The sequence below is a fragment of the Geotrypetes seraphini genome, chromosome 8 (genome assembly GCF_902459505.1).
Source record: "Geotrypetes seraphini chromosome 8, aGeoSer1.1, whole genome shotgun sequence".
Classification (NCBI taxonomy): domain Eukaryota; kingdom Metazoa; phylum Chordata; class Amphibia; order Gymnophiona; family Dermophiidae; genus Geotrypetes; species Geotrypetes seraphini.
Genome location: NC_047091.1, coordinates 113473542 through 113717334, shown reverse-complemented (window position 1 = coordinate 113717334; position 243793 = coordinate 113473542). Strand labels below are relative to the sequence as shown.

Sequence of the window (243793 nt, the reverse complement as noted above, 5' to 3'; positions counted from 1 at the left end):
CTGGAAACCGTCTCCTCCCCACCCAGTATCCATTCATGGTCAACCACTTTTCACAGGTTCCCATATCCTGCCTGTCCTTTCAGAGAAAAGGGGCAGGAAGAAGAGGCAGCAGAAGTGAAAACTGATGCTCGGGTATTCCTGGTGGTGGGATGTTATTGCACAGGGGACAATGGGCACATCTGAAAAAGCCTCCATAAAGGTTTGGGCCTTAATTTGGGGCTCCATGGCCTTTTCCCTAAGCTACTCAACTTTACTCATAGGGTTGCCTGAGAAGAAACTAGGGTAGGTCACAATTTATTTTAGGACTAAAGAAAGCTGTGATTCTGAAAACTGATGCCTTTTAAGAACAAAATTGAAGGCCCTACGTGCTGCCCAGTCTCTTATGTTGCTCCAGTAACCAAATGCTACAGGAAAGAAATGAGGTATTGTCATGAGTCTATAGGATAAAGCGTAGAACTTTTCCAAATGATCACACCTTTGGTACAAGAAAAAAGGCACTCATCTAGTATCAACTACCAACCTCTCTTCTCTTCTTCATGGGCTCAGAAAAGGCCCTGTTTTCAAAAGGCCAAGGTTTGTCATAGCCACAGAATGGAGGAGACCCTTTTGAAAACAGGGGCCATAGGACGAGGGAAGGGGCAGGGGGGAGCTTCAAACAAAGTAAAGGGGAGAGGAGGATCAAGAGGGAGCACAGAGGGGTATGCATGTTTCTGTCACAAAGGTAGCGGGAAAATGCATTTCCGGCACAGACCAGGCAAGTGAGCGCAAATCTTTGGTATTAGACGTGATTTTTTTTTTTTTTAAATCACAAATTGAAAACTCAAGTGAGGTAGCCTTTTTCTTGAGGGTTCTCACTAGAAATGTCTGAAAATGTCTTTATTTGGAGCCTAGGGAAGCTGTTGAGTAAAATGTTCTTCACTTCCCTGGGTAAAAACATATATACCACTAGCTCTGGTCCGAGAATCCATCACCATCACCATTTCACAACAAGACAACGAGAGACTTGGAGAAGGGAAACATTTTCTTTGTTTTTTTTTTTTTTTTTCCTTGTGTTGTTTGTTTTCTCTTTTTTTTTTTTTTTTTGGCAAAAAACACACGATCCCACCTTCCAGTATCCATCTCTTTTCTCTTTCTCTGGTAGTGGTTAGGACACACTTTTTTCACTGTTACTCTTTTGGGGGAGAATCAAACCCCATTGTTAGAAGTTCTGTATGTCAAGATTTCTTGAGGTTCAACACACAGTGGTTGGATTTTGTGTGTGTGTGTGTGTGTTTGGAGTAGAATGTTTTTCTTTCAAGTGAATGGTTTTATTCTCTCTCTCTTTCTCATTTTTTACACTTCTTTTGATATATGTATTTATATATGTATATATATATATATCTATATATGCTTTTCAACAAGGTGCCTAACTGCTGCACAAACATTTTATCTTTAAAGTGAATAGAAACCGTTTTTTATATATTTTTAATTTTTTTAATACACACCTCTGAGATGGTACTTCTATTACCCGCATCATTTTAAGTAGTGTACATTGTGGTTTCTGCCCCCTCCTGGCCTAAATTATAGAAGGGGAGGGGGGTCCTGACCCTTCCCCCCACCAGGAGGTGCTCCTGAAGAGTGACCAGGAGCACAAGAAACTTTGAAGGAGCTTTTGAAAGATTCTTCCGGTCTCAATGTTTCTGGCCCTTGTGGTTCAAGTTTTTACTTATGGCACAGAAGCTACTTTCAGAAAGAGAGAGCACGCAAATGAAGTGTCACGTTTATCCAGAACCCAATTTCCCATGAGTAGCATTAAGGCAGTTGTTATTGGCACACAAAAATATGACCATCTTCTCTTCTGAAATTGCGTCGTGTTGCTTTGGGTTATTTTTTATTTTTTTTTTGGTTTGGTCTGTTGTCTCGGTTCTTTGGTAGCAGAGATGAAAAGAGGCAACAAAGCGGAATACATTGGAAAGAAAAAAAAAGTCTTCTCAAACTCATCACCATTCCAGGACTTTTCCGCTAGAGCTCGGCTTTCCCACAGGTCTGTACAGTGCAGCCACCCCTAGTGCACTGCTGATGCCTGACAGGTTGCTAGTCTGGAACCTTGTACAACTTGGCTGAAAGGTGGAACCTCTCCTCCCAGTCCCTTTTTATTTATTTATTTATATATTTTTATAGAAAATTACCATTGTCATAGTGCGTTTACCGAAGCGAGCAAAGGTTGGAATAGCAGTGTGTTTTTCCCTTTTCTCCCTTCTTTTCAGAACCATTTAAGTTTATTTTCTCCTTTTATACCCGGTTTGAATGTGCTTATTAGACCCGCTTTAAACTGAGAGGTGGCACGGTGCAACGTCTGTCTCTCCCACCAAAACTTTGGTCCACTTTGCCCTGCCTTGGAGGTGCAAGGTTTTGCTAGGCATTGCCTATGTCCCCATATTGACTTTCAATTTCTGTCAAATTCTAGAATGGATCAGTATATTTTCTGTTTCATGGAGCCTGTTTCCTATTGACTGGAAGTTTTGGGCAGTTTAGTATTTAACTGCTGGACTGGATTTTATGGCAGTAGTGAGGTTTTCTTAGACGTGGACCTCTATTTCTGGGAAGTAAAGGTTTAAGTTAGAAGGTATCTTAGCCTGAATTCTTGCTTTTTAAATGTTATAAGGGCTAAAGGATAGTTTAGCTTTTTTAATTTCTAAAATATGCCACATACACAGTAGTCACTAGGTCTTTTCCTATTCCATGTTACATTACAGATTTCTATTCCGCCATTACCTTTCGTATTCCATGTTGACTTATGAACAGATATGTAAACTTCCCTACATTATATATATATATCTGTGTACATATAGGTATATATGTACACACCTTTTAGGAGAAGATATCCTCTGAGCAGGAGATTCTGAGGAGGAATTCTTTAACATTTTTGCTCCATGGTGAGAAATGCCACAAAAGGCTAAATCTCTCTCATTGATGGAGCTCAATATATTTGTGGAACAGAAGCCATAATCCACGAGGTTTATTTTGAAAGACAAAAGCTCTTTTTACTTTTGTTATAAATAAACCTCAGCTGAAGGGTTTACTATACGGAAAGATACTTTCGTGTTTGGGTTGTGTGTGTTTTATATAAATAAGTCCGGATATCCAGATATAATTTTGAATTCACAATTTAGCTCTTGTTTTGTGATCTATCACCTCTTAAAATACCTCTTTAAAAAATGACAGGCTCTGAAAATGGCTACCTGTTTGGTGTCAGAATCAGAGTTAGTACTGTGGGTGGCATGTGAAAACTTTTTTTCTGCAGGTTAAAAGCAGCATATTTGTTTTGAGTCTGGACTGGGTACGTTTTTGTTTCTGTTTTTAAAAAATTGTTTTTAGCATAACTTTCAACTATGTTTTCCCCGTGTTTCTAATAATGCTACTACTTTCTTAATATAGTATTTCTTTTTTAAGGAAAAGATGCCTTTTACAATTGGCTGAAGACCCATTCCTCCTTGAGTTCCTTCAGTTACCAGAAAAAGATGAATTCGATCTCCTTCCAGTGTAACTTTCTTGGGTTCTGGCCAATGCATAGAAAAACACCAAAAATAAATCTGGTGACACAACATACTTGTACAGTGCAGGTTTTCACCCCTTTGTGGTTGTTTTGTGTGCCTTTAGAAGCCTACACTAGACTGCCCTGGTGTTGGGTTTATTAGGTTTTAAACATGTATTGTTGGGGGGTGAGGGGTAATGGTGGGATGTTGTTGCTGTTGTCGTTCTCAATTGTTGGAGAGGGAAAAACCAAACCTCATGCCTTGGAAAAAGTGCTTGTGGATGAAGAGGGCATGCCGGGGTTGGCCCCCGGGTCTTCTTGCCAGCGGTTCATGCACCGCCGGCGGGCGTTCATGAAGAAATTGCTGACGGTGTTGAGTTCTAGGCCCAGCTGCTGGGAGATGGTGATCTGCATCTCCTTGGAGGGGCGCTTGTTCTCCTTGAAGATGGCGATCAAGGTGCGACGTTGAAGGTCGGTGAAGACCAAACGCTGCTTCTTGGGCTGCAGGTTGCGGTCCTTCTGCTGTTCTTGCTCTTTGCGCTTGCAAGCTAAGACAATCAAAAGAAAAGGATAGACGGATTATTGCAGGCAAGGTTATGATCGTCCATGGCATTCAATCAACCAGAATAGAACTGACTTTGCTCATTTTATAGAACCATGGCTGAATCAAGTCCGATTTGGCTGATCTTAATTATAGCTGGATCAGTACTCATACTTAAACTATTTACATCCCTTCTAGAAATCGTAATTTTTGGCTACTGTATACAAACAGGGTCGTAAAGCTACATATTAAGAATTGGATGGGATCAACCTCCAGGGTACACAGTTGGATGCTACCAGCTTTGGGAACCAGGCCCAAGTGGCACCGCCATCCAATGCAAGACTATCTGAACATCCTGTAAATGTTCTTGGTTTTTATTATTGGTTTGGGCATGACAGTTATTTTATTTAATTTATTTATATTACGCCTATCAAGGTTATCTAAGCGGTTTACAATCAGACACTCAAAACATTTTTCCCTGCCTGTCCTGGTGGGCTCACAATCAATCTAACGTACCAGGGGCAATGGAGGATTGAGTGACTTGCCCAGGGTCACAAGGAGCAGCGTGCGATTTGAACTCACAACCTCAGGGTGCTGAGGCTGTAGCTCTAACCACTAGGCCACTCCTTATGCTTTTAAAGTATTGAAATGTTGGGATTTGGGGGGGGGGGGGGAACTCATGTACAACACTGTGGTTTATTTGCAGCTGGAGACTCTGTTTTCACAAGATCTCCCCTCTCCCACCCCCTAAGGAAAAATCAAAAGTAACACCACAAGCTGCTCTCTTGCCATGTATTTGAAGATCAAACTCAAGTTCTTCTGCTGCCCGGGTTCATTATTTCTGGCTTTTACAAGTTTATTAGGTTTTTTATATACTGCATATCAAGATTATCTAAGTGGTTTTACAATCAGGTACTCAAGCATTTTCCCTATCTGTCCCGGTGGGCTCACAATCTATCTAACGTACCTGGGGTTAGGGAAGACTGAGTGACTTGCCCAGGGTCACAAGGAGCAGCACGGGGTTTGAACCCACAACCCCGGGGTGCTGAGGTTGTAGCTCCAACCACTGCGCCACACACTCCTCATAGCCACAAAGCAGTAGGACCTGTCCTTTCTAGTTTCATGAGATACATAGACCAGGGCTGACCCAACAATTATGTAAGACTAGGTGGTTGCCTAGGGCACCAGCTTCTTGGGACAGCAAAGAACATTTATAGTCAAAACAAAATAGTAGATCTTTCTAGCCATACAAACTCAATCAAAGAATACTTTTACTTGCAGGAACAGTAGACACTTTTCAAATAACCTGGTTACCTGGATAAACAACTTTGGAAAATTGCTCTCATTATTTCTGTGTATGTTATATACAGTATAAGCATGATGTTGGAGGGAGGTGGGGAGGTGCTGATTAGGAAGTTTGAAAGTTAATGGGGGGCATATTGCTGAAAGTTCGCCTATGCACCCAGTACCCTTGAACCTGCCCCAACATAGACAGCAAGGAATGGACACACCTGAGGAATCAACAGTAGATATTCTAAACCTACTTATACTACAGATGAATAAGTTAGCTCGAAACAATGGGATAGACTCCCGGTGAAAGTAAATTTATTGGTATCATGCGGCGATCATGGTGTCAGTGCGTCAATGCATAAGTTAAGCCAGTTTTTTAAAGGCTCAAATTATGTCTATAAGTTATCCAGAGAGTCACTAAATTTCGCTGCTCTCTGACAATGTCCACAGCACACTTCCATCCCCTTCTCCTCCTAAACTCTTAGCTTGTATGTGTCAGGACTATTATAAAATTCCACACCCACCCACCCCTCATGTACATGGCTGTTCCAGGGGTGCAATTTGCAAAGCCCCACATCTGTTTGTCATTCTCTTTGTAGCCTCTACCTTCTCTACCTCTTCTCCCTTTGTATTTCCCTACATGAGCAACATATATTGATTCACTATTTTTGTACAATGTGTCTTTCATATTTAGATTGTAAGCTCTTTTGAGCAGGGACCGTCTCTTGTGTGTTTGAAGTACAACGGTGCGCTCATCTTGCAGCTCTATAGAAATAATAAATAGTAGTAGTGCAGAATAGGCTGAGCAGAGGAGGATTGGCGTTTGTGACTGTATTTTATAACATAAAGAGTAGATATTTAGCACTGGCATTGAATTTTCAGGTATGTGCAGCTGGCCAGCACTTACCCAGCTGAGCACCAATATTCAGCTCTTAGCCAGATAAGTTAAACAGGACTGCTTTTTATGCGACCCCTGTTTGTGTGGTTAACTGATTCGGTAAAGGGCTGAATATCAGCACTTAACCAGATAGGTGCCGACAGTGCCATAGCGAGGGTTAGAAATGCCCGAGGCGGTGGCGCTCTTCCCCCGCCCTCTTCTCCGCCCCACCTCCACACCCTCCTTCCACGCGCATGCCATTCCCTTACCCCGTACCTCAATAACATTCCAGGCATGAGCAGCACCCAAGCTGCTGTCACGCCAGCGTCAGCTCTTCCTCTGACGTCACTTCCTTGGTGCGGGTCCAGGAAGTGGCATCAGAGGAAGAGCCAATGCAGGCGTGACAGCAGGTTGGGGGTTGCTGCTTGCACCAGGAATGTTACAGAGGTATGGGGAAGGGATGCAGAGCCGCTATTCAAGTTTCAAGTTTATTTAAAAATTTATTGTACTGCCTAATCAGGCTTCTAGGCAGTGTACATTAATCAATAAAAAAAAAAATCAAGATAACAAACCTATTTAGGGGAATAATTAACCAAACAGACAAACTTGTACAAAAGGAAAAGAGGGGTCAAACTACAATATTATAGGAAAGAGACACTGAAGGAAGGAACAAGAGGTAGGGGAAAGACCAAAAGAAGGGAAGTCAAATTGTCCTTAGAAGGACAGTTGCTATTAAACAGCATCTTTAAAAGAGTAGTTACTACTCGAAGGAGTCTTTAAACAAGAAGGTTTTTAATTTGGATTTAAGTTGGTTTCAATTTGTTTCCTCTCTTATGTAATTGGGTATCTCTATACCCAATTACATAAGGAGGGAGGGAGGGAGGGTGCAGTACCGGAAAGATATTTAAGCGCATGGTATTAATATTTTTAAAAGAGGGGATATTGAGAAGATATTGTGTAGCAGAGCGGAGTGATCTGAGGGGGGCATAGGGTATAAGAAGTTTGTTTATGAATTCCAGTTGATTACAAGTTCTAGTTCTGAATTAAGTAGAATAATTTTATAAGTGATTCTAAGTTCAATGGGGAGCCAGTGTACTTTAATTAGTAGAGGTGAAACATTACCCCTCTCCTTAAGTTGCTTCATTGGCTCCCTGTCCATTTCCGAATACAGTTTAAACTCCTCTTGCTGACCTACACGTGCACTCACTCTGAAGCCCCACCAATCTCTCTCCTCACTCATTTTCCCCTATGCTTCCCCCCGTGATCTCCGCTCATCGGGAAAGCCCCACTTATCTGTGCCCTTCTCTTCCACTGCCAACTTCAGACTCCGTCCCTTCTTTCTTGCGGCGCCATATGCTTGGAACAGGCTTCCTGAATCAATACGTCGGCTCCATCCCTGGCAGTGTTCAAATTCAAGCTAAAAGCCCACTTTTTTGAAACTACCTTCAACTCTTAACTCTCCCTCGCTGCTGTCAGATACCTATACCCACTATATCCTCCCCAACCCTGAAATGTCCTGTCTAAATTAGATTGTAAGCTCTTCTGAGCAGGGACTGTCTATTGTATGTTAACATGTACAGTGCTGCGTACACCTTTCAGCGCTATAGAAATAATAAATAGTAGTAGTATTAGGGAAGGAGCGTGTGGAGGTGGGGGGCCAAGAAAAGGGCGAGGGAAGAGCACCACTGTCCTGGGCACCTCTCAACCTTGCTATGATACTGTCGGGGGGGGGGGGAACGAGTGGGGGTGGAGAGGAGGGTGGGTGCCTGTGCCCTCACCAAGACAGCGCTGGGGGCGGACCACCCCATCCCCCCTTAATATGCCACTGGGTGCAAACTCTGCCCCTGCACTACTCACAAAATAACCGGTTTCCATTCTTGCAGTTGGAGGGACTATGTTATCCAGGAACTACTGCTGAATTTCTCTGGGTAAGAGCATCTCCTCCCTGGTTAAATGGTTTTGAATTTCAGTTCCTAAATGTATACAGGTCTCCCTCCATATTCGCAGGTTAGGCACTTGTGACTTCGATTATTCATGATTTTCATTTTGCTGACTCTGCCCTCTGAGTGGCATCATCTTGGAGTTCAGCGCTTTTTTTCAGTGCCGGAGAAGTGTGTGCTTGCTTCAGCATGGTCGGGCAAACCGGCAGCGTCGGAGAAATGTGTGGATGTTTTGCCGGGATGCGGAGAGAAAAGTTCAACGCTTTGCTTCAGTGGGGTCGAGTTATATTTGCAAATTCAAAGTATTCGCAAGGGCTACACCCCCAAACCCCGTGAATATGAAAGTGAAAAGTTATTCGTGATTTTTGGGTGTGCGCGGGACGTCTTTGCCCCTAACCCCTGTGAATATGGAGGGAGAAGTATATTTGCTAATTCCCACCAGCACATACACACACATATAGCTTTATAGCCTTATAGCTGATCTAAGCTTCTGCGGGAGCTTTCAGCGGGTTAGTTTATAAAAGGCGCCAAGGAAATAGAAGGTACAATATATCAAAAATCCACTCTTAGCAAAAAACCAAAACAAAATTACAAATAGACAACATAAGGTGGACTAAGCTGCAAAAATGTATATATATATATATATATATATATATATATATATATATATATATATATATATCCAAAAGTGAATTGTAGCCGCAATGCTTGTTGAACGTCAGGAGTGCATTCTTGGCCAGCGCTGGAGTCTTTATAGACAAAGATAAGTGCTTACCTGGTACATTATTATTATTATTATTATTATTTTTTACTTAAGCTGTGTTTGTTAGTTTGGAGGAGAGAGTCACATAATTAAAGACTTGGATCTATAGACCGGGACCTGGAATAACTTTGTGTTATAGGAGGCCCAATGATCCTTTGATAACACACAGGTCTGATGTTTCTCTCTTCATTTATTTTTTTCAAGCAATTAAGACTAAGCAGTTTTTGTTATACTGAGTGTGGCACAGTGGTTAAAGCTATAAGCCTCCGCACCCTGAGGTTGTGGGTTCCAATCCACACTGTTCCTTGTGACCCTGGGCAAGTCGCATAATCCCCTCATTGCCACAGGTACATTGGATAGATTGTGAGCCCACCAGGACAGACGGGGAAAATGCTTGAGAATCTGAATAAATTCATGTAAACCGTTCTGAGCTCCCCTGGGAGAACAGTATAGAAAATTTAATAAATAAATATCCAAGGATAGTGTTGGAGTTTCATTTTTGCAGCATAGTCCACCTTAGGTTGTCTATTTGTAATATTATAAAAGGCACCCAGGCCTCATAGGCAACCTCTACGCCTAGGTGTCTTTGTGGCAGGGTGCCTCCCTGTGTCTCTGTACAGTGCACTGCACATCATAATAATGATTGTCATCGAAGGGTCATTATCTTCTCCTGGATAGGATCTTTGTAAGATCCAGCAGTAGTTTGAATGTGTTGTTTTGTTGGGTTTTTTTTTTTTTTGTCAGGCTTTTTTTGGTCTGTTAGTTACTGAGGCAGCACAATCGGCCTTTTCCCAGATCAATCTAATTACAGTTCTGTGACAAAGAAAATCGATAGCGGCTCCTGTCAGATCTATTTACAGCAGCATCTGTGATCAGGAGCCCAAGCCGCTGGCTCACTGCCTACTTCTACACCACCCGCACTTGCTTTCCCTCATGGTCCACCAGCTCCACTTCTTCAGTCCTGATTTCACCTCTTCCTCACCAGGAAATAAAGAGACTGCGTCAGAGTGAACCTAGCACTCAGTAATCCTAAATCTGAAACCAGGCCTGGATTTGGACAGGCAACATAGGCTTTTGTTTAATCCAGGAAGTTCATGCCTTCCAAATTTGGTGATCTGGGAGTTGCCTGATTCCACATGCTTTAGGATCGCACCTAGAAAACCTATTCTTCAGCCAAGATGTGAAATCCAGCCCTGTCTGAGATGGATATCTATCTGGATGTGCTCAGTTTTGCTATTTTTCTTTCATACAAATCCAATAGATTTAAGCATTTTAACTTCAATAAGTGTACAAGCATACTGGGAAAATAAAATGAATACATTTTCCATTTCATAATTGCAGCCACTTTTTAGAACAAGCTCGTTACCTATAGCTCCTTGTTAACCATTCTGTGGGGTCCTTTTAAAGCAGGGGTGTCAAAGTCCCTCCTCGAGGGCCGCAAGCCAGTCAGGTTTTCAGGATTTCCCCAATGAATATGCATGAGATCTATCTGCATGCACTGCTTTCATTGTATGCTAATAGATCTCATGCATATTCATTGAGGAAATCCTGAAAACCCAACTGGATTGCGGCCCTCGAGGAGGGACTTTGACACCCCTGTTTTAAAGGAAAACTCTTATCTCTTAGCCCAGTGGTTCCCAAACCCTGTCCTGGGGGACTCCCAGCCAGTCGGGTTTTCAAGATATCCCTAATGAATATGCATGAGAGAGATTTGCATATAATGGAAGCGACAGGTATGCAAATCTCTCTCATGCATATTCATTAAGGATATCTTGAAAACCCGACTGGCTGGGGGTCCCCCAGGACAGGGTTTGGGAACCACTATCTTAGCCCTACAGACACATAATTATAACTTAATTCTGGAAAAAAGGAATGGATCGGTATCATGGAATATTGCTATGCCTTGGGTTTTTGCCAGGTACTAGGGACCTGGATTGGCCACCGTGAGAACGGGCTACTGGGCTTGATGGACCATTGATCTGACCCAATAAGGCTATTCTTCTGTTCTTCTGTATTGGGGGCATAATTGCTTTTAGGAGCGTGTATAGAAAATAATGGTTCGCATTGCTACGTACTATCATTTCATTTTATTACCTGCCAGTCAGGATACAGTGAGGCACCGGAGGATCACATGCAATGACATAAAATATTTATTAAATATAAAGTCCACAAACTGATATGACCCAACACAACCTAACCACTGACTCTATAGATTTTCTAATCTTCCTTCAAGTCAATCAACATATATATATCAATAAGAGGATCTTGTAAACGCTTGTAGCAATAATTTATCTCAATGTACTCGCAGACCTCAGTGATACCATCTGTATACCACTAGACTTTAGATCAGGGGTGTCAAAGTCCCTCCTCGAGGGCCACAATCCAATCAGGTTTTCAGGATTTCCCCAATGAATATGCATGAGATCTCTTTGCATGCACTGCTTTCATTGCATGCTAATAGATCTCATGCATATTCATTGGGGAAATCCTGAAACCCCGACTGGATTGCGGCCCCCGAGGAGGGACTTTGACACCCCTGCTTTAGATCATACAGACATAGTCGGTATCCCTAATCGTCATTGGTCATGTTACCTATTTTACAATACTTTTTAAATTATTTTCAATAACTATATTTTAGTAATAAATTACTCATCTTATCTCCTGCTACGCGGGTGGGAGTACGCACTCCGACGTAGTCTACGTTTCGCCCATACGGGCTTTATCAAGGAAATCTCCCTCAGTATTAGCAGTTCATGCTCATGGTGATGGTAGAGAGTGGGCATCACTCCTGCTGCCACGTAGGTGTCAGGTGGGGGGTTGTTTGACAGCGACGGTGGGAGGAAGTGTGCATCTCTCCCACTGCCGTGGGAGGGTGTCAGGAGGCGTTGCTTGGTGGTGGGAAGGGGCATCTCTCCCACTGCCGGGGGGGGGCGTTGCTTGGCAGTGGGAGGAAGTGGGCATCTCTCCCACTTCTGGGGGGGGTTGCTTCAGTGGTGGGAGGGAGTAGGCATCCCTCCTGCTGATCTTCGGTTTGGGGGGAGGTCGTGCGTTTTTTTCTGCACATGTGCCGATCACTATCACTAGCAATGAGCATATGCAAATTCAGCAAACCTTTGCTACTCTCCACCAACCTCATTTGCATGCAGGTTTTTTGGAGAATGACTCGCCTTTTGAAATCGTTACAATAACGGCTGTGACCACGGCCCATTGGTTTTTTATAAAAAGTTTTTAAAATCTAGTCCAAAGTTGCTAAGGCACTGTCTCTGTAGCTAATGCTCACACCTTCCCCTCCCCTATATCTAATCTAATTGCTCTAATAATATTTAGTTCAAGGCGAATTACATCAGAAAGAAGTCATAATAATTCTATGGGAGGATACAGTTCTTTAGATAAAAATACTTTACAATCAATCATATAAAAATGTTTTAAGCATTTTACAAAATCTCCAATAACTAATTTCTGCCCTTATTTGCCTAGGTAAATCATTCCAAACAACAATAGCAGCATGTGTAAAAGAGGAGTTAAATTGATATTTAAAACATATACAGTGTTCCTCTGCAATTTTGCGGTTCGCAGACTCACTAATTCGCGGTATTCTCCGACCGCCTCTTCCTGTACTAAAGTCGGGCTACACCAATCAGGAACTGCATGTCAAAGCAGCTCCTGATTGGTGTAGCCTTACTTTAGTAACAGGAAGAGGCGGTCGGAGCATACCGCGAGTGATTTTCTTCACTCGCCAGTGCTCCGGCTGCCCTCTCCTGCCTCTTGACAGGCGAAAAACTATATTTGCAGTTTTTCAAAATTTGCGGGAGTTCCTGGAACGGAACCCCCGCGAATATCAGGGGAGTACTGTACCTCTAAAAGGAGGAAACTGCAATAAAAATGGACTACTCAGTCTATTAGATGAATAATGCAAACGTGAAAAGGTCCTTTTACTAAGGGCTCCTTATACTAACCTGCACTAGCAGTTTTAGCGCTAGCTTAGCGCACGCTACAATGCTGTGCGCACTAGATGCTAACGCCTCCATAGAGCTGGCATTAGTTTTTCCGAGTAATGAGGGGCTTAGCGCGTGCTAATCTTCAGCCGTGCTAAAAATGCTACCGCAGCTTAGTAAAAGGAGCCTTAAGGCGCACTAGTGTATCTCAGCGCACACGCTAAATGCCAACGCATGCTAACGTGTCCATTGGATATAATGGAAGTGTTAGCACATGTTAGCATGTAGCGCGCGCTAAGATGTACTAGCACGCCTTAACAAAAGGACCCAAAAGTGAGATGATCGGAAGCCTCTGTCTGCATAATATGATGAATCAGACAGTTTTAAACTCTGTATGTTTCTCTATAGGCAGCCAATGAAATTTCTTATAGAATATAGAAACACTAGTGTATCTCCTCAGGCCAAATAACCTCACTGCAGTATTTTGAATCAGTTGCAATTTTTACCATTTTTGATTTTAAGTTCAAATTCAAAGAATTACAATAGTTGAGTTGTGATAATATTAAAATTTGTACTACCATTGCAAAGTGATGTTGAAAAAAATAAGATTTTACTAATCTCAACTGTCTCATTACATACATGGTTTTCTTCCATAAATTTGCAATTTGATCCTTGTCAAGGAGGGGGGTCCAATATAACCCCTAATACTTTAGTTGTTTTTACAACTTTAAAAGAAACTCCAGATTCCAATGTGATCGATGTAGGGACCAAAGACAACTAATTATTAAACCATAAAACTTTTTGTCTTGTTTATATCTAATTTCAGTTTGCAGGACAGTGCCATCTTTCAAGTTTTCCAGTACAATCCCTGGTCTTAATAATGACATTTGCAATATCCGTATCCACCGGAATTAACCCCCCCCCCCAAAATATCAGCATAAGGGAATAAAAGATCTTCACCCATTGGTCAGACATTCCTAAGGAAGCTTAGTCAGCCAGTAGGCTACAGGGAAAACTCGGGACTTAAGGTTGATGTCTCATAACTAATCTAATCTAATCTTCCATTTATGAGTCGCACAAACTTTTGCAAGCTCTAGGCGACTGAACAGGGATCAAGAGCATGGGGGGGAGCGGAAGGATGAGGGGACATCATAATCATATAGCCCACTTTCCCAAACGAAGCTCGGTCTTCCAGGTACTATTTTCAGCAGAATCAATAAAACTGTATTGGCACCTGCATTTGCATTATGCCCATATAGATGTCAGGAATGCTTTCTTGCACCTATATATTAATGTGGGTATCACTGAAATATTCTTGTTTCAGCTCCTCTTCCCCTGACAAATCTTTTTTTTTTTTTTTTCATTGATCCACTCCCTTTAAACAAAGCATGGGAAAAGCTGTGGGTCCTTCGTGCTGTAGCAAAAGAGGAAAAATGGGCAGAAAGTCCTCACTGAACACCAGCCATCGAAGAACGAGTTAATCTTCCCCAGACCAGGCTTAGAAAACTATACGAGCAACAAAAAAGAAATCAAACCAAGCAGGAAAACCACCGGAACAAGAAAACCAAACAAAAACTGCAGACAATGTACACGATGCAGGCAAGAATTTATTGTACCAAAGTTAAAATGCAGTAAGATAAAAACCTTTTTACCAACCAAGGGACCTGACACGGTCCGTGTTTCAGACAACACGCCTTCGTCAGGGGTCCATGGTAAATAAGGTATAAAATGTACCGCATGAAATGAAGATAACAACAAAAGCCTGACTGTTGAATACGCCAAAAACGCTGCCAAAAATAAAGCCACTCACATCAGGTCTTCCACAGACTTCTTTGAATCCACGTTTAATAACTAATCATCTTCATCACCGGTGGATATAAATGAGCATTGCATGGATGTCTTGACCATAGTTTTCTTGTGCATTAAATTCCTTTCTTCATAGAGCAGTCACATCCATGCAGATTAACCTTCCATATTTTTTTCCTTGGCCGCTGTCTTTACAATATGCTTATAATTGTTCTAATGCAGGGGTAGGCAATTCTGGTCCTCGAGAGCCGGAGCCAGGTCAGGTTTTCAGGACATCCACAATAAATATGCATGAGATAGATTTGCATCTCAAGGAGGCAGTGCATGCAAATCCATCTCATACATATTCATTGTGGATATCCTGAAAACCTGACCTGGCTCTGGCTCTCGAGGACCGGAATTGCCTACCCCTGTTCTAATGTATGCACTTTCCTTGGATTTGCAATGACATATGAAGGAGTGCTTTGGTGCACATTAAAGCAACGCAAATATATCTTAAGCCTTGTTGTGTGCTGTGGGATTAGAAAGGACACCCAAGCATAGTATAAACATCTTTATAAAAATCATTCCATATTTATTCAGCAAATCAACACACACAAGAGAAAAAATGTGCAATATAATTTTGCTTCAAACAAAATTTTTCCAGTGAGGAACATTTTTTACACAAGAAAAAAATAGCAGACACATCTGAAGGGGCGAAGCATAACTTGCACTCCAATACACTCCGAGTTACAAAAGTGATATTTTGAGTCCACCCTTGCAGCTGAATGAACAACCCTCTCCCAGCAACACATGTGGAAAAAAGGAATGACTAGAAACTGACTGTCTCTCTGCTGAATGCCTTCCCTCTCACACTGCAGAAAACACAGGTGATGGCTCCCTATTAGCCATTTATAAATTTACTAATAGGGAGAAAGTCACTAGAATTCTGTGATGAAAATAATAATGTTCTTTATTGAATCACAGCTCTTTATTTTATTTATAGCTATCAAGCTAACATATTAAAAACAAACGCTTATCATTCACAGCAAAAAAATTGATTCAGTTTCCAGTAACGCTGAAACGAGTCATGTGCTTAGATGGTATATCACAATATTTTGAAATTCCAGCCATTTACAACAAACATGGCGGAACGGGTATAAAAGTCAATAGCAGCGTTAATGGATTGTGCAACTAGTGCAAATTGTGCAAAAAAAATTTTTGTAATGTGCTGAAGTGCTGTTAAAGTGCCATGTGCTTTTTATTTCAATGCCTGGCCCCCTGACCCAGGTTTCGTATTCTTCGTCAGGAGGGGTCTAGGTAAAAGCAAACTAACATTAAAAACATTACAACGATAAGTCAAATAAACACTCAATCTTGTAACTGAATCTCGCCAATCTTATATCAAATATCAAAACTTCTTTACTATCAATATAAAGTTGTTAAACATATCTTCTCAGGCAAACTAAATCGGGGAACGACACCGGAAGAGGAACTGGCTGAAGTTGCTTAAGCTCCCGGATTTAAATACTTACGCATTCACTAATACACCCGTCTGGTAAAAATGCTGCCATTAGTGCTCGCTTCGGCAGCACATATACTAAAATTGGAACGATACAGAGAAGGTTAGCATGGCCCCTGCGCAAGGATGACACGCAAATTTAAAAAAAAAAAATAAAAATGCTGCAATTAAAGATTCGGAAGTGACGTTATATCCGAGGGCAACACACTTATATATTTAACCACTCGATTTCAGAATTTAAACCATTAGGAGATAAGGTATTCCAATTGTAGATGAAGTGTTGTTCTTTCTGCAATAAAAGTTTACAGATGTCTCCTTCATATTGATCAATGTGTATAAGCACTGTATATCTGAGATCTTGCAACGAGTGATCCTCCCTCAACCAGTGATCCACCAGGGGGGCGGACTCTCTACCCCTGCGGATATTGCTGAGATGTTCAACAATACGGGTTTTAATTTTTCTACTGGTTTGACCAATATACAACAAACCGCAGGGGCAGATCACGCAGTACACAACTCCCTGGGAATCACAGTTGGTGCCCATAGTGAGATCAAATTTCTTACCCTGTGAATTTGGAATAGGTATGAAGGGTTGACCCCATATAAATCTACAAGTGCTACAATGACCGCAAGATTTATGAGCTAATAATCTTTGTCTGCAATAAGTTCGCCTCCTGTGTCTCAGCTTTTCACCCAAGTTACGAGCCCTAGTAAAGGCAAATTTAGGTTTATCCCTAAGTGAGGAATGGTATTGAACTATAGGCCAATATTTTAAAATTATTTTCTTAATAGCATTACTGTTGCTGGTAAATGGTAAGACACACACCGTATGAGAATCTTTATCCTTCTCTGTTGGTCGCATAAGCCAAGAGCGGTGACAGTTCTTGGCTCGCTTCCAAGCTCTTTTGATAATTTTTTTAGAATAACCACGTTCAACAAATTTGTGATACAAATCCATAGCTTGATTATTAAAATCAATTTCATCTGAACAAATACGGCGTATGCGGAAAAATTGACCCTCTGGGATGCTATTTTTAAGTGAACGAGGGTGAAAGCTTTGATACTGGAGGAGAGCATTGCGATCAGATGGTTTTCTGTGTAGACTGGTGGAGATAACTTTATCATGAATATGAAGGCTAATGTCCAAAAACGATACACGGACCTTGTCCTTCTTATACGTAAATTTAATATTGGGGTCCCTCTGATTAATTTCAGTAAGAAACTCATCAAGCTCTTCCTCTCCACCAGTCCACACAAAAAACACATCATCAATAAAACGCCTCCAGCATCTTACGTGACAGAAATGGCTGGAACTGTACACAAACGTCTCCTCAAAGTTGGACATATAGAGGCAGGCAATAGTGGGGGCAACTGCTGCCCCCATCGCTACCCCCTTGGTTTGTAAATAAAGAGTGTTTTCAAACTTGAAGTAATTATTGAAAATAACCACTTCGGCTAATTGTGTAAGAAAATGTTTTTTTAGACTCTGTAATGTCCAACTTGGAGGATGCAGATTCAACAACTGTCATAGCTGCCCGCTGAGGGACGTTTGTGTACAGTGCCATGACATCAGCCGTCACCAAGATGCTGTTATCAGGCAGCGGTTGTTGGCACAGTCGATCGATTATTTGAAGAAAATGGGACGAGTCCCTAATATATGATTCAGCATATGGAACAAATCTCTTCAAATACCCGTCAAGGTGTTTGGATAATGGTTCCAATACTGAATTGATACCTACTACAATCGGGCGCCCGGGGGGATGAGTGCTAGATTTGTGTATTTTGGGAATAAAGTATATGTGTGGTGTCCTCGGATAATTATTGGTCAAGAAACGAAATTCCTTAAATGAAATCAATTCTTCACTCTTTGCTGATTGAACTAACTGGTCTACTTTTTGTTTAATAGCATTAGTAGGGTCTTCCAATAATACAGTGTAATAAGCATGTCATGTAATTGACTAAGGGCTTCTCTTTGGTAATCCTTATAGTCCTGAATGACAATGCCACCCCCTTTGTCAGCTCTATGTATGATTATGGTTTGATCATTTTGTAAATCCTGGATGATCTTAATCTGATCTAAGGACACATTAGAATTACATCTGATATTCTGAGTTTCTAAGTTCTTAACATCTCTTAATACTAGTCTTTCAAAAGTGGTAACTACTGAATCAGGGGGACCAGGGGGGAGCCAAGAAGACTTACAAGATAAGCCCACCGGTAAAGTATCATCATTCACGACTGCTGATCTATTTTGAAAAAATGCCTTAAGTTTCAATGTTCTAAAAAATCGACTTAAACATGTATGCATATCAAAGCTATCATACTTAATGCTGGGTACAAAAGATAACCCCCTGGAAAGCAGTTCTTCCTGTTTGTTGAGATTCCTTGATGACAAATTAAATATTCCTTTCTTGATGATAGGTACTATTTCTTGTGCTTGTTGGCACTTCTGGTCTCTATTCTGGATAATTCTTTCTTCGAAGGTTCCACTGGTGGTATACGTAAAACAGATTCGGATAAACTATTAAATCCTTGTAAAGCTGGAGATTTGGATGAATTAGGGATCATATTTTCGTTTTCTGATGATGAATCACTTGTGGATAAAGAGAAACCTACTTTTTTAGTGTTCATATTTTTACGTTGTCGTTTAGTCTTAGTATTTCGGTTCATCCATGGGTACACGTACCCCTTGGTGAAGTCCATTTCGTCCCTGCGGAACTTCTTAATTTTAAATTGTCTCTGTTCCACTTTGTATTTGTCCATTGTAGAGATGTGCTCTTCATATGATTTTTTTAAAATCCTCATCAGATTCCTGTTGTTTCATCTGATCCAGCTTATTATTCAACTCTGTTTGTTGTGTTTCAATAATGGGGGCCAGAGCATCAATAGTAAGGAGCATAAGATCCACAGAACATCTAGTTAACGTTTCATTCCAGTTTTTAATGTACTCCGCATTTTCTTGAAACCTCGGCTCTTTGTATAGTCTTAAGCCACGAGGAACTCTCATAGTATGGCAGTATTCAACCAGCGTCGCTGAGTGGAGCTGATTTCTAATAAGTGCCTTGTGTAAAAGCTTGGTTTCTTCCCATGTGTTACTCAGATTGGCGAGATTCAGTTTCAAGATTGAGTGTATATTTGACTTATCGTTGTAATGTTTTTAATGTTAGTTTGCTTTTACCTAGACCCCTCCTGACGAAGAATACGAAACCTGGGTCGGGGGGCCAGGCATTGAAATAAAAAGCACATGGCACTTTAACAGCACTTCAGCACATTACAAAAATTTTTTTTGCACAATTTGCACTAGTTGCACAATCCATTAACGCTGCTATTGACTTTTATACCCGTTCCGCCATGTTTGTTGTAAATGGCTGGAATTTCAAAATATTGTGATATACCATCTAAGCACATGACTCGTTTCAGCGTTACTGGAAACTGAATCAATTTTTTGCTGTGAATGATAAGCGTTTGTTTTTAATATGTTAGCTTGATAGCTATAAATAAAATAAAGAGCTGTGATTCAATAAAGAACATCCCTATTAGCCATCGCATATGGTTTAAGGTTATGTTGCTTATATTTAAAACTTTGGCTTACAACGAACCCCAGTTTATATTAAGAATGCTAATTCCCCACAGCTCTGCGCGTGCACTCAGATCATCTTTTCAAAATCTATTAGTTGTTCCTTCTCTAAAAATAATACCGTGTTTCCCCGATGATAAGGCAGGGCCATCAAATAAGACAGCCCCCCCTTTTTAGAAAAAATTGTAAAATAAGGCACCCCCCCCCGCAAATAAGCCACCCACCGATACCTGCGCTTACCCGAATCGGGTGGTACGGTGGGTGACTCCGTGTGGTCCCTCCGTCTACCGCGGGGGTCGGCAACCCGCGGCTCCAGAGCCGCATGCGGCTCTTTTCCACCTTTGCCGTGGCTCCGGTAGTGTGTCACGCAGGCATGCAACTTACAAGTCCGGCGTCGCGGCGGGAAATAGCCATGCTGAGCAGTGAGCTCAGCACGTACACAGATGAAAGCCTTGCTTGCTGATTGGTCCGGCGGCCGTGCCGCCGGACCAATCAGCAAGCAAGGCTTTCATCTGTGTAGTGCTGAGCTCACTGCTCAGCATGGCTATTTCCCGCCGCGTCGCCGGACTTGTAAGATGCACGCCTGAAAAAGAAATCATCCTGGCCAGGGTCGGTGTCATGCTCCGGAGATCTACAGCCTTCCTATCTCCCTCTCCCTTCTACCTGCTTCCGGCCACATCCCCTGCTCCGCGGCTCTCTTCGGCAACTCAGCAGCAGCGATCGACACAAGCTTCTGACGTCGGGGCCTACCCTCTGCGAGTCCCGCTTGTTTCAACTTCCTTTTTCCACAAAGGCGGGACTCGTAGAGGGAAGGCCTCGATGTCGGTAGCTTGTCTTGATCACCGCTGCTGACAAGTTGCTGAAGAGAGCCGCGGAGCAGGGGGGTGTTGCCAGGTGCAGGTAGAAGGGAGAGGGCCAGATGCAGGACTCGTGGGTGAGGGAGCAGAAGAGAGAGAGAAAGAGAGAGGGGAGGGAAACAAAAGGAAATATTTCATACTGGGCTGGGCCGGAGTGGAGGGAGGGTGGAAAGATTCTAGCTACAGGGTGCAGTAACAAAGGAAAAGGGGGGGGAAAGCTGAAAATGGAGATAGTGACACAAAGAAGAGAAAGGGTAAGCAGGACCTACTGAATAAGGATAGAGATACAGAGGGGACATGAAAGGGTAAATAAGGCATCCCCCCGAAAATAAGCCCTAGAGCATATTTTGGCCTTCCAAAAAAAATAACAGTGTCTTACCATCGGGGAAACACGGTAGGTACACGAAGATCAGACATGTTTTCTGTAATCGGTCCCCAATGGTGGAACTCTTTACCTCAACACATCAAAACGAAAAAGATATCCCTTCTTTTAAAAAATCCTTAAAAACACACCTTTTTAAAGATGCTTTTAACATTTAAACCTTTTTTGACTTTTATGATATTTTTTTTTTTAACTACCCTGTTTCCTTTTGTTTTTTCCCTTATTGGTCTTTCTCGATATAACAGATGTATCTTTTTACCCTCCTCCCCTTCCAACTAATGTTTGTCCTGTCTTAATCTCAATGTTCATGTATTTTGTATTTTTTTTTAACTCTATCCTATTTTATAATTATGTACATCGCTTTGTAAACAGATTCAACGATTCATCAAATATTTATTGAACCTTGAAACCTTGATGCTACCTTCACAGACCGTGAAAGCAGAAAAAAACAACAAAGGTGACAAGTAGATGCTAGATCGCATAAAGAAGGAAGAGCATATTCCCTTCCTAGTGTGTTGACCTTTTATGTTCTTTCTTTCCTATCATAAATTGTACTTCCCCCCCAAATCCAATTTGTATCTTGTAAGTCAGTAGAGTCTTGTTAAGTGATGTCTTCCCCTGGATTTTAATAGTCTTAACATTGTACACCGCTTAGACAATTTATTTAAAGCGGTATATCAAATTTTAAATATATCTTGAAACTTGAAAACTTGAATGGTATTCGATCTCGTATATTGATGAGAAAGACTCGACACAACCGTGTTTCGGCCCTGACGGGCATGCCTCAGGAGTCTGAACTTATGTCGAGATGAATTTAGTAAGAATTTTCAGTCTTCATGATTTATTTCTGTATTACATTAGATGTACGCCGATGATTAAAGAAAAACCGGCATCCAGAAAATGGAGAGCGACATATTTTGCAGGCAGCGTTAGAAGGATATTTTCTGAATGCCGGTTTTTCTTTAGTCATCATCATATATCTAATGTAATACAGAAATAAGTCGTGAAGACTGAACATTCTTACTAAATTCATCTCGACATAATTATAACTCTTGGCTTGACATAAGTTCAGACTCCTGAGGCATGCCCGTCAGGGCCGAAACACGATCGTGTCGAGTCTTTCTAATCAATAAACGAGATTGAATACCAGTCAGTCACCTTCATTGTTTTTTCTGCCTTCCCTTTCACACTGGCACACCTGGAAAAGGGGAACGTCTAGAAATGGGGGGCCAGATTCACAAAACTCCAGCACTCCAGAGTGGGAAAACACTGGCTTTTTCAGCGATTCTCAAGTATCGATCGATACTCAACCCTAACAGCACTGTGCGCTCACACTAAAGATGGCACTATTTAAATCTATTTCATTTATGGTTGGGAATCATGTTACACAACTGTCCAATGTTTTACCCAACCTCCAAAATATCCAGCATTCCCCTCCGTAGAATTACAAATTGTTAAACATACTCTCATATATTTCAAATGTAACAAAATGTGGCCTCAGGTGCACCTCCTCCACCCTTAGTAGTGTTCAATATCAGTGGGAATACTGGTGTTTTCATTCCTCATTGGCTCACATTCTTTTTTTGCATTTATTTAAGTAAACTTTTTTTAAAACTTTAAAACTTTTTTTATCCACCGTGCTCTTTTTAGAAGTTTCCTTGAGATTATTCTATTTAAAAGTGTTCAAATAATTTATATACTTAGCTTATCATGCTACTGGGTGGATCATGTAACCCAGTAGCATGATAAGCTAAATATACAACTTATTTGAACACTTTTAAATAGAATAATCTCAAGGAAACTTCTAAAAAGAGCACGGTGGATAAAAAAAGTTTAAAAAATAGTTTACTTAAATAAATGGAAAAAAAGAATGTGAGCCAATGAGGAATGAAAACACCAGTATTCCCACTGATATTGAACACTACTAAGGGTGGAGGAGGTGCACCTGAGGCCACATTTTGTTACATTTGAAATATATGAGAGTATGTTTAACAATTTGTAATTCTACTGAGGGCAACCCGAGTATAGGTGGTAAAAAGGGGAGGAATGTACCCAGTCCATGTGCACAAGAGCTAAATGGTAGGCACAGCTCTTGTGCACACACCCAGTAGAGTATATGGCTAGTCTCCCCAGCACTCCAAACAAGGCAGAAGCAGTATGCAAGGCCAAAACAAAACAAACCCGGCCCCAACTTCACAGAATTGCAGCTGAAGCCTCTTGCTATGGCAGTACGTAGTTTGGAAGGAGTTTTTTTTTGGTTCCACAATGGTTTTGGACACACCAGTTATGGCGCCGGACATACATGCATACAATAGATGCACATGGCCACATATCTCTCACACAGGCAGATTTTTAAAAATGCTAGCAGACAGCTCCTGCAAGAAATCCTGTTACCACGGTTCCAGACCTGTCAGAACATTTTCAATGTTAAATGGTAGGTGTTAATCTCTGTGCATCACACGGAGTGCTCATTTTAATATTAATGAGTTTGTTGTAATGCATTTGCATCAAATTATCAGTGGAATTGGAGGCTGAAATAGCTTGCACTAGCTACAAACAATTTAAATCAAAGCATTCTGACACTGCTATGGGGGGAGGTTCTCGGCATGGCATGAGGGAATGGGCATCCCTCTTTCCATTTTTTCTTGCGGGGGTGGGGGTGGGGGTTGCTATGACAGGAAGGAGTGGGCATCCCTCCTGCTGTTTTTGCTGCCACGGGGGAGGGGGAGTCAGTTCATCAGGGAGGGGGACATCGGGGAGGGACAACATGAGCGGGGGGGGCTTTTTTAGACAGGACTTTGGAGTATCAAGCTGGGAAGATGAACTCTTGGCTAAGTCCGATGATTGTTCAATCTAATTCTTACTTCACATTTAGGAAATCATTAAAGACCTATTTATTTGACAAATAAGAATATTAATTTTGATATATTTTAATAAGGTCTTCTGTTTCTATTCTTATTGTCATAGTATGTTTTAATTTTTCAATAATTTTATTATTGTATTTGTAATTGTATTACATTTTATTATGTAATTTTAGATTGTACGTAGATAGTATGTGAATTGAAACTGTACCATGTGCTGAAATGTCTCAGTAATTTCCTGTTGTGAACCGCCCAGAACTACTGGTTGGGCAGTATACAAGAAAATAAATTATTATTATTATTTTCTTTTTTTAATGGGGCAGATATTGTGCATGTGTAACATGCACAGCATCTGTGCCCATTAAAAAGGGGCTAAACTATGGTTAGATAGGTAAGCAACTGATCTTACCAGTCACTTTTTTTGGATCTAAACTAAACTAAACTAAACCTTAAGTTTATATACCGCATCATCTCCACGGGAGTGGAGCTCGACACGGTTTACAAAGCTAAAAATATAGGAAGAGAGAGGGGAAAGATTTACAAGGGGGTATATAAAGAGGGGATGAAACAGAGGAAGAGATGTTAGAGAAAAGCCAGGTTTTCAGTTGTTTTCGGAATAGTTGGAGGGAGCCCAGGTTCCGCAGCGGGATAGTGAGATCGTTCCAAAGGCCCGTGATTTTGGAGAGGAGGGATCTTCCCAGTTTTCCTGCGTGGAGGATGCCGTGTAGAGAGGGGAAGGATAGTTTATGTCTGTGGGCTGATCTGGTGGTAGCAGGCGTCAGGGCGAGGAAGGATAGGGGGATTAGGGGCGGAAGGATGCCGTGAATGATCTTGAACGCCAGGCAGGAGCATTTGAAATGAATTCTGGAAAGTACTGGGAGCCAGTGAAGATTGATAAGTAGTGGGGAGATGTGATCAAATTTGCGTTTAGCAAAAATCAGTTTGGCTGCAGTATTCTGGATAAGCTGGAGTCTGCGAAGACTTTTTTTTGTTAGGCATAAATAAATGGCATTACAGTAATCGAGTTTGGATAGGATAATGGATTGTACAAGGACGGTGAAATGTTTTTGGTGAAAATAGGATCTAACTCTCCTCAGCATGTGGAGGCTGAAAAAACATGATTTTGCCAGGAAATTCAGGTGATCGCTGAAGGAGAGGGAGGAATCGATAGTGATTGCTTGGACCTTGGATCGATAGGACCTTGCTTGAGAAATCAAGGTGCAGAGCAGGGCCTGTGGGTAGTGTGAAGAGGGTGGGCAGGTGAACTAATTTTGGGCCGAGCCAGAGTAATTTTGTTTTTGATTCATTTAATTTCATCTGTACAGAGAGGGACCAGGCATTAAGTCTCATTATGCATGAAGTGATGTTCTCTTGGAGGTTTGTAAGGTTCTGATCTGTTTCGAGGAGGATAAGGATATCGTCTGCATATGTGTATAGTGTTTCAAGGGGGGATAGTTTGAGGAGCTTCAGGGAGGTCATATACATGTTGAAGAGAATAGGAGATAGGGGAGAACCCTGTGGGACACCACAGGAAGCAGATTTGGAGCCGTTTGCGTTGACAGTGTAGGAGCGAGCGCGAAGGAAGTTAGAGAACCACTTTAGGACAAAGGAGTCTATTCCGATCTCAGAAAGTTGGTAGATTAGTATGTCATGGTGCACTACGTCGAAAGCCGCGGAGAGATCGAACTGTAGAAGAACGGCAAATTTGTTTCGAGCGTGCAGTTGTTGCACCTTTGAAATTAAGGAAACTAGCGATCACTTTTTTTGTGTATCGGGAATCCAAATTAGAGCATTAGTCACTCTACTAGTTTAGACGGCATTCCAATATTAATGAGCAATTGTGCTGAAAGCCATACATTGAGCCATTTTTTGAATCGGGTCAGCAAACGCAATCGTCACTAAAGCTGTCAAAACAGATTTAACAGCGATCGCTGGCTTTAGTGCATTTGGGCCTGAGTCTGTCCCTCTGCTGAATTTATTTATTCATTTGTCAGTTTTCTATACCATTCTCCCAGGGTAGCACGTTCCCTCTGACGCGATCGCGTCAGAGGGAACATGCTACCGAGTTGGAGAGCGGCCTGCGAGGTTCGTTACAGCCGGCCGCGAACCTCAGCAGGCCGCTTTGAACAGGAGGATCAGCCACCACGGGGATCGTGAGAAGAGCCGCCGAAAAAAAACCTTCAGCCGCAGCAGAGAACCTTCAGCACGCAAGAAGGGAAGGGGAGGGGCCGAACGGAGCAGGGCAGCTCACGGTAAGAGAAGGGAATGGGGGTGGGGGAAAATGCTTCTATTGCTTCAGCAGGGACCTGGAGGGGAAGGGAAATATCACTGCTGCTTCTGCAAAGGAAAGTGGTGGGGGGGGAAGAGAAGGGAATGGGAGTGGGGGGGAAATGCTGCTACTACTTCACAGGGATCTGGAGGGGAAGGGAAATATCACTGCTACTTCTGCAAAGGAAAGTGGGGGGGAGGGGAGAGAAGGGAATGGGGGGGGGGGGGGGGGAGAGACAGAAAGAAAGACAGACAGACAAAGGGTGCCAGGGAGAGAGAGAGAAAAATTGCAGGAGGGAGAGAGACAGAAAGAAAGGAAGAAAGAGACAGGAGCAGGGAGAGAGACATAAATAAAGACAGACAGCCATATATTCTAGCACCCGTTAATGTAACGGGCTTAAACACTAGTAATAAATAATGATTTAAACATGCTCAGTAAAAAGTCAACAATGGAGTGTTATTCTGGCAGCGTCTTTCAGCAGTTGGTTGGTCAGTGGGTCCTGTTTGATGTGCAGCTTTTTTTAATGTGTATACCTGCTGGTTACTCTTCCTCCTGAAGAAGCGACTAGTTGAAGAAACACGTACAGTGTCGAGGGAGATTGTGAAATATACATTTTGGACATTGAAGATTTCATGGACTGTTGCGTGGATTTTATAATAACCTTTTGGTATTTTTGTTTTGGGGTTTGACTGATTTTTTTTTTTGGACATTCACATATCACTGTCAGGCACGTTGATGAGCCGGAGTATTGAAAGCAGCAGATACAGTAAACTCCCAGCCGCAGAAAAATAAGTAGACTTTTTTCATCATAATTACTTGCTGCAGTATTATATTCATTGGTCATAATTACCATATTCATTGGTCTTGTTGATCCTGTTGGGGAATAACAATAGAGATGAAAAACGATAAATGAGAGGTAGGCAGGAAGGGTGCTATGATGTTATAAAGCCTGAGCTTGGGGAGTCTGCTGCTCCTATACCTAAAGCTTTTTGGCTTTTTACTGAGCTAAAAAGCATTTCCCACACAGGAAAGCTAGGGACCTCCCTCCACTTCAAAATCACTGAGCTCTGGAACAACCTTACCTCCCCTCTTCGGAACTTGAGCTCTCTCCAAATTTTCCGCAAACATCTTGAAAACCTGGCTTTTCTCAAAAAATGTAAGTCTCCCTCCAACTTAGGAATCAAGGAAACTCTTATATCTTGGCATCCCAAATCCTCTAAATTTTCTTCACACTTCTACCTCTAACCCTCTGTTGTAGTTCCTTCCTATTTCTCCTACTGTAAACCGCGTCGAGCTCTACGAACATCGAGATGATGCGGTATACAAACCTAAGGATTAGATTAGATTAGATTAGCACGTTTAAATCATTATTTATTATTTTTGGATTTATCAATTCTCTATATTTAGGAATCTATTATATATTTCAAGTTTCAAGTTTATTTAAAATTTCTTATACAAAAACGCCAAAACAATGTGCCAATTAAAATACAATTTATACAAAGACAAACCAGGGGAAATGACATTTTTTTAAAGACATTGACGAATGGGAACTAAAAGGAAGAAGGGTTAGAACTACAATTGATAGAAGGAAAGAAAACACTCAAGGGAAAGAATTTATAAAGGGAGGGAGAACTGAAGGTAGAAACCTTTCTTGAATCTAAGTCATCCTTAAAAGGACATTTTAAGTTACAAAAGCATCAAGGAAGAGAAATGGATTTAACTTCACCTTAAAATTGGCAAGAGTTGTTTTTTCACGTAAGTAATTTGGGATTTTTGAGGATTGAATTGTTTTGAGTATTTTACTCCCATTAGTTTGAGTGAGTCCTCTGTTGAACGGCCTCATCCAAGCAAAACATCTGGAAAAGAGGACCGTCTAGAACTGAGTCTGCCTTGCTGCTGAATGCCCACGCCCACCATCTCTTGAACAAAGACATCTGGAAAAGGTATATTGTTGGCAACTTCCAGCTTTCAGTTTGCTTGAAAGTCAGATGGGAAATGGACAGTGAAGATAATATCTGGGGGAGGGGGAAGAAGGGAAGGCTAGTGTTTTTCTACATTCCAGCTATCAATACTTTATTTTTAAAAAGAATTGCAACTGTTGTGTTAAATCACATAATGAATGTATTGGCTTATTCTAGATAATCCTAGCAACACCTCCCAGAAATCTCTCTAAAGGGGTATAATGGAGGGATATTAGTGTAACCACTCACATACTGAAAAGACATCTCAGTGTGAGCTCCCCACACCTCCCTAGGATGTTAAACTAAGAGTTTATGGGCTTTCTTGCTCATCTCTCTCTGTATTATATCTCCATTGCCCTCCCTTCATTTTCTAAACTTTGGTGTTCTATCCGTCTGCAATACACCCTGCAATTTTCGGCACATTTCACTTAAGTGCTGGTGATTTGCTGAAATCACAAAAGAGCGCGGGCCCCGACCTGCTGTCAGTAAGTGGCTGTTTAAACATCGCTGGGCCTGTTCACAAGACGATGACTTCCAAACTGCATTGTTCACTGACTGCCCATAATTGAGTCTTGATTTTTTCCCCCTCCCCCCATTTTATAGCATAAGCTGAAACGGGGTTTGTTTCTTTTCAGCCCTCTTTTTCCAACACTACGACCCCTCCTCAACACCCCGCACCCCCAAGGTTGTCTTCTCATCCCTGCTGTTTAACCTTCCTGTTTGGAGTGGTTGGTTCAAAAGCTCTCCTCCTGTGTTTCCACTTTCTCAGCTCAGCTGTGAAAGGCCCTGCGACTTACTTTTTCTGTAATAAGTACATGTTTAGGGGTGGAGAGGGGCTGGCAGAGAAGACAAGAGATGAGAACAGCTTTTGTGGAGGCTGGAAGTCCCTGCTGTAAGTGAAAATTGATTTCAAAATGACAATATAGCTTTAGGATGAATGTGGCGGTCATAAATCAGATTCTCATCCCTCTGTTCCTGGTGTGCAAATAGGGAGGGACACAGACATTAATCACATCATGTTTTCTTGTTCATATGAGATGCTGGAAACATGGATTTTTTTTTCTGGGTATATTAATATAAAGCACCTGTATATAATATGTTAACTGCTTTGGTTGTGCTGCAGAAAGGTCTCATATATCAAATGAATTACCCTTACCCCTAATATAAAGCCACAGAAAACATGGCGCTAGCCATGGAATTTCAAACTAGAAATATGATAAAAAATGGAGGGTGAATTCCCAAGAGCAGGACTGGTTCAAGGGATTGTGGTGCAGGGCTACCAGATTTTTTTCATTAAAAAAAAAAAAAAAGAGGAAGCGTGGCCCTATCCCATTCTGCCCTTGACCTTGCCCCGTTCCACCCACATCCTCACCCTGTTCTGCCCTCCAACCCCGGCCCCACACAAACCTTGTCTCTTCTGGGCCACATCTGTAGGGCATCTGTGCATGCGCAGATGCGATGAGATGACATCACACACATGGGTGCAGGCATGTGACATCATTGCATTGCATCACATCCGTGAATGCGTAGATGCCCTCCAGATGTGGCCTTGCATTCAATAGTTTTCAAAACCCTGACAAACTGCAGGGTATTGAAAACCCGTCCAGACACCTGGATAGCACTCTAAAAAGAGGACAAGGCCAGGTAAATCCAGACATTTGGTAACCCTACTGTGGCGTCCTAAGCAAACTTTTGTTGGTGCCTTTCTCACCTGAAATCTGGTATCTCACCCTACACTCTCCCGTTCTCCTTCCTATGATCCATTATCTCTCCCCCCCCCCCACCGCCCTTCAAGTCCTCTCCTCAAGGTGAGGCCAGGGCTCATGAGGCTCGAGGCTGGTGATAAAGGGCATCAAAATCCCAGTCCAGCTTCTATGCCTCCAGTAGACCGAACTGGGATGTCAGGAAGTTCTGTTTCACACAGCGGGTGGTGGACGCTTGGAATGCTCTCCCGGAGGAAGTGGTGACGGAGACTACCATTCTGGGTTTCAAGTATAAGTTGGATGTATACCTCCTTGCAAAAAACATTGATGGATACGGGTGACCAGGGTCTCCATCTGGGAGCACCTGGCTTGGCCTCCGCGTGTGCAGGTCGCCGGAATAGATGGACCTAGGGTCTGATCCGGCGAAGGCGTTTCTTATGTTCTTATGTTCTTATGTTGGTGTCCTTTATCATCGGCATCCTGGCCAGCACCTTACCTGATCCATAAGATAAGTTGGCACTGCCCAAAAGGAAGCTTTCCACAGGTAAGGTGTATTCAACAGTGAATCACCAGATGATATGTGGACAAATTTCCTGCCTTTGAACTAACAAGTTATTGCTTCTGCGGAGAAGGGGACCCAGGCTAGTAGTAGGCTAACTAGTAGACTTGTGGTGGAAAGTGTGAGCTCACCAAAACCTACCGTAAACACAGTGGCGTAGTAAGAGGCGGGGGGCGGACTGCCCCGGGCAAGGTCTTCCTAAGGGTAAGGCACCCCTCCTCCTCCTTGCCCCCCACCCGCTCCTTTCCTTGCTGTGCGCACACACTTTGCCTTCTCCAGTACCTCTTTTACTTCCCTGGGGCGAGGTTACTGCCTGTGTCGGCATCGGTGCTCTCTCTGTCACTACCGGGGCACGTGCCTCTAAAAAGAGGACATGTCTGGGTTTTCCCGGACATCTGGTAACCCTAATATTTCATAGCCTTCAAGGGGTCAGAGGTCTTCAATCAGAAGGTCCCAATGTTGCAAGAAAGGATAAGGAATCTGGTTAATATTAGTCTCAAATAACATGAAATCTGTAGGAAGTTGTGGCAGAAGGATGACGTTCTTTTTTATAATTCAAATTCTGGGTTAATGCTCGCTACATCTTTAGTCATGAATGACAGCTCTAAAAATGGGTAATCAAAACATGTGATTCTGAGTTTTCTAAAGTTTCCTTTCCATCACGTGGTTCTACGTTTTCTTCCTTCCTGTGGTTTTGGGCTCTACTGTGGCATCAGGTGAGCATTACAAACATTGCAATTATATTATATGATCTAAAAAAAAAATGTATACACGGCAGGTCCAAAGCATAAAATTAAGTGAGGCTCTCAACTCAATCTCTGTCCTACACCCTTCAAAATTTTGAATTGTCTTTTGGGAAAGCCACATCATTTCTTCCCATGTAAGGCAAAATTGGGGTTTTCCAAGTTTCCAAGTTTATTAATAGTTTGATTTATCGCCTATTCAAAATTCTAGGCGATGTACAAATTGTTCAAAAATATAGGTAACATATCATTCGGACATACAATAATTTGGGTAAAAAAAGTAAACTTACTTATGCAGATATCAATACATTTAGGTTGAATAAATTTCTATGTATAATAGTAAAACAAAAGGGAAGTTATTTAATGGTTACATTCATTGTTAAATTCAATAATTCGAGGGAAGTACATTAGGAAGGGAGACAATGACGATTAATGAAGAAAATTAGATTGGCAGTGGAGAAGAATTTAATCACTAAAAGCATCTGTAAATAGAAAACTTTTAAGTTTGGTCTTAAATTTGTCTAAGTTTTTTTCTTGTCTTAAATAAAGTGGAAGATCATTCCAGGACTGAGGAGCTGTTATTGAAAAGATTGTATTACGCCTTGTGTTAATAACTTTTAATGAGGGGATAGCCAATAAATGTTGATCTTGTGATCTAAGAGATCTAGAAGTAGTATAAGGTATTAAGACTCTATAAATAAAGGCAGGAGTTTTGAATTCTAAAGCTTTAAAAGTAAGCAAGCATTGTTCATATATAATGCGATGTGCTACTGGGAGCCAGTGTGCCTCCTTGAGTAATGGTGAAACATGATCAAATTTTTTGGCTTTATAAATAATTTTAATGGAGGCGTTCTGAATTATTTGTAAACGCCTAAGCTCTTTTTGTGGCAAACCTGTAAATAAGGCATTACAGTAATCAATTTTAGAGATTACAAGGGAATGAAGTAAGATGTTCAAGGATTGTGCGCATAAAAATTTTGACACAGTAATGAAAGGGATTTGATTGGGCAGCAGAGACTTGGGGCTGGCTAACCGCTGATGTTCAGTGGCACGTAACTGGGTCAGTCTAGTGAGAGAATCTGGGAAAAGCCAGCACTTATCAAGATGCTGGATATATTCAGACCTCAGATTTTGGGGGGTTCCTGAGCCCAAGGTGCTGGAGGCCACAAAACTTTGCCCCACCCACACCCACAGGAGGGCCTTAGGGGCCTGAGCCCAACAATTTGGTTTCAGGCATCTAAAACTGAAGCACAGTCTGCTGCTTTAGGTAGCAGGGGTCCTCAAGCCCTGCTAGAGGAAGACCTCCTCCTGACAAAAGCCAGGCAATTGGCGGCACTTCTCCTGAGTCACTTTGCTGACCAACCCCTCCCCCCCCATCACCACCACCATGCACGTGCTTGGTGTTTTGTGAAACAGAGCATGTGTGAGGGAACTTCTCCTCCTATGCATGCCTCCCTTGTGCATGCTCAGTTTCACAAAAAAACAAACATGCAGTTCTATCTCCCTCTAAATCCCATCCCTCTCTTACTTGTACCCTGAATCCTCTCCTTGGCTCCCATAGTCTAGCATCTCTCTCTCCCTCTCTCCACTGGTTAAGAACCTTTTCCTCCCTTCCCACCCCCTTTCTGGTCTAGGTTACTCTCTCTTCCTCTGTCTACCTTCCCCCTCCCCCACTTGTGGGTCTAGCATCCATGTCCCCTAATCCCACTCACCACCTCTCTTGCTTGCACCCTGAATCCCTTCCCCACTCCCCAGGGTCTGAGATCTCTCTCTCTCCCCCTATCTCTATGATCAAGCGCATCTGTTCCTTCTCACCCCTCATTTCTGGCTTGGGTTTCCTTCTCATTCCCTTTCCCCTTTCCCCTCTCACCTTTCCCCTTTCCCAGCATCCATGTCCCCTCCTCTCCCCCCTATTTGCAGTCCAGGATCCATGACTCCTCCTTTCCCTACCCGAACTTGCAGTCCAGGATCCATGTATCCATGTTCCCTCCTCTCTTTTCCCCATGGGCCTAGCATCCATGCTCCCTTCTTCCCCCCCATGGGCCTAGCATCCATGTCCCCATGCCTCCCTCTCTCCTGCGTGGGTCTGCCCTCTCTCTGACCCCACCCCCACCTCATGAGATCAGACATACCTGTGGACCTCCCAGAGCAGCAGTAGCAGTGGCAGACAGCTGGCAGAGGCAGCGCTGTGAACAGGCTGCTTGAAGCTAGCTCCACCAGGGCCTTCCCTCTGCTACGTCATCCATCTACAGGAAGTGATGCGGCAGAGGGAAGTCACAGGCAAAGCTAGCTGCAAGCAGCCTGTTCATAGCACTGCTTCTGCCAGCCGGCTGCCACCATTGCTGCTTCTTTGGAAGGCCGCAGGTATTCTGTTCTCATGGTGGGGATCGGTCAGAGGTAGAGAGACCAAACCCTTGCAGGGGAGGAGGAGGGGATGGGGATAGGGGCAGAATGGAATGTTTATGTAGAATTCTGCATAGCATGGGTGGGGAATTCTGTACAAATTCAGCGCTGCACAGCTGCGCAAAATTCCACCAGGACTATATAAGGCAGGATTCTTGGCTCCCATAGTGCACATCTTAAAAGGTGCATGGCCATGGGAAGGGCAAGGGTACATCGGGGCATTATAAAATGTTGCACACTTACTTATATAGGGTCAACATGCCAACTTGGGCATTGGCTTGTATACCAGGTATCAGCAGACATAAGGCTGGGTCCCAAAATTTGGGTGCAGGAATTGGTGTTGAGATTTTATAAAGGGTGCACACTTTTATAGGATCATACTTTGTACCAATCTTTTCTGGCACCCATTTGTGAGTGCAATTTGTAGAATTTCCCCAAAATCTGCTCTAGAAGCATAAGATGTTTAAAGAGAAGCATTTAAGTACATTTGGTCTTTCCTTATTGTGAACATCAAAATAATGAGATAACAGAAAGTAACACTTTTACTTTTCAATTCAGAATGAGAGCGAGGTGGCTCTGTTGTCCACACCAGGTGGTAGCAAAAGAGATCATTAGATTTCAAGTCATTTCAGCCTTGGGTTTTCATTCCACGGATATTTCGTTTTGAGAAACTAAGTTGCACCATGTTGAGTTACAGTCCACCAGTGGTGGATTGTGGCCAGTTGTGAGAACTTCACTTGACCGGTGATTTCTCAAAGTGCTCTCAAATCCTCCGGAGGCACAAAGATGCTAAACTGAGCTGAGAAGATGGAGCTCATTCAGTCAGCTGCTGTTCATTTGCATTCCCAGAACTTGTGCATTAGCTCTCGCTCCTTGAGTCTCCGGGGAGCATGAAATGAATCACTCCATCCACATGTCAAACATCAAAATGAAAAGATGGAGAGAGGTCACATACTTGGAATTTCCTGTAAAAAAGGAAGCCGTGATGCGATGCCACTAGCATTACCCGGCAGCAAGCTTTCCAACCATCCAACACCAGCCAATGCTCCTCATTTAAATACTTATCACTCGTATTTACTTCAATTTTACCATGGCCTACTCTCAAAATAGAAACAAACAAAAAAAATCACAGTGATTACACTTTGTTGCGTCTTAAACTTTCCAGACTTTTAAGTGGCCAATGAGCACAGACAATTAAGGGTTCCCTGAAAATCTAAATAGCACATTCCACTGAGAACAGTTACGATGCAAAAGCACACAGAAGTAACACAAAAGATGATTTTCTCAGCTCCATGTTAATATCATGTTCTATGGCAGTGGTCTCAAACTCGCGACCCGGGGGCCACATGCGGCCCCCTCAGGTACTATTTTGAGGCCCTCGGTATGTTTATCATAATCACAAAAGTAAAATAAAACAGTTTCTTGATCATATGTCTCTTTATCTATAAATTACAATATTATTATTAAGACTTAGCCAAAAGGAAAGATTTATAAACTATAAAGAGTTTTACCTCATGCAAAACTGTTATTTCTTTAACATTAACTATTTTTTTCTGCGGCCCTCCATGTACCTACAAATTCAAAATGTGGCCCTGCAAAGGGTTTGAGTTTGAGACCACTGTTCTATGGCTATTCAAGCTAGTCCCAAACCCATTCTACAAGGGCTTTCAGAGCCTGCTCTAGTTCCATAATGTAGATATGAGGGAAGAGGGGAGGGTTTGCATACATATGGAGGGCGGTAAAAGGGCCAAGAGTGACAGATTTTCTTACTAACTACCTGTAATGATCTTAATCCCATTTATGGATTTACTTTCTAAGATCACTGTCCAGGAACCCCAAGATGCAGGGTATTTTGTGTTATAAACCCCATTAACACCAGAAGCAGGTCTTTTGGTGCTAGAGCTCAAAAGGAATTCAGATAAATCTGAAACGTTAGGAAGAGGAATTTCTAGACAGAGATGCCGATTAGAGAATGACTCGGGGACAAATTTTTCCCCGTCCTCACGGGAATCCATTTTCCTGTCCAGCCCCGGAGAGTTCTTTTCCTGTCCCTGACCCATTCCTGCACGCTCCGTTCTCAACTGCACAAACCTCAAACACTTTAAAATCATTCATGTTCGAGGCTTGTGCAGTCAAGGCAGAGCTTACAGGAATGGGACAGGGACAAAACTTGCGGGAATGGGGGCGGATGGGACGGGGAAATTGAGTTCCTGCGGGGACGGGGAAAAATTTGTCCCCCGTGTCATTCTCTAATGCACATTCTCACCTTCATATAAATTTGATGTGCATATGCTGTTCTACCTAGTGGCGTAGTAAGGGGGGGCTGGGGTATCCATCCCAGGTGGTGTCTTGGTGGGGGCACCGGTACCTATCCTCCACCCCACCCCCCACTACTGCCCATGTGCCCCTTCCTTTCCCCCATACCTCTTTAACGTGCCCGGCGCGAGCACCAACCCCAACCTGCTGCTCATGCCGGCATTGGCTCTTTCTCTGATGTCACGTCATGGACCCGCGCCTGGGAAGTGAAGTCAGAAGAAGAGCCGGCACTGGTGCAAAGAGCAGGTCGGGGTTGCTGCTTACGCTGGGAACATTAAAGAAGTACGGAGGAAGGGAAGGGGCGTGCGGCAGGAGGGGGGTGGAGAAGAGGGCAGGGGAGGTATGCCAACGCCCCGGGCGCCTCTCACCCTCGCTTCGCCACTGGTTCTAGCCCTTTGGATACATCAAAATCCTTGCTCGGGCATATGCATCCTGTATATGTGCTCCATTACCTCATTCTGTAACCTAACCAAAGGAGAGCATAATGACTTGTTAGTCATGAAAGCCTTCCATGCGGTGGACCAACTTTACTGCATTCTACTCAGTGATGTACAGAGATTTAAAAAGCTTTTATACACAACTCTATTTGTAGAAGCTTTATGTTTAGGTGGGAGAGAAGCAGTGACTAAAGGGATGAAGTAGATGCAGGATGAGTAGCTATTATGCTGTTTAGTATTTTATGTAATTGATTTTATTTTTTTTGTGTGTGTTTTTTTTAACTTTCTATGTATTTTTGGAACCCATTTAGGTTTAGACAGGCTATAAGCTTTCTAAAGAAATAAATACTGCTTCAAATTTGCTGCTTTGACACACAACATCAGCACAAGCAAAAACTTGACTCTTGAAACTCCACAGAAAATGCAAGTCCAGCAGAAACAAAAAAAAAAAAAACCCAAACCCAAACAAACGCTGTGGAGATGGTGAGGTTCAAGATGCAGGCTTTATTAAAAATACAATTTAATAATCCGCATAAAATATATCTAGGACCCAAAATATGGGAGCTATGGACCCAACACGGTCCGTGTTTCGACGATGATGTCTTCCTCAGGGGTCCTATGAATGACAATTTAATGACTGGTGCGAAGAAGTGTGAATATGTGATAGTGACAAATAATATATAGTGTGATAGTGTATTTTGATACTCATCACACTATATATCATTTATCACTATCACATATTCACACTTCTTCGCACTAGTCACTTTTTATACACCATGTATAGCCACAATACTTGGTGCACAGCAATCAACATTACATTCATTAAATTGTCATTCATAGGACCCCTGAGGAAGACATCATTGTCGAAACACGGACTGTGTTGGGTCCATAGCTCCCATATTTTGGGTCCTAGATATGTGGATTATTAAATTGTATTTTTAATAAAGCCTGCATCTTGAACATCATCATCTCCACAGCGTTTTTTGTTTCTGCTTGACATAGAACATCCCATCCCAATATCTCTATTCTTTATAGAAAGGGTGCTGGATATGTGGAATATCTATCTTTCTAGCAGAAGTGGTGGAGACAAGGATTGTATCTGTATTAAGAAAGCATGGGAAAAGCACAGAGAATCTCCAAGGGAGAGGAAATGATTGCACAGCTTAGTAACTGGTATGGATTGGAGGTTGGATAGGCCATACAGTCTTTATCTGCTGCGTTTCTATGCTACTCCGTGCAAGAATAACATTGATCAAAGTATCAATCTGAATGGAATTTTGGATCCGATTAATAAAACCATTAGAATTTTAAGGGTCATTCTGGATCAAAATTTGTCAACGACTGCTCATACTAATTCGGTAGCTTGGAAATATTTTTACATGTTATGGAAACTGAGAACCATTAGATCATATTTTGATATGGCCTCATTCACATTAGTGGTTTAGTTGTTAATTCTAAGTACCATACTTTGGACTACTGTAATTATTTTGCAGGTTATCAAAAAGATTTACACAGATTGCATATTATTCAGAACACTGCTGTTCACCTGATTTTTAAGTTGAAGAAATCAGACCATGTGACACCTTATTATCGTAGGTTACATTAGCTTCCTGTTGAGGCTAGAGTGGTTTTTAAATTTGAATGCATTTGTTATAAGGTGTTGTATGGCTTTTCTGCAAATTATCTCATTGATCATTTTGCATTTGCTAATCCAAGACACTCTGCGTGTATTTTTGCAGTGTTCACATTTCCGCCTGTTAAGGGTTGCAAACATTAAAGATATTTTCAGAGGCTGCTTTCTTACCAAGCTGCAATTAGGGACAAAGAGTTCGATCGTCTGATTCTTGACTCCTCTTCTTTTTACATTTTAGGAAATCTTTGAAGACTTGTTTATTTGCCGAATTTTTGTAATATTCTGCCCACGCTTTTTCTGTGTTTGCTTAGTTTAATTTTTGTTGTAAACCGCATAGATCTACGAGGTATTGTGGTACATAAATAAATACGTTATGTTATTTTCTATGTTAGTATGATATTCCAAATTCAAGGTATTACAGAAAAATATTATTCTGGTTTGTGTCCTGAAATCATTGCACTAACACTAGAGTATTTCCGTAGCCATAGCACCGTGTCACAGGAGTGGTACAGTACAAACCACAGATTTCCTCACTGTTACCACCATTACTCCAGTATAAATGGGGATTAAAGTGATTATTTATGTTGTACATGGTTCAACTGGATCTATTCCTATCACATTGCTACCATTATCCAAAGCATTAGCTGAAAGGCTGCCATAGTTTCCATGTACTACCTTGGGGTGGGTACACCATCAAAAGCGTACTGGATATTGGCGCGCTGACAATCACGGGCTGACATATGCGTGCAGGACAAATGCGCACCGCCGCTGTGACTGCTGTCAGGCTTCCTGTTAGCGCTGTGAGGGGTGTGTGGAGGGAGAAGCCCCCACTAGACTTATAACTGCTCGCCCTCCTGTTCCCCCCTCCTTGTCCCCACACACCCCCATCCCCTCAGAGTGGAAGAGCGGGGTTTCTGGAGGAGGGCAAGAAGTTGTAAGTGTAGTGGGGGGTTCCCCCCCCTCAGAGTGCAAAGGGGAAGGCCTGAGAGAGGTCAGAATAGCAGCATAAATTTGTCCTGCGTGCAAAAGTCGGGGCATGATTGTTGGTGCGCCAATGTCCATCGCGATTTTGATGGGTCACCTTGGACTGAGAATACTATTTCTGCTGGTTCCAGATTAGAAAGGCCCCACCACTCTCCCCCTCCCCACCTGACCCTAAATTTTCTTAAAGTTGTCTTACTTGAACCCACCCGTCCCCATGGGTCTTGGGCTGACCCATGCATCGCTGCTGCTGGGTAGCCTCGGCCTTAAGATGCGACAAGGTTATGTTATTTTTATTACCTTTTCTTCCAGGTTTTCGGAAGTTGAGACCAACTGGAGAGAAAGAGAGAGAGAGAGAAAGAAAGAAGCGTCGATTAACTACCCAGGAGGATCTTGGGAACCCAGGCCACCCATCCAACAATAACAGAAAAAAAAGGCTCAATGCAGTCTATATGCCTGGCTTTCCCTGATTCTGCCAGCTGACCTCTGCATAGGGAAGGTAGGCCAACAAATTCATAGAGGTGGCCATGTGGGCATTAGAATTTATTTTTTGTAGTGAAAACTGGACTCTTTTAATTTGGTCTTATCTTCCTCTGCAATTCAGTTCACTTTCCCCTTACTCCTTCCACATCCAGTTCTCACCAAAGAGCCATTAAATCGGGCTTTCAGCTTTTTCAGAGGGTCTCCTACATTGCTCTATCTGGAATCTCAGGAGTAGCCTTTTCTAACTGATTGACAAGGAAGCATCTTTCTAAAGACTTTATTCCTTGATTAAACATGTCAGGTGTTGGTTCCCCACCCTACTACTACTACTATTTATTATGTCTATAGAACTACCATCTGCATGCAGCGTTGTACATTAAACACACAAGAGATGGCCCCTGCTTGAAAGAGCTTACAATCTAAGTTATGACAGACACACAGGACCCTCCTACTGACAGCCCTCCTCCTGACAAAGCAAGGCAATTGGCAGCACTTCTCCTGGGCCATTGTGCTGACCAAACCCCCCCCCCCCCCACCACCACCACCACCATGGTGTTTTGTGAATCTGAGCATATGTGAGGGAAGCTCTGCTCCCATGCATACGCAAAAACCAAGCATGCACAAGTGGCGGGCCTCCCTTGTGCTTGCTCAGTTTCATAAAATCCAAGCATGAGGGTGGGGGGGAGGAGGGGTTTTGCCAGCAGTAAAAAAGTGCCACTACCTGCAAGCCTTCATGAGCAGAGCTTCCGCTGGTGAAGCTTAGGGACCCCCACAAGCCAATGTAGCAGACAGTGCCTCAATTTTAGAGGCCTGAACCCAAATTGAGGGAGCATAGGCCCCCTCATCTTGCCCCCTCCCCTCTTTTTGCTTTCTAATCCTCTCTGGTCTGTAGGATCAGGCATCTACAGTAGGTAATCAACCATAGGTCTCTATTTGGCAGCAAAGAATATCTGACCATACCCCATATACCAATTTACTAAGCCATGGTAGAAGTTTCTATCACAGCTCAGATTAATAAATGCTCCGACGCTCATAGGAATTCTATAAGCATCATTTAGCACTGTGGGTTGTGGTAGAAACCTCTACCGTGGCTTAGTAAAAGGGATTTGTGAACATAAATGCAACAAGCACCAACCGACCTTACTTTCCTGAGAGCACTGCAATATTACTAAGAAGCAAAGAGCAGAGGAGTAATGTCCTGATTTTGTACAGGGTCATCCTACTCCTCTCTACATCCATGGGATATAACCAACAGATTCTATGTTCCCTTCTATTAGACATATCCTTTGAGTTGAGTCATATGTAGGGGTTACAAGACGTCTGGATTTACCTGGATATGTCCTCTTTTTAGAGGACACGTTCGGGCGTCCGGACGGCTTTTCAAAACCCGGCACTTTGTCCGGGTTTGAAAAGCTTGCAGCTCGGGACTGCGTTGGGAGGGTATGTGCGCATGCGTGGATGCAATGGGGAGATGTTACGTGTGTGCGTGTGACTTTATCGCGTCACACCTGCTCATGTACAGGTGCGCTCCTGAGGCGGCTCTCAGCAGAAGAGCAGGTTGAGGGGGCGGGGCTGGGAGTTGAGGCTGGGGTGGAACGGGGCATGACTTGGGTGGGATGGGACGGGGCTAGGGTGGAACTGGGCAGGCCTGGGGGGCAGGGTTGCGTGTCCGGATTTTACAATAGTAAAATCTGGTAACCCCAATTAGACATAGCCTTTGAGTTGAGTCCTATGTTTCATTCTGAATCTTCTCCATAGATTGCAAATAGGGGGTGGGGGAAGGGGAGGGCTAGCGCTTCACTGTATCAACAATCATTGTAGGGAAGGGGTAAAAGTGGTCCTCACGGACCTTGCAGATCTAAACCCGCACGTCCTTAAAAATCTGAGGTCCGTGCCACTTGTAGTTAGTTTCTGGCTCTGACAGACCTCGATGACAATTTAGCGCTGACGGATCCATCTCAGCATAGGGAGGGAAAAGTATTAGGATCCGTCAGCGCTAAAATGTCACCGAGCTCTGTCAGAGCCAGAGACTAAAACCATTCCCCCTTCATGAAGTTTTGCAGAAAATCTCTCCTGCAAAAGATACCAGTGGCGGGGACCCGGCCCAACCGTCCGGGCTCTATAAACATTCAATTATTGCCAGCAAAGTAGCCGCGCCACTTTTAGTCTCTGGCTCTGACAGACCTCGGTGACATTTTAGCGCTGACGGATCCTAATGCTTTTCCCTCCCTATGCTGAGACGGATCCGTCAACGCTAAATTGTCATCGAGGTCTGTCAGAGCCAGAAACTAACTACAAGTGGCACGGACCTCAGATTTTTAAGGACGTGCGGTTTTAGATCCGCGAGGTCCATTAGGTCCATGAGGTCTGCGTTTTACCCCTTCCCATCACTGTACCTTTCTAACTGACTTTGAATCAAATGCTGATTCTCCATTTCTAACTAAAACAACTTTATGAAGAGATTCATCCAAGGCAGTTCCATGGGGAAGGGGTATAACGTGGACCTCAAGGACCTCGCAGATCTTAACCGCACATCCTTAAAAATCATCATTTATTGACAGCTGAAGTTTCATATTTCACGTGTGCAGGTCCACGTTTTAGCCTCTCGTTCCGCCAGTTTTTTTTATTAATAACACTTCAGCTAAGGGAGCTCTCTGATGGACCCTAATGCTTCTCCTTCCTTATGCTGAGACTAAAAGTGGCAAAAATTTTGCCCTGGGGTCCGTGCCACTTTTAGTCTCAGCATAGAGAGGGAGAAGCATTAGGGTCCGTCAGAGCTCCCTTAGCTGAAGAGTTATTAATAAAAGACTGTCGGCACAGATCCGTGGGGTCAGAAACGGCAACAGATACAGTGGTGGAATGAGGGGCTAAAACGCGGACCTGCACACATGAAATATGAAACCTCGGCTGACAATAAATGAAGATTTTTAAGGATGTGTGGTTGAGATCCGCGAGGTCCACGTTGTACCCCTTCCTAGTTCTAAGTCTTAATACATAAAAAGCTGGGTTCAATTCCTAAATGCAACAAGAATCCGTTTGAGAATTTCCATTAGTGTTTAATTTGCGACCCAGAAACAAAGCCATAAGCTATCCATTTCCTGCCTAGCAGGCATGAAAGTGAAAGCAAGTAGAGAATGACACGGTGACAAAATTCATCACCGTTCCCGTCCCCGCGGATAACCGTGGGAAACCATCTTCATGTCATTCTTTAAGGAGAGAGGGAAGAATCAGAGTATGAATGGCCACCACCACTGACCCACAAGCTTTGCTTTGAAGAATGCTGGTGTAGAAGGACTGAGGTTCAAATAGACACTAGAAAATGACATGGGATTATTTCCCGCGATTATCTGCGGAGATGGGAACGGTGATGAATTTTGTCACCGTGTCATTCTCTAAAAGCAAGTCACACAGCTTCTCTGGAACAGCCTCTGCTCTGAGGAATGGAGAAAGCTGGGGCTTTTTGTACTGTCTGCTGCTGAGGTAAGTACTCCATCCCCAGATCTACTTCCCAATGCCTGCTACTTAATGCAACAAGAGAAAATGGAGCCTAATAAGTGCTAATTAAATATAACCACAACTACTACAGGTGTCACATGCCAGTAGGTGCCAGAGGGTTCTTGGCTAAGAAAAGGCAAGCCCAATCAGTGCTGCATTTATAGGTTAGAGTCCAGTTACAGGCAGGAACGAAGTGTTCAGTGATGCACCTTTATTTAAAAAGTTTATAAATGTTAATCCAGACTAAGGTTGCTTCTTTGTTATAGACTTGTGTTTGATGTCAAGTTAGGGTTGCCATATGGCTCCAGAAAAAGGAGGACGGATTGAGACATCCGGGTTTTACTTCCATTTTGCTTTCAGTGTTATTCAGTAGTGAGTATGCATATTCATTAGGGATATCTTGAAAACCCGACTGGCTGGGGGGGGGGGGGGGGGTCCCCCAGAACAGGATTGGGATCCACTGCTCTAGATACTATAATAGGCCTTTTTCTAAAAATTGGAGTCAGTCTCCTGTTAATCATTTCAAGAAGGATTTGGACACGAGTTAGATGTGTCCTTTACATGGGAATGGTTTGAGTCGCCAGTAAATTGGATGAGCAAGTTTAAGGGGCTTCAGCCTTTACTGGAGGCAAAACCAAGATACTTACATACTGAGGATGTGAGTCCAACTGGCACCGGAGTGTAGAGTTACCATAGGGCTTCAGAAAAAGGAGGACGGATTGAGACTTCCGGGTTTTACTTCCATTGGTTTCAATAGATGTCTCTATCTGTCATCCTTACTTCCATTGCCTTCAGTAGAAGTAAAACCTGGATGTCTCAATCCGTCCTCCTTTTTCTGGAGCCATATGGTAACCCTAACTAGAGGGCATAATCTGGGAGTAGGGCCAGAGTTTTGGGGTAGTAAACAGGGGCATAGAGACCCAGGGCAATTATGGGGCACAGGAGGAAAGAAAGAGAGAGGAGAGAAGCCAAACATGAGGAGGGACATGGACATAAAATAGATGCCAGCTCTGGAGGGAGTACAGATACAAGGGCACAAAAGGGTCATACTGAACAGGATGGATAGAGACAAATAAGAAAGATGGATAGTGAGCATACAGAAGAAATGTCAAAAGGACAGGAGACCTGGAAAGAGTTAAGTAAAAAAACAAAACAACAACAACAAAAAAAAAAAAACCCACCCCAGAAAAACAGAAGATAGACACCAGGACCAAAGTAACAAAGATGGGAAAAAAAGCATTTTTTCCTGAATTTATTAATTGTAATATGTCATCTTTGTGAAACATGTATTCTCCCTCCCCCCTTCCAGTCTTCAGTACCTTGGGAGTGATTATAAGGGGGCCCATCTCAATTTTTTCCACCTGGGGTCTATTCAGTTCTAGCTACAACATTGATATACATATATGACAGTCCCAACAATTGGGGGGGGGGGGGGGGGTGGAGCAGTTACAGGAAGAAGCAAGGAGAGGTGGATAGGATATCAGAAGGTGAAAAATCAGTATAATCTGAAGGAAGCGCTTTCTAAAGTTCCTCTTGAATTCACCTGCTTTGAGCCTCACAGTAAAAAAGGTTTGTCTGTTGCTACCTCTGAGATAATTAAACATCTTTGTTATATTACATACCCCCCCATGCCCTTTTCTCTCCTCCAGCTGTGTATATCTTAAGATCTTTCCTAGGGAATTTAATAGAGAGTGTTCACTGTTCTCTAGAGCAGTGTTCTTCAAACGCCGGTCCGCAGAAATTTTCTGCCAGTCCACAGGACCAGCACGTGCATTGGGTCAGAGACAGTGTTCTTCAGCCGCCGGTACAAAGCCGCGGGGCAGCTGCTCCTACGCGCGTCCTGCCTCTAAACCGGAAGCAACGTGGCCAGGCAGGGGCAGGCACCTAATTGAAGCACAGCATGGAGGGAGGGAGACAACAAAGGTAGGGGAATGAAGTTTCAAGTTTATTTAAAATTTTTTATACCGCTTAATCAAAATTCTAGGCGGTGTACAATAAAAATGATTTTATTTTTGAATTTAGTAACTGAATTGTGTCAATTTTGAGAATTTGCATCTGCTGTGTCGGTATTTTGCACTGTTCAGGAAGAAATGCATTTGTTTCTTTTTCTCAGGGGTTGTACAGCATGCGGAGTCTTGAATCTTAGGGTTTCCTGTGTATATATTAGTACTTTTAGTTTGTGGTCCCATTTTTGCATAGGGGTTATCTGTGTGCTGGTAGGAATGAATGTTGAGAAGCATATGTACAGTGTGGTTTGTGTAGTTTAATTTTGTGGTTAACCATTATGTGTTGTTAATAAGATTATATTGTATGTATATATGAAAAATGAATGGAAAAAATAGTGTTACTATTATGGGGGTGGGGTCTGGGGCAGAGATTGGGTGGAGATGGGCAGGGTCTGGAGCGCGACTTAGCCCAGTGTTCTTCAACCGCCGGTCCGCAGACCAGTGCCAGTCCACAAAATAATTATTTTATTTCCGCTGGTCCATAGGTGTGAAAAGGTTGAAGAACTTCTCTAGAGCACCTCCATCCACTCCATTTCTATCCTTTAAGAGATACAATTCACTGGGTGAGGTCTCGTCAAGAACCTATAGAGCACCCACTCCCTCCTTGTTTCTCTATTGGGTAAAATCAGATTCCTGAAGAAAAGATCTGGAGAATCCTTTTGCAAATTACATTCAGCATGGGAACCGAGCTCCCTGTGTCTGCACACAGTGGCATAGTGAGGGTGGGAGGTGCCCAGGGCTGTGGCGCTACCCCTCGCTGTCTTCTTTGCCTCTCCTGCTCCTTCCCCACCCCCCACCACGCGCGCTCCCTTTCCCCTGTTTAGCTTCCCTAGAGCGAACAGCATCTCTAATTTGCTGCCCACACCAGCATTGGCTCTCCCTCTGATGTCACTTCCTGGTCACAAGACCCGGAAGTAACATCACAGGGGAGCGCTGAGGTTGGTGCAAGCAGCAGGTTGGAGCTGCTGCTCGTGCCGGTGAAAAGCTAGAGGTAATGTGGTAGGGAATTGAAGGCGTGCACACGGTGGGAGAGGAGTGGGAAAGAGGTGGGGGGAGAGGGCATGTCACATGGTACCATATGAACAGAAAACATGTCTGGATTTGTTTCAATAAGGTGGCATTGGACACTGAAGTACTGTAATATGGTAAATATGAACTCTGCTATACATTTGTCCCTTCTGATGGTGCTGTAGCTGAAGATCTATCTGAACACCTGCAGGATGTAACTCCACACCCGAGTTGGTTTTCTCTTCTACCTGTCCAGGTAAATGAACTATAAGTTTCCATATATAAAGCAAATCCCAGTGGTCTTATCATTTTTTACCCTTCCTGCCCTTCCTGTATCCTGGTGTATCTGCACTCATCCATCTCTGGGTCTCTCTCCCTTCAACATCACAGCCCCTGACCATTCTCTCTAGATCAGGGGTGTCAAAGTCCCTCCTCGAGGGCCGCAATCCAGTCGGGTTTTCAGGATTTCCCAATGAATATGCATGAGATCTTTTTGCATGCACTGCTTTCATTGTATGCTAAGAGATCTCATGCACATTCATTGGGGAAATCCTGAAAACCCGACTGGATTGTGGCCCTCGAGGAGGGACTTTGACACCCCTGCTCTAGATAATACCTGCACTAGAGAATGACACAGGGAGAAATTTGTCCCCACTCCGCAGGAACTCAATTTCCTCGTCCTCGTGAGTTTTGTCTCTGTCCCTGTCTCATTCCTGTAAGCTCTGCCTTAACCGCACAGGCCTCAAACACATCATTTTAAAGTGCTAGAGACTTGTGCAGATGAGGACAGAGCTTGCAGGGGTGGGGCAGGGGCGGAAAAAGTATTTGCCGGGATGGGAAAATGAGTTCCCGCATGGACAGGGAGAAATTTGTCCCTGTGTCATTCTCTGGCCTGCACTTCTCTGAAACCTGCCAGATATCTGCAGAGCCGGTATGGGGGAGGGGGTGTAAACAGGGCACTTGCTCTGGTCCCCATGCCTGACGGGGCACAAGCCTTCCCAAGCCTGAAGGTGGCACAGCTTGTTGGCAGACTATGGGGTCCCCTTGCAAATATCTGCCCCGGGCTTCAGGATGTCTAACACCGGCCCTGGATGTTTGAATGTTTCTATCACTATCTTCCCTCCTTTCCTTTCTTGATTGCCTTATCTCTCTGCATGTAGCTTGTTTTGCAGGACTTGTACTGTTATGGTAGGTAACCTATTTCTCTGAACTGCTCAAAGTTTCTCATGATTGGATGGAGGCCAGACCCACAGAACTAAACAAAGTAAGGTGAGGCCTCATCCATGACCTATACAAGCAAAATCATTTCCCTGCTGCTGCTCTCTCTCCCTATGTACCTGCATGGAGCTATCCTACTGGCTGTCCACGGAGAACCTGTGTTACAGGTAAATAACTGGACTTTATTCACAGTGCCCCTAAGGAGGATCTGAGAGCAGGGTGGGTGATGGGCCTCCTTCAGACACTGCAGAGCAGATAAAGATTCTATGTTCTGGGCACATTAACTGCTATGTTACCCATTCCTAGATCCAGCCCTGGTTCGCCCTTAGATCACAGAACCTGTTTGAAACAAGACTTTTCACAGCTACTTATACTTTTATGGAAAAGCACTCTTTTCATGTAGATATCATTAAAATAAACACAAGACAGAACTTAGACAGAAGGCATATGTCAGAGCAAGAACAACACAATTCACAATAATGGCCCTGCTTACAGAAGAAGGTATTTATAGGAGACTATCTGAAGTTTACTATAGTTAAATAGGCAACAGACTTTTACATATTATACAAATAACTGAAATTAAAAAAAACACAGTATATTGGTACTTATGCCAATTTTGGTGATGAAAATATATTTGCAGAAAAAAAGATATGTTGGATATTTAAATTCAGTCACCTTCTGATGGTCCCAAAATCATATACTGTAGTACATTTTTCTGAGCCTGTTACACCAATGCCACGTTATCCGCTTCTAAGCTGGAGATTTTTTTTTTAACCAGAGGGTGTGGGACTAGTAGTGCCTGCTTGGGACTAGGTAAAATGAGGATCCCATGGACCCCACAAACCTCGTGGATCTCTACCACTCGTCCTTAAAAATCTGCTTACCTGGGCTTCTGACTAACCTATTGTGGTGCATTATGGAACCTGCAGCACTGATTTCAGTGGGCAGGATCACTACAAATCCCACACTACAAATCCCACACTGCATTGGCAGGTAAATTCAACACCAAGACTGGACATGTACATCTTGGGATCTCTATCATTAGGGGATGAGCGGAATCCCTGAGGTCTGCGGGAGTTAAAACAAGAATCCTTGAGGACCCCACGCCACAGCTGCTTTCTTTCTAAGGCCGTGCACTTTAGCTCTGCAGGATCCGGGGAGCCCCCTAAATAGAAGGCATTTGGGGCACTGGGGTGCAGAAAAGCTGGGTACAACAAAAAGGAGAGCTAGAAAGAGACAGCAGGAAATTCATGCAGTATTCAGCACCATCAATCCCAACCACAAACAGAAAAGAAACCAGCATGGGCAGAAGTTAAAATGCAGACCCCCAAGGAACTAAAAGCGCATGGCATTAAAAAGAAAGCGGCCGTGAGTGGGATCCCTAGGAATCCTTTTTTTTTTTTTTAACATCCGCGGACCTCATGGATCTCGCTCACTCTGCAGATCCTTGTTTTAACTCCTGCAGACCTCACGGATCGGGCTAAAGGAGGTAAGATGAGTAGTGTTACCATTTGGCTCCAGAAACAGGAGCTATGAAATCAACTCTAGGGAGTTCCAATCAAGAACTCTGTGATGTAACTAAAGTAAATACTGTATATATAAAATCACAGCATAAATATAGTATACAAAAAAAAAAATTTTGTGATGTGCTCAGACCCGCAACCTTATGGATTTAGTATAAAAACCAAACCGAAGTTGCCGCTGGGACCATCATAGCATATCACTGTCCCGACCGCCATAACGTTGATTGAAATCAACTGAAAAATAACGTATATTCAGGGCAATTACCAGATGAGCTGGCAAGGCGTGGACTGGTTAGTTTACGACTATGTCAGGGTGCAGAGTCTTATAAGAGTTAGGGATTAGATGCCAGTAAGCACATGCGCCCCTCCAGTCCACATCTTGCCAGCTTGTCTGATAATTGCAGCCCTATTCAGGTATGAGAGTTTAGATTTTGGGTTATTCATAATAATATGACATAAAGGTTTGAATGAGATGGTTGGCAACATTAGTAATGAATATTACATTCAATTATTGCTTTGTAGTATCCCCTCCTGATGAATGCCACGAAACTCGAGTCGGGGGGGGGTTGACTGTATATTCGGCTTTAGGAGCCATTTTCACAACTGCAGTTGTCACCTGCATATGAGACCAGCTGATCTCCAAGGAATCGCAGATAAGTTTTGCTTTATACGTTATTTTTTAGTTGATTTCAATCAACGTTATGGCGGTCAGGACAGTGATATGCTATGATGGTCCCAGTGGCAACTTCGTTTTGGTTTTTATACTAAATCCAGGTCTGAGCATGTCACAAAAAAATCTTTTTTGTATATATTTATTAGGATTAGGATTATTATTAGGATTTTTTTTTTTTATATACCACCTATCAAGGTTATCTAAGCGGTTTTTACAGTCAGGTACTCAAGCATTTTCCCTATCTGTCCCGGTGGGCTCACAATCTAGCTAATGTACCTGGGGCTATGGAGGACTGAGTGACTTGCCCAGGGTCACAAGGAGCAGCGCGGGGTTTGAACCCACAACCCCAGGGTGCTGAGGCTGTAGATCTAACCACTGCGCCACACACTCCTCCATATTGTATATTTGTACTGTGATTTTATAAATATTTTCTCCAGAAAAAGGAGGACAGATTGAGACATCCGGGATTTACTCCATTGCTGTCTCTACCTGTCCTCCTTACTTCCATTGCTTTCAGTAGATGTAAAACCTGAATGTCTCAATCTGTCCTTTTTCTGGAGCTATATGGTAATCCTAAAGGTGAGGATACATGGGGTGAGTGGATCCAAGAGGTCTGTGGGAGTTTAAACAAGGGTCCCTGTGGACCCATGCCACGGCCGCTTTCTTTTTAAGGCTATGCGGTAGAGATCCGTGGGGTCCACGGGATCCTTGTTTTCCCCTGTCCCTGCCTGATCCTACCCACTGAAATCAGTGCTGCAAGTCCCATAAAGCATCAGGATGGGGGTGGGCAGAAATCAGGACCATCTCAAAAACTCCAGCCTGGAACTGGGTAACTTGCCATCTCTGATATGGAAGTCTCTCGGCTTCTTGTATTGGGTATGAACTCCAGATCAGCAAATCAGTTACCCACTGAGCATTAGAGCCCCAATATGTGTCCACGTCATGTTCAAGCAGCCTGAAATGTGATCAGGTGGCAAAGTATTTAAGGCATATGTGCACAATCCCAATACTGATACTCAGTTATATGGTATTACCCAATTCAATATGTCACAAAGACATCTTAGTGTGAAAAGACAAAACAAAAAAAACCCAATCTGCTAAACATAACCAAAATGTGGGTTTGCTTCCTCCTTGTTTAATCTTTAATTGGCAGATAGTGAAATGGCTGCTTTAAGTAAATTCAATCAATTTGTACCTCGTTTAATCTATTGTAAACCGCATAGAACTTAACGGTATTGCGGTATATAAGCTGTTATTATTATTAATATTATCTCCCATAAGAGCCATAGAAGACACACGTTGCTTCTGAGCAACAATGCCAAATAAAGGGTTAAGGGATGCAGCCGTGGTGCGGCAAGGGCTGATGCTTTTCTGTTCAAGGTCTGATACTTTGGGGATCAGTTTCTTTCTGGAAACACCTGAGCACAAACCAGTGGCATTCCTGATATAACCTGGGAAATTAGATACCACTGCCTGCTCCTGAGAAATGGTAATAGCTCCCTTCCCCCCCCAGCACAAATGGGCGGTATCAGCTGTAAGCAGGCTGTCATCTCAATAAATCTATGTAGGATATCAAACTGCAACTACCCAGAGAAAAAACTATTCATTAAATAGGAAATCAATGGTATTTTATTATTATTTAGAGGAGATCAGGGGCCAGCAAATCAGAAAGTCGGAGCAATTAGGTTGCTAAACTGGCCTGAATGGTAAGTGGCCATTTGAAACATTTTCTCTTCTGGTTCATTGCTTAGTTTAAAATTTAGCATTTATACAGGGGAAAAAAATAACATCCATAAACAATTAAATCAAAAATATTCAAGAAAAGGATGCCCAAAATAAATCACAAAAATACTGCACCCTCCAAAAGCATAGGACAAAAAATCACCTTTCTTTCCAAAAAAAAGGGAGAAAAGACCTCAGTGTCTAATAGGGGCTCTAAAGGCTTCCCACATAGACAAGCTAGGATTAAATTCTGTTTAAAACTAGCTTGTCTATGTGGGAAGCCTTTAGAGCCCCATTAGACACTGAGGTCTTTTCTCCCTTTTTTTGGAAAGAAAGGTGATTTTTTTGTCCTATGCTTTTGGAGGGTGCAGTATTTTTGTGATCCATAAACAATTCACATTTCTGATAGGTTGCTCTTTGCGAGCTTCTTTGAAGAGAATTTTGGGAAGATGCATGAGATGGCATGGGATATAAACTTCTGCGATATAAACCCCTGGTGCGTGAGATGGCATGGGATATAAACTCCTGCGATATAAACCCCTGGTGCGTGAGATGGCATGGGATATAAACTCAACTAGTCTAGAGCAGAAGCAATTACTAAAGGAATATTTTTTGCCACCACTGTCCCTCTACAGCAGGGGTGGGCAACTCCGGTCCTCAAGGACCGGAATCCAGGTGGGTTTTCAGGATTTCCCCAATGAATATGCATGAGATCTATTTGCATGCACTGTGTTCAATGCATATTCATTGGGGGAAATCCTGAAAACCCAACTGGATTACAGCCCTCGAGGACCGGACTTGCCCACCCCTACCCTAGTTATTCACTGCTACGAGCAACGTCAATGTGCTCCTCATGACCGTGTCATCTCTCACGCTGACATCACTTCCAGGTGCCACACATAGGACGTGACGTCAGAGGGAGAGCTGACGGGGTCGTGAGGAGTACGTTGAAGCTCTTGTTGCTCTTGGTGGTGAACAACTAGAGCAGGGCTGCCCAAGTCCGGTCCTCGAGATCTACTGGCAGGCCAGGTTTTCAGGATATCCACAATGAATATGCATGAGAGAGATTTGCATACCAAGAAGGCAATGCAGGCAAATCTTTCTCATGCATATTCATTGTGGATATCCTGAAAACCTGGCCTGCCAGTAGATCTCGAGGACCGGACTTGGGCAGCCCTGAACTAGAGGTATGGGGAAAGGGAAGGGGGAGCGGGGGAGGGCCGCCACCGCCCCAGGCGCCTCTCACTACGCCGCTGCACACACCACTGTCACTAGAAGTGTGTGTTGGATAATGTGCTTTAAACACGGGCATGCTACCTTTTTTTAAAAACATTTTTTATTTAGAACCCGCTTTTTTCAAACCGGGTTGTAAATAATTTTTAAAGAAACTCACATTGACAAAGCGTATTGCAATTAGAGCTCACACAAAAAGTTTCCCATTGAAATGAACGTGCGAACCTGAAAAATCATCTGATAACCGGGAAACAAATTGTGATAAAAATGAAAACGAACCACATTTTTCTTTCCAGTGCACAGTAGCATAGAGAGTGAGAGGCATCTTCCCCCCCCCCCTGCCATGCACACATGCCCTGTCCCATCCCCCGTACCTCTTTATCTTTCCCTACGCGAGCAGCACCACCAACTTGCTGCCCACGTTGGTGTCAGCTCTCTCTCTCTCTGATGTCACTTCCTAGGCACAGGACCCGGAAGTGATGTCGGAGGGAGATCTGACACTGGCACGAGCAACAAGTTGGAATTGCTGCTTGAGCCGGTGAAGAGCTAGAGGAATGGTGGTGGGGAGGGAGGATAGTGAAAGCGCACGTAGTGGGGGGAGGAGTGGGATGGAGCGGGGAACAGAAAGGAGGATGGGTGTTGGCACCCCCCTCCCCCCATACCACGCCACTGCATATCCCTAACAAAGTTCGGAGATATGTCGTAGGTACCAGGACTTTCAGGTCTTTCCTCCCCCCCAAAACGTCAAAAGGTCCATTTTCAATTTAACATTCTCATGATATAACAGAACCAAACCAGGTTTTAAGACCATTCACAAACAACTCTGAAAAGATTTCCAGAGTCTTTCCCTGGGTATCTTTCTCTCTTAGAGCCATGTCCAGTAGGCAATTTATGTTCTGACTTCTGTCTAGTTTAAATTTTTAATGGTACACAGATTCTGAGGAGCAGAACATGCATCTAGGAATTCTATTCATGTCTCAAAATACTTCATTTCCACAATAGCTGGGTTTCACTGATAGCAGGGGCGGTGTTGGATATGCTGGGGCCCAGGGCGGAAATTAAGGAGGGCCCCCCCCCCCTTAATTTCTCTGCCCACTGATTTCCCCACCCACAAAATGCCCTCCCATCCAGCATATCTCCCTTCTTCCCTCCTTTCCCACCACCCCGGGGTACACCAAATGCTGTCCCACCCAGCATCCTTCATTTTAAAATCAGCTGCTCCAAAGCTCCAGAAAAAGGAGGACAGATGGAGACATCCAGGTTTTACATCCATTGAAAGGAATGGAAGTAAGGGCAGATTGAGACAACCTGGATGTCTCAATCCCTCCTCCTTTTTCTGGAGCCATATGATAACCCTATCTAGGGGGCCCCTGTGGACAAGGATGCCCTTCCCTTTTCCCCACCCGGTTGCAAAGTCTCCCTCTCCTATAAAAATGCAAGAAGATCACTGGCACCGCAGTGATTCTCTTAACTGCCTGCAGCCTCCTTGGCGCTATTCCTCTGCCATGGTCTGGTCTGCCCAAACGAATACAAGAAGTCGCTTTATAGCAGTGGTCTCAAACTCGTGGCCCGGGGACCACATGCGGCCCTCCAGGTACTATTTTGCGGCCCGCGGTCTGTACTAGTGCTGCCCGCTCTTTGCAGCGTCCTCCAGCTTCCCCCCTGGCCTCCAGCTCTTACCTTCAGATAACTACAGTAGCATGCAGAAAGGATTCAGTGCTGTAGCGATCCTCAGCATCATGTTCCCTCTGCTGCGATCCAGCCCCTGACATTAAAGGAGGAGCAGGACTGCGGCAGAGGGAACATGCAGAGGCCGATGGCAGCCTGCAAGGAATGTTACAGCACCGGCGATCCTCTCTGCAGGCATGGTAATTAGCTGAAACTAAGACCGGGAGGCCAGGGGAGAAGCTGGAGGACGCTGCAAAGAAGGGGGGAACATGCAGGCCTTTGGGGGGTGGAGATTTATAAATTATAAAGAGTTTTACCTCATGCAAAATTGTCATTTCTTTAATAAGACATTAACTTTTTTCCCTGCGGCCCTCCAAGTACCTACAAATCCAAAATGTGGCCCTGCAAAGGATTTGAGTTTGAGACCACTGCTTTATAGGGTGATGGAGATCAGGAAATAAACAGCTCTGAAGAGTCTGTGAATAGAGCTAGAGAATCTCTGAGGTGCCTTCATTTTTATAGGTGAGAAGGGCTTCGGAATTGGGTGGGGAGAAAGGAAGGACATCCTGGCTCATGAGCGTCCCCTAGAGCTGTAGGGTCCATGGCAGCTGCCCTATCCTCTCAACAGCAACCCTGACTGCTGGAGAAGAGGGTATTCACAATCACATACCACTAGGCTGTGTCATGGAAGCAAATCTATCACGGTAATTAGGTTTTTAAAAGCATCCTGCATAGACATAAGGGTTAACAAAAGAAAGAGATAAAGTGATTCCATTTTGTTGGACTTGTTTGATATTGTTTAGCACAAAAGTTAGCATGTCTGCTGAAGAAGAGCATTTAACCAATGGTAAAATGGGGCTCGTTGATTTTTCAGTCGTCCTACTTATTTCCACAGCAAAAATACGGGCAGCCAACCTAACGTAACCTAACCAAATGTCCAAATAGAGATAAAGGAAGCAGCCATGCCATCTTGAGAGTTGAGCGTTGTGACCATGGCCCCGATTGCCTGAAGTAGCTGGGGAAAGGGCTGCCATCAGCATGGGGGACTGAAATTCAATATTGAGAGTTTACAACATAACAACTTGGAGTGAAGAAAGTTTGCAGCATATGAGGGTAATTTATAAATGTTTGATACTGGAAACTGCTTAGATTTTAGGTGGTATATAAATGTGTTTAATAAATAAATCCCCAAAGTAAAGGCAAAATACATTTAACAGCTTTAGTAGAAGTAACTGAGCAATTGAACACATCGCTTTTCCCACACAAGACGAAGCATTTGTTGTATCGTCCAACTAGCTTCTGCATCCTGCAGAGAAGAAGTTTTTCGGCCACTCCCGAAGCCAGGTGAGCACTGCTTCCTTCACGTCATCATGCTTTGTCGTTTGCACCCATGTCTAGTCACCGGTGATGAATCTCTCCAGAATACTTAGATCTTCTTCATACGTCTCAGGAACTGGGCCGCAACCTCCACCCGCTGTTGCTTGTGCAGAGCAGTAAGCCGTTTGGGAGCCCATTTTGCACAGACTTTCCTGTATCCCAAGTCATCTTACATTATGGCAAATGCAGATCCATAGCTGATACCCAAATTGAGACACCGTTATCCGGTGGTCTTCTCTGATCAAAGCATCTGCCCTGTCAACTTGCTCTTGTGTGCACGATGTTGATGGAGGACCAGAATAACCTTCGTCGGTTACACCTGTTCTTCCTGCTTTAAATCTTTTTACCCATTCATAAACCTTTCATTGGTTCATGGTGCTATGTCCATATTGAGTCAATATCTGATGGTGAATTTCCACAGGTTTCACTCCCTCTGCCCAAAGAAAGCGCACTACTACAGGTTGTTCTTCGATGGTGCAGTCATGCAATGGAGTGTCCATGTTTCTGACCTCGTGGCCACTATTAAAGGCCGAGCTAAACTGCACTGTGCCTGGATGAACTATCCGAAAACGAAAAAATCTCCCAAGCCCCAAGAAGGAAACTGAGATCAGGGGGAGAAACTGCCTGTAGTGCCGAGGAAAAACCACTTCACCTAGACTATATTTATGAATTTTTTTAGAGAGCCCTCAGTCACACAGCCCTCCTCCTCCGGATCCCCGGACCCCTTTAGCACCTTTGTGTTATTTAGCACCAAAATTCACAGAGAGCCCGGGGATGTTTCACAGTTGACACCTTTCTGGGTGTAAGCCAGTGGCAGCCGTCACCTCCGGGGGTCCGGAGGAGGGCTGTGTGACTGAGGGCTCTCTAAAAAAATTCATAAATATAGTCTAGGTGAAGTGGTTTTTCCTCGGCACTACAGGCAGTCTCTCCCCCTGATCTCAGTTTCCTTCTTGGGGCTTGGGAGATTTTTTCGTTTTCAGTTTATTTCAGCTCCCATTTTTCGGGTTTTGTTAGTATTCATTTGGATGAACTATCCAACAGGCAATGTACGAGTTCATATGTTGCATTTCGCTAGCTTCGTTCCAATTGTCACATAATTTAACAATTGCATTTAATTTTTGATTCACCCTCATACTATCTTGGAGATAACAGCAAAGGGCTCCTTTTATGAAGGTGCGTTAGGGCCTTAATGCATGGAATAGCGCGCGCTAAAATGCCATGCACACTAGCCGCTACTGCCTCCTCTTGAGCAGGCGGTAGTTTTTCAGGTAGAAACATAGAAACATAGAAAATGCTGGCAGAAAAGGGCCATAGCCCATCGAGTCTGCCCCTGCCAAGTATCCACCCCTCTGAATTTACTCCTTCAAAGATCCCACGAGAGCATCCCATTTTCTCTTAAAATCCGTCACGTTACTGGCCTCAATCACCTGCAGTGGGAGTCTGTTCCACTGATCCACTACTCTTTCGGTGAAGAAGTACTTTCTGGAGTCGCTATGAAACTTCCCTCCCCTGATTTTCAGTGGATGCCCTCTGGTTGTCGAGGGTCCCACGGGACAGAAGATATCATCTTCTGACTCGATGCGACCCGTGATGTACTTAAACGTTTCAATCATGTCTCCCCTCTCTCTTCGTTCCTCCAGTGAGTACAGCCGCAATTTTTTTAGTCTTTCTTTATACGTTAGATCCTTGAGCCCCAAGACCATCCTGGTGGCCATTCGCTGAACCGACTCGACCCTCAGCACGTCCTTACGGTAGTGTGGTCTCCAGAATTGAACACAGTACTCCAAGTGAGGTCTCACCATGGATCTGTATAACGGCATGATGACTTCAGGACTCCTGCCGAAAAAAACCTCTATGGATACAACCCATCATTTGTCTTGCCTTGGAGGAAGCTTTCTCCACCTGATTGGCAGCCTTCATGTTATCACTAATGATCACCCCTAGATCCCGTTCTGCTGTAGTCTTAACCAGGGTCTCACCATTTAGTGTATAAGTTTTGCGCGGGTTTCTCTTGCCCAGATGCATTACCTTGCATTTTTTAGCATTGAAGCCTAGCTGCCAAGTCGTTGACCATCGTTACAGCAGCAGTAGGTCCTTTGTCATATTATCAGGTAGCAAGCTTTTGCCTACAAACAATCAGGGAAGCAGGACTCTAGAGCAGACTACCTGACCAAATCAAAAGCCGTCAAAACAGCAGTCAGGGAGGCTAAATTCCTCATGGAGGAGTCTCTAGCAAAGAACATCCAGAAGGGAGATAAATCCTTCTTCAGCTATATAAGTGATAGAAGAAAAAACTCAGGCGGGATTGTACGTCTTAGGAAACCAGACGGAGACTATGTGGAAAAGGATTCGGAAAAAGCCCAACTATTAAATGAATACTTCTGCTCAGTCTTCACCCGAGAAGCGCCGGGGCTCGGCCCTCAGCTACAGACAAGGGTTGGCTCAGTTGACCCGTTTAGCAACTTTGAGTTTACGCCCAGCAGTGTCTACGGTGAGCTGTCAAAGCTCAAGGTTGACAAAGCAATGGGGCCGGACAACCTGCACCCCAGGGTGCTTAGGGAGCTGAGTGATGTCTTGGCGGAGCCACTGTCCGTGCTCTTCAACCTCTCCCTTAGTACAGGCAGCGTCCCGTTGGACTGGAGGACGGCTAACGTCATTCCACTCCACAAGAAAGGCTCAAAGATGGAGACAGCAAACTACAGACCAGTGATTCTAACATCGATAGTGAGCAAACTAATGGAAACTCTAATCAAACACCAATTAGATAAGATCCTGGATGAGGAGAATCTACGAGATCACCGACAACATGGATTTACTAAGGGGAGATCCTGCCAATCCAACCTGATCAGCTTCTTTGACTGGGTGACAGGGAAGCTGGATATTGGGGAGTCCCTGGACATCGTGTACCTGGACTTTAGCAAAGCATTCGATAGCGTACCACACCGCAGGTTACTGAGCAAGATGAGTTCTAAAGGATTAGGTAACACATTGACGAAATGGGTTGGGAGCTGGCTTGGAGGTAGGCTCCAAAGGGTGGTGGTGAACGGCACCCCCTCCGAAATGACAGAGGTGATTAGTGGAGTACCACAGGGCTCAGTCTTGGGCCCAATCCTATTCAACATCTTTATAAGTGACTTGGCAGAAGGGCTTCGAGGTAAAATAACATTATTCGCCGATGACGCCAAACTGAGTAATGTAGTGGGCAAATGCACAACAGACGAAGGTTCAGTGCCCGACAACATGATGCACGACCTACTCCTACTGGAGCGATGGTCTAGGACATGGCAACTCAACTTCAATGCCAAAAAATGCAAAGTTATGCACCTGGGCAGCCAGAATCCATGCAGGTCTTATACCCTTAATGGCGAGATCCTAGCAAAAACGGTAGCAGAACGAGACTTGGGGGTAATCGTCAGTGAGGACATGAAGTCTGCCAATCAAGTGGAGCAGGCTTTGTCCAAGGCAAGACAAATCATGGGCTGCATACGAAGGGGTTTCGTCAGTCGTAAAGCGGAAGTCATTATGCCATTGTATAGATCCATGGTGAGGCCCCACCTGGAATACTGTGTGCAATTCTGGAGGCCGCATTATTGCAAGGATGTGCTGAGACTGGAGTCGGTGCAAAGAATGGCCACCCGGATGGTCTCGGGACTCAAGGATCTACCATACGAAAAACGGCTTGACAAATTACAGCTATACTCGCTCGAGGAGCGCAGAGAGAGGGGAGACATGATCGAGACGTTCAAGTATCTTACGGGCCGCATCGAGGCGGAGGAAGATATCTTCTTTTTCAAGGGTCCCACGACAACAAGAGGGCATCCGTTGAAAATCAGGGGCGGGAAACTACGAGGTGACACCAGGAAATTCTTTTTCACTGAAAGAGTGGTTGATCGCTGGAATAGTCTTCCACTACAGGTGATTGAGGCCAGCAGCGTGCCTGATTTTAAGGCCAAATGGGATCGGCACATGGGATCTATTCACAGGGCAAAGGTAGGGGAGGGACATTAAGGTGGGCAGACTAGATGGGCCGTGGGCCCTTATCTGCCGTCTGTTTCTATGTTTCTATGTTTCTATGTACTATGTTGCAAATTTTCGCGTCGTCGGTGAACAGTGATACCTTTCCTCTAAGACCTTGCGTCATATCTCTTATGAATAAGTTGAATAGAATCGGGCCCAAGACCGAGCCCTGCGGTACTCCACTGAGCACTTCCGACGCTCCTGATGGAGTACCGTTCACCACCACCCTCTGTAGTCTACCACTCAGCCAGTCCCCAACCCATGTAGTTAGAGTGTCTCCCAATCCTGACGATTTCAGCTTGTTCAATAACCTTCGGTGTGGAACGCTATCAAATGCTTTACTGAAGTCCAGATATACCACGTCCAGTGACTCTCCGGCGTCCAGTTGTCTAGTGACCCAGTCAAAAAAGCTAATAAGATTGGATTGGCAGGATCTACCCTGGGTGAACCCGTGTTGGTGGGGATCGCGTAGGTTTTCCTCATCTAGGATTGTGTCAAGATTCCGCTTGATCAGTGTTTCCATGAGCTTACTCACTATAGACGTGAGACTCACTGGTCTGTATTTAGCTGTCTCTGCCCTGCAGCCCTTTTTGTGGAGTGGGATTACGTTGGCGGTTTTCCAGTCCAAGGGGACTTTTCCTGTGCGTAGGGAAAGATTGAAAAGCACAGATAATGGTTCCGCCAGGACTTCACTTAATTCCCTAAGCACCCTGGGGTGTATGTTGTCCGGTCCCATGGCTTTGTTCACCCTGAGTCTCGAGAGTTCGTTGTAGACGCTACTGGGCGTAAATTCGAAGTCTTGAAATGGGTCCTTTTGGTTATCTCCCGTCAGAAGCTGTGGACCATCTCCCGGTGCTTCACATGTGAAGACTGAGCAGAAGTAATTGTTTAGTAGTTCTGCCTTGGCAGAGTCTGATTCTGCAAAGTTACCATCTGGCTGTTTCAGGCATACAATCCCATCTTTGCTTCTTTTCCTGTCACTAATATAGCTGAAAAAAGATTTATCCCCTTTTTTAATGTTCCGTGCTAGCTCTTCCTCCATTCGGAGTTTGGCCTCTCTGACTACTTTTTTGACAGCTCTAGATCTGTCTAGATAGATCTCTTTCGTCTCCTGTCTTCGCTAATCTGGTGCGGGCGCTAAAAACGCTAGCGTATCTTTGTAAAAGGAGCCCTAAGTGTTTTGTTATCAATTATAAATTTTTGAACTGTGAATATTTTCAGATTGTTGACGAGAACATTATTAATGGGAACCTTAGCTGCGTTTAAATAATTTAGAATATTCTAACTCGTTAAAAGGCGTTATCTGTATTGGAAAATTAGGGAAATCTTTCTACTTTAAAAATACTGAGCTTTGGAATAACCTTCATAATTTGGGCTCCTTCCAATTATTTCAAAAACATCTGAAAACGTGGCTATTTTCAAAAATGTAATTTCCGCTGCTCTCTATATAACCACTAATATATTTTCCTTTCTTAAACTCTGGTAAACCGTGTCGAGCTCTATCCTTATAGAGAAGATGCGATATATAAGCTTAAGGTTTAGTTTAGTTTATTAATAATTAGGAAGGCAATATTGATGCGCCTTCTTGTCCTTCTAGTAGCGCTATACAAATGATTATAGTAGTAGGAAGGAGGTTTTTCTGCCTATGAGGTGGCACATTTTAGGTTCCAGACCATGCCCTGAGACATTTCCTTCTTTCTTTTAAAGATTTATCTTTATTTGGACATTTTCCCCCTCTTTTACAAAGCTGCGTGGCAAAAACCCTGAAACCCTTTAAATCCATAAGGGCAGTCATGAGTAAAGGGTCTGCATACCCTATTTCTACTCACAGGATGCTTTGGATCAGACAGTGGACGGGAGATTTGGCTTCTAATGCCACCTTGAGCAAGCTGCCCTGTAAGGCAATGGTCCCCAACTCTGTCCTGGAGGACCTCCAGGCCAATCGGGTTTTCAGGATAGCCCTAATGAATATGCATGAGAGAGATTTGCATATAATGGAAGTGACAGGCATGTAAATCTGCTCCATGCATATTCATTAGGGCTATCCTGAAAACCCGATTGGCCTGGTGGTCCTCCAGGACAGGGTTGGGGACCACTGCTGTAAGGGACAGATGTTTTTTTGGCAAAGGACTAGATGACCTTATGACCAGTGCATTGGACAGGCATACTAAGTCTCTCTTAGATAACAAGACACGTGCGCCTCAAGGGTCAAGTTGTGGATTCTTTCAAGACTACAGATGGCCTTGGAAGTCTTCGGTGAACTTCTCTTCACAGAAGTCATTTCAAGGGACTAGGCAGAGGCTTGGCGCCTCTGGACAACATCCTGCATAAGGTGCCCGTTTGACATCTAATTCCAAGAAGTCCCAAAGATGCCAAATCCCTCTCTGCTCTTCCTTGGATAGCATCGGGAGGCCTGATTTGTACAGACCAGTGGGTGCTGGACATCATTCTGGATACAAGCTCAAATTTTTTTTTTAGCCGCCTCAAGATTTTTTTCATAGACTCCCTGGCAGGGAAGCCAGAGAAAGCAGCCAGGGTACGTGTAATGGCTGCTGCAGATTCGGGCAGTAGAAGAAGTCCTGGAGGCTGAATCAAGCTCATGCAGATACACTATATACTTCATTGTGTTAAAGAAAGTATTTGGACAACGGTACACCACAAAAACGCAGAGGACAGTGGTGCTCTGACATTTGAGTGCAGGAGATATGTGCGCCACTGCTTCCAGCACTATGAGGCCTCCATTTTACACTGTGAGGGTGTTTGGGGGGAACCCCCGAACTACACTTAGAACTGCTTACGCTCCCATTGGGAGGGTTGGGGGGGAACCCCCCCCCCCCAGTACACTGAAAACTCCATTGTTTTCACTGTTCAGGATTTTTCAGTGTAGTGGGGGGGATCCCCCCCAAAGGGAATGTGAGGACTCCCCCTTCTTAGAGCGCAAAAGGGATGGCCTCAAAGCAGTGGAATCGGCGGTGCGCACTTCTCCTTTCGCGCAAATGTCAGGGCGAGATTGTTGGCGCACCACTGTCCTCCGTGCTTTTGACGCGTCACATTGGACAACTGGAGGCCAATTCTGGATCTCAAGTCTGTCAATGCAGCCTTAAAAGTGGCCAAGTTCTGTATGGAGAAAATCGGATCAGTTATTGCCTCGGTTGCTCTGGGGGAATATCTAGCCTCTCTGGGTCTGACAAAGGCTTACTTGTATATTCCCGTTTTTCTGGCTCATAGAAGGATTCTCAGATTCCATGTGCAGGAGAAACTTTTTCAGTTCTCAGCGCTCCCATTTGGACTTGCAACGGTGCCAATCACACTTACCAAGGTAATAGTGAGGGGGAGGGGGAGAGGAATGTGCAGCAGGGCTGCCTAAGATCCCGAGGGTTGTTTCTGTGTCAGCAAGTATATTGCCCATATCGTTTCTCTTTTTTATGTCCTCGGCAGCGGTGGGTATGGTCATTGAATCTTGGCTGTCAAAAGTGGATTCTAATAATATTCAGCCGGCAAGCAAACAGACTAAACTTGATCTCTCCTCAACCATTAACTCGCTAGAGGGCCTAACCATTATGCTGCAGCATATAATGGAGGAAAGCGTAACCCATCTTACCACACATTGATGGATTGCCCCATTAGCGCAATTCTATAAAAGGTGCGCACAACCTTATAAAATTAAGCTAAGTGCCAGCGCACAGCATAATTTTTAGGTGCACTCATTTAGGCCTCAATACCTGCACCTAAGTTATGCGTGGATCAGGCATATTCCATATCAGTGCACTTAGCTTTTAGGAATGCCCATGATCCACTCACCCGTGCTCTGTACCTGGCCACACCCCCTTTTCTGATTCGCACACTAGAACTGACGCGCACCTCTTTATAAATGGCGCCTACCAAGTCGTACATGTAACTTCGAATTAGTGTCAATTATGGCACTGATTGGTTTTGTGAAACAATTAAGTTCTGCACACAATTCAGCAGTGTGTACTGATTTGCACGTACAACTTAGGGCGCAATATACAGAATTTAGCGGTCTCTGCACATAAAACATACTTTTTTAATAATAGCGTGCCCTCTGTAAGAAGAATGCACACTCAACAACATTGATTTTGGAACGAAAAAAAAGACCAGAAGTTTCTGGCTGCCCATCCCTTCTCTCTCTTATCTAAACTAGAGAATGACACGGTGAAAAAATTGGTCCCCGTCCCCGTCTCACCATCCTCTGCACCGCCCCGTCACCGCCATTCCCTTCACCGCCCCGTCACCGCCACTGCCACCCCATTCACCGCCCCGTCACCGCCACTGCAACCCCATTCACCGCCCCGTCACCGTCACCGCTGCATACATAAAAGCCTCAAACGGGTACGATTTTATATACTTTTCTTTATTTACGTATAAAGGAAACATTCTTTAAAACTTTAAAAGTTTAAAACTTAGTTAAATATTAGTTAGTAACTATACAAAAACAGAAACCTGTCAGCGTATGAAAAATTTTCCATACCTTTTATCAGTTTAGTCGCCCTCCTCTGCACTCCCTCGAGTACCGCCATGTCCCTCTTGAGGTACGGCGACCAGTATTGAACACAGTACTCCAGGTGCGGGCGCACCATTGCGCGATACAGCGGCATGATGACTTCCTTCGTCCTGGTTGTGATACCCTTTTTGATGATGCCCAGCATTCTGTTTGCTTTCTTTGAGGCTGTCGCACACTGCGCCGATGGTTTCAGTGATGTGTCGACCATCACCCCCAGGTCCCTTTCAAGGTTACTCACCCCTAGCAGTGTTCCCCCCATTTTGTAGCTGAACATCGGGTTCTTTTTCCCTACATGCATGACTTTGCATTTCTCTACGTTAAAACTCATTTGCCACTTTTTTGCCCAGTCTTCCAGTCTCGTTAGGTCCCTTTGCAGGGCTTCACAGTCTTCCGTGTTTCTAACCCTGCTGCAGAGTTTGGTGTCATCAGCAAATTTGATAACCTCACATTTTGACCTCGTCTCCAGATCGTTAATAAATATATTGAACAATAGAGGTCCCAGCACCGACCCCTGTGGAACTCCGCTCGTGACCCATTGCCAGTCTGAGTATTGGCCCTTTACTCCAACCCTCTGTTTTCTGCCTGCCAACCAGTGTTTGATCCATCGGTAGATATCCCCTTGCACCCCGTGGTTCCACAGCTTTTTAAGTAGCCGCTCGTGGGGTACCTTGTCGAAGGCTTTTTGGAAGTCAAGGTAAATAATGTCTATGGATTCCCCCTTATCCATCTGGCTGTTTATTCCCTCAAAGAAGTACAGCAAGTTCGTGAGGCACGACCTTCCCTTGCAGAAGCCATGCTGGCTTGCCTTCAGTTGTCCATTGTTTTCTATGTGTTCGCAGATTGTGTCCTTTACCATTGCTTCCATCATCTTTCCCGGAACCGAGGTCAAGCTCACAGGCCTGTAGTTTCCCGGGTCACCCCTTGATCCCTTTTTAAAGATGGGCGTGACATTTGCTATTTTCCAGTCCTCTGGGATCTCCCCAGTTTTTAGGGAGAGGTTACATATTAGGCGAAGTGTCTCTGCTATTTCATTTCTCAGTTCTTTTAGTACCCTTGGGTGGATGCCGTCCGGGCCCGGTGATTTGTCGCTCTTCAGTCTGTCTATCTGTCTGAGGACATCCCCTTTGCTTACCTCTAGTTGTATCAGCCTTTCGTCGTGTTCTCCGTTTATAATCACCTCGGGTTCTGGGATATTGGATGTGTCCTCTCTGGTGAAGACTGACGAGAAGAATTTATTTAACCTTTCAGCTATCTCTTTTTCCTCCTTTATCGCTCCTTTCCTGTCTCCGTCGTCCAGTGGTCCCACTTCCTCTCTGGCTGGTTGTTTCCCTTTCACATACCTGAAGAAGGGTTTGAAGTTTCTTGCTTCTCCTGCCAGTCTTTCCTCATATTCTCTCTTTGCTTTCCTGACCTCTCGATTACTGTAATTCTTTATATTGTGGTGTTACATTGAATTAAAAAAAAATAAAAATAGGCTGCAATTGCTTCAAAATATGGATGTGTGTTTGATTTTTAGAGCAAAAAAAAAATAAGATTATTCCTCTTCTGAATCAATTACATTGGTTGAAGATTGAGAAGAGAATAAATTTTAAATTGGCTATACTGTACTTATATATAAATTGTTGCAGGGAATGGGACCAGAAGGTTTAATGAAGTACACTTCTCTCTCCATATTCGCGACTTTGGCACTTGCAACTTCGATTATTCTCAGTTTTTGTCTTGATGGCTCCACCCCCCCCAATGACATCATCCTGGAGTACCGAGAAAGTTCAGCGCATTTTTCTTTCAGCGTGGTGGGGAAAACAACAGCATCAGAGAAAAATGTGCAGAGAGAAAATTTTTGCACTGCAATATCTAGCTTGTTTTTAAAAGTTTTATTCACGATTTCATGGTATGCGTGAGGGCTATACCAAAAACCCGCAAATATGATAGGAAAAAGTTTCTCATGTTTTTTTTTTTGTATTCCCCACAAATATAGAGGGAGAAATGTATATAACTTTCCTAATAAATAGAGCTACTTCCCGTTATAAACAGTCATTGAGGCTTGGCTATTCTATAAGTTCATATGGTCGTTTGAAATCTTTGATGAACAAATCTTTTGAGTTTATAGGAACAAAGCTTTGGAATGATCTTCCAACTGCACTAAGAAAAGTTTCTTCTTATTATATCTTTAGAACATGTTCCCAGAGGTTTGTGGTAAGAGTGGATAGCATAGCTGGTTTTAAGAAAGGTTTGGACAATTTCCTGAAGGACAAGTCCATTGTCTATTATTGAGTAAGACATGGGGGAAGCCACTGCTTGACCTGGATCACATGGAATATTGTTACTCTTTGGGTTTTGGCCAGGTTCTAATGACCTGGATTGGCCACCATGAGAACAGGCTACTGGGCTTGATGGACCATTGGTCTGACCCAGTACGGCTATTCTTATGTTTTTATGACTATAAAATGAATAATTTTGTTTGGACATAGTATTTTTTTAATTTTTGTTATCCGCCTAGAATCTTATTATGAGAATAGTACAGAATATAAATAATTAAGAATAGAATGCTATTATATTTTGAGAATTATAATGCTATTATTAATGTTGAGCATTGGTAGGTAAAGGGCTTGAAACGTTCCTGGTGCATGCCCACAAAAGTTGTAACACAGTAACACAGTAAATGATGGCAGAAAAAAAACCCCTCACAGTCCATCCAGTTTGCCTAACAAATTGGCCACTCTGCAGGCCCCAGTCACCCATGTTCAAATGCCTGTTGTGAAGTCACCACCATGCCAAACATAATGGAGATGATACATGGCTATAACAAAGACTCCAAGTATTGCTAACAGTATTAGGGTTACAATATGGCTCCAGAAAAAGGAGGACGGATTGAGACATCTGGGTTTTATGTCCACTGAAAGCAATGGAAGTAAAACCTGGATGTCTCAATCCATCCTCCTTGTTCTGGAGCCATATGATAACCTAGACAGTATTCTACTTACCAGTCAAGATGATTTTCCCTCTTCCCCCCTTCCCCCCCCACAAGCTGCACAGCATGCCCACTCGCAGTGTGTGACAATAAAATAATCTAACACATTGGTTTTGTTGAAACTTAATTTCTCTGTCGCCAATTTGCAAGACACAAACCATAGAAGTCTGTCTGGCAATAGTCTCAGTTCCCCTATACATAGGGTTGCCATATGGCTCCAGAAGAGAGAGAATGGATTGAGACATCCAGATTTTACTTCTATTGAAAGCAATGGAAGTAAAACCCAGATGTCTCAATCTGTCCTCTTTTTTTCTGGAGCCATATGGTAACCCTACCCATGTGGTAGGCACAGCTTCTATATGCACAGTCAATTAGGGTTACCAGATTTTCCATTCGGAAAACCTGGACCCCTTAGACCCAGCCACAGGCCCACCCAGTTCCACCTACCCTATTCCCGCCCCCAGCCTTACCCCTCCCCCTGCTGTCTGCTCTGGTTGGGCAGGAGGGCATGTGTGCACGTGACATGATGACGTGACATGATTGCTCTCCTGTCCGACGGCGATTTTGAGGGAGGCTTTTCAAAACCCAGACAAAGTGCCGGGTTATGAAAAGCCTTCTGGATTCCCAGGGGAAATCTGGACGTCTAGTAACCCTATATTCAATGTAAGGAAGTTCTTCTTCACCCTGAGAGTGGTAGAAAACTGGAACGCTCTTCCGGAGTCTGTCATAGGGGAAAACACCCTCCAGGGATTCAAGACAAAGTTAGACAAGTTCCTGCTGAAGAAGGACGTACCCTGGTAGGGCTAGTCTCAGTTAGGGCGCTGGTCTTTGACCAGAGGGTCAGTGCGTGAGCGGACTGATGGGCACGATGGACCACTGGTCTGACCCAGCAGCGGCAATTCTTATGTTCTTATGTTCAATGAAAGGGGGAGAAGAAGGAACTGTCAGAGTATGTTTGGGAAGAAGAATTTGTGTGGGAAGGTGTATCGTTCAGCCATACTTCCTCTTGCCCTGTTCTGGGAGGCTTTTGCGATTCTATAAGTTGCTTTGCCCTGACACTAACAGCTCCAGAGCTGTCAGTAGGTTTTAGTCATTAGGTCAGTGCTCCATTGTTCCAAGCATTTGCATGAGATCACTAATGAACTCTTTTTAATTTATAACATTTTATTGAAGGAATCAAATAAGTATACAATAATATAATACAATAAAATGTTCAATACAATTATATTAATGAATTCATTTTAAAACCAGCTAACTCATTAGCACAGGACTTTCCATCACTGCTTTTGTGCACGGTAAAATTGTACCCAAAAGTCTCCATGCACTACCCCAAAAAATAAGTTTCATTTAGACCAGGGGTGTCAAAGTCCCTCCTCGAGGGCCGCAATCCAGTCGGGTTTTCAGGATTTCCCCAATGAATATGCATGAAATCTATTTGCATGCACTGCTTTCATTGTATGCTAATAAATCTCATGCATATTCATTGTGGAATTCCTGAAAACCCGACTGGATTGCGGCCCTCGAGGAGGGACTTTGACACCCCTGATTTAGACTGACTAAAACCAGTCTAAATGAAACATTGCAAGCCTGGATTGCTTTAAACATCAGGTCCTGTGTTATGCTACACATGTGTCTGCAAATCTTGTCCACAGGATGGCAGTGTTGACCTATAAATAAAACCATATCCACCCCACCCCACCCCCTTCGCTGGCCAAGGTGTTAAAAATTTTAGAAGAGTGATAACCATTCAGGAAAGAGATCAGAATAATTATATTCTCCTTTCTACTCCCTGTGTCAACATTGGTTGCTTACTAATGAGATTACAGTGAGCTATGTGGATAATTTAACAGCGTGCATAGTATAATGACACATGTAAGGTATACAGTGAAAACTGCTGCACATGGCAGGTGAGATGTGATCCTAGATGCTAGGTAAAAGCTGTGGAAAGTCAGCAAACACTTGAAATCTGTGAACATCAGATTCCTGCAATTCCATCATTCTTTCATTCCCAAGCAATAGTGCAAGAACACGTGGCGACTGAATTTTGACTACTAGAAACCGTGTTAATGGCTTGTGGTTGTGATTATGGCTAACAGAAAGATAAAGTAAACCAGGAGGGTCAAAGCAGCCCTGCCCAAAAGTGCAAGATGCCCAAAGTCTCTCTTCCTAATCCATATGCAGCATTTAAGATGCTCCTTGAAGTCACAGTGCAAAGCTTTTAAAAATACCTCCCCTCACTCCCCCCCCAAAAAAAAATCTAAAGTAGTGGACGATATGCCAATTGTCAGTTTTCAGTAAAGCAGGAGAAGGCAGAAAATTGTATTGTTCCAGGGATAGTTTTTATGATTTTATTTATTTTATTTGTGTCTTGAATTTTGTTAGGTTGTAAATTGTTATTTGTATGTCTTCTTGTATTTTGGATGTCTTTTGTAATCCACTTAGAACTGTAGGATATTACATTACATTACATTACATTACATTACGGATTTCTATTCCGCCTGTGCCTTGCGGTTCTAGGCGGATTACAATATAGAAAATATCTGGGACATTCCAGTAGAATTACATTTCAGGATAGGAGTAAGTTACAGGAACAGTGAAGAGTTATGATATTACAATTTCGCAGAAGATATTACTTATTACAGAAGATAGTACATATAGCAGAAGATAATGCATTTTGCAGAGGTAATATGTGGAATATACATTTTTTAAAATAAATAAATAAATAGATGACATGGGAACAAATTTTTCCCCATCCCTGCAGGATCTCAATTTCCTGTCCCTGCAAGTTTTGTCGCTGTCCTTGTCCCTGCCCTATTCCTGTAAGCTCTGCCTTAACCGTACAAGCCTTGAATACTTACGAATTTAAAGTGTTTGAGGCTGGTGCATAAGAGGACAGAACTTTGCAGGGATGGGAAAAATTTGTCCCCGTGTCATTCTCTAATAAAGACCATCACACAGAAAGGCTTAAGCAGCTCCTGCACCAAATAAGAAACTCATGGAACAGCTTCAGAGGGCAAAAGGATGCAGCCGTGTATCAGAAGTGCAAGAATCATTGGGCCTAGGGTATGAGAACGGGGCTTTAGCTATCTTTTGAGCCAAAAGCAAAAGTGCCTATTATTATGTCATTCCATTCATGGCCAAGTGTCAGAGAGACTCTTGCTCTATGGATCTGGTGAAATGTGGGAGGCTTTCACCCCAATAACAGAAAAGGGGCCTGTGAGGAATTTTTGATGGATCAAATTGTTCTATAGGTTTCCTAGAGGAAACATGCCTGTTTAGCAGATTGTTGTATTCCTTGTTTCATGCAGTGCTGGACTCCAGGAGATGCAAAGTTACCCAGTTTCAGGCTGAAGATTTTTGGCCAGTTCTGGTTTTGAACTCACATCCCAAAACAGTGTGGGATTTGTAGTGCCTGATTCTGCCCATTAAAAGCAGTGTTGCGAGTCCCACAATGCACCTGGAGAGGGAAGTCAGAAATCCAGGACTGTCCTAAAAGCTACAGCCTGGAACTAAGTAACTCAGCATTTCTGGCACTCCAGCAATCCCAGCTCTCTCTCTCAGATGTGGCCTGGGTTTCCTTCCTCCCTCTACTTACTGGTCCATCATCCATGTCCCCTCCCCTCAGGCCTGGGTTTCCTTCTCATCCCCTTTCCTCTCTACTTACTGGTCCATCATCCATGTCCCCTCCCCTCTCCTCCTTACCCTGCAGGTTTAGCATCCATACCCCCTCCCCACCTGCAGTCCAAGTGGTACAGAATCCAACCTGGCTAGATTTCCAGGTGCTTCAGTGAATGGTTAGACTGCAGGGGTGTCAAAGTCTCTCCTTGAGGGCCGCAATCCAGCCAGGTTTTCAGGATTTCCCCAATGAATATGCTTGAGATCTATTTGCATGCACTGCTTTCATTGTATGCTAATAAATCTCATGCATATTCATTGGGGAAATCCTGAAAACCCAACTGGATTGTGGCCCTTGAGGTCCGACTTTGACACCTGTAGGTTAGAGCAGTGGTTCCCAACCCTGTCCTGGAGGACCACTAGGTCAGTCGGTTTTTCAGGATAGCTCTAATAAATATGCATGAGAGAGATCTGCATATAATGGAGGTGCCAAGCATGCAAATCTGCTCCATGCATATTCATTAGGGCTATCCTGAAAACCCGACTGGCCTGGTGGTCCTCCAGGACAGGGTTGGGAACCACTGGATTAGAGGATAGAGAACAGACCACTTCCAGTTTTTTAACTTTATGGCAAAGCCTACTTGGCTGCTAGGAACATCCCCCATCCAGAGCTGCTTCTTTACACACCATGCCACAGCCCTACTGTACCACTGAAACTACATCAAGCCCTAGGAAAGAATCTTTAGTTTTGCTTGTCTACAGCACAGGTGTCAAAGTCGGTCCTCGAGGGCCGGAATCCAGTCGGGTTTTCAGGATTTCCCCAATGAATATGCATGAGATCTATGTGCATGCACTGCTTTCAATGCATATTCATTGGGGAAATCCTGAAAACCCGACTGGATTACGGCCCTCGAGGAGGGACTTTGACACCCCTGGTCTACAGTCTGGCTAGTTACTGGACAAAATGCCCACCTCCCTTTTCAGTATGACATGCTAACAGACCCAGACTGACTCAAAAGAGCAGCATTGTGGTCTTCCATCTTAGCCCCATAGATGGTGCCCTGCTTATTTATCCCTTGTGATTGTCTAAATGTGATTCTTATTTAACCACATCTGCCTCCCTCCCCCCCTCACATACACACATTTCTGCCTTCAGTATCACACACCTGCAAATAATGAAGGTTTTAAAGAATCCTCATGGGAAGAAGGAGCCCATGGACAATGATGGACAATAGTACAAGATGAACACCAAGCAGATCAGAACAGAGAGATTTGCAATATGCTAAAATAAAAATATGTATTAATTCGTTGAGAATGATGAAAGGTAAATATCTGTTAAGGTAAACAAATATGTGCAAAACTATACACTTCTCCCTCCATATTCGCGGTTTCAGCAATTGCGGTTTTGATTATTCACGGTTTTTAACTTGCTGGCTCCTCCCCCCAAATTACGCCAGCTTGTATAGAGAAATCACTGATTCCAATCATTTACAGAGAAAATCTCTGATTCCCAGCACTTTCTTCACCGTGTTTTGCCTCTCCTTCAGGAACAGGCCAGGTCTCCCACCATGTTATTCGCAGTTTCACCATATTCACAATGGTTTTTAATAACATATGAAAAAGTTATTCACAGTTTTTCTGTATTTGCGGTTTCGTTAATCCCCTATCACAGCGAATGCGGAGGGAGAAGTGTATACTGTTTTAATTTTCTCCCTCTCTTTATCAATGGTGAACAAGAGTCTACTTTCCCTCTGACTAGACTACTTTTGTCTTTGTTTTGTTCTATTTCTATCATTTAAATTTCTCCAGAATTCTACTGTTCAACGGCTCCCCCTTCTGCTTCTATTCCTTTCTCTCCTCTCTTCTACCTTCCAAAGTATTTAGATCAATGCTGTCTTGTTAAAATGTTTATTTTATTTTTATTTTTCCTCTAACTCTACTTTTCACTTCTCTATTACCCTCCAGGTACTTTAGTTAGATTGTGAGCCTTCGGGACAGTAAGGGAATTTTTCAAGTACCTTTCTTATTTCTAATCTTAATGTATATTTTCTGTAAACCGCTTAGAACCTAACGGATGTAGCGGTATATAAGAAATAAATTACATTACATTACATGGACCATTTGGCCTTCATCTGCCATCATGTTTCTAGGTTTCTATAACCATAAAGCTCTATGACATCACAATGCAGGCAAAGAGCCTTAGCCAATGGGAAGAAGATATGCAAATGTTAAGAGCCTTAGCCAATAGGGAGAGGAGGAGATAGTGGATGCTGCAGAATTCTACTGTTCAACGGCTCCCCCTTCTGCTTCTATTCCTTTCTCTCCTCTCTTCTACCTTCCAAAGTATTTAGATCAATGCTGTCTTGTTAAAATGTTTATTTTATTTTTATTTTTCCTCTAACTCTACTTTTCACTTCTCTATTACCCTCCAGGTACTTTAGTTAGATTGTGAGCCTTCGGGACAGTAAGGGAATTTTTCAAGTACCTTTCTTATTTCTAATCTTAATGTATATTTTCTGTAAACCGCTTAGAACCTAACGGATGTAGCGGTATATAAGAAATAAATTACATTACATTACTACTAGTGCTTATAACTGCCATGAACTGGATCTCAGCTCTGCATCTCCTTAAGACCATGAGGTCTAACAGGCTTCAGATGGGTTTTTCTGAGCTTTTTTTTTTTTTTTTCCCCAGATGATAACTGACCATGGAGGGAGGGAGAGAAATCCTTTCTCCCAGAGACTCTGTAAATTTCTAGAACTGACTGAAAAACAACACAAAAATCCAGCATCTCCTTCAAAATATCACCCTCCACTTCCCTTCTGCCTGTCTCCTCACCCATCCCCTTTCCATGCAAAATGAATCCCTACGTTCAGAATCTCCATAGAAACCTGGTAAGGGAAAGTGAGCTGCCAAATACAGGAAGTGCCAGATGATGCATCTTCTACTGCACATTCCCTGATATTCCAGAGAGGAATGGTGTGGCAGCCGTGTTAAAGACAATATGTAGAAATAAAACAAAACAAAAATAATCCTAGTGATACCTTTTTTATTGGAATAACAAGAGCACAATTAGATTAGTTTTTGAAGATAATCCTTCTTCTTCAGATCAGAAATAAGCAAATGAAGATAGCTATCAGTATATAAGAGGAAAACATCAAAGTATTCACACACTGATATTCCATACAGAATCTGAGGGCAAATAAGAAAGAAATACACACTCTCTCTCCTGAATTCCCCCTCAGAGTTAGGTATCTTTCTGTCATGTGTTATCCTGGCAGAATTCTGTGCAAAAATTTTGAAAAATCTGCACACAATATTTCAAAATTCTGCAAAGGTTATTTTGCATAGAATTCTCCTATCCTAAGGCCTGAAATTCCTTCCTTTTCCTCTCTCAGGTTCCAGCCTCTTCAGTTCCCTCTCTCACTCCAGTTGCAATTCTGCCTCACTCTAAATCCCACCCCTCTCTCATTTGCACCCTGAATCCCCTCCTTGGCCTCCATAGTCTGACATCTCCCTCTCTCCAATGGGAGAGAATCTCATGCTCTCTTCTCACCCCTTTTCTGGTCTTGGTCACTCTCTCTTCCTCTCTCTACCACCCCACCCCCTTTGTGGGTCCAGCATCCATGTCTCCTCACCCCACTCACCACCTCTCTCGCTTGCACCCTAAATCCCTTCCCCACTCCCTCATGGTCTGGCATCTCTCTCTCCCCCCCTCTCTGATCAAGCATCTGTTCCTTCTCAAATCCCCCCCTGCTCTTTCTGGCTTGGGTTTCCTTCTCATCCTCTTTCCCCTCTACTTACTGGTCCATCATCCATGTACCCTCCCCTCTTCTCCTCACCCTGCAGGTTTAGCTTTCATGCATACATATCCCTTCCTCCACCCTTCCCTCCCACTTGCAGTCTAGTATCCATGTAGCCTCCCCCCTTGCAGTCCAGTATACATGTCCCCTCCTCTTCCTCCCCCCCCAAATTTTGGTCTAGCATCCATTCCCCCTCTCCCCCCTCCCCATGGGTCTGGCCTCTTTCTAATCGACTGACCCTCCACTTCGTGAGATCTGACATACCTGCAGGCCTCCCAGAGCAGAGGTAGTGGCGGCAGCTGGCCGGCAGAGGCAGCACTGTGAACAGGCCTGCTGGGGCCTTCCCTCTGCCACATCATTCATCTACATGAAATGGTGCAGCAGAGGGAAGGCCTCAGCAGGGCTGACCGTGAGCTGCTTGTTCACAGTGCTGTCTCTGCTGACTGGTTGCCACCACTGTTGCTTCTTTGGGAGGCTATAGGTATGTCGGATCTCACGACGGGAGGTGGGGGTGGGTGAGGTTGGTCGGAGGGAAACAGGCCGGACCCACATGGAGGAGGAGAAGGAGACTGGAACAGGGTTTGTGTGGAAGGTTTGTGTAGAATTCTGCATGGATGGGGAATTCTGCACAAATTCTGCTCTGCACAGTTGCGCAGAATCCCACCCGGAGTAACAATGCATACATTTTACTCAGTACCACCAAAAGAAGCAAGAAAGCTCAATAGTAAACCATCAAGCAGAATATACTGTAACTTATTAACATTTTGTCTATAGAGAGGACAGCAATTAACGTATCCTTCCACCATCCACTCAAATGTTAAAGCCAGTGGGCCAGAATGAACCTCTGAGTTGCCTGAGTGGAGTTTGCCTATGATATGCAATTGTTATCTGTTTAGTCTTTGCAAACTATTCTTTTTATATATTATTCATATAGATAGATAGAAATATATTCCATTCCTGCACAGTGAAAATAGAATACAAAGGTCAGGATGTGTTCTTCATCAGATTGGATATTATGCACCATGACTGCCTTGCCAACTTATAAGATCACACATAGAGAAGAGGATGTTGTGTTGCTGTGCATGAAATGACTAAGAGGACAGTGCTTTTTTTTCTACCTAGTGGTTCATCATGTCTCTATTTCCTTCCATGTCAAATGGATTCTGGTACCATGAGTTTTCATTCAGAAGTTCCCTACCCCAGATTTTCCAGTCTGGACATTGCAGTAATTGTGATGAAGCAGAGAATTACGTACCAGTGGCTCCATCTGGAGCTGTGTATCATGAATACTAGATATGGCCTAACAAGTGTCATCCTTGAGGATGACCACGACTGTCTCCCACACCAGGAGCTGTGAATGCAGCCTCTGTGGCACCCCCAGCCACAGATGTGGAAGACCTAATCCAGGAACTGAACTGGAAACTCTGCCTGTTCCCAGTGTAGCACTGATACTTAGCCACTGGACTGGCCCCAGCCAGGACATTAGGGTTGTCCAGAAAAACCTAAAGCTGGAAAAACTGTGCAAATTAAAGTTTTTCCAATGAATTTGATTGTGCTTGATCAGAAAATAAATGGAAAAAAAAAATTTAATCCACTAATTACATAAAGCTCCGTTTTTCTTAACATTTGCTATTATTTTGGTTTAGTTTATAACATTTTATTGAAGGAAACAAGTTAATATACAATAATATAATACAAATAGATATGTATTACAATTAAATTCACAATTATGATATTTCCATATATATTTCTATCATTCCTCCAAAATATATTTCCATATGACCTATTTCAACCCCCCTACACCCCCATATTCCCTTCCCCATCCCCCCCATTCTTTTTATTATTTATGTTTAATGGAGCAAATTTCTCAGTATTATAGCCTTAACTTTTATGATTTCACACTCAGGAGTCCTTTTATTAAGATGCTAACTGATTTAGTGTTAAGCCATCAATTATATCCTATGGGTGCCTTAATCTTTAGCGCGCCTTATTAAAAGGACTCCTCAGCAATGATACATTGACAAAAAGACATTGTGTGCAAAAAAGACTAGCATAAGAACATAAGAACATAAGCAATGCCTCTGCTGGGTCAGACCTGAGGTCCATCATGCCCAGCAGTCCGCTCACGCGGCGGCCCAACAGGTCCAGGACCTGTGCAGTAATCCTCTATTTATACCCCTCTATCCCCTTTTCCAGCAGGAAATTGTCCAATCCTTTCTTAAACCCCTGTACTGTACTCTGCCCTATTACTCCCTCTGGAAGCGCATTCCAGGTGTCCACCACTCGTTGGGTAAAGAAGAACTTCCTAGCATTTGTTTTAAATCTGTCCCCTTTCAACTTTTCCAAGTGTCCTTTATTAAACAAATCTTCACTATCTGCACTTTATTGTGGAAAATAACAGAAATTTAACGCTTCATCAACAGCTATAGACATAGACTTTGGTGTAAAGTCATCTACAAATAGCGTTCCAAACACTCAAGCATTCGATGTCTTCTTGAGATAGGATAAAGCCTGTGATGCTGTCCAACTCCTAGCAACAAGGTCTCACGCTGTACTAGGTCTGTGGCAAAGGCCTGCATCAAGGGTCACTGTAGTGTCGTAATCTACAGGTAACAAGTCCTTTGTTAAATCAGTGGTACCTTGGTTTACGAGCATAATCCGTTCCAGGACCATGCTCGTAATCCAAAACGCTCGTTTATCAAAGCAAAGTTCCCCATAGGCCTTAATGCAAACTCAGAAGATTCGTTCCACCACCAAAGTTTGCAATGGTGGCCCAGGGGGGAGTACCTGCCTGCGGGTGCTGCAGCGATTCCAAAGTGGTGCCTTCCTTCCCTCGGGGTCCCCGTGCAGGTGCCCTCCCGCTTCAGCCGATGCCTCTGCCGTCCGTCAGCGCCTCCCGGCTCCCATCCAAGCTGGCCGCTATCCTAAGCGAGCATGCACGCAGCTTCACCTCTCTTGTCAGCCGCTGCCCCAACAATACGCTCACCACGTACAAGCACGCAGGACGTCCTGTCGGGGCAGCAGCTGACAGGAGAGGAGAGGTGAAGCTGCGCGCATGCTCGTTTAGGATGGCGGCCGGCTTAGATGGGAGCCGGGAGGCGCTGACAGACGGCAGAGGCATCAGCTGAAGCGGGAGGGCAGCCGCATGGGGACCCCGAGGGAGGGAAGGCATCACTTTGGAATCGCTGCAGCACCCGCAGGCAGGTATTCACCCCCGGGCCACCATTGCTGAGTGCTCGTTTATCGGGGCAGTGCTCGGTTTACGAGACAAAAGTTTGCTGAGTGTTTTGCTCGTCTTGCAAAACACTCGCAAACCGGTGCACTCGTAAACCAAGATGCCACTGTACAAGGCTGGGTCCATCAAACACATAAAAAAATGGTCAAGCGCTGAACAACTGTTGAAGCAGGCATTTTTAGTCACCGGAACAGAGTGTTGTGTCGGGTCCACAGTGTGTGTATGTCCTTTATTGGAATAAACAAGACCTTTGTACATCGGTGATTTTCTGTGGAGTGTTCATGGTCCATTCCCACTGTTTTTTTGTGTGTTTTGAACCCGTGGGGGGTTTAGGTCCTGTTGGACTTTTGGTGTTTGTCTAAATTTCTGTTATTTTCCATAATAATCCCCCTTTTTCCAAAACCGCAAAAGTAGTTTTTAGCGCTGGCCAGTGCGCTGAATGCTCTGCGCTGCTCCCAATGCTCCCAGGAACTCTATGAGCGTCAGATCAGCATGGAGCATTCAGCACGCCAGACGGCACTAAAAACCGCTTTTGCTGGCTTTTACAAAGCTGTGGTAGAGGTTTCTACTGTGGGCCAGCAAAGTTAAATGCTCTGATGCTTATAGAATTCCTATGCTCAATATGTAAATAAATGGTTTCTAAGGTACTCAGTAAACGTCTTACGTCACCTTAATAAATGTTTTCAAGAATTTTCTAGTCTGTTTAATAGACCTCAGAACCACTACTCCTCCGTCCCACCGAAGTGTAATCACGGGGAGATGCAAGTGGTGCACTCCTCACCGGTCTATTTAATTAAAATTTTATATCATTCCTCCAATTCTTATGCTTAAGCGCTCCTTCAGGGTGGGGGTGCGGGTGCGTGCGAGCGGTCCTTCGGGGTGGGGGTGCGAACGGTCCTGCGGGGGGGGGGTGAATCGGACATCGGGGGGGGCATCAGGCTTTCAGGGTAGGGACAGGACTTCAAGGAGGAAAGGAGAGTCGGGGCGGGCGAAAACAGAGTCGGGGTCTCCAGAGGAGAGTCGGGGCGGGCGAAAGGAGAGTCGGGCAGCATGCGCGGTATACGGGTGTGCGCGGTATATAAAAATTTATGTACATAATTATGTGTTTCTTGCGCGCTATACCCGTGTGTGCATTTTACACGGGTGCACGTTATCTATGTGAAAATACGGTATATGATATGCTGCACATAATATGGATTTTGGGGCTTATTGTGCAGCAAAAACTGTTTTAAATTGTGGACTTGATAACCAAAGCCACTTTATCACACCTCCCTAAGGTGTAGTTGGATTTCATGGAAAATCATTGCTTTGTGGGATTTTCTGCCCATATGTAAAAATTGCTCTTGAGCTGGCTTGCATACTTCCTCACTTGCTAGTGATTCCACGCAGTTTTTGGATGGACTTTGCAAATGCAGCATTACAGGTGATAAAATGGCAGATCATCCATGTAGTTACTATTGAATTTCACAGTTATTAAATCTTTTCCGTTTATATTTACTCCTTATCATAGATAAATATCTAAAATTATTATGGTGATGTGCTCAGACCTGTAACCCAATAAATAGTGAAGCCACCATCATGAGTTTAACAAGGGGACCATCATTGCAACCACTGTCCCCGTCCCTCCCTAAATGATCTTGATACTGTTCAGATACTTTGTTTGTACTTATCTGAATGGAGAGGGGTCAGCTGTTCTTCTTTATCTTTGTTAAATCTCACTGGTGACTGTGATCTACCCAATATAGTGAAAATTAAAATTCAAAATTCAATGCTGATTGTGGTTATCCTCATTTACTCCCGTCCCCCCGACTCGAGTTTCGTTTGCTTCGTCGGGGAGGGACACTAAAAGTGAGATCAAAACATAATGTTCATTATTACTACTTTTCTTAAAACTCTTACAAATTATTATGTATAATATGATCCAAACTACATCTCTTCAATATTTTCTATAAATTCTTAACTAATAGCTATATCTTATTGTGTTACCTCATACCGGCTCGTTGAGAACAGAATCATTCAAAGTCTTCAGGTCATCTAAATAACTGTTCTCTACCTCTGTGCATTCTCCAGAGCTAAAAACATGGGGGAACAGTTAAAACACAATCTTAGCATTCTCCAGAGCTAAAAACATGGGGGAACAGTTAAAACACAATCTTAACCATCACCAAGCCAGGAACATGCTTCCTCACAAACCTTGTGGGAAATGTAGGGTCTGCAGTTATATATTGGATACCGATCACATAGAAATACCAGGGAAGGAAGGACAATGCTTTAGATTAAACACGGGAACAGACTGCGAATCGAAAAAAGTGATTTATTGTATACAATGTCCTTGCAAAAAACTCTACATAGGACAAACGATCCGCATGATTAAAACGCGAATTATAGAACACCTGAGTAACATAAGAAAAAACCGAGTCTCCGCCCCCCTGGTATCTCATTGGATGGAAAAATCACATGTACTGGAAGATCTCAAATATACAGTGTTAATACAAATCCACAACACTGAAGGAGACATTTCAAAATTCCTAATCCAGAAAGAACAACGGTTTATATATAACTGGAAGACCCTACTCCCACGAGGTTTGAATGTGGATATTGAGTGGTTAGCCATTTAGCATAATTTTGAATTTCCCTGGCGGCGTTTACATCCGGGGATGCTATTAGATCAACCCCTTCCTGTTGAGTTTTGTATATAAGCACAGAGGTAGAGAACAGTTATTTAGATGACCTGAAGACTTTGAATGATTCTGTTCTCAACGAGCCGGTATGAGGTAACACAATAAGATATAGCTATTAGTTAAGAATTTATAGAAAATATTGAAGAGATGTAGTTTGGATCATATTATACATAATAATTTGTAAGAGTTTTAAGAAAAGTAGTAATAATGAACATTATGTTTTGATCTCACTTTTAGTGTCCCTCCCCGACGAAGCAAACGAAACTCGAGTCGGGGGGACGGGAGTAAATGAGGATAACCACAATCAGCATTGAATTTTGAATTTTAATTTTCACTATATTGGGTAGATCACAGTCACCAGTGAGATTTAACAAAGATAAAGAAGAACAGCTGACCCCTCTCCATTCAGATAAGTACAAACAAAGTATCTGAACAGTATCAAGATCATTTAGGGAGGGACGGGGACAGTGGTTGCAATGATGGTCCCCTTGTTAAACTCATGATGGTGGCTTCACTATTTATTGGGTTACAGGTCTGAGCACATCACCATAATAATTTTAGATATTTATCTATGATAAGGAGTAAATATAAACGGAAAAGATTTAATAACTGTGAAATTCAATAGTAACTAATTGATAATAATTCACAGAATACCATTGTATATCTTCCTATTGCTACTTAATATAGATCATCCATGTAGAAATTTGAAAATATGGATACACGCGTCATTTACCATTTTCTACATGCCATTGTATGTATGAAACCAAGACACTGCCTCATTTTTTAAAGAGCATTTTTAATACTAGAGAGACCCTTTCAGGACATTCCTCTTGTGTTCAATGTATGTCTGTGAAATTACCTGCAGTTTCAGGACTGAATTAAATATGCAACATGTTCATTTATTTAAATCCATAATCATGGGAAGAACCAAACAGTGGGAATATACTCATATGGACAATATTTGGGTTTCCTTGGAAACAACTGGAAATAGAAAGGAATAAAGGACAGGACAATAACCTCCTTGTTCCTTTGATTTTTAACCGCATGCTTCTGCTTTCAGACATCCAAAGGGCATCATTTCTGCTTATTGTAGTGAAGAAAGATGTGTGTTTTGTTGTCTGATTTTGTATGGATGTTTTGTTATGTACAGTATCTTATGGCATTTGTTATGTATGTGATTTTGTGATCTGATTTGTAAAAAGTGGAAAATCCGCTATAATAAAACCCTTAGCGCGCATGTGCACTTCAATCTCCATGCAGCCATGATCAGTAGGAGCCTACGCCTGTTTGCAACGCATGCGGCAGTTTCCCCAGCAACTTTCCTGCCCCGAAAGGAAAGATGGCAGTGTCGGATTTGGCGTTACTACAATGTTCCTGCCCCGAGAGGAAAGGTGGCAGTGTCGGATTCGGCATTACTGCTTCTCGGCCTCCTCCTCCGTCGCTGATGCTTGGCCCCATTCTGTCACTCCCATGGAGCTTTGTGGCCGCGGAGCATTTGCTAGGCCCAAGGACCAGTGCTGCTGGACGGGCGGTGGGAGGGGAGGAGCAGGGAAGGGGTGCTGCTGGACAGGGGTAGGCAAAAGGAAGGGAGAAGGGCTACTGCTGGACAGGGGGAGCAGGGAAGGGGTGCTGCTGGACAGGGGGGAGAGACAGAAAGAAAGACAGACAAAGAAAGAAAGAAAGAAAGAAATGTCTAAGTCTACATATCTATTCTAGCACCCATTAATATAACGGGCTAAAAACTAGTAAATAAATAAAACTATAAACTATTACCCTACAAGTATTTATTTGCAATTATAATTTCAGTCTCCAAAGGCAAAGGAAAGCTGTTTACAGCTGGCAAATGAGGTGAGGGAGAGAAGAAAGAAAGATGAAGGAAAAGGAAAGAGGAGAGAGAAGTTGCAGTGTCCCCTCCTCTTCAGACCAGCCACTGGAGGCTGCATGCTGAGAAACTGAGGGAGGTCTAGAACCAGCAGCCTGCCGTGTTTCAGAGGTGATCCTAAAGTAGCATCGCTCACATCTTGGAGTTCATGGAGGTGACCAGTAGAGGGCAATACTCCTTTGTTTTCCATGCGCCAGGGACAGTAGTTATTCTAAACCAGAGGGTCTCAACCCAGCCTTCAGGACACAGGTTTTCAGGATTTCCACAATGAATATGCATGAGATATGTAAATATGCACACAACTGAGATAGTGCATACAAATTTTATCTTGTACATATTTGTTGTGGGTATCTTGAAAAACCTGACTGGATATATGTGTGCTGAGGACTGGGTTGAACACCCCTGCTCTGACCTTGAGCCCAGAACTCAGTGCACAGACATAGACACTTTACAAGTTCTTATTACAGACTTTATTATATAAAAATTTAAAAAGGAAAATGTTTATTATGGAACTGTTCTAAGTTCAAATATTGTATTGAGATTTTCAATAACAGAAACCCCCCCCCCCCCCCCAATTGACCATTATAATGAACAATACCAACAGCAACGGAAGAAGTACATCAAACATCAACAACCAGCGGAGCTAGGGAGCTTGACCCGGACAGAAAAATGGTGTCAGAGCTCTTGAGAAGAGAGACCATTTTGCTACAAAATCACTGGATTTTTTTTTTTTCTCCAAATAAAACTGTTTCTGAATATGATGCAGTTGGACAGAACAGAACAGGACAAATTGTCCAGAATGAGAAAAAGTCTCAGAAGACTTTCAAGGACAAAGTTAAAAAGAAGGCAGTTGCCAGAACTCTCTGTGCAGTAGACTGGTTAAGTGGAGGAGTAACCTAGTGGTTAGAGCTGCTGCCTCAGCACTCTGAGGTTGTGGGTTCAATCCTAATACTGTTCCTTGTGACCCTAGTAAGGTACCTAACCCTCCATTACCCTAGGTACCACCAGGGATAGATAGGGAAAATGCTTAGAGGAACTGACTACCATTCAATGTAAACCATCTTGGGTAAAGCTCTTCATAACCCCCCCCCCCCCCCTAGGGTTACCAGACGTCCAGATTTCCTCGGACATGCCCTCTTTTTCAAGGACATGTCCCGACGGCTTTTCAAAACCCAGCACTTTGTCTAGATTTTGAAAAGCTTCCTAGAAATTGCGTCAGGTAAGAGGGTATCTGCAGGTTCTCAACCCAGTCAGGTTTTCAAGATATCCCCAATTAATATGCATGAGATAGAGTTCTATACAATGGAGTCAGTGTATGCAAACTTTGCATAATCATTGTTGATATCCTAAAAATCTGACTGATTGAGAAGAACTGCTCTAGGGCATTTCTTTCTTAGTGCAGCTGAGAGGGTGAAATTTCCTCTCAATATACAGCCCTTCCTTTTCCAACCTGATCTACTTTTTTTTGCTAGGTTAACTTCTATTAATGCTGCTCCATCTATGGAAGTGCTGTGGGATGTGTGGGAAGTGTATATCTACAATGAAAAACAAACCGCGAAAGAGACTTCTGGTCGATGGCTTTTATTGTATCTCATGACTCGACACAATTGTGTTTCGGTCCAAGAGGGCCTGCCTCAGGAGTCTGAAGTTTGTAGGTTGAATGTGTACACCAGGGGTTCCCAATGCATCGATCGCGATCGATCAGTAGATCGCGAAGGCAAAATGAGTCGATCACGGAACCCATCCCGGGCTCTGTGATAGACTCGCGTTGCCTTCACAATCTACCAGGCTGATCAGCCTTCCTCTCCCCGACGTCAATTCTGCTGTCGGAGAGGAAGTTCTGGACCAGCCAATCATTGCCTGGCTGGCCCGGAACTTCCTCTCCGACAGCAGAATTGATGTCGGGGAGAGGAATGCTGGTCGGCCCGATGCAGGGAATCAGGGAGAGCTTGGGAAAGCATTGGCTTTGGGGCCTGTTCCCCGATGGCAGCGGTGGCTTGGAGGCCTGTTCCCCAATGGCGGCGGCAGAGGCTTGGGGGAGGGCAGGGAGAAAGAAAGGGGGCAGGCAGGGAGACAGAAGGAAAGAAGGGAAACAGAAAGAAAGAAAGGGGGCATGAAGAGAGAAAAAAAAGAAAGGGAGGCAAGGAGAAAGAAAGGGCAGGGAGAGAGGAAGAAAAAGTTGGGGGAGGGAATGAGGTCTGGAGGAGAGGAAGCATACAGGAGACTGAAAGGGAAGAAATATTGGATGCACAGTCAGAAGAAGAAAGTGCAACCAGAGACTCATGAAATCACCAGACAATTTAGTGATCAAAATGTGTCCGTTTTGAGAATTTATATCTGTTGTCTATATTTTGCACTATGGCCCCTTTTACTAAACCGCAATAGCAGTTTTTAGCGCAGGGAGTCTCTGAGCGTTGAGAGCAGCGCGGGGCATTCAGCGCAGCTCCCTGCGCTAAAAACTGCTATCGTCGTTTAGTAAAAGGGGAGGGGGTTATATTTGTCTATTTTTGTATGGTTGTTACAGTGACAGTGCATAGAGTCATCTGCCTTGACCTCTTTGGAAAAAAATCTGGAATATAAATTATAATTAACATTTTCTCTGCGTACAGTGTGCTTTGTGTTTTTTTTTAATTTTATTCTTGGTAGATCATTTTGACTTGGTCATTTTAAAAGTAGCTCGCAAGCCCAAAAAGTGTGGGCACCCCTGGTGTACACCGTTCCTTTAAAAAAGTCAAAAGAACAATCTTAGGAAGTATGAAAAAGGCTCTGAGGGCCGGCGACGCGGTCCTAACAACAGCGTTTCCGTAAATGCCTGTAAACAATTTCCTCCACAAAAAAGCTTCACCGCGTCGCCTACCCTCAGAACCTTTTTCATATTTCGTAAGATTGTTCTTTTGACTGTTTTAAAGGAATAATGTACACATTCAACCTACAAACGTCAGACTCCTGAGGGAGGCCCTCTTGGGCCGAAACACAATCGTGTCGAGTCGTGAGATACAATAAAAGCCATCAAACATCAGAAGTCTCCTTCGCAGTTTGTTTTTCACTTTCCATTTGTTGGGAAGTTGGTATCTCCTGTTTCCTGTGGGAAGTGTATATCTACACCCATATCTGAATCTTAATTCCCACGATCTCATTCCATATTCACGGCTCCTAAGCTTCTGTAAGCACTAGCGCATGCTTACTGCGAGATGAGCTGAGGTGTCGCACAGTAAATTCAGAATGTGCACACACAAACCACGTGCTAGAAATCTTTTCACATTTTTCTGGGAGGGGGCATATCTGGGGCCCAAGAGAGGGTGTTTCTGCACTAATCGCTCCCCCTTTTCCAAAGCCGCGATAGCGTTTTTTAGCGCAGGCCGGCACAATGAATGCTCTGTGCTGCTCCTGACACTCTTAGAGTTCTTATGAGCGTCAGGAGCAGCAGAGAGCATTCAGCACGCCGGCCTACACTAAAAACCACTATCGTGGCTTTGTAAAAGGGGGAATCGGTTAGGTCCTGATTTTATAAACATCACCTGTAATGTGCCATTGAGTGTAATTGTCAGTCATTTCCCAGGCATCATTTATAGAGTCCAAAAACACAAAAAGTGGAACACTAGCTTCTGGAGATGCAGAAAGTTACATAAAAATGTCATAAAATTATATATAATTAAAGCAAAAGCGTGTCAGATACAAATTGTCTGTGTCAAAAGTATTACAGTAATTACATCAAATGCATTGAGTGAGACCCTGACTCTACATGGGCCGTGTTTCGGCAATTTAGTCTTCTTCAGGAAAATGAAAAATCAGCCATTTTCTGGCTGCACTAAAATGACCTTAGTGAGCAGGACAGACCTGCATAAGGTGCTCTAAGGCCACTTCCTACCACATCTTTGTAAAAGGACTCCTTAGTAAATATTTTAAAAAGAACATTTTAGAGCCCTTTTACTAAACTGCATTAGCACATAACACCCCTACCATGGGACTTTGCTTTGTGCTAAGCCAGGGGTGTCCAATGTTTTGGCTTCCCTGGGCCGCATTGGCCGAAAAAAAATGTTTCTGGGGCCGCACAAACGTGCAAACGCTGCAGCAAGACAGAGGAGGGAGCCGATAAGAGGGTAAACACCCAGGGGCAGCAGACCGGGGCCACACTGAGGGCTCCTTTTATCAAGACGCGGTAAGGGTTTAATGTTAGGAATACCGCGTGTTAAACCGCCTGCCTCGCTAGTCACTAACGCCTCCATTGATGAGGCGTTAAGTTTTTTGGCTTGCCGTGGGGGTTAGTGCGTGATGAAATGTCCGACGCGCTAACCTCGCTAGCGCACCTTGATAAAAGGAGCCCTTAGTGGTGCCTAATGCCTAAGTTGTTGGTTTTTTTTGTTTGTTTTTTTTATGCCGCCAAAGCCATAATAGTTCAAGGCAGTTTACAATCAGTGAAAATAATACAATACAAATCATCAGAAATATATACAAGATACAAGATTAAAAACAGTGAATCAGGTTACAAATTGATCAAACTGTGTTGTTACTAATTTTTTTTAAGTAAACTAAGATGGAGCATGCATAATAATATTACCCAACCAGTCATTCAGTTTGCCTGCCCAAAATGCAAGAGTTCTATCCAGAAATCTTTTAAAGCGACAGGCATTTACTGTTGGGGAAGCAAACATATGGATTCTGCGTGTAGGCCTGTTAAAACGGTCTAGAAAAAAATGAGAGACCAGGTACTCAGGAGCCATACCAAATAGTGATTTAAAACAGATACAGGGCCGTTCTATACCTCTTACTCCGGCGGGGTTTTTGTTGGATAAATATGAGGCTTTTCGTTTTCCCCCGGGGGTGGGTCGGTTATTTTTGCGGAAGGCTGGCTTAGTGGCTAAGAAAATTATTTGGGGGGAATGGGTTTTGGATCGGGCTCCTTCTTATTGGGCTTGGCGTAACCACTTGCATGACCTGATGCTGCTTGAGAGGGGTCGAGTGCGTCATTCTTTGTATCAATCAAAGTTTTTTTTGCCGGTCTGGGGTACTTATATTTACTCTCTGTCCCCTCGGGCCTGCAGTTTGATTCTTAATACTTTGCCTATTTGATTCCTGAGTGGTAAGGGGTTCACGGCCTTGGGGTGGCCTCCACCCGGCTTTTTACTCCACCTCCGCCCCCTTCTCCCCTTTTTTTTATTTCTTTCTTTCTCCTCTTACTTTTTATTCCTTTCTCTTTTCTCTTTCTTCCTCGGGAGGTTCATTTTCTGATTATTTGGGGCTCATCAGAGTCCAGGGCCCTAAATGTTATGCTTCTGCTTAGTGCCTCCCACCTTGGATGTACTGGATGGGTTTTTTTTTTCTTTTTCTTTTTTTATCTTCTCTTTCTCTGTTCTTGTTGTTGGGGGAAGGGGGGTGATGGGTTGGGAGATAGTGGGGGGGTTCTGGGGCTTGGGATATATTTGCTGTATGGCAGGGATGTCCAACCTTTTGGCTTCCCTGGGCTGCATTGGCCAAAAAAATTTTCTGGGGCCGCGCATACGCTGCAGCAAGACAGAGGAGGGAGCCGGCAAGACAGTAAACACCCGGGGGCAGCAGAGGAAAACACTGCATCACCCTCGACTGGGGCCACACAAAATACTTCACAGGGCCACAGGTTGGACACCCCTGCTGTACAGCCTTTAGTGCACCCGTGTATTCTTTGTTGTACTCATTGTCTTTTTTGCCTCTGATGTGCTCCGTCAACCACTTGTTTCCAGTACACATGTCAACCAGATTGCGGGTGATAAGCTCTGTACTTTTTTGTTTGTATGTTTGACCTTCTTTAATAAAAAACAGATTTATACTAAAACAGATACAGGAAAACTTAAACAAAACTCTTGCCTCCATTGGTAACCAATGCCGTTTTTGATAATAAGGAATGATATGTTCCCATTTTTTCAAACCAAAAATCAGCCGAACTGCTGAATTTTGAATAACTCGAAGCCTTTTCAGTGTTTTCTTATATGTACCCAAATAAATAATACTGCAGTAGTCGAACATACTTAAGATGGAAGACTGAACTAGCAGACAAAATGATGCTACATCAAAATATTTGGGAATTTCTGTGGGTGGCGAGGGACTTAATCCTGCTAAGCGCAATTCTCAAAAAACGTAGGCACCTGAAATGTAGGCCTTTAAAACCCTCACCTACATTTCAGGCACCTAAGGTGCCGCTAGCCGCAATTCTGTAAACAGCACCTAAGTGTGAATGACATATTGACACGCGGTCGCCACCATTTTTGTAGGCCCCAGCTGATTTAGGCTCTGTTTACTGCCTCCTATGTAGGAGGTTCTAAGGGCTCCCACGTTATGGGCATGCTAACCAGTTAGTGCACTGGCGTGCTAGCTGAATAATGCTGCCATGTCCATTTTCTGCCCTGCCTCACCCCCTCCAAAACTAAATTGTGTGCATGCTTAGCATATTTTGTTGGGGGGAGGGGGGACCCAAGGGATCCGCCCAGCAGAATCCTGCAGCACAGCCTCTCATTAGCTCCTGACCCCTCCTTTCACCTCCCCTGGGTGCTGTACTTTTAATCTTCGGACAGCCGCCGCGCAGCGTCAACAAGCAGGCCTACCTGGAGATTGGAATGAAGGGTTCTGGAGCAAGCCTGCTCATTGATGCTGCACGGCGGCTGCTTGAAGATTTAAAAGTACAGCACCGGGAGTGGGCTGGGTGGGCGGGAACTGACCGGCGACCACCAATCCTTGGGGAGGCCATGACCCCTGTGGCCTCTCCCATTCAGACACCCATGACAGTACAAAAAATAGAATGAGTCATGTAGAATGCATTAGCCTACCCTGCATTAAGCACATTAGCACTTAATACAGCTTAGTAAAAGTGCCCCTTTGTTTCTTTTTCCTTTTTTAAGTCACTGCTGAAATAATATTTCTCATGATTAATGCAGCTAGGAGGCGCTGCTGAAAATATATGTACACACACACATACAATATCTAGAAGGGAATTTATTTTCCCAAAGTCACAACCTCCTCCAGGTCCTCCCAACCCTTTCCTGGAGGTACACCTAGCCAATCATGTTTTCAGGATTACCACAAAGAATATGTATGAAATAATTTTTTTTTTTTTTAAATTATTATTTATTTATTGAAATTTTACATAATTCACAAGAATATTCCTCTTGTACAAGTAAAACAGAAAAGAAACAAATTAAATAAGGTCACAATTTCTACTATCAGGAAAATTTCATTCTTTCTTAGACCACTAACACTGAAGGGAGAGGAGATGAATATATTGAAGAGATAACAAACATAAGTAATAATTGTATTCTTTGAAAGGCTTAACAGTCTTTAACCCCTTCTTTTCTTCCTACTCTTAAACATTCCAGGCAGCAAGATTCTTTAAATCTAAAAAGGTGCGTAGCTGTTCTGATGCATAGTAGACATATTTAACACCTTGGTATTTAATTAAACATTTGCATGGATATGCTAGTAAGAATGTCGCTCCAAGGGTCAAAGTCTCTACTCTCATTGCTAAGAATAATTTTCTTCGCTCCTGCGTTGTTCTCGTGACGTCTGGAAAAATCCATACTTTCTTTCCTAGAAACATTTGTTGAGGATTTCGGAAATATAAACGCATAATTGCATTCATATCTTGTTCGAAAACAAAAGATATGAACATTGTGGCTCTCTCTGTAGTTTCGGAAAATGTAGTTTCTAATAATTCAGTAACATTTATAGTGTCTATTGTCAAACGTTCCTCTACACCTGGATCGGTTCCTTCAATTTTCTTTTTCGGCAAATAGTAAATTCTGTTAAGTGGAGGTATATGTTCAGGGGAAAACTTTAATACTTCAATTAAATACCTTTTCCACATATCTATAGGTATAACCTCCAGAGCCTTTGGAAAGTTCAAAAGACGCAAATTCAGTCTTCGGTTGTAATTTTCTATTTGTTCAATTTTTTTACTCAAATTTATTCTTTCCTTTATCAAATTATTAGTTATAGCTTGAATATTTACCACATTGTCCTTAACCTCTTTTATCTCCATTGAAAATTCATCTTTAGTTTTCTCCAGGGATTTCCCCAAAGCGTCCACAGTACTTACAAGAGTTGTCAGGTCACGTGAAGATCTGGCTACCTGGATGTTTAGTCTCTCGAGAGAATCCCAAATCTTCTCGAGAGTAATCGCCTCCGCTTTTGCTGTTCCAGTGCCAGTAACAATGCTGGCTCTCACTTCCCCCTGCTCTCCTCCTACTCTCGCGACTCCGAGCCCCTGAAACGGGGTCTCCCCAGTGTTCACTTCCGCAGAGGAAGCCTCCATTCGGGCCGCGAGTTGAGCAGGGTGCGGGGGTGGAGCAGGCTCCGGAGGGGAGAGAGAAACCTCCTGCCCGAAGTCCCCAGCCGCTCTTCCGGCCGGAGAGAGCCCGAGACTACCTCCTGGAGTTACGGGGCCAAACGAAGCTGCAGCAAAGTCCAGGATAGAACGCTGAGTGGGGGTAGACGTCCGGGCCACAGAGGGCTCGGCTCGGACGCTACCCTTCCGTTTAGAATGAGGCATCACGGCGTGAGTAAAGAAGCTGTCCCGGACCGCTGGTAAAATCGCAAGCTTCATGCTGCCGCCATCTTGACTCCTCCCCCTCCCCTATGTATGAAATAATTAACACTTTTTCGGACCCCTTTTACGCAAACCTCTCTCATGCACATTTCTTGAGGTAATCCTGAGAATCGCTTGGTTAGGTACGCCTCTAGGAGAGGGCTGAGAAAGCCTGACTCAGAATAATGTTCTAAAAAAAAAATATCCTTTACAACATTTACAGAAAAAAAGAAGACATTGGAAGAAGTGCCAGAAGATAAGGAATGCAAGTTTAGTGCCAGTAGTTTTGGCATGAAGTGTGATTTCTCTACTGAGTGATACCCATCTTTTATGTGCTCAAGATATTAAGATCGTTCAGGCAGGTCACAAGCATAACTGATTACCTCCTCTGAATCATAAAACGGTGTCAGAAATGCACTAGGATCAGGAAATAGCACAATAGAGGTGAGTAGTGGCCCAGGGGTGGAGCTGCTGCCTCAGCATTGACCCTGAGGTTGTGGGATGAAATCCCAGCACTGCTGCTTGTATCCATGGGTAAGTCACTCAATCCTCCATTGCCCCAGTTACAAAATTAATTACAGTAAAACCTTGGATTACAAGTAACTTGGTTTGCAAATGTTTTGCAAGACATTTTATTCAATTTTAACTTGATATACAAGCAATGTCTTGCAATACAAGTACATACAGTATACACACATCACGGCTGAGCCAATAGTTCTTCTCTCTCTGACACTGCAAGAGTGTGGTGACTGTTCTAAATGAGGTCTTGCAATACAAGTACTATAGTATTTTGTATTAAAGTTTGTGGGTTGTGGAACGAATCGTCTGAGTTTCCATTATTTCATATGGGGAAATTCGCTTTGATATACGAGTGCTTTGGATTACAAGCACGCTTCTGGAACGAATTATGCTCACAAACCAAGGTTTTACTGTACTTGTATATATGTAAACCACTTTGAATGTGCAACCACAAAAAGGTAGTATACAAGTCACTTTCCCAAGAGTAATTACTCACACCAGACAGTGATGCTCATTGAAGTTCACTGCATACGTTAGAAGTGTGCAGGGAAACATTTTCTGACTTTTGGGCCTGATTCAGCAAATGGGCATCTCGATTGTAGGCGGTGGAAGGCAGCCAATCGGAATACACATTTAAAAAAATCCCTGAGGCAGGACGCTCACACTGTAGGCGTTTGTCGCAGGTCTAGGGAGATGCGTGGGGATACATAAGATTGTCCAAGGCTGGGCGTGGGTGTGGTTTCACCCAGATGTGGCCTTGGGCAAGTTTAATTGTCCCTGCGACGACAGACACCTGAAATGCAGGCCAGCAAAATGCTGGCCTACATTTCAGTCCTACAAGCAGATGCCGCTGCTGGCTCAGCTGATCACGGCAAGGGAATCCCCGATCAGCTGAGCCAGCAGGACTCCCGGAAACTGCGGCTTTAGGTAGTCCTGCCTGCTCAGCTGATCGGGGATTCCCTTGCCGCGATCAGCTGATGGCATGGGGTCCCTCGGAAAAGATAGGTGACTGAGCCGCCTATCTTTGCAATCGGGCAGGCGCAATTCTGTAATCAGCGCCGGGAATGGGGTGGCGTGCTTTAAGACCGATGGGATTCTATATAGGACACCGGTGTGCGATTTTCAGCCACTTCTTAGGTGGCTACCGAGACCGACGTCCTACATAGAATCAGCAGCTTTGGGCTGATTTTCAGATATCTTCTCAGCTCATTTTAAACTTTTTGCTACTCAAAAGCTGACCAAATATATAAACATTTTTATGTGCCAAAATTGGCTTTATGCATCAGTTTGTAGATTAAATGCACATACAATAATTCTACATTGTAAAATCTAACAAACCAAGGGGTCCTTTTACTAAGATGCAGTATGCACTAACATATGCTTACTGCATCTTAAAGGCCCTGATTCTATAAAAGACGCCTAAATTTAGGGACCCAGATTGGCACGCCTGGATGATCTAGGCACTTAACTTAGCGCTACTTTTACTAAACGGCACTAGAGGCTTTTAGCGCAGGCTGGCAAGGTGAATTTACCTCACCGGGCTGCACTAAAAACCTCTAGCACTGTTACCCCCCTCTTTTACAAAGCCACGCTAGCGTTTTTAGTGCTGGCCGCTGAGGTAACAGCTCCAGCGCTCATGGAATTCCTATGAGCGTCCGAGCTGTTACCGCCGCAGCCGACGCTAAAAACACTAGCGCGGCTTTGTAAAGGAGGGAGTTAATTATTTAAAAAGCTTAATCAGCACCGATGTCGAACAATTAGTACTTCATAATTGTTTTAAATTACAATTTATTGGGTGGTAAGCACCTAGCCCAAGGTACCTATCAGAAAGCAGGCATGGCTAGGGGCAGTTCGTGGGCGAATCTTGGACATGTTTTGCATATAATCAACTAAAGTGGACTTGGACGCAGGTAGTCGCCTAACTTAGGTGCTGGTATTCGGGCCAAGAAGACCCAGGCATAAATAGAGTGCACCCAAGGTTCAGTCGCCTACCGGTACCTAAGTCCACTTTAAGCACTGCTAGGCACAATTCTAGAAGCGTCACCTAACCAAAGACTGACAGGTGCCACATGCGCCACATTCCTTGGCGTCTACGTCTTAAGTGACATTTATAGAAACAGGGCCAAAATGATTTACCACAGGGCACGATCAGACGCCCCCTGGTAATTGTAGCATCTGCAGAACAAAATATAGGGACCAGAAGCCAAACGTAAAGTCAAACAACAGAAGTGGGGAGTGGGCTAAACCACATTAACCTTGGGGTAGACAATCTTTATTTGTATAAATCAAATCACAATAATAATACATGTAAATTCACATTAAAAAGGCCAAATAATGGAAAGTCCTGGTTTGGAATGATGTTATCAATGACCCAACACGGTTCGTGTTTAGGCCTCCAAATGGAGGCCTGCTTCAGGGGTATGGCATATAGGTCTTAAAGAGGTCACAAAACAGGGTATTATGAAGTCTCCTGATGAACAAATAAAGATTGTCTACCCCAAGATTGACATGGTCTATCCCACTCCCCACTTGTTCTTCTGTAATTATAGCATCTGTACATTCTTCTCACATGTTAATTTTTTTAAGCACTCGGGGCAGGTCAGGCAGAGAGCAGGTATGTACAACATGAATTGGTTGGTGCAGCTACATTGCTGCATGCTAAATATTTAGCACATAGTTAGTGCATAAACCCTTAGGCCCGTATTCTCTAAACGGTGCTGTAAGCTAGGTGGTGGTAAGTGCCAGTGGCATAGTAAGAGGTGTGGCGGGGAGGACCACACCGGGCGCCATCTTGGTGGGGACACCAGCACCTCTCTGCTCCCCCATGCAATGCTTGTGCCCTCCTTTCCCTCCACCCCGGCACGTCTTTACATTGTCACCAGCACGAGCAACTTCTCCGGTCTGCTGCTCGCCGGCCTGGCTCCCCTCTAAAATCACTTCCAGGTTGTGTGGCCAGGAAGTGATGTCAGAGGGAAAGTCAATGCTGGCACAAGCAGCAGGCTGGATAAGTTGCAAGTGTGGTGTGGGGAGCACAGAAGGAGCAAAGGGGAGGTATGAAAGGAATGGGGGGGGGGGGGGGAGATAGAAGAGCACAGGGGTGTGTCACCACTCCGGGTACCTCCTACCCTCACTACACCACTGGTAAGCACCCTACTGCCATCTAACTTATTGTTTTAATTGGTTCAATTGGCGCAGCAATTGCACCGATTAAAAACTAGATATAAACTCTTTTAAAAAATAATGTAGGTGCCCAGAAATGCTTATCATGTCTACAGAGGCTCCTAGCAGCGCCTAAGGTTGAAGTAAGTGTGGTTTGCACTGGAAATTACCTTACGTGCCGTTAGGTGTCTTTGTAGATACGATTCACATCAGAGATAGGTGCCAGTAATGTAGGCCTTCAAACCCCTGGCCTACATTTCCAGTACCTACTTTAGACGTTAGCCGCGATTCTGCAAATGGTGGTGTAATGTGATTGACATGCGACCGACGCCGTTTGCAGAATCTGGTCCTTACTGTCTACAAAACAGGTGGCAGGAGGGGCTCGTGCGCCGATGGCCATTCACTAACAGAGAAATTAGCATGTGGCCATTATCGGAAAAAATGGAAAAAATCTGCCTTTTACCAGCAACGCTAAAAGTGGCCTCAGCGTGTGGGAAAGACCTGAGTTGAGGCTACTGAAGGCAACTTTCTTGTGCTGCTTGGTAAAAGGGCTCCCAAATGTGTATCCCTAGTGCAAGTAAAATACTGCAAATATAAATGAGAATGTATTTATTTTATTATTTATGTACCACTTATATCCTAAGTGGTTTACATTCAGGTACTTTATCATGCTTCCCTATCTGTCCTGGTGGGCTCAAACTCTATCTAGTGTACCTGGGGCAATGAGGGGATTAAGTGATTTGCCCAGGGTCACAAGGAGGTGCGAGGGATTTGAACCCACAGGCAACGGGAGGGTGGCAGAAGTTAGAGGGTTCTTCATCGCTGGAGCTAGCTTGGTGTTGCCTGCACTGTGGGGCCACCCCGGCTGGCCCAGAAGCTTTGCTTTCTGGGTCAGCTGGGATGGCCCCAGAGTCCAAGCTAACTCCGGTGATGAAAAGCCCTCTGTCTTCTGCCACCCTCCACAGCCTGTCAGGGAATCCATAGCCTATACAAGGCCTGGCACTGGCTCTAGCTTAACTGACGCAGAGCCTTGGAGTCTATCGCTCGTGAAGCCCTGTTGGTACTGCCCCTCTGCCGCAAATGTGTCAAAGTGGGTGGATCTGACAGGACCTTCCTGAGCGCGTGGACGAAGAGGCTCTTTGGCTGAGGGGGGCATGCCACTGGAGGAAGGGGGCAGGAGACCCATGCCTCGCACCCCTCACAAACAACTTGCGTACCCCTAGGGGTCTTCATACTGCTTGTTGAGAAACACTGCCCTAGGGCAGGGTTTCTCAAGTCAGTCCTGAAGTACTCCCTTGCCAGTCAGATTTTCAGGATATCCACAATCAATATGCATGAGATTGACTTGCATACATTGTCTCCATGGTTATATAAATCTATCTCATCCATATTCATTGCGGATATCCTGAAACCTCAATGGGCTGGGTATGCCCTGAGGACTGGGTTGAGACTGTGGCCACAATGACCGAGCTACACAAGAAAACATTTAAAATGGGGGAAAAGAAAACTGTAGTTGCATATAAACACAATTTTTATTCTATTTTTCCAAATAACATTCATGGTGGTTTACAGCATTATTAGGAATTTCCTGCCCCAGGGGGCTTACAGTCTAAATAGGTTCTGAGGCAACTGGAGATAAAGCAGAGTTAATTTTGTTGGACAGACTGAATGGACCATGCTGGTCTTTATCTGCCATCATCTACAATATTACTATGTTGCTCAAGGTTACAAGAAGCATCAGTGGAGGAAATTAGATTTGATCCCTACTTCCCCAGTTCTCAGCTCATTGTTCTAACCCAGTAGGTCAAAACCCCAAATAGGTTAATGACCGGGGCTGCCAAAAAGCTACATCATTGTCCCATGCAAGGCTGCTATAATTTGAACTGTGCAGGTTTGGTGAGATGCAGTAGCGTAGCGAAGGTGACAGAGGGTGACAGGCACCCGGGGTGATGGTGCACCTCTCCCACCCTCTTCCCCGCTCCCCCCACCGTGCGTACACACGCCCGCACCCCTTCCCCTACCGTTTTAACTTTGGTGCGAGCAGCAAAGAACTTGCTGCTCCCATTGGCTCTGGAGCTCTCTCTGATGTCACTTCCTCACAGAAGTGACATCAGAGAGAACTCTGAAGCTGTGCGAGCAGCAAGTTCTTCGCTGCTCGCCCAAAGTTAAAATGGTACAAGGAAGGGACATGGGCGTGTGGGTGCAGCAGGGGGAGGAGTAGGAAGGAGGGGGCAGAGAGGAGGAGGATTGCTGGCACTCTGAGGAAGACCACACCTGGGGCAGACCACCCCCTCATGCCCCCCCCTTACTACGCCACTGGTGAGAAGTGATGGGCTAGGGAGGAGTCAGAGCAGACATGTAGAGAGCAGTTCTATGAGAGGCCACCTGTTTTAGGCACCATGAATGTGACTATGAGGGGGTGTTGAAAACTTCTCAGCTCAGCCAAGAAGAGAATGACGTGGCTATGATGATCTGAAACATTGTCAAAATGTAGAATTTTGTTTCTGCAAATTGACACTTAACGAAATGACACTCTTTTCAGCTACAGTGGCAAAATAACGCTCAGAATTTAGGAAGTTGGCTGGTTAAACTGAGAACTTTTTAGCACCCCCTTGTATGTAATAAAAGTAAACAAAGTATAGGACAATCAAGCCATTGTGACATCACTGATGAGGTTGGCTCTTATTGGTGGAATGAGGTATTATGACATCACATTCTCAGCTCTGGTTACCAGAGGCTGAAAAGGGGTGCTGAAAAGTTCTCAGCCCAACCAATAAGAGAATGACGTGGATATGGTTCAATCAATGATCTGAAACAATGTTTAAAAAAAAAAAACAACAACATAGAATTTCATTTCTGCAAGTTGACACTTAACGAAATAACAGTTTTTTCAGCTACAGTGGCAAAATAACATTCAAAATTTAGGAAGTTGGTTGGGCTGAGAACTTTTCAGCACCCGCTCGTACTCAGAGCTATTCCATTAAGAAAAGTAGGTGCCTATCTTCTTTAGAGAATACCAGCACAATCAGGTAATAATAATAGATAACTTACATATGACACCACATGCTCCACCATATTTTCAGTCACTCTGGAAAGCTTTTGCATATTGAAGCCTCTCTTGATAAATTTAAAGATGCATTAAAGGCTTTTTTATTTGCTCCCACCCCCTTTACAAAACCGCAATAGTGGTTTTTAGCATAGGCTGGCGCGCTGAATGCGTTGGTCCTGATGCTCATAGGAACTGTATGAATGTCTGGAGCAGCGCAAAGCATTCAGCGTTCTGGCCTGCGCTAAAATCAGCAAGTTTTGTAAAAAGGGGGGGGAGGGGGGTAATAATGCATTTTATTAAATTTTCTCATTATGAAGAATTCTGCGTGTCCTGAACCCCTTTTTTTAAAAGAATTTTGAATATTTTTTCATATTTTGTTTATTTAAAAATTTGTATACACAATAAAAGATACAACACTTTGAAAACAAATACTGTAGAACCTTAAACAAAACTCAAGTTAAGAGAATCTGCCGCGTGGTTTCTTCACGGAGACTGAATGAACCCAACAAAAATACTGAACCCCTTTTTATGGTTGTGTCGACTATCTGTCTAGACCAGGAGTATCAAACTCAATCACATTAAGGGAGTGAAATCCAAAATACAGGCTAAGATGTGGGCCAGACCCTGAAAAATCTCTGCCCCAGACCCCGCCCCCATAATAATATTAATTATAACACCATTTTTCCATTCATTTTTCATACACACACACACACAATATAATCGTATTAACAACACATAATGGTTAACCACAAAATTAAGCTACACAAAGCACACTGTATGCTTCTCAACATTCATTCCTACCAGAACACAGGTAACCCCTATGCAAATACAGGACCAAAAACTAAAAGTACTAATATATATATTTTTTTATAAACACCCTAAGATTCAAGATTCTGCATGCAGTACAACCCCCAGAGAAAAAGAAACAAATGTATTCCTTCCTGAGCAGTGCAAAAGATAGACCGCAGATTAAAATGCTCAAAATTGACACCATTCAAACACTAACTTGAAAATAAAACCATTCCTCCTACCTTTGTTGTCTCCCTCCGGCGGGTGTCTAACCTTCTGGCCGGCTCCAACCTGGCCGTTTTATGCGGCCCGCGGTCTGATGCCCCTCAGTGTTACCTTGTGGCCGGCTCCCTCCTCCTCACATCCGCAGTGTGCACGGAGCCGCGTGCAGCAGCTTCTTGTGCGTCCTGAACCTGAACCGGAAGCCTTCTCTCTGACGTTGCAACGTCAGAGGGAATACTTCTAGATGAGGTGTAGGACGCGTGAGGAGCCACTGCACGCGGCTCCGTGCACAGTACACCTGTGAGGAGGAGAGAGCACTGAGGAGGTGGTAACACTGGGGGGCATTGGACCATGGGCCGCATAAAATAACCAGGCGGGTCAGATGTGTCCCACGGGCCTTGAGTTTGACACCTGTGATCTAGACAGTGCCTACCTTTCCTACCCTACTTTCCTATCAAATATTGGATTTCCTGCCTCTTCCTCTCTTTGATACCATGATACTTTGCTCACCTTTGCACCCCACCCCCTCCCACTTATAATCTGTTTGTGCACTGCCTAGATGTCTATGAGGGGCCGCTGAAAAGTTCTCAGCCCAACCAACACAGCCGGGGCAGTCTCCATCGAGGGCTATACGCTTAGTCCAGTGATTTTCCACTTTTTTCATTTTGTCGTAATAATACGGAATGAAAAAAATGGAAAATCGCTGGACTATGAGCCTCTTCTATAAAACTGCGCTAGCAGTTTTTAGCGCAGAGAGCAGTGCTGAATGGCCTGCGCTCCTCCCAACGCTCATAGGAACTGTATGCGCGTCGGGAGCAGCGCAGACCATTCAGTACAGCTCACCGTGCTACAAACTGCTAGCGCAGTTTGATAGAAGAAGCCCTAAGTGTATAGTCCTTGATGGAGATTGCACCAGCTTTATTGGTTGGGCTGAGAGCTTTTCAACTTGGAAATATGGGCATATGTTTTTACGTATGAGCACTTCTGCCAGTCATAGAGATGATGTAAATGCCTATATCTAGTTTGGGAAAGTTCACAGGTAAACCATAGTATTTTATAATTTACAACTGGGAGTTTGAGCCCCACCCATGCGTCCCCAAAGAGCTGCAGTTAAAAGTGGCTTAGTGAGGGGTTTTCCCACACACTAAGGTTATTTTTATCACAGCTATAAATATGGACCGTTTCTTTTTTTTGTTTTTCTTATTAATGGAACAGGAAATGGATTACAAATAATGGAAGAACAGAAGGTGAAGAAAGGATCTTTTGGTTAATCCAAACAGCCATGGGGGTTTTCTGAAGCAGCCGTTCCGGTGAAATGCGTCAGAACCCTACACCGGAACTGTCTGTGTAATTTCTTCATCTGGTTCTACTTCACACCATTGCTGAAAGAAGTGACACAGTTTGTTTGAATATAAATCAGAAAATATGAAAATAGCTAATTATTATTAATACCAAAATAAGTGCGGCGATTGACCAAGAGGCCCGCATTTAGGGGCGTGTCCCCATTTGCGGTCTTTCTGCCATCAGGTTCTGAGCACTTCGGGTATTAATTGCTGAGATCGTTGTATATTGTGGTAGTGGGTGATTTTGTTTTGGATTTTGGGGTGGTGTACATCATTTGGATCTACCCGGCAGTTATATATATATTTTCCCGAGTATTTTTTGACATGTGCTAATGTTGCTATTAGAGAATGTCCATTAAAAAAATTTACCGCCCAAGCACGTACTACTTTTATAGGACATGCTATCTGTGCGCTAACCAGTTAACTAATTAGCGAAGGAATGCCCCCTCAAAAAATAAAAATATTTTGTAGCATAGGGGGTTAACATTTGCACATTTGGGGCCTGATTCTCTTTTGGCCGACATCGGTGGCCACCTAAGAAGCGGCTGCCGATCAAGTGTCAATCACTTATTGGCATCCAAAGGAGAATTGCGTCTACAGTCTCGGTCAGATGCTCAAAACGTAGGCCACCATTTTTCAGGCCTACATTGAAGGCATCTGTCTCGCATCTGCGTAGAGACACTTAAGCCTGCCCAAGGCCACTTCCGGTGAAGCCATGCCCATGCCCTGCCTTGGGTGTGCTTAAGCATTGCTATGTGTCTACGCTCCAGAGGCCTACAAAGTGGGCATCCTGCCTCAGAAAGTTTTTTGTTTTTTTTTTTTAATGTGCATACTGATTGGTTGCCAGATGGTGGTAGGATGCCTACTGCTACCTGCCATCAGAACGCTTGTTTTACCTCTGTTAAGTGCATGTTAGGGCCTAGTGCAGCTTAATAAAAGGACCCCTCTGTCCATGTGATTACCCATTAGCAAAGTACATGCTATCAAAGATTGGCATGCACTTACAGAATAACATATAGCTGGATTATTGCCATTTATAAACATGTATGTTAATGTGCATATATAAATAGATGTATTTGTATGGATCACATCTAGGTAGCTCCTTATAAATTACATAAGAACTTAAGAATTGCTGCTGCTGGGTCAGACCAGTGGTCCATCATGCCCAGCAGTCCTCTTAAGCGGCGGCCCTCTGGTCAAAGACCAGCGCCCTAACTGAAACTGGCTCTACCTGCGTACGTTCCGGTTCAGCAGGAACTTGTCTAACTTCGTCTTGAATCCCTGGAGGGTGTTTTCCCCTATAACAGACTCCAAAAGAGCATTCCAGTTTTCTACCACTCTCTGGGTGAAGAAGAACTTCCTTACATTTGTACAGAATCTATCCCCTTTTAACTTTAGAGAGTGCCCTCTCGTTCTCCCTACCTTGGAGAGGGTGAACAACCTGTCCTTATCTACTAAGTCTATTCCCTTCAGTACCTTGAATGTTTCGATCATGTCCCCTCTCAATCTCCTCTGTTCGAGGGAGAAGAGGCCCAGTTTCTCCAATCTCTCACTGTAAGGCAACTCCTCCAGCCCTTTAACCATTTTGGTCACTCTTCTCTGGACCCTTTCGAGTAGTACCGTGTCCTTCTTCATGTACGGCGACCTGTGCTGGACGCAGTACTCCAGGTGAGGGCGTACCATGGCCCGGTACAGCGGCATGATAACCTTCTCCAATCTGTTCATGATCCCCTTCTTTATCATTCCTAGCATTCTGTTTGCCCTTTTCACCACGGCCGCACAATGCGCGGACGGCTTCATCGACTTGTCGATCAGAACTCCCAAGTCTCTTTCCTGGGAGGTCTCTCCAAGTACCGCCCCGGACATCCTGTATTCGTGCATGAGATTTTTGTTACCGACATGCATCACTTTACATTTATCTACGTTGAACCTCATCTGCCAGGTCAATGCCCATTTCTCGAGCCTGATTATGTCACATTGCAGATCTTCGCAATCCTCCAGCATCTTCACTACTCTGAATAACTTTGTATCGTCCACAAATTTAATCACCTCACTCGTTGTACCTATGTCCAGATCGTTTATAAAGATGTTGAAGAGCAAGGGTCCAAGCACCGAGCCTTGCGGCACCCCACTGGTGACGCTCTTCCAGTCCGAGTATTGTCCATGTACCCCTACTCTATGTTTCCTATGCTCCAGGCAGTTTTTAATCCACGTGAGTATTTCACCCTCGATTCCATGGCTCACAATTTTCTGAAGTAGTCATTCATGCGGAACCTTGTCAAACGCCTTCTGAAAATCCAGATATACAATGTCGACCGGGTCGCCCTTGTGTATCCCCCTGTTTACTCTCTCAAATAAGTGCAGCAAGTTCGTCAAACAAGATCTGCCTTTGCTGAAACCGTGCTGGCTGGTCTTCATCAGACCGTGTCCGTCAAGGTGATCAATGATGTGGTCCTTTATCAGCGCCTCTACCATCTTTCCCAGTACCGAGGTCAGACTCACCGTTCTGTAGTTACCCGGATCCCCCCTCAAACCTTTCTTGAAGATCGGTGTAACATTCGCCACCTTCCAGTCCTCCGGTATCTTTCCCGATTTGATCGACAGATTGGCTATTAGTTGAAGCAGTTCAGCTATGGTCCCTTTCAGTTCCTCGATGACCCTTGGATGGATGCGATCCAGTCCCGGGGATTTATCACTCTTTAATCTATCAATCTGCCTGCATACCTCATCTAGACTGACCGTCAATCCTGTCAGTTTCTCTTCTTCGTTTCCAGCATATAGCCTGGTGGGTTCCGGTATGATGTGTTCATCTTCTTCAGTAAATACAGACGCAAAAAATGTTTGTCGGCGATTTCCTTATCTTCCTTTAGCACTCCTTTTATTCCACGATCATCAAACAGCCCCACCGCTTCCTTTGTGGGTCGTTTCCCCTTAATATATCGAAAGAACGGCTTGAAGTTTTTCGCCTCCTTGGCTATTTTTTCCTCGTAGTCTTTTTTGGCCCCTTTTACCGCCTTGTGGCACCTGCGTTGATGTTGTTTGTGCTTATTACAGTTTTCATCTGTTTTTGACCTTTTCCATTCCTTAAATGAAGTTTTCTTGTCTCTGATCGCTTCCTTCACTTCTACAGTGAGCCACGCCAGTTCTTTGTTCTTTTTCCTCTTGGATCCTTTGTTGATACGCAGTATATGTAGATTTTGTGCCTCCATGACTGTGTCTTTAAAAAGGGACCAAGCTTGCTCTAACGTTTTTACAGTGCTTATTCTCTTCTTAATCTTCTTCCCCACCATGAGTCTCATCCCTTCGTAATTTCCCTTTCGGAAGTTCAGCACCATGGCCGTCGTTCTGGACCAATGTTTCTTCCCTGCATCCAGGTCGAAGCGGATCATATTGTGATCGCTGCTTCCCAGCATCCCTACAACTTCTACACCTTGTGCGGGTCCTCACAGTCCTTTTAGAATTAAGTCCAGAATAGCATTTCCTCTTGTATTTTCCCTGACAAGTTGTTCCAGGAAGCAGTCGCCTACAGCATCCAGGTGGAGGTGACTAGGTTCCAGTCTATCCCCTATATATTACCCCCTATCTATATTGTAGATTTGAAGAAGTGACCCAGAAATCAAGGTATAGCAGGGGTTGTGGGTTCACTTTATGGAAGACAAAAAGAGGCCCTTTTACTAAGGGATGTAATGCCCTAACATAGAACTTGGCGGACAGGAAAACACTGCAAAATGTGTTAATGCATTTTGGGGTAATTTTGCATTTCCCATACACCGAGCAAATGTTAATAAACTTTTTCAATGTCCTTTCCTTTCCTCACCTTCCCCTCTTCATCTCCCCCCCCCCGCCCCACTCTCTTTCTCATCGGATTACACTCTCATTCTCCTTGTCTCATCAACTCGCAGCCTCAGGGTCATCTTTGACTTCTCTCTCTCTTCGCAAATCCAACAGACTGCCAAAACCTGTCTTTTCTTTCTCTATAATATCAGCAAAATCCAGCCCTTCCTCTCCAAGCACACTACCAAATCCTTATCCACACCCTTATCATCTCTTCCCTAGACTACTGCAACTTGCTTCTCACAGGTCTTCCACATAACCATCTCACTCCCCTTTAATCCGGTCACAATTCTGCTGCACGATGTATGTTCTGATTTCTTTGTAGCAGGGCTAAAATTTTAAGTGTGGCTTTGTAAAGTCTGATGAATGGAGTTTTGTCTAATGATATTATGAATGTGATATTGTGAGCTGCTTAGTTTATGAAGCGGATTAGAAATATTTTAAATAAAAAAAAGAAAATTATATTCCACCAGAGTTGCTATGCTCACATCATCCCTCTCCTCAAGTCACTTCATTGGCTCCCTACTCATTTCCACATACAGTTCAAACTACTCTCACTGACTTACAAGTGCATTCACTCTGCAGTTCCTCAATATCTCTTCTCTCTCCTTATACTCCTCCCCAGGAACTCCGTTCATCAAGCAAGTCTCTTATATCTGTACCCTTCTCCTCTACTGCCAACTCCAGGTTATGTTCCTTTTCTCTTGCTGCACCATATGCCTGAGTCAGTACATCAAACTCCGTCCCTGGCAGTATTCAAATCCAGGCTAAAAGCCCACTTTTTCAAGGTTACTTTTAACTTCTAACCCCTACTTGCTTCTAAAGCACCCACACCTGAGAAACTCCCTAGCCCCCTACCTGTTCTATGTGTCCGCTTGATTAGATTGTAAGCTTTACTGAGCACGTACAGCGCTGATTAACTCAGAGTTAAATCGGGAGCACATGGGTGCCTCCTATATAATAGGGTGATATTATATTTAAAAAACCAGTGCTAAAAAGGACGGTGCTTAGTGCGATTCTATAAAATGCCTTTGAAATTATGCGCAATTTATAGCATCACATTTAGCACCCATACGCGTGACTAACATCTAGGTCAGGGGTGGACAACGAGGACCGCAATCCAGTCGGGTTTTTAGGATTTCCCCCAATGAATATCCATGAGATCCATTTGCATGCAATGGAGGCAGTGCATGCAAATAGATCTCATGCATATTCATTAGGGAAATCCTAAAAACCCAACTGGATTGCGGCCCCCGTTGCTCACCCCTGATCTAGGTGCACCCATTTAGGCTAATTAGAAACAGGCCTAAATCCCTGTACCTAAGCTGTGTGCAGATCGGGCATATTCTGTAACAGTGCACCTAGGGCAGGATTAATTCGTCAAGGGCCCCTAGGCACCCAAGTACACTGGGCCCCCCTGCCCCGCCCCACCCCACCGTGCGCCCAGGCAGAAACAGGAAGCTGCGTCAGAGGGAAGCTTTGGGCAAGCAGCACCGCTTGCACAATTACAGTTCCCGTTGCCTTTCTTACCCGCGTTGCTCGCTTGTCTTACTTTCCGTTGATGGGGGGCCCCCATGTTGCCGATCGGGGTGGGGCCCGTGTTGCCGATCAGGGGGGCCCATGTTGCCAATCGATGCTGGAGGGGCCCATCGCTGTTTGGAAAAAAACAATGTTGATGCCCTCCTTCATCGGGCCCCCCTGACCATTTTGGACCCTAGGCACGTGCCTACTGGGCCTATTGGTTAATCCTGCCCTGAGTGCACCTAACTTTTACAGGTGCATACGACTCCCCTGTGCGCCTACCCTGGCACGGACTTCTTATAAGATTCACACACTAGAAGCGATGCATACCACTTTATAGAACGCGTCTACAAAGTCGTGCATGCAACTTCTAATTAGTGCTAATTAGTGTCAAATTATTAGGTGTTAATTGTCAATTATTGGCTCTGATTGGCTTGTTAAACAATTAAATTGTGTGTGCAAATCAGCATTAGGTAGGGCTATCATATGGCTCCAGAAAAAGGAGGACGGATTGAAAGCAATGGAAGTAAAACCCAGAGGTCTCAATCCGTCCTCCTTTTTCTGGGGCTATATGGTAACTCTAGCAATAGGCATAGGTTTGTGTATGCATTTTAGGGTACCATGTACAGAATTTGGGCTTAAAAGCTCCTGTGCTAAATTAGTAGGAAAATTAGTCTGGGACCTGCAAATAGAAAACCAGAGAAAAGCCTTAACTGCCACATTAAAAGTGGGCTTAGCACAAGGGATATTCTGTATTAAAACACACTAAACCCATTTCTTTAATATATTTTAGTAAAAGAGCCTTAAAGTTTGGGAATCATGATGCTAATCACAATATCATGTCTCCTGTACAGTAACACTAGACCAGTGGTCTCAAACTCAAACCCTTTGCGGGGCCACATTTTGGATTTGTAGGTACTTAGAGGGCCTCAGAAAAAAAATAGTTAATGTCTTATTAAAGAAATGACAATTTTGCATGAGGTTAAACTCTTTATAGTTTATAAAACTTTCCTTTAACAGTTTAAAGGAAAGATATATAAACTATAAAGAGTTTTACCTTATGCAAAATTGTCATTTCTTTAATAAGACATTAACTATTTTTTCTGCGGCCCTCACTATTTTTTCTGCAGCACTCACATTTAAAGTTTAATATCTTTTCTTTCTCAAAACTGGCACATTTCAATCACTAAATTGAAAATAAAATCATTTTCCTACCTTTGGTAATTTCATCAGTCTCTGGTTGCACTTAATTCTTCTGACTGTGCATCCAATATTTCTTCCCTTCTTTCAGCCTCCTGTATGCTTCCTCTCCTCCAGACCTCATTCCCTCCCCCAACTTTTTCTTTCTTTCTCTGATTCCATGTCCCATTTTTTGCTTTGATTCTGGCTCCCTGTCCCCCCCCCACTTTCTTTCTTCCTTCCTGCCCTCCTCCATGCCACCGCCGCCGGGGAATAGGCTGCTGCTGCTGCCACCATCGGGAACAGGCCGAGATCTCCACGCTTCTCTTCTCCACGGGGCCGACCATCTCTCGCCGCCCGACGTCAATTCTAACGTCGGAAAGGACATTCCAGGCAGCCAGGCAGTGATTGGCTAGCCAGAACGTCCTTTCGACGTCAGAATTGACGTCGGACGGCGAGAGAAGCAGAGAGATCAAAGAGCACGGTGCTGGCCTGTTCCCCGATGGCAGCGGTGAGAAGGGAAGGGAAGCAGGTTGGGCATCACTGCTCTAGACGAGCCACACTCTAGGGAGAACAGTGGAGGGTGGCCAGTTGTGCAGACCGCCCCCCCTTGGTACGCCACTGGAGCAGCAGCATGTCTGGCCGGCTCGTTCCATTCAAAGCCGCAGGTGGCAGCTCCTTGCGAGATCCACGCCTGCGTCTGAAGCCTCTCTGATGTTGTGATGTCAGAGAGGCTTCCGATGCAGGAGTGGATAGCGCAAGGAGCCGCCAACCCGCGGCTTTGAACGGAACGAACCGGCCAGACATGCTGCTGCTCCAAAAGGAAGAGAATGATCCAGTCCAGACCGCAGGCTGCAAATAAAACTTGGAGAGCCACATGCAGCCCGCAGGCCGCGTGTTTGAGACTGCTGCACTAGATGTTAGTTTGAGTTGAAATTAATCCGCTAGAGAGAAGTACAGAAGATGAGAGTGATATTGACTGCTTAGGTCCAGGATTTCTTCTCTCCCGGATTATCTAATATAATAAAATGGTAAGCCACGCATGCGCACTTCCTAAGTGTGTGCCGGTTTTCCGTGAGCTGTAGCGACACATAGGAAGTGAGCATGCGTGGCTTACGATTCTTTGAAAGACGCGGCGGTGGCTACTCTCACGATCCCCGCCTGCGTCGGACTTCCGACGCAGGCGGGGATCATGAGAGGAGCCACCGCCGCGTCTTTCAACTAAAAAAAAAAAAAACCAAGGCGGATGTCGGCCCGATGGCTGGAGTTCACCGCTGAGTCCGGTGAGGAGTGCTTCCCTCAACAGGAACCGTCGGGTCTAATTCAAATACTCCCAGCAGGTCGGGAGGGGGCGGAGCAGGCTCGCACACCTGGCGGAGACCGGACAAGAACTAGACTCCCTACAGGAGCCAGCCTGATGGCTGGAGATCACCGGACTGGACAGGGGGAGCAGGTAAGGGGGTGCTGCTAGACGGGAGGGGGGGGAGGGAGGAGGTAAAAGGAAGGGAGAAGGGCTCCTGCAAAGGAGAAGAGCTACTGCTGGATATGGGGAGCTGGAAATGGGGTGATGCTGAACAGGGGGAGATAAAAGGAGAAGGGCTACTGCTATATAGGGGGAGCAGGGAATGGGTGGGGATGCTGTTGGACAGGGAGGAGGTAAAAGTAAGGGAGAAGGACTGCTAGCACCCGTTAATTTAACGGGCTGAACAACTAGTAATTTATAAGTACATAACTACTGGGACAGACCAAAAGTCCATCAGTATCCTTTTTCCAACAGTAGTTAATCCAGATCACAAGAACCTGACAAGTTCCCATGAGAGTAAAACAGATTTTATGCTGTTTAGCCTAGAAATAAGCAGTGGATTTTCTCAAGTCTATCTTAATAATGGCTTATGGACTTTTCTTTTAGGAAATTATTTTTTAATAAACCCTGCTAAAATAACTGCTTTTACCATTGTCTGGCAATAAGTTCCACAGTTTAATTGCACATTGAGTGAAGAAATATTTTCTCTAATTTGTTTTAAATTTACTACTAGTAGCTTCATTGGGGTCCTCTAGTCCTTGCATTTTTGGAAAGAGTACATGAGCAACTCATGTCTATCCGGTTTGATGAACTGTGTATCTTTGTGTGTTTTTCCCCTTTCCTACTATTTTATGGAGTTCATTTTCATTCTTTTACATTTATTTGTTGTAAGCTACCTTAACATGCTTTGTATATTAGGCAGTATCCCCCTTCTTTACAAAGCTGCACTAGCGCTTTTAGCGCTGGCCGTGGCGGTAAAAAGCTCCAACACTCATAAAATTCCTATGAGCGTCTGAGCTGTTACCGCCACAGCCGACGCTATAAACACTAGCGCTGTTTTGTAAAGGAAGGGATATATTAAGTCTAAAAAAGTGATAAACCATAAACAATAGACAATGGTCAAAGAACTATGGGCTAGATTCACTAAGGGCATGGATCGGATCTGATCCGTGAGGGATCCAATCCGATCCGTGTCCGGGGGGGGCCCTTCCTCTGGACTAAAATAGATGAAACAATCCAAGAAAGCAACCCCAAGGACTTCATTTCATAATGGAACAAATTGAGCACCAACACCCTTGATGAACTAGCCCCATTGCAAACCAAAACTAGAACCAGCAGATGATCAGACCAATGGTTTAAGAACATAAGAAGTTGCCTCCGCTGAGTCAGACCAGGCTCCCGCGGCGGCCCATCAGGCCTAATTGCCTGAACAGTGTCCCTGACTAATTTTGTAACTGCCTCTAATCCTCTAATCCTATCCCTATTACCTACCTCTACTCCTATCTGTACCCCTCAATCCCTTTGTCCTCCAGGTACCTGTTTGACAACGAACTGCTACTATTCCAAAGACAATGTAGACGACTAGAAAGAAAATGGAGAAAATCTAACCTAGATCATATGAAAACCCCTGGAAAAAAATTAACAAACAATACAAACTACAATTAAAGGACAAAAGAAAAGCACACTACACCAACCTAATAGGCACAGAAACCCAAGACACCAAAAAACTATTTCAAATACTAAAAGACCTAACTGACACCAAACCCTACCTGACCACTAACAATACCCCCCCCCCCAGCCACCCTATTAGCAGAACACTTCTAGAACAAAATTACAAATGCCAGAGCTACCCTCAATGACACCCTAATCCACCTTTTTGAATTCACAATACATCCTACAGAAAAAGATTCAACTGCAGCAGACAGAACATGGTCCCACTTCCCCAACATATAATGGCCCAAATTCAACAAATACTACAAAAAGTACAACCATGCATCCTGTGATCTCAACCACTGTCCACCATATCTCCTAAAAACCTGCAGCACAAAATTCCGTGCTCTTCTACTACAAGGGATACAAACCACGCTCACAAACGGCCTCTTCCCAACTAACCTCAGCGAAATCATCATCACCCTGATCCTAAAAGACTCTAAAGGACCAACAGACCAACCATCCAACTACAGACCCATTGCCTCTATACCGCTCTATGTCAAAATCATAGAAGGACTAGTAGCCAAACTCCTCACCAATTATCTAGAAGACTACAACATACTCCACCCCTCACAATCTGGCTTCAGATCCAAATTCAGCACAGAGACACTACTAGGATCCCTCATGGACACAACTAGACAACACCTCAGCACAGGAAAAAAGATGCTGCTCATACAACTGGACCTAACCGCTGCATTCGACCTGGTGGACCATAACATCCTATTACAAATTCTGGATACAATAGGTATCACGGATAAAGTATACTTATGGTTTGAAGGATTCTTAAAATCCAGAACCTACAGAGTAAAATCGGACAAAGAAAAATCAGAACCTTGGTCCAACCCTTGCGGCGTACCCCAAGGATCCCCACTATCCCCTACTCTCTTCAACCTCTATATGGTCTCCCTCGGTACCAACTTGGACAAACAAGGCATAACTTCCTACAGCTATGCAGATGACATTACCATTCTCATACCTTTTAATCAACCAAAGCCCTCCATGACAGACACACTACACCGAACACTTGAAACAGTAGCAACTTGGATGAAAGATCACAAACTGAAATTGAACCCAGACAAAACAAAATTCCTCATCCTCGAAAATAACAAAATCCCAACCATAACCAACATAGAATTCAACACAATCAATTACCCCATACAACCCACCCTAAATCTACTAGGAATAACAATAGACAGATGCTGCACCATGCAACCGCAAATCAATAAAACAATACATAAATCATTCACAGTTATGAGAAACTTAAGACAAATTCAAAAATGTGAGAAAACACAATTCCAGCTCATAGTACAATCCCTAATACTAGGTCTACTAGACTATTGCAACATCCTCTATCTCCCTTGCCCTGCAACAATAACAAAACAATTACAAACAATTCAAAACACAGCACTGAGACTCACCTACTGATTGAGGAAACATGACCACATTACAGAAGCATACCTCAATTCGCACTGGCTTCCAATTCCAGCAAGAATACAATTTAAATTCTATTGTCTACTATTTAAAACTTTAAACGGAGACAGCCCAATCTACCTGAACAACCGCCTCATCCAAATCACCTCAACCAGGCATAGGAAAACTCACACCCCATTCACACCCTCCAATCAAAGAAATTAAACGGAAAAAACTATATGATGGCCTCCTAGCCACTCAAGCAGCTAAACTAAACAACCAAATCTCCAATCTACTGATAGCATCCCCAGACTACAAAACATTTAGAAAAGAAATAAAGACCATACTTTTCAAGAAATCCCTGAAAAAGACTTAACACCACAAGTTTACTTCTTTCCTCCCATTAAATCCCCAATCCCCCGAAACAACCTGCTCTACTTTTTATTTTCCCCGAAAATGACCAGATATCTTTTTGCAATATACCTTCTATAACTCTTTTGTAATCCGCCTTGAACCGCAAGGTAATGGCAGAATAGAAATCTCTAATGTAATGTAATGTAATATTGTTTTACACCCATGCAATAAAATTGGTTTATTTTAAAACTAAAAAGAGGGGAGCGCTTTGAAATCTATATGGCCTTAGATTTAAAATAGAAGGATTTAGAGCGGTAGTTACTAGCATGCACTAAGGTCCATATTCTATCACATACCCCATGCAACCCAACCTAAAACTGCTGGGAATAATGATAGACAAAGGCTGCACCATGCAACTTCAAATCAGCAAAACGATCCAGAAGGCATTTGAAACCATGCGCAACCTAAGGCAAATCCGAAAATACTTCAACAAACAATTCAAAGTCTTGGTACAAGCGCTAATCCTAGGACTCCTGGACTACTGTAACATCCTATACCTGTCATGCCCAACCAACATGCTAGCTAAAACAATTACAAACAGTCCAAAATACAGCTCTTAGACTGATTTACTCGCTGAAAAAATATAACCACATTACCACCGCCTTCCGAGATTCACACTGGCTCCCAGTACAAGCATGCATACAATACAAATTAGACTGCACCCTATTCAAAGCCCTAAATGGAAACAGACCAAGCTATCTGAGCAACCGCCTAAACAGGAAAATCACATCCAGACCAAGGAAAACGCATGCACACTTTACCCACCCCCCTATCAAAGATATACAAAGCAAAAAAATATACGACAGACTATTAGCCACCAGAGCAGCGAAACTAGACTGCCACCCCTCCAATCTGCCGACTATAACGCCCAACTATAAAACATTCAGGAAAGAACTTAAAACCTTTCTATTCAAGAAATGTATCAAATGATCTAACTAAACCTGATCGACCCTCCACAGATCCCGACGCATACTACATCTATTAGCCATGTATTCTCCCTGGAAATGACCAGGCCAACTCTTGTTGTAAACCGCCTAGAACTGAAAGGTATTGGCGGGATAGAAGACACTAATGTAATGTAATATATATGACACCTAAAAAACTGGTGAGGACTAAGACGACACTTAGCGTGATTCTACAAGGTGTGCATACCTTTCAAAGAATCATGCTTAGCGCCTGTGTGATGGTTAGGCAAACCTATTTAAACCAGCTAAAACCAGGCCTAAATGCTTGTGCTTAAGTTGTGCACACACCGAGCATATTCTCTATAACAATGTACATAATTTTTAGGAATACCCACAATCCACCACAGCCACGCCCCCTTTTCAAATTCAACCACTGCAACTGGTCCATGCTTTTTATAGAATCGCACTTTCTGAGTTCTGTGCGTAACTTTTAATTAGTGCCAACTAGTGTCCATTACAAGGTCTTAATTGCCAATTATCAGTGCCAATTAGGACAGTTAATCAATTAGGTTGTGCGTACACATTGACTATATGCGCCACATATAGAATTTGGAAGTAAGGGAATAATAAATGACATTTGCACCTTAAAGCATGATAAACAGCAAAATTGTGCTTTACCACAAATCACTGCAGGACTGCATAATAATGAGATGCAAAGCACATCATTATTATGCAATGTTGTATCTAAACAACACTGTGTCTGCACTCTGCAAGCTGTCTTATCCATGAAAAATAATATTGGCTCAAAACTGGCATTATTTTTCCTGCCTAGTACTAACACATGGCACTCCTAGGCACCATTTTTATGGGGCTGGAGCTGCACAAGCAGAAGAGTGCTTCCCCCACCCTGCTCTTCACAAAATCCCCCAGCTCCCCTTGACCCCTCCCAGAAGGCCTCCCTCTGTCAGTCCCTTATGGTCTGGGGTTTGGGGCAGGAGTGATCCCCAGTCACTCCTGCTCCTGCTGACAAAGGCCCATACCAGTAGTCTCACACTACTACCCTAGGGATAAAGCTGCCTTATAAGGGCCTTTTGCCCTTATCTAGTGGCTTGATCCTTAGCAGTAATGATACAAGACCTATGCTAGAGGTCACCAGTACCATTTGCCTTTATAAGGCAGCTTGACCCTCCCTAGTGGTAGTATTATGACTGAGCCAACTGTTTAAAAAAAAAAAAAAAGGTTTGGATAAATTCCTAAAAGAGAAACCCATAGGCCATTATTGAGATGGCTTGGGGAAATCCACTGCTTATTCTTAAAATAGGCAGCATAAAATCTGTTTTATTACTTGGGATCTAGCTAGGTACTTGTTAGAAACAGTATACTATATAGAAACAGGATGAATATATGTACACATGGGGGGGGGAGTTTTTCTGGAAATTTCACTAAATTATATGTTTATATTATATTTATGATATAATTGATTATAATATTTGAAAGAAGGTGGGTGGGACGGGATATCATTTTTATATTTTTAGAATTATATGAGAATTTCAATTGTTATTGTTGTTACTAATGATATATTCCTGTACGCTTGCTGTAAGTTTTCAAAATGAATTAAAAAAAAAAAAAAAGAAAGAAACAGGATACTGGGCTTCATGGTTTATCAGGGGTTATCAACAGCATTTTCAACCCAGTACCAGCAGGGGCAGGAGCAAATTGGATATGATCTACCCCAGACCTCCTAGACCAGTGGTCTCAAACCCGCAGCCCAGGGGGCCACATGCGGCCCGCCAGGTACTATTTTGAGGCCCTCGATATATTTATCATAATCACAAAAGTAAAATAAAATAGTTTCTGGATCATATGTCTCTTTAGCTATAAATTACAATATTATTATTAAGACTTATCCAAAAGGAAAGATTTATAAACTATAAAGAGTTTTACCTCATGCAAAATTGTCATTTCTTTAATAAGACATTAACTATTTTTTTCTGAGGCCCTCCAAATACCTACAAATTCAAAATGTGGCCCTGCAAAGGGTTTCAGTTTGAGACCACTATCCTAGACCACCACAAATTAACAGAAGTGGGACACCCCCCCCCCCCCCCCTTCACAGAGAGACTTATGGAGGCTGAGCCCTTTAAGAAAGACTCCCTAGGTCCAGGAGATCAAGTTGCAGGTTAGCAATCTAATGCCCCTGGGCAGCTGAATAATGCAGCTTGGGAGGTTGCTTGGAAGTTCCATGATTCATTTACTGTGGAAGTCACTAACCTGTGGTACTGCTACTACAGGTTGGTGAATACTAGGTTAAACTAAACTGTGGTAAATGCCATATTTTACTGCAGCTTAGTAACTTCCCCCTTAGTTTCATACCATGGTTAGAAAGTCAAAGGGCCACTGCCTCAAGGCTGAACTCAGAAGGGTGTGACCTTGTCCATGTAAATGCAATCTATATGTCAACTGCAAAATAGAGAGTTGTGCGGGGACAGAAATCCCACCCATCCCCGCCTGTCCCCGCCAGGATCCTCTCCGTCTCCACCCGTCCCCTTCAGGATCCTCTCCGTCCCCACCCGTCCCCGCAAGGAATTACCTCTATCCCCGCCCGTCCCATAAAAAGCAGCAATTACTTCTGACAGGATCATCAATTCCACAGTTTCTTTTGTGTTTGCACTGCTGTTTTCCTTGTGGAATCTCTTTGGTGAATCCCTTTTTTTGTTTTCTGTTCAGGTAATTAACTTATAAACGCCCTCTTTTACTAAGGCTGACTGTCCATTGTATTATATGGATGAACCCTGCTTCTAAAGCCTTCCATCCCCGTGGGAGTCCCGTGGGCCAGAGGGGGGTCCCCATGGGAGTCCCGTGGGTTAAGGGGGGATTCCTGCAGGTCCCCCGCGGGATTCCTGCGATTCCCGTTCCCGAGCAGATCTGTACTGCAAAAATGGATCCACTAAGTCCTAGACTCTGTCTGCATCATGGCTGCAAGAGGTGTTAGAAAAAGATAGGCAAAATTTGGGACCCTTATATGCAAAATTTATCCACTAGAGCAAGAAGTATGAGTCTTAATACTTTACATTGAAGTTTTGGAAATGTTCTTTGCATTTTTATACTTGATATTTGATGTCACCTTTCATTCTAGGGTAGGGGTGGGAATAGGAGGGATGATATTAATATATGTGGAATTACTTGAATGGTATTTGTGTTTAATTCATTTATTACAACGTTGTAATTAAATTAAAAGAATGGAGGGAAGGAGGGAGAGGGGAAAGGGTAGGAGGGAAGAAAACAGGGGGAGGGTATTGAGAGGTTTAATAGGTAATTTGGAAATTTATTTTGAAGGAATGATAGACATATGATGAAAAATTAATTTGGTAAATTTAAATGTAATGATTATTTTATTGTATCATATTATTGTATATTTGTTGGTTTTCTTCAATAAAATGTTATAACATAAAGACAGGCAAAAGTTGAGTTAACAATAGTACCTTCAGCATCTCCAAGTGAGAGAGAATATACTTCTTAGAAGTTACATCTAATTTCACCATGAGACTTTGATTCTAAATGAGGGAAGAAATCTACTCTAAGCCAGAGCCCTTAATACCTAGTTCAGATATGCAGATCAGTAGTTAGGATGGATGAGGTCTAAGATCAGGTGTGAGTTTGGTTGCTGCCTGGTTCGACTCTGTTTTGTTGAAGTGGAGAAGTGTTTCTGTAGAGTGTCCTGGCTGGACTACCAACTGTCATGGGTGGTGTGCATCTTTCAAGGAAAATGACAGTTGCAATTTTACAATTTTCTACAACACTGGGGAAGCAAAGGGAAGATTAGATACAGGGCAGACATCTGCTGGTGAGAATGGATTTAGAGAAGTGTGTTTTAAAATTGCACGAATGATAGTTTGATTCCAATGAGAAAAAAAAAATCCTGGGCTGGTAGACTAGAGGTCTGCACGGGAATGGGGATTGCAGGAATCTCCCCCCCCCCAACCCACGGGACTCCCACGGGGACCCCCCTCTGGCCCACGGGACTCCCACAGGGACCCCCTCTAGCCAACGGGACTCCCACGGGGATGGAAGGCTTTGGAAGCAGGGTTCGTCCATATAATATAATGGACACGTCAGCCTTAGTAAAAGAGGGAGTTTATAAGTTAATTACCTGAACAGAAAACAAAAAAAGGGTTCCACCAAAGAGATTCCACAAGGAAAACAGCAGCACAAACACAAAAGAAACTGTGGAATTGATGATCCTGTCAGAAGTAATTGCTGCTTTTTATGGAGACGGGCAGGGATGGAGGTAATTCCTTGCAGGGATGGGTGGGGACGGAGAGGATCCTGATGGGGACGGGTGGGGACGGAGAGGATCCTGGCGGGGACGGGTGGGGACGGAGAGGATCCTGGCAGGGACAGGCGGGGATGGGTGAGATTTCTGTCCCCGCGCAACTCTCTATGGTAGACTACTGTTGATCTTAGAAAGAAAGGAGAAAGGCCCACTTGACTATTTCCAATTAATGCCAGAAGTTAAGTAGTCTCTATTGTGGAAAGGGCTTTGGACAGGAAGAATTCTGTGACTATGTAATTTCTTAGCAGTGCCAGCAGCGATGGGCCTCCGAGCATGCTGCAGGTAACATTGGCAGCTGTCCGGAGGGAGCCCGGCCCTTGCTCCGCCCCACCTCCTGGCTCATCGCTGCTCCCTCTGATGTCATCCCTGATGGCAGAGGGAGGGGCTGCTTCTCATTGGGTGTGATGGGAGAGAAGGCGGAGCAACCCTCCTGCCAGCAAAATTCAAATGCTGAGCGCTGGTGAGCATCTGCCTTTTCTCTGTGCTCCTGGCATCCAGATTGCTCCCACCCTCCCGCCACTGAAATTTCCTATGTTTCTCCAGCAGTTAGGAATTAATGTTAGTAAGAAGTGTGCCAATAATATGTACTCTCTTATTGTGCATGCCAGAGTCAGATATGTAATGTTAAGAAGAAGCATGTCAACACATTGTACTCTTTTACCGCTGATGTTGTCACAAGGGCGGATGCATCCGAGCCCTGAAAATTCCTGCCAAATATTGAGACTGGACTCTGCCTAAGGGGAGGACATTGACCCCTCGCTGGCTTGCATGGCAGGTGGACTAGCGAATTGTGGGCAGGTCTGGAGCAGACTGATGCAGTGGCCTCGCTGGAAAGGAGAAGGGCAATTCACCGAAGGGACTGAAGGGCTTGCTCCCTCACTGGAGGACAAGGCGGGGTGTAAGTCCTGGAGAGAGCTTTAGGCTTGTGTGCTTCCTAGGGTGTTATTGCATGCATATCAGTAATAAAGTTGTGGCCTTTTGGTCCCAGAACTGTCTCTGTGATTTTATTCGTAATGTCAGTGGCTGGGCATATGAGGAGGTGCAGCCTCCTCATATGCCTCATGTATTGTATATTTCATTCCATTATGTTGTATGTTACTGTTTGGTTTTTTTGTGTGTACCATCTTGATTGTTCTTTTTGATTGCTCTTTGACCAAGGATAGGGTATATAAAGTTTTATAAAATAAATAAATAAATGATAAAAGAAAGAGGATCAGATATGAGAGAAAGGTATGGACACTCAGGATTACACCCTGAAGCATGGGAATAGAAGGATGCAGAATCAGTAAAAAGAGTGGTTTCCTAAAGTCTAAAACTTGTTTTGAAAGAATGATGCAAGTAAGTTTGGTGAAAGAACAGCATTATCCAAGGATTCAAGGGATGAGGGCTTCCTATTAAACAAGGCAGTCAACCATTAGGTAAGACTAGGCAGTTGCCTAGAGCAGAAGCTTCTTGGGGGGGGGGGGGGCAGCAAAGATCAGCTGCAGTAAAGGCAAAATAATAAATTCTTAGAGCCACACACAGATTCAAAAAAACAATAAGCACATATTTCAACTTGCATTTCATAGGATTTTTGTGTGATGAGCAAGATCGTTGAGTTGAATTAGAAAAATCACAGGGTGGGAGAGGGAAAGGGCTTCCAAAAGGTCATTGAGTGAGGTTGCTAAGTGGATCCAGAATCCAGGGTTGATCCAGTCCTGGGTTTGCCCTGTTGCATGCAGGAATTTGTAGTCTTGCTTTTCTCAGGAACAGCAATGGGGAGATCAGAAGAACTACAAGTTTCTGCATGTAATGGGGTAAAACCAGGACTAGATCACATCAGCTCTGTCAAGCAAATCTGAATCCTGTGGCAACTCTATGATTGAGGGAGGGCGTAAGACTAAAGATTTGCCGAGGCTATGGTGAAGAAAAATATTTAGAAGCTAGGTAGGTTGTGATTTACAGGAGGGCACTCCCAGCCAGTCAGGTTTTCCGGAATATCCACAACAAAGAAGCTAGTGTATGCAAATCCATCTCATGCATACTGAAAACCTGACTGGCTGGGTGTGCCCTGAGGACTGGATCGAGAAGCATTGGCTTCAAGTAGAAGGCCTTTCCTTGCAAATGTGATCTCTTCAGAAAACTGTTTGTTTCTCTCTATAATACACTTGAAATGCAAGTTAAAACAGCGGATCCTTAAATCGTTGTCTCTGTTTTTCTGTTTGGGGCATCTGGCCCTCTGTAAAATAATCCCTGGAACCCCTCACTCACCTGGGCTCAGCACCAGTAAGGAGTCTTGTATTATGGCTTTTCAGGCATTATGTGTGTGAGAGGGGAAAAAAAATGCTCAGAGCATGAGGCCCTTAAAGCTCCCTCAGCAGTCAGCAGGCTCCAGCAATGTGATTTTAATAGATGTATTTTCAAATTAGTTCTGCTGCTTTCAGGGACTTATCAGCTAAATGAGCCTTTTGAAATTGATTCAAAGGTCATTGGTAGAGTTCCCTGGTCCTGTTATCTTCTCTTTAGCATTTCAGTGGCAGCTAGCAAAAAAAAAAAAAAAAAAAGCATACCTGTTTCTATTAAAAGTTAAACAGTAACCGTTTTAAATATATTTGATACTCATAAAACTGTGCTCAATGTGTGTAAGGGTAAGTACGACTCTTTTTGACTTAAGGATGTATATATTTTTAAAACCATAAATAAACAGGAATCCGTTTACTATGGGCTTAGGGGAAAGGTATATTTCTGTGTTGCAAAATATAGAGTCCATCAAGATCGCAGCAAAACGCTTCCTCGTGGAAATGTCCCCTCGGATCACTCCGGCACAGAGCGATAAAACATTGCGCCCTATGCTATATTCCTTCAACAGGATGGGACGGATGCCTGCTCTGTTCCCAGCTTCATTTATCACGCATTCATTGATTTTCGGGAGGGGGGGGGGTGTTCCTGCTGTATTCCTTTTATGCTTTACAGTATAACTCATATTTGTCCTGTTTGTCTGTTTTGATAAGATTGTAACCTCTAACGAGCAGGGATTGTTTATTATTAATGTACAGCGCTGTGTAATCTGGCAGCGCTATAGAAATGATAAATCGCATTTTTTTTTTTTTTTTTTAAATAACAGGAAAATTAAATCGAATATTACACAAGTGCAGGGCTCTTCCTTTTCATAAAACACTCGAATTGTATATGAGATTATGGGGGTGATTATGAGAGATTATATATATTTATTTCTCGGGATTGCATTACTTGATGGACGCAAACTCCTTCCCTGGATGTAGGTTATGTTCTGGATCTCCAAGTCTTGTATCTATAACCTGGTCAGCAAACTATTTTGTGCCAGACTGCAGACGCCAGACTTCCGTGCAAGCTCTCTCGGGTTAAATATTAAATCTTATTTCTATCCGTGGAGGAAATGATCTTGAAGGCTACAATGTAAGCGGAGGCCCAGCCCTTGTAACCAACTTTATTTCCTTAACTTTGGGGGGAGGGGGGGGGGAAGTGTGTGTGTGGGGGAGGGGGAGCATTTTTCTCCAACCAACCTACAACTGAAGCCCCCTTGAAATAATCTGAGAATCAGGAAAATTTACAGAAAACAGTACAGACTCATCAACACTACCTGATTGTTGGAGGACATCTCCCCGAATTAGAGGCCTGCGTTAGGGTTAAATTATACACACATGGATTGATTTTCAGAATACAGGTCAGGCATTTTTATTTAAGTCAGTGCTAAGCTTGGCTACCTTTTCTAAACCACTATTTGGCATTTTAAAGGGGGAATTAGGAGGGGCGGCTGAAAGCCCAACCAGGAAGAGAATGATGTGAAGCCATGGGGCTTGCAAGTTATTCCACACTTTTCATTTCAATGAGGCAAATGTATCTAGTAAATGGGCACAAGTACAGGGAAACCAAACCATTGTGACATCACCAATGAGGTTGGCTCTTAGGCTTTGGTGGAATGAGGCATTAGGACATCACAAAACGAGGGGCCACTGAAAAGTTCTCAGCCCAACCAAGAAGAGAATGATGTGGATCCATGAAACTTACAAGTTATTCCACACTTTTCATTTCAATGAGGCAAATGTATCTAGTAAATGGGCACAAGTACAGGGAAACCAAACCATTGTGGCATCACCAATGAGGTTGGCTCTTAGGCTTTGGTGGAATGAGGCATTATGACATCACAAAACGAGGGGCCACTGAAAAGTTCTCAGCCCAACCAAGAAGAGAATGATGTAGAGAGCCATGAAACTTATAAGTTATTCCACACTTTGCTTGATACTTTTCCTTTCAGTGATATGAAATGAAATGAAACGAAAAGAGTGGAGTAACTTATAAGTTTCACAGCTCCACATCATTCTCTTCTTGGCTGGGCTGAGAACTTTTCAGCGGCCCCTCCTAAATTGAGATGCTTCATACAATTCTGTACCAGCTGTCTATTGAATTACTGGTATTTTATCATGGTTTTAATCTGCAGTGTAAATTTCAGAAGTGTGAGCTAGCTGTCACTTTTTTTTTTTACATGAGGGCACTTGGGAACATTTGTGATGCCGAAGTAAAACTTTGCATTTTGGGCTGACATGAAATTTCCTGGCCCTGGATTTTCTTTCACACCGTTGTTGTTGCCCAAAGAAATAAGCTGAGATTTTGCTTTTCCAAACATGAAATGAGGTTTTATTAGTAGTTCTGAAAATATTCCCATATACAGCTAACAATATTGCCTATTATTTTCACAATATTAAAAATACTCAGGTCCGGCTAGAAATATTTTTGTATGCGTCAGATTTTTTTAAAAAGAATGTCTCATGGTGTTAACGGATAATAAATTCAAATTGATAAGTTTAAGAAACATATTCTGCTCCTTTGAAGGAGGGAGCTTGTATTTTTTTAAGGTATGAATCTGTAACTTCCATACAAATACACCTAGTACTGTTAATGTTTACCCAATCTGTCGCTGTTGTTAATTGAAAGCACACTATTTCTTTAATAATAAATAACATATTACATGACATATGATAGGATGCATATTATATGCCATGTAATATGTTATTTTGTTTGTATTTTATGATTCCTTTCTCATAGTGCAGCAAACAAATGGTTTTGATTTTTTAATTACTACATTAGGATAGCAGATAAACCAAACAGCTAGCGAGATATGTACTGTGTTACGAGGAGAGAGCTAGAACAATGACGGGGATTTCTTGTGAATATTTTTCAACATTTTATTCCAATTTCTGTAATGCTTTCAAATGCTCAGAGAAGCCTGAAAGACACTCCTGACTTGCTTTATTCTGTCTGCACATTCTTCTCTGGTTGAGTGGTGTGGGATGAATCTCGTTCCCCCATACAGTTTTCCAAACAAAGCCATTTATGTTATGCTGCGTGATTATAAATATTTTTATGCCACATCTTCAAACGCTTATTTGCTTTGTGGGACCTATTTATACCTCGTTTTAGCAAAACCTTGAGTAAAGGTCTTCATGGATAAGTAATACAAAGGAGAGAAGTGACGAGGGGCAGAAGATACAACAGATTGGAGAAAAACTCTTGTTATCCCTGAAAGTTGCTACGATGTAATCGACCGAAATTTTGCTTTTATTTATAACATTTTATTGAAGGAAATAATTAAATATAATAGAGTACAAATAGATTTCATTTCAAAAAGATTCACAAATATAATATTCCTCCCAAAAATTTTTTGCCACATGACCCATATCAACCCCCCCTACTACCCCTACCTCCCTTCCCCCTTCCCCCACTTCTCCCCTCCCCCCTTCTATGCTATGCTTTTAAATTTTTAAACATACATATATCATGTACACGCTCTCTCGCTCTCTTTAGGAATTATTGATTGAAGTCTAATACTAATTAAAAACGAAATTCAAATTATGTGTAGGTGCGCCATTATTTCCTTCTCTTCCGCTTCTTCCCCCACCCCACCCCATATACACGAGTTGTATATTAGTTTTTCTCTTGACGATGCCATCTTCACGCTTTTCCCAGGTTGGAAGGTGTTAGATGCAGGCAGCTGATCAATTAAATTAAAGATCTATGTAACCTTAAAATAAGCCTTACTGCATTAATTTAACTGCTCTGGGTTAATGCTAGATAATGCATTCTAAAAGTTACTAAATATATCTCTTTTTTAATTCTTACAGTAGCCCAATAATGGGACCGAAGAGCTATAAATCTGGGTAATAGAAACTGTTAATAAACTAGAGAAATCTGGAAAGTGTCTGCATTTTTTTTTTCCTCATTTGGTGCTTCTATTTTTTACATCTGGAGCTTTTTCAGTGGACTTCCTCCACGGTGTTTCCCGCCCATTTTAGTGCTAAAGTTGGGGGTTCGCGTTTAAATAATACTGCTGGTTTCTGTGGTTAAGTTGTTTTAGGGTTCCGATTACGTTGTCTTCCTATTTTTTTTTTCTCTCTCTCTCTCATTTTGAATTTCACATGGCTAGTAGGATTTGAACATCGAATTCGGGATATTCACAGTCTCCCCCTCCCCCCATGTTTTACAAAAGGCTCCACTGAACACTGAGCCGTTTATAAAAGAAGTATAAATCTGCAAATGTAGGTGTAGACGTAGTCCTCAAGAGCAAGCCTTGGCACAAAATCGTACATGAGAAAAGCGACCGGAAAGAGGTAAAACGCGGACCTGACGGACCTCGTGGAACTAAACCCGCCCGTCCTTAAAAATCTGAGGTCCGTGCCACTTGTAGTTAGTTTCTGGCTCTGACAGACCTCGATGACAATTTAGCGCTGACGGATCCACCTCAGCATAGGGAGGGGAAAGTATTAGGATCCGTCAGCGCTAAAATGTCACCGAGGTCTGTCAGAGCCAGAGACTAAAACCATTCCCCCTTCATGAAGTTTTGCAGAAAATCTCTCCTGCAAAAGATACCAGTGGCGGGGACCCGGCCCAACCGTCCGGGCTCTATAAACATTCAATTATTGCCAGCAAAGTAGCCGCAGATCCTAATACTTTTCCCTCCCTATGCTGGGATGGATCCATCAGCGCTAAATTATCATCGAGGTCTGTCAGAGCCAGAAACTAACTACAAGAAAGCACGGACGTGCGGGTTTAGATCCGCGAGGTCCAGTAACCATGTGGGAACTTGAAAGCATAGATACCAAGAACCACCTAAAACGCTTAGGTGGCAGGTCCGGGTTTTGTAGTGTAATCATCTACTTGCAGATCCTGGGTTTATAAGTTTATGTGTACAATCTCCTGCCACTAAAGAGGAATTGTAAAAATAATTTTATGTGCTGCCCTCTTGATCAGTCCTGACTTGCCCTGTTGACTTGAGCAGTTCGTGGGATTCAAAATAGCCAAGCAAATGTTAGTGAATCAATCACTTGGCTATTTTACATGAGGTTTTACTAATTTGCATGGGTTGGATCGGATCGGACAACGGGGAAAAACACTCGGTGGGCGTTTAGTGAATTGGGTGAGTGGCAGCGATCGTCGCTAAACCTGTGACGATCGATCGCTGACTTTAGTGAATCGGGGCCTGATACATTTATGCGGGCCTTGGTGAACATGCAAGAAGCGATGTTTGGTTTTATTATTTGCACGTGTAGCACATAGCACATGGGAGGTACCCCTATACATTTTGGTCCGCACAGATCACCACTCAAATACTATTCCATCAAAGGTATGACCTAGACAAATAAAAAAGCGGCAGTCCGGACTTTCCACTTACATGGGTATGGATGCTTCTCTAAAATGACCTCCAGTAAGTCATAACACCCAAACGCCCGTGCACGTATATGTGTGTGTCTATTTGCACACAAACACATACATACGTGTATACGTACATTCAAGATAAACGGAACTCAGATTTAGTGTTTTACTTTGACACATATGGCAGGGAAAAGGAAAGTTTGGCATTAAAAAATCAATCTGAAAGAATCTGTATGTGAGGGAGTTGTTTTGTTGTTGTTTTTTGCCTACGACAGTATTTAAAGCAGTTTATCATGTACCTTTGGGTGTATGCACTGCTACTTTATTCTGAGGCTTTTCTCTCCCTCGTGTATTGGGGTGCATGCTGGGTTTGAATTGGGGGGTGCCTTTCAGTGGCCACGATTTTACACTTTTTTGTGGATTTATGTTAATATATTTTGCCTCACTGCATTTGTTAACATTAGAAAAGACAAATTCCAAATTGGAGTCGTCCAATAGTCCCTCGCATGTTTAAAAAATATTCCTTCTCCTCCTCTGGGACCGTGAACCCCCCCCCCCCCCGACCATGGCACCTGTAAACGTTTACACAAATCCAAGTAAACGAATAGTCCCCCCCCCCCCCCCCCTGTGTGCTGCGACCTGGCAGAAGGTAGGATAACAGGCTGGAAAGCGGACGGAAGATTTATTAGCAGGGCCCTAATTCAGGCTGTTGAGCGCTGCTTAACCCAGACAACCGGGCTATATCGACTTTTCCCCCAGCAATAACAGACAGCGAATCTCGGGGTTCCTTTCTCTTATTCATAAAACGGAGCCTGGAGCCTTAATTCTTATTTTGACCCCCACTAGCTAGCAATTTATAATATTTGATTTTTATGCTTGGATCCTTTCAAGACGGCGCTTTACTCGTCTTTTGTGCGTTTTAACCTGATTTTATTTTTTCTTTCATTTCATATTATTGCAATTTCTGAAAACACGCTTTCACCTTTTAGTCAAAGAGGAGCCCTCGCTCTCTCGTAGCTTGCCCTAAATTATGCGAATGTATTTTTTTTTTTATTTTTTTTTGCGGGTTAATGAGCCTCATTTTAATGGCCCTTCTAATGTCTACCAAACCTAAAACCGGCTGATCCCTAATACCGTCCGGTCGTTAGAAATATGGTCTTTCTATCACATGTTTCGGTTTCACACCCTCCCTTTAACGACGTCAGCATTCACTAATATTAAAATGAACTCTAATTAAAAAATAATTACATATACATTTGGAACCTATTTCCTTTCCTTTCTCATGCAGAGGTATATACCAGTTTTGGTTGAGTTTTTTTTTTTTTTTTTTTTTTCTACTGAGTCAGGTGGATAGCTCTGTAAATATTGCGCAGGCCGTGTAATAAATTTTCAGGAGAGCCGGTCTGCCATTGCAGTTGCTTTTGTTCGCAGTTCTGGAGCTGGCTGTGGTGGTCTTGGGAGTGGGGGCGGGGGCGCTTCAGACCCAACGAGCGAGCCTGGCTAGAGAAATCGATTCAGTTCAAACCAGCTATAGATCAGCTCTGAGAATGCACAGAAGAGCCGCTGCTCTAAAACCTGACCGCATTCATCAGCACACGGCAGGCGCCGTAATAAAGGGGATCCAGAGCCCGGGTATGTGGCAACCCTCACGCCGCTTCTCTTCGCTTAAGAGGCAATAACAGTATCTGAAGTGTTTGTGCGTCTATAATCTATCAATATATGCATTATCACCTCTCTAGACATACGCTAAGACATAAGAGGTAGCGGGGACGGTAGACAGGAAGAGAAAGCCTGACACAGAAGTCTTAATTCAGAGATTATAAACACGGAAAAGAATCCAAAGGCCAGAAGGAAAAGTCCAGCACGCTGGTGGGAACCCCCCCCCCCTCCCCGAGAATCATGAATGAGAAAACCTAAGACAAAGAAAAGGAGGAAGGGGGAACCATAAGAGAGAAGAGAAAAGGTGAGAGAGCAGACAGAAAGAAAGGGGACTAGTATGTCATGAGTTGTTTGTACAATCTGAATCACACAGATGCCAGGTCCAAGATTTATCCTTAACTCTTCCCCTCCCCCCCCCCCCCCCCCGGGACCTCCTGGACTATGCCAGAGCGTTAATTGCGCAGCTCAGTAATAAAATAGGATGTCTGGAAAGCAAACTGCAATACGGGAATGTTTAACAGCGGTCTCCCCACGAAGATCACAAGTTACCTCTTAGCCCCCCGAACTCCAGAGGGGCTACAAGATCCAGGGCCTCAATTACGGCAAATTCTAAGTCGGGCTTAACCCTTTCAGGACCATAAGGATCGTAGGCCAATTTTTGTGGTTTTGACGACATTTTTATGGTAAAAAGGGCTTGCAGATGCCAAAAAATTGATTTTTTTTGTGAAATATCATTTTTTTTTTTTTAAAAAAATCACACTTCTGGCTTATGGACAGTGTGGCAAGTGAATCTTCTCGTCAATCTGGCAACGACGCTAATGAATGAATGTCGGAACCAGTTTGTTTACATAAAGGCAGTATCATATGGAATCCGTACATATCAAATTTAGAACTGTAGACTATCCCAATCAAAATTTATAGGATTTTAAAGTTATGGGACAAATATGTCCATGGGTCCTGAAAGGGTTAAAGGATAAGCAGAGCGCAAAATGGTTAAACAGCCCTGTTAAGCGCCAGGTTTTCAGGATCTCCTGAAAGAGACCTCCGATTTGCGATCCAGGAAGCCTGATTCACTATTAGTGCACCCTCTCTTTTAACTATAATAAAGATCCGGCAGACTAGATAGGTGTGCAAATCCTTATTTTAATAAATAAATAAACTTTGCACGTCTTTATTCTTCATTTGTACTGTTTCAGGGGGGAAAAAAACCCACAGGGGCAAGAGGATTCAAAAGAATATGTAAAGCATTCCTTCACTTTGGAAAAAAATGTTTTGTTTTGTTTTTAAAATTTATTTTTTTGAAGTTTGAGGTTACCCTACAAATCTACCCTCCAGACTGACCTGTCTCCTCTGTTTTTAAAAATTGGATGTGGGTAGGGGTGTGAGATGGAGACAACTATGTTTCCCTCAGTGACTGATTTGCAGGATGTGGTACCCAGCTCGTACTAATTAGTGCTATAGCGCCCCCTAGAGTTACACTGGGTTTGGTCGCTTTGTGCTGGAGGTTATAGGGCCTAAGAGGGAACCGATACATACCCATCTCCTCTCTATATTCATCCAAGACACTAGGGCATAAATGGCTGCCTAATTTCAGACAAACTACACCATAATGTGAGAAAAATATTTCCAAAGGAACTCAGCAAAGTGGAAATGATGAAGGCTGTCTACTAGAATTTTCCAGACAATAGGTAGTAACTCTCCATCCATATAGAAGCCCCCCTCCCCCCCCCCCCCCCACACACACACACACACTCACATGTCAAGCTTATTCAAAAGACCGTTCGGTCCACCAGATCACAGAACAGATTTTTAAAAAATTGTTAAGTTTTGCTGCCCTGGCAACCCGACTTCTCAGGCAGATGCAGGTACTGGATATTAGCCTAAAACAAGAGTAATGAAAGGATATAGTGATATCTGAGTTTTAGAGAGCAGGCGAGAGGACCTTCTATGTTAAAATTAAAGAATCTTTCCTAATCTAATTATTCTTCTGGAGACAATAAGAGAACAAAATATATGGTGTGCAGCTTATTTTGCATTTCCTCTCTTTCTGTCTTGTGGGCTTCATTCTCAGGCTGTTGAAAACTGGGTAGGGCAGCCAGCTATGTAGGCACAAGCCAACCAGCCGGGGAGCTATTTACAGAATCACTACTAGATGATGGAACAGAAATGCAGGTGCAGTGCTCAGATCACGTGGGGTGGTTCAGGATCGTCAGAAAAGTCCAGCCAAATGTTAGGGTAACAGCTGGGCTGCCTTTGATTGCTCTTTGGATGGCTGTGGGACCTTGTGGCTAGATATGGGAACTGAAAGGGGGGAGCTTTCATGTTTAGTGTGTACGGTGGAGGAAGAGGGGTAAAATCAGAGGCGTGGTTCAGTGTTTCTCAACTCAGTCCTGGAGTACCCCCTTGCCAGTCAGGTTTTCAGGATATCCACAATGAATATGCACAAAAGAAATTTGCATATAATGGAGGCAGTGTATGCGGGACCGAGTTGAGAAACACTGGGTGGTTCACCTGCTTACTTTGGAGGGGAGAGATGGCATCAGTTCAGAATCAGCACTTGTGACACTTGGGAACAAGTGCCACCCTCTCGGCCTGGTTGTCCTGCGTAGGCCCCACTCTTGTTATTGGAAGCTAAGCAAGGTCAGGTCTGGCTAGTACTTGGATGGGGGACCACTGGGGAATGCCATAGGCCACCAGGGCCCCATGCTGGGCAGCAGCAACATAGCAGAGCCGCACACTTCATGGGAGAAGGCAATGACAAAACCACTCCTGTACTCTGCCTTGAAACACTCACTGTATGTGCAACCATGGGTTTGGTGGTTGACTCAAAGGCATGCCCACACCACCCCTTCATGCTCACCCCCAAGCCAAGCCGGTGGGTAAAATCTGTCTCATGTTTGCTTTAATGTGTATTTGACTCAAAGAGGGGTCAAGGAGATGGTCCCCTGCCCAACAATAGTATGGAGTGAATCATAGAAATTTACCTAGCTATTTCTCTGCAGTCAGGTACCTCCTTCTTCCTTGACTATATATACGGACTTATAGTAGAGAACCTTTTACTCATTGGAGCATACAGACCAGACAAGACGACATCAAGAAACAAGTCAAAGGCTTTGAGCTATGGAATGAGAAGCAACCATAGAAAGACATACCATGCACAAAAGACAAAAACTGATTTGTAGATATAAATAGAAAAATGCGAAATGTTGGAGAGATGGGGGAAAGAAGGACAGGGGAGGCCCAGAAACAAAGAAGGCGGTGGGGGGGGGGGTTGGAGAGATCTTCTTGCACTCGGTTTTACTATGGGTCTGTGGTGCCAGCCATGCAGTCTGGGAACGCTGCAAGGTGTTGCTTTTGAAATGTTGATGTGATTACTCTGTCCTGTGCTTAGCTAGGCCGAAGAGGGCCAGGCGCTTTGCTGACCACGAATGTGTTAGAGCCCTGGCTGAATAATTAATGGTTCATCTGCAGGTTGATTAGTGCTGCAGTTACAAGGGGAACTGGAGTGGAAAGAGGACAGTGGCAACAATGGCCCATTCTGCAGGGGCCCTTGTTTGTCTATTGATCTTAGATTACGGATTCTAGTACCTCAGGATGGAGCTTTGGACTGGACTGCCACGGGGCGCAAAATGAACGTGCAGCAGAGAAACATGGCCAAGGCAGGGGAAAGAGTTTATCAGCTTTATTCAAAATATTTTTTTTTTCACTCTAAACCCATTCAATCTTTTTTTAAGCATTAAAATGGAAAATTTCTTTCTTTCTTTCTTTTTTTTAATGATCTCAATGATTGGTCTCTGTCAAAATCTAGCAGGCAACAATCTAGCCACATAAGCAACACTTCTGAACTCAGAATTGCACTGGTAATCTACACACTCTCTCATGAATTTTGATTATTAAGTAAATATAATATAGAAAGAAAATGGTGAATTTTGTGACGCTAAAAAAATCGTGTCATTTAATAAAGAGCTTATAGCCTGGATTTGGGCTGGTGTATTGTAAATACCAGGGCTAATTGTTTACGAGGGGGTGCCGAAAAGTTAGCCAAGCCAAGAAGATGATGAGGTGCATATGGTTCAATCAATGATCTGAAACAATGTCAAAACATAGAATTTCCTTTCTGCAGTTTGACACTTAGGGCTCCGTTTATCAAGCCGCGTTTGCGGTTTAACACGCGTAGTGTCGTGCACTAAACCGCCGACCGTGCTAGCTGCTACCGCCTCCCTCGAGCAGGCGGTGGTTTTTAGGCCAGCGCGGGGGTTGATGCATGATGAAACGTCACGCGCGTTAACCCCGCTAGCGCGGCTTGATAAAAGGAGCCCTTAATGAAATAAAGTAATGCTCAGAATTTAGGAAGTTGGTTAGTTGGGCTAAGAACTTTTCAACACCCCCTCATAGTCTCCGATCCTTACTAATTGTAGCAAATATATTATAATGCAATAGGATGTAGTTGAATCACAAATATAAATACATCCTTTTGTTCTTTACTGTTTTTTCATCAGAGGCTAGAGCTGGTTTTCTGTTATAAAATGCCTGAAATCCTATAAATCTAACTCAACAGACTGTTAGATGGTTAGAAAAAAACTACTCAGAATTACGTGCACATATCTTGCTCTGTTTGTGTGTTGGTGAGTTTGCCACTTGTTATTTGTTAGGTGCCAATGACTCGTGTTTGAGTCCTGGCGACTTGATGAATTATAGATCTAAAATGAAATCAGTTCTGGGCTTCTCCGGTAAGGTCCTCCAGCGTTATCCCCATGTTTGATTTCAACGCGTCCAGCCATTTGGTGGCAGGTCGCCCTCTTCGCCTGGTTCCGTCGACCTTACCAAGCCTGATGTCCTCCTCCAGTGATCTTTCTCTTCTGACAGTGTGACCAAAATAAGACAGTTGCAACTTCATCATTTGTGATTTGAGAGACGTAGCCGGTCTGATCTCATCCAGAATCGATTTGTTAGTTCTTCTGGCGGTCCACAGCACACATAAAACTCTTCTCCAGCACCAAAGCTCAAATGAGTCAATCTTCTATCTGTCTTGTTTCCGTAGTGTCCAACCGTTGCATCTGTAATTGACCACTGAGAAAATGAGCGTGTGGACAAGTCTGATTTTTGTCTGAAGTGCTATTTCCTTGCCTTTTGAATACTTTGTGGAAAGTTTTCATTGACGAGTGACCAAGTGCTATTCTGCACAGTACGTCTTCCCTGCTTGTTGCCTCTTTGTTTATTTTATTCATCAGTTGTATTACAATAAAGCATATCTACATCACTCTTTTGTGATATTTACAGACTGATTTGGTTTCATTGGGGTCACTTTGAGTATTCCACCAAAATTCAAACCCAAGGGGAGAATTCATCAAGCTGCATTATGGAGAAGTTTTATGAGTCCCCTAAAGATAGATATCTAAAGTTAGGTGCCTATTTAATTGATACGTTGGCTTTAATTATGAGCTTTAACAAGTTTATAATTGAAAAAAATAATTGGGCGATAAGTGCTTATCTTCTTAAGCGCGATTCTATAAAAGATAGGCACCTATCACATGGCATCTCACGGCACCTAACTCCAAAGTAGGTATGTTTAGGGGCAGAGAAGGACTTAGGCCCCGCTAGGCGTGATTCTCTAAAGGACTTAGGCACCCATAATGTAGGCTTTTAAAACCTTGGTCTACATTACAGGCGCCTATGTTTTAAGTTAGTGTGATTGACAAGAGATAGTCGCCTATCTTTTTACGTTCCATTTACAGAATTTCCCCCTTAGTGCACACTAAATTCGAAAACCCGTTTGTCTAGCATGCACTAATTCCTTTAACACATGTTAAGGTGCGTTAAACCCTAATGCTGCTTGATGAATCCCTCCCCTTCCCCCCCCCTGTAACGTCTTTAACAGAAGATGACAAAGATTTTCTTGGGGGATGGAAATATGATATCTTCCTGCGCACTTCAGGTAAGTGAATAGTGTTCACTTATAAAATGGGATTCTTATCTAATTAAAAATATCACATAACCATGTAATAACACATATACCTTTATTCATTACCCCCCCCCCCCCCTTTTAAAAAATTGTAGCACATTTTTTAGCACCAGCCATGGCGGTAACAGCTCCGACACTCATAGGAATTCTATGAGTGTTGGAGCTGTCATTGCCGTGGCTGGCACTAAAAGCCACATTACAGTTTCTTAAAAAGGGGGGGGGGGGGGTAGGGTTAGAAGAATTGTAGATACTGACTCAGCATGTGTTCTTGAGAGTGCATTGGAGTTCAACAACCACGTTCCAGCCATGGGATATGTTGCATCCCTCCTGTGGCCTGAACTGCACAAGAAAGGGGAAGCCAATGGAAGTTCTTCAAGACCTAGGTGTCCTGCATGTTCTGATTTCCAGAAGCTTCATCATGCTTCAGGGTTAGAACGCGCGTGGTGGACTCCAACACAGCTCAAAGAGACCAACAATATATTTTGTGTGTCTACTGAGAAAAGTATATGTGACGTTACACAGTGCAGAAACAGGGCCAGGTGAGTAAATGTACTTAAATATATGTTTATTCCCTTTCATTTTTAACAGGCCTCCACCACTGCCCAACCCCTCTCCCCATTTTACTGGCTCTGTGTTTGATCCAAAATGTTTGGAGAACTCCATATCATTATCATCATTTCTATGGCACTACTAAATGTACACAGCACTGTACACAAATACATAAGAGATAATACCTGCTAGTGCTCACAACCTATTCATGACAAGGAAACAGGACAAATAAGAGATTAGGGGTTCCATTTATTATGGGAATGATTAAAAACATCATAGATACTGTAAAGGCAAATAAGGAGTTATGGGTTAAAAGCAGCCTCAAAAAGGTTGGTCTGAACTGTTGAAGAACTGAAGGCAATAATGGGTGATTTCAGGACTTTATAAGATCTTACAAACTGAAAGTCCTCAAATTTGGAAGGTCCCCTCATAAAGCCCTTGTGCATCTGAGATCTAGAAATAATTCCTCTGGGTGGGGGGGGGGGGGGGTGGAAGTATTTTTTAAAGGTTTTCAGTCTTTATTATTCCCCTCTATCATTCTTTCCTCCCTTTATACTTTTTATTTCTTTGTGTCCCTTTAAATTACAAACAACATATAAACATTTATTTAGGTGGAATCTTTAAGCTTTATCTTTCCAAAGCCCAATTTCAAGTCTGTAATCTCGACTACAGCTCATTTATTAAAAGGAAATTTCAGTTCTCTTTTACTGAAGATTTAATGCAAGTTCTGCCTCCTACAAACTAGAAAGATGGGGATTTTCTGAAAATCGTTAGCTTCATTTATTTTTGCCTATTTCCTGCTTGGTTTCCTTTTCTGGATTCTGCTTTGCTGTTGTTGCAGGTAGAGAAGAGTAACTTTTGCACCATTATAGAGCAGCAATATCATGTTTTTCTTTTTGCCAGTTCACAAAAAAAGAGAGTTTTGGTCTGGGCTTGCAATTTAAACAATACTTGAAGAAAGGGTAACAGAAATCGATTCCCGTGACTGTGATGAATTAGGAATAGTAATTCGAATTTATTGATTGCAGTGGTCCAGTCCTATTCCCCTCCCCCAAACCAATTCCACTTTCCATATAATTACTGTTTTAAATGTAATCAGTGTATTGTATTCCAAGCATATGCATAGAATATACATATTTGATTTTTATAAAATCACAGTGATTGGTCAGTTAATAGCTACTGAGTCGGTGTATTGTCAAGGTTCTGTTGATATGTTTATCTAATTGCTATTTGTGTGCGATGTGTGAATGTATATTCTTGTATATATAAATATATATATATATGTTTGAATGTATATTCTCATATATATATATATATGTGTGTGTGTGTGTGTTTGAATGTATATTCTCTGTTAATGTATATGCTTGTATATATATATATATGTGTGTGTGTGTGTATTATTCAATGTATATTCTCTGTTAGTATATATATATATATATATGTGTGTGTGTGTGTATGTTTGAATGTATATTCTCTGTTAATGTATATTCTTAAATATATGTGTGTGTGTGTATATCTACGGACTTTCCTTTTGTTCTTAATATAGTTCAAAACTATTTTGAAAGAAAAAAAAAAACGAATGCCATAGCAGCTTCACTTTGTTTAATTCCTAACTCTTTCCCATGTTTACATTGTCATTCTTCTCAAATGTCTGACAAATAAAAATCCAGTTTAGATTTGAAGAAAAGGTTTTTCACTTTCCACTTTATAACTGCTTTTCTCAACATTTATTTTACTCAAAGCAGGTAAAACTTTAGGTGGGTTGATAATTGTTTTGGAAGCTCGAGGCCTTTAAATTGTCAATCTAAATTTAAAATACAAATTTACATTTTGACTCTGGACCCAAGATTAATTTCATTATAATAACTATGAGTATATGCATAGCCTTGCAAACTAACATATAATTTAATCTGCCTAAATTAATGTTTGCAAGGTATCGATGTAATATTGCAACATATAGCCCCAACACACATTATTACAATTCAACTCTCTCTCTTTCTCTCTCAGGTAGACTTCCCTTTGTGTTTTTGGTGAGTGAAGAATAAAATAGCCACTGCTCAATTAGATTGAGCTACAGGGGTACTTAAAAAGCCAATTGTGGCAGTCTTTAAATCTTTATTTACCAGAACCTTGTAAAGCCAAGAACAATTTGCATTCTATTAACTGCTTTTCAATAGGGCATTGACTGGAACCGAAAGATGCCACGATCAGGCCCTAATTAAAGAAGAGCTGAATTACACTAAATGCGTATGAATACGAGCATACATTTGCCAGGAAATAAGGACAGCAAGCCTTGTACAGTGTGAGGTGCAGCGAGGATCCGAAGTGGCCGTCACGCTGACAGGTCCACCCTACAGCTTTCTTCTCGGATACCCAGGGATTGTCCACGGGTCATATGCAATTTGGGGCAAAGACGGCCTTTGAACCCTCAGAAGTGGTTTTCTTAGAAGGTGCCACACTTTAAAGGCAAGTTCTTTTCTTTACTTCCTCTAACCCAATCCCTCCCCCCTCCCAAGATCTGTTTAATTCAGTGTCATCAGAATCGAGAGAAGAAGCGATCGGGACTGACAGTGGATACTGCAGGTAAAAGAAGGAGTTTAATCATCTTTGAATTCTAGACGGAGAAGGCTGAAGAGCAACGTTATGTATAAAATGACCAGGGATGAAAAATGATTTAATATATACATCTCTGCGGATGCACCAATGCAGTCCTATGTGCACTAGGATGAACTTGTGTGTTTGCACCGGCTGTTCCTTTCTTTTGCACAAATTCAATATATGATCTCCATAGTTCCCTGTTTATATGTAGGTGGAGAGCATAAGTGCATACATTGAATTTGTACAAAAGAAACAGCCGGTGCAAACGCACAAGTTCATCCTAGTGCACATAGGTACTGCAGTGATGCACCCACAGAGATGTATATATTAAATCATTTTTCATCCCTGGACATTTGTGTGCGCGCGCCTATGCTTTTGTGTGTCATATCATTGTGTGTGTACACACACACACACACATCACTATAATATCTCATTTTAACAGGTTTATGCTGGCTTCCTTCTTCATGTGCAGGCCTGAACCTCCTTGAAGATTAGGCGTTTTCAAATGTCAAAATCAGATTGAGTCACAGGGATTATGGGGTAAAGGGATGGGGTTGTCATTTGGGGTTATATTCTGGATCCCGGGCCTTTGGGGACTAATTGCTTGAAACGAACGGTCCTTGCACACTTTTTTTTTTTTTTTGCAGAGAGAAAACCAAGGGTCGCTTTTCCTGCTGTCTTGCAATAAGAAATCAGACCGTTTAAATAAGTAGTCCGTCAGATGTCCCCCTCCCCCCCCCCATGGCCAGTGTTCAGAGAGGCTATAGATAATTGATTGAATGTGCCATTTGTGAAATGAAGGAGCTATAATATCGATCGGCGGACGGGAGAAGAAGCAGCTGAGTTTGAACCCATTCAGGCAACAGCGGGTAGTAGCAGAGAGCAGGCCTTTTGCCTCTAATGTCACTTCTGTCCCCAGGTAGGAGAGGACTTAAGCCCGCTTTCCTGATATGTCTGCAATGGGAGTCAGTCAGAATGCAAGAAGGAGGCCTAAACATGAACCGGTTTGCACCACGGTCTGCCCAGTTCCCGGCTGGTGATTCTGTATTCAGACTGTCAGCTGGGAGCAGTCTCTGTGGGAGGGGGGGAGGGGAAGCAGGGGTCTTTTTGCTCAGAGCTGCCTGTCTGCCCTGCATCTTAAGACTGGAAAATATATAGCTGGATAATCAATGCTTGCTAATATTTTGCAGGCTGATGTGATTTGTGGTGATGGGTTTTCCACTTTACCTGTAGCGAGGAGACTAACGCGAGCAATGCATGTGTATGTATGGTTTTTTTTTAGAAATACCGTACGTTCTACTGTAAAACATGCACATCAGACGTATGGAACAAGTCAGCCTTGCACATAGTACATGTTTGATCTCATAAACCTCCTACCTGCGAGTCTCAGAGCGGACATTCTCTGAAATTCCGGCTCCTGTAACCATTTCCACATCCTTCTGAAGGTCTCTCGACCTGACTTGAGCTTACTCCAGGGTTTGGGGTTTCTCAGGAGGTCAGAGAGGGTACCTTGAGACCTGCACAAGATCCTCTGGGCAAAGATGGCCTGGGGGATGCTGTACCTTTTCAGCTCCGCCGTAATTCTCTGGGCTACCTCCTTGGTGTTGATTTCCTCCACTTGCCCAGAGTTGCCGGCCTGAGCCCCCGAGGCCGACGCTTGCCTGTCTCTGTCGACGAGGATGGAGCCATTGGACTGAGCATGGTGGTGACTGTGCGGGTGCATGCCATTCAAAGGGGGCATCATGCCAGCCCCGGGCGCTCCTAGCCCTCTGGCCAAGTGATCCTCGCTCCTGGAAAGCATCGCAGCATGGGAGTCGAAGCTGTTTGGGGACAGCATCTTGTCACTGGTCAAGTGTCCGGCTGGGCCGTAAGGGGTTAGTGACTGCTGAGAGTTGTGTAAAGTGCCCAGGCCGTTGGAAAGAGGGGATAGGGGTTGCCCCATGCTTGGCATCTCCTTGGGATAGTGACCGTACAGGTTGCCCATGGAGGCCAAGCTTCTTTCGTCCCTCATGAGGGTAAAGCTGCCGCTGACGTTTCCGGCCAGCCTCTGGTGGGGGTGATGGTGGTGGTGGTGGTGGTGGTGGTGGGGGTGGTGGAACTTGTCGGACACCGTGGAGATGGGCGGCAGGTGCTGGAGGGGAGTCAGAGTGGTGTAAGTGCTGCTCAGGCTCATTCCCGACGGAGATTCGCAGGACATGCTCATAGCTGGATGCAAAGGGGCGGATAAGGGATGCTCGGGTCGATAGTCCCCTCCGTCCAGGATTGAAGCCATACTGGAAACCATGGCGGGCCGGCCGTGGGATACGAGGTTCCTGTGAGCAGCCTGCCTGCTATGCGAGCTGCTGATCAGCTCCCCGGCCTGGGAATGGGTCACACTGTGGAGATTTCCCAGATTTTCCATTGTAAGTTCCATGTTGCTTTAGAGCTGTCTCTCCCTCCCTCTCTCTCTTTCTCTCTCTCTCTCTTTTGCTTTCCAGGGTAATTCAGACTCAAAGCTTTGCCATCGATTCCTCTTCCTTTCAGTCAATCCAACATGATTTGATGTGGTTTCTTTCTCTCGGTGCTAGCTGGGTCCCTTTCTCGCCCAATGCGATGCGCTAGCCCCGGATCCGGGCTCTGTGTCTAGCGCTGAAAGGCTGCAGCTTGCACTGAGTCGCAGACCTCCAGCCAGCCTCAGTCTCACAGCCAGCAGAGCCTGACGTCAGCATCTCTCGGCTCATCCGGCCACTTGCAGCACCTTCTCTCCCCCCCCACCCATTATGCCCCCCCTCCCCTCACACCACCACCACTACTAATCTAGTGAAAGTCTAACTCAATGGCGGCGTGCACTTGGAAAACAAATGAACTTCTGTCTAATACACACCTTACACCCACACGCGAGCAACACACATCCCCCCCTTCCCCCCCCCCCCCCCGGAACTCTGCATCGGACCGCAGGAGGAGAATTCTTTTGTCAGGGATTTTAATGGGGTTTGTGTCTATTTTCTCTCCCCCTCCACCCCCCAACAAACAAGCAGACTAAAAAAAGACTACAAAATCGTTACTAGCTGGCTGTGGCTTTGAAACTGGACTTTTTAGAGAAGAATTTTCGTCAAGCAAAAACTACTTTCAAGAAGTCGATAAAAACAGATGATAATGAATTGATTGTGTCCATATCTTACTCTCCAACTCACAGCATCTAGGTGTGTGTATGTTTTACCAGCGTACCAGGGTTTACACACATGTATGTGTTTCGCTCTGTTACATATATGTATTCTTCTCTGTTCAGAATGCACATGCTAAAAAGTTCTCAGCCTAACCAGCCAACTTCCTAAATTCTGAGCCTTATTTTGCCACTGTAGCTGAAAAGAGTGTTATTTCGTTAAGTGTCAACTTGCAGAAATGAAATTCTATGTGGGGCTGGTTTTTGTGGTTTTTTGTTTTTTGTTTTTTTACATTGTTTCAGATCACTGATTGAACCATATCCACATCATTCTCTTCTTGGTTGGGCTAAGAACTTTTCAGCACCCCCTTTAGTGTGAAGACTTTCAGTCTCTGGTAACCAGAGCTGAGAATGTGATGTCATAATGCCTCATTCCACCAATACGAGCCAACCTCATCAGTGATGTCACAATGGCTTGATTGTCCTATTCTTGGTTTACTTTTATTACATACCAGGGGGTGCTAAAAAGTTCTCAGCCTAACCAGCCAACTTCCTAAATTCTGAGCGTTATTTTGCCACTGTAGCTGAAAAGAGTGTCATTCGTTAAGTTGTCAATTTGCAGAAATGAAATTCTATGTGTTTTTTTAATTTTTTTTTTTTACTACATTGTTTCAGATCACTGATTGAACCATATCCATCATTCTCTTCTTGGTTGGGCTGAGAACTTTTCAGCACCTCCCCCCCCCCCCCCCCCACACACACACACTCGTACATGCTTCATTCCCAGTCTCAGCGCCATTGAATGCACTGTAGTTCAGCATAGAGCTCCTTTCAGAGAGATGATATTTCAGCTGCCAGGATTATTCAGGGTGTTATATTGTCAAATAGTCCCCATCTAGAGCCTGCCCCGTCGCATTGGGATATCAGTGAAGGCTCTCCAGTTTACTGACGAGGTAATTTATTCATCGAAGCTCGAAGCCCTAGACATCATGCTGGACTTCCCTTAACCCCTCCCCCCCCCCCCATCTAGATGACCTTATGATGTCCAAAGGGCTCTATTGGACATGGGCATAGGGGTGCAGAACCTGCTTATCACAGGCTAGTGTGAGGCTCAGGCAGTGCCCAGCCACAAACTGCTCATTTCATTGCTTTGATGAAGAATAAAAGCGGGTCCAGTACTTGCGAGTTAATGGGACCGACGATGCTTGATGTGTCAACGAAACCATTGCTGATTGCAGAACACCATCATACGAAATCAACATGAGATAGATAGATAGTAAAGAGGTGTGATTCTCTTGTTATTACAGAAATCTCATCATGCCTCAATTACAACCTATCAAGCCAGCACCACAACCTATAAATATGAGGCATGAGAACATATCACTTCAAAGAATTACATATATTTTGGCTTCTTCTTTTAACTAGTTTGGTTAAATCATCCATGGCCCAAAAATGCAATGTGTTTTAAAAATGTGACCGAATATTGTACAGAATACGCCACTTCACAGATTACATACATGATTTTTTTTTTATTAATCCTAGGAAGAACATGATCCAGCACCATAAGTGAGTGATTTTCAATTCGTAGCCAGAGACCTGTAATTCCTTAGGGAGGGGGGGGGGGAAGGGAAGGGGGCATTTTCCCTTTATTTACGACATGATACACACAAAGGATGCCCTGTCCTGGAAAATGCACTCTTTTAATACATCAAATGCCAAGGACAAATGGCATCTGCAGCTTATATAAATGTAGACATGCTTTACATACATACCTCCATGACCCTATGACATAAGAAGGAAGAATCTGGTGCAATTCTAATTGTTAGAGTAGGGTTGAGAACTAACCAAGCCTGAAGAAGTTGCTTTAACCCTCCATTGTCTCAGGTACAATCTAGGGACAAGGAAATATCTACTTCTACAGATGAGAGCAGGGAGTAGAGCATTACAGGGGGACAAATTTGTCCCCATCCCCACAGGAACTCAATTTCCACACCCCGTCCCTGTGAGTTATGTCACTGTCCCTGTCCCTGCCCCATTCCTGTAACCTCTGACTTAACTGCACAAGCCTCCAACACATGAGTTTAAAGTGTTTGAGGCTTATGCGGATGAGGACAGAGCCTGCAGGAATGGGGAAGGGGCAGGATGGGACGGGAAAATGAGTTCCCGCGGGGACAGGGAAAAATTTATCCCTGTGCCATTCTCTAGCAGGGAGGACTTAGAGGACATACAGAACAGGGCAGGCCTACAGCTGCACATCCCTCCTAACCTTTAGCTTCCAGCAGCCATGGTTTAAAGATGCCTTGAATGCACAATGGTATGCCTATCAAGTTAAATAACCCCTGATTAACCCATTTTCCACATCTTTCTTTAATGCCTATTTGAACGCAGTTGTGTACTTCTTCCAAAGGGTCCAATGCCAAAGAATTCCTCAAGTTGCCTATGGATTGTTTACTCTCCCTTGGCGTTCCCCTCTGTTTTCAGAGAATAGTTCAAGGGAAAGGGGGGATGTTTCCTCCACACACCACTGAAGAGAACCTTTGGAAAAGAAGTTATCTCTCATTCTAAGCCAGGGGTGTCAAAGTCTCTCCTCGAGGGCCGCAATCCAGTCAGGTTTTCAGGATTTCCCCAATGAATATGCATGAGATCTATTAGCATACAATGAAAGCAGTGCATGCAAATAGATCTCTTGCATATTCATTGGGGAAATCCTAAAACCCGACTGGATTGCGGCCCTTGAGGAGGGACTTTGACACCCCTGTTCTAAGCCCACTTAGGATAAATATCTGTATCTAAGAATAAGTCTCCTTAAGCTGTCAACGGAAAGGTCTAATCCAGTGGTTCCCAACCCTGTCCTGGAGGACCGTCAGGCCAATCGGGTTTTCAGGCTAGCCCTAATAAATATGTATGGAGCGGATTTGCATGCCTGCCACTTCTATTATATGCAAATCGCTCTCATGCATATTCATTAGGGCTAGCCTGAAAATCCGATTGGCCTAGTGGTCCTCCAGGACAGGGTTGAGAACCACTGGTCTAATCTACACAACGGAGTCTTTTATTAGACTCTTTTAAAGCTAAAATAGAGTAGCAACCCAACCATGACTCGGTAAATAATAGGGCCTAATTGATTTAAAGTTTGTGTAGTTTGGCTGTGGTGCAAAACTTGAACCAGTTTGGGGGTTTTTTTCCTCTCCATTGAAATTAGTGGGGGTTTTGATTGTTAATAAATCTGGCACAAGTGTTTCGGAGGCCCTCTTGTGATGTTTCGTTCATATGCAAGCATTTTGGACACTAGGAGGAAAGCAGTATCGTCTCAAATTATATATTTCTGTTCACTGTTTTCCAAACAATGTTAAGGGAAGAGAATGGCAAACAAACAGACCACATCTAAACAAACAATTCAATATATCTCTCTCTGCAAAAGGAAATCAAGTTTCCTTTTGCTAACTTATTTTTGGTAGGCGAAAGAACCGGCAAAATACAGCTGCCTTGGAGACTTTCCAACAATACACAAATTGATATTGAAACCCTTCCAATATTTGGACTCTTTTCTAAGTCCTTTGGTCAATATACACTGGACTCAAAAGCTATGTAAAAATCTATAGATTGCCATTTTTAAAGCATTACTGACTGTTCCAGGACTTTGGATTTAATAAGAGTCATCAATATGGAAAGCATACTCTCCGTTTGAAATAATCTTAAAGACCTCTAAATCTATTCAAATAGTCTGCACGATATCAAATCATTTTCCTGCATTTGGAGGAACTAGACCAATTCACTTAGATTCATATTGACGCAGCTAGGATGCTTGTACCAACTGCTTATCCCAAATGTAATTTGTTAGAAAATTCAACCTGCATGTTTCCTATGAAGATCTACTGTAAGCTTCCCATCTCTAACTCGGCTTAGCTGAGGAATTTGCACTAGTGAAAATGCAATTTCTTGCTGGGTTAAACCTATAGTTTTCAACACTTGGGTCAGGATCCGAAAGGGGTTCCTAGAAAATATGCAAGTAGAAACACGGTGCAGTCTTCTTGGGACAGTGAAGCTGAACATTTTTGAAAGCTAAAAAAATATCAGCTGATTATATATTGGGTATATTACACTTCTCCGTCCGTATTCGCTGTGATAGGGGGGGTTAACAGATCCACAAATACAGAAAAACCACAAATAACTTTTTCATATGTTATTCGCTGTTTTTTTATTAAAAACCATCCTGAATATGGTGAAACCGCAAATAATATGGTGGGAGACCTGGCCTGCTCCTGAAGGAGAGGCAAAACACGGTGAAGAAAGTACTGGGAATTGGCGATTTTCTCTGTAAATGCTTGGAATCAGTGAATTCTCTATGCAAGTTGATGTAATTTGGGGGAGGAGCCAGCAAGCTAAAAACCGTGAATAATTGAAACCGTGAATGCTGAAACCGCAAATACGGAGGGAGAAGTGTTTATGAAACAAACCGTTCACCTGAAGTTGTTATGTGAATGTGTGTTGAGCGGGGGTTGTCAAAATGATCATTGCAGGGGTCTGGTGTTATGATTGGTTTCCCGATTTTATCGGTCAGGGCAAAAGGTACCTCCAGGATGTACCAGCTTTTGGGACCACTTTGTTCAAACATCTGATCTGCATAATTCGGACTTCGTCCTGTCCAGCTCTCTGTCTATCCTTGCATACATTTTATAAACTGGCACAGAAAGTTGACATACTTTATTTTTGAAAGTTTGCCTCGTCTCATTTTCAGTATTCTCCATTCAGAAATTGAAGTCGTTATATAAGCAGAATGCAACCTTAAAGAATGTGAGCTACCTAGTTTTTGGTTAGGAAAATTAAAATTCGCCATGCAAGATAAACCATACTGGCATTATTGCTCCAAAATGCAACGTAAACATTATAAGATATATGAGAAGATTATAATTCAGAAGACTGCTATGTTAAAGGCCCTTACAATACTTTTTGACCAGTTTCTTATCCTTCTGTCCCTATTGAAAGAAATAACATTTAAGAGAGTCAAACTCCAGAATCCTTCTCTCTCTCTCTTTTTTTTACGAACAAAAGTTAATTTCTTGTCTGGAAAGGTAATTGGTTTCAGCATGGGTTTGATGAGAGCTTTAATACATCTTTTTGCAAAAACGTAAAATCAATCCTAGGAGCTCAACAATTTCCTTTCCTCAAGTCACTAGCAGATCACTTAACTTCCTACTTTTGAAAAATGGTGCTTGGGCAGGGGAGGGGTAGAAGAAGGCTTTGAATATTGGCCAAGCCTTAGGTAACATGTTTTCTCCTTTTAATGCAGTGTTAAAAGCAGATCCAGCTACCCTTTTCAAGGTTTACCTGCTATTTGATTGGTATTATATTAATACCCTTATGTTATTATTGCTGTTTTATCATAAAAGTTAGATTAGTATTGATAAACATGTTAAAATGCCCGTTCATCATATTCGTGTCAGGGATTGTAGCTCTGAAAGCTAAGGGTGCTGCAGAGTCAAATGCATCCATTATTTGCTATCATTAAAGCACAGATAGATTATCACAGGAGAAGGGGCAAGGGTGTTGCTGCCAGTTTAGGGTTTGTGGAAATGCATTTCCAAAAGAAGTGTGGCCTGTTGATTTCAAATTCAAGATTTCTCAAAAGTCTTCTTGGGCTGGGTTGGTCAGCGCAAATTAAAGCAGGCCCCTGGACTGGAATCTTTCGGATTCGGCAAAGCACCATCTTGTTTTAGAGCAGGGGTAGGGCACTCCGGTCCTCGAGAGCCGTATTCCAGTCGGGTTTTCAGGATTTCCCCAATGAATATGCATTGAAAGCAGTGCATGCAAATAGATCTCATGCATATTCATTGGGGAAATCTGGAAAACCCGACTGGAATACGGCTCTCGAGGACCGGAGTTCCCTACCCCTGTTTTAGAGAAACTTAACATGCTAAAGGGCCTGGGGGTACTAAACGTGTTTCCCATATACACAAAATGGGAGGGGGAGGGGGGAACCAACACCTTTTAATATGTTTGGCCAAAAGAGGCATCAACATCAGAGTGATCACTTGTATTTTCAAATTATGGACTGGATTTGACATATACAAATTTAGGAGCTGGGATAACAGGTTGTTTGATTTCAGAGGAAAGGCTAGGTGATGTAAAAAATGTTTCTTTATCGATTGGGAATATTTTGCAACAGCACTGTTATTATATATAGGTGGAGGTGGTACACTTTGGGTATAGAAGATAGGGTATATATAGAGCAGCGGGAAGCAATACTGGAAATATTTTGTAATGAAACTGGATATCCGAAACCATCTTAGGAAGAACACACACACAAAAAAAACAGTTTTAAAGAGCTACTGATTCCCTTTCTGTAGCTCATCCTGCCTACATCTGTGAGTCCAGTGCATCTACATAGGCAGAATATCTTTTCTCTTCCAAAATCAGCAATATTATAGACTTCTGGAGCCAGCCTTTTTTATTTAAGGCAGATCCATAATTTGTACAGCTCTGTAAAACCCCTGTTCTTTAATTTTGCTCCAGGATTATTATTAATTGAACCCCCCAACCAGGGCTCTGAAAGAGCCTTTTCGTAATTAGTAAAATATAATGGAGAAATGCTAGCATGTGTTTCCAGTCTGCGACACCCCATTGCTCCCTGCAAATCGATAACATATCATTAAGCAAAAGGCAGGCAAATGTGCTGAGACATATAGGGGGAAACATTAGGAAGAAGCAGAATCTCAGCAAGAAAAAGGAAGCTTTTCCCGACAGAAGCGCAATGAACAAGGGCGGAAAAAGAAAGGTCGGGTGGGATGGGGTGGAGTGGAGTGGAGTGGAGGGGGTGGGAGGGAGGGCGGTAAATGGCAGGTACTGGTAACTTAAAAATGAGGTTTTATTTATTGCCTTCGTAAGAGCAATGAAAACCTAAAACGGCCGTTCATCTGATCTATTCGGTGTAAAGCGGGAGAGGATATGAATATTGAAAGGCATGCTTTGTCGAAGGTACCAAAAAGAGATTTATAGCTGTTGTGGTGTGCATTGTATGACGATAAACATAGATAGTGTCTGAACCCAAGTTTAAACTCTTTCTCCTCCTTGGGAAAACCATTTTATTTTCTGTTCAATACGTTTGACTCCAAACTGCAGGCCATAAGGAGCTTGCCCTATAGGGCCCATCCTTCAGAATCTATCCCACTCCATATGTACCATATAGCTCAGGGGTAGGGAACTCCGATCCTCGAGAGCCGTATTCCAGTTGGGTTTTCAGGATTTCCCCAATGAATATGCATGAGATCTATTTGCTTTCAATGCCTTATTCATTGAGGAAATCCTGAAAACCCGACTGGAATACAGCTCTCGAGGACCGGAGTTCCCTACCCCTGAATTATAGCTGTTCATAATCAAGGTCGGTCTTTACTCCACTGCCCTCCTGCATGCAGAGCGGATTTTCGACAATTTGCCAAGATCTCTAAACATAATGCGGCACAGCAGATAATACTTGATAGGAAGGCAAGAAAGATGGACTTGGATTGCTCCTACAAGTTTGTAGAATTTCAGGCCTTTTTTTTGCCAGGTGAGGAGTGGCCTAGTAATAGAGCTGTTGCCTCTGCACCCATAAACTGTGGGATCGAATCCCAGCATTGCTCCCTATGGCCTGGGGGAGTCACTCAATCCTTCATCGCCTCACACAAAATTAGTACCTGTATATATGTAAACCGCTTTGAGTGTGGTAGTTGTAACTACAAAAAGGCAGTATAGGACAGTGGTTCCCAACCCTGTCCTGGAAGACCACCAGGCCAATTGGGTTTTCAGGCTAGCCCTAATGAATATGCACGAGAGAGATTTGCATATAATGGAAGTGACAGGCATGTAAATCTGCTCCATGCATGTTCATTAGGGCTAGCCTGAAAACCCGATTGGCCTGGTGGTCCTCCAGGACAGGGTTGGGAACCACTGGTATACGAGTCCAGTCCCAACTTCAGTGATGATCCAAGGTGGCCCACTGGAATTTTAACCCTCCTACCCACATGGGGGTGCCAGTTTCAACGGGGGATGCTCAATTCCTTAGCATGTCTCCTTTTCGCCCAGGCAACTCAGTATAACCTTGGATTGCAAGTAACTTGATTTGCAAGTGTTTTGCAAGATATTTTATTCAATTTTAGCTTCATATACAAGCAATGTCTTGCAATACAAGTACATACATTATATACACATCACAACTGAGCCAATAATTCTTCTCTCTCTGACACTGCAAGAGTGTGGTGACTGTTCTAAATGAGGTCTTGCAATACAAGTAGGTATAGTATTTGGTATTAAAGTTTTTGGGTTGTGGAAGGAATCGTCTGAGTTTCCATTATTTTGTATGGGGAAATTTGCTTTGATATACAAGTGTTTTGGATTACAAGCATGCTTCTGGAACAAATTATGATGGCAAACCAAGGTTTGACTGTATTTGCAAAGATGAGAGCATGTATCTACAGTATGTATATTGATAGATACACACTTTGGGTGGCAACAATTCCCACTTGCCTCAAAAAAAAACCATGATGTACTGACTGCTAATCTCCTCTAAGGGCCTTGACTGCTTTCCCCAGGAGCCACTTAGAATACTAAAGCTAGCCATTAAAGCAGGTGTGTGGGAGGAGGGAAGCGGCTCACAATAGGGGGCCTGAGACTAAATGAAGTGGCCCTTCTTTATAGCCATTGATAGAGATTAAGGCCAATGCGAATCACCTACAGCCAAGAGGATATTTTTAAAATTGCTCTTGCTTAGAACCGGTGCTGGAAACGGGCTGTATTTAAAAAAAAATACAGGCAAGGTCAGGTCAGAAAAACTCCCCAAATCCCCAGGGACTCCAGAGATATAGTGAAACGTGTAAAGACTGATTTGGCATATCCCCCTTCTATTAGTTTTAACAATACAGGCTATTTCTTCCAACCTTTGAAATCTCCCTTAATGTCTTATTTATTTCAAAAATTCTTAAACGCTTAAGCAAAACGAAATAGTGTTTGAGAATTCATCTTTGCCTCAAACGCTGCTGGAAAGAATGTATTGTATAGAATCATTCATTTTTGTCTCTCATAGATCAAATGGGACAACTCCTTTTGTACATCTGGCCCCAGGTGCAGCATCTGTTCCCACCCCTCTTTTAACCCCTCCCCCCCTAAAAGCGGAAGCTGGTAACGAAATACTTTTTGAGTACTCATGTCTTTCAAATATGCAATACAATGTGCAACCCCAAAACTTTTCAGTTGAAAGAGCGCTATATTTACATATATTTTCATTTCTTAAAGCTCCCCCCCCCCCCACCCCCACACACAAATGCTAGTATTCCCAGTTCTGCCATAGAGAAGTAAAAAGATGGTGCTAATAGTTGGAACCGAACACTCACATATTTTGAAACTGGGATTTAGCATCTGGTAAATAATTATTTGTTTGAATGTAGTTGATGAAGGCGGTTTTTAAGTCCCTGGGTTTTTTTTTTTTCTCTTTTCTCCATTCGACAGCTGTTTCTTATTGATTTCTCTCCCTCTCCTCTTTTTTTTTTTTTCCTGGAGCTTACTCTCTCTATTTAATCCTCATCTCTCTGTCTTCCAAAGCCATCCAATCATTTCTACAAACAAACAGAAAAATAAAGGCGGGGAACTTTGGGGATGAGCCGGCCATGCCAGAAATCTGGCAGTGAGATGCGGTAAGTGAGACTTAAAGGGAAGCGGGAAGGATTCGTAAATAGGAAAACACAAAGCTTCAGAGCTAGAGGTGTAGGGAGGGACATTGTGGGTCATTCCTGCCCTCTTCCAGGACGATAACATATCCCCTGCGTTTGCATACTTTTTAAAACTGTGGGGGGGGGGGGGGGGGGGGAAGGAAAGAATGCTTCTTTTATTTGAATCTTTATTTTTGTGGGGGAGAGGTGCAGAAAGATCGCTTTGTTGCAGCGATCTTGTTTTACGGATTTTGCTGTATTCTTTCATTCTAATCCTTCTAATCTCTTCACTCGTCTATACTAAGTTCTAAAACTTTTTTTTTTTTTTAAATCCTATCAAATTATTGTTTGAAAGTAAAAACGTACTTGCAAGTCTTTGTGCTAAGGCAGTGGTCTCAAACTCAAACCCTTTGCAGGGCCACATTTTGGATTTGTAGGTACTTGGAGGGCCTCAGAAAAAAAACAGTTAAACTCAATTTTGCATGACAATTTTGCATGGGGTAAAACTCTTTATAGTTTACGAATCTTTCCTTTTGGCTAAGTTTTAATAATAATATTGTAATTTCTAGCTAAAGAGACATATGATCAAGAAATTGTTTTATTTTACTTTTGTGATTATGATAAACATACCGAGGGCCTCAAAATAGTACCTGGCGGGCCGCATGTGGCCCCCGGGCCGCGTGTTTGAGACCACTATGCCGAGGTACAGTTGAGGCTGAAAGTATCTGTTGCTATATGGAAGCATAAGCTGCGGAGCAAACACGCTGCTCATGTAAAGCCGTCACCAGAGGAGATTAATTATAGTCCAGGAAATAGGACCGAGTTTAAACAAGGCCCCCTTTTTTTTTTTTAATGCCGTGTATCATCTTTAGAAAGAATTACACTCTCTCTATGGTTTTTACATATCACGAAACTTTATCTGTCTTTCTCCCTTTCGCTCGTGGAATCAAATATGTGTTTAGGATCAGGAAACTTAAGTGGATGTTTATCGGTGAGGTCGCTGGGCACAGACTAATAGCTCCGCACGGCTACCAAAGCCTATGGCCTAACCAGTGTGCAAACCCCGCTGCTCAAGACATGAAAACTAGGAAAGGCTCAGAACCAAATTCTCTATCAAATCTCCGAAACCACAATGTTTCCCAGATTGAGGAGAATTAAAGGCGTTAAGATCAATGTACCTTGACTGGGTACAAAATGTTGCCTTTCTTAAGACTTTTTACTTTAAAGCAGGTCCAACTTCCCTCTCGGGGGGGGGGGGGGGAGGAGGGGATTTCGGAGGTGAAAAGCATCAAGTTCCTTTGCAAACCTGTATTTCTGTTCAAATATTTTATAGCCAGGTTTTCCGTATAGATTTCTCGATTTTAAACCAATCAACTCTAAAACAAATACCGCGGCTATTCCTGCTCAATCGATTTTCCATGCAATGAGCCCCAAATGATGCTTTACAATGTGAGAAGCTGGAAATGCATTGGTTTAAATAAGACCTTTTTTTTTCAATCAATAACCACAAAAAAGTAACTTTGATAATAGGTTTTCAAGGAACTTCAAAAGCGTTTTAGTCTGATGTGCAAAAAGTTTTGGTATATCACCGGTTTCCCATAATCCAACCCCCTTTACTAAACTGGTGGCTTCTTTAAATAATGACTTGGATGTCTGCCAACTTGCAGCAAATAAAAAATGCCTGCTTGCAGCTATTTCCAAAATAAATGGTGCTTCAGGTTGTATATAGCTTCTAGACTGCTAAAAGGGTGGTTTGGAAAGTTTGGTAAAAAAGCAAGTTAAACAAAGTAGTTCTCCATCAGGACTATATACAGTCCAGCGAGTTTCCATTTTTTTCATATCGTTGGAAAAATAACTTACAAGAAAATGCAATCCAGTCGGGTTTTCAGGATTTCCCCAATGAATATGCATGAGATCTATGTGAATGCACTGCTTTCAATGCATATTCATTGGGGAAATCCTGAAAACCCGACTGGATTGCGGCCCTCAAGGAGGGACTTTGAGATCCCTGCCCTAGATGGAGACTATGTTGTTTCATTTAAAAAAATTTTTTTAACCAAACTTTTCAAACCACCCTCCTAGAAGGTGGCCGCTGAAAAGTTCTCAGCCCAACCAAGAAGATAATACGTGGAACCACGAAACTTATAAGCTATTCCACACTTTTCTTGACACTTTTCCTTTCAAAGATGTGAAATGAAACGAAAAGTGTCCAGAAAAGTGTGGAATGACTTACAAGTTTCGTGGTTCCACGCATTATCTTCTTGGTTGGGCCGAGAACTTTTCAGCGGTCCCTCCATATCAGTGGTCTCAAACTCAAACCCTTTGCAGGGCCACATTTTGGATTTGTAGGTCCTTGGAGGGCCTCAGAAAAAAATAGTTAATGTCTTATTAAAGAAACGACAATTTTGCATGAGGTAAAACTCTTTATAGTTTATAAATCTTTCCTTTTGGCTAAGTCTTAATAATAATATTGCAATTTATAGCTAAAGAGACATATGATCAAGAAACTGTTTTATTTTACTTTTGTGATTATGATAAACATACCAAGGCCTCAAAATAGTACCTGGCGGGCTGCATGTGGCCCCCTCCCCGGGGCCGTGAGTTTGAGACCACTGCTCTATATGCTAGTTCTTCCCAAATCTGTTTCCAGCATTTTCCTCCCTAAATTTAGCAGGCGAAAAAGGACTGCAATTCTGATGTACAATATTTATTGCCATAGTATTTCTCTCTTTGTATTACAACATATATACACTTTTAGATATATATACTGGACACATTTTCAGACTTGTTTCCCTGTAATCGTATATTCTGTATAATTCTGAAGTTAGAAATACTCTGAATTTCAATATGTTCACATCAGTATCAATCCCCCATATATTTGCTTTCTCAGCCCCACACATTTTTGGGCTGTAAATATTTTTTTTCTTTATAGTGGTTGTGGGTTCACTGCTTAGCGACTGTATTTCCGAGTTTCCACATATTTTATGCCTGCGGAAATCATGGAAAGTCCCTTTAGGGAGAACTAGTGTTATTCTGATGCTCTAGATAGCAAATTTCTTTGGGCATTCACCCCCTAAGATTTCTTAAAATCCACTGAAGCCCAACTGTAATTTCACTTTGATAAATTCAGATATGGGAAGGGGGGGGGGGGGAGGGGAGAGAGAAAAAAAAATGAAAGAGCATTTAAAAATACAATCTTTATTTTGCAGGTTGCATAAATACCTATTAAAATAAAAAGACAAAATCTTTTTGCTTGTTTTTCTTTAACCATGCACCTATAATCACAAGTTAAGCAAACCGTGACAGATAATCATCAAAAACAAATACATTCATAGAATCTATATTTTTGGAAAATACAGTTAGGAAATAAACTGTCTCCACTCACCTGTGATATTGCCATCCTACTTGCAGGGAAACTTTTGGGTTTGCTTTATTATTATTAATCGTCTTTTTGTACGAGTACTGCAGTATGAGTTTTCTTGACATTCTGGAGGAAGTGGACAACCAGGGAAGAAAAATCAGTTGTAGACTTTGCGACCGACTTTAATTTGTAATTTATCTGAAAAGTTAACACGAGCACACCCTGAACTTTAAACCCAAGTCAGATCTGATCCCTATAAGGCAGATTTCAGAAGTGACTTCCGGCTTTTCAAGCCCTGCATCTTGGTGCTATGACTAATTTTCAAGCATTTAATTAAAAATACAAATTAGTCCCATATCAATAACAAAACAAATAGATGGATAGTGTTATTTTAAAAAAATGTTTTGTTTTAGTTGCCCAGCAAATGTTCAAATTCCAAAGTTTAAAATAAATTATGCCCACCAACAGAAATTCTTCTGGTCTGCTTATCAAGTCTTTGGTTTTAAAATGGTAATAGATTTAGGAAGATATTCTTGCCAACTGTTTGGGTTTTGGATGTTGGTTTGCAATTGTTCAAGAAAGGCAAACTATCTGTATCATCACTCGAAAAGGAATATTTAGAAAAATGTACCTTATTAAAAAAATATTGTGAATTATATATCACATCACAAAAACTTATTTACAATTTAACCTGGCTCTGAAATCTATATTTTAAAATCTCAAGACTAAGATTTAATATTTTTTTAAAATTCCCTATCGGGTCTGCAACATTTCTTTTTGTTGTTATATTGTAGATATAAGCAAGATATAAAACACAAAAAGTTTTATCGTGTAGTGTTTTATCGGTAATACACATTTGGGAATATCTGGAGGAAATATTGATTGATGCTTGCCTAAATCCTCTCTATACACATTAGCTGATATATATAAGCTGACCAAGTTAAAACTGGTCTGCTCTCAAGCTTAGTTTTCTTTTTTTTTTTTTTTAATTTCTTTAACTCGGAGAAACCAAAAGGGCATATCCCGCCCCGCAAAAGCTTCTCAGGTGTATACAGCTTTAAGCGGTTTCATGAAACAGAGGAAATCAAAAGGGGGCTGGGTGCGGAAGCCAAACTTTATTGACAGAGGGATGACGTATTTACCATGCCATAAAACTATTAGACTCAGGAGACTGACAAGAGCTTAAAGTGTTAGGCACCTATATGAATGGTCCCCAAAGAAAAATACATTGGCCCAGTCAAGCTTTTTCGACAAAATCATTGCACCTTGACAGCGAAGCTCTCTTTATTTATTGAGTGACCACTAGATTTCTATAGGCTGCATGATTATACTTACTGAAGTGCAGTTTTATCTGACTACATCTCTTCCCCTGAGCAGGGTGATTGTTAAATTAAGGTGAGGGAGATTCTGTCTCCGCCCTGAAGCATTATTTTGGTATTGTTCTGGGCACGTCCTTCTCTGTTCTAGAAGTGTGTAGGTTTAAAAATCATGCTATTTTAACATAATGTAGAAAATCTATGATGAACTAAATTTGTGTGTGCCCAGAAAGCTGCATTTTCCTGAAAGTTATGTTCATATAGAAATTTTAACATATTGGATGGCTTATTTGGCTGGGGTGTTTCCACCCCCCCCCCCCTGTTTCCATCTGCTATGTTTCTATGCAGTCTTTAAATAAAGAATTAGGGTGGAGTCTCTATGAAAATAACACTGGTTTCTATTGACAATTTTACATATGTATATTGTTGCCCTGCTGGAATATATATATAAATATTTTTTTCTATAGAGGAAGAAAGTGTGTAATACAGCTTAGCTGGGGTGGCATTTTTGTTTTTGTTACGGTACTGTAAGATTTATTCTCTTTTGGTAAATTATTTTTTCACCCCAAAAGGTAATCTCAAAGTTTCCATTTTTTTAGATCACATTTTTATTTGCTTCACTTGCTTTCAAAAGCAAAATGTTTCATAATGGTGGTTGAGGTTAGTGCTGTTACCCCAAGGTCCTATGGTTGTTTTAGGAGGGGGTGCAGGTAGGAAACTGCAAGCAGGGTCTTCCCAGCCATTAGAAAATAAACACCTTCCTACAGGCAGAATTGGAGAGAAACCATGGGTTTGTTCTTCTAGGTCTTCCAGAGAGGATGTTGATTACTTAATCTGTTGTGTGCACAGGTAAATCAGCAAGGCTACGCAAGTTGAACCTACTCCTCTCCAGTAATGTTTGGCTGTCATACGTTTCAGGATAAAGAGGTCTAGCTTTAACATGCAAATTCTTCCCAACCAGCTGCTTGTGTGTGAATGTTTTCCCGCATTTTATCCAAGGGTTTTTTTTCCCCAGGGGGTGGGGGGTGAAGAAGACAAATAATAGGATGACTCCATGCCCTTGGTATGTTCAAGCCTATGGAATTATTAGTTTAGCTAACCTATTCAATAAAGATCTATTCTTGGATTTAATGTGTCTAGAATTGACAAGCCATTGAGAAAGGGGCAAGGACCATTTATATTTTCTGGCCACCCTTTCTAAATTTGATTACAACAGATCTTCCAGCAAGCATGCCAGGGAATTATGAAACAAGAAAAAGAATGTAAAGAACAAGAAGAAATCATCCCCAATAACCCTTAAAGAGAGGAATCCCTTCTTTTCTGACTGTGTGCTTCTGACCTTTTTAGAGAAAGCCCTGAGAATCCACTTCTTATAATACACATTTTTCAAGCCGTCATTTTGTTCTTTCCCTTTCATTTTTTTCCCCTTATGAGATCCTTTAGCTCACAGTCCAATCTTTGCAACAAGCAGGGTTGTGATGTCACAGTCTGGCCATGACATCACGCTTCAAGACTTAGGGCTCCTTTTACAAAGGTGCGCTAGCGTTTTTAACACTCGCACCGGATGAGCGCATGCTGTAGTGCGTGCTAGCTGAAAATCTATCGCCTGCTCAAAAGGAGGTGGTAGCGGCTAGCACGCATGGCAATTTAGCGCGTGCTATTCTGCGCATTAAGGCCCTAGCGTGGCTTTGTAAAAGGAGCTTGCAATAAGGGGAATAGTGAATTTTTCACATACAGTAACATAGAAACAACTTAAAACCATTGCTGAAAACCATTGACTTAAAACCATTGCTGAAAAGAGATTTAGCACTGTTAATTGGTTTAGGGGATTTGTATTATAGGTTTCCTACACACCAAAGAGAAGATAGGCTGTCAGGCAGATGCTTTGGGGACAATAATAATCTTCCAAGGCAATTTTTAAGGTGTAAGAGCTGGAAACTCTTGACATAAAGCAATAATGACTGAATGGTAGAAGAGTTTATGGTTAAATGTGCAGCCACAGCTGGAATTGATGGCCTGGAAGCATATTTCTGGAATCTAGATGAACCAGGTGCCACATCTCCTAATCTCAGCATCTAAGACAAGGTAGCTTTTTATCTTGTGGCCCAATATAGAATGACTGTCCATGTATAAACTAGAAATTTGAGTGAGCAGCTGAGTGTTTGAAGAATAGAGTGACCGCTGAAAAGTTCTCAACCCAACTAAGAAGCGAATGATGTGGCGCAATGAAATGTACAAGTTATTCCACACTTTTCTTGACACTTTTAATTTAATTTCATATCCAATACGCACCCTAGAACCTAATTCTAATCTAATATCTGATCCCAATCTTATTGTAAGCTGCGATGATTCCTGGCTGAAAATTGAGGGATATAAGAAACTATGTGGTATGGTAGTCTTCTTGGTTGGGTTGAGAAGTTTCAAGTTTCAAGTTTATTAGGATTTTATATACCGCCTATCAAGGTTATCTAAGCGGTTTTTACAATCAGGTACTCAATCAAATTAAAATTAAAATTCACTATTCTCTGTCCTGGTGGGCTCACAATCTATGTAATGTACCTGGGGCTATGGAGGATTAAGTGACTTGCCCAGGGTCACAAGGAGCAGCACGGGGTTTGAACCCACAACCCCAGGGTGCTGAGGCTGTAGATCCAACCACTGCGCCACACTTTTCAGCGGCCCCTCCTATGGCTGAAGTAGAAATGAAAAAAGCAGTTATGATCTGAATAAAAAGAAAAACAACATATTGGGTGTGATGCTTTGCTTTTCTTCAGTTGGAAATAAATGCTGATTTTATACCTGCAGAAAACTTCTGGCTACACAGGGAGTTTTAATGCTAGTCTGATGTTGATTCAAGTTTAAAGTTTTCTGATGCCCCCAGCCATCATGCCAAAGCTGATAAGCTTGGTCACATTGAGCTTTAGGAACAGGAAGGCATCAGGGCATCAGTTTACTGTCGGTACATCTGGCTTCTTTGCACCTCTGTAGATAGAGTCTGAGTGATCAGGTAAAGGTTACCTTAGTATCCAAGGTGAAAATCAATGCCCGGAGCAGCAGGGAAATCAAAGAGACAACATGCATCTATCACTTAGGGCTTTGACTGGACTAGACACATCTTGTCAGTAAATGCTTGTTTAAACAGAATATCTCAACAGTTTATGGCAGCCTTGATCCACGGAGATGACTTTGTGTCATGCCAGGGCTGCCACACTGCTGCACCTCCCCAAGAAAAGCTCAGTCTGATTTTTCAGGAATACATCTCAAATTTAGGATAAGATTAATGAAAGTCATTTTTCTTTCTATCCTCCTCAGTGTAGTGCAAAGAAAGCTGCAGACCTTCAAAAGTAATCTATGGGAGTTCATACATCCTCCATCCTGCAGTTTGTCTTCTGCCATCCACTTCACAGAAAAGGGTTCTGCTGTGTTTATGTTCACTATTCTGCTAAGAACACCTTTCTAAAGTTCTATCTACGGTAATATAAAATTATGCAGTTCCCATGGCCCTGGAGAATCACGGGATGTTGTGCATAAGCTTTGATGATTACTTAAGTCCCTTCTGCGGATGGTTATGTGTAGGGATGGACAAGAGCATCCAAATGAAGTGAACACCTTTTTGGAATCATAGTGTGTGTGGGGGGGGAGGGAGGGGGGGACCACCTAACATATTAATATTCTGCTCAGAAGGATTTTTGTCCTATATTTTGTCCCTGAGAGCCATCAAACCTACCTTTTCATTACAGTTCCTCAGTTTATCTACCTGGAATTAGATAATCTCATTTTTGACGCAGGGACTGTGAAGTATTCGACTCCTTCTTATCATATATTCAATTCAAAATTGCATAAACAGTATCTTCCCAAAATCCACCAAACCCTTAGAAAACACAGGATAATGAATGAGTTAGACAATGAGTTAGAATGGGCAGACTTCTTGATGTTTGAAGAGACAAGATTAAAAATAACCTTAAAAATGTTTGTACAACCGAGGCTTGCAGAGTGATTTTTTTTGTCCCCCACGTTTGAGCTCTGGAGCTGAGAACCACGGAAACATTTGTAGGAGGTCTGAAATATATTCAGTGGCACCAATCTACAGAATTACATTCAAAACAAACCCAATAGTTGTTGTTTGGGGTATGGGGTTTTTTTTTGTAATTGAAAAAAAATGGATTTGCTAATGCACATAAGATCTAGAAATGACAATCAACCTGAGGGTCTATTAAAATGTAACATTTAGAGAGAAAGAAAAACCCCAAGAACATATGCATTAAGCCCTCTATCAATATTTCGCTTAAAAATGTGTAATGCACTTTTCCTTTCTGAAAAATTAATAAGATCGCTTTAGCCATTGCAATCTTTTTTTTTTTTTACATTCCTCCTCTGTGGATATTTAGTGGGAAAATGTGCAAAGAATGAAAGCTAACTCCCATTAACACCTGACCGTCAAAGCTGTAAAATCCCTTTTCGCTTGCTGCAAAGTAGAAGTAGCAGAGGATCCATCTTTGGGATGTTGGCTTAGATGAGCTTCTTAAAAGAATCACTAGCGGCTGTTTTGATCTAGATGTTTCTTTTTCATAATTTGTTTATATAAATATTGCATTTGGTTTCACATCCCAATTGGTTATATATCATAAACCCAAGGTAGATTTCTAGGGGGGAGGGGGGAGTATGATTGGCATACTTTGAGGGAAAGAAATTTAAAAAAAATTAGTCAAAAGGGGAGAAAATAAACTGTGATAGAATAAGCATTCTGTCTTGTGGCTAGTTCTGAAGAAAGTGTCTGTGATAGGTTAATCATGAATATATATTCATTTTTATTTATAGTCTATAATTACTCACTAGGGGCTGCAGATTGAAATGATGGAATCAACATTACCAAAATATAATGTATTTCCATTTTATTTAGATGTTTACGGTGTAAGTATTATGATTACAAACTCAAGTTAAAATGTAAGCCCGGAAAAAAATATAAAGTTAAAACTACATAATGTAATGTAAGCTGCTGTTTTCCATACAAAAACACTCCAGTGCCTCAGGAGACTTTGAAAATTAAACTTTGATCACAAATGTGTCAACACCTGCCCATATGCAAGTGAATTTCTATGACTACTGTTGTATTTGCTATAATTTAGAATATTTTTGTAAAATGATAAAGCCCCCAAACTGTTTCCTTTCAATAATACTGTGTTTGTATGACCATTATTCAATATGATAGTAAGGATTTATCTCACTTTAATAGTCTTTGCTTCCGTGGCAGAGGAACTTTAGGAATGGACAATTCATTTTTATGAAACTCAATTATCCCTATTGTTATAGAGAAACCACCCTACGGTAGTAACTCGGTAATATTTCCACTTCCTTTGATAGGGCTCATGAGTCAATGCATGAACTCTCCATGGTGCTGAAACTTAAAAACAAACAAACAAACAACCTCAATGATTCATAGGATATAATCATCCAGATATAATGATGCACTTTACAACTTAATGCATCAGAAAGTGACCTGCTGATAGACACAGAAAGGTTATTGAATCATGGGTATGAATTTCTCCTGACTAGCAGCAAACTTTTTAAGAAGAATCTACAGAACGCACAAGAACAGCTACTTCTGGGAAACTGTGCCACCAGAAACCTGACTATGGAATAAACTGTTCAGTATTGAACCTCTTCGGAAACTAAGGAGCCTAATTCCAAGGACGCACAAAACCAGTGTGATTTTCAAATGTAAGATGCGCCTACAGGTTAACTTGGAAGCTCAGGTTACCGTGCAGCTAGGATTGCATGCAGGAAACTTCAGCCGTTGCACAGGGAGTGCAAACGTTTGAACATAAGTAGTATGTTAGTTATATATGTATATCTTAAGAATTTAATGCCTATCAAAGTGAATTTTCACAGCATACTCCCAAAACTGGCTCTCTAAATGCTCTTTTCATATGGGCAAACTTATGCACTGCTTGCTGTACACGTTTTTAGGACGCTGAAAATCCACCTGTTCAAATGGCTGACATGATTATAGCTCCTTCCCTGTGTATGCCCATCTGTCTATTTATAAAATAAAATTCTTATGAAACGTATTTTTATAATATAACTTTTCCATATTTTTTTTTAAGAGAATCTACTGTTAAATCATGGACATATAAATTGTGTGTAGGAAAGGAAACTAAGCATTCAGGCATAAAAGTGGGAAGCTAAGTTAGAATATACAACTCTGGAATATATTTTCTTGTCTAGATAAATTGTTAGCATCTGATGTTTTGCACTGACTGTTATTTCAAGGGAGGCAGTGTAGTAATAAAGGAAAATTATTTTCCATATTTCTGCAATGTTTTCTCCTTTCTCTTTTTCCATACATAAAGGACATAGTTTGTTTTTTTAATGGACTCCTTAGGCATTAATTAGTTTACGTGTAACAGTAAAAGGCTAGATTAAGGGTTGGAATGGGTAAATAAATGAGCCAGAAGACACAGGCAACTTTGAGGTGTGCAGTTTTGCTCAATTGGCAAGTTTGATTCGAGAAACTGTGGATCAACAGAGAAGAGGTTCTGCCGAGGGAAGGGGGAGAGAAAGGAAGCCTTTAATACTTCTAAGACTTTCTTTTACTTTTGCAGGGTCAGCGGACAGCTTGTCAAATATTGAAACGTCGTGTCAAGTGTTGCTGCCTTTAAGTGAAAAGAAAATCAGTTAATGGTCTTTCCTATGGCTTAGTAGTGTAAGTTTTAAGGCTCTCATCATAGCTGGTGCTAAGGGCATACACTGTTGTTGTGTTTTTTTTTGTTTGTTTATTTTTGCAAAACGGTCATTCATCACTGCCATGTTTCTATTTGTAAGATTAGATATTTTTCCCCCAATAATAATACCCAATAGGGAATGATTAATAGTAAGATAAAGGCCAAGAGGGTAATTTGCTGAAGGGTCTTACTATTGTCTGCTGAGCGTTTTGCGGCAAGAGAGTTTAATTTGCACCAGTGCAATTGAGGATCAAAAAATGGGAGAGGTTCTAACACTGATGAGGTATGTCCAGCAAGACAACAGAAAAATATTTTATCTTTTTTTTTTACAACACTAGACTTTTCAGGTCAATGATCCTTCCATCTGTATTCCTGTATCTCACCTTTTTTTTTTTTTTTTTCCAAGGTGCTTTCTATGTTTCATTACTAGCCTGAGACACAGCTCAGTTAACAAGCCTGCAGTCAGCATTTTGCTCAAAACCACTATTTGATTCATCTCACCCCAATTTTGCCTGTTCTTTGCCATATAAACACTTCACAGCAACCGCAACTTTTTTCTGTCTCTTATTTTTCAGATGTCCCCAGAACTGCTGGATGGAGCTCGAGTCTCATGTCACCCATAGCATCTCTCTCCTCTCTCTCCTTGTGTATTTAGCAATGATAATACTAGTTTGTTTTGCAACAAGCCAACAGCATTTAAAAAAAAAAAAAATGAAGGAGGGCAGAGTTCTGGAACTCGTTTGAGTTGATGACACTTAAAATCAATGTCCCTGTGACCTCCAGAGCATCAAGCAGGGACTATTTATTGGGGTGATGTGTTAAACCAGGAACTGACCTTTGTCCTCTCTGACCCACAATGCAGAAGGTTATGGAGTCAATAAAATAAAAGTATTTTGAACATACGGAGGGAAAGTGGGGGAGTTATGACATGGGAAATGAGACAATTCTTGCAACATGTAGGCACTATGAAGGAACATTTCATTGCAAGATGTGTGTAAGAGACTCAGTCTGTTTTACTTTAATAGTGGAAGGATTGTGGAAGGATCTCATTGGACCATACTGGCTATGATTTCACAGATTATGCCTTTCACTCATATACTATTTGAACTAATCACTTGTATGTCCTAATTATACTCTGGTAGAATTCTATGCAAAAAAAAAAAAAAATCTAGATTTTCCACACAAAATTAGCAAATTCTGCAAGTTTATTTGTCAAAATTTAAACAATATTTTTGCTAATTATTATCCATATTCCATTTAAAACATTTTTTAAAAAATTGTTTTCTTCTACCTTTGTTGTCTGGATGTTTTGTTTTCCATCATGTTGGTTCCAATTTCTTTTTTATTTTTTTTTCTGCTTTCCTGTCTGCTAATTCTCCTTCAAGTGGTTGCTATCTATTTGTCTTTATGGAAGCCCGAGACCTCGTGTCGAAGGGCAGAAGGTAACACGGGGCTGGTGTGCCTCCGTGTCTTTCGCAGGGGGGGGGGCGGTCGGGGGGGCGGAAAAAATTGTGTTCAGTGGCTGATTGGCCTTCAGTAAGGCAGAGAGCCATATTTAAATTGATTGGCTGGGGAGGGTCACGCGCGCCGAGACGAGGGGATAAAGGGGAGTAGGCAGTGGAGGACTCAACCGTTTTGGGTCCTCCAGGGTGTTTTTTTCCCTCCCACCCTCCCTTTGTTTTATGGTCCTTGGGAGTAGCTCGGGGCGGATCTCCCGAGCTACTCGGTCATTGGGGCTCATCGGGTGATGAGCGGTGGGCCGGCGGGGTGCCGTGCCTGGTGGGTCAGGTGACCCGGATAATGGGGCATGAGGGACATGCCACCCCTCTGACCCTTGTTGAAGTGGCAGGGTCGAGGGCACTGAATGTTTGTTTTGGTAGCTCGGGAGGAGCTTTTGGAGTTATGTTAATTAAAGCTGGTATGGAAATTATAATATGTTAATTTTATTGTTAATAAACTGAGCTGCGGCTAATTACCAAAATTGAGTTGGCGTGTTGTTTTTAGGTAGGATGAGTATTGGTGGGGATCTAGGGAATGGGTCACAGGGAACAAGGAGCCCATCCAGATCCCGTTGTTATCTACTTGCTCCTGTCTATTCCCTCACTACACCTGCCTCAGTCATATTGATCATTCCTTTTTAGCCCTTTTCTGCCTCTTACCCTTCTCCTCTTTTTCACTTTTCAGCTACCTATTAAATTTCCATCTTCTCTCCCATTCCCCATCTCATTCCTTCCTTAGCCCTTCATGCCCTTTCATCGTCAATGCACCTCCATTACCATATTTCTACTTTCTGTTATATCTATCCTCTCATTCATTTCCTTGCCCCCCCCCCTCCTCCCTCAGGGTTCTACCATTCTCAGCATCTTCCTTCCTTCACCCTTTTAGCCCAGCATTTGCTCTCTCTTCCTTTCCTCCCCACCCTAGTAGCCTGACATCTCCCTAATCTCTTCCCTGCTGCACTCTCCCCCATGGTCCAGCATTTATCCTACTCTCTCCGCTCACTCCCATTTCTAGGCATCTCTCCATCACTCCATTCTGCTCCTGGATCCAACATCTCCCTCCTCCTCCCCCTCTATCTCCTGTGTAGCTCTCCCTCCCTTTCATCCACCCCCATGTCCAACACCTCTCTCTCCCTTCCTTGTACCTAGTGTCAAATCTCTCTATCCCCCTTCATGTACCATATCTCTCTTCCTCCCCTCCATTATGTGCAATTTCATCTTCTCCCCTCACCAAGCATGTCTCCCTCTCCTTTCCCTGTGCCAGCATCTTTCCTTCCTCTCACCCCTCCCCTCCCTCTGTGTCACCAACTTTCCTTCCTCTCACCCTCCCATTCCCTCCCATTGTGCCACCAACTTTCCTTCCTCTCATCCTCCCCTCCCCCTGTGCCAGCAACCTTCCTTCATATCCTCCCCTGTACTCTAAGGTTTGCTTCTTCAGGTTATGATATTGGCAGCAACTCTTACATGCTGCTTGCAACTAACTCGGAAGCCTCCCCTCTGCCATGGAAAGACTTCTGGGTTAGCGGCTGGCAGTGTGTGGGAATTGCTGCTGATCCCGTGACCCAATGATGCTACATGGTCAAGATTCTGCATTGGAAAAGGGAAATTTGCGCAACTGTGCAATTCTGTGGAAATTGTACAGTCACGCAGAATTCCGCCAGGAGTACCTAAACAGCAACTCTCTCCAGGGCAGACGATGATCCTTGTCTTAGGACATGATCAAGGATTATGGAAAAAGGGAAACAGGGGCAGGAAGAAGGCATCCTCCAGTACCACCAAGCAGACTGAAGAAAATCTAATGCAGCAAGGAAGACAAGCAAACATTTTTTTTGCTACTTCAGCTTGTCTGCGGTGTTCTTTGCTTCACATGTTTAAAGACAATAGACTGTTTTCAGTCCAATACTTTAAATGTAAATTTGCAAACCATTGGACCCCTAAGGAAGGCGTGTTCACCGAAACATGGACCGTGGATTTTTATCAGTATTTTTTATCATTGTACTTTTTAAATTGAATTTTCATGGTTTTATATGTCAGTGTTTAATAAATTATCTCCAGAACATCTGTATCCACAGTTTTTGTTTTCATCGGTGGATTGTTTTCACTGTGGATCATTGGGTCTCCCCATTTTTCTTTGTTGTATTACAATAGTCTCTGCTCGCAGCAGATCTTGTTTGGTGTGTTTCATTGGTAATTTACTGCCAATTATAGTAGCTGCCGAATTTGTTGTACTTATTGTTGATAATTTTGTCTTTCTCATTGTGTTTAATTCAGTGTTTGCTAGTAGAAATTTCCAATTTTGCATGTTCTTGCTGTTTCATTTTTGCTCTATTTTAAATTATTGTATTGTGATTATAAGCTGCATTGGTTGGTATATCAAAATGATGAACAACAACCCTCTCCCTTATCTCTATGAATATGCGCATATCAATATCTGAATGACAGATCTCATGAAATGAAGCCTCGTGGGCCTGTAGGCTGGTGTTTCCTTGTTGCTGTACTTGTGATATGTTGGAGGCTAGAACCAGCTGAAGCTGCACTACAGCAAGGGACTCTTGCCAGAAAACAGAGCAGATACACCTATTGGACTTGGGGGTGCTGCTACATCCTTTGTACATGGGTCAAAACAATATTTTTTACCCTTTCCACTATAAATATTGAGCCATATTCTGCAAATGGTGCCATAAGTCAGGCCAAGTCAAAAATATATGTGTAATCAGGGATTAATTTCTCATAATTGAACACGAAACAATGAAAAAATGAAACTATGCATAAACCATCCTGTGTTCCAAAACCACTAGAAAAGGTGTAATGTCAATCTTATAACGATGTTATAACATATGCTCAGAGACACGGAGCCTTCCAAGGGATGTATCCTTGTTGAAGGACTCACCTTCCAATCACCACATATGTGTAATACTTGTGATAAAAAAATAAATGTCTAATAGATGGTATTCATGAGTTTTTTATCTACTTTTCACAAAGAATCAAAAACAGGTAACTTATCTCAAAGGTTTTGCCATGCATTCGACTTGCTTTGGCTTTTGATTTTGCGATCATAAAGTTTCAAAGGTTTATTCCATTTCATGTCATAACCCCCTTTGTTATACCAACCTATCAGTTGCTCTGTCCCCTGAGAAAGGCAGTTTTATGTTGAAACTAGGATCCTAGTTGGGACTCTTATATAATCTCTGAGGTTGAATCGACATCTCCTTCGCTTTTTTCTGTGTGGGTTCTGTGGGGTGGTAATTCAACACAGGAGTTGTGGACAAGGGAACAGTGTTGGATTTTCAAACTAGATACCCTGCACCCTTGCGGCTTGAACAATGAAAATGAATGACAAGCATTTTTGTAATGCCTGCAGTTTTTCTTTGATAGCACATGATTGGCATTTTATGACGATGACATCATCGCGTCAATAGCAGCGTGATGACGCCTACGTTTTTGTAAAAGGGTTGGTGGCTTTTAGCGCTGGTTAAAATTTTGAAGCAGAGAGGAAGCATTTTTGAAACCAGCTCACTGACAGGCAGGATTTAGTCTGATTTAGCCTGATGTAGCCTGAAAACACATTTTTGACGCAGCATTTCACAATATGAAGATTTTTATAATGCTTTTTTACGAAACCGCCTATATTGTAACCAGTTCACCATTTTGTTTTTCGGTTAAATGTACATGAATACATGAGTTTTCATTGGCTTCCCTGAAGAGACCAAAATGTGGTCCATGTCAGGACCCTTCAGACCCCTTGAGATAAGTTACCTGTTTTTGATTCTTTGTAAAAGATGGATAACAAGCTCATGAATACCATCTGTTAGACATTTATTATTTTTGATCACAAGTATTACACATATGCAGTGATTGGAAGGTGAGTTCTTCAACAGGGATACATCCCTTAGAAGGTTCCGTGTCTGTGAGCATATGTTATAACACCGTTATAAGACTGACATTACACCTTTCCTAGTGGTTTGGAACACGGGATTGTTTATGCATATTGCCATAAGTTATATGCCTTGATCATGCCAACTGGTTCCTAATTTAATTGCTTTTATTGGCTTTAAGCAGCGCAGTAATTGACCGCATTGTTAGGACCAATGAAAAACTCATTTAAAAAGTAGGCGCTGCTAGGTGCCTGTCGGGGTAGGTGCTGGAATCGAACCTACAGCATGGCAGCTGACGGCGCCTATGTTCAAAGTAGGAGGGGTTATGGGTGGAGATGACCGTAGGCACTGCTAGAGCTGATTCTCAAAAAAAACTTAGAGGCCGGTAATGTAGGCCTTTAAACCCCTGGGCTACCTTACCGGCACCTAAGCTTTTTCTTAGGCACTGCCATCTGCAATTTTTTTAATGGTGCCACGCGTTAACATACAGCGCGCGCTAAGACGCACTAGCGCGCCTTAGTAAAAGGACCCCTTAGTCATCCTGCAGGGATAATCAAATGTTTTACTAGACATCCTGGATGAAACTTAAACGTTGTGAGTTAGATGACGTAAAAACAGGTATACATGCCGAAAAGGTATCCAAAGTGACCAGATAACCACTGCAAAGACAAAGTAAAGACCCCACACACACTCCCTCGGTGTTCACTGACCACCTCACACCCCACAAAAATCAGAATAAAATAGTACGGTACATACTTGTCTCTAGAACATCAGTAACTGGTATAGTGAAGCCTAGTAGAACTGCACACAGCTGTCTTAAATAGCCGTGGGTGGGCTAGTGAACCATAGCGAGGAGGACCCAGGCCCATAAGTCACTCTAACTACTACATTTATGGTGGAACATGTGCACCCACCAAACCCTGCCTCCTAACCCTACTCTACTGCCATATAGGTGCCACCTGCAGACATAAGGGCTATTAGGGTTGTAGATAGGTGGGTATAATGGGTTTGGGGGTGGGGTGGGTTGTGGAGGGCCCAGCATAACTTATAAGGGAGTTCTGGTGAAATGTTTATGTGGTACCTTTTTTGTGAAGTTCACAGCAGTGCCCTATAAGGTGCCACACTGCTCTGTTGCCAAGTCTGGGTGGCCAGTCCATTGCAAGATTGGCCCCCTCCTATGTCCAAATGGTCCTGTTCTAGGCATTTGGGACTTGGATAAAATTTTGTTCGAAAATGTGCTATAAAGATAGACATCCTGAATGAACAATAGCCTGGTTGTCCAGATAGACAATTTTTCAAGTATGGGCATTTACCCACTGCCAACTTGGGCGTCTAGCACCAAACGCCCAAATTAGACTTAGATTTATGTTTTGATTATGCCCCTCTATGTATGGGAAGAGAGAGAAGACCCTTGACTACAGGAAATCAGTAATAGAGCGGAGTAGCTACATAGCGATTAGAACAATGGACTGAGAAGTAAGATAGTATAATATCGTAAAACTATTTTTTCACTCAGATAATAGTTAAGCTCTGGATCATGTTGCCAGAGGATGTAGTAACAGTGGTTAACATAGTTGGGTTTTTTTTTTTTTTTTAAAAGGTTTGGACAAGTTCCTGGAGGAAAAGTCCATAGTCTGCTTGTCCTTGGATCGGTAGTGTGAAATGTTGCTACTATTTGGGTTTTAGCCAGGTACTTGAGACCTGGATTGGCCACTGTAGAAACGGGATACTGGGCTAGATGGACCTTTGGTCTGACCCAGTATGGCTATTCTTATGGTCTATTCTTATGTTCTTATGGCCTATTGAGTTTTCCCAGGAAGATTGTCAGGGTTGTATCTGCTGCATAGTTCAGGTTACTTTTCCCATGCTTGTGGTTTATATCTTCTTGCCTTTTTAGGGATCTACTGGGTATAACCCACTCCTTTTTTAATTCCAACACTGCTTTTGCTTCTACCACTTTAGGGGGGGCAGGCATTCCAGACATCCACTATCATTTCCATGAAACAAATTTCCTGATGTTGCTTTTGATGCTATCTTCTTGTAGTCAAAGAAGGCAGGGATCAGATCCCACTAATGCTCCAGATCACTTCATCCTCCATTGACTCAGGTACAAACTTAGTTTGAGTCTTCTGGGGATAGGAAAATACCTACCATACTTGAATTTACCTTGCCTTGAGCTGCCACTGAAAAGGCATGAATTAAATAAAAAAAAGAAATGTAGCAAAGAGCTACAGAAACAGCCCCAATTGGATTGGATATGACCAGCCTAATTACAAAGAAATTCCAAATGCATGTCAAAGATATGTTGCCTCTACATACTACACCCTATGAACTCCAGAAGGAATAATGCAAGGATTTCCATGAGCATTTGCAGCAGTGGTGTAGCCATGGGTGGGTTGGAGTGGGCCTGGGCCCATGCAGTTTGGGCTCAGAACCGCCCAAAATTCTGACAACTTCATTATGACTAGTAGGGATCCCCAAGCCCTGCCAGCTGGAGGAGATCCTCTGGTGGCCGGAACAGGTCATTCACTTGCTGCAGACAGCTGCATTGCACACACATTGCCACAGTGCCAACTCACCTAAGCACATACTTGTTTGCTGGAGGCGAGAGGCCGGTGCAGCAGCAGCATATGGACAATTCCACCACTGCAGCAAGTCAGGAAATGACCCGTTCTGGCCACTGGAGGACCTATTCCAGCTCAGGTATTTATTTTGATTCATTGGGAATCACAACTGCAGGTGCAAGTACAGGGCCAGGGGTGGGGGTGGAAAGTCTGGAGGGTGGGAAAACTGTGTGCCTACCCACTTTGTGCTCAGGCCCACCGAAAATACCATCTGTGGCTGTGCCACTGATCAGAAGTACATTGGTGAGATTGCAATCATACCTAACATCTCCTGTCTCAGGAGTAAGTTTCATTCTTGTATGCACTAAACATATTTGGTGAACTGTTCACACAGAAGTTGGGAAACTGAGAGGGGTGCAAAAGCTGCAACCTAAGGCCACCTCTGAACAAGGAATTTGCAGAGCTTGATACACTACAAATCCTGAAGGAAAAAAAAAATCTCTTCTTCCCCCATCTCCCAATCACATGGAGCATTGGCACCAAGTGATAAGGAATAGATCAATAGAAATAGAAAGGTTAAACATGAGATTAGATTGATCTTTTTTTCTTTTACTGGGAGACTGGAGTCATTGCTGGAGGACAGGCTGCTAGTCAGGCTGACCAACTGACCACTGGGGGAGGCAAAAGCTTGTAACCAGGCACTGACCAATGGCTGCCCAATAGAGCCCTGGTTGCCTAGCAATGGGGCTGGTGAGAAGAGAGTCAGAGATGGATTTCAGATAGCAGGAACAACAGCGGATCAATTCTCCAATGGGGGCTACAGTGGCCAAGCGGAATCTCTCCGCCTTCCAGCAGCTATTGATCTAGCAGGGCTATAGGCGTTGAACGAGCTGTAATAAACCGAGAGCAAACAGCAGTGAGGATTTAAGTGATGGTCCGGCAGTCAGACAAGCAACTCTTCTTTTGCTACACTATTTTCTTCCTGAATATTATTTATATGCATTCTTTGTTAAAGATTTCTGGAGAAAAGGAAATAAAGTTTAATGCTAGATCCCCACGCCCAACCCCCTTGCTAACCATGTGTAAATGGATATTTTGTGCTATCACAAAGATTATGCTTAAAAGATGCCATCATGGCATTGTAGTGTCCATCATTGTAGAGAAACTGGTGTATCCTACTTTGATGTTAAGCCCTGAAACTCAATCTAGCCCCCAGAGGGAAGTATACAGATTGACAATCTGCTGTAATGATGAGGTCAAAAAGTTGCTGACTGGCCAAAATCCCCTATCTATTGTTCATTTTATGACCTTGGCCAAGTTACTTAACCTCCCTGGATCCAAAGCTATACTTAGCTAAGTTCCTTGCTTGCAACCAAGTTGCAAGATCTGGAGCATATTGGGTCAGTAGCATAGTGGCAAATTTTGGGTAGGCCAATGGTAAAATGGTGGGCATGATGCAGTGCCTCCCCATCCTTGCAAACCCCGCTCCCTCCCCCACTTCTCCCCCAACTCCTTCCAGCTCAACTTAAAATTTAAATATCTTAGCTGTAAAGATCTCTGAGCCCCACCAGCTGAAGACATCTGAAAGCTCTGAACATTGAGCAGGCATGAAAACTGAGCATGCGTGGGATGCTGGTGTTGACAGCTCAGGAACACTGCTGCTGATTGCTGAGGTTGGCTGGAGGGAGTTCTGGTGGCCTTTAGATGGCTTTAGCTGGTGGAGCTTGGGAATCCCTGTCAGCTGCTTACACTAAGAGTGTACTGCTGCTATGTGGGCCTGGGCTAAAAGTTGATGAGCTTACCCTTGACTATGCCCCTGTATTGGGAATTTCCTTTAGGGTGATAAGGGAATAGAGAAAGTACTATGATGTGAGGTCCTGTAGATTAGAACATGACATGGGGGACAGATTTTTCCCCATCTCCGCAGGAACTCAGTTTCGCCGTCCTGCTTTTGTCGCTGTCCCTGCCTCATTCCTGTAAGCTCTGCCTTAACCACACAAGCCTCAAACACTTATGATTTTAAAGTGTTTGAAGCTTGTGCAGATGAAGACAGAGCTTGCAGGAATGGGGCAGGGGCAGGGACAGGAAAATAACTCTCCAGGACGGGAAAATTAGTTCCCGTGGGGACGGGGAAAAATTTGTCTCCGTCATTCTTTACTATAGATGTAGGGGAGGGAGGTCATTGGTGGTATTTATTTTAGTTGTGTTGTGTGTTACAATTACTTTTCTAAATTTTAGAATCCCTAATTCAGGGAAGCCTCATAGAGTGAGAGGAGGTTGAGTGTTATCACCTTATTATTAATTTATTTGATGTTGCTAATATATGAATCTGGGGTGATCATTATCTGATAATCTTAAGGTAAAGAAAAGATATAAACGAGATGTTGTTAACAGTGGTGTAGCGAGGGTGAGCTGTGCCTGCGGTGGTGGCACCCCTCCCCCACCCTCTTCCCAGCCCCACCCCCCTCCAGCTGCACATGTACACCCCTTCCCCATACTTTTTTATCTTTGGTATGAGCAGCCACCAACTTGGTGTCAGCTTCAGCATTCTCTTTGACATCACTTCCTAGGCGCGGCTCCCAGAAGGGACATCAGAGAGAGTGCCGAAGCCAACGTGGGCAACAAGTTGGTGGCTGCTCGTGCTGAAAGGTATGGGGGAAAGGAAGGGGAGCGCACGTGGTAGGGGGAGCATGGGGGAAGGGAGGGGAGAAGAGGAGGGGTGCTAGCACCCCGAGCAATATGGTGCCTGGGGCAAACCGCCCTCTCACCTCCCCTCCCCCCCACTTACTATGCCACTGGGTGTTAATCCAGTAGGCAGCTACTAAGATGGTCAGAGGTCTTCTTCATACAGTATATGGGTACAAATCTCAATATATATACTTGGGAAGAAAGGTGGAAGATATGAAAGATAGATTTAAAATACCTCCCACCTCTATGGCAGGAGGGGGATCTGATTTTATAAACAGCAGCTAGGTTATGCACCACTAGGCACCCTGATCTCAGATGCCTAGCGATGCCTAACTTAAATTTGCATGCAACTAAATTGTTTTTTTAATTGGTTAAAAATGGTATGATAATTGACCATGCCACGAAAAACTGATTACAAAACAATTTTTTAAAATTACCAATTATCCCCATCACCTTTTATGAAGCCACATTAGACTTTTTTATTGTTGGCCATGGCAATATTAGCTCCAGCGCTCATAGGAATTCTATGAGCGTCAGAGCCAGTACTGCCGCAGCCGGTGATTAAAAAAAATGCCTAACACAGCTTCTTAAAAGGGGGGTAAGGTTGCACATGGATATCAGCATGGCGCCTAGTGACACCTAGCGATGCCTACCTGAAAAGTAGGTGAAGAATAGACTTGATAAATTTAAGCATTGTTTATGTTTATGTTAATTAAAATTTGATATACCGCTAAATCTTACAACAATTCTCAGCGGTTTACATAATAATAAAAATAAAAATTCAATAAAATGAGAAAAAAGAACGTCATATAAATATTGGATAGCACACAAAGGATACAATCATACATTACACACAAGATTCAATCAAACAACATATTACCCATATTTTCTCAGTGTTTGTGGAGTGCCTGAAAGCTTGTCAATCAATGGATGTGATCAACCGGAAAAGAATCCATACCAAAAGCTAACTGGAAAAAATGGGTCTTTAATAATGTCTTAAAGGCCTTAAGATTTACGTCAGACCGAATATGACTTGGAACATGATTCCAAAGACTAGGAGTTGGCCTGATATACCAGCGCCTATCTCAACAACACCTAGCAATGCTTAAGGATGTCTAGGCGCTGCTAGGCGTGATTCTATAAAGGACGCCTAGTGGTTGATTGACAACCACATAGACTGGTGCCTACAAATTAGGCACCATTTATAGAATCAGTCCCGAGGTGAGCCTCGTTAAATTGAAAGGAAACTATAGAATGAGAAGCGGGGTTACAGTAGGAAGGTGAAATATGATGGAGGATTTCTTTACAGAAACGTTGGTGGATATATGGAACAGTCTCACAAAAGAGATAATGGCAATGAGAATTTTATCTGAATTCAATCTTAAGTGAAAAGGTGTGGTGGCCATGTTGATCAACTCTTCAAGATAATATGTAAAAATATAACAAAAACATAAAGGAAAAAAAAATAATGCCTAGGTTAGTCCAATAAAAAATGTATTATTTTTCTCCTTTATGTTTTTTTGTTTTATTTCTACATCTGAATTCAAAAAAGCATAGTTGAAGGAGAGGAATAGATAGTAGATATGGATTGGCAGGCTGGATAGTTACATGATTTTACTTCTGCCACCAATTCCTATGTTTTCATGTTATATAATTTTTATTTATTGTGCATTTATAAATTGTATTTTGAGTATATTGCATTTCATTAATTGTAACTATGCAATATTTTTTGTAACATGCTGTAAACTGCTTTGCTTGGTCCCAAAGGTCCAAGAAGACTGAATCGAACAAAAAAGAGATTCCAAACCATGACTCAGTTTTGCCTAAATATATTAGAGCCCACTCTGATACTAAAAGTCATTTAATCTTCCATTGTCTCAGCTAAAAACCTAGATTGTAAGCCCTCCAGGGTTAGAAAAATACCTATTGTACCTGAATGTCCACTGCTTCAATAGCTTTTGGGCTTGCATATGATATATAAGAAATAAAATAAATAAAAGTGAATAGGATGTAATAGAATTTTGTTAAACATTCACAATTAAGAGTTACATGTGATAAACCTTCTTCCCCACAAAGAATGAATAAAAGCCCCTAGTATATTAAGCTGTACACCCTAATATTACATGTGCTATTATTATTATGGCACCAGGAACATACATGAAATAAAATGGATGGTTTTTCTCTTTAACAGAGGAACAAATCTTGTTTTTCCAGCCTCAATGGACTAAATTCATACCGTTCTATTGATCTGATTTTTTTTTCTCCTTTAGGCCGATTCCCATAGTCTCCTGCATAATGAAGATTAAACTCTGACCTGCTGCTTTGACTTTGAAATGCAAAAACCCCTCAGATTCAGAAGGAGTACATTTGTAATGCTTTCAGGGGCACAATCCATTCAAAGAGACCACTACATGGTCACCACGATGACTCTTTGGCAAGTGCTGTACTCTGCCATGCGGAGGAGCTAGGCTCAGTTTTATTTCTATTACCAGGGCAGGAGGCAGAGACAGCACTGACAGCCTTTAGGAGGGAGGGACTATCAACCATCACTAGGTAGTGGCACCTAGTGGTAAGACCAAGCGTTCTTAGATTTAGGAGGAAGTCATGATTTATGGCAGGGCTGCCCAAGTCCAGTCCTCCAGATCTACTGGCAGGCCAGGTTTTCAGGATATCCACAATGAACATGCATGAGAGAGATTTGCCTGCACTGCCTTCTTAGTATGCAAATCTCTCTCATGCATATTCAATGTGGATATCCTGAAAACCTGGCCTGCCAGTAGATCTCGAGGACCGGACTTGGGCAGCCCTGGTTTATGGTTTATGGTTTGGCTGAGTTAGGACAGGGCTGTAAAAACAGTTTGTCAAAGAAGGCTCAGAATGTTAGACTGCTGCCCCAGGTACAATTGAGTTGGAAGCCCAAAGAGTAAAAAAAATGATCCATTTCATTCCTTTTCTTCAGTAAATGGGATACATCTAAGAGGAGTTGGGCTTACTAAATCAGTTTCAATTGTATACCATGCTATTCACTTATTAAAATCTGTCTTACTTTCATTTAGCAATTGGATCTTCAATGCACCAATTTGGCACAATTCCAATATTCTTATCGATGATAAACCTGTATTATGGCCTCATTGGATTAACAAAGGTATATGGTCTCTAAATAGCATCATATCTAAGGGAACCTTTATGACTTTCAAACAACTACAGCATGCTAATAATCTTCCTAACTCTGTTATGAGGGTGTGCTGAAAAGTTCTCAACCCAACCAAGAAGAGAATCAGTTGGATATGGTTTAATCGATGATCTGAAACAATGTCAAAACATAGCATTTCATTTCTGTAAATAGGCACTTCTTAATAAGATAACACTCTTTTCAGTTACAGTGGCAAAATAACGCTTAGAATTTAGGAAGTTGGTGGGTTGGACTGAGAACTTTTCAGCATTCCCTTGTACAATTACAACATTGTTTGAAGATCCTCAAATGGCCCATAGATAGAAATACTCACAGTATCTCAAAATGTGATGAATTATGTTTAATTGGTAATACCTTAGGACATACTACCTCATTATACCATAAAGTTCGTTGTAATGCAATATTTCCCCTTACAAACAGAACTACAAAATATGGCTTGAAGAGACCAATTGGAATGGTGCTTATGAATAATGTACCGTATACAGTACACACATACAAAACCACCTAACACAAGAGTAGTAGCGCTAATGCTTATAAGGAGGGTAAAAAAAGCCTTAGAAATGGAACTTTCACCTTACTAGCCCCCCCTTTAAGAAGCTGCCCATTAGGTTTTTTTAAAAATTTCCGGCCGTGGCGGTATTAGCTCTGACGATCATAGGAATTCTATGATTGTCGGAGCTAATACCACTGTGGCCGTCGATAAAAAGGCTCAACATGGTCTCATAAAAGGGGGGGTGGGGTAAGTGTTTAATAGGTAAAACCAAACAGTTCCTCTTTCAATCATGGCACAAAAAAACACCCCCTCTAAATGGTAGTTTCCAAAAATATTATAATTCTATAGTCCATCAGATATTTTTTAAAATATGTGCAAATTTACTTCATCAGACTTTTCTTTTTTTTTTTTTTAATCTTTATTGATTTTTCAAAACTTAGACAATGCAATACAATTATCTGAACATAAATATTTCATAAAATGCATTATTAAGCATATAATTTATACTTATAACAGTCATTTTCTCCCCCCCTCTTCCCAGATTTAATACAAGAAATCAAATTATGTAATTATAATATTATAATCAAGTAATTTTAATAATCAAAATACCTTTCCCACCCCCCACCCTCCCCTGGATGTGTAAGGAAGTCCACCAACCACAAAAAAATAAATGGCTAAACACATTACAATTAGTATGATGTTACAAATATAGTCAATGGGCTCCATACTTAATTAAATGTACCGCTAAACCCCAAACACTCTGCATTCATTTTATCATATTTATACGTGATACAAACATTTGTCCACCAAAATGTATAAGTCCATCAGATATTTTTTTAAAATATGTGCAAATTTACTTCATCAGATTTTTCTGATCTGAAGAAGGGTTACCTGAGAAAGCTCATCATAAAATGCATTGAGGTAGTCCAATAAAAAGGTATTACCCTATTTCCTTTGTTTTTTGCTTTATTTCTATATATTGCCTTGGAAAGTGGACTAACTTGGCCACCACACCATTTCACTGCCACATGCCCAAAACTACAAAAATGTAATTCAGTCACTACAGCACCACCTAGTCCAGATTGCTAACAGTATGATCACAGATATAGGAAAGAAAACACTCAGCTTTCGGGATTAAGGTCTTATTCTTCAAGATATATAGTTCCATTGTCGAAACATAATACATCATCTGTTGTAGCTTTCTCCCTCATTATCCATGCCACTTTCATTATTCGGCTGATGCGGACAGCGTTTCGCAGTTAGTAAAATATTTCTTCACCGCTGCATCAGGGCTTTCAGGATACTAGCTTCATTTCTTTACTTTTTTTAAAAAGTCACATTACACTGCTAGTGATCCCACACATACAATGGCGGAACAGAGATTTATATAGACGTCAAGAGAGAGCAACCAATTAGAATCATATTAACCATGTTTGTATCATGTTTCAGTTGATGCAAATGGCCACTCCTAAAGTTATCAATATACCGCACTAGTATTGTTCTATAAGGCCAACTATTGATAAATAGCAGTGTCAGCGCTAAGTAAAGCGCAGACATCCACGACCTTATCTTTGTCAAGTAATGTGGTTGAGAAGAGTGGCGGATGAATAATAGGGATTCAAACCTTGAAAAAAACTCGCAAGGTGAAACGTGTCGGTTTACTGATCCCTAGCATAATGACCACAAAGCTATGTACCAATATTTAATCCATCACTAATATTAATTAATATGTAATTCCCTTAGGGCTCCTTTTACTAAAGTGCGCTAGCGTTTTTAGCGCACACCCAAAATTACCACATGCTAAACTGCGTGGTATGCTTCTAGAACAATGCCAGCTCAAAGTTAGCGTTAAGGTCTAGCGCATGTGGCAATTTAGCGTGCGCTATTCCACGTGTTAAGGCCCTAACGCACCTTTGTAAAAGGGAGCCCTTAAAGTTAGGATTTCAAGAAGGTGCATATTTAAAATAACGGATCCAGTGAGGAGATGGCACGTCAATCATTAGGCAAATGAAAGTATTTGGAGCTTAATGTGGTGTTTCTGAGGATCGGGGTTATAGATTGTTGATAAGGTTGTGGATGTCTGCACTTTACTTAGCACTTACACTGCTACACTCATAAAGTTAGACATGAGTCCCAGGCATAACAACGGTCTGTCTTTTTTAATTTTACTATTCGTCTCACTCTTTCCACTGATTTAATGCAGTCCATGTGTTTCCTATATCACAAAACTTTCTGGACAGCTAGTAAGCTTTACCAAGCTGGATTGAATAAATCCAACCGTTGTTGGCATAGCAATTCACAACTAGGAGACTTATGATATATTCCTGCCCAATCATCTTTGAGTTTTGATCCAATATTAATTGAAGAATAATTCTACCAATCAGTTCTATATTATCATAATATTTTATATTTCTCTATCTGGCTATCTAAATACGTTTGTGCCACTATGTACCGATAATCAAAGCTGGTTTTAGACGTATCTAAAACCAGCTTAGGCCTTTACCCTGCCTCTGAATGCCTAGGGCGAAAAGAGGTGTTTTTAGAGGAGGGGAAAGGGCAGGAGGTGGGCCTACCTAGATTTAGTCGTTCTGCAAGTATAACCAAAAGTCTAGGGAGATCGCCCAGTTGGAACTTATACGTTTTGACTTAGACCAAGTCAAAACAGGTATAAGCTCCAAATAGGGGCCGCTGAGCTGATCGTGGCTGCTGCAATCAGCTCAGCAGCCCTGGCAACCTGCCCACCCCCACCACAACAATCACAGTAGGAGAGATCCCAAGCCCTCCTGCCAACACTCCCACCCGAACCCCACACAATACCAGCAGGAGGGAGTCCAGGCTCTCCTGCCGAAGATGCAGCCCCCAAACCTCCCACCCCCGTGAACCCCCCACCCCCCGAACAACCCCACCACCACCCCAGACCTCCCACACTAAGCTTAACATTGGCTAGCCAGACGGGTCCCTGGTCCGGCTGGCCAGCAGGCCCACCATCCTCGTCTTGTTTTGGGCGTTTGGAACTTGGGCAATCTTTTGGTTGGGAATGTGTTTTAAGGTTAGACGTAGTGGTGGTCTGGGCGATTAAACTGAACACAGAAGTAGGCCATTCTAAAAAAAACCTCCTCATTTTGGACTTTTTTTTTTGAGAATGGACATTTCCCTGCTGCACTTTTCAGCATTTAGGGGCTTAGGCCAAAAGGGGACTTAGACTTTATTTTGATTATGCCCCTCTACCTCTTTAATTCCTAATCAATTAATTTTTGTTGCTAAGAGTCATATCTACTAAAGTTTTTTCCCCATAAACCCCCCAATTCTACAGTATAAAAAGCACAACAAATCACATATACAAATTTAGGCATGTGCCCAATTTGCTTGTGCAATTTAATTGAACAAGCCAATTAGCTCCAATAATTAGGATATTAAGCAATTATCGGCAATAATTAGTTTTAATTAAAATGTACATGCATAAATTTAGGCCCAGGATCTGCACTTACATTTTACTGGTGAGTCAAAAGAGGAGGCATGGAAACTGGAAGGTCATGGGAGGATCAGAACGTGCCATAGATTTACATGCATAGTTATAGAATAAGGGGGATCCGTACCTAATTTAGGCACAAGGATTTGTACCATGTTTCAGTTGGTGCAAATGGCCACACCTAAAGTTAGACGTGGGTCCCAGGCATAAGCGCTTTTCTATACACCACACCTAACTTTAAGCGTCATTCATAGAATAACACTGTGGTTTTTTTCTGCGCTGATTTTTTAGGTGCCATGCATAGAATTTAGTCCTTTGTGTTAGAGAGGGAGAGACATATTTTCCCCATCCCTGCAAGTTTTGTCGCTGTCCCTCCCCCATTCGTGTAAGTTCAGCCTTAACTGTACAGATGAGGACAGAGCTTGCAGGAGTGGGACAGTGACACAACTTGCTGGGACGGTGAAATTGAGTTCCCACAGGGACGGGGAAAAATTTGTCCCTATGTCATTCTCTACTTTGTGTTTAGGGGAGAAATCCTTGGCACCTCTGACCCTAAGTTTGGCGAACCTTGGCTTAGGTAATTCCATCACTCCAAAATATGAACCCATCATTACCCATAGACAAAGTATTTGAAGCTTTCAAAAGCAGAACAAGAGTCTAATGATCTGACAGTAATGCTTCAGAGGAGACAGAATACTTTGATTACATTACAGGTGGAGTGTATCAGAAGAAATCATAAATGGATAGGAGATAATGATCATGAGTGAAGAAAGAGAAAATAAGCCTGAAATATCCATGCTTACCTGGAAGTTTTGGGGTTTACTTTGCATTTAGATTCTTGTAGCTTGTCATTCAGATTTACTTGACTGGGAATTTGAATGGGGATTTGGGAACCAGAAATGGTCCCTTGTATATGTATGCTAGGGACTGACAGAGATCAGCAAATGATGCCTTTGTGGACACCAATATAGTCAGATTTTCAGGATATCCCTAAATGCATGAGATAAATTGGCATACAACCGGTATATATTGGCATACAATCTGTATACAGTGGTGCCTCACACAACGAACTTAATTGGTTCCAGGAGCAAGTTTGTTATGCGATAAGTTCGTTATGTGAAACGCGTTTTCCCATAACAATACATGTTAAAAAAAATAATTCGTTCTGTAGCATAAAATATGCTAAGATGACATAAAAAAAGATAAATTTTTTGTTATTATTTTTATTTAGATACATCTAAAAACATAATTGTTTTTTAAAACAACACACATTTTTTAAATTTAAAGACAGACTAAGTAGAGTCTAATTTTACAGTGAGAGAGGGCAGAGTCTCAGCGGCAAAAACTGGGACTTAACTGTTCATTTTTTTTTTTTTTTCTAGCATCGGGGAAGCGGCGAGAGTAGCTCCGCCCCCCCCAACGCATCAGCAGTAGGCGCCGGGCCCCTGCGAGCCGACGGTCCGCCACTGCACAGGGAGCCAGGCGGAGAGAGGGCAGTTAAGCGCAGTGCCTGCGCGGAAGGATGCAGCTCGGGCGACTTCGTTGTGTGAAACGAAGTTCGTTGTAGGAAGCAAGACATGAAGTTCGTTGTGCGCAGCGTTCGCTGTGCGAGGCGTTCGTTATGCGAGGCACCACTGTACTTTGGAGGAAAGGCGGGAGAAGGGAGATATGATAGAGACGTTTAAATACCTGCGTAATGTAAATGCGCATGAGTCAAGTCTCTTTAATTTGAAAGGACCCTCTGCAAAGAGAGGGCATAGGATGAAGTTAAGAGGTTATAGGCTCCGGAGTAATCTAAGGAAATACTTTTTTAGAGAAAGGGTGGTAGATGCATAGAACAGTCTCCCAGAAGAGGTGGTGGAGACAGAGACTGTCCAAATTCAAAAGGGCCTGGGATAGGCACGTGGGATCTCTCGGAGAGAGAAAGAGATGATGGTTGCTGCGGATGGGTAGAATAGATGAGCCATTTGGCCTTTATCTGCCATCATGTTTCTATGTTTAATCTAAATGTAGTTTCCTAAAATATAGGTAATTCCAGGGGCAGAGTAAGAGAAGAAAAAAGTCTTTAGACGCACTAGTTTTCAGCACCAAGCACCTAAATGAGGGGCCGTTTTACAAAGCTACATTAGGTGCTAACACACTTCTAACGCAACTTAAAATGGCTTACTATGTGACAGGCTCAGTCGTCCCACGGTAACTGCTAAATAAGTATGCGCTAGTCCAGATGCTTAAAAAAAAATAAATTATTGATTTGGAGGGAGAGGGTATGTCAGTGGACAGAGAGTGCATGTTCAACATGTAAGCACTTATCATCTGCAAAATGGGTGGTGGTAAGTGCTTACATGATCATTTTTTATATATATATCTATGTGCTACTGGCAACATTAGCACATGGCTATTAATACAAAATACACAAAATCGGCTATTTTACTGCTGTGGTAAAAAATGGCCTTAGTGTGTGAGAACTACCTGCACAATAGGTCCCTAAATCAAGGAAAATGAATTGAAGACCTAAATGTAGGTATCCATTTGTTTTATTTATTTCAAATTTTTTTTAATCCACTCTATCCATGGTTCGATGTGAAATACAGTACAGTTTAACATACTCAAGATTGGTGATAGGGCAGAAGCAGGTTTGTTTTGTTATCTTCTGAGGGAGAACAATGGATAGATTGCTAGGTTGATACTGTGAACGGGAGTGAAGCTGGTAGTTGGTTTGGTGGGATTACTAAAGGGTGGGGTTTAAGCGAGTTGCAGAAGTTTGGTGGACTCAGTTGGGTGATGGGAGTGGTGGGGAGTAGGTGTCTGGTAGGGTTCCTCTGAAGTAAATTCATTCCCTCCCCATTCACTCCTTTATTTTTGGTTGTGGCGGGCAGGGTTGATGGTTAGCTTAGGCAGGATTTGCTTGGTTGGGTGCTTTCAGGGGGGAAGAGCTTAGGGCAGGGGTGTCTCAAAGTCCCTCCTCGAGGGCCGCAATCCAGTTGGGTTTTCAGGATTTCCCCAATGAATATGCATGAGATCTATTAGCATACAATGAAAGCAGTGCACGCAAATAGATCTCATGCATATTCATTGGGAGAAATCCTGAAAACCCAACTGGATTGCGGCCCCCAAGGGGGGACTTTGACACCCCTGGCTTAGGGGTTGCAGCTGCAAAATAGGAAGAGTTCTTTACCTCAGACACTAAAATTTGTGGGATGTTGGGAAAATGATTTAAGATATACATAAAGGCTCTGATTTTATAAAGAGCGCCTAATGTTGGGCGGAACTTAGGTGCCCAATCTAAGTGGTTAATGAGCCATTTAAGGGTCTTAATGAGCATTAATTGGCACTTGGACATCCAAAGAATGTTGATGTCACTTTGTAGGCACTTCCACAATTCAGTGGCCGACCATCGGGAAAACTCGTACCTAACGAAATAGGCCTAGGTGTGGAATGGGTGTGGTTTGGTCAATGATTCAATATGAGCATCCTTCAATTCATTTGCATAACGCTGAGCGACCTACGGCGTCCATCTCATGCCTACATTGTAGGCGAATGAAAGCCAGGTCTACTTTTCAGCATAGTTTGGGCTTCAGATAGACCTGAGTTCTATGGACAGAACTTAGGCACAGTTTGGACGTCCTTAATGTGATCTGCTAAATAGCTCTCTGGGTTTTTATTTTTGCTTTATTAAGCTCAAGATCCATTTAATAATGCACCGCATAAACAGGGCACATCAAAACAGCTCATTCTTTAAAGCAAAGAAAGCAAATGAAAATAATATGTAGATTGCATACATAACTTAATTTGCAAAAGCTTAAAAACAGACAAAACAGATACAAACTTTAGCATGGCTTCTACTTCATTGCAAATGGAGGTGTGCAGCTGCATAATGCTGACCTCATTGTGAGATCATCAAGGTACACCTGCAAGGTAGAATGCCACAATTAAAATATGTGCTGGAATTTGAACCCATGACTTCTGGAAGATGAGCACAGGGCTTTTACCAGGTGAGCCACAGCTGCTTCCTTTCAGTCATGAGGGTTCTTACCATGAGAGCTTAGTGATCCTGGCCATGTGATGAACTTGCTGCCCGTGTCGACTTTGGTGCTTTCTCTGATGTCACTTCCGGGAGGAAGTGATGTCAGAGAGAGCACCAAAGCCAACTTGGGCAGCAAGTTTATCATTACTCGCACCAAAATTATAAAGGTATGGGAAGGGAAGCATGTGCACATTGCAGGGAGGGTAGGGAAGAGGGTGGGAGAGGGGGCCACCACCCTGGGTGCCAGCCACCCTCGCTACATCACTGGGCCCTTGGTGTCTTTGCTTTCAATCTTCACTTGCATACAGCATCATGGTATGCGGGAAAGAGCTTATCCCAGAGAAATGTGCACAGATCATAATTCTGTACAAAGACAAGATGCCAGTAAGAACAAATGCAAAGAAGCTGAAAGTTGCTCTTTCAACTGTCATAGCAAGAGTCAGAGAAAATGAAGAGCTGAATAGTTTTCAGTCTCGGGCATGCTCAGGTCGACTGAGAGATATAGATGTACCTTATACAGTACACTGGATCAAAGCTCCAGAATGCACACAGACAATTATTAAGAACAAAGGACATCACTGTATATAATGATATCCAACAAAACAATGTCTGCAAACAATGACTTTAGTTGCTAAATACAACATAGAGAATTTGTAGCTTTTAAATCTGATTTGTTTCAAGCTCGGGTTGTTAAATAACAATCATAAATAATGAAAATAGTTGTGGTCACAAACTTGGCTGTAACTGCAGTTCTCTACCTCTTTGGATAAATGAGCATATGAATTCTAATACTTAGTCCAGCACCAGATCTCCCTTTTCTGCCCATATCATCCAGTTTACCTTTAATCCCTGTTCCTATCGTATCTTTTCATAGTTCTCTAAATTATGGTTTAATTCTTTTCCATCCCAGATGTTGACATCTTCCTCATTGGAAGAGTTGTGCTGTGTGTTGTAAATTCCACTGGCATTCATCCTGCTAGATAATCAATCACAAAGTCAGGCATATAGGGCTCCTTTTACGAAGTCGCGTTAGCGGTTTAACACGCGTAATAGCGTGCGCTAATTTGCTGGCCGCGCTAGCCAATACCGCCTCATCTTGAGCAGGCGGTAGTTTTTTGGCTAGTGCAGGGATTAGCGCACGCTGAAAAGGTACGTGCAATAAATCCGCTAATGCGGCTTTGTAAAAGGAGCCTATAGTGAAATTTACTTCACAGGCTTTTCCTGTGGTAGGACCACAGTTCTCAGTCCATGCCTACAGATATTCAGTGGAAAAAGAATGACTTAGCCTACAGGAAAAATGCCAAACCTTGGTTATGCCCACAAATTCGAGGACTGTAATGGTTGGGAAGAAAGTCTTCAGGACTCAGGGAGATTGGAGAGGAGGTATTAATCTGCGATTGGAGGAGGGGTATTAATTTTATTTATATATAAATATATACATATGTATATAAATATTTATATGCCACATGATCCTAATGTATTTGGTGGCTCATAAATAAACATTCATAATAGAAATACAGTGGTGCCTCACACAACGAACTTAATTCGTTCCAGGAGCAAGTTTGTTATGCGAAAAGTTCGTTATGTGAAACGCGTTTTCCCATAACAATACATGTTAAAAAAAATTATTCGTTCTGCAGCATAAAATATGCTAAGATGACATAAAAAAAGATAAATTTGTCAAAATGGTGAAAATGGTGGTCTTGCTGAGGCCAAACTCTTTGACGAGGTCACACTGTTTTACCCCACATTCACTCCTTCTAATTATTTCCCGTTTCATTTCAACAGAAATCACCTTCCTGCTTTTTTTAGAAGCCATGATATATAAAAAATATTGAGTTTATCTTAAAAGGACGACTGTATACAGTGAGAGAGGGCAGAGTCTCAGCGGCAAAAACTGGGACTTAACTTTTCTTTTTTTTTTCTAGCATCGGGGAAGCGGCGAGAGTAGCTCCGCCCCCCCCCCAACGCATCAGCAGTAGGCGCCGGGCCCCTCCATAAAAGGAGGCGAGCCGACGGTCCGCCACTGCACAGGGAGCCAGGCGAAGGGCTGTGAGAGAGGGCAGTTAAGCGCAGTGACTAACGACTGCCTGCAGTGCCTGCGCGGAAGGATGCAATACATCGGCAGCTCGGGCGACTTCGTTGTGTGAAACGAAGTTCGTTGTATAAATCAAGACATGAAGTTCGTTGTGTGCAGCGTTCGCTGTGCGAGGCGTTCGTTATGCGAGGCACCACTGTATATAATTTAAAAACATACATAACATAAAATATTTATAAATAGTGCTCCAGAGTAAAATTAATCGCTCTCATTTTTGCTCCTACAGTGCTGCTGAGGAAAAGAGTCAGAACGTTCTAATCAACAAAAGCTTGTCAAAATAATATTGGTTTTCAGTTCTCTCTTAAATAATTTTGAAACTCCACTAAGTTGTAACATGAGGACGTTACTGGCCATGAGGACGTTACAGTAGATGTCCTGCAAACAATGGGATGGTTGGATAGGCTGGAGTGAGCTTGGACGGCAACTTCAGCAGTTGGAACCTAGGACAATACCAGAGTTTACAGTCTACGGCCTAGAAATATCAAAGAAGAGACAAGTTAATTTAATCATGTGTTTTGGGCAGACTGGATGGACCGTTCAGGTCTTTATCTGCCATCACCTACTATTAGTAGCGTAATAATAATAACTTTATTCTTTTATACCGCCATTACCAAGAGTTCTAGGCGGTTTACAACAAAAGGAGCTGGACAATCAGCGAAGTACAATCATATCATAGAAATATAAATAGTAAAATAGAATAAATTTGTCAGAGTGGTCCTAATTAATTTATGGAAAGAACAGTAATTTGATGCTTGATGAATACATTCACCTAACCATAATTGTAATTTACCAGCATGAAACGCAAAAGATCTATCCAAAAAAGTCTTGTATCAACAATCATTTATCTTGGGGTAAGTGAATATATGAGAGCTTCTGGTTTCCCTCAATGGTTTATATCAGTGGTTCCCAACCCTGTCCTGGAGGACCACCAGGCCAATCGGGTTTTCAGGCTAGCCCTAATGAATATACATGGAGCAGATTTGCGTGCCTGTCACGTCCATTATATGCAAATCTCTCTCATGCATATTCATTAGGGCTAGCCTGAAAACCTGATTGGCCTGGTGGTCCTCCAGGACAGGGTTGGGAACCACTGGTTTATATGAGTAAGGGGAGTAAGGGTGCGTGGTGCCCCTCCTCCACCCCTTGCCACGCACATGCCCCCTTCCCTTTTTAACTTCTCCAATATGAGCAGCATGCCAACATCGGTGTCAGCTCATCCTTTGATGTCACTTCCTAGGCACTGGTCCTGGAAGTGACATCAGAGACAGAGCTGATGCCGACGTGGGCGACAACCTCGCATTGGGGCAATAAAAAAGGTACAGTGGAAGGCAAAGGGCATGACAAGGAGAGGAGTGGGGCGGAGAGGAGAAGGGGTGCCACATCCTTAGGAAGACCGCACCTGGGGCGGCCTTCCCCCCCCCCCACATCTCCCTTACTACGCCACAGTTTTTACTATGTTTATTATCCATTGTTCACAGATTCAATGGTACGTTGTTGTTTTTTTTTTTTTGTAATATTGAGATTTTAGGAGATTGTTTTCATGTGATCTTTTTGTCCTGGTGTATTTTGATTTCTTTAATATCCATACTGGGCAGACTCAGAGTAATAGACAAATTACGGGCTCCTTTTACTAAGGTGCGCGTTTTAGCGCACACAGGATATTACTCCGCGCTACACCGTGCACTACGCAACTAGAACTAATGCCAGCTCATTGCTGGCGTTAGTGTCTAGTGCGTGCGACAATGTAGCATGCGTTATTCCGTGTGTTAAAGCCCTAGCGCACCTTAGTAAAAGGAGCCCTACATTTTTTGGTGATAATGGCATGGGACAGTTCAGTGGTTCTGGTGCAGAGTATATGGCTGCTTCACTCATAATTCAAAACAAACCCTCAATGCTCTGTTGAGCATTTATTAACATCATTATTATATCTGGATGGCATTTTGAATCTTTTTTTGCCTGATGTATTTGTTGGACTGAGCATTTTCTACATCTTGCAGCTAAGTGAATTTCTACTGTTTAGGGCAGTGTTTTTCAACCGTTTTACACCCGTGGACCGGCAGAAATAAAAGAATTATTTTGTGGACAGGTAAACTACTAGGACTAAAATGTATAAACTCCGTTTTCGCCCCATCTCCGCGATATCGGTCACCTCAGTAACTATAGAAAAATAGACAAATATAGTGCAAAATATAGACAGCAGATATAAATTCTCAATACTGACATGTTTTGATCACTAAATTGAAAATAAAATCATTTTTCCTACCTTTGCTGTCTGGAGATTTCATGAGTCTCTGGTTGCATTTCCTTTTGTCTGTGACAAGACCGCCCTGGGAACACCCATAGCATCCAAAACGGCCACCTTGAGACAAACTACCGGAATGCAGGAAGTGGTTGGAGACGCTGACTCCTGGCAGTTGGTGACTTCCTCCACAAGAAAATGCAGAGGACCTAACTCTGTCTCTTTTTCCCCCATACAGGACAGCTCAACATCGACACCTCATATCGCCCTGAGGAACAGATATCAGCTGCTACAGGAAGGTCCGGAGAAAGAGCTACAAGTAGTTGTTCAGCAGACGGTTCCAACTCCGGAATCAACAGTACAGCCCACCCCTAAGAAGCGCAGAGTGGTGGTCATCGGAGATTCGCTGCTGAGGGGCACCGAGGGACCAATCTGCAGACCAGACCTACAATCAAGAGAGGTCTGCTGTTTGCCAGGGGCCAGGATCCGGGATGTCACTGCTTGCATTGACAGACTCATCAAGCCCCGAGACAACTTCCCCATGGTTCTAATCCACGTCGGAACCAACGACACCGCAAGGAGCAGCCCGGACAGCATACCTGAAGACTTCAGGGCCCTGGGGGAGAAGCTGAGGAGGATGGATGCGCAGGTAGTCTTCTCCTCGATTCTCCCAGTGAGGGGCAAGGGCAGAGCCAGAGAGGATCGAATACAAAGGACGAACAACTGGCTGCGAGGATGGTGCAAGGAGATGAACTTCGGGTTTCTGCACCATGGAGAAGCATTGCAAGGACTACAGGGACACGACGGGCTACACCTAACCAGAAGAGGGAAGAATGTCCTTGGACACCGCCTAGCCCGCCTACTCCACAGGGCTTTAAACTAGGTAAGTCGGGGGAGGGTACAGGCACAAACAACATACCAGGCGAACTAAAATGCCAATACATTTATGAGGCTGAGGAAAGTAGACACCGAAATTCTGGGTCAGGGGTGAGTGCACACACTTTTGAGTCGGGAGTAGGGTCACATCATATTTATGGGTCACATTGTAATTCCGGGTCTAGGGGGAGTACACACTGTAGTTCTGGGTATATGGGGAGTACACATTGTGGTTCTGAGCCTCAGGAAACCACAAATAACACAAACAATGCTAAAGGTGTTCAAATAGCTCAAACAGGAATATCCCCACTGAGACATAACAAAAATATAACATGGAGGGCTATGTACGTCAACGCACACAGTTTAGGAAACAAGATCCTGGAATTGGAAACAGAAATAAGGAATGCCGACCTGGATGTGGTGGCGATATCCGAAACCTGGCTCACAGACTCCCACAGGTGGGACATGGTCATACCGGGTTACAACTTGCTTCGCCGGGACAGAGAGGGTAGGAAGGGAGGGGGTGTAGCATTATATACTAAAGATGACATTAAGGTCACGAGAATCTCAGATGTCCAGTATACTGGGGAATCCCTTTGGGTTAATTTGGCCAGAGGGAAGGACAAATGCTTGTATCTTGGCGTAATTTACAGACCCCCAAGACAACAGGATGACCTGGATATGGAAATAATCGAAGATATAGAAAATATCACCTTGCGTGGGGACACAGTATTGCTAGGTGACTTCAACATGCCTGATGTGGATTGGGTTACACTTACCTCTGCTTCCGGCAGCAGCAAGAGGCTATTAAACTCTATGAAAGGAGCAAGCCTCAGGCAACTGGTGTTGGAACCGACAAGGGATCAGGCAATACTGGACCTGATACTTACCAATGGAGAAAGTGTCACAGAGGTCTCGGTGGGCGACACATTGGCCTCCAGTGACCACAACATGGTATGGTTCAATATCAGGAAAGGTTTCACTAAATCTACTACACTAACCAAAGTCCTCAAATTCAAGGACACAAATTTCAAAGAAATGGGAGACTTCGTTCACCAGGCGCTACAAAGCCAAGAAGAAACCGATAACGTGGAAGACATGTGGTCGACTTTGAAAACAACCATACAAGAAGCAACAAACCGCTATGTAAAATCAGTAAGTAAACGGCGAAGGAACAATAAGCCACAGTGGTTTACTGCGGAGATCTCAGACCTGATCAAGGAGAAGAAAAAAGCATTCATCTCTTACAAACAATCAGGGAAGCAGGACTCTAGAGCAGACTACCTGGCCAAATCAAAAGCCGTCAAAACAGCAGTCAGGGAGGCTAAATTCCTCATGGAGGAGTCTCTAGCAAAGAACATCCAGAAGGGAGATAAATCCTTCTTCAGGTATATCAGTGATAGAAGAAAAAACTCAGGCGGGATTGTACGTCTTAGGAAACCAGACGGAGACTATGTGGAAAAGGATTCGGAAAAAGCCCAACTATTAAATGAATACTTCTGCTCAGTCTTCACCCGAGAAGCGCCAGGGCTCGGCCCTCAGCTACAGACAAGGGTTGGCTCAGTTGACCCGTTTAGTAACTTTGAGTTTACGCCCAGCAGTGTCTACGGTGAGCTGTCAAAGCTCAAGGTTAACAAAGCAATGGGGCCGGACAACCTGCACCCCAGGGTGCTTAGGGAGCTGAGTGATGTCTTGGCGGAGCCACTGTCCGCGCTCTTCAACCTCTCCCTTAGTACAGGCAGCGTCCCGTTGGACTGGAGGACGGCTAACGTCATTCCACTCCACAAGAAAGGCTCAAAGATGGAGACAGCAAACTACAGACCAGTGAGTCTAACATCGATAGTGAGCAAACTAATGGAAACTCTAATCAAACACCAATTAGATAAGATCCTGGATGAGGAGAATCTACGGGATCCCCGACAACATGGATTTACTAAGGGGAGATCCTGCCAATCCAACCTGATCAGCTTCTTTGACTGGGTAACGGGGAAGCTGGATATTGGGGAGTCCCTGGACATCGTGTACCTGGACTTTAGCAAAGCATTCGATAGCGTACCACACCGCAGGTTACTGAGCAAGATGAGTTCTATAGGATTAGGTAACACATTGACGAAATGGGTTGGGAGCTGGCTTGGAGGTAGGCTCCAAAGGGTGGTAGTGAACGGCACCCCCTCCGAAATGACGGAGGTGATTAGTGGAGTACCACAGGGCTCAGTCTTGGGCCCAATCCTATTCAACATCTTTATAAGAGACTTGGCAGAAGGGCTTCGAGGTAAAATAACATTATTCGCCGATGACGCCAAACTTAGTAATGTAGTGGGCAAATGCACAACAGACGAAGATTCAGTGCCCGACAACATGATGCATGACCTACTCCTACTGGAGCGATGGTCTAGGACATGGCAACTCAACTTCAATGCCAAAAAATGCAAAGTTATGCACCTGGGCAGCCAGAATCCTTGCAAGTCTTATACCCTTAATGGCGAGATCCTAGCAAAAACGGTAGCAGAACGAGACTTGGGGGTAATCGTCAGTGAGGACATGAAGTCTGCCAATCAAGTGGAGCAGGCTTCGTCCAAGGCAAGACAAATCATGGGCTGCATACGAAGGGGTTTCGTCAGTCGTAAGGCGGAAGTTATTATGCCATTGTATAGATCCATGGTGAGGCCCCACCTGGAATACTGTGTGCAATTCTGGAGGCCGCATTATCGCAAGGATGTGCTGAGACTGGAGTCGGTGCAAAGAATGGCCACCCGGATGGTCTCGGGACTCAAGGATCTACCATACGAAAAACGGCTTGACAAATTACAGCTATACTCGCTCGAGGAGCGCAGAGAGAGGGGGAACATGATAGAGACGTTCAAGTATCTTACGGGCCGCATCGAGGCGGAGGAAGATATATTCTTTTTCAAGGGTCCCACGACAACAAGAGGGCATCCGTTGAAAATCAGGGGCGGGAAACTACGAGGTGACACCAAGAAATTCTTTTTCACCAAAAGAGTGGTTGATCGCTGGAATAGTCTTCCACTACAGGTGATTGAGGCCAGCAGCGTGCCTGATTTTAAGGCCAAATGGGATCGGCACATGGGATCTATTCACAGGGCAAAGGTAGGGGAGGGACATTAAGGTGGGCAGACTAGATGGGCCGTGGGCCCTTATCTGCCGTCTATTTCTATGTTTCTATGTTTCTATGTGTATCCTTTCTTTCATTTCTTTCTTTCTGCACTCAGGCCCAAGAATTGTCCCTTTCTATTCCCTCCCTCTTTCCTTCCTATGTCCTTAGTGCCCCCGGTGCCTCCTTCCAATGTCCCCAGTACCTCCTTCCCATGTCCTTAGTGCCCCTTCCTGTCTTTAGTGCCCCCAGTGCCTCATTCCCATGCCTTTAGTGCCCCCAGTGCCTCCTTCTCATGTCTTTAGTGACCCCAGTGCCTCCTTCTCATGTCCTTAGTGCCCCTTTCTGTCTTTAGTGCCCCCAGTGCCTCCTTCCCATGTCTTTAGTGCTCCTTCCTGTCTTTAGTGCCCCCAGTGCCTCCTTCCCATGTCCTTAGTGCCCCTTCCTGTCTTTAGTACCCCCAGTGCCTCCTTCCTATGTCCCTCTCATTGCCTTCCACACTTTGTCCCACCCCCACCCCCGAAGCAAACCTGCCTGCCTGTCTACTTCTCTCCCTCCCTCCCTGGCCAAAGCCAGCCTGCCTGCCTGCCTACCTCCTTCCCTCCCTGTTGCACAAAAAAAAAAAAAGCCTCCCTCCTTCCTTTCCCCGGGTCGGCTGCTATCTTACCGCCCTGCTGCTGCTACTGCTAATACCGACACGAAGTCTTCTTTCCGACGTCAATTCTGACATCGGAGAGGATGTTCTAGGCAAGCCAGGCAGCGATTGGCTGGCCTAGAACGTCCTCTCCGACGTCAGAATTGACGTCGGAAAGAAGACTTCTTGTCGGCTTTAGCAGCAGCAGCAGGGTGGTAAGATAGCAGCCGACCTGGGGAAAGGAAGGAGGGAGGCTTTTTTTTTTTTTTGCGCAGCAGGTAGAGCCAGGAAATGATCGCCTGTCCCGTTGTCCCCGAGCACAGCTTCGGGACGCTGTCCCGAAGCTGTGTGTGGGGACAACGGGACAGGAAGTCTGAAAACGGGACTTATGGTCACCTTAATCTTGCCAGCCCTGTGCGGATTGGCAGAAAGTTCCTGCGGACTGGCGGTTGAAGAACAGTGGTTTAGGGAACATAATCAGGTTCTGTGGGGTTAATTTGTGCTTGGAAGATATTTAAATACAGTAAAACCTTGGTTTGCGAGCATAATTTGTTCCAGAAGTATACTTGTAATCCAAAGCACTCATATATCAAAGTGAATTTCCCCATAGGAAATAATGGAAACTCAGACGATTTGTTCCACAATCCAAAAACTTTAATGCAAAATACTATACGTACTTATATTGCAAGACCTTGCTCATTTAGAACAGTCACTACACTCCTGCAGCATCGGAGAGAGAAGAACCATTGGCTCAGTTGTGATAATGTGACGCATGTATGCTGTATATACTCGTATATACAGTTGTGATGTGTGTATACTGTATGTATTTGCATTGCAAGACATTGCTTGTATATCAAGTTAAAATTTAATCAAATGTTTTGCTTCTCCTGCAAAACACTTGCAATCCAAGGTTTTACTGTATTTATAACGAGAAAAAGATATACAAAAAAAATTATTTATAAAAAAAAGTCCTTTGAAAGTATTTATTTGAAATAAGTTGAAGAGTTTTCAATAATAATATGGATGAGGTTTTTCTGACCAATGATGGCTCCTAATTGAATGCTTTACAGCTTCGCAGTTCTGTTACACTGAGCTCTTGAGGTCTTTTCCTCTTCCCAATATAATTGTTACTCTCCTTCTTCCTTTTTCTGATTATAGTATTGAGATTCATAGTTTGTTATTTGCTTATTTATTTTTGCTTCACTCATAAGACAGATTCCTTTTGAGCACCTTCATCGAGAGGTGAACCAGGCTCTTGGCTGCATGAAATATGCTTTAACTACATAATAACAGTTTTCATAGGTATTTTATACGTTGCTGTACACATATCTCATACCCCTTTATCACATTTGAAATTGATCAGCAGGCAAGAGACAAAATATGCAAATATAATTACATAATCACTCCAACTTTCTACAGCCCCTCCCCCCCTTGGTGAAGGCATGCAAAGAGCATAGGCAGATCTTAATAAAACTGTAACCCACATTTCCCGGTATTACAGAAACCAGACAGCTTCCCCTGCCTAATCATTACTGTAGCAGCCGTTATCACCTGAGTGGCATTAAAATTCTTACATACACTTTTGCTACAGAAGCTGGTGATAGCAATTAATCAATCATGATCGAGATTACAGGGTATAATCATAATTAATTTTCACTCTTGATTGATCATGTGGTGATTTTCTTGCATGTGTATGTCTGTGTGAACATGCATGAGTCTGCTCAATAAAAGCAGCAACTTGATGTAGAGTTTTGTGGGTTTGTGGCGGTCCCTAGGGAAAATGGGTTTCCAGTGGAGAGGAGGGGTTAGTACTGGAAGTACAGAAAAAAAAATCAAAGCAAAAAGCTGACCTGGTAGATTAACTCCTGGAGGGAATCTTAGTTTTCTTCCTGGTTTCTGCCCATAAAACGTTTGAATCTTTCAAAAGCAGACTAAGAATATACGGTAAGCATCCAACTGCAATGTTTCAAATGAGATGCAATACCTCGATTGCTATAAGTGAACTGTATTGGAAAGAATCATAACTTCACAAGGAGATAAGAACATTAATGAGAAATGAGAAATGATACCTGGAATGTCCATGACTACATGGAGTTTTGGGTTTACTTTGCAGTTTGATTCTTGTAACTTGTCATTCAAATTTACTTGACTGGAAGCACAAGTGTGCACTAGAGAATGACAGGGGGACAAATTTGTCCCCCTCCCTGCAGGAACTCAATTTCCCTGTCCCGTCCCTGTGAGTTTTGTCGCTGTCACTGTCCCATTCCTGTATGCTCTGCCTTAACCGCACAAATCTCAAACACTTATGATTTTAAAGTGTTTGAGGCTTATGCAGATGAGGATGGAGCTCGCAGGAATGGGTCAGGGATAGGAAAAGAACTCGCGGGGACGTGAAAATAAGTTCCCATGGGAACGGGGAAAAATTTATCCCCGTGTCATTCTCTAGTGTGCACTGAACTGGAGGTTTCAGAAACAGAAATGGTCCCTTGTATATGTATAGTAGGGACTGCTGGGGGTCAGCAAAGTATGCCCGTTTAGACACCAATGCACTCAGATTTTCAGCACATCCCTAAATGCAACAACTGCAACAGTTTTTATGGAAATCTCATGCATATTCATCAGAGATATTCAGAAAGCCCAAGGGGACTGGCATATATAAGGACATGAGATTGCCTACTGCTGGACATTAGGGAGCCATATTTCTTCCAGTTTATGGAGTACAAAATTCATCAAGGAGGATTATTTTATGTAAATCAAAATATGATAAGAGTTACACTGGATACCTGTGGTTAGGGTTCAACCTTGGGGGTCTTCCATTGGGTTGGGATCAAAATTTTAGGATGCTGGGTAAAAGGGCTAAATTGTTGATCCAGAAGACCAGGCAAGTAGGCCTGAAATGTGTACTCCGAAAGTCCGAATGGATACAATCACCAGTTCCTTCCTTCTGAGAATGATGGAATGGGTTTCATGATACAGTCCTGATGGAGATGCAAGGGTCCAGGGTGTCCCACAAACATAGTAAGGATTTCTTAAACATTTGGAGTTGCTGTATTCAGACATTATCTTCTAGAACTAGCAGTCTTATTTTGAACTCTGTAGGTAGGGAATCAAGTATGAAGGGGAGGGGAGGTTATAGGTTCCTGAAAGATGGGAGTAGTGTGAGGGGAGGGGAGAATTAGGGTTTAAGGGGGATGAAGGGGTAGATTAAATTGTGCTGATAGTATGTTGTCAGGGAGTGATATAAGAGCCAATCCCCTCTTTGTTATGGTGGTTTCTTGATGGAATTGGGGGAGGCTGGGATTATGATATGCATTTTATAAAAAGGAATGAAATAATCAGTAGCTTGGTGTGAATTTGGTTTACTGCTACTGCAAATATTTATTCGATAAAAAGATTTAAACATAAAATATTATACAGAAATTGTCCTCTTTAAATGAAGTCTTTAATGAAACTTAGATCGGGTCCCTCATCGAAGACATTTGATTCATGAAAATGAGTTTGAATTACAAGCAACCTCGTAGATTCATTTCATATCTTCTTGATATAAGCTTTGTAGTGTAGCAGCTCCAAGTGTGCAGAACGTTTTGCCAGTTAAAAATAGAATAAAACAGGATATTTTGTATTTATTTATTTAATATTTATATACTATTTATAGCCCAAATGATTTACATTCAGGTACTCATTTCTCCCTATCTGTCCTGAGGCTCACAATCTATCTAATGTACCTGGGGCAATGGGGGATTAAGTGACTTGCCCAAGGTCACAAGCAGCAGCATGGGATTTGAATCTACAACTTCAGGGTACTGAGGCTGAAGCTCTAACCACTGTGCCACACACTCCAGAAAAGACTGAAAATTTACTCCCTCCACCCCTTTTACAAAGCTGCTTTAGGGATTTTTATTGCAGGCTGCAGCGGTAAAAGTTCTGATGCTCATTGGAATTCTATGAACATCAGAGCTTTGACTGCCATGGCCTGTATTAAAAATCCTAACGTGGCTTCATAAAATGGGGGGGGGGGGGTTAATTATTTACAAAATGCGAGTACAGTATTCCCAAAATGTTTTGCTTTCCTGTTTTCATTGCATTTATTTTAATATTATTAATGCAACTCCATGCAATTTTTTTTTTTTTATTGTAAATCATCCTGATAAGGGTTGTGATGGTATTTAAATATGGGGTCCTTTTATTAAGCTACAGTAAGCTCTTTTGCATGCTTACCAGAGCTAAAAATGCCTTAATTTTAGGATCAGCGTGCGCTACTCACAGTGGGGGCAGGTCTAGGGGTGCATAGTGGGAATGTTCTGCAAGTGGCCATTAATACAGAAAATAAAAAAAATTGTCCATTTTACCCCTGCAGTAAAAATGACCTTAGCGTGTTGGAATGACCCTGTAAGGAAATGCTAAGGTCACTTTTTATATCATAAAGAAAGGGAGCTTCTTTGGATCATAAAAAAATTTTTATTTAAAAAATTTTAAATTACACACAAGTGTAGCAACTTATATATATATATATATATGCTGTATATCAATGCAATATAGATGACATCCTGCTCAAGCTGTTAATAAAGCACCCTAATTTTAAGAGAACTCTCCCAAGTAATAAGTTGACTAGGAGGTTGAAGTATCATATGGAGGCAGCAAGCTCAGTACATAGAGCCTCTTAGAACATTTATGTTATTTCAGGTCCTTAAATGTAAACTTTATTTATATTTATATCTAACTAGAGTTATAAGTTTATTTTCATATAAAAAAAAAGGACATTAACCTCAAATTTGAAAAAGAGGAAAAATATATATATATAAGAAGAAACAGCAACACTTATCTAAATGGCTGTTCGCCAATTCTAACGTTGGTGAGTATTTCAGTAAACACCCAATGTTCTACTTTGTCAAGGTCACTTTTTACCACAGGTTGGTAGAAGGGCCCCATATTGTTTATACTGTCTGGTACCTCAGGAAAATTTGAACTTCATCCAGAAGCTTAGAAATTATCCAGATATCTTTGTACAATGTAGCATGAATCAAGCAAAACTGTTTTCTGTAATTCCCTTGTTTCAAATCTGAAATGTCAAGGTTTTATAGCAATTTGTCCAGTCTTGGTGAAATGCTGCCTAAATAGGATCTTCTGAGCCAGGTCTAGATTTTCTTACTCTCTCTCTCAACAAAATGTGTTCCACATGCTGTCCTTTAATTTCAAACTGCTCAAAATTTCAACAGCTAACACAAAGTTACACAGACAACTACATGACAACTGAGTTAGATTTTGAGCAGCCTTTAAACTTCTCTCTAGCACAGGGGTGTCAAAGTCCCTCCTCAAGGGCCGCAATCCAGTTGGATTTCAGGATTTCCCCAATGAATATGCATGAGATCTATTTGCATTCACTGCTTTCATTGTATGCTAATAGATCTCATACATTTTCATTGGGGAAATCCTGAAAACCCGACTGGATTGCGGCCCTCGAGGAGGGACTTTGACACTCCTGCTCTAGCACTTGTTTTTTTAAATGACCGAAACCACCAATTCTGATGCCTGGAGAAAATATTCCTCAGTTGGATTTACCTGATGTAGCCTTAGCTTACCAGGAATGCTCCAAATCAATGATAGTAATGGTGGGGTTACTACAGCTAGAAGAAGAAACACAGGCTTTGTCGGAATCTAGAACCAGGTTGGCCCTGGTTACATCCAGAACTATGGTGTGGTTGGTATGGGTATGATCTGTGTAACCCTTGCCAACTGTGATCACTGATCTGATCTCACAGAGGGTATTTTTGATATGTTTAAGTTCGAATTAAGATGTTTTGCTGAAAAAGCCTCAAAAAACTATCTAACAGCCATAATTGAACCAGAAAAATGTTTACATTTCTGGTTCAATTAGGGCTTTGAGCTAGGTATTTTCCTGCTCAACACATCCATCTATAAGTACCATTTCTGAAAAAAATTAAAAAAAAAAATCCCAGGGAAAAATAAAGAATAACAAACCTTACTGATGTCTGTCTGGCAACATTCCTAGCAAACTGGCCACACAGACATTCCAGAAGTGCAGAGGGGCAGCCTAGTGGTCAGTGCACTAGACTTCACATAACGGGATGCAGGTACAAATCCTACTTAGCCCATCATATTGTATAGTGAGCCCTCCAAGAACAGAGAAAACCTACTGTACTGTACTGTACTGTACTTCTCCCTACACTACCACAGTAGCCCTCAGGCTTGCAGGTCACTTATATATTTAGGTACAGGAGGTATTCTATGTTCCAGGAGGGGTCACATATTTGTACTAAAATTAAAGAGTTAAAGTGGGATGCACCTCAGAAATTTCATTGGAATCTACATTACATTTGATCTACAGGAAACATGGAGTTTCCTTTGACTTTGTCTAAGAACAATGAATTACCCCTGATATAAAAAGTCAAACAGTGGTAAGTAGAGAGAATGAGGAACAGTCTTTTCTGTAGATGGCTCACCATTTGGAGATGAAGCCTCTGCTTCCAGAGAACAAACCTTCATTCCTAGAGATTGTTTCATCTACAGGGAAATGAAATTTTGATGTTTAAAGATTCCAGGATCATCTCTTAATTTTAACTCAACACTTGGACCAGTTTGGGAACCATTGCCCTACATATAGAGGAATTTCAGCCTGTGGAAGTGAATAGGAGTCAAAAGCAAGGGAAGTGAATAGAAGTGAATATGACCCCAAAGTAATGAATAAACCAAAGAGGGCATTTTTGGACTGCAGGCTAATCTAATCTAATCTTTTGTCTTGTATACTGTATCTTCCCATACCAAAGTTAGGGCTCGATGCGGTTCACAAAAGACTTACTAATGTACAATGAACATCAGAAAAACATTCAATTATTCTGAAAAAAAGTTTGAAACAATGAAGTCTAAAAATTTTTGAAACATGTAATAAGATGTACAGCCTCTTAGATTAAATGGAAAGTCATTTCAAAATGAAGTAAAAATGAATGAGAAAGAATGGGAAAAATTAAACTTTGATTGAACCCCCTTTAATGATGGAAACGATAAAGAATGTGTACAATTTGTTCTTTGTTTAACTTGTCTTGAAAAATTCAATACAAAGATACAAAGGACTCAGTAGATAGACCATGGTAAATCTTAAAGACCATATAGGCACATTTTAACTTAATTCTGGATTGAAAAGGAAGCAAGTGAAGAGTCTTCAAATGAGGTATGACATATTGAAATTTTGTTTTACCACAAATTAAGTGGACAGTCATGTTCTGTATCAGCTGCATCCGATTCAGGTTTCCTGAGCTTATGCTACAATAAACTGAATTGCAGTAATCTAATTGTGCCAAAATGGTGGATTCAACAAGAATAGCAAAGAGATGATGACGAAATAAAGCGCGAACTGACTTAAGATGATGCATACTCAAAAAAAAACATTTCCTGACTAACTTATTTATCAGGTGATGAGAGAGTTGAATCTAAAATAATACCTAATATTCTAGAAGATCGTTCAACAAATAATGTTTCTTCAGAATCCAAAAATATTTTATCAAGAAGATCTATATGATCTAGCCCAGCCTGTTGAAGTTGTTATGCAAGTTTATCCTGACTTCTGATCAGGACTTCTGAGGAAGGCACTGTGTGCCGAAATACAAAACTTGTTGGGTCCTTTTTACATCAACTATTATTTTTGTTGATCTTGTGCATATACTGAGAGCTGCAATCAAGCTTTTTGACAATAAAGATTATCTGGGCACAGAGTTTTGCTTGTCCTATTTATTTGTTGTCTACTTATTACATGGGTACAGATGTCCCTTTTTTCTGTTCACATTATACTATAACCCCATATGCCTAATTACCCTAGCGCGCAACTCAAAAGGGAGCATGGCTAGGGGAGGGGCAGAGGCTTCTGCACACAAATGCCAAGAACTGGGTGCCAGCATTTCAGGTTTCAGCTGACATAAATACCAGCACCCAGCTTTCAGCATGGGAATCAGTTGTAAGCGCTATTCTATAAACAGTGCTCTGCGCTGAGTTTTCATGCTGATTTTTCTGAGACATTTATAGAATGCCTCCCCTATATGTGTTAGTTTCAGGAGGAATCAAGGCTCCTCTATGAGGACAGTCATTGCTGTGGCTAGGCTAGATGGGAGTAAAAATATGATCATGTCACACCTCTTCTACAAAAAGCACACCGGTTACCAATTTCACACAGAATAATCTATAAAATTGCACTGATAACCTTCAAAATCCAACAAACCAACACACCAATATTTCTTACATCGTTTTTTGATACCATACTCTCCAGTCAGGACTCTAAGATCAACGGAACAGCATTTGCTGACTATCCCTTCTTTAAAAATAATAGGTACCAGAAGAGCTACAATTTTTTTCAGTCATAGCACCCCAGCTTTGGAACAATTTACCAATCTATTTATGTGGAGAAACCTCATTAGAAAAATTTAAAAGCACATTAAAATGCTACCTGTACAAAGGCACATTTGAGTCGTAGATAGGATAATTCTTCTATCATTAATCCCAGGCTCAAATACCTAATTTTAACCAGGCCTTATGTATAGGTCACAACCTCCCCCATCCTCTTTTTAGGCTTAGCCATATTTGTAAAACATTCTTCATTACCCTCCTGATGTTGTTTTTTCCTTAAATGTATTTTTACTTTCCTTAAAAATTGTAGTTCACCCCTTTTCCCTTATGTATCGCTAATTACTTGTGTACATACATTGTATGTTTACTTGTACAAATTGTTTTGTCTCCCAATTTTTTATGGTCATACGCATTGAAGTATTTGATATTGCGTGTACGACAAACTTTTAATAAACTTGAAACTTGAAAAGGGGTGAGGGCAGCTGGCAACGAAGGCTCACATTATGAAAGCATAGTTAGTGCGGGTTCTGATCAAGCTGGAACCATAGCAGAGCACAGGAAACTCCCAAGTTAAGAAAATAAAAACACTATTTCCAAATTCAAAGGCAGTAGCAGTATACTAAATAGCTTTGAAACAGACCCGTGGTTCAGAAGTGCTCTGGAAACACAAAAAGGGAGAGAGGAACCCCACGACAAAGATCTAAGAAAATAGTGGGGTTGAAACCCCCCAGAACAGTTTATTAAAGGTCCCTTTACAAAGCCGTGGTAGCAATGCTGCTGCGGTAAATGCACTGAAGCCTTTTAAATTGCTATGGGCTTTGATGCATTTACTGCGCCGGCCCACGCAATCAGGCTTGATATGAATAAAAGAGGCCCTATGTCTTTATACCAATAACAAATCCAAATAGGTGCCTCAAAACAAACATACATATATGTAGCCCTAGGTGGATATGTGCTTTATGGAGTGTAAGGGATTTTGCATATATCCTACCTATGGCAGCCAAGTTCATCGGCAGAGGATAACATCATTTGTGCTGTGTTCCACATCTAGTGAGAAAGGTAGCCCCCCACCTTTGGGGCTGCAGAGATAAGTTAGTTGGTTTACAACTTTGGGAAGTAAATGCAGGAGTGAACTTCTGAACTGTGTTTTGAAACAAGGCTCCCTGCGCCTGGGTTTCCATGGGGACCAGGGGCAGGCCTCAGACTTTTAGGCACCTTTGGAACTGCCTCAGATTTCAAGCAGTTTCTAGAATCCAGGCCAGCCTTGGGACTGCTTGGAGGGTAGTGTTTGTGACCTCACTGCAGAGGAGTCTTAAGCCCTGGTTCTGGGCGGGAGTCTTTTGTCAAACCAGAACCAACTGATCACTTCTATTAAGCCAGGTCTATCCCAACCCAATAGGCCTGAGCTGGGACTTTAATAAAGGATCCTTCCACCCCAGAGGATTCCTACGCTTCAGAATCAAGTATACCTGATTTGGATATCTATTCAGTTCTGTTGGAGTTATTTGTGAAACAGTTACTGTTCAAGGATACTGCCTCTTCTGAAATTACCAAAAGAAGAAGTAAAAGATTCAGTTTATTCAGCAAACCTTCTGGTGTGGTCTACAGTTACTGGAGTAAGAGAGAGGGGAAGAATTTTGATGCTTGCTTGCTCGGGAACTCAGCTGAAAAAAAATGGCTCCTGCTTTGCGTCTTCAAAATACTCATTTACTGAACTTTATGTGCCCTCTGCCAGCATCTGGGAAAACAGAGGGTTACATATTTCTTAAAAGCATGAACAGTCCAAATAATTGTCATGAGAAACCCGACATGGCACAGTGTTTCAATAGAAATCACACCTGTCTCTGGGGCTGTAAAAGTTAGCCCGAGAGCTAGTCTCGACGGGCGTTGATAACACGGGGCTGGAAGGCTCTTCGTGTCTGCCTGTCGGGATTGGTTCTCGGGGGGAAGGGAGGCGGGCCGAAGTTTAAAAGGGAGGGAGGGAATGCGTCCTGCCGAGTTTAGGGGTGCAGGATTGGCTAGCGGCAGGACGCTGGGGGCAGGGTTATTTTAGATTCAAGCCGCCGAGTGTCGGGTCTCTCTCTGTCCTCGGCGGCGGCTTTAGCGGATTTGGCGTTTTTCTTCTGCTCGTGGGGGCTCGCGGTGCTTGGGGTAGTGAGATTTGCTGGCTTCCTGTCCTCGGTGGTGGCTCGGGTCATTTTCTTCCACGTGTCGGTTTGCGGTGTTTGGAGCAGTGCGGTTCCTCGGTGGAGATGGCGGAGCACGTGGGGCTGGCGGAGCACGTGGAGCTGGCGGAGCACGTGGAAGACCTGGCCAAGATGTCTTTTCAAGCTGGTGATTCTTTTGATGAGGATCCTGCGTCAGATGTGGTGAGTTCTCTTCCGTCTGATGCTGGAGCTCGTCCTCAGTCCGCGCGGTCTTCTAAAATGGCGGCCTTGTCTGCCTTGACGGCCGCTGCTCTTGTTGTGGGTCGCCGGGGGCGGAGGGGTGGGCCTCCTAAAGGGGGTCGGGGAAGATCTGCCGGGTCCTCTTTGGGTAGGTCTGGTGAGAGTGGTGTTCCTTTATCTGTGGGGGAGGTTTGTGGTTCCCTTGAGGTTCTCCCGGTCCCTAGTACTGCTGGGGCCGGTCCTTCTGGGGAGGGTGGTGGTCTGGCTGGGGTTTCCTTTTGTGCAGGTGCAGGGTCTCCTGGCTTCCCTTTTTTCCCGGGGTTAGGTTCTTTTTCTGCCCCTGTTTTTCCCTCGGGGCTTGGAGCATGTGGCTCGCCGGGGGCTGGTGGGTCTTCCTCCGGGGCTTGTCAGCTTCCTGTTTTTCCCTCTCAGACATCTAGTTCCGTTACTGGTGTTCAGGGCGGTTCCCTTCCTTTGTCCCAGGGGTCGGCTCAGTCTGTTTCTTTCCCACCCCCCTGACCAGTTTGGCCTTCGGGTCCTTGGTTTCAGGGTTGGGGTTCCGGCTTCTGGCCTCCTTTTCCTTCCCCCATGGTGGGGACTGCGTCTTCCTCAGGCGGGGGGTCTTTTCCCACAGTAGGGTGGGGCCTGGGTCCTCAGCCTCTAGGTGGGGGGTCACAGGGTCTTGCCTCTTCTCTGGCATTAGGATCTCATTCTTCTGGTTCGGGTGCTGCTCCCTTTTCTCTTTCTGCTTTGCAGGTCCTGAGTTCGAGAGCAGAGACATCGAGCGGTGGAGCGGTTGGACCATGTCAGGCATCGGTAGCGGCATCAGCGTCAGTGGTGGCAGATCGTGATCCTGGTCAGTCGATGGAGGATGTGGTGGTTGCTGCGGGGGGCGCCACTGGCGTGGAGACTTCAGGAGTGGCAGAGCCTCAGCGCGCTGCTGGACTGGGTAACGGGGACAAAGGGGGGATTGGTGGGGGGAAAAAGGGCTGGGAGACATCATAGGAAGAAGGGTAAGGGTAAGGGGCATGTGTCGTCCTCTTCTTCCTCGTCTGACTCTTCTTCTTCTTCTTCTAGTTCTTCCTCACCCTCTGTTTCGGGGACGGAGGGTCTCTTGGGTCAGTCTCGCACTTCGGAAGTTAGCTCTCGGGGTGCTCCGGCGTTGGTCGCGTTGTCTGAATTGTGGGAAAAGGTGCCGAAGGCGTGGCGGCGAAAAATTTGCAAACGTAGGTGTGTTGATATTTTCCGGCTGTTGGAGGGGCGTGTTCATAAGAAATCTAAAAAGAAAGTTAAAAAGGACGGAGTTCCTGTGCGTCCCTCTCCTGTGTCTAGGAATATTATCAATTGGATCCGGTCGTTTTTGAGGCTAGCCAGTGTTTGGGGTAGAGCGCGTCCGGTTGATTCAGGTTTATTGTTGTCTTACGCCGATTCCGTCTTGGATGCCTATCAGCGTTTCGGTGGTTGGGCTTGGCTCAACTATGATGAGGCTTTTCGCGACAAGATGGAGGAAAATCGTCATATGTCTTGGGGTACTCAGGACATTAACCTTTGGTTGACTCATATGGCGTCTAAGGCTGGGGGGTCTCAAGGGGGGGTATCGGCACGTCCTGGGAACTTTGGGTCTGGCTCGGGGTGGCCCTTTCGGACTTCAGCCAGCTCCCCGGGCGTCGCGGGGGGTCAGGTGCCAGACGCATGTTGGAAGTTCAATCGATCGTCGTGTCAGTTCCCTGACTGTAGGTTTAAGCATGTCTGCCTGCTTTGCGGGCAAGGGCATCCGTCCGTTAAGTGTCCCAAGAAGGGACCGGCTGGGGGCGCCGGTTCTGGTAAGTGATTCTTGTCCTAGGCTTCCCACTCCTGTTCGGGTGGATGCCATGCGGCCTTGGCTTTTACGGTACTCTCTTACCAAGGCTGCTTCTTTATTATTGCACGGTTTTTCCGAGGGATTCCTCATCCCCTTCCAGGGTCCCAGAAGTGACGTTTCCTCTCGTAATTCTTCCTCAGTGGGTCGCTTGGTGTCAGTGGTACGGATCAAATTAGATGAGGAACTTTCTCGGGGTCGTATTGCGGGCCCCTTTTCGGAGAAACTTTTTCCTGCCATGCATTTGTCACCCTTGGCGGTAGTTCCCAAGAAGGTTTTTGGGCAGTTTCGTTTGATTCATAATTTGTCCTCTCTGTTAGGTCGGTCTGTGAATGACGGCATTCTGCGCAATTTATGTATGGTGCGCTACGCGTCTTTCGACAGCGCATTGGTGATCATTCAGCGCTTGGGCCCGGGTGCTCTTTTGGCCAAGGTGGACATTGAATCAGCTTTCCGGTTGCTACCTGTTCACCCTGATTCTTACCCTCTGTTGGGTTTTTGTTTTGACAGCCGTTTTTATTTTGATAAGTGTTTGCCAATGGGTTGTTCCATCTCGTGTGCCTATTTTGAAGCTTTCAGTACTTTTTTGCATTGGGTGGCGGCACAGAGGGCAGATCTCGACTCCTTGGTTCATTACTTGGATGATTTTTTGTTCATCGGTTCTCCGGGTTCTGGGGAGTGTGGTAGGCTGAAGGAGACATTCGAGCTTGTGGCCGTGGGAATTTGGGGTTCCGTTAGCGGCAGACAAGTCAGAGGGGCCGGTTACCTCACTCGTTTTTTTGGGCATCGAGCTGGACACTGTGGCTATGGTGACCAGGTTGTCTGATTGCAAGATTCACAAGCTGTTGGTCCAGATTCGGTGGGTTTTGGGGGCGAAGAGGGTCCCCTTGCGGGAAATTCAGTCTTTACTGGGTTCTTTGAATTTTGCATGCAGGGTTTTGCCGATGGGTAGAGCCTTTTCTAGGCGGCTGGCGCACGCTACATCTGGGGTACGTCTTGCCCGGCATTTTGTGCGTATTTCGGCCGGGGTTAGGGCGGATTTGCGCATTTGGTCTCGTTTTCTGTTGTCTTTTAATGGTACTCTTCCTATTCAGTTTCGGGAGGTGTCTAAGTTTGACCTCGAGTTGTTTTCTGATGCGGCTGGTGGCGTCGGTTTTGGCTTGTATTTTCAGGGGGACTGGTGTGCTGAGCGTTGGCCAGTTGAATGGCACAGTCGGGGTGTCACGAGGAATGTTACCGTGTTGGAGTTATTCCCATTGGTTGTGGCCTGCGAGCTTTGGCCGGATAGATTGAGGGACAGGCGGTTACTCTTCTGGTGTGACAATGCTGCTGTGGTTGCTGTTGTTAATAGACAGACTGCAAAATGTTTGCTGGTTAATTCCTTGATTAGGGAGCTGGTTCTTAGGTGTCTGTCTCTTAACTTGTTTATCAAGGCTCGGCATGTACTGGGGGTTCATAATGGTATAGCTGACGCTTTGTCTCGCTTTGACTTTTTGCAGTTCCGTCATCTCGCTCCGGGCGCTCAACTCGAAGGACGGTCCATGCCGGAGTTTCTGTGGCAGCTGGTGAGACTTCCTTCTGGGACATGCTGAGGCGCTCTGTGGCCCCTTCGACTTGGACCCATTATAGAGCTGGCTGGGTGGCGGTTTCATCCTTCTTGCAGAGTAAGGGCTGGTCTGCAGGCCCGGTTTCCGATGAGCTGATGGCGGAGTTTGTGGTGGACTGTTTCCGGAGTGGGGCTTCCCGTCGTTCTGTAGCTGGAAAGTTGGCGAGTTTTGCCTTCTTTTGTAGGGCTTTCGGTTGGGGTAATCCTTCCGCTGGTTTCTTGGTGAAACGGATGCTGGCGGCTATGGGCAGACTCCGGCCAGTCCTTCCTGACAGTAGGATACCGATTACTCATGACTTGCTGGTGCGGCTACTGCAGGTCCTAGGGTCGGTTGTCCTTTCAGCCTACGAGGAACGGTTGTTTAAAGTGTCCTTTTCTTTGGCCTTTTTTGGGGCGTTGCGAGTTGGGGAACTCCTGGCGCGTCCCTCGGTTGGCCAAGAAGAGGAGGGACTCCGTTTACACCACGTGCAGTTGATTGGTGACACCTTGAGAGTGCTGGTGGCGCAATCTAAAACGGATCAGACAGGTCGGGGGCAGTCGGTGCGGCTTCGGCGAGTTCCGGGCAGTTGTTCTTGTCCGTTGTCTTTGCTGGAGGAGTACTTGGCAGTCCGGCCTGCCGGGGGATCTGTTTTATTGGTTCACCATGACGGGTCTCCTCTTACCCGTTACCAACTGCTGGCCGTGTTGCGAAAGGCTTTGGGGCGCTGTGGGCTGAATCCAGCACGTTTTGGGACTCACTCCTTTTGGATAGGAGCGGCGACGAGTGCTCGGGAAGCGGGTCTCAATGACGGAGTTATTCAAAGCTTGGGCAGATGGGTTTCTGGTGCTTTCAGAGGTTACATTCGTACTGGTATGCGCTAGTCTGGTTTGTCGTAGCTGTAAGGGGGTGGGCATTAGGTGTGAGGGGGGTTGTGTTTTGGCTGTTGGGAGTTGGGTTGGGGAGCACTTTTGTTTGCATCTGAGCCTGTTACTCTGGCATGCTGGCATGTGTTCTCTCCTTGGTCTTATTCCCCCTGTTTCAGTACTTTGCTTTGTTTTGTAGGTTGGGTCCCTCGTTCCTTTACGGTGTGGATCGTGGGGCATTCCTTTATTCACTGGGCCAGCGATCGGGCGACGGTCCAGCAGGGTGGTGTGCATCTTGGCCTTTTTCACCGAGGTGTTCGAGTCTTGTGGTGGGGACAGAGGGGCATGCGGTGGAATCAGCTGCTACCCCTGATGCGAGACCTGCGGACCTGCTCTCATCGCCCAGACATCTGTGCCCTCTGCCAGCATCTGGGAAAACAGAGGGTTACATATTTCTTAAAAGCAATGAACAGTCCAAATAATTGTCATGAGAAACCCGACATGGCATAGTGTTTCAGCAGAAATCACACCTGTCTCTGGGGCTGTAATCATCTGTGTCACAAATGTGTCTCTAAAGCAAAAGACAACTCTGAAATTTTGAGTGCGTAATACAAGCATCAAAGCTCAGTGTACTGTACAATTGAATCCAAATTAGGAAGGGACACAGATGATTTTGATCCCTGAGGCAGGCATGATTTCTGCCGAAACACAGTGCCGTGTCGGGTTCTCGATATGTGTTTCTCAAGATATCTATGTGGACTCCTTGTTGTTTTGAAGAATTATGTGGATAAGGTCCTGGATGAGGAGAATCTACGGGATCCCCGACAACATGGATTTACTAAGGGGAGATCATGCCAATCCAACCTGATCAGCTTCTTTGACTGGGTGACGGGGAAGCTGGATATTGGGGAGTCCCTGGACATCGTGTACCTGGACTTTAGCAAAGCATTCGATAGCGTACCACACCGCAGGTTGCTGAGCAAGATGAGTTCTATAGGATTAGGTGACACATTGACGCAATGGGTTGGGAACTGGCTTGGAGGTAGGCTCCAAAGGGTGGTGGTGAACGGCACCCCCTCCGAAATGACGGAGGTGATTAGTGGAGTACCACAGGGCTCAGTCTTGGGCCCAATCCTATTCAACATCTTTATAAGAGACTTGGCAGAAGGGCTTCGAGGTAAAATAACATTATTCGCCGATGACGCCAAACTGAGTAATGTAGTGGGCAAATGCACAACAGACGACAACATGATGCACGATCTACTCCTACTGGAGCAATGGTCTAGGACATGGCAACTCAACTTCAATGCCAAAAAATGCAAAGTTATGCACCTGGGCAGCCAAAATCCATGCAAGTCTTATACCCTTAATGGCGAGATCCTAGCAAAAACGGTAGCAGAACGAGACTTGGGGGTAATCGTCAGTGAGGACATGAAGTCTGCCTATCAAGTGGAGCAGGCTTCGTCCAAGGCAAGACAAATTATAGGCTGCATACGAAGGGGTTTCATCAGTCGTAAGGCGGAAGTCATTATGCCATTGTATAGATCCATGGTGAGACCCCACCTGGAATACTGTGTGCAATTCTGGAGGCCACATTATCGCAAGGATGTGCTGAGACTGGCCACCCGGATGGTCTCGGGACTCAAGGATCTTCCGTACGAAGAAAGGCTTGACAAATTACAGCTATACTCGCTCGAGGAGCGCAGAGAGAGGGGAGACATGATCGAGACGTTCAAGTATCTTACGGGCCGCATCGAGGCAGAGGAAGATATCTTCTTTTTCAAGGGTCCCACGACAACAAGAGGGCATCCGTGGAAAATCAGGGGCGGGAAACTACGAGGTGACACCAGGAAATTCTTTTTCACTGAAAGAGTGGTTGATCGCTGGAATAGTCTTCCACTACAGGTGATTGAGGCCAGCAGCGTGCCTGATTTTAAGGCCAAATGGGATCGGCACATGGGATCTATTCACAGGGCAAAGGTAGGGGAGGGACATTAGGGTGGGCAGACTAGATGGGCCGTGGCCCTTATCTGCCGTCTACTTCTATGTTTCTAACACCTGCTTGGATTTGTTATTGGTGTGAATACTTAATAATCTATTCTAGATACAACTTGGGGTTTTTCTCCCCTGGAAGTCTTTTCTAGAGAAAGAAAAATGGTAAAACAAGAGGACATAATTTGAAGTTGAGGGGTGGTAGACTCAAGAGCAATGTAAGGAAATTCTTCTTTACAGAGAAGGTGGTGGATGCCTGGAATGCGCTCCCGAGGGAGGTGGTGGAGAGGAAAATGGTGACAGAGTTCAAAAAAGCTTGGGATGAACACAGACGATCTCGAATCAGAAAATAATAAATATTGAAGAACTAAGGTCTGTGTCCGTATATGGCTGTTTGGTTGGGGAGAGCTTCGATGGCTGGGATGGTTTCCGGGCAGAGCTTTGGATTCTGGTTCAGAAATAGCTAAGAAGAAGGAAAATTTAAATTAAATCAGTAATTTAAAGAGTGGGTAAGGTTTGGCAGACTGGATGGACCATTCGGGTCTTTATCTGCATCATCTACTATGTTACTATGTTAAGTGCCCTGACCAGCAATGGACCATGGCACTATGTTCTATAATAACTAGAGTGGACTAGCATTATTTAATTATCCTTTCACATGGTTGGTGGCTTGGCCATTACTTTGAAAATGCTTACAGCTTCTGACCATGATATTTTCCATCTCAGTCTGCTGGCATCCTCAGATCAGCTTTTTTCACCAAACAGGTCAAGCTTGCCCTCCCTTGGGTTCAATTTTCCACTGCTGTTGTAAACTCAGCAGCTAAACCAATTCCCAGAGGCTACTGAAGACAGTATACGCCATGCTGGCAATCAGAAAGCAATCAGCTCCTGCAAGAATTTACAAGGACAAAGAATAACAATAAAGACAATGTCTTTCTGGAATCACTAAATTCTACTGGATGACAATGATGAGAAAAAAAATGGAAGAGTTTCAGCTTGCATCATCTGACCCCCATACACCATCTTGATCCCAGCGAATCACCCATAATAAAAGACATTAAAGTTAGCATAAATCACATCACTTCATGCCCCTTTCACTGAACAAAAAGATACAATAAATAAATAGCTCGCACTCACTATAAAAGTAAAGAACCTTCCTGAAAACTGGGCAAAATCAGGGCAACAGGCTTGTTCAGAGTTCATCATTAACAGGGATGGGGGAACTATATACCTGATGTGGCACTGGTTTATGGTGGGTCCAGGCGGGCCTTAATCATCAAGAGGGGGGAGGGGGCTTCAGGTAGGTCAGTGTAGGGCTCTAGCAGTTTCTACTATTGAGGGGCCTGGAAAAAAATTGAGTGAGACAGGAGGGCTCCTCTATAGGGAGCCTTCATTTGACTGATTGAGGAGGGGCTAGGATGGGGGTTTCTAATGCCAGACTCATCTGAGGTCAGGAATTTTTCTTCCTGTTCCTCAGAGATGTCCAGTTTACCCGTGCACCCACCCACCCATCCACCCAAAATTCTAGTTTGGGAATATTATGGTTAATTTCTGTAGTTTATTATTGCAGCTTGGGGGGTGTTCCCAAGCAAGGGTGCATTCAAATAAGGTCCTTTGAACATAAGAACATAAGCCGTTCCTCTGCTGGGTCAGACCTAAGGTCCATCATGCCCAGCAGTCCGCTCACGCAGCGGCCCATCAGGTCCAGGATCTGTATACTAGCCCTCTATCTATACCCTTCTATCCCCTTTTCCTTCAGAAAATTGTCCAATCCCTTCTTGAACTCCAATACCGTACCCTGTCCTATCACTCCCTCTGGAAGCACGTTCCAGGTGTCCACCACCCGTTGGGTGAAGAAGAACTTCCTAGCATTGGTTCTGAATCTGTCTCCTCTTAACTTTTCCAAATGCCCTCTCATTCTTGTAGTTGTCGAAAGTTTGAAGAATCTGTCCCTCTCCACTTTCTCTATGCCCTTCGTGATCTTGTAAGTCTCTATCATATCCCCTCTAAGTTTCCGCTTCTCCAGCGAAAAAAGCCCCAGTCTCTCTAATCTTTCAGCATATGAAAGGTTTTCCATACCTTTTATCAAATGCGTCGCTCTCTTCTGAACCCTCTTGAGTATCGCCATATCCTTCTTTAGGTACGGCGACCAATATTGGACGCAGTACTCCAGATGTGGGCGCACCATCGCCCAATACAACGGCAGGATAACTTCTTTTGTTCTGCTTGTAATGCCCTTTTTGATTATTCCTAGCATTCTATTTGCTTTCTTTTTTTTTTAATTTTTTTTATTTATAACCTTTTAAATTTAATCAAGCATACATAACTTGAAAAAGATCGGAAACAATCAAGCAAGCAAACAAAAAGAAATCACCTAATTATACAATCAGATGTAATGAAAACATTAACTAATATTTAGTCCACAATTTTAGGGATCAAGAAAGGAAATTTTCACAATTAGAAATATAACTCTTACTAAAGTAACGGCCTAGGTAACCCTAACTACAGCCGCATGGTAGGTCATTTATCATTGGACTAAGATTCCAACCTTTCTTTTGGTCCAATAAAATCTAAAAGCTGTTTGGGCTCAAAAAAAAGGAAATTCTTACTCTGATAGGTAATATAACATTTTGCTGGAAATTTAACCAAAAAAGTAGCCCCAAGAGCTAGGACTCTTGGCCTTAGGGCCAAGAATTCCTTCCTTCGCTTCTGGGTTTTCTGAGCCAAATCTGGAAAAATTCTCACATTAGAGCCCAAAAACTTATCATTAATATGTCAGAAATACAAACGAAGAATATATTCCCTATCACTTTCCAAAGCCAATGTCAGCAACAAAGTAGTTCTGTCGGTTACCACCTCAAGGGAACTTTCTAGAAATGAAGACAAATTCATGTCCAAATTTTCTTTCGGATCTTCAACAGCTGTAGATTCCCCTTGAGGTTTCTTTAAGGTCAGATAATAAGCCCTCACAATTGGAGGTAAATTTTCCAATGGAATGGAAAGAACCTCTTAAAAATATTTTCTCGCCATCTCAACAGGTGAAATGACGGGACATTTAGGAAAATTCAAAAGTCTTAAATTATTCTTCCTCAAAGAATTTTCAAAGTTCTCCAACTTACGGGAAATAAATGATCTTTCTTTAACCATTTCCATTTGTACAGTTTTAATTTCCTTTAAATTTTCTTCTTGTTTCTCCAATTTTTTAGTTAAATCAGACAGACACACTCCTTGCTGTTCTACTTTGGAGTAAATAGTCCCATAGTCAGTTTTGATAACTGAAAGACTCAACTTAAGGTTGGCGTTCATGATAGATATGGCCTGCCAGAGCGCCTCCATATCTATTTTCTGCGGTCTTTTTAATTCCCCAAAACAGATGGCATTCTCTCCCGGAGCACCTCTCACCTCTCCTTCCATGGTGCTGGGAGATAGCTGACATATTCCACCTGCACCTTCCTCCTGAGTCTCCCGTGCTGGTGTCCCTCCTTCACTGGAGCACAGCCCTTCCTCTTCGGGCAGCTGAACTCCTGTGTCTCCCTGCATCTGAGTATTTCCGGGTTGGGGAGGGATCGACCTCTGCTCCGGGCTCAGTATCGCCCGTGCAGCTCCTGCGCCGAGTTCCCCCGATGAATCCGGGCTCACCCCCGAGGTAGGAAGGGTTCCTTCAGATGGACGGGAAAAGGCAGTCGTTATCGTAGTTTGAACCAGACGCTGTGGGGTCCCAAGCGCCGGAGGGTTAGGGCGAGAGATCCCTTTTCTTTTCCCCATTTCGTTAGGGGAAAGAAAATATGCAGCGCTGTTCACTATCGATTTGGAGCGCTACTCCCGTTCAGGCGTCCGTCTTCGCCGCCATCTTGATCCCAGTATGGTCTCTCTATTTGCTTTCTTAGCAGCCGCTGCACATTGTGCCGATGGCTTCATTGTCATGTCCACTATTACCCCCAAGTCCCTTTCTTGTGAACTCTCACTCAATAACAGCCCTTCCATTGTGTAGCTGTACCTCGAGTTTCTTTTTCCTACATGTAAGACTTTGCATTTCTCTACATTGAACTTCATCTGCCTCAATGTTTACCCTGCAGTGGAGGTTGGGGCCTTAAAGCACTTAAATTCAGTCCTGGAGGACCTTGGGCGGTACTTGTTCTTGCACATATTACCTGTCTGCATCATGGGACTTGCATCATGGGACTACTCACTGATATGGCAGTGATCGGTTTTGGTGGTTTGTTAAATTACTAAATCTTTAAATTTGCTCGGGCGTATTGATTTCTGTACCATACCAATAAACGAAGCTGCAGCCCATTTTAATACCAAATAATTGTATGGCTGCTTATCATGATAAGTATAATTCTCCCCCTCTTTTACTAATGCATAGCGCGGGTTTTAGCACCGACAGTGGTGGTAACGGCTCCGACACTCGTAGAATTCTTGCTATGCGTTAGCAAAAGAGGGGGGGTCTGTTTATTGAATATTTGGGTAAGTGGCCAGAAGGGGTGCTGGTCCCACATTCGCCATTAATACTTCTGACCAAATGCCCAAGAAAATTTCACGTGTTTTGGAGAATAAAGGGGAGGACCAGCGGAGATCCAGCAGAGCCCGGAGGACACGGACCTGAGACCAGAGAGACATCTGAGGAAGGGGAAATCTGCTGTTGTAGTAGGAGACTCAATCCTGCGAGAAGTGGACAGTCACATTGCCGGAGGAAGGGAGGACCGACTAGTGACATGTCTCCCGGGGGCAAGAACAACGGACGTCATCAGCAGAATTGATAGAATCCTGGAGGGAGCCGAGACAGAGGAGACGGCAGTTGTAATCCACATTGGAACCAACGACGTCAGCAGGAAAAATTTCAACCGGACTACACTGACTGAGAAGTTCAGGATCCTGGGGCGGAAACTGAAGCTGAGATCAAATAGGATAGCCTTCTCGGAGATCCTACCAGTACCGAGAGCAGACACAAGAAGACAGAGCGAACTACAAGTAATGAACGGATGGCTGAGGAGATGGTGCGAGGAGGAGGGATTCCACTTTGTTCGAAACTGGACGACCTTCTTGGGGAAGAACAAGCTCTACAAGAGAGATGGACTGCACCTTAGCACAGCTGGGACGAGGCAGCTGGCAAGAAACATCCAAAACGCCATAGACCTAGCTTTAAACTGAAGAGAAGGGGAAAGCCGGAAGTCGATCTGGCCTCGACACACCGGACATTGGTATCAAAAAATGATACCGAACAAGGACATTGCAAAAGAGAGCTTGGGACCGAGTGGGATCTTTTGGACAAAGGGACTGAGAGAAAATTCTTGGGCAAAGGGACTATGAGAGGCTTCTTGGATAAAGGGACTGAGGGGACACTTTTGGGCAAAGGGACCGAGTGGGAACTCTTGGACAAAGGGGCTGAGAGGGACTTTTTGTACAAAGGGACTGAGGAGACACTTTTGGGCAAAGGGACCGAGTGGGAACTCTTGGACAAAGGGGCTGAGAGGGACTTTTTGGACAAAGGGACTGGGAGGGAACTTTTAAACAAAAGGGTTGAGTGGAAATCTTCAGAAAAAAGGCCCACAGATGCAATGCAGGGGCCCAGTGCACAAACGAGCCTAACAGGCATGGTTGAAAGAGAACAATGGGAGCAAGAGGACCATCCAAAAAAGGAGATACTGGATGGGGGCAAAACAGACACGCCACGGGAGGTGGATGACCGAGTAAAGGCAAGCCAGGTGGGAGCGCCGAGCCATGGAAAGAAAACAGCAGGGCGGGCGACAAATCAGGACCTATATTGCCTCTACACAAATGCGAGGAGCCTCAGGGCCAAAATGGGAGAGCTGGAATTATAGCCAGTCAAAAAGCCCTGGACATAATTGGAATCACAGAAACGTGGTGGGCTGATGATAATAAATGGGATGTGGTCATACCAGGGTACAAACTTTACAGGAGAGACAGGACACACAAGAAGGGTGGAGGAATAGCGCTATACATAAAAGACTCCATACCCTCAACCAAAATGGAAACAGCAGTAAGGTCGGAAGGCTTGGAATCAATATGGGTTAAGCTACCAGGAGGATCTGGAGCAGACATCAAATTGGGTCTATACTATCGTCCGCCTGGCCAATCGGAAGAAATCGACCGGGACCTGGAGACGGAACTGCGGCAGGTATGCAAGAATGGAAGTGTGGTGGTGATGGGAGACTTCAACTACCCTGGGATAGACTGGAGTATCGGGCACTCAAGTTGCGAGAGAGAGACCAAATTCCTGGAAGCCACGAGGGACTGCTTCCTGGAACAGCTGGTCATGGAACCTACACGAGGAGAAGCTACTCTTGATCTAATCTTCAGTGGACTGGGGGGACCTGCAAAGGAAGTAGCGGTATTAGACCCACTGGGAAACAGCGATCACAACATGATCCAGTGCAGACTAGAACTGGGATCATCCAGGGTGAAAAGAACCACAACAACAGCGCTCAACTTCAGAAAAGGGAATTATGATGCAATGAGGAAAATGGTGGGGAAGAAACTCAACGGCAGCACAAGGAAGGTAGAGTCCGTAGAAAGCGCCTGGACCCTGCTCAAGCGTACGGTGCACGAAGCACAGAACCTGTACGTCCACAGGTTCAGAAAAGAGTGCTAGAAAAATCGAATAAAGAACCCAGCATGGATAACGGCAGCTGTAAAAAAGGCGATCAGTAACAAGAAAGCATCGTTCAAAAAATGGAAACAGGATCAAACGCAGGCCAACCAAAAGGAACACAAGGAAAGCCAGAAGGAATGCCACCGAGTGGTTAGGAGAGCAAAGAGGGAATATGAAGAGAGACTAGCGGGAGAGGCAAAAAATTTCAAATCATTCTTCAGGTACGTAAAGGGGAAGCAACCAGCGAGGGAAGAAGTGGGGCCCTTGGATGATGGGGATAGAAAGGGAGTAGTGAGGGAGGAAAAAGAAATAGCTGACAAGTTAAATGACTTCTTTACGTCGGTCTTCACGAGGGAGGACACATCCAACATTCCGGAACCAGAGGAAATAGAAAATGGAGATCAAGATAACAAGCTGGTCAAATTAGAGGTGAGCCAGGAGGATGTCCTCAGGCAGATAGACAAGCTAAAGAGCGACAAGTCGCCAGGTCCGGATAGCATTCACCCAAGGGTGCTCAAGGAATTAAGGAATGAAATAGCAGAGGCACTTCAGCAAATATGCAACCTATCTCTAAAAACTGGAGAGATCCCGGAGGACTGGAAAATAGCTAATGTCACGCCCATCTTCAAGAAGGGTTCGAGGGGCGACCCGGGAAACTATAGGCCGGTAAGCCTCACATCGGTCCCGGGAAAGATGATGGAGGCACTGATTAAGGACAGCATCTGTGACCATATCGAAAAAAATGGACAGCTAAGGTCGAGCCAGCATGGGTTCTGCAAGGGTAGGTCGTGCCTCACAAACTTGTTGTACTTCTTTGAGGGGGTAAACAACCAGGTGGACAAAGGAGAACCCATAGATATAATTTACCTAGACTTCCAGAAAGCCTTCGATAAGGTACCACATGAGCGGTTGCTCAGGAAGCTATGGAACCATGGGGTGCACGGGGAGGTCCACCGATGGATCAAAAACTGGCTGGCAGACAGGAAGCAGAGGGTTGGTGTAAAGGGCCATTACTCGGACTGGCAAGGGGTCACGAGCGGGGTTCCTCAAGGATCGGTGCTGGGACCGCTCCTGTTTAACATATTCATTGACGACCTGGAGGCGGGAACAAAATGCGAGGTCATCAAATTTGCAGATGACACCAAACTATTCAGCAAGGTTGAAACCACGGTTGACTGCGAGAATCTCCAAAGGGATCTTACGACATTGGAAGAATGGGCGAAAAAGTGGCAAATGAGCTTCAATGTAGGGAAATGCAAGGTCATGCATATAGGGAGAAGGAACCCGATGTTCACTTACAAAATGGGGGGATCAATGCTAGGGGTCAGTAATCTGGAAAGAGACTTGGGAGTGATGGTAGACACGACATTGAAGGCGTCGGCACAATGCGCCACAGCCTCAAGGAAAGCAAACCAAATGTTAGGTATCATTAAGAAGGGTATCTCGACCAGAACGAAGGAAGTCATCCTGCCACTGTACCGGGCTATGGTGCGCCCGCATCTGGAATACTGTGTACAGTACTGGTCACCGTACCTCAAAAAGGACATGGCAATGCTTGAGGGAGTCCAGAGAAGAGCAACTAAACTGATTAAGGGTATGGAAAACCTTACATACACTGACAGACTGAAGAAGCTGGGGCTGTTCTCCCTGGAAAAGCGGAGACTCAGAGGAGATATGATAGAGACCTTCAAGATCCTGAGGGGCATCGAAAAGGTTGACAAAGACAGATTTTTCAATTTGAAAGAAACCACAAGAACAAGGGGTCACTCGATGAAATTGAAGGGGGACAGGTTTAAAACAAACGCAAGGAAGTACTTTTTCACACAGAGGGTGGTGGACACATGGAACACCCTTCCGGAGGCCGTGATAAGAAATAGCACAGTACAGGGTTTCAAGGATGACCTGGATAGGTTCCTGGAAGACAAAGGGATTGAGGGGTACAGATAAGAGCAGTGGAAGGTTTAGAGATAACTGTAGAGGAAGGCAATAAAATTAGTCAGGGACCGCTGACCAGGCAATATGCCTGGTGGGCCGCCGCGTGAGCAGACCGCTGGGCTGGATGGACCTCTGGTCTGCCCCGGCGGAGGCGACTACTTATGTACTTATGTACTTATCTCTCCCCGAGTATGCATGATTACTATTTCTTTTTGACTGAGCTTCTTTCCTATTTACCAATGGAGTTCCTTTCTTTGTCTCTATTTTAGACTGAAAACTGCTTGGTCCTGCATGTCACTTTTAGTGTCATAGTGTGTAAGGAATAAATAAATAAGCGTTCGATGATGTGCGCTAAGTGTGAATGCCATAAAAGCAGTTCTGCATGGCACTGTCTTTATATATAATACTAGCTTAAGTCATTATGCATCTCACTTTAGGTGTGAGAATAAGGCTGGTATACACAATCCCACCTAAATACTGTCAGGCATAGAAACAGAAGTATTCTATAACTCTGTGCTTAAATCCTGAGAATGCTCAAGACCCATCATGCCCCTCCCTTGGCCACACCCTTTTTGGAGTTGCACACATGCATTAGGTGCACAGGTGATGGAATAGGGACACAGAGCAGATATACACATAACTAGTATGGTAATTAGTGCCATTTAAAGAATAAAGGGCACAGGCACTATAAATCTGATGTACATTCAGTCCCCAGGTTAAGAACAAGTTAGGTTTTTAAAGCTGTTCTTAATTTGGATTGCTATGTAACGCAGAACATATGGATTTTAAGATTCTTGTTGCTTACCTCTGCTCTCAGCTGACAAAGGGGCCAACTGTTCCTACCATTTTTCCCTCTAGATACAACATGCACAACCACACACTGTTCTTAATGAGGCCCTGCATCATTCCTGAATCTCAAATGAAGCTGCCACAACAGCATTCTTAAGTACGAGTTGTACTTGAGTCGGAAGTCTGTAACTTGGGGACTGCCTGTACTAAGAACATAAGAATTGGCGTACTGGGACAGACCGAAGGTCCATCAAGCCCAGTTTCCTGTTTCCAACAGTGGCCAAACCTGATCCCAAGTACCTAAGAACATAAGAATTGCCGCTGCTGGGTCAGACCAGTAGTCCATCGCGCCCAGCAGTTCGCTCACGCGGCGGCCTCCAGGTCAAAGACCAGTGCTCTAAAATGAGTCCAGCCTCACTTGTGTACATCCCAGTTTAGCAGGAACTTGTCCAGCTTAGTCTTGAATCCCTGGAGGGTGTTTTCCCCTACAACAGACTCCGGAAGAGCGTTCCAGCTCTCCACCACTCTCTGGGTGAAAAAAAACTTCCTTACGTTTGTACGGAATCTATCCCCTTTCAACTTTAGAGAGTGCCCTCTTGTTCTCCCTACCTTGGAGAGTATGAACAGTCTATCTTTATCTACTAAGTCTATTCCCTTCAGTATTTTGAATGTTTCGATCATGTCTCCTCTCAGTCTTTTCAAGGGAGAAGAGGCCCAGTTTCTCCAATCTCTCACTGTACGGCAACTCCTCCAGCCCCTTGACCATTTTAGTCGCTCTTCTCTGGACCCTTTCGATTAGTACCATGTCTTTCTTCATGTACCTAGCAAAATTCCAAGTAGTAAAACAGATTTTATGCTGCTTATCCTAGGAATGAGCCATCTCAATAATAGCCTATGGACGTCTCTTTTAGGAAATTATCCAAGCCTTTTTTAAACCCCACTAAGCTAACTGATTTCACCACATTCTCCTGCAACGAATTCCAGAGTTTAATTACACATAGTGTGAAGAAATATTTTCTCAGGTCTGTTTTAAATCTACTACTTTGTAGCTTCATCGCATGCCCCCTAGTCCTAGTATTTTGGAAAGAGTAAACCAGCAATTCACATCCATCCTTTCCACTCCACTCAGTATTTTATAGACCTCTATCATATCACCCCTGAGCCATCTCTTCTTCAAGCTGAAGAGCCCTAACCGCTTTAGCCTCTCCTAATAGGGAAATTGTCCTAAAACCGTTTATCATTTTCATCGCCCTTCTTTGTACTTTTTCTAATCCCACTTAGTATATCTTTTTTGAGATAAGGTGACCAAAACTGCACACAGTATTCAAGTTGCAGCCGTACCATACAGCCTTACCTTGGTTCATAGACAATGGCGCGAAAGACAAAAGCGCGCGCCGCCGCACCACTCTAAATTACAGTTTTTAGGGGCTCCGACGGGGGGGGATTTGTTGGGGAACCCCCCCCAGTTTACTTAATAGACATCACGCCAGCGTTATGGGGGGTTTGAGGGGTTGTAACCCTCCACATTTTACTGTAAACTGAACTTTTTCCCTAAAAACAGGGAAAAAGTGAAGTTTTCAGTAAAATGTGGGGGGTTACAACCCCCCACACCCCCCACAACTCCCCCACAACGCGGCGCGATGTCTATTAAGTAAAGTGGCCCACGCCCCCCCGTTGGAGCACTAAAAACTAATTTAGAGCGGCACGGTGGCGCGCGTTGCGCTCAATTGTCTGAGCGCGCCTTTGTCCCGGCGTGCTTTTGACCTGACCCCCCTTACCGTGGTATATTATAAACAGGTATTTTGTCCATAGTGGGCTCATAATCTGATTTTTTTTTTCTGCCTGTGTAGGTCACTAGTGCTTGTTAAGGCAAAGTACTCATTGTTATCACTAATTTAGCCAATTACTTTATATGCATATCTGCAATCCGTGCCCAAAATTGCACAGCTAACTTTGGGCAACCTATTTTGTCACTTGGGGAATAATGTCTTGCAGCAATTACATTTACCAAAAGTTCTTGGCACGTGGGCAAGAATGGTTGTCTGCTCTTCTTAATGCTGTTTATCTAAGTATACAATTCCTAAGGTCTGGAAGGCCTTGCTGAAGCCTTGAAAATGAGAAGAAAATCTCTCTACTTACTGACCCATTTCACTCCTGCCAGCAACATATAAATCAATGCAGCTCACTATAATTGCCCACATCTCACCAACAATTGAGAAACATCTCCCTATTGAACCAGCCAGATTTCAACAAGCGATAAGTTGGATTTCAATGTGCTCCCAAAAAATAAATGAAACGGCCCTAGTGGATCTATCATCAGCCTCAGCACTGAAGAATCAAACAGTAATGAGGAATATTTTGTGACTTATTTTGGTCACAAGACACAAAATTGTTTTTAAAAGGAATTAGAGGCTAGGTGAGGCATTACCAGCTCAGATACATACAGAAGGGAGAGAGATGGAGTGCTGGGCTCAATATCGATGCAACCTTGTTCACACCCCCTCTGACCCCTCTTCCTATCAATGAGCACAAGCGCTAGAGGCAAAATTTGGACAGTGTATTTATTGCTGATTCATATCAAGCCCAAAAGAAAATACATTTTCTTCAATTATTAATCAGTGAGGTGTGAGAAAGATACAAGAAAATGAAATTAACTCCATGACCTTTGGGTTCTCTCCTCCCCTCCGGTGCAGGTACTTATGCCCTTTCTTCAGCAAAAAAGGCCAAAGATGGTAAGTGTGCTGCTTTCCTTGATCCCTGGGCTGCTCCTTATGACCTTGAGCGAGTCACTTAATCCTCCATTGTCCCAGGTACCAAATAAAAACCTGTATACTGTACCTGTATATGTAAACCGCTTTGAATGTGGTTGTGTAACTACAAAATGGTGGTGCAGTACTTCCCGGTGAATTTGCGGTTCAGAATTCGCTCCCCGTCATTCGCGGGTTTTTAAAGAGTTTTATCGTATATTGAGCCTCAGTGCACAAAGATTCCAAAGGGAGCAGCTCATCTCCACCACTGCACATTCTCTGACTCACGCCTCTTTCCGCGGTGGCATCATGTTTGAGCCTGTCAGCTTCCCTTAGTCACATGATCAGAATCAGGAAGTGTTCGACGGTTGGGCTCCAAGAGCAGGAAGCGCCATGGTACCGGAGCCCTGGTAAGTTTGACTGGAGGTCTTTCCTCTCTCTTCCCTCCCTGGTAATTGCCCTTGGCTCTAGGGCTGTAGGAGAGCCTTCTCCTTGTGCTTGGGAAGGATTTCTGCTGTTCCTAGTGTGCCTAGGAGAAGTGCAACAGCCCTCAGCTTTCCCTGCAAGGCCACACTTAAGGGATAATGTTATTTTGTACCACATTCAAAATTCGCGGTCACTCCCAGAACGTAACTCCCCACAAATTTTGATGGAGTACTATATTCAACTCCCAATCCCTTTCCTTCCCCTTTCCAAGAGGAAGGGAGAATTTTCCAGGCTGTGTAACTAGTGGCGTAGCGAGGGTGCGAGGCGCCCGGGGCGGTGGTGCCCCTCCCCAGCCCTCTTCTCCGCCCCCTCCCCCCACTCTCATCCACTCCTTCCCCACCCTCTCCTGCTATGCATGCCCCTTCCCCTGCACCTCTTTAACGTTCCCGGCGTGAGCAGCAACCCCAACCTGCTTCTCGCGCCAGCATCGCGTCTTCCTCTGATGTCACTTCCTAGGTGCGGGTCCAGGAAGTGACATCAGAGGAAGAGCCGATGCTGGCTCAAGCAGCATGTTGGGGTTACTGCTCATGCCGTGAACGTTAAAGAGGTGCAGGGGAAGGGGCATGCATAGCAGGAGAGGGTGGGGAAGGAGTGGATGAGAGTATGGGGGAAGGGAAGGGGTGCATGCAGTAGTGGGGGCGGGGGGGGGGGGGGTGGAGAGGAGGATGGGTGCCAGCGCCCCCACCAAGATGGTATCCAGGGCGGCCCACCCCTCCCCCCCATACTACGGCACTGCATGTAGCAACACATCCATCTTCCCCAAAGAGTGAAAAGCTGGGCTGTCTCTTACCCCAAAATTCACTTTGCTATCTTTTTCAGTCTTTGTGACTGGGCCTTTTTGACACAGCCTGTATTAAACTGCCATTTGAGCCCAGTTTGAGTCCGGTCCCTAAAGTAGATCAGAGGTTAATAGGCAGCCAAGATATCCCTGAAGAGGTAGTTCAGTTATAAGTATATTGTAACTCAAGAGTACATCAGGCAAGCCCCTCTTATCTGCATCCTTCTCTTCCACTGCCAACTCCAGACTCCGTCCCTTTTTTCTTGCGGCACCGTATGCCTGGAACAGGCTGCCTGAATCCATACGTTGTGCTCCCTCCCTAGCAGCGTTCAAATCCAAGCTAAAAGCCCACTTTTAAAAATCTGTTTTCAACTCTTAACTCCCACTTACTGCTGTCAGATACCTATACCCACAGTATCATTTCCTCTACCATTATCTCCACAACCCTGAAATGTCCTGTCTAAATTAGATTGTAAGCTCTTCTTAGCAGGGACTGTATGTTAAAATGTACAACACTATTTCAGCGCTATAGAAATAATAAATAGTAATAGTAGTAGCTAGACTGTGGGGGTTCCATACTGGAATAGCAAAGGGGTGTTGCTGAATAAGAATAAAGCACATTTGCAAACCAGTCTGTGGGCTGTCGGTCCTGGAACATTAGGAGATGCTGCAGTGGAAGGGTGCATTAGCAAAGCTGCGGTGAGTGTTGGGGGGGGGGGGTCAATATTAGAATAACAGGAAGGGAGTGAAGTGATTGGACAGAACTTAGTACAGTATTGGAAAAAGCAGAGCATGGTGAAAGGCAGGGCTGAGGTGAACTGAAAGAGTTATGAGAGGATATGTGTGTGGTGCTCTTGATATTGGAATAGTTGTGGATGGTCAAAGGCATGAATGAGATGCGCTGACAAGAGTCGTATGTGGCGTCTCAGTTCTAGAGTGATGCAAGGTGATGCAGGATGGGAGTGAGATACGCTTCTCCCTCCGTATTCGCGGTTTCAGCAATTGCGGTTTCGATTATTTGCGGTTTTTAGCTTGCTGGCTCCTCCCCCCCCCCAAATTACATCAGCTTGCATCAAGAAATCGCTGATTCCAAGCATTTACAGAGAAAATCGCTGATACCCAGCACTTTCTTCACCATGTTTTGCCTCTCCTTCAGGAACAGGCCAGGTCTCCATACCATGTTATTTGCAGTTTCACCATATTCACGATGGTTTTTAATAGAAAACAGCAAATAACATATGAAAAAGTTATTCACGGGTCTGTTAATCCCCAATCACAGTGAATACAGAGGGAGAAGTGTACATTGACAGAGTTGTTAGGCGGGGAGGCAAGGGGGGGTGTGTGGTGGTAGAGGTCCTAATACTGGAACAGTAGAGGTGCTGCAGCAGGGCAGGAGTGAGGTGCACTGACAAAGCTCCGTGTAAAAATCTCAATTCTGGAATAGAAGATGGTGCTGCATGGAACAGTTTCCTACAAGAAGAAAAAAAATTAAACCAAAGGACTTAGGCCCCAATGTTCTACACCAGGGGTAGGCAATTCCGGTCTTCGAGAGCCGGAGCCAGGTCAGGTTTTCAGGATATCCACAATGAATATATATGAGATGGATTTGCATGCACTGCCTCCTTGAAAGGCAAATCTATCTCATGCATATTTATTGTGGATATCCTGAAAACCTGACCTGGCTCCGGCTCTTGAGGACTGGAATTGTCTACCACTGTTCTACACCTATCGTGCATTTAACAATCGATGCTAAACCAGTTTGAAGTATTTTACCTACCGATGCACATAATGGCTCACTGTGGTCTTTTTTGTGCTTCCTAGCATCCTCCAATTCTGCTTTGTAAATGTAGTAAAATGGGATCATTAATATTAAAACTAGCACTCCAAGCAATGCTCTGACATCACCTGTTGATGCACAAAATGAAGCGCCGACTTTTAATGCTCCAAAATAGAGAATTATTCTTTCAATAATCTATGAGGTGAGTCAAGAAGAGACAATAGCAAAAACAATGAAATAAGTAATTTGTGAAAATGAAAGAGAGTCCTCAGTAATCACAACTCTAGAATGGGGAACCAACCCCTAAGTAGAGTTGGCACAAGTTAAACCCGAAATGGGTAAAGTATGTGATACATCCCCGGACCTCTCTTATATATTATTGAAAGAATAATTTGGGGTCCTTTTCTACAGTGGGTTTTGTGCTTTTGATGTTTCCAAAATAGAGAATGACACGGGGACAATTTGTTCCCGTCCTCGCAGGAACTCGTCCCATCCCCCAAGTTTTCTTGCTGTCCTTGTCCCTGCCCCATTCCTGTAAGCTCTGTCTTAACGCACAAGTCTCCACCACTTATGATTTTAAATTGTTTGAGGTTTGTGCGGTTTTAGATCCACGAGGTCCGTAAGGTCCGTGTTTTACCCTTTCCCTTGTGCAGATGAGGACAGAACTTGCAGGAATGGGGCAGGGACAGGAAAAGAACTCGCCGGGAAGGGGCAGGAAAATGAGTTCCCACAGAGACGGGGAGAAATTTGTCCCCGTGTCTTTCTCTACTCCAAAATTACCAGCTGGTCTGGGGAGTGCTGGGAGTGTTAAAAATGCAGCTCAGGCACTTGTGTTGAAGGCATCGGAGCTGCGTGCATGAAGGGAGCACGTGTCCCACCAAAGCAGTGTAAAAAAATGTTTTTTCACATTTCGCCCCGCCCCTTCCCTCCCCTATGACATACACCTATACTGTAATACACTCCTATGACTGACGTGCATGCGCACATTCATGCATCTTTCCATTGACTATTTTGCACATGTCAGTCACTTTCTCCAACGGCTGATCGGATGGGATTTCCGCTAGCCTCTGCAAACCTCATTTGCATGTGATGTTGGTTCTTCAAACATCGATTGTCGCTTTCAAATCGGACAATTTACTACCACTACAACGAATATAAGGATTGCACTGGCAATTTTAGAGCATCTGGGCCTGAAAGTTTAATTTAAATAGTTCTCTAGCACTCTCCTTTTCACGTATTTTGAAAATGAATAAAATCTAGTCTGACAGACATTTGCTTTGAGTTGATTTCTCTCTTTTTGCCTGCCTTCTTTCTTCACTTGCTCCCTCCCTCTCTCTCAGGGTGCAGCACTGCGGCGGCACACACTGTACCAGCAAACTGATGGAGGTGAAAGCGGCTCCGATCAATAGCCCTATTGAGCACTTTTCAAGCTACGGTGCGCTTTGCGGATTCAGTGCAAACTGCAAGCCAGAGCCTCCTCCACCCCCACACACTGACCAAGGGATTAGTACTGTCCTCTTCCCCTCCCCCCAGCTTTACCTTACCAGGCCAAGCTTTGCGTGCCTGGCAGATGCATGCCCCCATGTGCTGGTAAATAAACCAAGTGCTTTCACAGAACAGCTGCACCCATGCTGTGCAAGAGAAACATACATTGTGTTTTTCAGCAAGGCCTTCTGATTCTTTTGTCTCTTTTAAGCTAAATTTTCAGATGAAGAGGTTATGCTCCTAGGAGAATGACATGGTGGCAGAATTTACAAACAAAAGAATCCAATGGGTCTGCACTCTGCGTTGAGTGACAACCAACAAAATGCAAAGAAGAGACTGCAGGACTGATGTACTTGATGCAGGAACGTTATTAAAGTCAATCAAAAATGTTGTTTTGAAGTGGTTCACCTCTGTTTAAAAACAGGGACCCGGCACGGTCCGTGTTTCGATGAACACATCTTCCTCAGGGGTCCAAGGTGTTCCTTGTATGATGAACCATGTGGAGCACAACAATATACAGAAGATTTCGGAGCATGTAAAGTAGCCGAATATGAAGAGGTGCATCTCAGTACAAAGCTGACAATGAATTTGTCATGTCTCCATCACCACCGATAACCGAGGGAAACCATCCTGTGTCATTCTTTAGTGTCTATCTCAACCTCAGTCCTTCTACACCACTATTCTTTAATGCAAGGCTTGGGAGTTGGTGGTCATACTCTGATTCTTATGTGAGCCAAGAATAGGAGAATGAACCCATTGTAACATCACTGATGAGGTTGGCTTTTAGGCATTGGTAGAATGAGGCATTATGACATCACAGTCTCAGCTCTGGAATGTTGCTACTCTTTGGGTTTCTGCCAGGTACTTCTGATCTGGGTTGGCTACTGCTGGAAACTGGATATTGGGCTTGATGGACCTTCAGTCTGTCCCAGTATGGAAACACTTATGGTCTTATGTTCTAACCATCCGGTGTCATTCTTTAGTGTCTATCTCAACCTCAGTCCTTCTACACCAGCATTCTTTGATGCAAGGCTTGAGGGTCAGTGGCAGTGCCCATTCATACACTGATTCTTCCCTCTCTCCTTACAGAATGACATGACGATGGTTTCCCTAATTTTGGCTGAAAAAAGGACACTAAGGGTTCCTTTTACTAAACTGCGGAAGAGCTTCTTACCGCGGGCCAGCGAGGTAAATGCTCCACCCTTAAGTTATTCCTTTGAGTGTCAGAGCATTTACCTCACTGGCTCGCAGTAAGAAGCTCTTCCATGGTTTAGTAAAACCCAGTGTAATTTAGGAGCATAAGTTTAGAAGCTCATCATTTTCTAAATATTGGATCCAGCTAAGATAGAATAACAAAACAGATAGAAAATACAGCTTTGGAATAAATTGCACAAAATTGCATTTTGAAGTCAAAAAAGATGCATGAAACTGATCTCAGCTAGAGCAGGAGTAAATAAATAAGTCTTACTATATCATGTGTAGCTGCCCTCTTCCATTAAAGACTTGGGATAAAAGCAGAGACAGTGCAAGGGTAGTGGGTAGTCTCTAGGGCAATGTTTCCCAAGTCAGTCCTGGAATGCCCTCATGCTAGGGTTACCAGATTTTCCATTTGGTAAAGGAGGACGTGTGACCCTGCTCCATTCTGCCCCGGAACTGCCCCATTCCTCCCTCGGGTCCGCCCAGTTCCACCCTCCCAGTCCTGCCCTCCAAACCTCATCTCTTCGGGCCAGGGCTGGTGTGCATTTGCGCATATGCGGATGCACTTCAGCCCCAGCCCTGATCTCATCAGCTTTTCAAAACCCGGACAAAGTGCCAGGTTTTGAAAAGTCATCTGGACGCCCGGACATGCCCTCGAAAATCGGGATATCTGGTAACCCTACCTCATGCCAGTCAGGTTTTCAGGATATCTGCAATGAATATGCATGAAAGAGATTTGCATAGAATGGAGGCAGTGTATGCAAATAAGGTTCATGCATATTCATTGCGGATATTCTGACTGGCAAGAGGGTACTCCAGGACAGACTTGGGAAACACTGCTCTAGGGAAATCTTCAGCCTTACACCCCTCCTCAAGTAATTTTCAGGGCCTTAGCCTGCAGCCCCCTTCTACTCCCAGACTCCAGTCCCTTCCAAGATTTCAATAATTAAACTCAACAGTTTTGATAATCTCATAAACATCCTGCAGAAATGCAGATTAAAGTAGGTGCTGATGGTTCAATGAGTTTGTGTGATTGTCTGGATCTAATGTTTTGCTTTGATTTGCAACTGCTCTTTGCTGCCCCCAAGAAGCTGCTGTCCTAGTCAAGCGCCTAGTCTTGCCTAATGGTTGGCCTGGCCCTGGAAATAAACTAGGTGTTTAGCTGCTTTCTACAGTACAAATATAACACGGCATTTGCATTTATGTTGGGAATAGGGGAAATTATAAGACCTCTATAAGGTAGCAATTTGATCTACTGAGGTTTTTACTACAGGTCTAATCAGTTTCACCTGAAACGGGAAGTACAGTAAAACCTTGGTTGGCGAGCATAATTCATTCCAGAAGCATATTTATAATCCAAAGCACTCGTACATCAAAACATGTTTTTTTTCTATTACAAAGATATTTTTGGACCCCTGTTAGGTTGCATAGGTTAGACCAGTGATTCCCAACCCTGTCCTGGAGGAACACCAGGCCAATCAGGTTTTCAGGCTAGCCCTAATGAATATGCATGAGAGAGATTTGCATATGATGGAAGTGATAGGCATGCAAATTTGCTTCATGCATATTCATTAGGGCTAGCCTGAAAACCCAATTGGCCTGGTGTTCCTCCAGGACAGGGTTGGGAACCACTGGGTTAGACAGTTCTAAATCTAATAGATGCTGGCACTGTCATCTAGACCAGTGTTTTTCAACCGCTGTTCCGCGGCACACTAATGTGCCGCGAGATGTTGCCTGGTGTGCCGCAGGGCCGCCGGGCCCGGAGCTGACAGGGGGCCCGAGGCAGGGGCGCCAGTAGCTCGCCAAGGCAAAGTGAGTCGATCACCCAGGACTCACTTTGTCTTGGCGATCTAATCTATCAAGCCGATAAGTCTTCTTCTCCCCGACGTCAATTTTGCAGTCGGAGAGGAAGTTCGGGCCAGCCAATCGCTGCCTGGCTGGGTGGAACTTCCTCTCCGATTGTAGAATTGACGTCAGGGAGAGCATGCGTCGGCGTCGGCTTTGGAGCCTGTTATCCATTGGTGGGTCCTGTTCCCCGATGGCAGCGGCAGTGGCAGTGGCTTGGGGAACGGCAGGGAGAAAGAAAGAAAGGGGGCAGGCAGGGAAACAGAAGGAAAGAAGAGAAACAGAAAAAAAGAAAGAAAGGTCAGGGAGAGAGGAAGAAAAAGTTGGGGGAGGGAATGAGGTGTGGAGGAGAGAAAGCATACAGGCTGATAGAAGGGAAGAAAGATTGGATGCACAGTCAGAAGAAGAAAGTGCAACCAGAAATCACCAGACAAGGTAGGAAAAATTATTTTATTTTAAATTTAGCAAAGTGGAGGCAGTATTACCACAGTTTTCAAAGGAATTTGCCCAAATAACTTAATAGTTAACTGGGTAAATTCCCAGAGATGAAAACTTCCCTTCACTTACTATGCACAGTTCTGAATTTATATCTGCTGTCTATATTTTACAATATGGTCACCTTTTACTAAACCGCAATAGTGGTTTTTAGCGCAGGGAGCCTATGAGCGTCAAGAGCAGCGCTGGACATTCAGCGCAGCTCCCTGCGCTAAAAACTGCTATTGTGGTTTAATAAAAAGGATGGAGGGTATATTTGTCTATTTTTGTATGCTATAAAAACCAAATACAGAGAGAGACTGAGAGCTGTTGACGAAGAGCTACGTGTGTGTCTTTCTTCGATTCCAGCCAGAATATCAGCTTTGTGTTCAGCCAAACAGGCCCAGGTTTCGCACTGAATAAAGTATTTTATAATTTTTATAATTTTTATTTCGTAATAAAGTAATTATAAAATACTTTCTTTGTGTTTATTTGATTCCTATTCAAGAGAATTACTTTATATATAGTCAATATAGGCACAGAGTTAAATTTTTTAACATTTTCTAATGGTGGTGTGCCTCGTGATTTTTTTCATGAAACAAGTGTGCCTTTGCCCAAAAAAGGTTGAAAAACACTGATCTAGACCAGTGATTCCCAACCCTGTCCTGGAGGAACACCAGGCCAATCGGGTTTTCAGGCTAGCCCTAATGAATATGCATGAGAGAGATTTGCATATGATGGAAGTGATAGGCATGCAAATTTGCTTCATGCATATTCATTAGGGCTAGCCTGAAAACCCAATTGGCCTGGTGTTCCTCCAGGACAGGGTTGGGAACCACTGATCTAGACATTGGGACATTGGATCATCTGATGTTCTATTGTCCTTTGATATTTAACTTCTGGAGGTCAATATGGGGTAGAATTAACAATATATTGGACTCATCAATTCCACTGACATATGAGTCGGTCATATGTGGCGCATTGTTAAATGTTAAGCCCCCCAAAGGATCAATATAAGAGCCGTCTTTTCCTTATTATGACCGGGATTGCCATCCAGATGATTACCCAAAATTGGAAGAATTGCGACCATTTAAATTTCCCTTTCTGGTGGGCAAATCTGTGCTCCAGTTATAGATGTGAATGAATGAATGCTGATAATTTGGGACACAGTAATTCATTTAAATCGGTATGGGGTCCATTGACATCTTATATTTCTTCAATATAGTAGGTTTTTGATCATGTGTTAGTTTTTGTTTGTTTTCAGGCACATCCAGGGAAATGGGAGAGGGAAAGGGGAGATAATTTCTGTCTTAATTTAGTTCTTTGGGTATTTGCACTTGGGGTGGGGGGTCAAGGGGAGGCTATCATTAATTGGATTAGGATAAGGTTTTTGCGATAATCTATGTCTTTGTGTTTTATTGAATAATCATTGGGTGGGTGGGTGGGAGAAAATGGTTGATTATGAATAGGCATAAGCTGAATGTGCTCTTATTGTAGTATTATATGTTACATTTTAAATATATCACTACTGAAGTTTGAAAAATCAATAAAGAATTTAAAAAAAAAAAAGCAAATCTCCCCATAGGAAATAATGGAAACTCAGATGATTCGTTCCACAACCCAAATACTTTAATACAAAATACCATAAGTACTCGTATTGCAAGATCTCGCTCATTTAGAACAGTCACTACACTCCTGCAGTGTCAGAGAGAGAAGAACCATCGGCTTAGTTGTGATGTGTGTATACTGTATGTACTTTTATTGCAAGACATTGCTTGTATATCAGTTAAAATTTAATAAAATGTTTTGCTTGTCTTGCAAAACACTTGCAAACCAAGGTTTTATTGTACTTGACCAGACATTTGCAAGAGTGAGGGGAAACCTATGTGCCTACTTCAGGTACAAGCATAATGGCTAAAAGGAGTGGTGTACCAAGGGTGGGGAGAGGGGGGTTGTCCACCCCAGGTGCAGACCATGAGGGGGTGTTCCTGGGATCGGTGTCATGGTCTGGGAACTTCGCTGCTCTGCCAATGTCGGGTATTCCTCTTTGCGGGGTCCTGCCTTCGCAGAAGCAGGAGAAAGGCCTAATGCCGGCAGAGCAGTGAGTTAAGGCTACCGACAAAGAGAGAACTCACATACCTCCGGGCCTGCCCTCTAAAGCAGCAGCAGCAGTGACCAACCATTGGAGGCAGAACTCTGAACAGGCTTCTTGTGGCCTAGCTGCTAGGGCCTTCTCTCTGTTGTATCACTGAACAGGCCGCAAACAGCCCATTTGGCACTGCTTCTAATGGTCGGCCACCGCTGCTGCTGCCGTTGGAGGCCCGAAGGAATGTCAGATCTCATGGGGAGGGGGGTTGTTGGGTCCGGAGGTGCTGCTCGGAGCTGGCGTTAGCATAGAACAGTGTGTCGCAAACATTTTAAGCTGCAGCACACTAATCTCAGGGATGCAGCTAGAGGGCACCCGGAAATGCACAGACGGCAACATGATGATGTCACACACATGTGTGATGTCATCACATCGACATCTACGCATGCACGGATGTCCTCCAGCCACGGCCCTGAGCCTCCTATTACCGCAGGTGGGGTGTGCTGCAGAAGGAGAGGGGAGGAGAAGGGGTAGAGCCTCCAACGAAGAGGAGAGGCACAGGCACCAGCTAACTGACTACAGGACGTGCCTCTCGCTGCAAGAGCACATCCTGTAAGCTGTCAGCCGGCACTGGCACCTCTCCTCCTCGCTGGCATCTCGGGGCACGCCTGGAATCTACTAAGGCACACAAGTTTGCGATACTGGGATAGAATGTGTTTTAAAAACTACAGCTGAAACTTATGCACATGTGTTTTAACAACTGCAGCTTTAGGGGCTTGTTACAGTTCCTCATTAAATATACAGTAGACTCTTAGTTATTAATTACCCATGGGGATTGGTGAATGCCAGATAACTGTAGTTTCTGGGTGCTTGAGAGTTACTGTCAAAATAGTTTTGTCTCCCTTCTCACCTCACTCTATCATTCCCCACTTCCACTTGTAGGTCCCAAATCTGTTCTTCCATTCTTGCTGGGTCATTTTATCTCAACCTCCTTCTCTCCTACTTTTGGCAGTGATGCGGCAGAGGAAAGGCCCTGCCGGGGCAGGTTGGAAGCAACCTGTTTATGATGCTTCCTCTTCTCACCGGCTGCCACTACTGCTTCGGGTAAATGAGGGAGGAAGGTGAGGTTGTCAGGACATGCTCTGCTGCTTCGGGTGAGGGAAAGGGGATTGCCAGGAGCAGCTCTGCTGTTTTGGGTAAGAGAGAGAGGGGGGGATTGTCGGGACTGACTGCTGCTTTGGAGAAGGAAGGGGGTGTCAGAACCAGCTGCCTGCTGCTTCAGGAAGGGAGGGAGGGAGATTTGTGGCTTCCACTAATGCTTCATGGGCTAGAGGGAGGGAAGGAAGGGAGTTGTTGGGTCAGGAGCACCACTTTGGCTGAGGAGCACGGGAGACAATTTTTTTTTTTGCCGGCAATTTTTATGCCGGTTGGTTGAAAGTGCCAGTTAGTTGAATACCCGTTAACTGAGATTCTACTGTAGTTGAACAGATGAAATCTTGGTGGGAATGAACCGAACCATGCTGGGAGATGTCATGACTGCACAGCTGAAAAAGGCAACCTAACAGTGGTCCAAAAAGATCTTTGTAATAGAAAAATCCATGTTTTGATGTACGAGTGCTTTGGATTATAAATATGCTTCTGGAATGAATTATGCTCGCCAACCAAGGTTTTACTGTACTTCCTGTTTCAGGTGAAACTGATTAGACCTTTAGTAAAAACTTCAGTGAATCAAATTACTACCTTATAGAGGTCTTATAATTTCCCCTATTCCCAACATAAATGCAAATGCCGTGTTATATTTGTACTGTAGAAGTGCTGAAGTGCATTATGGGATTGTCCTCTTCCCAGCTTCCTGCCCCTCACTTTGACTGGACATGTGCATAGAAGCTTTGATTATGCGCAGCTCTTGTGTGTATGAACCAGGCACGTTCTTTCTCCTTACCGAAAAGTAACATCCCAATGCTCATCACTAATAGTGCATATGATTTGCGTGCTATTAGTGTTGAACATTGGGAAGATATTTTTGGCACTGTACCCAGTTCTGAGCATCAACCTGCTAGATGCCCCAACCTATGACCACTGTTCCCCCTTAGCTGAGTGGGAGTTATCCACCTATAGCCCTGCTAATGGGGAACAGGGGGGGGAAGCAGGAAGTGCTGTTTCACTATTGCATTTTCAATAGTGAAGGACATGCACACTCTGCAGGACTCCAGGGAACCTGCCTCTGTTCCTAGTGATTGAAAACACAATTCTGAAGCACTGCTCCCCCACTGGCAGAGGACATCTCAGCTTAAGGAGCCGTGCTTAAGACAGCCATAGACCTGGTATAAATGGGCATGCCTAAACATAGGCACTTGATGTCAACTTATGCTACTTATCTATAATAGAAACTGGGCACCAAGATGCTATTTTAGATTTGGTGCTCAGTATGGAGTAGAGGTCTGCACAGGAACGGTGATCGCGGGAATCCCCCCTAACCCACAGGCCTCCCACGGGGACCCCCACTCTGGCCCACGGGACTCCCACGGGGACCCCCCTCAAGCCAACGGGACTCCCACAGGGATGGAAGGCTTTGGAAGCAGGGTTCGTCCATATAATATAAAGGATACATCAGCCTTAGTAAAAGAGGGAGTTTATAAGTTAATTACCTGAACAGAAAACAAAAAAAGGGTTCCACCAAAGAGATTCCACAAGGAAAACAGCAGCGCAAACACAAAAGAAACTGTGGAATTGATGATCCTGTCAGAAGTAATTGCTGCTTTTTATGGGGATGGGTGGGGACGGAGAGGATCCTGGCAGGGATGGGCGGGATTTCTGTCCCCACGCAACTCTCTAGTATGGAGCATCAAGGCATAAAAAAAGTGTGGGATGAACACAGTGGATCTCTAGTTAGAAAATGAATGGCACACCCCTCTTCTATTCCCTGTTGTTAATTGTTATATGTCTTGTTTGCTGTTATATATGTTACCATGTAACCCTGGGGAGGATGGGATATAAATTTAATTTAATTAATTAATTAATTGAATAGCAAGGGCCAGGACTAGGCAGACTTGCACAGTTTAGGATGGATCAATGGAAAGTCCAGTAATTTGGAACATGAGGAAGGTGCTGGGTGAACTTTTACAGTTTGTATCCCACATATGGTGTGATGGATAAACTGGAGTGAGCTTCAATAGTAGCTCCTGTCATTGGAACCCAAGGTATCAAGCTTTGACAGTAACTCCAGTAGTTCTAGGCAGACCTCTATGGTCTAGCACAGGGGTAGGGAACTCCGGTCCTTGAGAGCCGTATTCCAGTCGGGTTTTCAGGATTTCCCCAATGAATATGCATGAGATCTATTTGCATGCACTGCTTTCAATGCATATTCATTGGGGAAATCCTGAAAACCCGACTGGAATACGGCTCTTGAGGACCGGAGTTCCCTACCCCTGGTCTAGCATCCAGTATTATCAAAGAAAAAAGATGCTGCTGGGCAGACTGGATGGACCATTCAGGTCTTTCTCTACTGCCATTTACTATGTTAAGTTATAGAATTGCCCCCAAAATAGATGATGGCAGAAAAAGATCAAGCATCTCACTCAGTCTGTCCAATTATTCCAGTCCACACTGCTAAAGCGTGTCACAGAGCGTGATCACCTCTAGGATATCATTTCTTATCCAGGGGAGTTCATTGTTCTATGTTCTATTACATTCAGACCCTACCTAATCACCAAAGACTGGGCAGTTTCAGGAATCAGGCATGGAGCAGGAACCAGTCCACAGGTAGATCTGGAACCAGGAATCAGAGATGGAACAGGAACCTCCTGTAGAGTAGGAAGCAAACATGAAGCAGAGAAGAACTTGCACAGAAGCAGCACAAGAGGTGATAGGCTCTGGAGTAATCTAAGAAAATATTTTTTTTTTACAGAAAGGGTGGTAGTTGTGTGGAACAGTCTACCGGAAGAGGTGGTGGAGACAGAGACTATGTCTGAATTCAAAAGGGCCTGGGAGAGAGAAAAAGATAATGGTTACTGTGGATGGGCAGACTAGATGGGCCATTTGGCCTTTATCTGCCATCATGTTTCTATGTTTCTAAGGAGCTGGAATAGCTGCATACACAAGACAGGCCCATCATAAACTGTTGAACCAGCAAGGGTGTATCTGTATGGGCTTCTGCATAATACTGTCATTGATAAGACAAACCTTTCATTGGTCTCATTGGCTCCTCTAGGGCTCGACTTCTCTTGCTGCCACTCATGGTCATGTTTCCTGGAAGCTAAGCAGCCTCTGTGGCTCAACTGCTAGTCTCCAGCCACTGGCCTGTGAAAACACCAGTCTGATTCCCATCATACCCTTGAAACAGTACACAGCTTCCACCAACTTTCTGGGGATTTGTACCCCCAAAACAGATATACATTGGAAGAGATTCAACTCTAGTTCAGCTGCTAGGATGGCAGTTTGGAAATCACTGTCACTCTAATTCTATATATAGCACTCAAGACACAGTTAGACAAGTTCCTGCTGAACCGGAACGTACGCAAGTAGGGCTAGTTTCAGGGCGCTGGTCTTTGACCAGAGGGCCACCACGTGAGCGGACTGCTGGGCACGATGAACCACTGGTCTGACCTATCAGTGGCAATTCTTATGTTCTTAAAATTGCATGTACAATTATGGGCACACTTGCTATTTAATTGACAAGTGTAAATAATTAGTTATTAGAGCTAACTGGTATTAATTTAAATGTAAGTATGCGTCTTTAGACGTTGGGATCCATGCGTAAATTTTGCACGTGGATCTGAAAAGAGAGGATGGCCATGGGAGGGGCATGGATAGATCATGGCATTGCTGGAACATGCACGCAGCGTTACAGAATAAAGGAGATCTGCGCCTAAATTAGACATGAGAATTAGCACCAGGTTTTAGCTGGGGTAAATCCTTGGGCCCAAAATCGGGTGCGAATCCTGGCAACAGACACTAGTCTATCAATGGAACCCAACTCTGAGCACCATTTATAGCATAGCTAATTTTTATTGGCGCTGATCTTTTTCGGTGCCATATACAAAATTCAGTCCTATATTACCAAGATCTTACCCAAAAATGTAACATTCAGTGGCAAGCAGTACTATTAGTAACAAAGGTCTAATTATGACACTCTATTAACAAAGGAGTATATGAGAGCTGTTTTAGTGGAAGTTCATTAGATTTTCCAGTGAAATTAAAATTACAGGGCTTTAATGGCTACAGTGACTGATGGTGGCTTCAAAGGCCATGAAATTCACTTGTCACAAACTCCCTTCCAATTGTTACGTGGAGAAATCGGATAATGGCCAACACTTTGCCCATGCTGATACCTCTGCCAGCCTAATACAGGCCCAGGGATTTTGGATTTAGCTCACTGTGAGTTACATTCAGGTATGTTATGTATTTTCCAGTCCCTGGAGGGCTTACAGTCTAAGGTTCTCCCTGAGGCAGTGGAGGGTTAAGCTCCAGGAAAGATATGAGCCAAGACATTAACATTTCAAGCCAGTTTTCACCACAGCACCAGGTCACCTTATGCTGGGGTATAACCAGAGGGCAAACAACAGATCTGAAGATGATAGAAATCACTTGAGAAAGATTATTCCCTGTCACATGGGCGTTTGAGGATAGGAGTCTATGAAAAGGTGTTCGATATCTCATCAGATCCACTGAACCTGGCAATTTAGCCTGGGACTGGATGTGCTGTGTTAGAAGATAAGAAAAGTAAAGCCACAGTGTGTGAAAAAAACTGGTGTGAGAAACACCGTTTCATTTGCTTTTGTTACTAAAAATCTGTATCTATATTATAGATCTCTCTCTTTACCTGTCCGTCCATCCAGACAGATATATCTATCACAGACTACATATATAGCTCAAATTTCTTGCTCTGACATCAGGGAGCAGTGAGAGCAGTTAAGACCCATCACAGTGGTATCCTGAAAGTAAACATTAGGCCTAAAGCTCTCAGCACACTCCAGAGAAGGGACCGGCCAGGCATCCATCTCCTACTTCTTTCCTGTGCTAGGCCATCTCGCTGCCGATCCATGCCGATCAATGCAAAATTAATTAGAGTAATCAACTCAGCTGTACAATGGAGATCATACGCGCTGGCTTTGAGCTGACTAATTGGTGGAAGTTGGCAGGCAATATCCCCCCACCCCTTGCCGTAAAGGTATTAACACTTTTTTTCCCCCTTTGGAGATTAATTACTTTTCCCCATCTCCTCCTTCATCATTTTTCCAGTTCAGCACTTTTGGAATGTTTGGGGAAAAGGCTTTGCTCTCTTCTCCAGAGTATAGGGAAAATGCTTTTGAACATCTGAGAAGCTTAGTTGAGAACCCTAAATGACCATATAACAGTGGCACACGATATAGTTAGGCTGGGCTGGTTTCACCCCTATTGCATTTAGGAACATGAAACCACTGGTTTTTCTAAGAAAAAAACCTGGACCCATCAATCTACAGATGCATTGTGGCAGAATTTGTCTCTTCTCACATGGATCAGTCACTCATATATATTCCAGCTGTATATTTTCTTCACAGAATATTTTTAAACAATTTTTTTCTTTTTTTTTAAGACACAGCAAACGTGCACTCAACTTTAGCACTTGAAGAAACAGACTCACTGCCAACGTGGCTAATGTTTTGAAAACTTTTGCAGGGAAGTGGTGTGATACTTTTAAATCCAAAGCACGCTTACATAGTTATGGACTTCAATGTATATCAGATCACTGCTTGCCCTGGATCGATAGCATGGAATGCAACATTTTGGCCAGGTACTAGTGACCTGGCTTGGCTACCATGAGAACGGGCTATTGGCTTGATGGACCATTGATCTGACCCAGTAAGGCTATTCTTATGTTCTTATGAATATTGGTTGGAATCAAGTTTTAAGTTTATTTAAATTGTTGAATGAACACCTATCATAGATTGTAGGCGATGTACATAATCTTAAAAACGTATTTAAAATATGAGACATGGACAATGACAGACTCATAAATACACAAGAGGGACAGGGTGGAACTACAATAAATTCAGAAAAGTAAACATCAAGAGGGAAACGAAGAAAAGGGTGGTAGATTGAGATCAAAGCATGGGCAATATATCAGGATCGAGAACGTTTACCGGAACAAAAAAGAAAACATGGTGTTGTTCATTGCTCGAATGCATAGCATCCAGGTTCCGGCCTGTCATTGTCCATATTTCTTTCTCCTGCATAACCCCACACACACACACAAACATGCCCAGACCCCTCCCAATCAATAGAAGACACATTTTACCCTCCTTGTCCAATCCATCATCCTCTCCAGATTGGACTATTGCAACTCTATCTACTTAAGCCTAACTAAGAAAAACCTCCACAGACTCCAACGGATTCAGAATGTCGCGGCCAAGCTCATCTTCGCTAAAAGTAAATTTGACCATGTCTCCCCGCTCCTGGCCAAGCTCCACTGGCTTCCGATAATCGCCAGGGTCCACTATAAATGCGCCTGTTTAACTTTCAAAATCCTATATGGTATCCTCCCTCCCTTTATCCCTCTTTCTTGGAATTCCTCAAACCCTAATACCACCAGATCCTCCCACAAATTAAAACTATCCTTCCCCTCGCTAAAAGGCATTTCCCACACAGGAAAGCTAGGGTCCTCCCTCCACTTCAAAATCACTGAGCTCTGGAACAACCTTACCTCCCCTCTTCAGAACTTGAGCTCTCTCCAAGTTTTCCGCAAACATCTGAAAACCTGGCTTTTCTCAAAAAATGTAAGTCTCCCTCCAACTTAGGAATCAAGGAAACTCTTATATCTTGGCATCCCAAGTCCTGTAAATTTTCTTCACACTTCTACCTCTAACCCTCTGTTGTAGTTCCTTCCTATTTTTCCTACAGTAAACCGCTTCAAGCTCTATGAACGTGGAGATGATGCGGTATACAAACCTAAGGATTAGATTATATATATATATATATCTATATATATATATATATATATATATATATATATATATATATATATATATATATATATATATATATATCTCCTCCCATGTCCTATGCCCCTGGCCTACCTTAACTTTCTTGGTAGACCAGTGGCTAAGCTCCTGCTCTGCTTATCCACTAGATCACCAAGAAAGCTAATGTAAGCCTAGGAGCAGGGCAGGGGGGGGAATCTACTGGGACTTGGAACAGAGCATCCAGGAGGGGGTTTTGGGTGGCTTGGTTGTGCCTTCTGCTCTTAGAGGGAAGGGACAGAAGGGGGATTCCAAACATGTTGGAGGAGGGTGAGGGGGGATCGGATTTGTAGGGTATCTAATATTCTCTTATGCAGTTGCCAGCTGAATACCAACCAGGACATACATAGTAGCCAGTAGTCATCTCATGCCTGGACAGCCCTGTATATTCAATACTGATGATTGGACATGGCCTGGCTTTGAATATCTAGGGTTAATTTAGCCAGCAGTGGTCAGTGCTTAAAAAGCGATGACCATCACTGGCTGAATATCAAGTAGGTTTATTTTAGATATATATTGATTTATTTATTATCATTCATTTGCTCAATGAAAGGACAAGCTTTGCTCCCTCCCACCCCCCATTAAAAAAAAAGGCTCTAACTCAGTGAAAGTTCACCACGGTACCACAAATTGACTCCTCTTTCCTCCAATATCCTCCTTTTCTTGGTGCAAATCTGAAAGAACAAAGCAATACCTATTAACAGGGCCGGTCTTAGCAATTGTGGGCCTCTCTGCAGATTAGTTTGGTGGGGTCCATGGCCCGTGCCTAGCCCCACCCCCACCCTTTTGACAAATAAGCACAGTGCTATCATAGGAAATATAGCATTAAGCGATGAAAAATAACCAGAAATGAATCAGTTCAAGTCAACTACAACCCTAACCCTAACGCAGCTTCATAAAAGGGGCCCTATATTTTCAATGTGGCCATTCAGTTGAGGATGGGCTGGGATGGTTTAGATGAGCTTGAGTGAGCTTCGACGGAGACTCCAGTAGATGCACAATACCGGGCAGAGCTCTGGGTTTCTGGCCCAGAAATATCTAAGAAAAAGAACAATTTAAATTACGGTAAATCATTAAATTATAGAGAGTGTATGTTTGGGCAGACTGGATGGACCATTCAGGCCTTTATCTGCCATCATTTACTATATATGTTACAATAGTATTCACCAAACTCACTAACAATGCAACTCCTTTGCCATCCCAAGCCCGACTGATCCTTTGAGCCAAGCATGCCTCCGTACAGCCAGATGGCTTAAAGGAGCCACCAGGGAACAAGGCAGCAGATGAGGAAGCAGCCTGACCTGTGTGGCTCTGCAGCTCCCCTCCTCCTCCTGCCATGGGTGAAACCTCGATCATTGGCACTACTGCCCACAAGTTTCAAGCATCTGCTAACTCATCCCCATGTTGTGCCCTCTTCCGAATGGAAACCAGCACAGGAGCACCGGCTTCATCTAGTGTAATCGATGGCATGATATAATCGAGCTCTTCTGTCACCTCGGAACTAAGGGTTCTGCAAGAGTCAGAAGAGTAGTTTTGCTGTATTGATTAAACTGGATTGTTGTTTGGTTTCTTATTTATTTATTTATTTTGCCCACGTGACATGTTTCTTGCAGCTAATATTAAATTCTGCTGTGTCTGCATCGTGTTATGTCTGTGTTAATATTCATTTACAGTCAGACCGGCCACACAGGCAGGCAAGTTAAATAAATGTGAGGCCAACATTTTACATTGTAGATTACTTTAAATGTTCAGCAAGAATAGAAATGCCTATTTAATGCTCATTGTTCACACCATGCTTCTTGAAATGAGAGATGGGAAAATATAATGAGGTATGAGTTTTTTGTGGAATGATTATAAATTTCTCTACACACTGGCAAACCAGTACAGCTTTCTCTTGATGCTGAACTAATGGAGGGATGGTAGCAGACCTGGCTATAACTTGTTAGCTTCCTATGGCTCTGTCATTATAATTGCTTTTACATCCCAGAGGTGGTTGCCAATAGCTTCCAAGGGAAGGCATGTTGAGATTTCCTGCTCTCAGCCATTTGCAGAGCTACCTACGATCACAAGAAGGGCAGAGTGGGATTGGAACCCGGGAATCCCTGAATCCTATTCCTGTGTCACTAGAATGGATTTATTTGCCAGCTACTTGCCCAGGGTAGTGGCCCAAGATGTTGGGGGGGGGGGGGGGGAGAGGGGTGTCCTGTAATTTCCAAAACCCTCCGTGCTGTGACCAATAAACACAGAAACACTAGAAATCAATTCAAATCTTTGTCATGGAAAGAGCTTCTCTTCCAATATCGAAAGTTTTGCAAAATAACTTTTTTATTTTATTAAATCACATCTTTGCATATCTAGATGAAATATTGACTATGGATTATTGCACTGCGGGCTGGCCATTTCAATTCTGTCCTGACGCTGCTCAGATGGATGATTGATTGTGTACAATAAACTGCTTATCCCACTGCAGCTGCCACGGGAGGAGGTAAGAACCATGGACTCTGCAGCAAGCGTATTTCTTTTTTTACTGATGAAAAGCCAGGTCATAACTCCAGATGAGATATTTCTGACAAATACAGAAATTCTTAAACTACACATAGAATGGCAGGGCTAGGCCCTTTGTGTGGCAAATGGGGTACATACACTTCTTAGGCAGTCCCAGAGTACCCCCTCGTCAGTCCAGGCTTCAGGATATCCACAATGAATATGCATGAGACAGATCTGCAAGCAAATGGAGGTGGTGCAGGCATAGGGTTACCAGATGTCAGGATTTATCCAGACCGTCCTCTTTTTAGAGGATTGTTCAAGTGTCCGGACGGGTTTTCAAAACCCAGCAATTTGTCTGGATTTTGAAAATCTCTTCTCTTCGGGAGCATGTCGGAAGGACCTCTGCACATGTGCGGATGAGATGCAATGATGTCGCACGCGTGTGCCTCACATCATCCCGTCATATCTGCACATGTGCAGAGACCCTCCAGGCATGGTCCTGACGAGACGAGGTGTGTGTAGGGCTGGGATTGGAAGGTGTGGGCAGAACGAGACATGGCCACGTGTCCTTTGGTTTTTAAACTACAATTCTGGTAACCCTATGCAGGCAGCTCTAGATCATACATATTTATTTGGTAGATCCTGAAAATCTGACCGGCTGGGGGCCTTTGAAGGCTGGCTTGAAATCCCCAGTTCTGAAAAGCTCTTCTGTGGCCATGCTCTTTAAAAAGATAAGCAACTTGTAATCTACATAGTAACATAGTAGATGACAGCAGATAAAGACCCAAATGGTCCATCCCTGATTCAATTTAAATTTTTTTTTCTTCTTAGCTATTTCTGGGCATGAATCCAAAGCTCTACCTGGTACTGTGCTTGGGCTCCTACTGCTGAAGTCTCCATCAAAGCTCACTCCAGCCCATCTACACCCTCCCAGCCACTGAAGCCCTCCCCAGCCCATCCTCAACCAAAAGGCCATATACAGACACAGGCCGTGCAAGTCTGCCCAGTACTGGCTTTAGTTCTTCAATATTTACTATTATTTTCTGATTCTAGATCCTCTGTGTTCATCCCACGCTTCTTTGAACTCTGTCACCATTTTCCTCTCTACCACCTCTCTGTGAATATATCCTTCTCGATATGATTAGTGTACATTATGCTATTGTTTGGTTTTAGTATGTCTGTTTAGAATATAAGTATTTTGTGATCCACATAGTACAGTGGATAGCACGGTGTATAACTGCTTTTAGCTAGATAAATAAACACATTTTAGATTTCCTATAATGGGTGAAGTTTAATCTGCCATCACTAGTACTGTAAGGCCAAAAATGCCAGCCCGACACATTAGAATGCATCATAATTTCCGCAAGCCATTCAGCAAGAAACACATGCCATGGCTTCCAAAAGCCATTAATATGACTTCTGCAAGATATTAATACAGTAGCATACACCATGCCTTTCTACAGTAAGATGTATGGCAGTAAACGCAACACTCAAAAAACAAAAGGAATTGACCCCAAATAACCACAGAGAAGAAAATCCAGAGAAAACAAAAAAACAGCTCTGTGGAGTGACGATGTTCCTAAATGGACTTTATTTGAAAGTGTCAAAGTTCCAAAGGTACATTGAAATCATCCACATAAAATAAATTCATCCACATAAAAATAGGTTATCCACATAAAAGCCTTAAAGGACTAGTCCACTAGGGATACAGGCCCAACACGGTCCGCGCTTCGACAAAAAGTCTTCTTCAGGGGTCCCTGGGGGCCCTCTAAAGGTGAATACGTGGGAAACAATTGTGTGGTGAACCGGAAGTGAGACTGCTTGCGTTTGCAATAGAAATGCAACACTAACTGCCAATATTCAAAGCAATTTTTATAACTGGTTACCGATATATAATAATAATAATAATAACTTTATTCTTATATACCGCCAACAATCTTGCGACTTCTAGGCGGTTTACAGTGAGGTGAAACTGTACAGTCGGTGAATTACAGAGTATAACAGTGACCATCTGATATTAACAACATTAATAATAGCAACAGTTTATATACTGCCGGACCGGGAAGTTCCGTGCTATTTACAATGAGTTAGAAAAGTTTCATTAATTGATTGGGACATTCATAGTTTAGAGATTAGAGGTTAGAGGTTAACAGTTTGCAAGATCAGATATGGGTGGAATTACGAAGGGGGCTATTGTCCTTGTTCGTTACCTATGTAATTCAAGAACAGGTATGTTTTTAGGTGTCTCCTAAATTCGCTATAGTTGTTTGAGTGTGTGATAAGTTTTCCTAGGTCTTTGCCCCATAAGGCTGCTTGGTACGATAAAAGTTGTTGATGATGTCTCTTATGTGTTAGCCAGCTCAAAAAAAACCCGGATATTCAATGCCAAAGCCTGGACAGGGCCCAGCATTGTTTATCTGGGAATAACATTGGCGGCGGTCAGCAAAATGCTCATCACTGCCAGCTGAATATGAGGCAGAAAATATTTACAGCTTTGGAACCAATTTATGGTGTCCGATGCATCAACACACCTGCAGGCCATGTAATAGGGGGCTATTGTGAACAATATGCTCCTTTGCTTGGGGTTTGCTATCAAAACCATAACTTTAGCTAAGTTTCTAGTGGTGTTAAAAATAAACATATCCAGTTCATTATCAAAATTTAGACCCAGCATGTGTGAAGTGTTGCCCCACATTTGCTAACAGTGATGGAATCCGAAGTGTCCCGACTAAGAAAGCCATGATGGCAAAGTGGAGATTCCAGGCAGCCCTTTCCACGGTAGAGGGGCAAAATCACTCTCTCCTCTTTATGTACCTGCAGCCCAACAGGCATCAGGATAATTTGTGTAAGAGGTATACATAACATAAAATTTTATTTGTATACTGCGATACACCATGGAATTTGATGCGGTTAACAAGGATTACCTAGAGATCGTACCTAATCAAAGTGCAAACAGCCTAGAAGCAGGACAAGACCAACGAAAGTTACTTTCACGGTAATTAATACGAAAATCCACACAGGTAAACAGGGAGTAAGCTAAGCTAACTGATTTCAACACATTCTCTGGCAACAAATTCCAAAGTTTAATTACACGTTGTGTGAAGAAATATTTTCTCTGGTTTGTTTTATATGTACTACTTAGTAGTTTCATCGCATACCTCTTAGTCCTAGTATTTTTGGAAAGAGTGAACAAGTGATTCACATCTACCCTTTCCACTCCCCTCAGTATTTTATAGACCTCTATCATATCACCCCTGAGTCGTCTCTTCTCCAAGCTGAAGAACCCTAGCCGCTTTAGCCTTTCCTCATATGGAAGTCGTCCCAAACCTTTTATCATTTTCGTTGCCCTTCTCTGTACCTTTTCTAATTCCGCTATATATCTTTAGAGATATGGCGACCAGAACTGCACACAGCATTCATGTTGGGCCGTACCAGGGTTGGAGAAGCATGTCGTAAGATCTTGGGTGGGCAGGTGTTTAATGGGCAGTATGCATGCATGTATTTGGCAAAGAGCTTCTAGAATAGGTTCAGATCCAGAGGGATGAACGTTTCCTAGATCTTCTGTGTGGCTCCTCTGCTGGGTAGTTGAGGAGCGTCCGGATCTTTGAACAAAAGTAATCAGCAAGTTCATTGATGGGGGAGGGTCTTCCTGGGGGGGAGGGGCGCAGATTAGTTTGGTGATGGTGGTTAATTTCGAAACTATCCTCAAGAGTTCCTTGCTGTTAATGGAGTGATTTTCTTTGAGCATTTGTTTGTATTGTTGTATACATTAGTTCCAGTGTTCCTTGTTGACTAGTGTTTGATTTTCACGCCATGCCCTCTTCCAGATAGTGAACTGAGCGTTTTAGAGAGCACACCTCATTGATTTCTCCCAAACAGGACTATAGGGGGGAGGGGAATACAATCCTTTACACACCCAGGTATAGGATTTATGGGTTTGAATGACTGGCTAATTTATTTATTTATTAGGCATGGGGATTTGGCACCCAGATGATCCATTTAGGGAACTAATGTTCTTTAATGTAATGCCCCTTAACTTCCCCTACTCTACCCCAGAAGCCAGTGCCCATCTGTGCCCTGAGAAAGGGTTTTTGCACCAGACCAGGAGATTAGTTATCCCTCCTGTGGAGACCACGTATTAGGATAGCAGCTATTTATCTTAGAGTTTAATTCCCTGCAGCCTCCTAGCTAATGGCCCTCCGGCACTGATTGGTTATTGACCTATCGAAGGGAGAGAGAAAAATCAAAAGTGGGGGAAGGGAAGAAAAAGCAGAGGGAGAGAGCAAAGAGGAATGAAAATAAAACAAATAAGGGAGAGATTAAGAGGAAAGGATGAAAGAGAAGAGAAACAGTGAAAGAAAACCTACCTTGGAAATCCTGACGATCTGAGGATAGGCCCAAAGGAAATCAGTGGTA

At 43.4% G+C, this 243793-nt stretch overlaps 1 protein-coding gene and 1 non-coding gene across 2 annotated transcripts; one reads left to right on the top strand and one right to left on the bottom strand.

Moving 5' to 3' along the window:
• Positions 1–444: 444 nt before the first annotated feature.
• ONECUT3 (one cut homeobox 3) lies at positions 445–137068 on the bottom strand. The gene is made up of 2 exons (XM_033955924.1): positions 136033–137068; positions 445–4062 (listed from the first exon to the last, which is right to left on the bottom strand). Exons 1-2 carry the CDS (start codon positions 137066–137068, stop codon positions 3770–3772), a joined length of 1329 nt encoding a protein of 442 aa, XP_033811815.1. The 3' UTR covers positions 445–3769.
• LOC117366270 lies at positions 16222–16329 on the top strand. Its single transcript, XR_004540542.1, has one exon. It is a non-coding gene; the product is annotated as a U6 spliceosomal RNA (small nuclear RNA).
• Positions 137069–243793: the final 106725 nt, after the last annotated feature.

Excerpts from the sequence above, each read along its gene's own strand:
- ONECUT3 (XM_033955924.1), bottom strand. The coding sequence starts at position 137,068 with ATGGAACTTACAATGGAAAATCTGGGAAATCTCCACAGTGTGACCCAT. Across the intron at positions 4,063-136,032 it reads GTCCGCTCTGAGACTCGCAG|CTTGCAAGCGCAAAGAGCAA; the intron begins GTAGGAGGTTTA and ends TGATTGTCTTAG.